Below are 211,634 nucleotides of genomic sequence, written 5' to 3'. Positions count from 1 at the left end.
TCCTCCAAGTCTGAGTTTTAACAAGTCTAACCTCTTCCCTTTGCTTCTTTAGATTAAGTACAGAAGCTGCTTTCTATAGTTACTAACTCTAGAAAAACGTGGTTGTTTGTTTCTTCTCTCTTCAATTATCTAAACTGTTCTTTAAAAGTTTGCTTTGTTTTTTGTTTGTTTTTTTTTTTTGGGGGGGGGGGGTCTGGTGGTGGGGCCTGAACTCTGGGCCCAGGTGCTGTCCCTCAGCTCTTCAGCTCAAGGCTAGCACTCTACCACCTGAGCCACAGTGCCACTTCTGGCTTTTTTCTTTTTGCTTATGCGGTGCTGAGGAATCAAACCCAGGGCCTCGTGCATGTAAGGTAAGTGCTCTACCACTGAGCCACCTTCCCAGCCCCAAATATAATTTTTTTGTTTTGTTTTGTTTTGGTCAGTCATGGGGCTTGAACTCTGGGCTTGAGTGCTGTCTCTCAGCTCTTCAGCTCAAGGCTAGTGCTCTACCACTTGAGCTATAGCGCCACTTTTGCTTTGTTTTAAAGTGTGTATGCGTTCAAATAAATGAAGTGACTTCTGGATTCTAACCGACAGTTTTTCACTGTCTCAGCAAGAATGTGCTCACTTCTACAAGCCTTTAACATACACTTCCACTACTGTGTACTGACAACTTTCAACAAACCAATATGAACTGTAATTTAAATACTGTTATCTATGTGTGTTTCTAAGGGTACTTAGTAACTCTAATTGATACCTAGCCAATCTCTTCTTCAGATTGTAAATTCACAGAGGGTAGGAACCAAATATTATCCATTTATGCATCCCAAATTCCTGATGCAGTATTTAGCATAGCGTAGTTGCCCAAGAAAAAATATAGAATTATTTACAGACAACAAACTGACTTTTCCTTATCTTACTCTAAATGGGCAATTTCATCAAAATCTCAAGTAATCAGGACTACAATTCAAATACTAGGTACTCACAATTTCACCTTACCTTCAACACAGAGATCTATTACACTCTCATCTTCCACACTGCACAAAAGTCCTTGGAGCAGAAGAATAAGAAGAAGGTGGTTAACAATTCTCTTTTAAGAGAAGCAAATATATAGACAAAATTCACAGACAAACTAAATTCTAAACCCAGCAGCTTTATGCAATGTTCTAGTCAAATTCTACCTTATCCCTTAAAGATCTTTTCTGGCTTTAAAAAGATAGGAACTATCAAAGTGGCACAGCAGAAAAACTGTATTCTCTAGGGTCTGTAACAGATGTGGTGTAAATTCCAGCCAGTAATTTGTTAGTTATAAACTCCCTGAACTTTGGGACTCATCCTATCTCCCTTAAAAGACCATCCTGACAGTTAAAAGCCTGAAAATCCTCTGATACAGAGAGAAAAGCACTCCTACTGTCCAAAAGGACTCATTCCATTTAGACATTATAATCATGTTAAAAGTAAGAACCTGAGGCTGGGAAGGTGGCTCAGTGGTAGAGTGCTTGCCTTGCAAGCACCACATAAGCAGAAAAAGCCAGAAGTGGGGCCGAGGCTCAAGAGGTAGAGTGCTAATCTACAGCTGAAGAGCTGAGGGACAGCGCCAAGGCCCAGAGTTCAGGCCCCACGACTGACCCAAAAAAAAAAAAAAAAAAAAAAACAAAAAAAGAACCTCAGATAACATTTAATGTATTCCACTTTACATGTGAAGCAACTAAGGCACAGGCGAGGGAAAATAACTTGATCAAGGTCACACCAAGGTCAGCAGACTCCCTTCCAGGCCTTCTGATTGTACACAAAACCTAAACTCTGAAAGATCATGCATTATCCATATTCCTCCTCATACTTTATTAACCTCTTAGCTATATTAAGGCTCATTGCCATAAGATAAATCATATATCTTAGAAAGGGAACCATATCTCCATCATTATGACAAAATGAAAAGCTAGTCAATTAAACTGTTACCAATATAAACATCATCTTCCAAAACCATTTCCCCAAGATTCCCCCCAAAACAAATATGCCACCTTTACATTCAAAACTCATGCCAAGTTTCCCTTCTGATCTCACCAAAAAGCATGCTTATGAAATAGACGCAAACTTCCTGGTCCTGAGCCACCAGCTGCATGACCAAGGAGGTGTGTTTCACAAGGGCATCTCGGAAGCAGGACAGCATATGTTTTTTGCGTACCAACTTTGAAAAAAATGAAGAGAAACACTCAGGAGCAACTAAGTCTAGGTCATCTGAACCCAAACAACTATCATTCCCGAATTACAATATAGTATTCAAGTGTCATCTAAACTGGAAGATGAGTATGGGGAGATGCACACTCCCCATTGGGAGCATACCTTATATTTATAAAACACTTCACGCTTCAAAACCACTCTTTTATTCTGGCACTAGTGACTCATGCTTGTAATTCTAGATACTCAGGAGGCTGAGATCTGAAAACTTGCAGTTCAAAGTAAGCCCCAGCAGAAGTCTGTGAGACGCTGATCTCCCATTAACCACCAGAAAGAAACCAGAAGTAGCATCATAGTTCAAAGTGGTAGTGGGCTAACCTTGAGCAAAAAAGAGTTCAGGGACAGCGCCCAGGCCCCAAGTTCAAGCCTCACACCCAACAAAAAAAAATAAATAAATAAAATAAAATAAAAAATTTTTAAATCTAGACTGGCTGGGTGCTAGTGGCTTGTGCCTTAATCCTAGCTATTCAGGAGGCTGAGATCTGAGAATCCTGGTTCAAAGCCAGCCCCAGTAGAGAATTCCCTGAAACTCATCTCCAATTATCCACTAGAAAACTGTAGCTTGAAGTGGTAGACCGCTGGCCTTGAGCAAAAAGCCTCGGAGACAGCACCTAGGCCCTGAGTTCAAGCCCCAAAATGGACCTGTGATTGCGGCAATAGAGCATCAGCAGAGAGTGCAAGACCCCAAATTCAAGCCCTAGTACCAACACACACACGTGGTGTAACACACACACACACACACACACAAGGTATAAAAGCAACTTGAGATTAAAAGCAAACCGTTAATCTGGCTCCACCACCAAGATATGAATTCCCTTTGCACGAATTTGAATCCACAAATTTTTTGGGGGGTCCAGTCGTGGGGCTTGTACTCTGGGCCTGGGCGCTGTCCCTCAGCTCTTCAGCTCAAGGCTAGCGCTCTACCACTTGGGCCACAGCACCACTCCCGGCTTTTTTCTTTTTGCTTATGTGGTGCTGAGGAATGGAACCCAGGGCCTCAGGCTTGCAAGGCAAGCGCTCTACCACTGAGCCACCTTCTCAGCCCCCTTCGCAGGAATTTGAGAGAAATCTGAAAGAACTCATTGCACAGGTGGGTGAAGGGTACAAGCAGCCGTGTTCTGCCCATCAGGAAGATCTTGCCAGTACAACCCCTTTCTGCCTGACAGGCACCTCTGTTGTGGCTGCCATCATGAAAACCAAGGCAATGTCTCCCCACTTACAGCCTCCCATAGTGGAAGAGAAGAAGGCTTCCTACTGGAAAGGGACGGCGTGCTGGGCACCCTGGGTGGGGCAGCAATGGCGGCCTCAGCCAGGTGAGGGGCAGGCCCAGGCCCTGGGGGAGGTTAAGTAGGCCGGGTTTCCCTTCGGGGAAGACGCCCGAGGGTCCCAGCCGGCAGGGGCAGGCCTGGGGTGGGGGTGGGGGGTAAATGCCGACCCCCGGGCCGGCAGGGGAAGGGGCTTCACCCGCACCGACACGCCCTGCTCCGGTAGCAGCTCCAGTGTGCAGGCCAGGCACAGGCGCGGGGCCACGGGCAGCAGCCAGCGCGGGTCATGTCGGTAATGGGCTCTCTCGAGCAGCAGCACCACGTCTTCATCCCGCCGTAATCCTGGAGCGCCCGCCGCCGCCATCTGCCTCACAGCCCTCGGCGCCTGGCGTGCTCAGGCATCAGGACTTTTCCCGCTCAAATTGTGCGCAAGCGCACTTGGTAGAGAGCCTGCCTGCGTGGGCGTGCTGGCATGAGCTCTTAGTGCGCCTGCGCGTGGCGCCCTCCCCCCCCCCACACACCCCCACCCCTACCCAGCTCCGCTGGCTGAAGTTGGTAGCAGGTGGAGCGAGCGCAACTAAGCCCAAAGCCGGTGTGCTTAGGCCCCCCAGGAATTGGTTCACAGCCCCATGGAAGGGTGAACATCACTGGACACTGGTGGCTCCTGCTTGTAATCCTAGCTACTCAGGAGGTTGAGATCTGAGGATTGCAGTTCGAAGCCAAGGAGGGCAGGAAAATCCGTGAGACTTCTTTCCAATTAACCACCAAAAGCCATTAGTAGAGGTGTGGCTCAAGTGGTAGAGCACTCACCTTAACAAATAAAGTTAGCTAAGAGACTGTGTGCAGGCCCCTGAGTTCAAGCCACAGACAAACAAGAGCAAGAAAAAGTTTTAAAAAGCCAAGCAAGGTGGGGCTGGGAAGGTGGCTTAGTGGTAGAGTGCTTGCATGAGGCCCTGGGTTCGATTCCTCAGCATCACATAAGTAGAAAAAGCCTGAAGTGGCGCTGTGGCTCAAGTGGTAGAGCGCTAGCCTTGAGCTGAAGAGCTAAGGGACAGCACCCAGGCCCAGAGTTCAGGCCCCACGACCAAAAAAAAACAAAAACAAAAACGAAAACAAGCAAGAGGCCCTGAGTTCAAGTCCCCAAAACCATTAAAAAAAAAAAAAAAAAGCATTTTAAAAGTAACTATAGGGTTCAATGCATTTACACACAAACTGACTGAAGGAGGGTGTACTTAGGGGAGGAACCCAAAGGCCTAACTCCTCTGAACAGCTAGAGTACCATATATCAAATGATAGGAAATGGAAACATGTTTTGGGGGGTGGGCAAAGAGATGGGGCACAGGAATGGAGGGAGGAAGGGTGAGCAAATGTATTCATTATATTCAATGTGCACTGTGTAAAAAATGAACTATGGCTGGGCGCTGGTGGCTCACGCCTGTAATCCTAGCTACTCAGGAGGCTGAGATCTGAGGATCGCGGTTCAAAGCCAGCCCGGGGAGGAGAGACCGTGAGACTCCTATCTCCAATAAATCACCGGAAAACCGGAAGTGGCGCTGTAGCTCAAGTGGTAGAGCGCTCGCCTTGAGCTGAAGAGCTGAGGGACAGCGCCCAGGCCCAGAGTTCAAGCCCCACAACCGACAAAAAAAAAAGAAAAAAAATGAACTATGTAGCTTGAGGGTAGGGACTGGAGGGAATAATGAGGGAGGATGAATAAAGGGGAGACATTGACTAAGAAGCACTGTACTCATAACCTGACTTATGGACTTGAATCTTCTTTGTACAACTATTGAATTATAGTAATTTTAAAAAGCATTTCAAAGCAGATTTTAAAAGGGTCAGGGGCTTGGCGCCAGTGACCCATGCCTGTAATCCTAGCTACTCAGGAGGCTGAGATCTGAGGGCCACAGTTCAAAGCCAGGCCCAGGCAGGAAAGTCTGTGAGACTCTTATCTCCAATGAACCATCAGAAAACTGGAAGTGGCACTGTGGCTCAAGTGGTAGAGCACTAGCCTTGAGATGAAGAGCTGAGGGACAGTGCCTGGGCCCAAATTTCAAGCCCCACAACTGACAAAAAAAAAAAGGTCAGGAAACTTCTGGTCGTGGGGCCTGAACTCTGGGCCTGGGCACTGTCCCTCAGCTCTTCAGTTCAAGGCTAGTGCTCTACCCCTTGAGCCACAGCACCACTTCCAGCTTTTTTCTTTTTACTTATGTGGTGCTGAGGAATCAAACCCAGGGCATCATGCATGTAAGGCAAGCGCTCTACCACTGAGCCACCTTCCCAGCTCAGGAAACTTCTATTTTTTAATGCAATAAACTATATATATCAAGGAGAATGGGTGCGCACGCACGTGTGTGTGTGTGTGTGTGTGTGTGTGTGTGTGTGTGTGTGTGTGTGTACTGAGATTTAAATCCAGGGCCTACAATCTGGCTTGGCTTTTGTAAAAGCCTACATTGGTGCTTCCCCCTGCAGTACCACTTGAGCCACACTTCCACTTCCAGACTTTTACTGGTTAATTGGAGATAAGTCTCTCTCCAGCTTGTCTTTCCAGGCTAGAGTCAAAGCACCATCCTCAGATCTCAGCCTCCTAAATAGTTTAGATTACAGGCAAGACCCACCAGCACCCCACCCTGCTGAATTTATCTAGAGAAGCGCCAGAAGACAGTACTTGAGCATTGAAGAGCTAAGGATAAATTTTGCAAGCAGGCACCGGTGACTCATACCTATAATCCTAGCTACTCAAGAGACTGAGATCTGAGGATCACGGTTCAAAGCCAAGCTGGGCAAGAAACTCCATGAGACTCTTATCTCCAATAAACCACTCAGAAAACCAGTAGTGGCACTGTGGCTCAAGTGGTACAGTGCTAGCCTAAGCTGAAGAGCTGAGGGACAGTGCCCAGAGTTCAAGCCCCACAACTGACCAAAAAAATTTTTTTGCAGGAAATCAGTTTACAGGACAAAACCCTAGCAGGACAGCCCACAATCACCTCCCTTTCTTGTAATCAGAACTACCTGAATAATTGTGTCCCATGCAGAGTTCAAGTACCCCACTCACACAACCTTGTGGTTGTTTATCCAGCCTCAGAATCAGCTTGAGACTAGGCCAGGACAGAACTATACTAGAAACCTCAGTGAACTCTATGAGATTATGCTGGACAAGTGCTTAAGAAATGACATGAGGGCTGGGAATATGGCTCAGTGGTAGAGTGCTTGAAGCCCTAGGTTTGATTTCTCAGTACCACACACACACACAGAAAAAGCTGGAAGTGGCACTGTGGCTCAAGTGGTAGAGTGCTAGCCTTGAGCAAAATAAGCTCAGGGACAGTGCCCAGGCCCTGAGTTCAAGCCCCAGGATTGGCGCACACACACAAAAATTGGGTTGACCCACATTCCCCAAATCTCAAAAGCCACCGGAGATCATGTAACTGTAACCCTTCTGTACAGTATCTTTACAATAACAAATTTTTAAATAAAAATAAAAACAAAAAACCACAGGAGATAAGTGTCTTCTACCTCATCCACAGAGTATTGTTAAGCTTCCAAAGGCAGCTTTCAGAAAACATAAGCCAAAGAAATCCTTACAGAACCCCAAGAAAACAATTTTATTAGAGGCTCTGGAGATGAGTAATTCACTCTCATTCCTTCTCTGGTGCATTGTAAGGACATGGGACCAGTGGCCTACTTTTTTAAGCCACACTGGAAGATAAAGCATTTCAACCGCTTTATAAAACCAAGTTTCCGGGGGGCTGGTGGATTTTGTGGACCCCAGTTTATCTTTTCAGCTGTCTCCTCGTCCTTGTTGCTCTCTATCTGAGGAAAAGCTACCCCAGCACAGAAATACCCTGGTGGCTGAGAGTCTCTCTCTAAAGCCATTTGAATTCCAACGATGTCTTCCCTTGAATGTGGGTCACCCCCTTGTGGAAGCAACATAGGGTCTCTCAAGGTCAGGTTGGGGGCTGAGTGCTGGGCCTTGGCCAGCTGTGGAGGGGACCAGGATATGTTGCTCGGCAGAGACATGCTTGTCCTGGCCACAACGGGGTGGATGCTTCCTTTGAGGCTGGAGGTCTCCATGGAACAGAAGGAAGGTTGTTCCCCAGGCCCTCTGCCTTTTACAGCCTCCAAGCTTCCTCTTCTGTGGTATGTAGATGACCAACTCTGGGGTCTGAAGGGCTCAGGGGATCCCCAGGACCTACGCTCCTCCTTCCAGTAATCCTGATCAGCCCTGGAGGATGAGATCCTCACTCTGCTGGAAGCCCCCTCTGCCATCAGGGAGACCCCTAACCCAATCATTTCCCGGCCTCTGATGTTCTCAATGGAAAGATCCAGTAGTCTCACAGGGCCACACCTGCTCCTAGACTCTGAAGCTGATCTGGGGTTCCTGGGAGCAAGGACCTTAGATTTGGCAGCCTCTTCTTGGACTTGTGGTTCTCTGGCTCCCCCTGGTGGCTTGGTTCTCCTGGGCTTCGCGGGTGGAATGGCGCTGCCCATTGACTCTGACCTGAGAGGTCTACAGGTCCCCAAAGGCTTGGCCTGTGTGGGGAGTTTTGCACTTTTTCTCTCAGGAGGTGGAAGGCTTTGGGATCTCTCTGAAGACTTAAGGCCTGACATGGAGCTCTGGATGCCACCATGCCTTTGGAGCTCCTGGTTTGTGCATAACCCTGGCAGCCTTACCTCAGCCACAGGCAAAGAGCAAGGTCTCGAGTAGTTAAAGAGCAAATAAGACTCCAGGATCCTCCAAGGGAGGCCCCATCTCAAGTGTGCAATCCTCCGCCTCATGAGGGACTCCAGTAGCAGCCGTTTGCTCTTCCTGAGGCTTGGCCAAGTGGGTATGACGTGGAGGGCAGTGGAGGCACCCACCAAAGCTGTGGCATCTTGGGGAGCTTGGCCACATGGGGGAGGAGGGCAGGTGGAGAGCGCCGAAGATTGTGGCTTCTGGGACTGCCATGTGTGGCTGGAGGGGTTCCTTGGTTGTCTTCTTTGGGATCTAAGTCCAGCCATCGAAGGGACCCCAGCTTTGTGTTCCATCTCAGAATGGGGGGCAGAGACAACACTATTTACTGTCACTGTCTGCCTGTGTTTCAGAGCCTCATATCTAGAGGCAACAGGAGTTGGGGAGTGTGCCAGGCTATGCTTCCTGCCCGAGGGCACATCATTGGCAGAACAGTCACCTTGGAGACTGGTCCTGCGAGCGTCCTTTCCTCTGATTTGCTTGTTGTCTCCTCTCCTCAGTATTCCAGACCCTCCAGGCCCCTCCCTTCTGCCCTTTCTCTGGTTCCTGACATCCTGGATTTCTCCAGCATCCTCAAATTCCCCCTTCTTCTGGTTTTCTTGCCCTCGTGTCTGGCTCTCTTGTTCTTGGTCGTCTTCCACAGGTACCTGGGTGTCTGTGCCACCATCATCTGTGGTTTTCCTCACATTTCTCTTCCCCTGTGTTTCGATTTCTGCTCCATTTCTACCTCTGATCTGTACCTGGTTCTTCTTCCGCTTCACTGAACAGATCTTTCCGTTAACTTTGCTTCGTATCAGTTTCTGCTTCTTTCTTTTAAAACTCTGCCTCTTTCTCCCATCTTCACCTCTAGCCCTTCTTTGGCCTCTCCTCGTGGATGCCTGCTTTTCTGCAGGGTTCTCTGTTCCAGGAAGCTCCCAGCTCTTCCTACCTGAGGAACAGCTCCCCCTTTCACTCTCCAACTGTCTACCGCCCTCCTTCTTTACATTATCCTCTCCTCCTGGTTCTCTCTGGTTTCTCTTCTCTGTTCCATCCTTAATTCCTATTGGCTTGTTCTTCCACTCTGACCAATGGGTGTAATCATCTCTATTACAACCCAGCTGACTCTGGCTCTCTTCCCCAGCTTCCCTGACTTCTGTAGCATTCCCCTCTCCAGCTCCTCTCGGGATTTGTATATGTGTTTCTGCATCATTCTCACACCCAACCTGCTCTGCTTTCTTCCCTTCTGATGAATGGATTTCTCCACCAAAGTTACTCATTAATTCTCCCCATTTTTCTGCCTCCGATGTCAGGGTATCTTCATCATCCTTACCTTTAATATATTCTTGACTCTTCCACTTCAATATATGTATCTTTGGGTGAAATTTATTTCTTAGTTGACCCAGATATTCTTGCCCAAGTTCCCAGGTGTCTGGGCCATCTTCACCTTTAACCTTTCTCAGGTTTCTCTCGTCTAGTGACTGAAAATAGATTCCATTCTCATCTCTAATCTTGGACTTCCTCTCTGCTGGATGATTGTCCATGTCAGTTTTACGTCTTAAGTGTCCCTGGTTCTTGGCCTCAGGTGCCAGGATGTATGTGCCATCCTCGTCTCCACCCTTTCTCCAGTCATTCTCTGGTACCTGAATCTCTGCCCTGAATTCACCACCAAGCTGCATCTGAGTTCCCCAATGTGGTATGTCAAATTCGCGGTGAATTTCACTTGCTATGAGTCTTTGGTTTCCCCACCATGCTGCCTGGATCACCACCCAGTCCTCCTGTCTTATCTCCCTGTGCTTTTTCTGTCTAGATATCTGGCATTTCTCAGCCTCCCGGTCCCTTCCCAGGCTTGCTTTATCCCGTCCCCCATGAACTGCATGGCTTGATAGATTCTGCTTCTCTCTGCTAACTTTGTGGGTGTCCCTGGCTTTCTCGTTTCCACTGTGACCTCGCTTCTCCCCCACTGGTGTCTGGATTTTAGTAAGTTTCTCAATTCCAATACATCCCTGCTTCCCCCACTCAAGGGCCTGGGCCCCTGCATCATCATCATCATCATCATCTTGTTTGATTTCTCCCAAGTTCTCCCTTTCAGATGTCTGGGTTTGTACAGCACCTGCGCTTCCAGCCTGGTCCTGATTTCTCCTCTCCTCGGCCTCAATTTCTGCACCAGTATCAATGCCAGCCTGGTCTCGTGGGTCTTGCTGTGGCATCTGGGACTTCTCATGCTCACCTCCATTGCAGCCTTGGAGCGGGGTTTCTCCTTTTTCCTCCCTCCTGGTCTCTTTTGTCTCAAATGACAGAATCTCTACAACCTCCTCAGTGCCGGTCTTTCCCTGGTTCTCCCACTCTGGTGTCTGGGTCTCAGCATCTGTTTTCCACCTTACTCCCTCTTGGTTTTCTCCTAGGTGAGCCTGAGTCACCTTTTTATCTTCAACCTCTTTCTGGTTTTTCTTCTCTTGCTCTGCAATTGGGGTTCGAGTTTCAACTCCTCCATGGTCCTGGTTCTCCCATACTGGTGTCCAGATCTTTCCATCCATTTTACTTGTTAGTGTCTTCAAGCTTTTGTACCCCAGGGCCTTAGCTACTACACCTTCCTTCCTTCTAGAACCTCCAAAGAGTTGGCCCCTGGATTCTTGGATTCCACAGGCATCCTCCCCTGGGCTCTCTCTCTGGTTCACACCCCATGGGGCCTGGGTCTCTCCACTATTCTCTCTGCCCAGGACCTGGGTTTCACTCTGTGGCACCTCATTCTCTTGAGGGCTGTTCGAGGACATCCAGGTGGGCATTTCCTGTTGTAGGTTGGGAGGATCAGGGAGGACCGCTCTGTGGAAGAACGGCAGCCTCTGAGCTGAAAGATTTGGGAGGGACATGGCCAAGGTCATGGCGGTGGGGTACCTCAAGCTACCTTCAGGTTCTGCTGGCACCAGCTTCTCCTGGGAGTGAACCAGCAGCTGTCTCACCTGTCGGCATGTGTGTAGGCGAAGATGAGTCTCGCAATCTCTGAGACTCCAGGGTATCCTCTCTGCTTCTGAAGAGCTGTCCTGAGGGAGAAGACAGGCACTTGCAAAGGAAGAGGTGTAAAAAATGGACTCAGAGAGCGTGTGGACATCCCAAGGCCGGTCCTGACATGGCTGCTGTGGTGAGAGTAGGGATTGGACCCATGCCTTCTGGAAGCTTCTCTGCTTTTCTGCCAACTGCTGGACATGAGTATCCTTGAGCTTGTCAGGATGGAAGAATCGAGAAGGCATCCCAAAGGAAGTGTCATGTCTCTCAGAGGGCATTGCCCGCTTCTTTGGTCGGACCTGTAGGTTAGAATTTGCACACTGTTAGTTCACATACCCCACCCCCATAGATCTAGAATAGCAATCCCATTACCAGGATATTTGGCTCCGAAAAGGAGGAGTGGCTTCCCTTGAAACAAACAACATTCGTTCCCCCTGCTCCCCCCCCCCCCCCCAAATAAAAGGAGACTCTGAGCCCAGGTACTGTTCTGGATGCTGACGTATCCATAGAAGCAGGGAATCTATATTCTAGAAAAGGCAATGCACAAGTATATAACATAGTGTTTGGTATTAAAAAGTATTTGAGGCAGATGCCAATGCCTGTAATCCTAGCTACACAGGAGGCTGAGATCTGAGGATCCATGTTCAAAGCCTCCTCAGGCAGGAAAGTCTATGAGATTCGTATCTCCAAGTAACCACCAGAAAACCAGAAGTGGAGCTATGACTCAAAGTGGTAGAGTGCTAGCCTTGAGAACAAAAGCTCAGGTATAAGGCCAAGGCCCTGAATTCAAGCCCCAAGGTAGATAAGACAAACAAACTAGTCTAACCTTCCCGCCAAATCACCCTTCCCTCTCCTCCCTCTCTTCTTCCCTTCCCTCCTTCCCCCCACTTTTCTTCCTTCCTTCCTTCCTCTCTTTTTTCTTCCTTCTTTCCCTTTTTCTCTTCTCTTCCCCTCCTTTCTTCCTTGAGGCCTTATGATTGCTGGACAAATATTCCATAACTCCTAATCCTTTTGTTTTTTGTTGTTTGGTGTTCTGTTTTGTTTGTCGTGGGGCCTGAACTCTGGGCCTAGGCACTGTCCCTCAGCTCTTCAGCTCAACGCTAGCGCTCTGCTTATATGGTGCTGAAGAATTGAACCCAGGGCGGCCTCATGCATGCAAAGAAAGCACTCTACCACTGAGCCACCTTCCCAGCCCCGTTTTGTTTGTTTGTTTTCAGTCATGGGGCTCTTCAGCTCTACCATTTGAGCCACAGCACCACTTCCAGTTTTCTGAGTGTTTTGTCTCACAGACTTTCCTGCCAGGCTGGCTTTGAACCGCAGTCCTCAGATCACAGCCTCCTGAGTAGCTAGGATTACAGGCATGAGCCACTGATGCCCACCCCCTTTTGTTTTTTGGGATAGGGTTTTGCTACTTTGCCAAGCTGACCTCCAACTCTCAGTTAGCTAGGACTACAGATATGCATCACTATGCTTAGCTTTGTGGTTGTTTTGGTTTTTGTGCCATTACCAGAGCTTGAACAAGGGGCTTCAAACATTTTTTTTTTCATTCATGACAAGTGCTCTTCCATTTCAGCCATACCAGCATTTTTGTTGCTTAAGAGACAATAGTAGTCACAGAGACTTTTTTGCCCAGGCTGGCTTTGGATTACTTGAGTGAGCCATACTTGTTCCTGGATTGTGGTCTGTTTCTTAATGTAGGTGCTACACAGGAGTATGTTCAGTTTGTGAAAAACTTACTGGCATGTACACTTGTAATATGTGTGTGTGTGTTATCTCTAAATTCAACTTTTTTTTGTTTGAAACCAGGACTTGAACTTGGTATCTGACACTTTTACTCATTGGTTGGTGCTCTACCACCTGAGCCATGTGCCTCCAATCCTACTCAATTTTGTTTTACAGAGAAGGGGTTGGTGGAGTGGCTCAAACAGCATCTGTTTTGCATATATGAGGCCTTGCATTCAAACTCAATATTGCCAGAGAAAGAGAAAGGAAAAAATCATTGTGAAGCTAGTCACTCTGTGACTTATGCCTGTAATCCTAGCTACTCAAAAGGCTGAGCTCTAACAACCACAGTTTGAAGACAGCAGAAAAAGTGAGACTCATCTCCAACTAACAATCAAAAGCCAGAAGTGGAGCTATGGCGCAAGTGGTAGAGTGCTAGCCTTGAGCAGAAAAAGCTAAGGGTGAGTTCCTAGGCCCTCAACTTCAAGTCCCAGTATCAGCAAATACACACACACACACACACACACACACACACACACACACACACACACATACACTTTTATTGTAGTGGCTTTGTCAGAGAGGCAACAAGAACCAAACAGAAGGCTATTACTAAGGTCCAGCTGATACATACTGGTGGCGCTGCCTGGAATGGTGCGATGAAGTCTCTAGAGGTAATTGATCAGATTTGAGATACTAGCTTGCACATAGAGCTCTTACAACTAGCATGTGGATAAAATGGGTGGAATGAGGAAGTGAAAGGAGTCTAGGATGATTCCTGGGTTTGGAGCCTTTGAAGGTGAGCATCCTGGCCAGTCTGAGCCACTCTGCCATGCATCTTTAGTATGCAGAAGATAGAAAAGGGGCAGTGCAGCAAATGACTGCAATGATGATGATGATGATGATGATGATGATGATGATGATGATGATGATGATAATGATGAGAGGCATCGGAATTCCCCTTACCTTGGTGGCATTCCTCTTGCAGGAACGAGTCCTGACGATACAGTGCCAACAGTGCCGGATCTGCCAGATCAGAAAGAGGCACAGGACCAGCAGGTTCCCACAGCACCGGGGATCCTTGCAGCTGCAATCTTGGGCGAATAGACCCCTCACTGGCTCCCATTCAGGACCCTGGAATGGCCCCACTACAGCACAGGCACCCAGCAGCGGCAGCAACATGGCAGATGATGTTAAGAGTACAAAAGGGCAGCATTGGGGTGGTTGACTCAGCCAGTGTGGGGCGGGGTAGCCCCTGTTTCATAGCACCTCTGTCACTAAGGCCACATCACAAAGGAGCTTCGGCTCCAGCGACTGATCCTGGCTGTGTACCCTCAGTGTACAGAAGAATGGTGTTAGGAGATGTGCCTAGAAGGAATGGAGAGAAGTTAAACCTTGTTTTAAATATCTCTTTTCTCTGGAGTAAAGAGATTAAGTTCCTTCCATGTATGAGAATGAGATGTATTCAAGATGTATTTTTTTTTATTTTGTCAGTCATGGGGCTTGAACTCAGGGCTTGAGTGCTGTCCCTGAGTTTTTTCTGCTCAAGATCAGTGTTTTACCACTTTGAGTCATAGCTCTACTTCTAGTTTTCTGGTAGCTAATTCGAAATAAAGCATCTCATGGACTTTCCCATCTGGGCTAGCTTTGAACTACAATCCTCAGATCTCAGCCTCTTGGGTAGATAGGATTATTGGCCTGAGCCACCAGTGCTCGGCCTGATTGGTTTTTCTCTATTGGCTTCTTCCTCCATTTGTCTTTTTTTTTTCTCCTGACACTGATGCTTGATTTTAGGGCCTGGGCACTGTCTCAGCTTTTTTGCTCAAGGATGGCACTCTACCACATAAGCCACAGCTCCCTTTTAGCTTTTTGGTGGTTAACTGGAGATAAGAGCCTCATGGAGGAGGGCTGGGAAGGTGGCTCAGTGGTAGAGTGCTTGTCTTGCATGCATGAGGCTCTGAGTTCGATTCCTTAGCACCACATAAGCAGAAAAGGCTGAAAGTAGCACTGTAGCTTAAGCAGTAGAGCACTAGCCTTGAGCTGAAGAGCTCAGGGACAACGCCCAGGCCCAGAGTTCAGGCCCAGAGTTCAGAGCCTCATGGAGCTGGGTGCTGGTGACTCAGGCCTGTACTCCTAGCTGTTTAGGAAGCTGAGATCTGAGGATCATGAGACTGTTATCTCCAATTTACCACCAGAAAACCAGAAGTGGTACTGTGGATCAAAGTGCTAGACCTCTAGCCTTGAGCGAAAAAGCTGAGGGACAGTGCCCAGGCCTTAAGTTCAAGCCCCCATGATCGAAGAAAATTAAAACAAAAAAACCAAAAAATCAAAAAAAACATGGAATTTCCTGCCTGCTAAGAACCAGATCTCAGGCTCGTGAGTAGCTAGGATTATAGACATTCACCACCTGCACCTAGCTCAAGAATTAGGTAATCAAAACGTAACGTTTACCATGTCAGTCATTACTCATGGTCATAAAAATATGTCTCTATCAGTCATTACAAGGGAGAGCTGGATGTGATTGTCCAATAATAATCATAAATTGGTATAAAGGACAATTAGAAGTAACTAAGGACATATTTATTACTGCGAATTGGAACGAATAGGTTTGGTTCTCCAACAGTGGTGGCTGATAAGTCCAAACAATATGGAGATATGAAACAGGTTCTAAGAGGTGAAGTACAGAGTTCATGTCACAAGTTCTTAAACTGGAGCCATCCGTGTATACTCTTCAGAGATTTTCTTTTTTTTTTTTTTTTTTTTTGGTCGGCCGTGGGACTTGAACTCTGGGCCTGGGCGCTGTCCTTCAGCTCTTCAGCTCAAGGCGAGCGCTCTACCACTTGAGCTACAGCGCCACTTCCGGTTTTCTGGTGGTTTATTGGAGATAGGAGTCTCACAGTCTCTCCTGCCTGGGCTGGCTTTGAACCGCGATCCTCAGATCTCAGCCTCCAGAGTAGCTAGGATTACAGGCGTGAGCCACCAGCACCCGGCTCAGAGATTTTCTTTTTTGACAAGTCATATGAGATTTTCATGAGGTGAAACTTGATGAAGGCAGGGATCTTTAATGCAATTAATTTTTTCCTTAAAGCCATTTCAAAGCCTTCCTGTTGTCTGATGCCCCTAAATATCTCAGACACAGTGACCAGATGTGGTTAAATAAATAACCCCTATCAGTTGTAAAAAATCCCAGGGTCCAGTTATGTCTTTTGGATACTCTCTCATCTTGGGTCATCCTAAGTTGTGTGTGGCATCATGTTGGAAAGAGATTTAAAAATGAAGGGGGCATAAGTTCAAGAAGGACCTCTAGGGAGTTGTAAGGTATGAGTTTACCTTAAAGCTAAATTTAGCAGCACTGGAAAAATAACAAGATGCTGACCAGAAGCCAATGTCCTAAGACACCCATAAATACAAGCAACAGTAATTCAAACCCTATTCTTCACCCATAACTCAGCTATTCTTTTGTAATCCCCCACTCAGTAGATTCTAACTGCATTCCTTATGGGGGAAAAGTTGAGAAAAGATACCTGAAAATGAAGAAAACCATTTGGAGTACCTATTATCTTACCCGCATGGAATCAGAAAGATGGTTATGAAAAAAGCACAAGATTGTCCTCAATATGAACTAGAGTCAGGTGCCAGTGGCTCATGCCTGTAATCCTAACTACCCAGGAGGCTGAGATCTGAGGATGGCAGTTCAAAGCCAGCAACCAGCAAAGAACCAGAAGTAGAGCCGTGGCTCAAGCGGTAGAGCACCAGGCTTGAGCAAAAAAAGCTCAGGGACGGCGCCCAGGCCCTGAGTTCAAGCCCCCCAGCGTTGGCACACACAAAAAGGAGCGACCTAATCCTGAAATAGCAACGCTTGGTCTGGGTGAGCTACTTTGTGACTGTTGAGTAAGTTACAGGATGCTAATACAAACAGCAACGTATATCCAATCAGCAAAGTCGGAGGCCACCTCCGCACACGCCCTCTAAGGAGAGGTCCGCCCCGCCTAGTGTGACGCCACTTCCGCTTCCGGCACCACACGGCGGTTTCCGCTGCGCTGGGGCGGTCTTCCGGCTTCCCTGACGTCGGCTGCTCGTGAGCTGGAAGCGGCGTGCCCGCCGGATCGCAGCCATGGTGAGTTTGCGCGTCGGGCCGGGGGACCGGGGAGGGAGTCCCGGATTCCGTCCTCTCGCTCTCCCGTGAGGGCCTCCGCGTGTGCGCCGCTCGGCCCGCTGGGCGCGGAGCCCCGTCGCTTGGCCCTGAGTTGGAAGCCGGGCGGCCGCGGGGTCCGTCGCTGCCGCCGAAGCTTGGCGCGCTGCGGTCTGGGCGCGACGTTGCCGCCGTCCACGGCGGGACTGGGCGGCTCAGCGCCTCGGCCGAGCGGGGCGGCGGCGCGGCCCGGCCCTGGGGGAAGAGCCACCCACGTGGGCCACGGAGAAGCCTCACCTTCCCTTTTCCTTTCGGCGCCGGTACTGGGACTTGAGCTCCGGGCCTGGGGACAGCCCTCGGCTGCTTTTCTTTAGGCTTGCGCTCTACCACTTGAGCCGCAGCTCCGGTTTTGGCGTTTTGGGCACTCAGTTGGCGAGAAGAACATTGGCTGCCCCGGCTGTTTTTCTTCGAACCGCGAAGCTTAGGTCTCGGATTCCTGACTATAGCAAGGATTACAGGCGTGAGCCACTAGCGCCAGGCACCTTTCCGCGCCCCCATCCCGATCCCACCCGTCTCTAGGAGATGGTTGGGAACCTTGGGATTCTGATACACCTGAACCGACCCCTTTCCCATTGTTGGGGTTAGAAGTGGTAGATTTCTACCGGCCTGCACCTAGAGCTCCGCTCGAGTTAACACGTGCTGGGGACCTAGGGACGGTTATTTAAATCTGAGCGCCGAGGGGAATGGAGGAAATGGCCTGGAGCTCAGGAAGGCGCCAGCTTCGGAACACCAGCTGCTAACCAGAGGTCCTGCTAGCACCGCCTGTGTCGTTCATAGATCTCCCGTTAATAGGAAGTTATAATTCGTGCTGTCGCTAGTTTGAGTTGGGACCTGGTGAGGAGGGAGGAGTTTTACAAAACCCTTTCATCTCCGTGGTGCAGTTTAATCCAGTGGCATTTGGTGGGATTACCTTCCCACCCTCGCACCTCTGCACCCTTTGAAAGCTAATGTGTGGCTGAGCCCAAAGCTTGAGTAGCTTCTACAGCCACTGATTGTCTTAACATAGTTTGGTGAAGAGTTTTGGAATCAGGTGGGCCCAGGTTGAACTCTGTTTTCCTCAGCTGTAAAATGGGGATGACAGCGCGTGAGGATATCGCGAAATCAAATGAAGCCGGGGGTTAAACATCTAGCCATACTTGGTATGGAAGTGTGTATGCAGCCATTGCATCGTGTTTGGATAAGGACGTGTTCTGGTCTGGGAATTCAGTTTGTAGCTGATTTTGTAGACCTGTGAACTCAAACGTACATGTTAATGTCAGTCTTTCTCATGGCCTCTTGATGCAATCAAGAGTTGAGGTGAACTAGACATAGAAAGAGGATGTTGGGCTGGGAAGGTGGCTCAGGGGTACAGCGATGACCTTGCATGCTTGAGGCCCTGGGTTCCATTCTTCAGCACCACATAAGCAGGGGAAAAAAGCCGGAAGTGGCGCTGTGGCTCAAGTGGTAGAATGCTAGCCTAGAGCTGAAGAGCTGATGGACAGCGCCCAGGCCCAGAGTTCAGGCCCCACGACCGGACCCAAAAAAATAAATAAAATAAAAATAAAAAAAGAAAGAGGATGCTGCTGGCCTGGCAGATTATTATTTTACAGTAAACATCATAAAGAGGAGTCTTAACAATAAAGACCGTGGGGTATAACTCAGTGGTAGATTGCTTTCCTAGCATTCACACAAGTCCCTCGCTTTGATCCCCAGCACTACAAATAATTTTTAAAATAAAATACACATTGTGGGGCTGGGAATGTGGCTCAGTGGTAGAGCACTTGCCTTGCATGCTCGAGGCCCTGGGTTCGATTCCTCAGCACCACATAAGAAAAAAGCCGGAAGTGGCGCTGTGGCTCAAGTGGTAGAGTGCTAGCCTTGAGCTGAAGAGCTGAGGGACAGCGCCCAGGCCCAGAGTTCAGGCCCCACGACCAGACCCCCCCCCCCCCCAAAAAAAAAAAACAACACATTGTGATAAATATATAAACCAGTAACAATTGCTTATTAAGTCTTATATGTGCTATACTGTCATGCTGCTGGCAACATAGTAGTAGACAAGTTTACACTTAGGATTACCACAAACAAGAGAAATGCCTTGTGCTAGGACTTTTAAAATGGCTACAGGTCCATGGGTTATGGGTGTTTTTCAGCTCGATCATAACTTTATGGAGCTACCTTTCCGTATGCCATCATTGTGTTAATGTAGCATGTGGCTGTATTTTTCTTGAGTTTGCCTGGTCTGACTTTGAACCGTGATCCACATATCTTAGCCTCATGAGTAGCTGGCATTACAGATGTAAGCCACTGGCACTGGACTAAAATCTTACATGTTTTGGATTGTCTTACAAAGGAAAACAAAACTGATAAGCTAGAGACTTAAATTGACTTACCAGTATTCATACATATATGTACACACATATATTTGTTATAATTGTATTTATAAGATAGTGTTTTTGTAATTTTAAGATTGAGTCTAGGGCCAAGCATGCTGGTGGTACGGGTCTTATTTCAGTACCTGAGAAGCGGGGGCAGGAGGATTACAAGTTTATCGCCAGGCACCAGAAGAGGGAGGAGAGAAAAAAGTGGGCTTGGGGCGGAGAAGGTGCCTCAGTGGTAGAGTGCTTGCCTTGCATGCATGAGGTCCTGGGTTTGATTCCTCAGCACCACATAAGCAGAAAAAGCTGGAAGTGGTGCTGTGGCTCAAGTAGTAGAGTGCTAGCCTTGAGCTGAAGAGCTGAGGGACAGTGCCCAGGCCCAGAGTTCAGGCCACACGACCAACAAAAGAGAGAGAGAAAGAGTATGCTGGGAATGTAGTTCAGTGATAGAGCACTTAACTTAGCACATGCAGAATCCTAGTAAGTGTTAGTGTTGGTCCCCAACAATACTAAAAAAAAATACATAAATTGACAAAATAATAGAGCCTAATTTTTTTTTATTATTGACTATTATTTGAGTATATAAAACTGGGTGTACATCTTTGGTCTTAACTACTTGGGAGGCTTAGAAAGAAGTATCTCTTGAACACAGGGTTCAAGACAACCTAGCAAGTCTCTTTAAAAGAATAAAAGACAAGGGGGGCTGGGAAGTTGGCTCAGTGGTAGAGCGCTTGCCTTGCATGCCTGAGGCCCTGGGTTCGATTTCTCAGCACCACATAAGCAAAAAGAAAAAAGCCGGAAGTGGCGCTGTGGCTCAAGTGGTAGAGCGCTAGCCTTGAGCTGAAGAGCTGAGGGACAGCACTCAGGCCCAGAGTTCAGGCCCCACGACTGGACCCAAAAAAAAAAACAAAAAAAGAATAAAAGACAAGGGAAGAATATAAGGGAATAAACTTAAAAGCAATGGAGGGGAAAAGAATGAAAAAGGGTACATTCAAAGGCAAAAAGAAAGTGGAACAAGGAAAAGTAGAAGGCACAAAAGAAGATTTGATCCAATTATATCAATACTTAAAAATATAAAGCATTAGCTGGGCACTGGTGGCTTATGTCTGTAATCCTAGCTAGACAGCAGACTGAAAACTGAGGATTGCAGTTTGAATCCAGCCTGAGCTGGAAAAGTTCTTATCTCCAATTCACCACCTAAAAACCGGAAGTGGAGCTGGTGGTGCAGCTCTAGCCTTGAGCAGAAAAGCTCAGGGACAGCACCCAGGCTCTGAGGTGAAGCCCCCAACTGACCAGAAGAAAGAAAAAAAGTTCAGGGAGAAAAAAGAGTGACACATTTTTTTCTTTTGTGGCTTAGTGGTAGAGTGCTTGCCTTGCAGGCATGAGACCCTAGGTTTGATTCTTCAGTACCATGTAAACAGAAAAAGCCAGAAGTGGCACTATGGCTCAAGCGGTAGAGTCCTAGCCTTGAGCACAGAGAGGCTCAGGGACAGTGCTCAGGACTGGCAAAAAAAAAAAAAAAAAAAAAAAGATCCAGCCAAGACCACGGATACTAGACAAACATCTTACCTTTGAGCTACATCTCAAGTCCTGAAGTATCTAGGAATAAACCTAAAATAGATTGCTGGGCATCAGTGGCTCATGCTTGTAATACTAGCCGACTGAAATCTAATGATCACTGAAGTGAAGCCAGCACAGGCAGGAAAGTCTGTGAGACTCTTACCTCCAATAAACCACCAAAGCCAGAAGTAGTGGGAGAGCACCAACCTTGAGCAAAGAATCGAAGGGATAGTGGCAGCCCTGGGTTCAAGCCCAATACGCAATACCCAATGCACTCAGAGCGCCAGCAAATACATTAAACCTCTGTGGAGAAGATAGTAGAAAGTGCAATGAGACGGGGGTCCCGGCCCCCGCCCCCACGTGTTGAAAATAGCCAACAGCTAGGAGTGTGGAGATCTTCCTCCTCCACTGCAGCCTCCTCCACTGCGCTGGCGCTGGCGCTGGCCCGGAAGGATCCCGGCTACCTGCCTGCAAACCGGATTTACCTGTCGCATCCGGGACCTTTTAGGTCAAAGGCGGTCACTTCCGCTGGCATCACCGCGCCACTTCCTGCTCCCCTCGGGTGGGCATTTTGTCTTGGGCTCCGGCCGGAGGTCACTATGGCCGGCGCGATGGCAGTCGCAAGGGTGAGTGTGCCCGGCGCGTGCCGCGGTTCTTGCCGCGGGGTTGTCTGCGGCCGCCGGGCTCCGGATGGGGCGGCGCGGCGCGGCGCGGTGCGGGCGCGGCTGCCCGGGGCCTGCCCAGGGAATCAACGCGTCCCGCACGCGCGGCAATGGGTTTTTTGCTTGGTTGGGTTTTGTTTTGTTTTGTTTTTTGTCTTGCCAGCCCTGGGGCTTGAACTCGGGGCCTGGGCGCCGTCCCTGAGCTTTCACTCAAGGCTGGCGCGCTACCACTGGAGCCACGGCGCCACTTCTGGGTCTTCTGGTAGTTAGTTGGGGATAAGACTCTCCCAGGCTTCCTGCCAGGGCTGGCTTTTTGAATGCAGTCAGACTTACTACCCCCTCTTTCACTCTCCCTCATCCTTCTTCCATCTCCCCCCTTTGATGAGTCATTTGTCTGCAGTGCCCTCTTGTGAGGTTTGACCGGTGCTTGTATTTCCCCACAGACTGAGGCCGATGTGAATCCCAAGGCCTATCCTCTTGCAGATGCTCATCTCACCAAGAAACTGTTAGATCTTGTTCAGCAGTCATGTAACTACAAACAGCTTCGGAAAGGAGCCAATGAGGGTAAGTCAGCCATGAAGTTCTGCTAGGGAGGATGTTAACGCCACCGTTCTCCATCTGAAGCCCCTGGTCTAGATTTAGAGTTTGGAGGAAGGACTGAGTTTTTCCTCATCTCCCCTTTTCTGTACTTTGGGGGAGGGGGGAGGTACTGGGGCTTGAACTCAAGGCCTTGAGCTTTGTTTTAGTTTTTTCCCCCTCACAGCTGGCACTCTACCACTTCTAGATTTTTGCCGGTTAGTTGGAGATAAGATTCTCTCCAATTTGTCTACCTAGGCTGGTTCTGAACCTGTCTTCGGATCTCAGCCTCCTGAGTAGCTTAGGATTCCAGGTATGAACCACCAGCAACCAACTCTTTCCTTCTTTTTTTTTTATAGTCTTGTTTAGGCTGACTGTGAACTAAGGAGTCATCACTTTCCTATATTTTTGCCTTCTTTCTCGTCATATGTAAACCCTTTTTTCTTCCTTCCTTCCTTCCTTCCTTTCTTTCTTTCTTTCTTTCTTTCTTTCTTTCTTTCTTTCTTTCTTTCTTTCTTTCTTTCTTTCTTTCTTTCTTTCTCTAAATTCATCTGGGCACTGGTGGCTCACTCCTGTAATCCTACCTACTCGGGAGGCTGAGATCTGAGGATCCTGGTTCAAAGCCAGCCCAGGCAGGAAAGTTCGTGAGACTTTTACCTCCAATTAGCTACCAGAAAACCAGAAGTGGTGCTGTGACTCAAGTGGTAGAGCTCTAGCCTTGAGCTGAAGAGCTCAGGGACAGTGCCCAGGCTCAGCATTCAAGCCCATGACCACAAAAATAAATAAAGTTACCTAAATGAATGTTGTTTTTCATTATATCTTAGTACTTAACATCTATGAATTTCATCCTTGTTAACAAGTGAAATTTTTATTGGAATAGTTATATGTGCCAAGACATTTCTGCCCAGATGATAGAGAATGTTCTAAACAGATGGCCAGTAGATCACTGTGGGAGGCTTGTCTCTGAAGATAGTGAAACATCGGGCATTTTGCAGGGACCAATGAGAATCACATTGACCTGTGTTACTGAAAGAAGACAAAGCATGTAGCTGGTGTATTTGTCTTCATGGTTTCAGCCCTGCTCTTCATGCTGTGGTTCCTGGTGTAGCAGTGGCCAGTGACAGGAAGGCACTGGACAGGAACTTGTTCTTGATCCTCAGGTAGCTGAGGACACAGATAAATTGAGCATCTTGTTTCCTTATGGCACGCTTTGTTCTGTGCTACTCTAGGCTCAGTGGTGTCAGGACAGGTAGATAGGTACTTAGGTGAGAGATGCTACATCTTGGCTCTGATTCAGAATATGCTTACCTAGGGTTCATGAAAAAAAAAATAGGACACTCAGCCTTTCTGAGGAGGTGGAGTTTGAGCATAGAACTGAACATTGGTGGCAGGTACTAGAGAAGTGCTACACTACACTCTTCTTGCTGCCTACGGAATTTGTTGTAGTTGACCCAGGTAAGTGATGACAGTTCATCCCCTGGTCCTGGACCAAAAGCAAACCAATAAGTGATGAGATTCAGGATGTAGGTTTGACTGTCTCAAGTCTCAGGGTGCTCTGAGATAGACAATTACCTGTGCCTGGCCATTTTGCCCACTTTTCTTGTGTCTGTTATTCTTTCCCTGGAAATTATTTTGTTGTGGCTGCCCTGTCCAAGCTGCATGTGGCCCATGGCCTCCTGTCCTTGTCTCCACAGCCACCAAAACCCTCAACAGAGGCATATCTGAGTTCATTGTGATGGCAGCAGATGCCGAGCCCCTGGAGATCATCCTGCACCTACCCCTGCTGTGCGAAGACAAGAATGTGCCCTACGTGTTCGTGCGCTCTAAGCAGGCCCTGGGGCGAGCCTGCGGGGTTTCCAGGCCTGTCATTGCCTGTTCTGTCACCATCAAAGAAGGCTCTCAGCTGAAGCAGCAGATCCAGTCCATTCAGCAGTCCATTGAAAGGCTCTTAGTCTAAGCCTTTGGCCTCAGCCACACGCCCCCTCACCTCCTGAAGTCGTGTATCATATTGTCAGTGTTAGCATGTAGTATTTTCAATGCCTTTCTATTATAAAGTATTGTACTAAATCTGGTTTCTAGATTTTTGTATTGTTTTAGTTTGTTTTACAGAACTGTTTTCCCCTATCTCCCCTTCGTCCTCTGTCATCCTTTTATCCTGTCTTGAAAACTGAGCTAATGCCCAAAATAGGCAGAAAGAACAAGGAGAGACCTAACCTGAGGTACAGATTTTGTTGCAGCTTTCACCTGCCAACTCCCTTCTATATGCAGGATAGGAATAAATACCTGCCACTTTGTGTCCTTTGTGCCTGTCATGCGGAATCTCCATACATGGCCCAGTGGTTGAGTTTCCTTTGCATTTCCCTCTTTGTGAATGATCATGTATCGTTTAAGAAGGAGATATGTATTCTATGATGAGGTGGATATCCAGCCATTTACTAATGTGTACTTTACTCCTGGCAGCTCTTGATATGATGCTGTATTCTCACCTGACCCATGCCTCTGAGGGCGGTAGGACAGCAACATACCAAAGGAGAAATATGTAGGTGGGGTGGGAGTGGGTCAACCTGGGCCTTGACTCAGAAGTAGCAAGGACAAAAGGGTCAATTGATACTGGAATGAAGGATTCTGGGGGAAAAAATAGTAGTTACATGGTAGCTACAGCAGAGATAGTAGAGTCCTGAAATTATCTTTGGGTCAGTGGGGATTTCTTCAGTGGCCGCTTAGCACTGGCTGTAGGAGCCCTTACCTTCTCCTGCTGCGGTGTGGGTGCAGATGTATTCTATATCACATGAAAACACAGGTGTCTTATTCATTCTTGAACATCCTAATAAAAAAGTATATTCATACTCCATTTTAAACAAAGTGTGACAGTGCCTGCTTGTTTAGATTACATAAACCTGATTTTTTTTTTTTTTTTTTTGGTCGTGGGGCCTGAACTCTGGGCCTGGGCACCGTCCCTCCCTCAGCTCTTCAGCTAAGCTTAACGCTATACCACTTAAGCCACTGCGGCACTTCTGGCCTTTTCTGCTTATGTGGTGCTGAGGAATCGAACCCAGGGCCTCATGCATGCAAGGCAAGCACTCTACCACTGAGCCATTATCCCATCCCTGATAATTTGATTTGTTGTTGTTTGACTAGGGACCAGACCCCTACACATCTGTGTGTGGCAAGCTGCCACTGAGCAGGTTTGGCAATTCAAAATGCCTTTTCTTATCCAGACTCAGTCATGGAAGTGTGGCTGTCACTCTAGAATCCTTATTGGTCCTACTGACATTTAGGACTGGTTAATAATTTCTGGAAGGGCCGGGCACTAGTGGCTCACACCTGTAATCCTAGCTACTCAGGAGGCAGAGATCTGGATCGCAGTTTAAAGCCAGCCCCAGCAGGAAAGTCCATGAAACTCTTCAATAAACCACTAGAAAACCAGAAGTGGTGCTGTGGCTCAAGTGGTAGAGCGCTCTCCTTGAGCTGAAGAGCGCAGGGACAGCGCCCAAGCCCAGAGAGAATTCAGGCCCCAAAACCAAAAAGGAAAAAAAAAAAACAACTAAGAATTTCTGGAAGGGGCTGCCCTGTGTATGTTTACTTGCACCCCTGTTCTGAAATGTTGGAGGGCTGTGGTCATGCTTAAGTGGTAGAGGGCCCTGGGTTGAAATCTGAGTGCCACCAATAAGTAAACCATGGATGGGGAATAAGACGACTTTTTAGACTTTGTATTCCCTCTTCTTGGTTATAGGTTACACGTTGAAAACCAGGTAGAGCTTATAGTTGTAGCATTTATCTATTGGATAAGCAGTCTCTTGTGAAAGGAGGAAGTCATTGTGAAGTAGTGAATTAGTATTCCCCACGAGACCGTGAGGTAGCCTGCTCGCCACTGATCCACACTCTGGTGAGCCGGCTACCACGGGCCAGAGAAAATCCCAGGTAGAATTGGCTTTTATATATGTTGTGGTCCAGGTTTCAAGGGCTCAAACTAGAAAGGCCATACTCGTCCTAGCTCCCATCTCAGTGTGTGTGAGAGATTTGGAGAGAGTATTTCCAGATGACAGGAAGGGGATGACGTCTCCCAAAGCTCGAGGTCCTACCTTGCTCTTCTTAGCTTTTAGTACAAAAGACATGAGAGAAGGGCACATAGTGATACGTGCTATTCCACATGTCCCTGGAGTTTGGTTAAGGTTGCTGTGGTGTCCTGCTGTCATGGCAGCCAGGCCCTGCTGCATCACCTGGGAGCAACCCTTCTGGCAGCTTACCTGCAGCTGAGTCCATGACGCGCATGCGCAGGCCCAAGTTTCTAGCGAGATTTTGCGACAGCCCCACCTGGCGGACTGAAGCGTCATTGCGGTTCTGAGTTGTGTATGTAGTTTGTTGCTTTTTATTTATTGCTAAGAAAGCAAACATTAGTTGCAGAGAAACACAGTATTTCTCGCAAATCACAGTGGCTATTCTAATATTCCTATGCCTGTTTGACACTCGTGTTGTCTTTCCTTTGAAATGGTTTCATACTTCCCATGTTGTAAATCGAACAGGAGAAAGGATACTGAAAGTTGGATGAAGTCATTCAGGAGCCACAAAGCAAAAGCCAGACTGAGCGAGGCACTGGTGGCACTCACACCTGTAATCCTAGCTACTCAGGAGGCTGAAATTCCTGGCTAAGAGAACCGCAGTTCAAAGCAAGACCAGGCAGTGAAGTCCATGAGAACCTTACCTCCGATTAACCACCAGAAAACCAGAAGTGGAGCTCTGGCTCAAAGTGGTAGACCACTAACTAGCTTTCAGCAAGAGATGGACAGTGCCAGGCCCTGAGTTCAAACCCCATGACTGGCCCAAAAACCAAACAAAAAGTCAACCGGGAATGTGCCAGAGGGCCCCTTCTCATAGTCCAGGACACTCCGGCATTACCAGGGACTCAGTGATGGGATTTTTTTTTTTCTTTTGCCAGTAGTAGGGCTTGAACTCTGGGCCTGGGTGCTGTCCCTGAGCTCTTCAGCTCAAGGCGACCACTTGAGGCACAGCGCCACTTCTGGTTTTCTGGTGGTTAACTGGAGCTAAGAATCTCATGGACTTTCCTGCTTGGGCTGACATTGAACTGCGATCCTCAGATCTCATCCTCCTGAGTAGCTAGGATTACAGGCATGAGCCACCAGCGCCAGGCTAATGATGGTACTTTCTTACTCTTACATACACATAAATGGCTGTGACTACCACAATTAATCCCTTTATAGATTGATCTGGAACCCAGAGATTCTAACATTACTTCATTTAACAAGGGTAGGTGGTCTAATTTCTCCAAAAGGCAAATGAGCACTAGTTCTTCTAAGTGGAAGAATTATCTTCCTTTTTAACTATTTCTACAGTAGAGTTTGAACTTGGGGCCTCTTATTACTGAGCCATACCTGTGGCCCTTTTTTACCTTAACTATTTCTTTTAGAGGCTCAATTTTTTCTTGAACACATTCCTCCTAATTTTACACCTCCTCACAGCAACCACTGTGGTAGAGATATACCACACCCAGCTTCTTTTATTGAGATGAAGTCTCATGAACTTCTGCTTAGGCTGGGCTTGAACCTCAAGACTTCTGATCTCCACCTTCCAAGTACCTAGGGTTGCAGGCATGAGCCACCATGCCCAGTGGATTGTCTTCCTTCTTGTCCTAACAAGGAAAGAATCAGAAAAGAACACATAGAGGTACATGTCTGTCAAGTGGACAGGAGGATCTATGAGTTGAAGGCTATCTAGACTGTCTCTGGTGGCTCATGCCTGTAATCCTAGCTACTCAGGAGACAGATCTGAGGATCACAGTTCAAACAATGTTGTATTTCATTGTTATGATGAGTTCCCAGTGGGAGAGAAAACTATGTTAAGTGATGCAAAACAGTATACAGTACAAAATTAGGTTTGTTTATTCACACAGCACAGTAAGGCACGGCAAAGCAGGGCTGCACTGCCTCCACAGCAGCGGGTCTCAAATGTCCCCTAGGTTTCTGTCAGGCAGCTCTTTGCAGCTCAGGAGAAACACTTACTAACTTCGTGAGAAAAAAGAAAACAGGAAACTTGGTACCAGTGGCTCAGGCCACCTCCTCAGGAGGCTGAGATCTGAGGATCATGGTTCAAAGTCATCCAGGCAGGAAAGTCTGTGTGACTTATTTCTAATTACTACTTAAAAAAAAAAAAAGACAAAACAAAACAAACTAGAATTGAAGGTATGACTCAGTCTTGAGCAAAAGAAGCTTAGAGAGCTGGCCCGGTGGCTCACGCCCTGAGGATCACAGTTCAAAGCCAGCCCGGGCAGGAAAGTCTGTGAACCTCTTTATCTCCAATAAACCACTAGAAAACTGGAAGTGGCTTGTAGCTCAAGTGGTAGAGCGCTAGCCTGGAGCTGAAGAGCCCAGGGACAGCGCTCAGGCCCAAAGTTCAAGCCCTGTGACTGACAAAAAAAAAAAAAGGGAAGCTCAAAGACAGCTCCCAAGTCTGAGTTTAAGCCCCAGGACCAGTATAAAAAAACAAGACATCAGTCTGTGGTGGAAGGCGGCTGGCTGTGCGGTCAGTCCTGGAAGTGCTTGGTGAGGGCATCCAGCAGCTTCTGTTTCTTCAGCTCACACTTCAGCCCGTACATCCTGCACGCCTCCTTCAGTGTGGCCACATTGAGTTTATGCAGCGTGCCCTTGTTGATGTGCTCCTTCAGCTCCTCTGCAGATAACTCCACCTTGAACTTTTTGCTGCTAGAAGCGTCATCATCTGAGAAAAGAGCAGGAAGGAATGACTGGAAATACTATCAATGCCATATGCTGGCAGAGTCCTGGTTGACAATATTCTGTATAACTGCAATGCGTAGGGCCGTGGGGAAGACATGTCTTCACAAAGCAGCTTTAATTTTATGTACCATTTTTTTGTAGGAAAAAAAAAAAGTCCAGGATTGCTAAGAGCATAGGAAAAGACATTCTCTCAATCTCTCTTTCTTTTTTCTCCCAGTACTGAGGCATGAACTCAGGGCCTGGGTACTGTCCCTGAGTTTTTTTTGCTCAGTGTTAGTGCTCTACCACTCAAGCCACAGCTCCACTTCTGGCTTTTTGCGATTAATCTTACAGACTTTCCTGCCCCTGCTGGCTTCAAGCTGCAAGCCTCAGATGTGTCTCCTGAATAACTAGGATTACAGGCATGCCCCACTAGCATCTGGCACATTTTCTCTTGTTTCGGATTTAAATGACCACTTGTTCTGTTTTGGTTTTGCCCTGGTACTGGGGTTTGCACTTGAGAGCCTCTTACCTGCTAGGCATACGCTCTACTGCTGATCGACGCCCCCCATTTCTGTCCTGTACTGGTTATTTTTGAGATAAGGTCTCACTTTTTTGCCCAGGCCTGAACTGGGGATTGAACGCAAGACCTAGCACGTACACAGCAGCTACTCTACCACTTGAGCTATTCCTACAGCCCCTTTTCATCTTGGTTATTTTCAAAGTTGGGTTTTACTTTATGCTTGGGTCAGCCTAGGTTGTGATCCTCCTGCCTGCACGCTCTGTTACTAGGAATAACAAACACACACACACATCACTGCGCCCAGCCATTATGCTTACCTTCTGCTGAGATGACAGACGCATACCACACTCGGCCATTGGCTGAGATGCAGTCTCACTCGGTATGCCTAACGCTGGCTTTGATCCCCAGACCCTGACAATTAGAAACTTAAGCCACTTTGTACGGGAACCCAGTGTACTCCACACCCAGTTCCTCACCTCGTTTCCGCTTGTTCACTTTTTCCTCTGGATTGTAGTCTGGTGGATAGACAAGTTCTTTAAACTCATCTACCAGGGAGCCCAGTCTTCGATTCATTGCTTCAACCTTGGGCACTAGAAAATCCAAACACAGAAGAGTGGCCAGGTAAGTGGCAAACAAGGCTGGGGTGGTCCACAGCCAGCTCCATGAGAAGCAGGAGCTGGAAGTGAGGTCAGAAGGGCCTGCGAGAAGGCAGCTGACCTGATGACCAGAAATCATTCAATAAAGTCCTTTCAGCGCCTCCCACGTACAGCCGTCCCTGGGTGTGAGAGTTGCTTCCCAGCAAATCCTCCACTGTTCAAGCCCCTTCTTTAAACTGGCAAGGCATTTGCATTTAACCTCTCTCATACTTTAAATCACTTCTAGATTATTACTTCTACCCAATATACAATGGTGATGATGTGGAAATAGATTTAACACTGTATCTTTTAGGGAATACAGATCCTCACCCCCAAAGGCTACCATATTCAATGCAGATGCACTGTTTTTCTTTTTTTTTGGGGGGGGGGGGGTCGATCATAGGGCTTAAACTCTGGCCCTGGGCGCTGTCCCTGCGCTCTTCAGCTCAAGGCAAATGCTCTACTGTTTGAGCCACAGCGCCACTTCCAGTTTTTTGAGTGGTTTATTGGAGGTAAGAATCTCACAGAATTTCCTGCCCAGGCTAGCTTTGAACCATGAAACTTAGATATCAGCCTCCTTAGTAGTAGTTAGGATTACAGGAGTGAGCCACCAGCGCCCGGTTTTCCAAGTTTTTTTTATGTGAGCTTGGATGAATCTGTGGGTATGGATTCCAAAAATCTGGAGTCAGCACTTTACAATTAACTTAATGTCTTAAAGCAAGGGGCTGCTTAACTCAAGCATTCTCTTCTGCCAGACTTGGCATCAGAGTACCTACTATCCTCTATAATACCTACAATACATCTACTGTCTCGCATAGTATAACTTGGAAGTGAAGCCTGCCAAACGAATGATTCTGATTGTTTTAACCTTTGTGAGACTCTCCATTAAATCCAATTGCTTCCCAGTGGATATTTACTTCTGTCAGTGAACTCCCTGTGTAAAAAACTCACAATCAAGAAGACTATAGCAGCCAGGCACTTGTGGCTCATGCCTATAATCCTTATGAAGAATAGCTATAATCCTAGCTACTAAGGAGGCTGAGATCTGAGGATCACGGTTCAAAGCCAGCCTGGGCAGGAAAGTCCCTGAGACTCCAATAAGCCACCAGAAAACGAAGTGGTGCTGTGGCTCAAGTGGCAGACTGCCAGACTTGAGCTGAAGAGCACAGGGACAGCACCCAGGCCCAGAGTTCAAGCCCCACGATACAAAAACTACAGCAAGGCCAGAGATGGCCAAAAGCTTCCCACCGTAGATGATGAGGGGACTTTTCTCAGGGAGAGCATCAGGGAGAGCACATAGTGCATTGAAGAGGCGGTAAGCACAGTGGTTTAGGCAAGGGCTTTAGGCAAGAGATGCTAGATTCTAATCCTTGATCCACTACTTACTGTTTAATACATGTACCTTGAATAAATCATTCTCTTCTCTGTAGAATTAGGACAATGATGGCCCCTAGTTCACAGACTAAGGATTTAAATGAGTTGATGCACAGGACGACCAACAGCGCCTGGCATACTGTAGATACTCAGTATTATATAGAATTGAATTTCACAGATGTGTAAGCACAGGGCAGCCTAGTTCAGAGGCAGGTTCCAGGAACCTGGCCCTCTGTCCTCCTCACTGCAGAATTAGACAAGTCAACTCCCAGGCAGTCTAGAAAAATCTTTGAAGCAGAGATCATCTGACAGTCAATGAGGTTAAGCTTTTAGAGAGGGCTAGGAAATGCATCAACTGGTCAGAGTGAAATCAAAAAGGTAGCCTTTTTATCTGCCAGTACCTAGGCTTGAACTCAGGACTTTGAGTTCACTTATTTTCTTTGTTCATGGCTGGTGCTTTACCACTAGAGCCACATCTCCAGTTCAGCTTTTTTTTTGCTGGTTAATTGGAAATAAGAGTCTGTCCAATTTGTCTGCTCTGGCCAACTTCAATCTTCTGTCTTCAGATCTTAGCCTCTTGAATTGCTAGGATTTCAGGTGTGAGCCACCAATCCTAGCAGCAGCCTTCTTTATGAGGAAGAATGAACTTCTTGGTAGCTGAAGCCTATAATCTTAGGAACCCAGGAGGCTGAGATTTGAAGTATCATGATTTGAAGCCAGCCCAAGGCAGAAAAATCTTCAAGACTCCATTTCCAGAATAACCAGCAAAAATCTGGACTGGAGCCAAATAAGCCGCCAGCTGAGCAAGCTTGCTGAGCAAGCACAAGTTCCTGAGCTGGAGTACTAGCAAAAAAAAACAATTCTCAAGCTGGGCATCGGTGGCTCACACCTATAATCCTAGCTACTCAGGAGGTTAAGATCTGAGAATCATGGTTCAAAGACAGGCCAGGCAGGAAAGTCTGTGAGACTTTTATCTCTAATTAACCACCAGAAAACTGGAAGTGGTACTATGGTTTAATGTGGCAGAGTGCTTGCCTTGAGCAAAAGTGCTCAGAGACAGCGCCCTGTCAGGAGTTAAAGCCTCATGACCAACAGTAGTAGAGCTCTTGCTCTGATGTATAAAGACCTCGGTTTCATCCCCCATTCTGTTTCATCAAACAGGAAAACTAAGAGAAACTGTCGAGACTTGGCTCAAGCTTCTTACTCGTCAGGTCCACTGCTGCCTCGGGCTCCATCATGTCCAAAGCCAGAGCCTCCAGGTTCCGGAAGTGCTGCTGTAGCACCGGGTTCTCAAAGCTGTCACTTCTGTGATAAAACAATAAAATGAAAATGTAGGGACGTTAACAATTAAATGACAACATTAAATACATCCTGCTGAAATGCCAAAGGTCAGCTGAGAAAAAACAGTTGGCAATCTTATCACAACTCAGTTTCTTTAAGACTGTAACTCACTATGTCACCCAAGCCTGGTCTCAGTTTCCCAGTCCTCCTGCCTCTGCCTCCTGAAAACTGGGACTACAGGTTCACGTCCTCATACCCAGCTTCTATCACACATCCTTCTGGGCCTGCACCTCTGATGGGACTCAGCGTGGAAGACAGCTCCAGATAAAAGCCCGAGAGTGAGCAGTGCTCACCTGTATTTGAAGCGGAGCCTCTGAACAATTGCTTTCATCTTGTCTATTTGCTCCGAGTTGGCTATGACCTTGTCAGTGAGGGGTACCTTGCGTTTATCGTCGGCATAGGGCAGGAAGACAAGCTGGAAGCCTGAAGAAGGGAGAAACATTTTTTCTTTTTCTTTTTTGTCAGTCGTGGGGCTTGAACTCTGGGCCTGGGCGCTGTCCCTCAGCTCTTCAGCTCGAGGCAAGTGCTCTACCACTTGAGCCACAGCGCCACTTCTGGTTTTCTGGTGGTTAATTGGAGCTAAGAGTATCATGGACTTTTCTGCTTGGGCTGGCTTTGAACCACGATCCTCAGATCTCAGCCTCCTGAGTAGATAGGAACAGGCATGAGCCACTGGTGACCAGGAGAAGCATTTTCTGAGATTTGATTTCAAGTATCATAGTAGTCTGCCTCTCAGCTCCAAATGCACCCTTCCATGTCTTGTGGTGCTGGGCTGGGTCAGGGGCCTGCATACCTCTGTTCTCCTTCACTAGCTGACACCTGATAGCATCGGCTTAGCAGACGCCTTCAGGACTGAGGGGAGGGCTGGAACTGTATTTATTGGTCCCATCCAGCCTGGGCCCTGCATGGCAGCAACACTGAATCCAGGCTCTACCTTGTTTGAGTGCATCTAGAAGCAACTGGACGTGCCTCCTCCCTGCTGCATGAAGTCTTGGCTCCACTGCCCTCTTCTTCTCCTTTGAACTCTCCTCTTTCCCTCGCTCTCCAGCACATATTAAAATGGAAAGATGCAAGAACTACCAGGTAGATCGAAGGCTAGTTATTAGCTGGTTTTAGGCATGAAAAACTGACTCAATGACTGCCCCCAAGTACAAAGCCTTGCTGGCAGTGCTGAAGAGGCTGAAGGAGGAGGAGGGACCAAGCCCTTACCTCTCCTCTGTCCTCTAGCCTTCCTAGAGCACCTCACCTAGCCTGAGAACCAGCTGATTATGGATGGTCTCAGCCCCAGCAGTAGAGAAGCGTGTGACAGGCGAGGCTCAGCTGGGGAGTGGTTAATGACTGAGTTGTTGTGAGTACTGATGATTAGAGTTAAAAATAAACCTTTATAAGCTGGGTGCCAGTGGCTCACACCTGTAATCCTAGCTACTCAGGAGGCTGAGATCTGAGGATTGCAGTTTGAAGCCAGCCTGGACAGGAAAGTCTGAGAGACTCTTATCTCCAATTAACCACCGGAAAAGCAGGAGTGGCGCTGTGGCTCAAAGTGGGAGAGTGCTCGCTTTGAGCTGAGGGACAGCGCCCAGGCCCAGCATTTAAGCCCAAGGCTAGCGCTCTACCACTTGAGCCACAGTACCACTTTCAGCTTTTTCTGCTTGTGTGGTGCTGAGGAATTGAACCCATGGCTTCATGCATGCAAGGCATGCATGCTCTACCACTGAGCTACCTTCCCAGCCCAATAAACCTCTAAAGGATAGCTTTTGTTTGTTTAGTGTTGGCCCTTGAACTCAGGACCTACCCACTGTCCCTGAGCTTTTCTGCTCAAGGCTCATGCTCTACCACTTTGAGCCACAGCTCCACTTCTGGCATTTTGATGGTTAGAATTAAGAGTCAGTCTCACAGACTTTCTTGCCCAGACTGGCCTTAAAACACAATCCTCAGATCTCAGCCTCCTGAGTAGCTAGGATTACCGGTGTGAGCCCCCAGTGGCCTGGCCTAAAAGGTAGCTTTATAATGTTAATTTTTAATAGCATGCCTAGAGACTGGGCACAAGCAGCACATTATTAACTTATTTCCAATGCAAAATCACGTGGAGGGGAAGGTGTTCCAGAATTCCCACCTCTGTGGAATAGCAGAATGGCTAGTTGCCCAAGCTGGTCAGCTAACATGTAACAGAGATGGGTCTGAAACCAAGAGAGCTTTCAGACATATGAGCATAAAACAAAGGCAAAGCTGGGCATGGTAGTCCATGCCCTTAATCCCAGCACTTGTGAGGCTGAAACAGGGAGATCATGAGTTTGTGGCCAACTGATCTAGAAAGCAAGACCTTGTCTCCAAAGAAAGCCACATACCTGGAGGAGTCACCTGAATTTTCTGGTCATCCAGCTCCTCTTCTTGTGGTATCAGTGCCACAAAGTAAGGGGGAACGTTCCTATGGGCTGTGTACCTACATACTGCTATGACCTGGCGCTCCAGACACTTGATGAACAGAGCATTGAACAGGGTGGAGCTCCCTAAAAAACAAACGTCTCAGGGGTTAGCATTCCAAAGACTTTTCCTCTCCTTCTTAGACCATCACATAACCCTACAGATTCTCTTCATTTTCTTTTTCTTGGCAGCACTGAGGTTTGAACTCAGGGTCTCACATTCTACCACACAAGCCAGGCTCCCTCCTCTTTTTTACTCCATTTTTAAGATAGGGTCTCACATTTTTGCCCAGGCCAGCCTTAGACCATATAGCTAATATTATCAGTGTGAACCACCATGTCCAGCTTGGTTTGTTTGTTTGTTTTGTTTGGTAGTGGGTCTTGAACTCTGGGCGTGGGCGCTGTCCCTGAGCTCTTTAGCTCAAGGAGAATGCTCTACCTCTTGAGCCACAGCACCACCTCCAGTTTTCTGGTGGTTTATTAGAGATAAGAGTCTCACAGACGTTACTGCCCGGGCTGGCTTTGAACCCCAATCCTCACATCTCAGCCTCCTGAGTAGCTAGGATTACAGGCATGAGCCACCGGTGCCCAGCATTTTAAGAAGTCTACCTCTAGCCGGGTGCTGGTGGCTCATGCCTGTAATCCTAGCTACTCTATTATCTGATGCCTCAAATAATTCCACAGGAAAAGCTGGGGGTTTTATTGTTGTTGTCAGTACTAGGGCTTGAACTCAGGGCCTGGACACTGTCCCTTACCTTTTTTTTTTTTTTTTTGTCAGTTGTCGAGCTTGAACTCTGGGCCTGGGCGCTATCCCTGAGCTCTTCAGCTCAAGGCTAGCACTCTACCATTTTGAACCATAGGGCTACTTCTGGTTTTCTGGTGTTTAATTAGAGATAAGAGTCTCACAGACTTTCTTCCCTAGGCTAGCTCTGAACCATGATCCTCAATCTCAGCCTCCTGAGTAGCTAGGATTACAGGTGTGAGCTACCAGCACCTGGCCTGTCCCTTAGCTTTTTGCTCAAAGCTGGCACTCTACCACTTGAGTGACACCTCCACTTCCAGCTTTTTGCTGGTTAGAGGTAAGAGTTTCATGGACTTTCCTGTCTGGGCTGGCAATCCTCAGATCTCACCCACCTGAGTAGCTATGATTACAGATGTGCACCACCTGCACCCAGTTAGGAAAAGTCTTTAAAAAGTCCACATCTCCTGGATTTTCATTTTCATGTTTTTATATCAGCATAGTAAGGGTCCTGAAGAGACCTCTAACTTGGTTTCACCCCACATTTCCAAAAGTTGAGCATGAATCATGGTAAGTACCCATGAGCATCTCCTATACAGCGTCTAGGCAGGACCCATGGGAACCATGGCTCGTGTCCTGTGTTAAGAATCTTCCATCGATCCTGGCTCTGTGCCACTTACCATTGACCAGGGACTCCTCAGGGTACACGAACAGGGAGGGCCTCAGATAGTGGTGCTTCTTCAGCACGGCCAAGGGCTTGAAGCCAATGAGAACCAAACCTGGGTCCTCAAAGCGCTTCAGGTCTTCTGTTTCCTCTTTCTCTAGTATGATGGGCCGACTCCCGTAGATCTAGGAGGGGAACAATGAGGACGACTATGCTGAAGCTACGTGGAAAGGGGACCAGATGACAGCAAGTTAAAACCAAGCTCTCTTTAAGAAGCAAGAAACCAAAGGCCTCCTTCTCCTCCAAGAGGGAATATATTTTGAGGGACTGCCATGAACTTTTATACCTGCCATCTACTTTATCTTCTGTTAAATATTAAAACAACAACAACAACAATAACTGACAGGAAAGCTGGGTATGGTGGCTATGCCAGATGCAGGAGGAATGGCCAGCCTGGGCTACACAGTCAGACTGTGTCTCAAAAAAATAAGAAAGGGGGTGAGGGGGCGGGGAATGGTAGTATATGCCTGTAATCCTAGCACTCACAAAGCTAAGGCAGAAGGGTTACAAATCAGAGGCCAGCCTGGCTATATAACAAGTTTAACCTATCTGGAGCTATATAGTGAAACCCTTTCTTAAAAAAAAAAAAAAAAAAAAAAAAAAACTAGGGCTGCAGCTCAGTGTTAGATGCCTACCTGGCATGTGATACGCAAGAGCCTGGGTTCATTCTAGCACTACAAATTTTGTTTTTCCTTTTTTTAGCACTCTATCACTTGACCCACACTGCCACTTCCGGCTTTTTCTGCTTATGTGGTGCTGAAGAACCAAACCCAGGGCCTCATGCATGCAAGGCAAGCACTCTACCACTGAGCCACCTTCCCAGCCCATTTTTTTTTTTTTCAATTTTAATAGATGAGTCAACTGCAACTCACTGACTGGGCAATTCATTCCACGTTCTACAACTGTTCCTTTGCTAATCTCCCAGCTTCATCCGTCATTCACAAAAGACGGCAGATAGGAACAGATATTCTTAAGTGTTCACTTTAAAACTTGTTAGTATTTTAATCCAGAATGATTAGCACCAAGATTTAGTAGCAGAGCCAAATTCAGATCTTACAAACAACAACCAAAAAATCCCTCACTGGTCACCAGTGGCTCATGCCTGTAATCCTAGTTATGCAGGTTGTTAAGATCTGAGATCATGGTTTGAAGCCAGCCTAGCCAGGAATGTCTATGAGATTCTTAGCTCCAATTAACTGCCAAAAAAAAGCTGGAAATGGAGCTCTGACTCTGAAGTGGTAGAGCACTAGCCTTGAGCAAAAAAAAAACTCAGGGACTGTGCAAGGCCCTGAATTCAAGCACACACAAAAAATAGTCTGGCACAGAAATGGAGGGACAATGGGTGAACAAATGCACTACCAAGAGCCAAACCTAGGTCCTCAAACCTTACTAGACACTATATTCAAGGTGAGCTATACAATTAAGGGTGGGGATAGAAGGGAAGAGGTAGAAATGTACTCCATACTCCTTAGTACATCACCTTTATAATAAAAATTTCAAATTTTTGTTTAAGTCTCTCAAGCTTTTCTCAGGATCAAGATATAGATTCAGTGGCCTGGTGTTGGTGGTCCACACCTTTAATCGTAGCTACTCAAGAGACTGAGATCTGACCAATGAGTTGGAAGCCAGCCTCAACAGGAAAGTCTATAAGAATCTTATCTCTAATTAACCACCCAAAACCCAGAAATAGAATTGTGACCCAAGTGGTAGAACATCAGCCTTGAGTGAAAAAAATAAGGACAGAGCCCAGGCCCTGAAAAGTCAGTGGCCCAAAGAACTTCTGTATGTAAATAAACAGCACACATACGGAAAAACTAGTTACTTCCAAAATAGAACAGGACGTTTCTGAGCTTGTCTTCCAGAAAAGTAGGGCAAAATTCTCTGGTTGAAATCTGTGTTCCCAAAAATAAATCTCAGGGGTTGAACCAAAATAATATTTAATTTCAGTCATCCTTTTAAGGTCCTGCAGTGAAGTGAAAAACTGATTCTCTTCCACGTGTTACATAATTTAAAATGATGGCTCATTTGATTTTAATTTCAACTCAAATTCTTCTCTGGATGAAACTGAAGTGAGAGGAAGAGGAAGGGGAATGTCGCATCTTCTGTCCTTCAGGTCAAAGAGCTGATATATATTATTTCAAAAAACACAGAAAAAAACTGGCTTATTAGCAAAGTGAAGTTCTCCCCACTTTGCATCTCAACATGTCCTGGCTAACTAGCAAGCACCATCTGCCACTGCTCGAGCAAGGACTGCGCATGCCACAGCTCTTATAAACGCTGGCCCTGTTTAACGTTCTCCACTTCGAAGTCATACTCACCCAGAAGCCACAGCTCCAAAGAGAAATCACTATGTGTGTCACCTGGAAGTGATCTCAGTGTGTCTACTCCTGTGACCGCTTGCTAGAATGGAAGAACATTCCATCACAAGCAATGTCTACCTACCTGAGACCTTTTGGTGTCACTGGGCAGGAGCAAGCTGCCTGTATTTACATTGAATACTCTGGATTTCGTCTTCAGTGGTTCGTTTGTTTCCCTATAAAGCCTCACTGGAAAGGGCTTAGTAGCCTTCTGGACCAAGTTATAGATGCCCACAGTGAGCACTATGTCGTTGTTGAGCTTAAACTTTAACCTGGGGGAGAAGAATATAAAAGTACAGACTGAAAAATTATATATATTTTCTCATCAGACTCCTTTCATGGCACTCAGTTTTGATTTGTGCTAACGAAGCTCTTAGAATATAAATAGAATGCAGCCAAGCCTGGCAGTGTCTGCCCGTTTCCCAGCACTCAGGTTAAAACAGAATTGTGTGTTCAAGGCCAGCCAGCACTAGAACAAGACACTTCCTCCACCCTGGGGGGGGGGGGGGGAGGATAATCTAACATTCTGGTTCCCATTGGTGAAAAACCATATTAAGCCAATGTGTGTGTATGCTAGTACTGGGGCTTGAACTCAGGGCTTGGGTGTTGTCCCTTAACTTTTTTGCTCAAGGCTGATGTTCTACCACTAGAGCTACAACTGTGGTTAATTTTTTAAATAAGAGTCTCATAGACTTTTCTGCCTAGGCTGGCTTTGAACCTCAATCCTCAGCTTGCTAAGCAGTTTGAATTACAGGCCTGAGCCCCTGGCACCCAGCCCAAGATGATACAATTTTAACAATGATTATTAACTAAAACTTATTAAGCCTTCATTCTAAACATGCTTGTTTATATTTTTTTTTAATGTATACCTCACAATAAGCTGGTACGAGGCTGGTATTGTTACCCCACAGAGAAAATGACGGTAAACAATGTACTAGAACAAGGCATGAAGGCCATGTTCCTCTAGAGAAATACCTCACCAGCCCCTGCAAGAGAAAGCAAAACAAATAGATTGGGCTGCCTGGAAACACAGTAGGTGTTCTAGAGGAGGCCAGAGAAGTAGGAGCACAGCCCAGGAAAGGCAAAGCAATGCACTATTTCGGGCTAGGTATGGGACTCAGGGGCAGCTGATCTAGGCTTAGTACACACCTTGAGAGCACACGCTTCTTGGTATCCTTGGAACGAACTTTCCTCAAGAGATCATCCAGCTTGCTTGACTCCTCAAAGTGAACCCCGAGATCCTCGTCCTCTGCTACACTGATGATATCTCTGTAGAACAAGGATATGTCAAAGCCTCCTGGTTTCTTCAGATGCATCAAGTCAAGAAAGATACCTGGTATAAGGAGAGGCAAAAAGTGAGCGGGCCAGCTGGGAATGTGGCTTTATTGGTAGAGTGCTTGCCTAACATGCATGAAATTCCAGGTTCAATTCCTCAGTACCACCTAAACAACAACAACAAAAAAAACGTTTAAGTGGTACTGTGGCTCAAGTGTTAGAGCATTAGCTTTGAGCACAAAAAGGTTCAAAGACAGTGCCCAGGCCCTGAGTTCAAACCCTAGAAGCAATAAAAAAAGAAAACACTAAAATAAATGAATGAATAGATGACCTCCAAGTATGTAGTGTTACTTGTGTGATATAAGTCAGCTGTTACAGTAGCTATAGATAACATACTAAAGTAATTATACATGATAGCACTGAAGTCAAGACAAGCTTGTACTGGGGTGCAGGTGGCTCACATCTATAATCCTAGCTATTCAAGAGACTGAGATCTAAAGATCACAGTTCAAAGACAGCCCAGGCAATTCATGAGACATGTGTCTCCAGTAAAAATGCTGGATGAAGTATGACTTAAGTGGTAGAATGCCAGCCTTGAGCTTTTTAAAAGCCAAGTGAAAACACAAGGCTCCTAATTTGAGCCAAACATACATATATGCGCGCGCACACGCACGCACGCACGCACGCACACACACACACACACACACACACACCACACACACACAGTTTGCTCTGGTAGAGGCCTCTAGACAGTATGACAAAGCCACTTTCAGTGTTAATGTCAAACAGGTTATCCCCACCCCCACTTCACTTTATTCTAGTTTTGTTTTGTCTACCAGTACTGGGCTTGGACTCTGTCCCTTAGCTTTCTCACTTGACGCTCTGGCCCTTTACCACTTGAGCTACATAGCTGTACTTCAAGCTTTTTGTTTATCAATTGGAGCTCAGAGACTCAAGACTTTCTTGTCTATGCTGGATTTGAATCATGATCCTCAGATCTCAGCCTCTGGAATACAGGATTATAGGTGTAAACGTATGCGCGCGCGTGCATATGTGCGTGTGCGTGTGTGTGTGTGTGTGTAAACTGAGACCTGGGTACTGACCCTTAGCTTTTCACTCAAGTCTGGTGCTCTACCAACGGAACCACACTTCTACTTCCCTAACATTTTTTTTGGTCATTCATGGGCTTGAACTCAGGGCCTGGGTGCTGTCCCTGAGCTTTTTCACTCAAGGCTAGCACTCTACCACTTTGAGCCACAGAGCTACTTCTGGTTTTCTGATGATTAATTGGAGATAAGAATCTCATAGACTTTCCTGCCCAGACTGGCTTTTAACCATGATCCTCAGTTCTCAGGCTCCTGAGTAGCTAGGATTTACAGGTGTGAGCCATGGGCGCCCAACACACTTTATTCTTTCATTTGATTCTGGATAATGAAAAGCAAAACTTAGGGGCTGGGAAGGTAGCTCAGTGGTAGAGCGCTTGCCTTGCATGCATGAGGCCCTGGGTTCGATTCCTCAGCACCACATAAGCAGAAGAAAAAAAAAGCTGGAAGTGGCACTGTATCTCAAGTGGTAGAGCGCTAGCCTTGAGCTGAAGAGCTAAGGGACAGCGCCCAGGCCCAGAGTTCAGGCCCACAACCGGAGGGCCCCCCACCCCCAACAAAAAGAAAAGAAAAGAAAAACTTGACACCAGTAACAAAGCAAGACATCAAATTAAGAGCCGATTAAAAAGAGCAAGGAAAATGCTCACCTGTGTCACGGAGGTCACTGGCTTTGGTCCTGGCCCGGCTAGCTTTGGCACTGTCATTCCCATGGGGGTCATCTTCATTGGTGAACAGCATGATCCTCTTATGGCTCATCTTGACCTGGACGTCACTAAAGAGGTTGGCACAGACCCACAGCACTTCACTCAATGAGTAGTCAGATCCATGGCCAATGAGCTCTTGAAAATGGGTTTTTCCCTGCTGTCCCTTAAAGCGGTCAAGCTCTAGCACTCGTTTAGCACCTGGTCAGAGGCAGGAGTCAAATGGGCAGAGAGACCAGAAGAACATCAGTTCCATCTTCGCCACAGGCTAACAGAGGGGCCTTTCTGTTAAGTCAATGAATATTTACACATGCAGGAAAGCACGCGCCTAAACAACAGGAAGGCAGATTCCTCATCCACAGTCCTCTTTGTTTGGGGTAGTGACATTCTTGGATAAGCAAAAACACTGATTTTTAGAACATTACTGACCTGGATTATCCAACTCTTGTAAGACATAAATATTTTTGAAATTCACTGAATTTTTGTCTTTTTCTGTGCCATAGAACACCACTGCCAAGAGATCACGATTACTGCTTATGATCTTATTGGTGTACACACTCACAATACACTGCAAAAATAAAAAGTAAAGGAGTATTTACATAGTACTATAGTTCCATAGGTGTCTAGTATGTGCTCAATATAAAGCAGCTGAATTTATACATGGCACTAGGCTAGGACATAACCTCTATTATTCAGGAAACTCCTGAATCTAGTGTGATGGGCAGAGATATCTATTAGCTAGTAAGTATAGATATATACCTATATCTATAAATTATACTTTATATGTTACAAATTATAAATTACATATATTATAAATTATATGTAAATATATATCTGTATAGCTATTTATATACAAGTATCTATCTACAAATAGATATTTATCTGTAATACAACACAAAGGACAATCTGTATTTAACAGAAGGTAAGAAATCAAAAACATGATTCGAGCCAGATGTGGGAGAGCAAACCTGTAATCCCAGTGCATGGGAGGCTGAGGCAGGAGGACTGAGTGCTGGGATTACAGGAGTGCACCACCATCCCAACTCTACTTTCTTTTAAACAATGATTCTAGCCATATGCTTGTGGCTTACACCTGGAATCCTAGCTACTCGGGAAGCTGAGTTCTGAGGATTGAGGTGCAAAGCTAGACTGAACAGGAAAGTCTTTTTTTTTTTTTTTTGCCAGTCCTGGGGCTTGAACTTAGGGCCTGGGCACTGTCCCTGAGCTTCTTTTGCTCAAGGCTAGCACTCTACCACTTGAGCCACAGCATTACTTCCAGCCTTTTCTGTTTACGTGGTACTGAGGAATTGAACCCAGGCCTTCATGCATGCTAGGCAAGCACTCTACCACTGAGCCACACTCCCTAGCAGGAAAGTCTTATCCTTAGTTAACTATCAAAAAGCTGGAAATGGAGCTGTGGCTCAAGTGGTAGAGCATTAGCTTTGTGCATAAAAGCTCAGGGACAGTGCTCAGACCCTGAGCTCAAGCCGAGGACCAGCACCAAATAAATTAAACAATGATTCCCACCAAAGAGGAAGCTCAGAGCAGAGGCTTGGGAATGCAACTCAATGACAGATCATTTGCCTACCAGGTATAAGACCCTTGGTTTCATCATCACCAGCACTTCAAGAGGGGGGGGGGAGGGGATGGGGAGAGGGTAGGTTTGAGTCCTTGCCTGAGGTTTGTTGTTGAGAAAGAGGTCTGGCTACTTCTCTGACTGGTGTAGGTGCTACAGGTTCAAGTTAGCAACCAAGATGTCTGTGGTTCTGTTCAGACCCTAGACAGCATCTCACCTTTCCACGTTTGCTCCAGACACTTCTCCCTACATTTATTTGATTTTTATTTTTGTTGGTTGTAGGCCTTGAACTCAGGGCCTGTGCACTGTCCCTGAGCTCTTTTGCTTAAGACTAGCATTCTACCACTCGAGCCACAGCTCCACTTCCAGTTTGTTAAGTGGTTTTATTGGAGGTAAGAGTCTCACAGGGACTTTGCTGCCTGCAGTGGCTTCAAACTTCAATCCTTACATCTCAGTTTCTAGAGTAGGTAGGATTATAATGTGAGCCACTGGACCCAGCCCCTCCATTCATTTTAATTAAGTAAAAAGACCATCTTACCTGGATGCTCATATCAAAAGGAGTCAATTCGTCTCCACTGTCAGACTCAAACATGGCCCTGGAGGCATCTACCAAAAAAATCAAACTGTCTCTTCCTGAATACTGATATTCTCCTATGGGGAAATGGAAAGGAGGTGAATACACTTAAAACCACCCTCAGTGTCAGAAACTTGAATCTTGCCAACGATCCGGGAAATCTTTACTATATTCTCTCTCAACTACAATGCCCATGTCTCCCCAAAAGTAACTTCTATCCTGACTTTTGACAATCACTTCCTTATTTGTCATTATAGTTTTAATTAGCTGAGGGCAACTCAGTGATAGTGTGCTTAGTAGGTGCAAGAAAATCAGTTCAATTCCCAGCAAAACTCATACCTGGATTCATCCAAGTATACAACTCTAAATATTAGTTTTGAATTTTTCTTTTTTTTGGGGGGGGCAGGTAGAACTGGGTTTTAAACTCTGGGACTGGAGGGCCTGGGAAGGTGGCTCAGTGGTAAACTCTGGGACTCACATAGCAGTCACTCTCCCAAGGAAACCTCATCTCTAACCCACTGAGTTCTGGTACAGAGGTTGCTCTGCCACTGAGTTACACTTCTAGCTCCTATTTTTCTTTATTAAGTAGTTGTACAAAAAGGTTACAATTCCATTAAGTCTGGTTTATGAGCACACTGCTTCTTCCTCAATGTCACCCTTGCTTCCTTCCTTCCTTTTGTCTCATTTTCCCCCTCTCCTCTCTATCCTCAAGTTACCATCTTTCTTTTCTTTTGATGTTTGTAGGATTGAATGCAGGCTTTTGTATACACTAGACAAGCACTCTACTGCTAAACTACATCCCTCCTTTTGGGTGGGGGTTAGGCAGTATTGGGATTTGAACACAGGGCCTCATGCTTGCTAGGCAGGTACTCTACCACTTGAGCCATGTCCCAAGTCGTTTTTGTTTTAGCTATTTTTCAGATAGGAGCTAGTGTTTTTTCCAGGCCGGATAGGACTGTGATACTATTTATGCTTCCCGTATAGGTGTGTTGACAGGCCCTTGCCACCATACCCTGCTATTAGGTGAGATGATACATTGCTAACTTTTTGTCCAAGCTGGTTTCAAACCGGGATCCTTCCAGTCTCCACTTTTTTTGTTTTTTTGTCTTGTCAATCATGGGTCTTGAACTCTGGGCCTGGGCACTGTCCCTCAGCTCTTCAGCTCAAGGCAAGCGCTCTACCACTTGAGCCACAGCGCCGCTTCTGGTTTTCTGGCGGTTTATTGGAGATAATAGTCTCACGGACTTTTCTGCCCCGTCTGGCTTTGAACCATAATCCTCAGATCTCAGCCTCCTGAGTACCTAGGATTATAGGCTTGAGCCACCAGCACCTGGCTCCAATCTCCACTTTCTAAATAGCTAAGATTACAGGCAAGAGACACCAAGCCTGGCTCGTCAGACTGGCCTCAAATTCACAAGTCTGCTGCCTGAATCTCACTATTATAGTTTTCAATCTTGGAGGTAGTTGGTAGAGTGTGCTGGGGCTCGAAATCAAGGTCTTACACTTGCTAGGCAGGTGTAACGTGCCATAACATTTGAGACATTCCCCAAGCTCTTTATGCTTTAGTTATTTTTGAGACAGTCTCATGTTTATGCTTGGGTCTGGCCCTGACTGCAATCCACCTACTTATTTTTCCATTTCCTATAGGAAATAGGATGAATAAGCTATAGTATATTTAAACTACGTTATAAAAATCACACATAGATATTTAAGTAGAAAGATACAACAAGAAAGGCAAAACAGAAAATTATGTATGCCTGTAATTCTTTGAAATCAAATAAATTAAGAGGGAAAAAGACACATGCATATGATTACAACATATGCACAGTATTTAAAAAATACAATTGCTCATGCCCACAAACAAAAACATAGATAACAGCTAGAAAATATGGGCTGAAAGATACATAAAAGACTGGAGGAGGGGGCTAGGAAGGTGGCTCAGTGGTAGAGTGCTTGCCTCATATGCGTGAGGACCGGCGTTCAATTCTTCAGCACCACATTATCATAAAAAGGCAGAAGTGGCACTGTGGCTCAAGTGGTACAGCACTAGCCTAAAAAAAAAAAAAAAAAGACTGGAGGAGGAGCTGGAAAGGTGGCTCAGTGGTAGAGCGCTTGCCTTGCATGCATGAGGCCCTGGGTTCGATTCCTCAGTACCATATTAAGCAGAAAAGGCCAGAATGACACAGTGGCTTAAGTGGTAGAGTGCTAGCCTTGAGCTGAAGAGCTGAGGGACAGCGCCCAGGCCCAGAGTTCAGGCACCGCAACTGACAACAAAACAAAAAAGACTGGAAGGGTGGTTGAAGTGGTAGAGCATCTGCTTAGCAAGTGCAAACCCCTGAGTTCAAACCCTAGTACCAACAACCACCACAACCTCACAAACACACACACACAGTTTTAAATTTTTCTACCCAAGAGTTAAATTAATATGTAGATTATAGATTACATGGCCCCTTCATTTCCTTCGTTCTATGTGTTACCATGTTGCTGAACAGACTCCCAAATCTGAAGGCTATCTTGAAATTTCTACCCTGTAAGTGTGTTCTACTATTTACTCTTCAATTATTGCAGTAATTTTTACACAGAGGAAGAGGAATGAGTAAAACTACTTTCTTGGGTAAGGAAGGATCTTACCTGAGTCATTGATGATGATAAAAGATAACCATGGACAAGATCATTTATTAGAGCTGAAAAATACCGATTTTTGAGAAAAACACACACACACACACAAATGGTGCAATCAGTAAAAACAAGGCTAGAAATATCCCAAAGAGGCTGGGAAGGTAGCTCAGTGGTAGAGCGTTTGCCTTGCATGCATGAGGTCCTGGGTTCCATTTCTTAGCACCACATAAGCAGAAAAAGCCGGAAGTGGCACTTTGGCTCAAGTGGTAGGGTGCTAGCCTTGAGCTGAAGAGCTGAGGGACAGCACCCAGTCCCAGAGTTCAGGCCCCAGGACTGGCCAAAAAAAAAAAAAAAGAAAGAAAGAAAAAAGAAAGGAAATATCCCAAAGACTATATATAGTAGGATCTGAATAAATGAGCCTAGATCAACTCTGCAAAACTCAATCATAGACAAGATTTGAGTTTTCCTGTGCACATAGGACAGTACTACAGGTTAAAGTCACCTACCAATTGCATCAGAGAGCTCCTCCTCTTCCTCTTCTTCCTCACCCTCAGTTTTGTAGTAAGACTCCCACTCTGACATGTTGGTTTCTGTTCACTAGGTAAAAGAAATTAAGATGAGTAACAAATTTAAAGTTTAAAAAATCTACTTCTAAGCCTGGTGCCGGTGGCTCACGCCTGTAATCCTAGCTACTCAGGAGACTGAGATCTGAGGATTTCGGTTCAAAGCCATCCCAGGCAGGAAAAGTCCATGAGACTCTGATCTCCAATTCACCACCAGAAAACTGGAAGTGGCGCTGTGGCTCAAGTGGTAGAGCCCTAGCCTTGAGCTGAATTGCTGAGAGACAGTGCCCAGGCCCAGACTTCAAGTCCCACAACCGACCCTCCCCCCAAAAATATCCACTTCTGGACTCCCTTTTTTGGTGGTTGGGGGGGTAGTCATACTGGGGTGTGAACTCAGGTCTCTGTCTCTTAACTTTTCCACTCAAAGTTGGCACTCTACCACTTTTGAGCCTGAGCTCCACTTCCAGCATGTGTGATGTTTGTGTTTGTGTGTGTGTGTGTGTGTGTGTGTGTTTAACTGGAACTAAGAGTCTCACAGACTTCCCTGTCTAGGCTGGCTTGGAACGTGGAACATGAGGAACTCCCAGCCGTTGGAGTGCGAAGGTAAAGGGCCTACCATCAGGGCCAATCGTGGCTGACTGTAAAATACCTTAAAAGCACTCTCCTCCCCTCTGACAGACATAGCACTGTGCTTTCTGCCGACCTCATGCCAATCTCGAAGGAGAACCCGAGCCCAAGGCCACAGCTGGCGCTGCCGCCTCTGAGGACACCTTGAAGTTCCCCACTTATGATAAGCCGGCTCTCCCACCCCGCCTCCATCTCTCCCCGCTCCCATCAGCCCCGCCGGACTTCACTTTTTCTGCCAGTTCTAAGGGAGGTGTGCCGTTTTTTCCCCTTCAGCCGTCCCAGGCTTTTATCCCGAATAAAACTTGTTGGTCTGTGGAGTTCGCCTCGCGGCTCCGCTCTTTATTCACACTCTCGCTACTGGGAATATTTACTTACAGGGGCGATGGGTGGGCGCCCTGATGGCTGGGTGCTCTGAAGGGTGTGCTAGGGCGGCCCAGCCCTGGGGTCCAGTTGCCAGCGCCAGTAGGACTGGGGGTCGGGGGACACGCGACGGTCTAGCGGAACCACCCACTCCGTCCAAACCTCTCAGCCAACCACGCTCCGTGAGGTCTCAAACACCGGTAGGCCTGGAAGGCCCGACGCCGCCTCCCCCTGGAGGAGGAGCGGGATCCGAGGGCGGCCCCTACCCTAAGCCTTGCACACCTAGAGAACGGTGCCCCCCGCGGCCAGGCTAGGAGACACCCGAGACTGAGTGGACAGGCGCAGTAAGACCCCCACTCGGGTCCCACGAGCAAGGCGCACGGACAATAGCCTACCTTAGCCGCAGGCAAGGGATCCACTTACTCACTAGGCGCGCACCAAGTCCGCACGGAGGCCGGCACTTTTGCCACCCAATCAACGTCCACTGCGTCATCACGCGCAACGTGCGTTCGTCGGACACGCCCCCCCACTAGCCTCCACAAACGTCGCTACCTGAAGCCAACGCCATTCGCGAAAGCCCCGCCCCTCCACGAAGCCCCGCCCCCGCCTCCCGGCAGGACGGCACGCACATGCGCAAAAGTGCGTCTCCGCCCCCACCTCCTCTTCCGTGTGGACCCTCCCGGTCCCCTTTCTGTCACCTCACAGTAGTCGTTGCCGGTGGCCGGTGCCGGCTCCCCTGCAGCGTTGGGCGGCCTCTCCCCCGCCCCTCAGGCCGGGCCGGGCTCGGTTCCCCCCTCCCCTGCTCCCTTTTCTCCCCACCCCGGGGAGGGGGGGGGTGCTAGGAGGTCCTAGCCGCTGCCGGGTGCCCCAGGGCCTTGGTGGCTGCCGCCACGGGTCCCAATGGAGCCGCCCAATCTCTACCCGGTGAAACTCTACGTGTACGACCTGTCCAAGGGCCTGGCCCGGAGGCTTAGCCCCATCATGCTGGGTGAGGAGGCCGGGGTCGGGTGGGAAGGAGGGCGCCGGCCGGGCGGGCCAGAGGGTGCCGGCGGGCCCGGGGAGGGGCCCGGCCTGGGGGCCCCGACTCCCGGCGAGAGTCGGGGTCCGGAGGATGGGAAGGCAAGCGGATGGAGGGGAGAGGGGTGCTGGGAGTCCGGGGAGCCGGGGCCCGAGGGGTCACGCCCTCCCCCTGCGCGGTGCGCCGCTAGAGGACGAGGCCTCCAGATCGCCCTCGGCCAGGACCGGGGCTGGCGGCGGTCCGGGGGAGCCCTCCGCACCCCTTTCTTGACTCGGTGGAGAGGGAGAGCCGGGGAGTGTTTCTCCCGCGCCGTGCCTCTCGTGGTGGAAGGGATACTACGGAGGACATTCTCCGATGGCCCCCAGAGAGCCTTCCCTCCGCGCGGAGGAAACTCCCTTTGTAGTATCCAGGGTAGGCGAGAAGAAGGAGCTAGAAGCTGCCCCAGAGGCCGCCCAGCCGTCATGGCCTTCCCCCCACCCCCACCCCCAGGTAGAGGGCAGGGCAGGTGAGCCGGGAACTTCAGAATTCAGAGTTCGGCCTGACAATGCCTTCCTCTTCGCTCGACATTTCTAAGTTGTAGTTCCTTTTGCCAAGATGGTAAGAAAGCCGGTCTGGAGGACTGGATGCTGATGGATCCGTGCAGATGAATAAGAGAGGTGTTGATTTTCGTTGTGCCCCATTCAACGGCTCTCCCTGTGGGGGAGGAAATCAGTGTAGCTCAAACCTGGTTTCAACTCAAGGATCAGAATGTCTAGCGTCACATAGGACTGATCAGGCTCGTGATTTCAGGTAATCCTAGGCAGGCAGGAAGGGGCTTCGGGAATCGAAGCTCGAAGAGCATTGGCAACACTTATTTGAATGGCGTTTCCTGGATTCTATGGGGGCAATAGGTGATTTAGTTCCGGCTCTGGGAAATGAAAGGGCAGAACTCAAGGAAACAAACTTGCTCCTTTTGAAGGTATCTTTTCAATGTCCTTGAGTTTCTGAATCGAACCCAGTTGAACTTATTCCTTCAACCCTGCACCCAGTGAATAGTTTCTCTATGTACCTTCATATCAGCACTATCTAAGGTGCTCATTAATAATATAGGTGCTGGGCAAATGATGTAAATTGGTGAGAGCGCTTATCTAGCATTCTATAGGTACGTGGGTTTGATTTCCCAGCACTACAACAACAGAAAACCCAGATACCTTAATTTCCAACAGATATTTTAAATAGAATTAGGAAGAAAGCTCTTTGGGTTGGAGGTGTGGCTCAGCCAACGAGTGAAAGCAAGTGTCAAATAGTCCTGGTCTCCAACACAAGAACAAAGAAAAGTTCTGTAAATACACAAGTGTTGCTGGGCACTGGTGGCTCATGCTATAATCCTAGCTACTCAGGGGACTGAAATCTGAGGATTGCATTTTGAAGCCAGCCCGAGCAGAAAAATGTCCATGAGACATCTCCTATTAACCACTGAAAAACTGGAAGTGGACCTGTGGCTCAAAGTGGTAGAGTGCTAGCCTTGAGCAAAAGAGCTCAGAGACAGCACCCAGGCCCTGAGTTCAAGCCCCACAACCAATATCTTTCTATACGTGTATGTTTTACTTAAAGGAATACTCAAGCATAAATGTATGTGCCAATAGACTGACTTGCTTAGGCAAATAATTGCCTGCAAGGATGCATAAGAAATTGGCAGCTGTTATTGATAGGGTAGCTGGATGCGTTGAGAACCATACAGGAGTGGAAAGGAAACTTTGCTGTGAATTTTTTTCTTACTGTTCCAATAGCAGAATACAACATACACATTATCAATTCAAAATAAAGAACGTTTTAAACATAGGGATTCTAGGGACATACTTCATAAGTGCTCAATCAGAATTTTGTAAATCTGTTTTTAATCAGATCATTTTTATGTAGCCAGTCCATTATTGGAGAGGAGGTTGCTATATGGGTAAGGTGAGAGGTATAGCTCAATTGTAGAGAGCACTTGCTTAGTATGCACAAAACGCTGAGTCCAATTTCCAGCACCAGGGGGGGAAAAAAGACATCAGTAAGACAAACTCGAGAGCAAAACTTACAGTCATTGTTTGGGTAGTAGTTATCAATAGATTACATCAGTCAAGTTCTAACGAAATGCCTTGGAATGGAGCCAGTTGTTTAGTTTGCTCATAGTGAGATTTTACTTAGATATTTCCTAAGCTCATAAATAAAAGCCACCCCTTTGCATTGGCCTTCCCCCCACCCCCGGTCATGGGGCCTGAACCCTGGATGCTGTTCCTCAGCTCTTCAGCTCAAGGCTAGTACTCTACCACTTGAGCCACACAGCACCACTTCCAGCTTTTTCTGCTTAGTGATACTGAGGAATTGAACCTAGGGCCTCATGCATATAAGGCAAGCACTCTATCACTGAGCCACCTTCCCAGCCCCTGCACTGGCTGATTTTTATTCTGTTACTTGGCAATGACTTTAGCTGAAAGAGGTGTTCATTCAACAGATATTTGAGCATCTATTAGGTACTAATGAATGATTTAACTAAAGATGATAGAATGAAGAAAAATATTATTTGCCATCATGGAGCTCAGTGTAGTGTGGGAGATGTTGCAAGAAAAATATATATGCAAATAAAACAAGAATATATTGTGCAAGAAGCAAACTGGGTACTAAGAAAATAACAAGAATGGGCTGGAGGCATATCTCAAATGATAGATCAAGTGGTAGAATGTTTGCCTAACAAACACAAGGCCCTGAGCTTGGTCTCCAACATTAGGGCAGGGGTGGGGTGGGGAGGGGAGGAGAAATGCTTCAAGAATATCGAGCCAGGTGCTGGTGGCTCGCACCTATAATCCTAGTGACTGGAGGCTGAGATCAGAGGATCAAAGTCAGCCTGGGCAGAACAGTCCATTACATTTTTTTTTTTTTGGGGTCCGGTCGTGGGGCCTGAACTCTGGGCCTGGGCACTGTCCCTCAGCTCTTCAGCTCAAGGCTAGCACTCTACCACTTGAGCTACAGAGCCACTTCCGGCTTTTTTCTTTTTGCTTATGTGGTACTGAGGAATCGAACCCAGGGCCTCTGGCATGCAAGGCAAGCACTCTACCACTAAGCCACCTTCCCAACCCCAGTTCCATCATTATGCTGGTTAATTGGAGATAAGAATGTCATGGAGGGCTGGGAAGGTGGCTCAGTGGTAGAGTGCTTGCCTTGCATGCGTGTGACCCTGGGTTTGATTCCTCAGCACCACATAAGTAGAAAAAGCCAGAAGTGGTGCTGTGGCTCAAGTAGTAGAGCGCTAGCCTTGAGCTGAAGAGCTGAGGGACAGCGCCCAGGCCTCATGACCGACATACATATATATTATGCATATATTCTGGAACTGAAGGTGTGGCTCAGTGATAGTGCAGCACCTTGAGCAAAAATGTCAAGTGAGAATGAGTTCAAACTCCAGTCCCAGCACATAAACATACCAAAAAAAAAATATTTGAATAGTGACTTTTAAACTGAAAGTTAGAATAAAGAAGTAGACACCAGAAGGTGTTCCAAATAGGAGAGGGAGAGGGGTGAGACGGGAGAATCTGGTTGCTCCTGGGACTGAAAGCGGCCTTTGTAGTAGATGGGAGTGGTTAAGTACCATAAATGAAGATGAAGTAATATTCATGCCTTTCTCCTTAAAGATGTGAGCCAGTTGCCAGTGGCTCACACCTGTAATCCTAGCTACTGAGGAGGCTGAGATCTGAGGATCACGGTTCAAAGCCAAAGCCTGCCTGGGCAGAAAAGTCCGTGAGATTCTTATCTCCAATTAACAACAGAAAACCAGAAGTGGCACTGTGGCTCAAGCAGTAGAGCGCTCGCCTTGAGATGAAGAGCGTAGGGACAGCGCCCAAGCGCAGAGTTCAAGCCCCACCACCAAAAAAAAAAAAAAAACATGTGAAACCCTGGAAGGCTTCAACCAAACATTGAAATTTTACCAATTTGGTACATTACATTTCAATGGTGTTTCTGAAGACATCACCTTGCCTACAAATCTAATTTCTCTCTCTCATTTTCCTATGTTGCTCTGATGCCGTTAGCAGAAGTAATGGCCATTACTTTATAGAGTTGCAAGTGGGCAATGCCTTATATTGGTCTATCACTCTCAGATACACCAACCTTGAAGTTCGTGCATCCCAGTTTGTTTCTATATGTTGATTTGGCATTTTTCAGTATACTTGAGGCTCTGGGTTCGATTCCTTAGCACCACATAAGCAGAAAAAACCAGAAGTGGCGCTGTGGCTCAAGTGGTAAGAGCTATAGCCTGGAGCTGAAGAGCTGAGGGACAGCACCCAGGCCCAGAGTTCAAGCCCCACAACCGACAAAAAAAATAAAATAATAAAATAATAATAATAATAATAATTAATTTGTGCCAGGAGCTGGTGGTTCACACCTGTAATCCTAGCTACGCAGGAAGCTGGGATCTGAGGATCGCAGTCCTAGGTCAGCCCTGACAGGAAAGTCTGTGAAACTCTTACCCAATTAGCCACCAGAAAACCAGAAGTAGAGGTGTGACTCAAAGTGGCAGGGCAGTAGCCTTGAGTGAAAAAGCTCAGGAACTGTGTCCAGTCCCTGAGTTTAAGCCCTATAACTGAGAGAGAGAGAAAAAAAAAAGAATCCTCACCACACCTTTGTAAAATAGGTTGTGTCATTACCTCCATTTTTTAGTTAAGGTACCTGAGACAAAGTTAAGTAAGATATCTGCCCAAGTGGTGGTTACAGAGCCTGGTTATGAACAGGCAGTCTGACTGTGGTTTTCCTCTCCTTTGGAATGTGTTCCCTCCTGTAAAGGAGATAAAATGTTGAAGTGTCTAAAAGCATTCTTACCAATGTTTCAAGTTTGAAGAAGAAAAAAAAAACCCTGGGTTTCATATGTATATGCCATTCATCATCTAGAGTTCTAATCATTGTGTGTGTGTGTGTGTGTGTGTGTGTGTGTTCGCACACTCATGCGTGCCCATGCACACATGTTGATATAGGACTTGAACTCAGGGCCTTGTACTCTTTTTAGATTTTTTTCCTCATGGCGGTGTCACTCTACCACTTCAGCCATGCCTCTAGTCCAGCATTCTGCTGATTAATTGGAGAAGGGAATCTACTGAGTTCAAACTACAGTCCTCTAGGTCTCAGCCTCCTGAATAGCTGGGATTACAGGGATAAGCTACCATCTCCTCCCAAAGTAAATTCAAGTGACCTCAACAATATCCTGTCATACTATGGTGATGTTAATTTCCTACTATAAGACCTGTTCCAATTCTAGAATAATCCATGGTTGGGCTAGGTAATTCCCCACCCCTCGGTTCACCTGAAAGCACATAGATTCCTCAGACTTCCCCCACCCATGTTCAGTCTTCCAGAATGGCCCCTCAGGAAGGCATTTCTGCTATTTCCTTGTGCTCCATGAAGATGTTCCTCCATTATCCTTAGCATTGTAACTGAGCAGATGGCCTGACAATATCTTGTCTTCCCCATCACCATTTGGTTAATACAATTAGCTATTATAATTGACCTTTAATTTATGCCTCTAATAACTTTGGCCGTTCTTTAAATTTTTTACCTCCTGTGTGTCACAATATACAGAAATAAATGCAAGGGTTTGATTTTTCTCTCCCCACCCCTAAGGTAGTTTGAGAAAAGTTTCACTGTGTATGTAGCCCAGGCTAGTCCTGAATTCTCAATTCTCTTGCTTCAGTCTCCTGAATGTTGGAAGTGGTTTTTTAATTGTGCTAAATGGTACTTCATAATTGTTATTGTGTGATATGCATCACATTTTATTTTTCCTTACAAATTATTCTTGGAGCTGGACACCAGTAACTCACATCTGTAATTGTAGCTACTCAGGAGACTGACACCTAGAGGATTGAAATTTGAAACCATCCTGGGCAGAAAAGCCTACAGAGGATCTGTCTCCAGTCAACCAGCAGAATACTGAACTAGAACTCAAATGGTAGACTGACAGTCACCAATGCTAGGCATAAGCAAAAATGCTCAGGAAAAGAAGAGCACTGGGGGCTCATGCCTATAATCCTAACTACTCAAGAGGCTGATATTTGAGGATCACAGTTCAAAACTAGCCCAGGAAGAAAATCCATGAGACTCTGATTTTCAATTAACTACCTCAAAACCAGAAGTGGGGCTGTGGCTCAATGTGGCAGAGCACTAGCCTTTAGCACAGAAGCTCAAGAACAGCACCCAAGCCCTGAGGTCAATCCCCAGGACTGGCACCAAAAATAAAAAAAAAAAATGATAATAAAGATACGTGTTAACCAAGCTTTGGTGTCTCACTTATAATCCTAACTACTTAAGATGCTGATATCTGAAGATAATAGTTCTCAGCCAGCCCAGGCAGACAAATACACAGTTCTGTTGGTAGAAGGTAATGTAGTGGTGGTGGTTTTGAGTAAGAGTCTTATTATGTTGCCCGGGATGGTATCAAAATCCTGGTTCAGGGCTGGGAAGGTGGCTCAGTGGTAGAGTGCTTGCCTTGCATGTATGAGGCCCTGGGTTCGGTTCCTCAGCACCACATAAGAAAAAAGCCGGAAGTAGCGCTGTGGCTCAAGTGGCAGAGCCTTGAGCTGAGGGACAGTGCCCAGGCCCAGAGTTCAGGCCCCATGACCGGACCCCCCCCCCCAAAAAAAAAAAATCCTGGTTCCATGCCAGGCACCAATAGCTCACACCTAGAATTCTAGCTTTCTAGGGAGTCTGAGATAAAATGAGATATGAGCTGTAATCCTCAGGAATCTGAGATCTGAGGATGGCAGTTCAAAGCCAATCCAGGCAGGAAAGTAGTCTGTGAAACTCTTATCTCCAATGAACGACCAGAAAAACGGAAGTGGTGCTGTGGCTCAAGTGGCAGAGTGCTCACCTTGAGCTGAAGAGCTCAGGGACAGTGCCCAGGCCCAGAGTTCAAGCCCCATGACTGACAAAAAAAAAAAAAAAAAACTCGTCTGTAGGAGTTAATTATTTCTAAAAATAATATGTATGCACATATAAAATTAGCCACCAGTATAAAAGAGACTATAAAAGGGATATAGCAGCCACGTGCCAATAGCTCATGCCTGTAATCCTAGCTGCTCAGAAGGCTAAGATATGAGGATCACAGTTCAAAGCTAGCCTGGTCAAAGAAAGTCCGTGAGACTCATCTCCAATTAACTACCAGAAAACCGGAAGTGGCACTGTGGCTCAAGTGGTAGAGTCCTCTCCTTGAGCTGAAGAGCTCAGGGACAGTGCCCAGGCCCAGAGTTCAAGCCCCGCCCCCCCAAAAAAGTGATACAGCAACTGTGCACTGTTGGCTCACACCTGTAATCTTAGCAACTCAGGAGGCTCAGGTCTAAGAATCACAATTCAAAGCCAGCCCAGGCAGAAAAGTCTGTGAGACTTTTAGACATTTTTTTCCAATTAACCACCAAAAAGCCAGCAGTGGAGATGTGACTCAAGTGGTAAAGCAGAAGCCTTAAGTAAAAAAGCTCAGAAACAGTGCCTGGGCCTTGATTTCAAGCCCCTCTCCTTCCCCCCCAAAAAAAATTAGCAACAAAAGCCTCAAGCTCCTGGAGCGAGAGCCTCTCATTCCTGTCTGTCTTTGTCCTCAGTGGCTTGTCAGAACAGGTGGCCAGGAAGGGGTGTGTGTGCACTTGTTACTCAGGATGAAATCCAGAGCCTCACTGAATTCCACCCTCAGCCCTAGTAAGTGTTGATTATAGAAATGATTTCGCTTGAATGCAAGCTTGAAGATTAAAGTAGAATTTATTCAATTCTGAGGGTAGTTTTAGTTTTATGTTTTAATGTCATCTATTGTGCTTTGTTTTAGATTTTTCTTGTTCATTGTGTCAACAGTTTGATACCACTGAGTGAATGAGTTTTGGAATCCTGCAGTTTCTTTCTGGGAAAATGAAGGCGTGTGGCTTTTAGGGTCTGGAGTGCTCTTGAGTCTGCTCATTGTTCCCACCCTCACCTTTATTCCCGACCCTCCCCCAGTAGTGGGGCCTGAACTCTGGGCCTAGAGGATGTCCCTCAGCTCTTTAGCTCAAGGCTAGCATTCTACTACTTGAGCCACAGCACCACTTCCAGCTTTTTCTGCTTCTGTGGTGCTGAGGAATCGAACCTGCAAGGCAAGCACTCTACCATTGAGCCACCTTCCCAGCCACCCTCACCTTTCTTTTCCCATCCCTTGACCTGCCAATTTCTGTTCATCCTCGAGATCTCACCTCTGACCCTCAGCTCCAGATTTTGCTCATGTGTCCCTCTTTTGCCCTGTACACTCCGTTAGTAGCATTGCTCATCCTCTTCTAGAATTACTCATTTTCTCATCTGTGTCCACATACCCTTCCTCTCCCGACAGCCAGACTGGATGCTCGATGGGGTGAGAACTGCTTCCTCAAGTGTGTGTAGCAGTCTAGCATTGGGTGATCTCTAAGTGGGTGAGTGGTGGGATAGTGCGCTGGTCCTCACGCAGAGCTACAAGGCTTGGCTGGTAACACCTGGGCATGATTAAGCTGTGACCTTCTCAGTACTGAGGAAAAGAACTCAAATGTTAGGTTTACTCTAGGAAGAAATCCTGCACTCACTCCAAAGAGTTCCTGTACTAGAGTATCAAGTGTGTTTTTTCCTCTCTTGTTTTTTGTTTTGAGGGATTTTGATTTTTTTGTTTGTTTGTTTTTTCTGAGACCTAAAGCTGAATGTATTGCACACGTCCACAGGCTTGGAGACAAGTGGCCACATGATCACCCAGTCCCCAGCTTGCGGAGGAAATCCTAGTGGGAAATAATCCGCTTCTATACTGTGCTAATGCCATTGAGCCTAATTCAGATCCTCAAATGACCTGTGCCCTACTTCTGTCTCAAAACTATACCCTCCTTACTTCCACTTCAAAAAAAAAAAAAATTAAAACTCAGTCCAGTTAATAAACCTTTTTCCTACCCTTCCAATAAAAACATTATGAGAATGAGAGTAACTGTGAGGGTTTTTAGAGGAAGAAATAAAAGAATGAGGGACTGGGAAGGTGGCTCCATGGTAGAGTGCTAGCCTCACCTGCATTCCTCATAAACAGGAAAAGCCGGAAGTGGTGCTGTGGTTCAAGTGATAGAGCACTTGCCTTGAGCTGAAGAGCTGAGGGCCAACGCCCAGGCCCAGAGTTCAAGCCCCATGACTGACCAAAATAATAATAATAATAATAATAAAGAATAACAAAAAGAATTTTTCCAGCCATAATTCCCTATCACAATTCTATAGATGGATAAGGTGGTGGTGGTTGGTGGTGGTTTTGAGATACTTTTATTCTGTTGTCCAGGCTGCTATCAAACTCCTGGCTCAAGCAATCCTCAGCCTCAGCTTCCTGAGTCTCTGGGACTACAGACCATGCCACCCCATCCCACTGGGTGGATGGATGAAGTCTCAAGTGCATCTTGATGCAAGGGGGCATGACCTCATCTTGTAGGCTAATTAATGATTAATGAAGAGAATTAAAAGAAGACTAAAATAAGGTTATTTCCTGCAAATGTTGAGTCAATTTATAGATTTAAAGTAACTAACAGGATGATCTCTGAAGCCTCTGTACAAATTATTTTAATATGTGTGTTTGTGCCTGCCAGCTGACCTGCTTTGTCATTAAGTGTGGGTGCACGAGAGGCAGACCCAGGCGGAGCCCCATATGCCAGCACTGTAGTCATTTGAGTAATCAGGGCAGGCAAGATTAGGAGTAAGAACTTTGGCCTCAGTAGTTCTTCCTGTCAACCAACAGGACTGACTAAACAGACTAGATCTCAACAGATATTCATGCAGCATCTTGACTCGGGCACTCTCATGGCTGCTGGAGTTACAGGGATGCATAAGAAACTGTTCTTGTCAGCAGGTGCTGGTGGCTCACACCTATAATCCCACTACTTAAGAGGCTGAGATCTGGAGGATCTCTGTTTGATGCCAACCTCAGCAGAAGTCCTTGAGACTCCATTTCCAAAATAACCAGCAATATCAGACTGGAGGGGGAATGCTATGAGGGACTTTTTTCTTTTCTTTTCTTTTTTTTTTCAAGAAAGCAGATGGCTCTGTTCTCAAAGAACAAGCTAGGTATGGTGGTGCATACCTGTAATCCCAAGTACCTGGGAGGTGAGAGGAATAAATAGATAAAAGGATCGAAGTTGGAGCTGGGAAGGTGGCTCAGTGGTAGAGCACTTGCCTTGCATGCATGAGGCCCTAGGTTTGATTCTTCAGCACCACATAAGCAGAAAAAAGACGGAATTGGCTCTGTGGCTCAAGTGGTAGAGCACTATCCTTGAGCTGAAGAGCTGAGGGACAGCACCCAGGCCCAGAGTTCAGGTCCCACAGCTAACCAAAAAAAAAAGCTCAGGTGATGGCTAAGTGGTAAAGCTCTTGTCTAGTGCAAGGCTCTAAGTTCCAACGTGCGTGCGCACGCGAGCGCGTGCGTGCGCGCACACACACACACACTCACAGAGCCTTTATTGGACATGTAGTAGATGCCAGGCACTGTGCTAGCCATATTTCTCCTATCATTTCATATGTTTAAATATGCTAGTAAAGCCGGGCGCTGGTGGCTCACGCCTGTAATCCTAGCTACTCAGGAGGCTGAGATCTGAGGATCGCGGTTCAAAGCCAGCCCGGGCAGGAGAGACTGTGAGACTCCTATCTCCAATAAACCACCAGAAAACTGGAAGTGGCGCTGTAGCTCAAATGGTAGAGCACTCGCCTTGAGCTGAAGAGCTGAGGGACAGCGCCCAGGCCCAGAGTTCAAGCCCCACGGCCGACCAAAATAAATAAATAAATAAATAAATATGCTAGTAAATCTATATGGTTTTATGATTATTTATTAGAAATATGTTATACTTGTGTATGAATATAGTTACATAATGAAGTGTCTGAGTGGCCTTCCCTCTACTCAACATGGTTTAATACCCAGCTTACTGAATAGAGCTACATATGTACATAAGAAAATTTCTGTAATATATATTTGTATATATACACTTGTATCTAATTCTATAGTATAGTCTATGTACAAATAGACTATATAATACAGAAAGATTCCTCTATTTCTGTTATATTACATATCATAATGTATCTTATAGAAATATACACTTTTATATGTTTACATGTATGTTTATAAGGATTCTGTGATGATATATTTATGTGTGTATGTATATACTTATATTGGTCAGGCAGGACTATTTTGGTGGAGAATGCCAGCAGGATTTAGCTTTGCATTGATGACCTGAGAAACACTTTTAAACTTGTCATGACCTTTGGTCCAAAATCGTCTGGCTGTCCTGTGACCTCCAGCTTTGCCAAGTTCTTGCGTGGCCACATGTCATCTCTTTTAAGCATAGGAATATTGGGAAGTAGGCATTATTATTGTGTCTTTAAAATAAAAAATAAAAAGAACAGGGAACTAAGATTTCAACAGAAACATTACATAAAAATCCAATAGAAATTTCTACAGTGATAGAAATGTTCCAGACTCTACTGTCCAATCAGTAGCTACCACCCCTACATAGGTCTCTGAAGAACTTGAAATGCAGTTAAGCTGAAGGTATACCTTTTATTGAATTTTAATTTTAATGACTACTCTGTTAGCTAACTCAGGCTGACCCTGAGCCTCTACAAGGGCTCTCTGTGGTCTAACCTGTTACCTCTGCTCATCCTCACTTTCCTCTCGCCACTTTGGCTTCTTTCTAGTTTTTTAAATACACCTTATAGGCTCCACCCCTTCAAGCCTTTGCTTGGATGTCACCTGTGCAAAAAGACCTGTCCATCCAGCGCTCCCTACACTCCCAACATCCCTTCCCTGTGCTTGTTTTATTCTGTCCCTTCACTGTTGTTACATGCCTTGACATTGTTGCTTTACTGTTATCAATTTATTGATGGTCCCTTCCCCTCACTAGTATCATGAAAGGAATTTTGTCTTCTTGTTAACCAATGTATTCCTTTGCCAAAAATAATGTCGAAAACATAATAGCCACTGTCTCACTGGTTAAACTAATAGAATTCACATCTGGCCAGCCTCCACCAGAACCCACATTTTTACTCATTATGCTCTTTCTCTTAGTGAGTGTAATGTTTTTCCCAGAGTGAATGAGAGAAGCTTCCTTTGGAATGAACAGGCAAGAGAAAGGAAATATTTCTCATCTGCTCACTTTCACAAACCATTTTATGTCTTTAAAGAAATAAACTACTGGGCTAGGAAGGTGGCTCAGTGGTAGAGTGCTTGCCTTGCATGCATGAGGCCCTGGGTTCGATTCCTCAGCACCACATAAGCTGGGGAAAAAAAGCTGGAAGTGGCAGTGCGGCTCAAGTGGTAGAGTGCTAGCCTTGAGCTGAAGAGCTGAGGGACAGTGCCCAGGCCCAGAGTTCAGGTCCCACGACCGGACGGAAAAAAAAAAAAAAAAGAAAGAAAGAAAAAAGAAATAAACTACTGTCATTTAGAGAGCATCTATTTTTATAAAAGCAGTCTGGGAGCATACACCAGCTCTATTTAAAACACTGCGTTGGAACTGGAGATGTAGCTTAGTGTTAAAACTGGTAGGATACTTGCCTAGCATGTGGGTTTGATCTCCAGGAAGAGGAAACATAAAACACAGTCTTCCCTCTGAAGATGGCCAACTGCAGCTCCATTGATCATAGAAGCAGGTAGAACCAGCAGCTGAAGATAGGAATTCTAAATGGATTTACCCTCCCCTTCTCCCCTCCCCCCCCCCCTCCCCCCCCCCCACACACACCAGCATTTAGAGCATTTAGTCTAGGTCTCATCATCCTCCAGCTTCCAGCTCAGTTTGGATAAAGGCAGAGTCTGTTACACATTTCAAAGGGGACTTCACCAGAAGGCCCAGGCCAGCATCCCTCTATCCATTTGTGATCTGGTGAGCCAGAGCCACAGATGTCTTAGGGAAAAGGAAGCTGGCCTTTGGAGGCAGAAGACAGCAGGAAGAACTCTGCTGCATTTCATTTTTCTTATTTCATTTCGTCTGATCGTACTAAGCATTTCCGAGTCATGCCCTCGATGCTGAACTTAGATCTTAGACACCCATTCTGAAGTAAAAGTTATCTTATTGCTACTCTTACCTTTTTAATACAGAGTATTAGGCCTGATAATACCCTCTCTTTCTCAGACTTTTATGCATCTCATACTGTGGTGTTTCATAAGCATTATTATTGATCATAAATCCATATTAGAGAAACAGGCTTTAGAGAGATAAACTCACCCAAGATGTACTCCAGCAAACAGAAAAATTACTATCTGACCAAACGTTCATACCTATAATCCCAGCACTTCAAAGGAAGGAGCAGACAGCTTTCCAGTATGAGGCCAGCCTAGACTCCATGAGACCCTGACTCAAAAAAAAAAAAAAAAAAGTCAGACACCAGTGGCTCACACCTGTAATCCTAGCTACTTAGGAACCTGAGATCTTAGGATCGAGGTTCAAAGCCAGCCCAGGCAGGAAAGTCCATGAGACTCTTATCTCCAACTAAGCACCAGAGTTAGAGCACTAGCAAAAAGATCTAAGGACAGCTCTCCAGACCCTGAGTTCAAGCCCTAGGAACAGGGCGCGCGCGCACACACACACACACACACACACACACACACACACACACACACACACACACAAAGTATATGGCATTTGCAAATCTCCATTTTTTTTTTAGAGTTTTCACCTCAATGAAGAAATGAGTAACAACTTGCACTATTTTGCTCTAGTCTTCTGTACATGAGAGGAATTCTGTACAGAGGAATTTAAAAGGCAGAGTTAATTAGACCCCAGAGGGAAGGCAGGCATATATCTGGGGTGTATTTACACCAGTGTTTTTATCCTGCCTTCTGATAAAAGATTATGATTACTTTTCAATTTCACCTAATACCACGAGGAGAGCTGCATCTCTGGAGTGTAGTTCTCCCAGAGGTTTGAGTGATATTCTAAATCTACTCAGGCTGAGGGCCATTTAGTCTCGTCCCAAGTGGCTAAATCTCTTCTTCTCTCCACAGGGAAACAACTGGAAGGCATCTGGTAAGTGGGGCTGAGACTCCTTTCATTCACTGCTTTATGAAATACGGCAGCACCACAGTCTGCGGATCCCGGGTCAAAGGCTTGCTGTCTTTGTTGTTGATCTCTAAGAACTAAAGCAGCCTTCACTGCTCTTGTTTTTGTCCCTCCACCCCATCTTGGGACTGGCAGGCCCACAGACGTGTCTCACCACCAGTGGTCAGAATGGGAGGATGCAGCTGGCAGCTGGAGATGCTGTTCAATATCCCATAATGCACAGAACAGCCTCCTGCACAAGTAATTATCTACAAAGAATGTCACTAGGGGCTGGGAAGGTAGCTTAGTGGTAGAGTGCTTGCCTAACATGCATGAAGCCCTGGGTTCAATTCCTCCATACCCCATCCACAGAAAAAGCTGGAAGTGGCGCTGTGGCTCAAGTGGTAGAGTGCTAACCTTGAACACAAGAGAGGCTCAAGGACAAAGCCCAAGCCTTGAGTTCAAGCCTCATGACCAGCAAAAAAAAAAAAAAAGACATCACTAGTGCCAAGATGTAGGCACCCTGATCTTCACTACTGCCAGCGCTCCACATCCATGAGTGCAGTCCTGCAAGGTGAAAATATTCAGAAGCCAGGTAGCTACTCAAGAGGCTGAGATCTGAGGATCAAGGTTTGAAGCCAGCCCAAGCAGAAAGTCCATGAGACTCTTATCTCCAATTAACCACCAAGAAGCTGAAAGTGGAGCTGTGGCTGAGGTAGTAGAATGCCAGCCTTGAGCAAAAAAACTAAGAGACAGCTCCTAAGCCTTGAGTTCAAGCCCTGGGACTGGCACACACACACACACACACACACACACACACACACACACACACTCTATTATTTGGAACTGGAAATGTGGCTTAGAGGTAGAGTGCTTGCCTAGCATGCATGAAGCCCTGGATTCCATTCCTCAGTACCACATAAACAGAAAAAGCCAGATATGGTGCTGTGGTTCAAATAGTAGAGCACTAGTCTTGAACATAAAGAGGCTCAAGGATAGAGTCCAGACCCTGAATTCAGGTCCCAGAACTGGCAAAAAAAAAAAAAAAAAAAAGTGGGAAAACATTAGTTGTATTGAGCAGACTCTCAACTACTGTTCATTCAACAATAGAGTGTAACAGTTGTTTATACAACATTTACATCTATTTTGGGTATTGAAATGATTTTAAATGTATTTGAAGCCAGGAGCTGGTGGCTCACACCTGTAATCCTAGCTATTCAGGACATCCTCAGCTCTCAGTCTGAGGATTGAGGTGAAAAGCTAGTCGGAGCAGGAAAGTCCTTGAGACTCTGATCTCTAGTTACCCACCAGAAAACCGGAAGTGGTGCTGTGACTCAAGTGGTAGAGTACTTGCCATGAGCTGAAGAGCTCAGGACAGCGCCCAGGTCCAGAGTTCAAACCCCACAACCAACAACAACAACAACAACAAAAAAATGTATTTGAAGATTGCATACATTCAATACAAATACTATACCATTTTATAACAGACTTCATCATCTGCAGATTTGACTATCTTTGGGGTTATCTAGAAAGTCCATTCCCCTCCCCCATACAGAGGAATGGCCACATGGCCTAATGTGGTTATTTGTCCATGGCTGGTCGCCAGAGTTACATCTTTGAGTTGTGATGTTTGATTTTCACAGACAGGTATTAATTTCTGGCTCACTGTGTCTCTCTGTGTGGCAGGCACACCTCCATAGTTGTGCACAAGGATGAGTTCTTCTTTGGCAGTGGTGGTATCTCCAGCTGTCCCCCGGTGAGTGTCTTCCCCTACACCCTGACCTCCAGACTCAGCTTCCTGGGGGCTCCCTAGACCAAGAATTTTGCTTCTGTGTGCCTCTGGCTTCTGGCCCAGTATATAGAGGACTGTAACATAGTTCCTCCTAAACACTGAGGTTGGAGTGTGGCTCACTTGGCAGAGCACCAACAAGTGAAAGTGTCAGGTACTGAGTTTGAGTCCCAGTCTTGGACAAAAAAAAAAAGATTCATTTAAGCGCTACAGGTAGCCGGGTGCCGGTGACTCAGCCTGTAATCCTAGCTACACAGGAGGCTGAGATCTGAGGATTGCGGTTCAAAGCTAGCCCAGGCAGAAAACCAGAAATGGCACTGTGGCTCAAGTGGAAGAGCGCTAGCCTTGAGCTAAAGAGCTGAGTGAGGGACAGTGCTCAGGCCCAGAGTTCAAGCCCCACAACCAACAAAAAAAAGAGCTACAGGTGTGATAGAGTGCTAGCATGTTTAACGTCTTAGATTCTATTCGCAGTATCCCCTCATCCTCAAAAAAAAAAAAAAAGTAAAAGAAAAATTCAAGAATACCTCTCTAGCTGGACACCAGTGACTTACACCTATAATCATAACTACTCAAAAGCTGAGATCACAGTTCAAGGCCAGCCTGGATAGAACAACTCACTAAACTCCATGTGGATGTGGCTCAAGTGGTAGAACATCTGTGGAGTGGATGCAATGCCCTGAGTTCAAGCTGCAATGCCACCAAAAATAAAATACAATACACCCTTCCCAGACACCCCAGTCAGTGCCACTGCTCCAGAGCCCCTGTGGGTCTCTCTGCGTCCACACTAAGAGGTCATAGTGATATGACCACAGGAATGGAGCCTAAGCTGCTTGCAAGCTATGAGTGAGTTACTTAAAATCATACAGCCTGTGACCGGATCAGCCCTAAGACTCATCTCTGTGACTCTAAAGCCATGTCCTCTTGCAGAACATTTCTGTCAGAGCTACCTGAAGGTTGTGATGGGAGGTGCACAAGTGAAAACCAAGCAGGGTTCATTTGCAGAGCTATATGTGGGAAGCCATTTTGTATTTCTTCCTCTCCCGTTGGGAGACAAATCCTTCATTAAGCCTAGTTAGTTCTACCTTGTGAGTGTGTCATCAGTCTGCCTCTCTCATCTCTTCCTGTTCCTCCAGACCTCTCACCTTAGTTCATACCACCTCATGTCTGACCTGCACCTGGGTCATGGCCACCTGGTCTCCTTGTCCTTTATACAGGAGGCAAAATGATCTTTTCAAAGCATTTCCCTAAAGCCAGGCGCCGGTGGCTCACGCCTGTAATCCTCGCTACTCAGGAGGCTGAAATCTGAGCATCACAGTTCAAAGCCAGTCCAGGCAGGAAAGTCCGTGAGACTCTTATCTCCAATAAAGCACTAGAAAACCGGAAGTGGTGCTGTGGCTCAAGTGGTAGAGCCCTCACTTTGAGATGAAGAGCTGAGGGATAGTACCCAAGCCCTGAGTTCAAGCCCTACTACCAAAAAAAAAAAATTCCCTACTGCTTTTGGAATAAAACCCAGAAGGCAGCCAAGTGTGGATGGCTCATCCCTCTGATCCTAGCTACTCAGAAGGCTGACATTAGAAGATTGCAATTTGCAGGCAGCCTGTGTAGACAAATCCAAGAAACTCATCTCCAGGTAACCAGTAAAGAGCTAAAAGTGGAGCTGTGGCTCAAGTGGTAAAGCACCAGCCTTGAGTGGAAAAAGCTAAGGGAAGTTCAAGCTCCAATACCAGAACAAACCCAGAATTCTTAGCATGACTTCTAGCACCCCTGCTGATCTGGCCTCTGTCATCCTTTAACTCTACCCCAACTCTACCCCGCCCTCTCCTCATTCCTTGAGCACACCTTGGACAGTGAATCCTGTACTCTGACCTCAGTACACCACCTTTATCCTTCACAAATAGCATTGTTTTTAGCTTTTCCAGCATAACTTTTCTTTCTTGTTTGTTTGGTTGGTTGGTTGGTTTGTTCCAGTATTGGTACTTGAACTCAGGAGCCTGGGCACTGTCCCTTAGCTTTTTTCACTCAAGGCTAGTCCTCTACCACTTGAGCTACACCCCCATTTCTGGATTTTTGGTGAGTAATTGGAGATGCATCTCAAGGACTTTCCTGTCAGGCTGGCTTTGAACCATGAGCCTCAGCATCCTAGGATTACAGGCGTGAGCCACTGGTACCCAGCAGCAGCACAACCTTTATTGCAGCTTGTAATTACACTCTGGTTGAGGGGATTTTTTTTTTGTCTGCCTTCTCTGCTAGACTTTAAGTTCCATGAGGGCAAGAATCTCATCTGTTTTGTGCACATCGTACCCCCAGTGCCTACCATAAGGCACGGCACATAGTAAGTTCTCAATAAATACTTGTCATATGAGTGAATAATGAGGGTCCAACAGTGACCTTTTTAATCTCCTACAATTCTTTCTCATCATGCTTTCCCCAAACTCTAGAATAATGTCAGCCACATAGGTGCTCCATGACAGGGCATGAAAGACCTCTTTGGCCAGCTCTGCTCTGGGCTATTTGCCCTTTCTACATCTGCCATCCTCCATGTTCCCATTGCTTCTCCTTAGGGGTGTCCACATGGCGTCTCCTTTAGTCTGCTGTGGTATCTATCAGCTCATGGCCATGGGTTTTCTGTAGTAAGCATCTTCGGCCAGCAGCTCTCCTGCCCTATCACCTTCAGTAGACTGCCTCCCAGATCAAAAAATGCACTGAACTAAGCCAGTGGCTCACACCTTTAATCCTAGCTACTCAGGAGGCTGAGATCTGAGGATCGTGGTTCAAAGCCAGCCCAGGCAAGAAAGTCCATGAGACTCCAAAAAGTCAGAAGTGAAGGTGTGTCTCATGTGGTGGAGTGCTCACCTTGAGCACAGAAGCTCAGGGACAGTACCCAGGCCCTGAGTTCAAGCCCTAGGACGGGCACAAAAAGGGGAGGGGGGGATGCACTTAATTCTAGAAATATTTGCTGTGTCTGCCAGATTTCTCATGGTCCTTCACACTTTTCTGTTACCAGTGACTCCCAGAGTATCACAGTCACAACTGGCTACGTACTTCCTGAACATAGGTCATCTCTAATCCTTTCTAGTCCTAATATTCAAGCATACTGGGGGCAAAAGGAGACCACAGAGTCCGGGTTTCTATCTTTTTATCTGCTGGAGAAGTGAGTAGGCAGCATAAGGAGTTGGGCCTGCAAGAGAATCAGCAACAGTTCAGTGGAGACAGTGACTGAAAGACTTCCTTGGATTGACCTTTTTTTTAGGGAGGAACACTGCTTGGACCCCCAGACTCTGTGGTTGATGTGGGGAGCACAGAAGTCACAGAAGAAATTTTCTTAGAGTACCTATCTTCCCTGGGAGAGTCTCTGTTCCGGTGAGTGGGGACAGAGCTGGTGGCTGGTTGTGTCTGTCTCTCTGGCTAGCTATTCACCCCTGGAGGGCAGCGCCGGTTCCATCCCTGGAGCACTCAGCTTGCCTAGCCTTTGCTGACTGGACACAAAGAGAAGGCACCACGCTACAAAGAGCCCAGAGTTGTTCCAAGCAGATATTCTATCCCAGCATGCTTTCTGCTGACACTTTGAGAGCAGAGAAGAGCTATTCATTCCCTCCGATTAAAATCAGCAAATACAGTTTTCAGCCTCTACTGGCTCAGTGCTTTCTCATGAACTTCAAAGGCAGGGTTGGATAAAGCACAAACTTAGGCAGATTTCTCTTAAGAAGCTTCAGTCAGCCAGGCGCTTGGTGGCTCACGCCTGTAATCCTCAGGAGGCTGAGATCTGAGGATCACAGTTCAAAGCCAGCCTGGGCAGGAAAGTTCATGAAACACTTATTTCCAATGAACTACCCAAAAAAAAGCTAGACATTGAGCTGTGGTTTCAGTGGTAGAGCACTAGCTTTGAGTGAAAAAGCTCAGGGACAGTGCCCAAGCCCGAAGTCCAAGCCCCAGGCCTGGTACCAAAAAAACAAAAAAGCTTCAGTAGATTTCACTCTAACCCTGTAGCTCTGCTTTAAGAATTTCTAGAGCCATCTATTTTCATTTCGGTTCACCCTTAGTAAGTCGGTTCTTAGAGCTTGAGGAACAACACACCAAGTGTTCATTCAGCGTGTTTGAGAGGGTGGGTTTGCCCTCTCACTCCTGCCTGGTATGAGTTTTGCCACGTAAGATCTAGTTTCTAAACCTTTCGTTGCATGTACAGAGGTGAAGCCTACAATCTATTTGAACACAACTGTAACACCTTCAGCAATGAAGTGGCTCAGTTCCTGACTGGGCGGAAGATCCCATCTTATATCACTGACCTGCCCTCCGAAGTTCTCTCCACGTAAGTTCCCCTCCATCTCTGCCCCAACTTCAGTCATCCTAGAAAAATTCCATTCATCCTCTGTGTCTCTTCCCTGGCCCTGGTCTCTTCCCACCCCTGATGGTGGCAGAACACAGGAGGACCTGTCCTGGTGGCGGGTCTCCACCCACTGGCATGTACCCATATGACCACTACCCTTCTCGTAGCTGGACCAACTTTACCCTGGCCCAAGTGCTGCCCCAAAACTGAGAAACCCACTTGACACTTTGCCACTGGCTTCAGTGTTTGGACAGCATCCTAGTGCCTGGTGCAAGAAGCAAGCCGTTCTCCAAAGTGCCAGTTAAAATGAAGGGTTGGGTGGATGACAGTGTTAGGTCAGGAATGGCGACTTGTTGTAATTACTCTTTACCTGCACCCCTAGCTATTTGTCAAAGATCAGGATCTACTTGTCCTTAAACTTAGCACTATGCAATCAGCCTTCAGTAGAGGTTTATTTTGGGGAACTTATTATGGCCTTTGGCACTTTGCCTTGGCAAGTTCTGCGGGTAATCATCTGGGGGGGTGTTCTCTCCTGAAAGAACTCCTGTACCATACAAAAAGGAAAATCCTTAAGACCTTTATGTCCAGTTAACCTGCAAGAAAAAAAAAAAAGCCAGAAGTGGAGCTGTGGCTCAAGTGGTAGAGTGCCAGCCTTGAGTAAAAAAGCTAAGGGGCAGCCAGGACCAGTGGTCACACCTGTAATTCTAGCTACTCAGGAGGCTGAGGATCGCAGTTCAAAGCCAGCCTGGACAGGAACATTCATGAGGCTCTCCAATTAACCAGCAAAAAGCCAAAAGTAGAGCTGTGGTTCAAGTGGCAGAACACTAGCCTTGAGTGAAAAAGCTCAAGGACAGTGCCCAAACCCTGAGTTCAAGCCCCAGGACCATCACCAAAAAAAGAAAAGAAGTTCAGAGTCCTACCAAAGGAGTCTGTGTAAGGAAACACTGAGCAAACTCAATCTATTTTGTAGGTGAGTTCCTAGACCTGTCTGAATTAGAGTTGATAATTCTAGGTTTCATCTGTTTACAGTTTGGAGTACTTCATGCCTTAAACTGAGGAATCATTTTCAAAGCTGCTGCTCTGCAGCTCATACCGAAGAAGCTCGTACCTGACATGTGTTGCAGACACTTACTTCAGGGTGCTTTAATCTTGGAAAGTCTCCTGACTTCAGTATTTGTAGTCATTTTTCTAGCTAAGTTACATAGTGACATTAACACCTTCTAACAAACCTGGGCTGGGCTATTTTTTTTCTGAATATTCTCTATATCGTCTGAACGACTTCAGTTTCCTACATGAATCTCGTTGTGCACCCTCTCCTGACTTTATAATATTCTTTTCCTTTTGCCTCAGCGTCCCTCGCTGTAACTTTAAAGAATAAAAGAAGTGCATTGCACATAGAAAGCTCAAGTCCTGGCAGGTAGCTAGCGTGTCCCAACCACAGCTTCTGGGGTCTCAGAGTTGTCAGTGGTAAGGAAGTGAACCAGAGGGTGGACCCTGGGAGTGAGGCCAGAACAGGCTAGCTGAAGTGCTCTGTAATGGTCAGCTTTCTGTTACGGTAACAAACGCCTAGGAATGTCAGTTTATAACGAGGAAAAGTATATTGTGGCTCATAGTGACTAAGACGTTTTAGTCCATGGTCACGTGGCCCTGCTGCCTTTGTGCCTGTGCCAAGAGAGCCCGTGGTAGGGAGCACAAAAGGAAGCAAAGCTGCTTAGCACAGGGTGGCCAGGAAGCAAAGCGGGGCAGAAGAGGTGCTGGGGTCCTGTGATCACCCAGTAACCAGATGACTGCCAGGAGCCCCACCCCCTTAGTGGTTCCGCCACCTCCCAAATGTTTATGGGCTCTAACACATAGACCTTTGGGGAACACTTGTGCAAACCATAGCTCCCCTAAAAATACTGATGTGTGAGGCTGTGAGCAAATTCAACAAGGTACCCAGAATCCTCCTTCCTTGTGTGGGATACTGCCACAGCCATGTCTATGCCCGCTGGCCATCTGTGGACAGGCCATCCTCAAGAGCTCTCCTAGTTCATGTCTGTTTCCCCACAGGCCCTTCGGACAGGCCCTTCGGCCTCTCCTGGACTCCATCCAGATTCAGCCTCCTGGAGGGAGCAGCGTGGGCAGACCCAATGGCCAGAGCTAACAGGATGGCAGCGAAGCACCCGCTCTCCAGGGCTTTTCCTTTTTAAACAAAACAAACCCTACCAGATTTCTATTTTATAACTTTACATCAGAGCTAACAACCAGGGGATGGCTTTTTAAATTTCCCAGGGAAGGAGATCATCAGGCTGCATGTAGGACAATGCTGCTAACAAACAAAACAAAATGCCACCCCTTCTAATAGTATTATACTAATTTATTAAGGCTGTCTTGTCTGTGAGTTCACTTTTGACGCTGTTTCTTAAGCGTCCTCCACTGGAAAAAGGGAGGGGGGTTGTTTAAGCAGAAAGCAAGAGGCACCGTTTGGGAGAGCCCCAACCTAGAAGCTCTTCCTAGGGAACACCCACCCTCTGCCCAGGTCACCACACCTGTGGGACCCTGTGAATTGTACAGCACCCAGGACCTGGAAGCCGTTACTCTCTACTATTAAATGAACCAAAGGATTTGGTGCACACGGGACCAGTTATAGGCTGTCTAACCCCAACCTAAGTGAACTCCTTAGCCACACCTCTCTCATCTTCCCTACCCTTCCACAAGCAAGGCCCTGGGGTCAGGGCTGGAGCAGGCCCAGCCTCCGGACCCAAGGAGAGGGACACCAAGGATCGGGCCAGAGAAACCAGGATAAAGCCATTCATCCCTCTTTCTACTGAGACTGATTGCCAATCCTTCGCCATTATGTTGGGAAAACCCACCTTGCTGCGTGCCCATGAGGCTGCTCTTCCTCCGCGTAGCTGGTCTGCCACAGGTGATGAAGGTCTGGGCTGGATGGCAGAGACCAGGCCTCCTGTCCACAAATAACAATACAGGTTATTTATCATCACTAGAACCAGCCGCACAGACCATTTATCTTACTCAGCTAAGCCCAAGGGATGTGCTTCTCCCTGAGAGGGGAAAGAACAATGATGCAGATTCCAGGTGACAAGAAAACTGAGAGTTGTTTCCTATAGGAATTTGTCTTATGCCAACTACTGGGAGGGCACACATGATCTCCGTTAGGCGTGGTTGGGCCACGAGTGAGTATTTTTCTAATAACTCACTGCTAGGGGTTCACAGACAGGGAGCAGTCAGGAAGTCTCTGATCATGAGAGTCCCTCCAATTCCTTTTTCATGTTCATCTCCCATGTGTTTATTTTGCTGAGTTGAGTGTGGGAAGGGACCCAGAGCTGCCAGTGCCTGAGTCTCAGCTCTGCTTTCCTGGGCCCTTCCTACCATGGCTCCCTGATTCTTCTAAAGCTTGAGTTCAGTTGCTCCTTCCTGGGGCAGGGACCTTTCCTCCCTGAGAACCTGCTGCTCATCCTGGCCCCTTTCCTGCTGTCTTTGCCATCATCTGCAGTGGTTGACATCATCAGGGTCTCAGCTGAAGGAAAGACGCCATTCTGCCTAAGTGCATGCCAGTGCCCGGGCCAGGGGCAGGTCTAGATGGGAGGTCAAGGGGCATAAGATCGAAAGGTCTCATTCTCCTGAAGCCCTGCCAGCTTACTACTGGGTGGCAATGAGAAATGAAAGCTGAGGGCTGGGAAGGTGGCTTAGTGGTAAGAGAGCTTGCCTAGCATGCATGAAGCCCTGGGTTCGATTCCTCAGTACCACGTACACAGAAAAAGCCGAAGTAGCACTGTGGCTCATGTGGTAGAGTGCTAGCCTTGAGCAAAAGAAGCTCAGGGACAGTGCTCAGGCCCTGAGTTCAAGCCCCAGGACTAGCAAAAGAAAAGAAATGAAAGCTGAAACCAATGGAAATTGGTACTACTGAGACCCACTGGCACAACCAGAGCCAAGGAGAATGGATATCTTGGCTGGGTTTCCTCGGTGAGGGCACAGCTTGGTTCAGGCCACTGCCCTGCTTTCTGCTTCTGCCATGGCCCAGCTTTCTCTGTCACAGTTCTTATCCTGGCCCAGAAAATGCTGGGCTTCTCCCTCCTCTCTTCTCTCCAGGCTCAGCTGGTTTTTGCCCTGCCAGCAGCGACCCTCAACCCTAGGGCTACTGTGAGAAGTTTACCTGAGTGACTCCCCTCAGAGAATTTGAGTCACTTTATTCTTCATGCCCAGCAAGCCGTCCGTGCCAATGCCTGGGCCCTTGGGCTGATGGGGACATGAAGGTATAGAGAGAGAGAGCAGTCTCCAGAGTTCTACAGAAAGGCAAGCTATCCTCCCCCACGCAAGGTGCCCAGGCCAGGACCCCCAACCCCATCCACACATTCCCTGTCTGTCCCAGAAGCTCAGGAGCATACTTGTCGTGACCAGGCACTCCATGTGAGCCTGTGGAACCAAGCAGAGTGGGAAGCAAGGACTGCTTGTGTCACACAGTCGACATCTCTTCCCATTGGTTTAAAGGGACAGGGGAGGAGGAGGGACAACTTACTCTCCCCCAGAAGAAATAAAGCTTGAACCTTCAAGATCCTTTGATGTCCTTCAAGTCAAACTAATAATTGTGTGTAGTATGGAGGTCTTTGCTGGTTTCGGTTGGTGTTTTTTCTAATGCAATAAACTCATGTCTGCCTGCTGCACTGGTGTGGTACTTAAATCTCATCTGGAGGTGTTTCCAGCCTGGAGCAACCCAGGTGTCTCCATCTGTCTCCCTTTGGACTTTGCCTTGCTGCAGCTGATGATAGCAAGGAAGAATGCATGGTTTTCACAATTGGCCTGTAAACACGAGGAAGGGGGCTGGGCCCTGATGGCTCACGCCTGTCATCCTAGCTACTCAGGAAGCTGAGATCTGAGGATCACATTCAAAACCAGCACCAGCAGGAAAGTCTGTGAAACTCTTATTTCCAATGAACCACCAGAAAACCAGAAGTAATGCTGTGACTCAAAGTGGTAGAGCAAAAAAAACTCAAGGACAGTGCCCAGGCTCTGTGTTCAAGCCCCATGATAGACGAAAATAAGGAATATGAGGAAAGTCCCAGAGGACATTTTTTGCTCCAGCTAACCTCCCAGTGGTGAGATGGCTTCGTATTCTAACGTCTTCCTCTGGAGGACCTTGGCCAGCAAGGGCTGCCTGACCTCATCTAGTTTCATCTTGGCACTAGGTTGGGCCTGTAGTCCCATATCTCTTTTTTTTTTTTTTTCCGGTCGTGGGGCCTGAACTCTGGGCCTGGGCGCTGTCCTTCTGCTCTTCAGCTCAAGGCTAGCGCTCTACCTCTTGAGCCACAGCGCCACTTCCGGCTTCTTTCTTTTTGCTTATGTGGTGCTGAGGAATCGAACCCAGGGCCTCAGGCATGCAAGGCAAGCGCTCTACCACTGAGCCACCTTCCCAGCCCCCCATATCTCTCTTTCTATACATTAGCCTCACTAAATGGGGTGTGTTTCCTGCTACTTCAGATGTGCCAGCCATGCTGGGACTCCACGCACTTGCAGTAAGCACCTCCTGGGGATGACCTGGCTGATGCATTCAGACACAACTGAGCAGACAGGATTGCTCCCATTATATATGGCACAGAAGTTACCAGGATGTCACTCTAGACCACACCTCTGCGTCCCCGTCATTGACACCCTGTGTGTTTCAGTGTGCTGGCTTGGGGAGAGAACAGCAGGTAAAGCCGGCGCCAGTGGCTCACGCCTGCAATCCTAGCTACTCAAGAGGCTGAGATCTGAGGATCGTGGTTCAAAGCCAGCTGGGGCAGGAAGGTCCATGAGACTCTTATCTCCAATAAACCACTAGAAAACTGGAAGTGGCGCCGTGGCTCAAGTGGTAGAGCACTCGCCTTGAGCTGAAGAGCACAAGGACAGTGCCCAAGCCCAGAGATCAAGCCCCACCCACGACCGAACCAAAAAAAAAACAGGTAAGCTGAGCAACAATGGCTCACACCTGTCATCCTAGCTAATCAGGAGGCTGAGATTTGAGGATTGCAATTTGAAGTCAGCCCAGACAGGAAGTCTGAGAGACATCTCCAATGAACCAGTAAAAGGCCAGAAGTGGAGCTGTAGCCCAAGTGGTGGAGCACTAGCCTTGAGCCAAAAAGCTCAGGGACAGCATCCAGTCCCTATGTTCAAGCCCATTACTGGCACAAAAAAATAAGAAAAAAAAGAGGTAGTGGCTCTTTCCAGAGGGAAAGAATAGGTGGCTTTGTCTGGCATCTGATTCCTGAATGCTGGAACCAACCAGAGTCCCTGACTTGCACTGGTTACTGCCGCAGACCGGGTTCTGTCGGGACGACGGAGGACACCTAAGGGAGGAACCTGGAATAGGATGGGGAGATGGCAAACAGACAACTCACACACGAGGAGTGGATGCTGAGTGCTGAGTGCGATTTAATGCAGAGGATAACAAACTTTTATAGCAAAAGTCTCCATAAGAAAGGGCAAAAGGTTACATAATCTTGCTGCAGGGCTTCATTCTTGGGCGGTCACCAGCTGGACGCCTGAAAGGGCAAAAGGTTATACAACCTTGCTGCAGGGCTTCATTCTTGGGTGGTCACCAGCTGGTCGCCTGATAGGCACTTGTTTCCGGCTTATCTCTAAGAAATATAATGGGTTTCGATGTTTGTCACCAACTAACCATTACCTTATTTCTATAGAGGCCTTAACTGTCCCATAAGATCTTTTCTGTTCCTTCTTTAATAGTAAACACCAAGGAGACTTAGATCTAGCAAGTCTCTTAGTAAATGAAAGAGAGTAATAGGAAGTTCTTTCTCCTAAGTTATCTCAGCAATTGCCATACATTCTTTCTGTTCTAGCAGCGCCTACAGCTTCTTGCAAATCTCTTACAAATAATTCCTTCTGCTGAAGTGACTTTGTGAAACCCCCAATACTTTTATATTTACTTATAACGTCTCCTAGCCTCCATAAGAGGGGTTTCAGGTTAGCACTTAACTCTGGTGAGTTAGTCATATTTTTAAGACACTCATCCGATATTGGAGTCGTCAACACTCTTAAGAAAGGGCTTTGAATAAGGGAACGTTGACAATGAGCAAATACAAAGAGCAGTAGAAACAGTAAAAGATTAATAGGCACTCTTATGAGGAAAAGAAAGGCAGAAACACATCTTTCCCATGGGTTTGCCAGCCTTTCCAGGAGTAGGCCTCTTAGAAGCCCTATTCTCCGAGGTAGACTTCGGTGAAGTCCCAAAACTTGGAGATAGGTTTCTGTAAAGCCCCATTCTCTGAGGTAGACTTCGGTGAAGTCCCAGAACTCAGAGATAGGTCTCTGAAGCCCCTATCTTGGTCTGATAGATGGTTTCCCATGCTAAGCAGACTCCACTGGAGTCGGCGTGGCAGGTTACACAGCCTGAGCGTGAGTCACACTGCACCTCCCGACGGTCCGTTTCATTTTGCCTCCCTATCTGCAAAGTGAAGAGGCGACACCACCTCAAAGGGTGGTGCCAAAAAATAAAGGTAAACATCTCTGCCAAATGCCAGCCACCACGCTGGGGATGCCTGAGAGCCAGCACCATGCAGAGACGCCAGGCCAGTCCTCTTAACCAAGCAAAGGACCGCAGAGGGGCAACCACCTGCTTCTGGAGAAGAGAGGGTGGGAGTAGTTATTAGACTTGGTGGCTTGGCCGATGAGTGAGTTCATGCAGCCCTGGGAATGGCTGTGAGAAGCAACCCTTGGGCTTCATGATTGGTAAGGCTCTGCCCAGTCAGGAGACAAGAGGATAGCACGTTCCAGGATCTCAGATGGTGACAGTGCCAGGGGAGAAATCCAGCCCAGTGGCCCATAGAGAAAGCCAGTGTTGAGAGGAGTTTCTGAGATGGGTGTGAAATCTGAGCCTCGATGGAGGAGCCGGGGGACATGGGGACCTCAAGCACACGTTACACACGCTCTTCAGTGCCTGGCTTTGTTCTCAACTATGCACCCCCAAAGGTGAGAAGGAGTCAGGGAGTAGCACTGGGAGAACATTCCAACAAAACCCCCAACGCCTGAGGGAGCTGTTAGATGGGAGTGTGTGAAGGACGACCTGCTGTGGATTGGGATGATGGTGTGGGAGGTTGGGTGCCAGGCTGGATAGGAACTAGAGCCCAAGGCCTATGGCCTGCTCATCCCCAGACAGGAGCTATGGCCTGAGAGGGTGGGCAGAGAGAGCCCCAGCAGAGGACGGGCACACCCAGGGACATGTTACCCCTTTTCCCAAAGCTCTGCAGCCATGCTGCAGTGAGAGGCATAGACACCAGGAGGCGCTGTGGAGCTGCATGTCCATGGCTCTGTCCACCTCCAAACTTGGTTCCTCAACCATGAATGGCCACTCCAACCCATGGGATGACAGCCAAGATCCTTGCCCTCACATTAAAAATCCCTTCTCCAGCCGGGCACAGGGGTAACTCACATCTGTAATTCTAGCTGAGATCTGAGGATGCTGGTTCAAAGCCAGCCTGGGCAGGAAACTCCTGAGACTCGTATCTCTAATTAACCACCAAAAAAAAAAAAAAATAGCAGTAGAGCTATGGCTTATGTGGTAGAGTGCTAACCGCTAACCTTGAGCACAAAAGCCCAAGGGCAGGCCCTGAATTCAAGCCCCAGGACACACACCCCCACCACACACACACACACACACACACACAAAAGCCCCTTCTATAACTTGTCTATGGACGCCTTGGTCCAGCTCCCATACCATGGTGTAAATCTAGTGTCTTCTCTTTCACTCTGATCTTTTTGCAACCTCCACGCCTTGGTTCACATCTCCACTAACTGGGTCCCCATCCCTTCCCTTTACTCAACACTAGGGCCCCAAACTGCAGCTCCTGTTCCTGAGGGTGCCCCTCAACTTCCCACCAAGCCAGCACGCTTTCCCCAGACATCACTTGATGACAGGACCACACCCGAAGCCAGTGGTTCATAAAAGCTCTGAACCTGAATTCTAACCTCCTGGATTGAGCCTCTTAACCCTGAGACCTTTGGTCCAGGTCTTCTTCTTTCTGTGCCTCAGTTTCTTCATCTGTCCAGAGAACAGTATGGATCTCAGTTCTCCAAATTCTCTCCCCATATCCTCCTCTAGCTAGAACAGTGCTCAAGTTCTTCCAGTGGTTGGAGACGAGCTGGAATCCCCAGAGATCACTGGTCTGTCCCCATTGCTGAGGGAGGCGCCGCCAAGGGGCCCAGTCAACCAAGCAACCTCCACCACCTTCCAACACAGTCTTTGAGCATGTGCACTTGGCATAAATTGACTTGTTTGAATTCGGTGGATTGTTTATTGTGAAACAATGTAATCACTGCAGAGATTTTGAAAGAAAAACTCCTCCCTTCCCCTTCACAGGCCCTCTTTAAGCATACCTCCTTTCCTGTCCCTGTCATCTTCCTGATAGGTAGGTGCTGGCAGTGCTCATGTCTGTAGATGAAGAACAGAACGTCTCGGTGGGATGGGAAAAGAGTAGCCCCAGAACGCCAGGTGCCCATGACTTACACCTATAATCCTAGCTACTCAGGAGGCTGAGATCCAAGGACCACCATTTAAGCCAGCCTGGGCAGAAAAATCCATGAGACTTTTTATCTTCAACAAACCACCAAAAAGTCAGAAATAGAGCTGTGGCTCAAATGATAGTCACTTTGATCAAAAAGAGGCTCAGAGGACAGCACCTAAGCCCTGAGTTCAAGCCCCAAGAGCAGCACAAATAAAAATAAACAATTAAATGAAAGCGTATCTTTAGGAACTGCCAGTTTATCTAAAGCCTACCACACAGAGTCACACAGAGTCTGCTCCCTCAAAAGAGGCCCACAAAAGAGGCCATGTGCTCCTCTATGCATGCTGTGGATAATTCATGGACAGTGCCACCTTCCACCACATGCTAGGAGAGAAGAGAAAGCTTAAGATTGAGGGGAATAGGACGGAGTGGGAATTGTCACTGCCGGTGTGGTATTCCCAACCTTAAGAAAGTCACCACACTTCATGATGTCAGCCCTTAACTCTAGAAACCCAGAGTAAGGGTACTCACCTCAAAGACTTGATTGGAAACGCAAAGAAGCACCCAAGGCAGGAGCTACACCACGCAAAGCGAACATGGATGGACAGTCAGCCTTCTATGTGGCCCAGAGGAGCCCCAGGCCTTCTTTCTGGGTGGAACCCTGCCAAGCTGGGGTCTCCTTCCCTCTGCCTGACATCCTGGCTGCTCCTGCTCCGATCCTCTCAAAGTCACCCTCTGCCAGTCCTCCCCTCCCCCAGGCTGGATCCTTTCTTTCCCCTGGGCTTTCCCAGAGTCCCAATCTTAACACCAGTTGCCAGGAACAAGACTGCCTCTTAAAGAGACACACAGGGGCTGGGCAGGTGGCTTCGTGGTAGAGTGCTTGCCTAACATGCATGAAGCCCTGGATTCAATTCCTCAGTACCACATACACAGAAAAGGCCAGAGGGGGTGCTATGGCTCAAGTGGTAGAGCGCTAGCCTTGAGCAAAAGAAGCTCAGGGACAGAGCCCAGGACCTGAGTTCAAACCCCAGGACTGGCAAAAAAAAAGAAAGGAAAGGAAGGAAGGAACAAAGGAAGGAAGGAAGGGAGGGAGGGAGGGAGGGAAAGACACACACACACACACACACACACACACAGGGCTGGCCCCACCTGGCGTCCCTGGGGCTGCGTCTCAGGGCAGGCTTGGGAAGGATGTAGGCAAGGTATGTATAAGGCCAGTTTCCTACAAGTGTAAGGCAGGAGAGCTTAGCTTTGCCTCTGGGCCTTATCTAGCTCACCTTGGTCTCAGCCCCACTGAGAAACTTTAGGCACATCCCCTTCCTTCAGCAAGGGGAGAGATTAGCACCCCTCATGGCTGCCAAGAGACTGTGAAAATACGTTGGTCATCTGTCCAGGGCACTGTCCAGTAAATATCAGTTATTACTATCTCCTCCTATATGTTCTTCCTGCTGGTATTAGGGTTTGAACTCAGAACCTCAAACCCTAACTCAGCTTTTGTACTCATGCCTGATACTCTACCACTTGAGCCATGCCTCTACTCTGGCATTTTGCTGAGTAATTGGAGATTGAGGTTCTCAAGCTTTTCTGCCTAGGCTGACTTTGAACTGAGACCCTCAGATCTCAGTTTCTTTCATACTCTTATCAAGTAGGCCCATATTCCTATTATACAGATGGTAGAACTGAGGCCCAACAAGGGAAAATGGCCTTTGTCCTTCTACTTAGCCATAACCACACTGCAGCTCTCCAGTGATCATCTCAGGACACCATGGCTACCTAGTCAGAAAAATAAGCAAACCAATCAAAAAAATTATGCAGAGGGGCTGGGAAGGTGGCTCAGTGGTAGAGCGCTTGCCTTGCATGCCTGAGGCCCTGGGTTCGATTCCTCAGCATCACATAAGCAAAAAGAAAAAAGCAGGAAGTGGCACTGTGGCTTAAGTGGTAGAGTGCTAGCCTTGAGCTGAAGAGCTGAGGGACAGCGCCCAAGCCCAGAGTTCAGGCCCCATGACCAGACCCAAAAAAAAAAATAAATAAAGAATTATGCAGAGAGCCTGGTAGTGCACACCTGCAGTCTCCAGACTCAGAGGATCCAGAGTTCAAGGCCAACCTGGAATACCTGGTGAGTTTGAGGACATCCTGGTTACGTGGTCAGGTGCTATCTTAAAAAAATCCAACATACAAGCCAAGTGATAGTGGCTGATGCCTGTAATCCTAGCTACTCAGGAGGCTGAGATCTGAGGATCCCACTTCAAAGCCAGCCTCAGCAGACAAACCTGAGAGATTCTTATCTCCAATTAACTATCAAAACAGTATAAGTGGAGATGTAGCTCAAGTCCTAGAATGCCACCCTGGAGCAGAAAAGAAGCTAAGCAAGAGCATGAGGCCCTGAGTTTATGTTCCAGCACCAACACACACACACACACACACACACACACACACACACACACATACACACAGAGCTGGAGATGTGGCACAGCAATAGAGCACCTGTTTAACAGATTTGAAGCCCGGAGTTCAGAGCCAAGTATAGATATTCAAAAGACAGGATTATGCACAGTAGAAACAAAAGAATTGGGCACACACAGCAGTGTCATAGGCATCTAGATGCATGTGTCTTTGTATGACCAAAACTGCTGAGGACAAAATTATAGCAATTTATTTTAATGATCCTAATTGGCTTTATTTTTATTCTAGAATTGAACAGCATTTCATTCCATAAAGTAGAAAAAGCATTCCACTGAGTTGAGCAGAGGACATTTTTCTTTATTTAACAAAACGAAAATGCACATGACCCAATTATTATTTTTTTAGTAAAACAAGCCTTTTGGAGGGGCCATCGAATTCTCTGCTTACCAGCCATTACTTAAACTTGTGCCAAGATTTCTAACATGATGATTCTATTTCCTCTTTTCTCCTCCCCCCTTTTTGTGCCAGTACTGGGGCTTGAACTCAGGTTCTTGCTTTCTTGCTTAAGGCTGACATTTTACCACCATCCCTCTACTTCTAGCTTTTGCTGGTTACTTAGAGACAAGAACCTCTCAGATTTATCTGCTTGAGCTGCTTTGAACAGCAATCTTCAGATCTCAGCTTTCTGAGTAGCTAGGATTACAGGTGTGAGCTACCAGCACCCAACCTATTTCCTCCTTTTACCACCATTCCAGTGTTGGTCTAGATGCTTGCCCAAAGATGCCATCTCCGGTAGGGGGAAAACAATGGAGGGGGTAACAATGTTCAAGAGGAAGTGTACTCATAACCTCACTCATGTAACTGTGACCCTCTGTATAGTAGCTTTACAATAAAAAAAAAAAAAAAAAAAAAAAAAAAAGATGCCATCTCCACCTTTTCCTTCTTCCATCATGAGATTCACAAAGACACCAAATCCTCACTATTCCTTGTTACCAGTTAATTTCAATGATAACTTCTTACCCATAGATTTTTCTTGGATTTACTTTTGGTGATACTGGGGTTTAAACTCAAGGTCTCATGTTTGCTAGGCAGGAACTTTACCACTTGAGCCACTTTCCAGGACCTCTTTTTTTTTTGCCAGTCCTGGAGCTTGAACTCAGGACCTGAGCTTCTTTTGTTCAAGGCTAGCAAACTGAGCCATAGCTCCACTTCTGGCTTTTTCTGTGTATGTGCTACTGAGGAATGGCACTCAGGGCTTTATGCATGCTAGGCAAGCACTGGACCACTGAGCCACATTCCCAGCCTGGCCCTCTTTTCCTTGTTGTTTTGTTTTGTTTGTGGTGTTGGAGATCAAACCCAGGCTGGTCAAACATGACAGCCTAGTGCCAGCTGCTGAGCTATCCCGTAGGTCTTCATACTTGTTCTTAGCTTGGACTGGTGAGCTTTGTTTAAGGTGTCTAAGGCAGCCTCCCTCACCCTTTGAGGTAGACTCCAGGAAGTTTGTTTTAGAGACAGAAAAAGACACAAGAAAGCTACTCAGAAGGCTGAGATCTGATCACAATTCAGAGTCAGCCTGGGAAGGGAAGTCCCTGGGATTCTTTTTTTTTATTTTTTGCCAGTCCTGGGGGCCTGGGCACTGTCCTTGGGCTTCTTTTGCTCAAGGCTAGCACTCTACCACTTGAGTCACAGCACCACTTCTGGCTTTTTCTGTGTATGTGGTACCAAGGAATTGAATCCAGGTCTTCATGCATGCCAGGCAAGCACTCTACCAGCCCCTCCCTGAGATTTTTTTTTTTGTCTGTTGTCGGGCTTGAATTCTGGACCTGGGCGCTATCCCTGAGCTCTTCAGCTCAAGGCAAGTGCTCTACCACTTGAGCCACAGTGCCACTTCCGGTTTTCTGGTGATTAATTGGAGATAAGAGTCTCACTGACTTTCCTATTCAAGCTGGCTTTGAACCGTGATCCTCAGACCTCAGCCTCCTGAGTAGCTAGGATGACAGGAATGAGCCACCGGCGCCCAGCCTCCCTGAGATTCTTTTTTTTTTTTTTTTGTCAGTCGTGGGGCTTGAACTCTGGGCCTGGGCGCTGTCCCTCAGCTCTTCAGCTCAAAGCGAGCGCTCTACCACTTGAGCTACAGCACCACTTCCGATTTTCTGGTGGTTTATTGGAGATCGGAGTTTCATGGTCTCTTCTGCCCGGGCTGGCTTTGAACCGCGATCCTCAGATCTCAGCCTCCTGAGTAGCTAGGATTACAGGCGTGAGCCACCAGCGCCCGGCCTCCCTGAGATTCTTATTTTCATTTAACCACTGAGAAGCTGGAAGTGGAGCTGTGGCTCAAGTGGTAAGAGCTCTAGCCTTGAGCAGAAAAAGCTCAGGAACAGTTCAAGGACTTGTTACACACACACACACACACACACACACACATACACACACACACACACACACACACACACACACACACACACACACACCAAACAATAAAACAGGTGAGTCACTTCAAAGTTTCCCTGTAAGACTGGAATAGGAAGACAGAAGAGAAGAACAAAAGATAATGGAGTAGTTAACATCAGGGTATTTCAGGTTATTCTTTTTGTATAAGGATTAAAGCAGAGGGAAATTCATGCCAATTGAAACTGCCCTATCTGGGAAATTTGGCTTTTATCTCTCCCATCTTCCTTGCTGGGAAGCTTGGATGAATACTCTAGTTTTACTTCGGTGACATGAAACCACGATGAGTGATTTCCTGTTGATTTATTGCTTTGCAATACCGGGGATTGAACCCAAGACCTTGTACATGTTAGGCAAGCCGTCTACCACTGACCTATGTTCCCAGCTCTCCATTTCAAGCCTTAGCATAGCCTGCTGGGGCTTGGTGGGAAACCATGCCCTCTTTTATTTCCTATCCCCAAACTCATCAGAGGTGTAAAAGGCAAGGATGGTAGAAACAACAGAAAGCCTCCCCTCCCCCCACCCAGGTACTCCTTCGGCTAAGGGGCAATATCTGAGGTCCAGGAAACACAGGCAGGTCTTTGCCTCTAGCCCAAATAGGAGGCAGAAATGGGGAATGCTGGAGACCAAGAAACAAAGCTGTAGTTGGCACATTTCAAAGGGGGGGAAGCTTTGAAACTCACCATACCAACAGCCTGAGACATTCTGCTATTTTACCACTGCAAAAATGGGACCCTAGTGGTTACACCTGCAATCCTTGCTACTCAGGAGGCTGAGATCTGAGGATTGCGGTTCTAAGTCAGCCCAGACAGGAAAGTGCATGAGACTCTTATCTGCAGTTAACCCACAAAAAGCCAGAAGTAGAGCTATGGCTCAAATGGTCTCTAGCCTTGTGCACAAAAGCTTAGGGACAGCACCAAGACTCTGAGTTCAAGCCCTAGGACCAGCACACACACACACACACACACATACACACATACACACACACAGAGGAACCATGCCTTCTTCATGTTTATTCTACCATGAAGATTTTCTTGGCTTCATGGTATTTCATATTATAGATGAACCTTAGAAATTTTATAGGAAGCTGGGTACCTGTGGTTCACACCTTTAATCTAAGCTACTGAGATCTGAGGATTGAGGTTCAGTGTCAGCCCAGGCAGATGAGTCTGAGAGACTATTATCTCCAAGTAAATAGAAACAAGCAAAAAGTAGAGGTGTGGCTTAACGGTAGTGTGATAAAGCTCAGGAACAATGTCTAGAATGTGAGTTCAAATCCCAGTACCAGCACACACACAAGCTTTACAAGGCACTGTGGGGCACACCTATAATCCCACACTCAGGAGACTGTGGCAGAAGGATTTTGAGTTTGAGGTAGACTTGGGCTCTATAGAGAGACCCCATCTCAAAATAAATAAATTGAAAAAGCTGACAAAAAATAAAAAGAAAACAAAAATCAAAATAATAAAAGAACATTTAGCCAATTCTTTTTTCTTTTCTTTTACTTTTTCTTTTCTTTTTCTTTTTGTCAGTCATGGAGCTTGAACTTAGAGTCTGGACACTGGCACCTGAGCTTTTTCTGCTCAAGACTAGCACTCTAGCACTTTGAGACACAGCTCCACTTCCATTTTTCTGGTGGTTAATTGGCGATAAGAGTCTTACAGTCTTTCCTGCTGAGTTGCCTTTGAACTGATTCCACATACTCAGCCTCCTAAATAGCTAGGATTACAGGCATGAGCCACCCCAGAGCCCAGCTCAATGATCATTTTATGTTTCTTTATTTTGTAAAAGTTGAAGCTGGCTCAGAGAATCTGGATACAAGGCTTTAAACACAAGTAAGCAATGTTTAAGCTTCAGTACTGCAAGCACATCCATAGATTCTCCTTTGGTGTGGGCTTTTCTTGCTGGTTATTATGTGAGCTCTTTTATAGCTAGCATTTATTTTCATGTGCAAAGCAGCCCTACACAATAGATGATGCTCTTCGAATTGTATAGATGGAGACACACATTTCTGAGAGGTGACCAGATCTGTCTAAGAAAGTGGGCAGACAGCCCGAACTGACTCCAATGCCAATCTTTTAGACAAGATCTGGGAAGACTTTGTGGGTTTTTGTTGTTGTTGTTGTTTTTGGGTCCGGTCATGGGGCCTGAACTCTGGGACTGGACGCTGTCCCTCAGCTCTTCAGCTCAAGGCTAGCGCTCTACCACTTGAGCCACAGCGCCACTTCCAGCTTTTTTCTTTTTTCTTACATGGTGCTGAGAAATCGAACCCAGTGCCTCAGGCATGCAAGGCAAGTGCTCTACCACTGAGCCACCTTCCCAGCCCGACTTTGTGTTTTTATAGTACCAAGGCTTGAGCTCAGGGCCTCATACTCGCACTTGGCTTGCTTGCTGCAGGCACTTTATCATTTGGAGCATACCTCCAACTCGACTTTTCCCTCATTAATTGAAGATGGAGTCTCAGAGACTTTTCTGCCCAGGCTGGCTTTCAAACTGCAATCCTCCAGGTTTGGGCGTGAGCCACCAGTGGCTAGCAGGGAATTTTTTCTTGTTATTATTAGTGTTATTGTTGTTGTTATGCTTGTTTATTATTATTATGCTTGTTTGCTTTCTGCCGTGCTGGGGACTGAACCCAGGCTTTTGCGCACACTAGGCCAGCTCCCAGCTGAGTTTTCTAGACAGACAGAATGACCTCCGAAGGAGTAAAGGGATCACGGAAGACCATCAGGCAAAATCCAAAGCCTGCGCAGAGGCCATCAGGAGATTTCTGAGAGCTCAGGATTGTAGGGCAAAGGGATTGGCCCGCAAATCCTGGAGGCGAGAGCAGCTGGGCTGAGTCCTGCCCGTGCCCAGCCCTGCGGAGCGCTGCCCAGCCGTGGCCCCGCCCCCCGGCCTTGCCACCCCCGTCCCCCCGCCGGGGACCGGCGCGCCGGGTCCCTCCACGCCTGCCAGGCCCTGGGTCCTGTGTGGAGCGCACCCACCGCACGCAGAGCGCTCTGTTCCGCCCTTTGCCGCGCCCCCTTCCTGCCAGGTGCAATCAGAACGCTCCTTCGCGCTGGCTCAGGCCCCGCCTCTCTCCATAGGGACCAATCCCTAGCCCGTCTGGAGCAGGATGGCCCCGCCCCCCTCAGGACCGCGCAACTGGCCCCGCCCCGTCCAGCCTCCGTCCCGCGCGACCTGGGCGGCCGCACCCATGACTCCGCCCTGCGCGCGGAGCTGCAGCCATGGCTGTCACCGCCGAGGGCGCCCGCAGGAAGGAGCGCATCCTCTGCCTGTTCGACGTGGACGGGACCCTCACGCCGGCTCGCCAGGTAGGGCCCCGACATTCGGCAGCTTTCGCCGGAAGTGTCACCCCGGGGCCTGCGGCGGCGGGACCGCAGCCAGCTCCGGACCTGGTGCGGGGTGCCGCAGCACAGGTCCTGGCGTCTGGTGCCCAGCGCCCGGCGTGACGGGTGCCCCGAGCCGCCCCCCGCACGGCCCCCGCCTCCCCGCCGGGCTCCCACCCCTGGCAGCCCGCGGATGCACCCTGCGTCCCGGGCTGGCGTCCGAGGCGGGCGCCCGGCAGGCTACGCGCGCCACCCGGGGGCAGAGTCGCCCTCTGGTGGGGGCCACAGGCCGTGGAGGGACAGCGCTACCTGGAGGACAGGCCCCACAGGCCTAGCCTGCTGAAGATGGAGACACCCAGGCACGGCCAGAGCCGGGGTGTCGGGTGCCTCCAGGACTGCACCTCCAGACCTCCGCCCCCAGCCAGGGTTGTCTCTTGGCTTTCGTCTTGGATGAGTCCCCAGACCCAGCTGGGTGCATGAATCAGCAGGCAGGCCGCGTTCGTGGGCATCCCCCCCCTCCCGTGGGGGGATCACGCTCCAGTGTGGGAGCCACAGGGATCACCCCAGGGCGGTTGCTGTGGGGCCGGGTTACCGGGCAGAGGCTGATGGGAACCCAGGCCTCAGCGTCTGGATGCCCCTCCCCGCTGCTATGGTGAAGGTGCTCAGTCTGGAGCCCTAAGTTAGCAGGAAAGCACCAGCCGCCCTAGGAGTGTGCACAGAACTGGAGAGAGGCTGGGGCCCAGTCAGGGAACCTTTTTTCTCCCTTGTGCATCGGGGCTTGAATTCAGAGCCTGGGCACTGCCCCTTAGCTTTCACTCAAGGCTGGTGCTCTACTACTTGAGCTCCACTCCCAGCTTTTTGGTGCCTACTTGGAGGTGAGTCTTATGGACTTTCCTGCACAGGCTGACTTTGAATTGCCATCCTCAGATCTCAGCCTCCTGATTAGTTAGGTACAGGTGTGAAGCACCACTGCCTAGATTTGTCTTGTCATAAGATCGCTTTCTATGGCCTGCAACCTGGACTCCTCGTTGTGTCCGGTGACGCATTGCTGAATTGCCAGTCCCTGTTCATTTTCCTCCCCGGGGCCCCACACTTAGGGCTTTTCAAAGTTAATTTTTAATTATATAAGTGTTCACAAGCCCATTCTTTCTATAAAAAAATAACATTGAACAAAGAAGACTAAAGTTCCCTCTGGCCACTTTGCCCTCATGCCAAGCCCAGCTCCCTTCCCAGAGTAATGTGGTCCCCTGCATAGTGTGGCTTCCTTCCAGACGTTTATCTGGATGTGTCTAACCAAAGGAAATATGAGGCATTTTTTGAGGCATTGTTTTTGTGAGGCTATTCTTTAATTAAGTGGCTTTCTACTGGCTGCAGCTCGTGTGTCTTGGGAGCCTGCCTGGTTGGAAGCATAGATGTACTTTATCTGTGTTCCTGAAGGGAAGGTGGTATCATTCCTCCATTGACAGCAGGGAAGTGGCTTGCAGTTCCCCACTATTGCAAAGCAGGCCCAATGAACCTGTGCATGTGCAACTCAGGGCTTTGCATTTTAAGTTTTAGTGGATCTCACAAAACTATCTTCAAATCAGCAATATCCATCTACACTCTGTGTGCATATGTGTGTGTGTGTGCCAGTCCTGGGGTTTAAACTCAGGGCTTGGGCACTGTTCCTTAGCTGTTTTTTATTCAGGGCTGGTGCTCTACCAATTGAACCACAGCGCCACCTGCAGCTTTCTAGGTCTCATGGACTTTCCTGCGTGAGCCGGTTTCAAACCGTAATCCTCAGATATCAGCCAAAGTAGCTAGGATTATAGGCATGAGCCACGAGCACCTGGTTGTTAGTGTTTTTTTGAGACAGGGTTTTGTTGTGTAGCTGAAGCTGGCCTCAAACTCTGATCCTCTAACTTCAGCCTCCCAAGTGCTAGGATTACAAGTATGAACCACTATGCCCTGAGTGCAGTTTTTGTTTCTGTTTTATGTTTTGTTTTTGCTTTGTAGTCCCAGGATTTTGAACCCTTGCTGAGAACCATGGTAGGCAAACATGCTCACCTCCAGGCCTGTAGATCTGTTTTGATTATAGGCCATCACGAGTCAAATGTGCTGTTTTGCATTTGTGCAGCCTTGTGTCAGGGTTCAAAAAGCTGTAGATTTTGCATTTCTGATTTTTTGGACTAGAGATGACGGTCATTCATTCCTGCACTGTTCCAGGTTGAATGTGGGTTCCCTGGATTCTGAACTCTATGCAGCACTCCCTGAATCCTTTTCTTCCCTCTCCCCAGAAAATTGACCCTGAGGTGTCAGCCTTCCTGCAGAAGCTACGAAGTAGGGTGCAGATTGGTGTGGTGGGCGGCTCTGACTACTCTAAGATTGCTGAGCAACTGGGTGATGGCGATGAAGGTAGGCGCGGGTCCAGGGCTGGTCCAGTTGGGGGGGTGGTGAAGGGAGCTGGGAGGGAGTCAGGACCCAATCTGGCCTCTGTGGGAAGAAGAGGTAGAGAAGGCATCAGGTAAATGACTCCCTTGCCGAGTCAACAAACATTTAGAGAGCAGCTACTGTAGCCAGGCACTGGACTGGACTCTGGAGAAATAGGAGAAGAACAGGCAGGGTCCTGCCTTGGGCAGGGTAGCATCTCTGCTGAGTCGGTTCATCTTTACATCAGACAGCATCAGCAATGGCTGTGACTTGTTGAAAATGGCCAGGTGGTGCCTCCCATTCATAAAATCCTCAGCATCACGCTTTAGGACAGCTACAATCGCCCGTTTCTCACAGCAGAGACTGAAGTCCTCCAGGAAGTCCCATGGATCTGAGAGGCTCCAGTTTCAGCTCGGTGGTGGAAGATACCTCTGTTCCTCAAACTAGAAACTTCCTCCCAGTTTTCCTCTTCCCTGCCCCCTCGTTCATCCCATCAGGAAATCCAAGAACATCTCCCTATCCCGTCATGTCTCCATTTCACCACGCCACCATCATCCAAGGGATGGTCACCTGTCACCCAGATCCTGCAAGAGTCCTGGCCATGCCCCCTGAGCTCACTTCAGCTGTAGCCGGGGATGAAAAGGGAATAGTAAGAAAGCTGGGTCCCATGCTGAGGATTTATGGGAAATGGTGCCCTCTGCTGGGCAGTCCTAGAGCGCTTCCACAGGAGGGAGCTGAATCTTGAAGATGGTGGGGGACCAGGGGACAGGTGGGCTTCGAGGTAGAGACCTGCCTGAGCAGTGGCCTAAAGAGTGGCTGGGAAGAAAGCAAAAACAGCCGCGTGCCGGTGGCTCACGCCTGTAATCCTAGCTACTCAGGAGGCTGAGATCTGAGGATCGCGGTTCAAAGCCAGCTCGGGCAGGAAAGTCTATGAGACTCTTATCTCCAATAAAACACCAGAAAACCAGAAGTGGCTATGTGGCTCAAGTAGTAGAGTGCTTGCCTTGAGCTAAAGAGCTGAGGGACAGTGCCCAGGCCCAGAGTTCAAGCCCCATTACTGACCAAAAAAAAAAAAGCAAAAGCTACAGGAGTGGAGGCTGAAGAAGCAGGCCCAGGATGACCCCTGGAGGCCAAACCAAACTTACTACCCTTGGAGTGTCTCTTGGGCCCAGTCTCGTGCTTTTATGTGAGAGTGCTAGTACTGGGCCTTAAACTCGGGACCTAAGTCCTATCCCTGAGCTTTATCACCCACTCCCCACTTGAGCCACGGCTCCACTTCCAGTGTTTTGGTGGCTAGTTGGCATTAAGAGTCTCATGGACTTTTCTGCCCAGGCTGGCTTCGAACCTCGATCCTCAACACTCAACCTCCTGAGTAGCTAGGTTTGCAGGTGTGAGCCATCAGCGTGTGGCCTCACCCTCTTTCTTTGTCCCATGGCATTTGCGTGGCCCGGAAGTCATTGAGAAGTTTGATTACGTGTTTGCTGAGAACGGGACGGTACAGTACAAGCATGGGCAGCTGCTCTCCAAGCAGGTCTGTGTGCGGCCCACCCACTTCCCCACTGGGGCGGCAGGGGTGCCTCTGTCCTGTCGTGCTTAGAGCCCTGTGTGTTCCTTAGACCATCCAGAATCATCTGGGGGAGGAACTGCTGCAGGACTTGATCAACTACTGCCTCAGCTACATGGCCCTGCTCAGGCTGCCCAAGAAACGGTGAGGCCTCACTTGGTCTGGGCTCCAGGACTTGTGGCCTGAGGGTGGAAAAGTATGGGTTGCTCCAATAGAACTTGACATACTTGGGCTTCTGACTGTGTGTGTGTGTGTGTGTGTGTGTGTGTGTGTGTGTGTGTGTGTGTGTGTGTGTCTGAGGGAAGAGGCCTCACTTGGTCTGGGCTCCAGGACTTGTGGCCTGAGGGTGGAAAAGTATGGGTTGCTCCAATAGAACTTGACATACTTGGGCTTCTGACTGTGTGTGTGTGTGTGTGTGTGTGTGTGTGTGTGTGTGTGTGTGTGTGTGTGTGTGTGTGTGTGTGTGTGTGTGTGTGTGTGTGTGTGTGTGTGTGTGTGTGTGTGTGTGTGTGTGTCTGAGGGAAGAAGCCACAGCCTTGCACCTGCTAGGCACAACCCTGCACATCCCTCCCCCTGATTTACTGCTGGGTAGATTCTGGTCATGTATGAAGTCCAGGAAGGCTGTGGTGCCCTGGGGCTGGCTTGAATTCAGGACTGCTCTCTTCTCCCTGGCCCCGTCTTCTGTCGCCCCTTCCCCCCACCCCAGTGGAACCTTCATCGAGTTCCGGAATGGCATGTTGAACATCTCACCCATCGGCCGCAGCTGCACCCTGGAGGAACGGCTCGAGTTCTCCGAACTGGACAAGGTACCACCCGCCATGCCCACGGACCTGTCTATTGGCCTTTCTGAGCCTGTTTCTCATCAGTAAAATGGGTTGCAGGGAGGAGTTCCATTGAACCGATCCCCTCGGGCATGGTCTGTGTGCCAGGAGTGGCGGCATGTCAGCCTCTTGCCAGTGCGGGTCCCCCTTCCTCGTGCTGGCTCCAGCCTGGGCACCTTTGCCACCTTCAGCTCCCATAGCTCCTGTTCCCTCAGCCTCTAAAGCCAGTCTTCACGCGCGCATCTGCACAGACGGGAGTCCACTGTCTCTGCCATGTTCCTACCCTCAGAACTTCCCCCAGTCGCTCCCCTTGCCTCCTCCATCCTCGTGACCCTCTGCTTTCTCCAGCACGTGTCGGAGGGCCTTTTAAGCCTGGCTCTGATTTGCCCACTGGCCTCCGGTACTTCCTGCGAGCAGGTGGGTCTGGGCTAGGCGTTGCATGCTGTGTCCCCCGGCCTAGGGATAGGCAGTAGCCACAGGCACACAGACTTTTCTTGTTGGGGTTGACCATAGGTAAGCTGGAGGCGTGCGGCTTAGTGGGAGAGCTCCTGCCGACGCATGCAAGAGGCCCTGGTTCAAACCCTAATACTACCAAGAACCCCTTCCTACCTACACACGTCTACAGAGGGACCCCCCTTTCAGGCCATGCTCTACCCCTTGTTCACCCAGAAAGCTGGAAAGGCAGCTTTGCCGCTGCGTGCCTCTGTGTTCCCATCTGGGAAATGGGGCAGCAGTTACTGCCACCTCACAAAACCGTCAGCTCTGGCCTCTGGAGCAGGTAACCAGCCCAGCATGGGGCAGGGGCCCCGGAGGCTGGGCTGTGGCTGGTGCGTACTACCTTCCCTCTGCCCCCAGCTCCTCTTCCTTATCTCTTTGACTCCTGTTCACCCCCTAGAGACAGGGGAGGAATAATTTGTGTTCTCTACACAGCCTGGATCCCATATTCCAGCTTCAATTCAGATTCTGGGTCCTTCAGACTCGACAGGGATGACAAGTAGACCCCTCTTTTAGAAGAGGACACAGGGACAAAGAGGTCAAGGTCACTGGGCATCAGAGGTCATCCAATAGCCTGGTCCTCTAGTCCCTTACAGAAGGGACTTGCGACTACTCAGGGCTGGGCGGAACTATTTCACCAGAGCTTTAGGCCCCAAAGAGCAGCCTGTGGTAGAGACCAGGGCCGAGGGCCCATCGACCTCCTGGGAAGGCAAAGCCGAAGCTGGGATCTCTGCTTTTCCAATGAGAAAGAAGCAGGCAGGGGTCAGCAGTTACTTCTCTGCCCTTTAGTGCAACAAATGGGCTTGGAGAGGTCACATGACCTGTCCACGGAGCAACACAGCGTCCAAGCCTGGAGAGGTCACGTGACCTGTCCACGGAGCAACACAGCGTCCAAGCCTGGAGGCTGGGCAGCCTGTCTTTGAGTCTCAGGCTGGCTCCTTTCCAGCATGATCGCTGGCCTCCGTGGACCAGCCTTCCAGGCCCTGCACTGCCTGCCTCATTCCAGTCCTGCCCAGTCTGACTTTGGGTGGTACTCATCACCATCCTGTGTCTTTAAAGGCCTTTCTGTTCCCCCCAGGATGTGTCCATCACCCTCCCCCCATTTGGTGTCTGGGCCTCTGAGTTGTCTATCTGGCTGCCCTGTCCCAGCCACTTCAGCCCCATAGGGATGTTTGTCTCTGTTCACTGCTGGGATCCCCAATGTGTGTCTCTGGGCTGAGTTCTATGTGTCCTGCCTGCTGTTCTCCCCAGCACAGTCCTGAGTGGATGGCCTTGTGCGTGACCTTTGTGCAAGGGACCGGGAAGGGCGTCCTGGGACCAGACCCGCTGTCCTGACATCTCTGTAAGCCCCTTACTTGTGGGGCTTCTTCTCCCAGCTCCCTCCATTTCTAGTACCTGAGCTATATGTGCCGTGTTGACTCAAACTGAGCCCCCCTCTGAAGTGGAGGACACTGGGATCCAGCGCGCAGGCTGCCGACCCTTCCCCTTCCTCCTGGGTCTCTACTGACAGGCCTTCTTCCTGCCTACTTTTCTTCCTTCTTTCTTTTCTTCCTTCCTTCCTACATTTAAGTGTCAGTCCTGGGGCTTGAACTCAGGGCCTGAGCACCATCCCTGAGATTTTGCTCAAGGCTAGCACTCTTCTACTTGAGCCACAACACCAATTTCGGCTTTTTTTGTTGTTGTTGTTGGTCGTGGGGCTTGAACTCTGGGCCTGGGCGCTGTCCTTCAGCTCTTCAGCTCAAGGGCGAGCACTCTACCACTTGAGCTACAGCGCCACTTCCGGTTTTCTGGTGGTTTATTGGAGATAGGAGTCTCACAGTCTTTCCTGCCCGGGCTGGCTTTGAACCGTGATCCTCAGATCTCAGCCTCCTGAGTAGCTAGGATTATAGGCGTGAGCCACCAGCGCCCGGCCAATTTCTGCTTTTTCTGTGTATGTGGTACTGAGGAATCAAACCCAGGGCTTCATGCATGCTAGGCAAGCGCTCTACCACCCACTGAGCCACCTTCCAGCCCCTCTGGGCCTTCTTCAGAGGGCTACAGATGGTCTACATTGGGTGACCTTGAGCAGAGCATGACTCCTCTCTCAGCCTCGTTTCCTCAAGTAGAGGTTATACCTACCTGGAAAGCCAGTGAGCTCAGGTGGATGCGTGCCCAGCACCGGCCTGGCACACAGCAGGCCCTCTGGACCTCAGCCAGCACCCTTCTTTCCACAGAAGGAGAAGATCCGGGAGAAATTCGTGGAAGCCTTAAAGACAGAGTTTGCCGGCAAGGGACTGAGGTTCTCTAGAGGTCTGTACATCCGCCTGCAGCAGGTCTGAGAAGCAAAGCACAGGAGACACACACACACACACACACACACACACATTGCATAGCAGGGGCAAAACACACACACACACACACACATTCTCTCTCTCTCTCTCTCTCTCTCTCTCTGTCTCTGCATAGCAGGGGCATGGAGCCCTAAGTAGGCCAGAGCAGGGTGTTTACTGGTGCCCGGTCTTGCCTGCCTCTGTAAATGCCCTCCTGCCTCCTGGTATTCTTTCTCCACCTCCACCTCCTGGACCTAGGGCGCTGTCCAGCTGTGTAGAAGGTGGTTTTGCTCTCCTCTGCCACTCAGGACACCCCCAGGGCTGAAGCTGGCCTCATGCAGCTGATCTGGCTGCTATGTCCCCCATTCCCCGGTTGCTGGGGTCCTTTTGAGCTCTTTGATCATATCACACCTTTGCTCAGAGCCCCTGAGAGGCTGTTTCCCACACACACACACCCTCAGCCTCCTTTTGGAGCCCTGGAGGCCAGCCTCCTCCCTGCTGCCAGTGCTGCAGTTTGCCAGGTCATTCTTCATCCTGCCTTTCCGTGCGGACTGCACCCAGTTCCCCAGACGTCCCCACGCCTCCCCCAGCCTTGCAGCTGGCTGAGCACAGCGCCCCCCCCCCCCTTACTCTCAGGTGGTTTTTGTCTGTTTCCTCCTGGCTCACACCATCCCTGAAGATCTCCAGGCTCCTGTGCCTGGCGCTAAGCAGGCTCTGTAGTTTGAATGAATGAGTGAACAAGGGGCCTTGCCTAAGCACACCCTGCAAACCCCCAGCCCCTGCCTCACCCCCCCCCCCTTGCAGGAGGCATGATCAGCTTCGACGTCTTCCCCGAGGGCTGGGACAAGCGCTACTGCCTGGACAGCCTGGACCAGGACAGCTTTGACATCATTCACTTCTTTGGGAATGAGACCAGCCCTGTGAGTACGGGGATGCCCTCAGAACCCAGAGCACCCGAGGTCAAGGTCACAGGACACAGGCCAACAGGATGGGCTTCCTGGGGGCTCCTGAAGACAGCCAGCTGCTCACCAGCTCCGTTATACTGATTGGAAGGCTAGGGCCCAGAGAGGGTCGGCTACTTATTCTCTGTCACAAAGCAAGTGTGACAAGGGCCATGAAGGGGGGCCTTCTGACAAGACGGGGGGGGGATGGGGTCCCATGTCTGGGTGGCACTGGGCCCTCACCTTAGCTCCAGGCCTCCCCTAAGTGCACATTTTCCGTGTGCAGGGTGGGAATGACTTTGAGATCTATGCCGACCCCCGGACTGTCGGCCACAGCGTGGTATCCCCTCAAGACACAGTTCAGCGATGCCGAGAGATCTTCTTCCCGGAGACGGCCCACGAGGCCTGACCAGGGCCCGTGCCAGAGCATCATAGCGTCCAAGAGCTCTGCCCTGGCCGAAAGAAACACCCGTGGGTGCCAGCACCCCTCCTCCTCTGTGGCCCCGTGTGGCCCACTGTAAGGTCCACTCACACGGGACCAGGGTCTGTGCAGTGACCATCCCAAGACAGCTTCCTGAGTGGATTCCGCCCTCCACCCCACAGCCCCGCCCGGGGCATGGCTGCTGCTGGCACTTGAGCGAGCAGGGCCGCCCCGTCTCCCCTGCAGGGAGGTGCCTGTGCCAGTCCCGCAAGGAGCCCGCCGCGCCAGGCTCCAGGAGCAGTGTGGCAAGGCAGGGGCCCATCGCCGAGGACTTTATGATATTAAAGTTCCCAGGACAAGACCAGCTGTGAGATGTGTCTGGAGAGATGGCTGCCCTGGCGCACGCTCTCAGCGCCACCCAGGGACGGGGCTTTCCCGAGATCCAGCAGCCATGGGGTAGCGTGTCCTCCCTCAGCCTCTGCCCCAGCTCCCTCCCTGGGAACCTGACAGACGGACAGACGGCTGTTGGCCAGAATAGGTCACAGTTGAGTTTATTGCCAGTGTTAGGAAGGTCGGGGGGGGGGGTCCGTGGCTGGGGGCCTGGGAGGATTTCTGGGCGCAGAGGGGAGGCCTGTTACCACCCCCCCCCCGTGCCCATTCACCACAGCCTGCCTGGTGCCTAAAGTGCCCCTGGTCCTAGGAGGGAGAACCGGGGACTCCCGCGCCCCGGGGACAGGCCTGGCTGGAGAAGCCGAGCTTCCAACAGGGGCCAGGGTGAGGGGATAACCAGAGCCCAGCAGCAGCTCTGGGCTCCCAGCCTCTGTGTGGTGGACGCTGGAGCAGGATGAGCCCCAGCTGGGGGCTACTGAGGGGACCTCAAAGGCCACTGAACCCCTCAATTCTACTTACAGATGGCTCTCATGAAGCCACTGTCCTTCCTTGAGCCTTTGACCCCATTTATTCCCACACACACACACCAGGTAATGGGCTCTTAAGAGAGTATGGGGGCCAGGGCCCCTCCTGGCCTCCCAGGCCAAGATACACACACACCACACATAGCTTGACACCAAAGGGACGTCAGGGGACAGGGACGGCCACACACTGGGAGGGACTGGGTAAGGGCTACCGTGGTGGCTGGAGTCTGGCACTGGTCTTGCAGGCTGAGGGCTGTCCGAGGGGTGCTGGGCCGGCAGGGACATGTCATCCGATGCAGCGGCCAGGCCTGGGCAGAGCGTGCGCGGGGGGTGTGGGCCGGGGTAGAGAGGAGGCTCCGTCCAAGCAGGATGTGGACGGAGCTCGGCTCCTGCAGCCCGCGCCAGGGATTCACAGAGCCACTGCCAGCAGCCGGGGAGCCCTCACGTGCTGGCCTGGGGCCCCTCCCTCCTGCCTCACCAATGCACTGAAAGCAGTGCGTCAGGGGCCATGCATCCCGTGTTACCCTCTCCCCTGCCTGAGGCCAAAAGCTTCCCTGAAGCCCTCACAGGCCGGTTTCTGGAGGGAAGGTTCCAGGCCATGGAAGAGACCCCAGCAGGAGACAGGAGCACAAGCAGAATCTGGCGCGGGATGCGGGGAAGCATGACGGGTGCAAGGTCGTACGGAGGGGTCTCCCGGAGCCCCAGGAGTCCCACACAGGCTCCCAGGGGCTCACTCAAATCACCAGACGGTGGGCAGGGCCGAAGGCGCCTGAGCTACAGGGCAGCGCGGGGAGGGGGAGACAGGCCGAGGCCCCGCCCGTGGCCTCCTCCCATGCAGCTCCTGGCTCACTTAATCATGGGTCACGGGAGGTTGAGGCACACACTCACAGCCACGAGCACAGACAGACAGACGAGCACACTGAGGCGGCCTGGGGGAGGGAGGCCTGGTCAGCAGCACGGCGGGGGTCCGCAGCCAGCTACTGCCTGCCCTTCCCGCGTGGCACCCCAAGCCTAGGAGCCCACCACCTGGCCAGACCAGGTCTCGTGCGGGGTGTGTGGAGCCAGCTGCGTGAGCACCACCTCCACGGCCTGGAACTTCTGGTTCTTGGGTGGGATGGGGCACATCTTGTAGGTCACTTCGTCACCTTCCACTGGCACGTACTCTCCCTCGATGCTGAGGGGCAGGAGAAAAGGGGGGTCAGCCGAGCAGCAGCACTGGCTGGTTGCGGGGTCGGGGTCCCCAGATCCCAAGGCAGCCCAGCCAGTCTAGAGGAGTCTAGGGAGACTGATATGTGAAGGTCACAGGGCTGAGGCTGGCCTCTGAGCCGGAGGGAACAGGCCTAGCCACGCCCACCTGCTTGAAGCTGATAGGCCAGAAGCTGCAACTGGCTCCCAGGGCCCCGCCCAGGGGCCAGGACAGCAGGGCCTGGACTCACTCAGACACGTGCACGAAGATGTCCTCAGACCCGTTCTCGGGGGTGATGAAGCCGTGGCCTTGTGAGCGGGAGAACTGCTTACAGACGCCCTTGAACACTGGGCCGGCCGAGGCTCGGGCTGTCCTGGGGAGCGGGGTGGGGGGTCGAGCTGTGGCCTGGGGACCCCGAACCCACCCTGGACCGTCCTGTGGCATCACCCCCAGTCACAGATGCCACACTGAGGCCCAGAGACAAACCGGCCGCTCCAGATGCCTCCTTGCCAGAACCTTCTCTGCTGTGCACCCGCCCTTCTTCCTGAGCTTGTCTGGATTCTTCTGGTCAGGTTTTGGAGTGAAGATGTCCAGCCTAGGCTTGAAGATGGGGACCTCACTATCTCCTGAACAGCTGTGCCTTATTCATTCCTCACCAGACACTCGGTTTTGTTTTTCCTGTCATTTCCTAAAGCATCTGCTCTGTGCCTAGCCCGGGTTCACACCTGTCATCCTCAGTAGGCTGAGATCCGGAGGATCTTGTGTCTAAACCACCCCTGGCAGAAAAGTCTGGGGTACTCACGCTGAATATGTCCTGGTCCGTTTGGTGGGCAGAGGACTGGGCAGGTCCCGGGACGCGATGCCACCTCTTTCCCAGACCCTGCTGCCCTCCCTGTGGAAGGGGAAGGTGGGCCAGACAGGAGACTTGGGGGAGTGGAGGGGGGGGACCACAGGGGGCGACGTCGACTCCGATGTCATGGTGGAGCCCTCAGGAGAGCCTGGTGGACCCTGGGGCTCCGCGGCCGGTGAAGGGCTTGGGTCTCCTTGCAGGCAGGGCCCGGCCTGGCCCTGCTCAGCAGCCTCGCCAGCCACAGGCTCCGTCTGCAAAGGGGACAGAGAGACACACAGGGAAGTACAGCCTGGGAATGGCCCAGGACACAAGTCAAGAGGCCTGCACGCCACACCGGCATCCTGACTTCAAGCCATGGGGTCTCCCTGGCTCAGTATCCTCACCAGAAAAACAGGCAGGCTTGTAAGAGCAGGTGTGGGCCTCAGTGGTAGAGCACTTGCTTAGCATGTATGAGGCCCTGGGTTCAAATCCCAACACTATAGTAAGGCAAACCAAACTGCTAAGTCCTTTCAGCCTGTAGTTAATTCCATAACTCCAAAGGACAGAGAGGTGAGAGGTAAGGTGCCCAGGATTTGGCCTAAGTATCCACTGTTTCAAACTCATAGTCCTGAGCTCAAATGCCAGTTGTGTCACCCTCAACGTGGTGACATCAGGGAAGGTAGTTGCCGGGTTCTGGAGGGTGGCTCATGCCTGTAATCCTAACCTACTCAGAAGACTAAGATCTGGAGGATCATGGTTCAAAGCTAGTCTGCACAGAATAGTCCAAGGGACTCTGTCATCCAATAACCCACAAAAGGCAAGGCAGATGGGTGCCAGTGATTCATGCCTGAGGAGGCTGAGAACTGAGAATCGTGGTTCAGAGCAAGTCCAAGCAGACAAATCCTTGAGACTCTTATCTTCAAAAAACCTGAAGTAGAGGCGTGGCTCAAGTGGTAGAGCACCAACATTGAATAAAAAAGCCAAGTGAGAACATGAGGCCCTGAGTTCAAGCCCAGACTGCCCAACAGTAAAAATGAGTAAATAAAAATGAAGGAAGGCCGTCAGCAGTGTCTCCGTGATGGGCAGGCATACAGGTTGCAGAGGGGAAGCCCGCTCCCTGCCTCCCAGCTGTGTGCCCTGGGCAGACAGTCCCGACCTCGGACCCCATTTCTGGTTCTATGCTATGGACAGGGAGATGGCCCTGAGGACTGACTTGAGGACAGGAGCAGCTCAGGGCGAGTTCTTGGGAATGTGGACTAGTTTTCCTTAGCCCAGTTTCTCCCTCTCCAAATGAGATTAGAGGTTTGTGGCTGGGTGGTAGAGCGGTTGCCCAGCATGCCAAAGAAAACCACAGGAAGCAAGCGCTGATGGCTCACGCCTGTCATCCTAGCTACTCAGGAGGCTGGGATCTGAGGATCTCAGTTCAAAGCCAGCCTGAGCAGGAAAGTCCATGAGACTCTTATCTCCAATAAACCACTCAGAAAACTGCTGTGGCTCAACTGGTAGAGCGCTAACCTTGAGCTGAAGAGCTGAGGGACAGTGCCCAGGCCCAGAGTTCAAGCCCCATGACCAACCAAAAAAAAAAAAAAAAAAGAAAACACACAAGAAACTGTCTCTACCATGTTGAGGATTGAGTGCTTCGTGGGGGGCAATCTCCTAGCACCCACACATACAGTACATTGTGATTACAGAATAGAAATCCTGTCTTAGAGTTGCTGAGCATCAGCACATGCTCTAGACTGGATGTGAGCATGCTTGCCAGCATGTGTGTATGTATGTGTATGCTGGTACTGAGGCTTAAACAAGATCTCATATTTTTGCTTGGCTTTTTGGCTCAAAGCTGGTGCTCCACCACTTGAGACCTCCACTTCTTGCTTTTGATTCATTAGAAATAAGAGTCTTATGGACTTTTCTGCCTGAGTTGGCTTCAAACCATGATCCCCAGATCTCAGCCTCCTGAGTAGCTAGGTTTCTAATCATGGCCCCCAGACACAGTGCCTAGAAACTTGAGAAAATCCATCTGGTGGAATGGTTCAAATGGTAGAGCACCTGCCTAACAAGGACAAAGCCCTGAGTTCAAACCCCAGCACTGTGAGTGAGAGAAGGCAGGGTTGGGGGGAGGTAGGAAATTCCCCAAATGCCCGCACTGGGGGAGTACTCAGCACCAGGCACAGCAGTACCTACCTGAAGCCCACCCCTCACTGGGGGAGAGAGGCAGGTGACAGGCACAGAGCCCTACCACCTCTCTCTGGGGTGCAGGGTGGACCTGGCCTCCCGGGCCTTGTGCGGTGCCGGGCACTGACATCTAGGCTGGGAGTCCTGGGGGTGGGGTGAGCCCAAGTGGTTGCCAGGGAGACGCAGGCTCTGAGCAGCTGCCAGCTGGGGCTGGTGAGCCGATGACCTGAGCTCCTGGGGCTCATGCTAAGCACGGTGGCAGTGGGAATGTCACAGTGCTACCAGGGCTAGGGTTGGGGGGGAAGGGGCTGCCTCCCCCTCCCCGCGATGGCTCTAGAAGTGGCAGGTAGAAGAAGCTACAGATGTGGCAGCCTTCATCTCCACACCAGAAGCAGAGTGTGCCAGGCCTCCCTCCAAGGCCTCATTCTGAGAATGAAGAAGACTAGGCTTCAAGGACTCTTCTGGGCAGGGGAGCACTGGACAGGAGAGTCTGCTTCTCCCGGACAGGGCTAGATGCGGAGTGTGGAGGCAGGCAGACACCCCTCCCACCCACAGCTCTCTTTTCTCTTTTAATTCCTGCAGCAGCTCTTTGAGGCTGGTGGTATTACTACTCCATTTTACAGACAAGGAAACTGGGGCTTAATGCGGTGAAATGGCTTGCTCGGGGCCATGTGAGCCAGGGTTGATTTCTTTCTTTCTTCTTTCCTTTATTTATTTATTTGCCAGCCCTGGGGCTTGAACCCAGGGCCTGGGCTTCTTCTGCTCAAGGCTAGCACTCTACCACTTGAGCCACAGAGCCACTTCCAGCTTTTTCTGTGTATGTGGTGCTGAGGAATCAAAGCCAGGGCTTCATGCACGCTAGACAAGTACTCTACCACTGAGCCACCTTCCCAGCCAATGAGCCAGGATTTAACCAGGACAGGCTAGTTCTGGAGTCTTGAGACGGAAATGTGAAATTCTGTGTCAGGCCTGCATTGCTCTTGATTTTATTTTTAACCAGTCCTGAGACTTGAACTCAACTCAAGGCCTGGGATTTGGTGCTCTAGACTACACTCTACTTCCAGCTTTTTTTTTTTTTTTTTGGTCGTGGGGCTTGAACTCTGGGCCTGGGCGCTGTCCCTCAGCTCTTCAGCTCAAGGCCAGCGCTCTACCACTTGAGCTACAGCGCCACTTCCAGTTTTCTGGTGGTTTATTGGAGATAGGAGTCTCACGGTCTTTCCTGCCCGAGCTGGCTTTGAACCTCGATCCTCAGATCTCAGCCTCCTGAGTAGCTAGGATTATAGGTGTGAGCCACCAGCACCCGGCTCTTTTTGCTGGTTAATTGGAGATATGAGTCTCATAGACTTTCCTGCCTGGGCCTGGCTTTGAACTGCGATCCTCAGATCTCAGCCCCCTGAGTAGCTTGGATTACAGGCATGAGCTACCAGCATCCAGTTTGCTAATGGTTTTCAATGTGGCCTTGAACAGAGCCCTCTTCCTCTGGGGACCACCAGGGACCTGAACTTGGAGGAGCTGCACGAAAAGGGAAGAGGCAGGCTGGGCACCAGTGGCTCACGCCTGTAATCCTAGCTACTCAGGAGGCTGAGATCTGAGGATCACAGTTCAAAGCCAGCCTGGGCAGGAAAGTCCATGAGACTCTTATCGCCAATTAACCACTAGAAAACCGGAAGTGGCGCTGTGCCTCAAGCAGTAGAGTGTTCACCTTTAGCTGAAGAGCACAGGGACAGTGCCCAAGCCCAGAGTTCAAGCCCCACGACCGACAAAAAAAGAAAAAAAAGAAAGAAAGAAAGAAAAGGGAAGAGCCAGAGGTCCAGTTTCTACCCTCTTTCCAGAACGTTTGTGGAAACACTGAAGAGTGGAAATAAGGCTTCCACTATGTGAATGTCCTACACTACTTTTGCAAAAATCAATTTCTATCTTTAAACTTCCCATCTGCCTTACTTGGGTGGAATTATAATCATTTCCATTATACACATGGGACAGCTGAGGCTCAGAGAAGGTAAGTGATTCATTCATGTCACACAGCAGGCAAATAACCAGTGCTCTTCCATGAAAATAAAATCTGTGCCTGGTTCAGCGAAGAGGAGACTAGAGTTTTCCCAAGAACTTTCCTCTGAGAAGCCAAAGGGAAAAATAAACTCCCTCCAAAGCCAAGAGCCAGCCAGGCAGTGGCAGCTCATGTCTGTAATCAGGAAGCTTAGAAATGAAGACTGAGGTTCAAAGTCAGCCTGGGCAGGCAAGTCTGTGACTCTTATCTCTAAGTAACGACAAAAAAAAAAAAAAAAAACCAAAATGCCCGAAGTGGAGTTGTGACTCGCTATCTTTGAGCACAAAAGCTCAGGGACAGTGCCCAGGTCCTGAGTTCAAGCCCAGGACAGCACAAAAAAATAAAAATAAAGCCAAGAGCCAGCTATGTTTGGAGAACATTTGCTCCAACTTGGAGTTTCTGGCCAGCCCCGCCCTCCAGAACCAGCAATTGAGCGATTCTCCCTTTCTGAGTTCTGGTCTTCTCCTCTGAGAGATGGAGCCAACCACAGCCCCCAGGCAGGCTGTGGGCGGAGCCAGGAGCAGCCCCCTGGCCAGCTGCGTTGGCTCTGGCTCCCGGGCCAAGCTCATCTCCGTGTCCCTGAATGAAGGCAAAGCTCCAACAGACGTTGTGCTTCTGCGGCCCAGGAGGCCAAGGAGGCCGCAGAGAACCACTGGGGCCGCTGGGAGGGAACACTGGCCGAGATGCAGGTCACAGGACTGTGGCACACTGGACGGTGAGTCAGCCCTGGCACATCAGGTGACCAGAGCCAGCTGGAGCTCTGTTCCACTTCTCCCCCAACCCCTCAAAGAATGGCAGAGAAATGGCCGTCCCGAATCCCTCTCAGCCCGGTCAGATTAAGGCTAGCACTCACCCACCCAATGCTGTGTGACCCGGGACAAGCAGCTGCCCTTCTCTGGGCTTCATCTTCTTCTCCAGCCACATGAATCATGGCCTCAGCAACCTTTGAGGTTGTCAAAAACACACATGTGTGCTGGGCACCAGTGGTTCACGCCTGTAATCCTAGCTACTTAGGAGGCTGAGGTCTAAGGATCACGGTTCAAAGCTGTCTAGAAGACTCTCATCTTTAACCACCAAAAAAAGGCAGAAGTGGAGCTATGACTCAAGTGGTAGAGTGCTAGCCTTGAACAGAAGCAGCTCAGGGAGAGTGCCCAGGCTCTGAGTTCAAGCCCCAGAACAAGCACAAAACACAAAACGTACATGGGGGCATACCCCACTGTGACATTTCCCAACATCACCATTCCTATATGGCAATACAAAATCACACAATGCACAAATGTAACTGGGACAGCAGACGCCAAAGGAGCTCTGGTCTTAGAGGCTCCCAATCTGTGGGAGAAGAAACACACACAGGGCTGGGAAGGTGGCTCGGTGGCAGAGTGCTTGCTTGGCGCACACGAGGCCCCTGGATCCAATGCCTCAGTACCACATACACAGAAAAGGCTGGAAGTGGCACTGTGTCTCAAGTGGTAGAATGCTAGCCTTGAGCTGAAGAGCTGAGGGACAGCGCCCAGGCCCAGAGTTCAGGCCCCAAGATCGCCAGACAACGACAACAACAACAACACGTGATCCAAATCCAGAGTGGGCAGGCCTGACTCTGTAACAGCCTCTGCTACCATCTACTGTCCAAGCCGGGTGTCTCTCCTCTCGCGGAGTCTGGGTAAGAGCCCCACACCCCGGCCGCAGCTGTACCCAACCCATTGCACCGGCAAGTGAAGAGGCTGGCTGTCACCGCCTCTGTGAGGTGGGGCCAATGGCAGCTGCTCTGGGCTGTGGGAGGAGTCAGGAGCCGGGTCCGGCCAGTGGTTGGTGAGTGCCCCAGCCATGGGCTTTGGCCTCCACCATCCAGCCCAGCACAGTTGAGCTCCCACACTCTGTGCTCAGACTCTGGGCGGGAGACAGAAGGGAGGACCCCAGCATTCCCGGAGAGGCAAATGCCAGGGTGCGGAACAAGTGGGGAGCCACAACTTGGGGTTCTATTTCTGGTGCTGCACTGACTCAGTCCATGACCCTGAGCGAGTCAACCCCCCAACTGTATAGCTTAAAAACAGCTCCCCCAGTGAAAACACCCCAGCCTCCCAGCTTCCCCAGGATGGGGGAGCGGGTGGAGAGCAACGACAGCGCTGCTGAACAGAAATTCCAGGCCCCCAGGGCTGGCTGGTCTACTGTAGGCCTGGGAAGCTGACAGAGCAACCCGGGACCACCGGAGAAAAGGGGCCACCTGCCCGGCACCCCTCCCCCAGACACTCCTTAAAATACACTGCAGCTGGAAATGACCTAATTAAACCTCCTGTCCTCCCCCTCCCCACTGGGTGTGTGTCAGAGAGAGGGAGAGGGGGGGAGGGAGGGAGGGAGGGAGAGACAGAGACAGTCAGAGAGAGAGAGATACAGAGAAAGAGACAGACAGACAGAGGGAGACAGAGACAGAGAGAGAGAGAGAGAGCTGCCCCATCCCATATTAGACCTTATTTATTCAAGACACCCTTTACCTTTTCCTGTCCTAGGCAGCCCAGGCCGCCCCCAGGCCATTGGCATTGATGGTGGTCTATGGGGGAAGGGAGGGCCGAGTCCTCCAGGGACAGACAGATTCTCATCCCAGCTCTGCCTCCACAGGGCTATGCGACCCTAGGCAAGTGGCTTTCCCCTTCTGAGCCTTCCTGAAGAGACCCGACTGATGGCAGCTCCACGTGCAGTGGCGGCCATGAGCACAGGTAGCTTGGCCCCCAAATCCCTGAGCTTCCTAGCGTGTGGAGCAGCCTCCCTGCCCCCCGCCCTGTGATGACCATCTCAGGCTGCCGGAGTGTCCCCTTCCCGCCTGGCCGTGGGGCCTGAGGCTGGGATGGGGCGCACGGCGCCCTCTGCTGGTTGCCTCCTGTAAGGGGATCCTGCTCCTTGCTGGCTGGGAGGAGGATGTCCCCTCTACATCCATCCAGGGAGCCCCTCCCCGACCTGTGGGCATCCATGAACACGGCTTCTCCAGGTCCGGGACAAACCTCTGTGTCCTTCAGGGCCCTCAGAGGCCTGTGGGTCTGCACCCTTGTTTTTGTCCTCCGAGGTGGGGCAGGCAGATCGGAGCGGGCGCACCTGGAGGCTTTGGTAACAGACTTCAAGGAAATGGGTCAGGAGGTAAAGCTGGGTGGAGGAGCCGCCCCCCCCCCATGGAGTCAGGTGTGGGGACCAGGCTGCCCCGCCCCCGCCCCCGGGCAGTGGAAGTGTCTGGAAACACTTCTTTCCCAAGGAGAGGCCCCAACTGGAGGGCATCCAGGGGGCGCGGTGCCAGGCTCCGAGGGTGCCCCTCCCCCGGCACCCCCAGCCGCTGTGGCCGCCCTCGGTTTATTGCTGTTCTCCTGCCCCTCGGCTCCCCTCTCTCCCCTGGGGGAGAGCCCGCAGGCTGGCCCGCACCCGCGCCTCCCGCGAGCGGCAGCGCCCCCTCTCCACCCGGCCCCCGGTGCGGCCCGGGCCCTGGGGTCCGGTCACCCCTGCCCTCTGCGGGGCCGAGCCCCGGGGAGAGGGGAAACCGCACGCAGCTCTCTCTCCAGCCAACTGGCACAGAAGGGAAACAGAGGCAGGCGCGGACCTGCGCGGGGGGGGGGGGTCCCGGCGCGGCCCTGCCGCTCCCCAGCTCCTGCCTGGATTCCAGGAGAGAACCGCGACGCCGGTGCGTCCCTCCCGCAGCCTGACAGGAGGCGGCTGCGGTTCTAGACGTGAGTCCCAGACGGACCGACAGACAGACACCCGCGTTCACGCACGGGGCGGGGACCTCTGCTCCCGCATCCCGGGGGAAGAGGGATGCGGAGGGAGAGGCGGAGGGGGGCTCCCGCTGCACCCCGCATCCTCTCGCGGGGAGCGGGCCGGGCCGGTCCCTCCCCGCACCGTGCACTCCGCCCGCCCGGCTCCCGGCGCGGGCCGCGCGGCGCCGCCGCCCCTTACCTCGCCCCGGCGCGGGGTCCGGGCTCGGCCTCTGCGGGCGGCCGCACTCCGCCGGGCTGGTGCGTGCAGCTGGCGGGCAGGTCCGCACGGGGCGTGCGCGCGCGCGTGTGTGTGTGTGCGTGTGTGTGCGCGCGCCCGCGCGGGCGGTTCCTCCGCCCCCCACTCACTCACGCACGCCTTCCCGCTGACGTCAGGCGGGGGCGGGGCCGCGGGGGGATTTGTACTCCGGGCTTAAAGGGACGGGGGGGGGGGGGGGGGGGAGCGGGGACCGGAGCGGGGACGGGGGGACGGGGGACGGGGGGAGCAGGGGGGACGGGGGGAGCAGGGGGGACGGGGGGAGCGGGGCGGGGACGGGGGGAGCGGGGGGGGGACGGGGGGAGCAGGGGGGGGACGGGGGGAGCAGGGGGGGACGGGGAGAGCAGGGGGGGACGGGGGGACGGGGGGGGAGCAGGGCGGGGACGGGGGGACGGGGGGACGGGGGGACGGGGGGGGAGCAGGGCTGGGACGGCCCCCCCCCCCCCGGGGCCCAGGCCCCGCCTCCCGGACCCGCGCTGCCAGGTGAGTGACCAGCTGGGTCCGCCCAGGCTGTCTGTCTGTCTGTCCTTCCCAAGCTTCCTGTTTTGGAAGGTGGCTTTTATTGCTGGGCCAAGCTATAATTTACCTTGCTAAGTCAGGGTAGGAACGCAGGGAAAGAAGAGCTGGGACAGAGCCAGGGCGCGGCCCTGTGCGTGGTGTGTGTGTGTGTGAGAGACAGACAGACAGACAGACAGAGAGTCTGCACATGCCAAGTGTGAGACTTGCAGCCTGAGTGGGGAGAAGGAAGGCCAGAGAGGGGACCCTGTGGGGACATCAGGCCCCCAGGGACCCCACAGGCCTCCTTTCTCCTGGGGGATTCCCACAGTGGCCCCTGCCCTCGTGTGGCCCCTGCGGTGAGGGTGTGGGGCAGGTCTCATGAACGCACCTGGCACAGAGTAGGCCCTTGAGGTGAGACGGAATGCTCCCGAATCTGACAGCATTCTAACGGGGGTGATGAGCGTGGTGCACACACACACAGGCTCCAGGCAGAGAGGACCCACCCCAACGAAGACCCAGCAAACCCCCTGGTTGCTCCAGTGAGGGGGGGAGGTGTCCCACATCCCCATCAGAGGGCTCAGATTCAAATTCAACCCCTTGCTCTGTGACCTCCAGGAACTCCTTTGGATTCTGATTCTCCCTGGGAGAGTTGTGGAGGCCCAAGGGTAAGAAGGCTGCTAAGCGCTGCCCAGCTCAGCGCTGGGCTGAAGAAAATCTCCACTGAGGGCCTTCTTGTCTCCTTCCTGTCCCTGATCCTCAGCCTTCAATGAGAAAATAGAAATCATCAGCCAAGCACCCCCAGCTCACATCTATAATCCCAGCTATTCAAGAGGCTGAGATGTGAGAAGCATGGTTTAGAGGCAGCCTGGCCTGCCTATGAAATATGTAAGACTCTTGTCTGCAAGCAACCAGTAAACAGCCAAGTGGAGGCATGATTCAAGCGGTAGAGTATCAGCCATGAGTGAAAAAGCTGAGCTAAAGCACAAGGCTCTTACTTGAAGCCCCAGTACCAGAACACACAAATACATAAATATAGATACAAGTAAGAATAGCTACTTAAGATTTATTGAGGAGCCAGGCGTCCATGGCTCATGCCTGTAATCCTAGCTACTCAGGAGGTCAATATCTGAGGATTGGGGTTCAAAGCCAAATAGGGCAGGAAAGTCCGTGAGACTCTTTATCTCCAATAAAACACCAGAAAACCGGAAGTGGCGCTGTGGCTCAAGTAGAGCTGAAGGACAGTGCCCAGGCCTAGAGTTCAAGCCCCGTGACCAACAATAACAACAACAAAAGATTTATTGAGGGCTCCTTACCAGCCAAGAAGTGTTTTACCTTTATTTACACCTTACACCAGCCCAATTATTTATTTACTTATTTACTTATCCTAGGGCTTGGGTGCTGTCCCTGAGCTTTTTCAATCAAGGCTGATGCTCTACCACTTGAGTCACAGTTCTACTTCTGGCATTTGGGTTGTTTAGCTGGACATAAGAGCCTCATGGACATTCCCTTTCCAGGCTGGCTTTGAACTGGGATCCTCAGATCTCAGCTTCCTGAGTAGCTAGCAGCAACCAGCACCGGGCTCACTTTCCTTTTTTTTTTTTCTGGTTAATTGGAGATAAGAGTCTCATGGACTTTCCTGCCCAGGCTGGCTTTGAACCGAGATTCTCAGATCTTTGGCTTCCTGAGTAGCTAGGATGACAGACATGAGCCACCGGCACCCAACAATCTTTTTTTTTTTTTTTGGGTCCGGTTGTGGGGCCTGAACTCTGGGCCTGGGCGCTGTCCCTCAGCTCTTCAGCTCAAGGCTAGCGCTCTACCACTTGAGCCACAGTGCCACTTCCGGCTTTTTTTCTTTTTGCTTATGTGGTGCTGAGGAATCGAACCCAGGGCCTCAGGCACGCAAGGCAAGCGCTCTACCACTGAGCCACCTTCCCAGCCCCTCTTTTTTTTTTTTTTTTAAGATGAGCGTAGGGCTTAGAGCCTGACACTGCGCATTGGCTGCACATTCCCACCTGCAGCCCTCCTTTTCTCCTTTCTTTCCTTTTTAACTCTTTCGGTTTGAACTCAGGGTCTTGCTCGGCCACTCGAGCACTGCCCCCCACTCTCATCCTTTTGTTTTCAATTTGTTTTTTCAGATAAGAGTCTCACTCTTTTGCCCAGGGTTAGCCTCAGACCACCACCCTCCTATTTCTGCCTCCCAAGCAGTTAGGGTTCCAGGCAGGACCTGCCACACTTAGCCCAAGACACAGTTTTCGCAGTGCGCTTAGAAGCAAGCACCCTCTCCTACAGCTCTGTGAAGCTGACCTGGAGGAGGAGGCAGGCTCAGAACAGTCATGCATCAATGGAGTGACAGGACAGGGGGGCTGAGTCTTGGTCTGAGTCCATCTTGTTTCCCCAGGAGGGCTGTGAGCACAGTGGGCCCCTGCCCTATCCCTCACCCACGGTGTCCCCTCTCAATCTTCAGGCCTTGTGGTCTGGCCTGGCCCAGCCCAACCAGCCTCAGGTCCTGGGCTAGTCTGGTGGTACCCAGCTCTCCCCCACTGGCCACCTCTCCCTGACCTGTTAGGGGTGTGGCCAGGAGGGTTTCTCTGAGCTCCAGGTGACCGGAAGGAGCCAGCCTTGTGGGATTCAGATGGAAAGGGGTGAGGGGAGCCGTTGGGTGCACTGCACAGCAGAGGCCTGGGGGGGGAGGGTGGAAGAGGCCCATAGGAGATGGGAGGCCAGGAGGCAGGCCTTGAAGGCCCGTTCTGAGAAGGCTCGGCCTAGTCCCCGGTGGTCAAGGCCAGCACTAAAGACCTGACCTCCTCCTGTGTCCAGTTTCCTTTCTCAGAGGCGCCTCCAGCCACGGGCAAACACGTGCCTGACTGCCAGGCAGCCGTGAATGAAGGGGGCTGGGCCGCGTTTGCAGTAGTGATGCCTGTCCCCGCGCTTGCCACGAGGCCCAGCTGTTCATTCAGGAAATGAGCTGCCAGGCAACGCCCACCCACCCACCAGCAGCCAAGTCACAAAGAAATTGTCTGCTTAGAACCAGCGTGGCTCAGCAGGGAAGGCTGTGTTTTTGTGAAGAGCTGGGAATCCAGAAGCTTCTCTCCTAGAAAGCCTCCCTCCCTCACAGGGAGAAAGAGAAGATGGGAGTCCCCTACGCCCACGCCCAGGCCCTGAGTCCTGCTGATTCCATTGGGTTGGCAGTGGATTGAGGAGATCTTGAGTCCACACAGCCCTTTAAAGTACATAGATCCCTAAGATGTTAGTGTTACGTGACTGATGAGGAGGCGGCTCAGGCACAGAGAGGTTAAGGAACTTGCCCAGCAATACCCAGATGGTGATAGAGCTGGGGTTAAAATGCAGGGTCCAGCTGGGCATGGTAGTGCATGCCTGCAGTCCCGGCACTTTGAATGCACAGGCTGGGGGAATCTCAAGTTTTGATGTCAGCTCAGGCTATCTAGCAAGATTTTGTCTCAGGATGGAAGACATATAAAACAAAAACCAAATATGACTCCATAGGGATCTGGGTCCTGACAGCTCACCCTGTAATCTACTGGAGAGGCTGAGATTGGAGGATCAGGGTTCAAAAGCAACCTAGGCAGAAAAGTCCATAAGACTCTTCCACTTCACCAGCAGAAACCGGAAGTGGGGGTGTGGTTCAAGTGGTAGAACGCCAAGCTTGACTGTACAAGATCAACAGTGAACAAGACAGATGGAATCTGTCCATTAGAGCTCACCAGCAAGTCTGAGGGAGGGAAGCAGGCAATAAAACAACCTAATAATTACACTCTGTCATGTTGGAAGGCAATGAAAGCTTGGGGAAACTATCAAACAGTGAGCTGGGGTAGAGAGTGGGGATGCTGGTGGGTGGCTTGCAATTTAAAACAAGAGATGGGAGCTGGAGGTGTGGCTCAAGTGGTATAGCACCCGCCCTGCAAGTGTGAGGACCTGAATTAAAACCCTAAGTACTGTCTCCACGCCCCTCCCTCAAAAAAAAAACAAACAAAAAACACCCAAATTGTCACCAAAACAAGAGACCAAGACAAGCTTTTCCTTGTCTCTTCCTTCAAGGGAAATAAGGTATTACAGGAACTAGAGAGCAGGCTCAGGTTTATTTATTGTCAGTTGTGGGGCCTGAACTCTGGGCCTGGGCTCTGTCCCTCAGCTCTTCAGCCACAGCGCCACTTCCAGCTTTTTCTGCTTATGTGGTGCTGAGGAATCAAACCCAGGGCCTCATGCATGCAAGGCAAGCGCTCTACCAGTGAGCCACCTTCCCAGCCCAAGGCTGAGATTTATTATTATTATTTCCAGTGCTGGATGGAACCAAGGGTTTTGTTTTTTTTTTTTCATGCATACAAAGCATTTGCTCTAGCACTGAGTTGTCCTACAGTCCAAAGAATGAGAATTTCTTCTCCCTTTTTTTCCCCCAGTACTGGGGGAAATTAATTTTGTTTTGGTACTGGGGTTTGAATCCGGACCTCATGCTCTCACTCGGCTTACTTATTCAGGGCTAGTATTCTACCCCTTGAACCACTCATCCAGCCTGGATTTTTGTTGGAGTAGTGCATGAGCATTTAGGTGTTAGTGCTGGGGCTTTAAGTCAGGGCCTGGACTTTCGCTTGGCTTTTTCCACTCATGGCTAGTGCTCCACCATTTGAATCATGGTTCTACTTCTAGTTTTTTGCTGGCTTATTGGAAATAATAGTCTTGTGGCCTTTCCTGCTCAGACTGGCTTCAAATCAGGATCCTCAGATCTCAGCCTCCTGAGTAGCTAGGATTATTAGTTGTTAGCCATTGGCTCCTAAGGTTGGCCTAAAACCTGTGTGTGTGTGTGTGTGTGTGTGTGTGTGTGTGTGTGTGTGTGTGTGTGTGTGTGTGTCTGTGTGTGTGTGTGTGTCTGTGTGTGCATGCCAGTACCAGGGATTCTGAGCGCTGTGCCTCAGCTTTTTTGTTTGAGGCATGTGCTTTATCACTTGGGCCTCAGTTCTACTTCTGGTTTTTTTGCTGGATAATTGGAAACAAGAGTCTCATGGACATTTCTGTCTAGGCTGGCTTTGAACCATGATCCTTGGATCTCAGCCTCCTAAGTAGTTAGGATGATAATCATGAGCCACTAGCTCCCAGCATGGCCTCAAAAACTTGATCTGCCGGGCGCAGGTGGCTCACGCCTGTAATCCTAGCTACTCAGGAGACTGAGATCTGAGGATCGCGGTTCAAAGCCAGCCCAGGCAGGAAAGGCTGTGAAACTCTTTATCTCCAACAAACCACCAGAAAACCAGAAGTGGCGCTGTAGCTTAAGTGGTAGAGCACTAGCCTTGAGCTGAAGAGCTGAGGGACAGCGCTCAGGCCCAGAATTCAAGCCCCACAACTGACAAAACAAAAAACAAAAAAGAAACTCTTGATCTTCCTGCCCAGCTTCCCAAGTGCTGGGATTACAGGTGTGTGTCAGCTCACACAGGTGTGTGTAAGTTCACGCAGCTGTGGACAGTCTCCATTCTGCAGGATTGGGAGCAGGGAGAGAACAGGCCTGGGGGGGGAGGGGCAGGAAACGGGGCATAGAAGTTCATTGGCTTCATCTGGGCTTCCTCAGCTCCTGTGTGGCGTGGGAGCGCCATTGCTTCCACCTCCTCTCTGAATTCCCTGCCCGCCTGATTCATTCCCAGCCCTCTTTCTCTCTGTCCCCTCTGCCCTTGGCAATGGTAATATGTTACCCTTTTGTCTGTTCAAATAACCAGTATTTACAAACCTGGGCCCTGTGCCAGGCTCTGGGTGAGGGCCACAGGACGGGGAGGAACTCCATCAGGAAGGCCTCTTCTCTCGTGGAGTTTGTAGACTAAGTGGTTTGTGAGTCTTTGTAAGTCACTACAACCCTTCCGGGAGTAATGCGCAGGATTAGCAAAGCGGCCTGCTCCATTCCAACCATAGCGTAAACCAATGTGCCAACAAATCATTCTTCTAGACCGGAGAGCCGAATACCAGCAGGGAAGGCTGGGACCCTGAAACACTGGCCTCCAGTGTACCCCGCAGCCCAGCCTGGCTCTCCTCCAGTTTCCCATCTGGTGAATGGCTCACCACCTGGCTGGTGGCTGAACCCCGCAGGCAATGGCCTGTCCCATAGAGACCCCTGGACTCTGCCCAACTTCTCTGCCCCCAGCTGCCAGCCTCATTTGGCCTTCACTGGCTGAGACCACAGTACAAGCTACTCCTGGCCTTGTCCCATCCCTGGTCTCTTCTGAGGGCGTCACGTTGTCATTTCCTTGTTTTGGTCTAAGGCTTCCCTTTGCTGCCCTCAGGAGAATGCCCCAGCGGCTGCATAGCTCAGTGGTAGGGTCAGGGGTGGTGGAGCCTGCTACTTTATAGCTGTATGACACTGAATAATCTACTTCATCTCTCTTTGCAGCTGCTCAGTCAGGAGCCTGAGATCTGAGGATCCAGCTTGAAGCCAGCCCAGGCAGACAAATCTGATAGACATTCATCTCCAACTAAACAGCAAGAAAGGTGGAAATTAGGGGCTGGGAAGGTGGCTCAGTGGTAGAGTGCTTGCCTTGCATTCATGAGGCCCTGGGTTCGATTTCTCAGCACCACATAAACAGAAAAAGCTAGAAGTGGCCTGGGAAGGTGACTCAGTGGTAGAATGCTTGATTAGCATGCGTGAAGCCCTGGGTTCTATTTCTCAGTACCACATACACAGAAAAAGCCAGAAGTGGTGCTGTGGCTCAAGTGGTAGAGTGCTAGCCTTGAGCTGAAGAGCTCAGGGACACTGCCCAGGCTCAGAATTCAAGTCCACAACTGCAAAAAATTAAAAAAAAAAAAAAAGCTGGAAAAGAGGTGGGCGCTGGTGGCTTATACCTGTAATCCTAACTATTCAGAAGGCTGAGATCTGAGGATCGCAGCTCAAAGACAGCCAGGACAGGAAAGTCCATGAGACTCTTATCTCCAAATAACAAACCACAAGTGGAGTTATGGCTCAAGTGGTAGAGTGCCAGCTTTGAGCAAAAAGCCCAGTAAGAACATGAGGACTTGAGTTCAAGCCCCAGTACATACACACACAGAGGGAGGGGAGGAGGAGGCTGGAGAGAAAGATTGAGATCAGTTTGGATTTATTTGGGTGAGTAAAAACCTTATTCAGGAAAGTTTTTTTTTTTTTTGAACATGTGGAGGTCACTCTCAGGGAAACAGGCCAGGCAGAGTATACGACTAAGCTCTAGAAGAACACCGAAAAGGCTTGAACCAAAGCGGTAGAAGTGGGGCAGAATCAAGGGAGAATATTTGAGATATTTAAGCAAGTGTGTGTTCACAATATCCAGTACTTGAGAATCTGAGGCAGAAAGATATGCTTGAGCCCAGTTCAGGACAAGCCTGAATTTAAAGAAGCAAAGAATTGGGAAGATAGATGCAAAGAATTGGGAAAAGAGAGAGAGAGAGAGAAAGAGAGAGAGAGAGAGATTGATTTGAGGAGAGATTGAGGTTTAAAGAGTGAGGAAGATTTGAGAGAATGAGGAAATATTTCCTAGCGCTGTTCCTGAATGTGTCCTGGGAATGACATTAGGGGATAGTGAGGGAAAGAGCTGAAAGGGAATTGTTCTTCGACTCCTAGCAGAGGCGGACTGACCCACATAGATAAGGAAGGTCAAATTCAGTAGTACTGCAGGCTGTCTTGAGAGAGTTCCATGCTTGTAAAGTCAGAAAATTGACTAATTGAAAAAGCATTCCAATTTTAAGTGTCTCTGTCATCTACCTCAAAGATCCTTTGATGTCCTTTAATTGTTATTTTGAGCTAGTCTCTGGTGGCTCAGGCCTGCAATCCTAGCTATTCAGGAGGCTGAGATTTGAGGATTGTGGTTCAAAGCCAGCCCAGGCAGAAAGGGGTAAAGTGCCAGCCTTTAGCTGAAAAAGCCAAGCTAAGGTCTTGCGTTCAAGCCCCAGTAGCAGTACACACACACACACACATTGTTATTTTGGTTAAAACACAGTACAATATTTTTCTACATGCTCTGACTTTAACAGTGTAGTGTGGAGATTTAGACAGAGCTCACTTCTACCATTTACTAGTTCATGATGTTGGACAAGTTATTGGATTCTCTAAGGACATGTTAGTGATCAGAATGAAGACGGGCTAGCCTGGGACAGGAGTGGGTAGGAGACAGATCCTACAGAACCTTATGTGTTACCAAAGCAGTTTTGGACTTAGTTCAACTGGCAGCTATTGAAGTTGGATCCTAACCCTCCTCCAATACCTTTTATTAATGCAGGAACTGGGACTTAAATCTAGGGCCTTGGCTTCCCTTAACTGGACTTTGTCTTAGTTTTTCACTTAAGGCTGGCATTCTAACAGTTGAACCACAGCTCTACTCCTAGTTTTTCTCCTGGTTAATTGGAAATAAGAGTGTTAACAGGGCTGGGAAGGTGGCTCAGTGGTAGAGTGCTGGCCTTGCATGCATGAGGCCCTGGGATCGATTCCTCAGCACCACATAAGCAGAAAAAGCCGGAAGTGGCACTGTAGCTCAAGTGGTAGAGCGCTAGCCTTGAGCTGAAGAGCTGAGGGACAGCGACCAGGCCCAGAGTTCAGGCCCCACAACTGGCAAAAAAAAAAAAAAAAAAAGAGTGTTAACAGACTTTCCTGCTCAGGATGGCTTTGAACCACAATTCTCAGATCTCAGCCTCCCTGTGTGACTAGGATTAGAGGCATGAGCCACAGGGGCCAGCTTCAATATCATTCTTGGTTTTTTTTCTCTCTAAACAAATTCTTTTCTTTTCTTTTTTTTTGGGGGTCCGGTCGTGGGGCCTGAACTCTGGGCCTGGGTGCTGTCCCTCAGCTCTTCAGCTCAAGGCTAGCACTCTACCACTTAAGCCACAGCGTCACTTCCGGCTTTTTTCTTTTTGCTTATGTGGTGCTGAGGAATTGAACCCAGGGCCTCAAGCATGCAAGGCAAGCGCTCTACCACTGAGCCACCTTCCCAGCCCTAAACAAATTCATTTTATTATCATTTTTATTTAACTTTCTTGTCAAGGTGGTGTACAGAGTGTTACAGTTACATATGTAAGGTAGTGATTACATTTATTGCCAAACATCATTACCCCCTCCCTCTCTAGTTTTTCTCACACTTTCCTTCTCTGATTTTTTTTTTTTTTGGGGGGGGGTCCAGTTGTGGGGCCTGAACTCTGGGCCTGGGCGCTGTCTCTCAGCTCTTTAGCTCAAGGCTAGCGCTCTACCACTTGAGCCACAGCACCATTTCTGGCTTTTTTCTTTTTGCTTATGTGGTGCTGAGGAATCGAACCCAGGGCCTCATGTATGCAAGACAAACACTCTACCACTGAGCCACCTTCCCAGCCCCCCTTCCCTGATTTTTTTGTTTGTTTGTTGAGACAGGGTCTTGTTATGTAGCTCTACCTGGCCTCCCAAAGTCTTGGGATTATAAGTATTTGCTACAACACTTAGATTTTTGTCCCAAACTATCACTTTTATTTTTTGCAGTGCTGGGATTGAACCCAGGGCCTTGCCTACACCAGGCACACACTATCACTGAGCTACATCCCTAGCCCTTATATAACATTTATTTACTCAGTTATTTGTGATAAGATCTAATTATGTATCCCAGTATGTCCTTGAGCTCCTAATCTCCCCGTTTTCATAGAGTTTTGGAATTTCAAGCATGTGACACTGAATGCAGCTATTTTATTTTACTTTATTTTTTTTGGGGGGGGGGTCTGGTCTGAACTCTGAGCCTGGGCGCTGTCCCTCAGCTCTTCAGCTCAAGGCTAGTGCTCTACCACTTGAGCCACAGCGCCACTTCAGGCTTTTTTCTTTTTTGCTTATGTGGTGCTGAGGAATCGAACCCAGGGCCTCAGGCATGCAAGGCAAGCGCTCTACCATGAGCCACCTTCCCAGCCCCAGAATCCAGCAATTTTAAATCGAGATATTGTTGTGCCCAGGTCGCAGGACCCCCCACCAAGAAGACCACCGAGAGTCAGACTTTACAGCTGTTTTAAGGTTTTATTTAAATGGGCTGCAGCTCGGGCCTCATCCTACACTCTGACACAGCGGAGCCTAGGAAGAGAGCCCCCAGCTAAAGATTTGCAGGGCTATAAAGGCACACAATCAACCAGGTGTTTGGATTATCACCATGTGTTGCTCTGCTAGACAATTTGCTGATAGTTTAAACAAGCAGCAAGTAGACACTGCCTCAAAACTTTAACCCTTCGATATAATGTGTTGCGATCAAATGCAAAGATCTTAAGTTTACTGACTCTTGGCAAATGAATGCATCCTTGTTTACTCCATCTAAAGGAAGATACAAAACACTATCCTAGAAAGTGATAGCTCCCCCCCCCCTTTTTTTTCAGCTGTGAGGCTTGAACTCTGGGCCTGAGCACCGTCCCTCAGCTCTTCAGCTCAAGGCTAGCACTCTACCAATTGAGCCACAGCACCACTTCGGGTTTTCTGGTGGTTTATTGGACATAAAGAGTCTCACAGACTTTCCTGCCCAGGCTAGCTTTGAATCTCAGATCTCAGCCTCCTGAGTAGCTTGGATTACAGGCGTGAGCCACTGGCGCCCGCCAGTACTGATGGTTTTAAGCAGTGTTACGTTCCTGCGTGGCAAGAATGCGAAGGACGCCTTGCAACCCACGTGGCACCATTCAAGCAAGCGCAGGTCGCTTAGCAACCAGGAAGCAATGAGCTGTCAGATCTACCGCCTGTAGAGGGAAGCCCCTCCTCTTAGTCCCCATACCCCGCCTCCTCCCTGCGCAGGAGCCAGTGGGCAGTCACGCCCCACTTCCGGGGGTGGGAATAATGTTCTTATTGGTCCGCTGTCCGGAAGCGACGAGATTCGGAATCTCGCGCACTGTGGTGGGACCCCGCCGGGGCGTGCGGGTGTGCGGTGCGTGTCGCTGGCCGGCGGCGCGCGCGCTGGCGCGGCGTCGGAGCCCCAGTCGTCGCGGGGTGGAGGCTTCCTCCCGCCTCGGAAGCGGAGCCGGGCCCGCACGGAGCGCTCAGCGGGATCCCCCTGCGCTGCGGGCCTGGGGCGGCGGCGGGGCGGGGCGGCGTCTCCGCGTGCTCGGGACGGGCGGACGGCGTTCGGGGCCCCGCGCCCCGGGCCCCGGCGCAGGGCCGCCTCCGGGGTCCCCAGAGCCCCCGGCGCAGGCCGCCATGTTTGTCCTGGTGGAGATGGTGGACACGGTGCGGATACCTCCCTGGCAGTTTGAGAGGAAGCTCAACGACTCCATCGCCGAGGAATTGAACAAGAAGTTGGCCAACAAGGTACTGGGCCCGGCGGTGCTTGGTGGGCTCTCCTGACCGGGCAGGCCTCGAACCTCCGGTCCCCGCCTCCTGAAGAGCCAGGATCGCAGGCGTGAGCCACGCGCGCCCGGCGCTTTTCATGCGAACTTTACCCCAAGTTAGCCTCAAACAGGATCCTCCTGCCTCTGCCTCCCTGGGAGCGGGGGTTCAGGTGTGTCGCCCCACGCACCCGGCAGGCTCCCCGTCCTGCTGAGGTCTCCTGCCCGGTCTCTGGTGCAGAGCCCCAGCTCATACCGTCTAGATAAGGGACTCAGAGTTTGCTTGTGGTTGTGAGGGCCTCGGCCCAGGTGGCCTGGGCTCTCACCGTGTGTGCACGTGTGCACCCAGGTTGTGTACAACGTGGGTCTCTGCATCTGTTTATTCGATATCACCAAGCTGGAGGATGCCTATGTGTTCCCGGGGGATGGCGCGTCACACACCAAAGGTGGGTACCTTTCTTTTCCTGGGGTGTTGCGTTCCTTAGAGCCCAATCTCCCCCCCCCCCCCCTTTCTTTGTCCATCGTTTGGCTTAAACTCGGGCTGGACACTGTCCCTGAGCTCTTCATCCCTACCACTTTGGACCACAGCTCCACTTCCAGTTTTCTGGTGGTTAATTGGAGTCTCACGGACTTTCCTGCCCAGGCTGGCTTTGAACTGCATCCCTCAGATCTCAGCCTTCTGAGTAGCAGCTAGAATGACAAGTGTGAGCCACCAGCTCCCAACCAGGCTCTGTTTGCTGTAGCTTCAGAAATGCCTCTGGTAGTGAGAGTCCTGGCTTGGGACCCCCGTTCTGACGCTGCTGGGAATTGACTCCGTGACTATGGGTAGACTTGCCTTCTCTATGCCTCGGTTTCCTCATGTGTAAGACACAGAAAGTGGCCTTGGAGATGGTCAGGGCCTCTCCAGGTCTGAGCCCCTGTGCTTTCATCTGCTTGCCTGGTGGGAGTTGAGCCAGACTGCTGAAGACTTGGTGGAGTGGCCCGAGCTGGGTTAGAGAGCAGAGGGAGGAAGAGGAGCAGAGGGAGGACGAAGCGCAGGCCTGTCAGGAATGAGGACCTTGATGGACAGAAGGATACCACGGTTAAAAGAGTGGCTCTCCCACTTTACGAGCTGTGTGCCCTGAATGGATAGGTAACCTCCCTCTGCCTCTGTTTCCTCCTAAGTACTGCTTGCAGGGCTGAAGGAGGAAATGCAGGTAAGGCTTCTAGGGCAGGGCCTTGGCGCCAGGCGAGTGTTCATTGGTTTGGGCTGTCTGCGGGTTCTGTGGGTCAGTGGGATAGCTGGGCCAGGGCCTCAGGGCCTAGGATGGCCTTGTGTTCTGGTTGGCCCAGGGGCCTTTCAGTAGGCCATATTGGGCTCAGTGGTTTCAAGGGATCAAAACTCAGGGCATAAGCCCCTCTCTAGCCTTGTGTATTTCCTCCTTATTGGCCAGAGCAGGTCATGTGGCTGAGGGCAGGGTTAGGGAACAGAGGACAGGACTCCCATTGTTGGCCAGGAGGGTAGGAGCAGCCAGGCCTCCTCCCTGGGAGCCCGTGGGGTGCTGCATAGACTGAACTGTCAGAGGATATAGATGCCAGGCACCAGTGGCCCAGACCTGTAATCTCAGCTACTCAGGAGCCTGATACCTAGAAGATTGTGATTCAAGGCCAGCCCTGGCAGAAAAGTCCACTAGACTGTTATCTTCAAAATAATCAGCAAAAAGTCTGGCTGGAGGCATGGCTTATGTGGTGGAGCACCAGCCAAGCAAGCATAAAACCCTGAATTCAAACCTCACTCAGTACTGGCCAAAACAACAACGAAAAACACCAAAAAACAAAAAGAAGAAAAATGGTAAGAAGACCTCTAAGATGACCCAGGGCTTGTCATAGTGCAGGTACACAGGTTTTCACTTGGACACTGGTTAGAAACAAGTCTCAGCCTATCCTGGGCATGCTGGATCAGCTTATGAAGAGGGAAGCAAATACTTTAACAGGCTCTAAGACACAAGCTTGCAGTTGAGTGCAATTACAGTCCACTGGTCATTCTCTTGGTTCTGAGCATTCCGGAACATGCTGTGAGACAGCTTGGGGTGGCCTAGGCATCAGAGACTTAATTAGTTCACAAGCAGTAGTACCGGGACTTGAGGGGAAACAGAGGGAAGTGGACCGTGTGCCCGTGCAGTGGGTGGCTGCTGGCACTCGGTGCAAGGTCTCCACATTTTCTGTTTCACGGAGGATGAGGGGCCAGGCGCTGAGCACCGCATGGCAGCGCATACTGTGCACCTAGATTTGAAGTCTAGCTCCGGACCCTTGGCGAGGGTCTCGGATAGGCTCCGTGTCCTGGATGAGTTGTTACTCTGTACGTGGAATCGGGTGCTCTGCTGCTCCAAGACTGACCTGTGACTCCAGGTTCCTTTCCTACTATCTCATCTTGCTTGCTCAGCTGCCACTGTACCACTTGAACCATGCCTCCAGCTCTGTTTTTTTTTTGGGGCGGGGGTCTGGTCATGGGGCCTGAACTCTGGGCCTGGGCACTGTCCCTCAGCTCTTCAGCTCAAGGCTAGCGCTCTACCACTTGAGCCACAGCACCATTCCGGCTTTTTTCTTTTTGCTTATGTGATGCTGAGGAATCGAACCCAGGGCCTCAGGCATTCAAGGCAAGTGCTCTACCACTGAGCCACCTTCCCAGCCCTGTCTCTGAGCTCTTTTGCTTAAGGCTACCACTCTGAGACACAGCACCACTTCTGGTTTTCTGGTGGTTAATGGGGCTGGGAAGGTGGCTCAGTGGTAGAGAGCTTGCCTTGCATGCTCAAGGCCCTGGGTTCGATTCCTCAGCACCACAAGCAAAAAGAAAAAAGCCGGAAGTGGCGCTGTGGCTCAAGTGGTAGAGCGCTAGCCTTGAGCTGAAGAGCTGAGGGACAGCACCCAGGCCCAGAGTTCAGGCCCCACGACCGGACCCAAAAAAAAAAAAAAAAAGAGTCTCATGGACTTTCCTGCCTGGGCTGGCTTTGAACCTTGATCCTCAAATCTCAGCTTCCTGAGTAGCCAGGATTACAGGTGAGCCCAGCAATTTAACCATCGTGGATTTAACCATAGTGGATAATTCAGTGGCATGCAGCAGACACACATTGGCTGGTTACCAATGCAGACTTATTCTGGGGAAACTTTCCCTCAAGAATAAATTCTCTTTTTTGAGGGGAGGAGAGAAAAGAGCTGGAGAATGGAACCCCAGGCCCCACGCGTGCTAGGCAAGTGCACTACCACTGTGCTACATTCCTAGCCCTCTTCCTTCGCAAGGCTGACAGTCCATTGTGTATACACCCCACATTTTAGCCACTCATCCGCCAGACACGAGGCCACCCCTACCTGCTCTCAGATCCTGTGTTCAGTCGGCTTCCTGCACGCTGGGTTATGTGCTCTCCCGCCTTTGTGAGCCTAGCGCCCAAGCCAGGCCTGGCACAAACCTGGCAGCGGCCCCGTGAGGATTTAGTAAACTGAGCTGAACGTTGGATGGAGCGGGGCACCGGGTGTTTCCATCGCAAGGGCAGGGACCCCGGCTGCTGTGGCTGAGGGGGCAGCGGCAGGTGCCGCTATTTGAGGCCCAGGGAGGGGGGCGGGGCGGGGCTCTCATCTCTCCTTCCTGTTGGTGCCCAGGCAGGCAGGTGGCACAGGCCGGAAGCAGTGGTCCTGTTCTGTGGGAAGGGGGGGGATCTGGTAGAAGTCTGGGTTTGGGGGAGAAGGCCATCTGAGGACGCAGGTTGTCCCGGTGGCCATGTTTAGGGAAGGACTTGGAGACTGCGCGTGGCAGAGCAGAGCATGGCAGAGCAGCTGTGTGGCTGGAATGGTGGAAATGCCACATGTGGCACAGATGGGTGGTGACAAGAGGCTGGCGAGCGGCAGCCACAGCTTCTCTTTGCTCTGGAGCTTTCGCTGAGGGGCGGTGAACAGGTGGCTTGAGTGGCTTCGGGAGGGCTCCTGGTCGGCTGAGGAAAATACTTGCGTGGGTCTTTTCCTGGGGTCAGGTGACAGGGACGCGCTAGGGCAGCGCCTGGGAACAGCATTTCTGCTGCTCGCTGCTCTTCCTCCTCCCCCATTTTTCGCATCCAGTTTCAGGGCAGAGCTGTGCCCGGGGCAGGCTTTGCCAGGCAGCAGGAGACAACTTGTTTGAATTCTGGTTTACCTTTGTCTGGTGTGTCTGCCCTTTCAGAACTGAAAGGCTAGCCAGGGGATGGGTGGCTCACGCCTGTAATCCTAGCTACTCGGGAGGCTGAGATCTGAGGATCATGGTTCCTAACCAACCTGGGAAGGCAAGTCCATGTGACTCTTACCACCAATTAACCACCAAAAGACCAGAAGTGGAGATTTGGCTCAAATGGTGAGCCTCCAGCCTTGAGCAAAAAAGCTTAGGGACAGCCCCTACCCTGAGCTCAAGCCTTGGTCTTGCTGCCCCGAAAAAAAAAAAAAAAGTTAAAGGAGAGGCTGGAGGTAAGTTGGAATTGACTTTGGTATCGGCAGTGGCCCACAGCCTGGCTCAGGGACTTCCCAGATGGATTGGGAAGCCAGCCCTCAGTTCTAGGGCAGCTGCTACTGGTGCCTTCTGGGGACCAAGCTATGACCTTGCAGAGATGAGGGTCACGGGCTGGCAGTGGGAGGATGCCAGAACGCCACACGGGTCCCCCCATGCCTGCCCGCCCCTCCATCCGCAGTCCATTTCCGCTACGTGGTGTTCCACCCGTTCCTGGATGAGATTCTGATTGGGAAGATCAAGGGCTGCAGCCCAGAGGGCGTGCACGGTAAGTGACCCTTCAGGGGAACCTCTGGCGCGGGGTCAGGCGGTCTTGCTGTCCACCAGGGAAGGCTGGGTCTCAACAAGGTGCCCAGCTCGAGTCTGAGCAAGTGGCCCCCAGCCCCCTCCTGCCTTGGTGTATGCAGTGTCCATCAAACATCTGGGGCCCGTGTGCCCAGGGCTTTGCCCAGCACTGCTCACGCCTGGTGTATGGGGCTCTGAGGGGGGGAAGGCGCTGTCTGGGTGGCACTGGAGGGGTTGCTTGAGTGTCCAGATTTCCTCCTTTGTCTGTCCGTCCCCTGCTGTCACCTTCTTCATTTCTCCCAGTCTCTCTAGGGTTCTTCGATGATATTCTCATCCCCCCAGAATCGCTGCAGCAGCCCGCCAAGTTGTATCCTCCCAAGGAAAAGTGGGTCCCTGGCCTGCCCGCTGGCTCCCTCCCTCGGGTAGCATGTGTGCTAGCCCTGGCCTGCGCACTGGCTCCCTCCCTCGGGCAGCATGTGTGCTAGCCCTGGCCTGTGCCCGGCTTCAGGGTGTGCTGCCATCCACTCCCCAGTCACTTCGCTCAGCTTTCTCCATGGGAGTGGCTCAAGATCTCGTTCCCCAGGAGGCTAACCCTGGCTGGCTCACCCCTACTTCCCTGGGGGTGTAACCTGTGTTCCCCTCACAGAACACGCTCTCCAGCTCAGGTACCTGGACTGGACTGCCCCCAGCCCAGCCCTCACCTTGCCTACTGAGAGCCCTCACTGAAGAGACCTCATCCTGTCACAAGTGTCCTCCCAGTGCCCAGCAGGGGTCTGGCACAGAGGAGGCAGAGTCCAGTGGCAGCAATGCCACTAGAGGGCAGTGTGGATCCTTGGTGGGGCTTCTGGCATAGGACTTGGGGGAAGTCAGTGGGGGCCCTACCTGGCTGAGCCGCCACTGGTCAGGCTTGGGGAGAGCAGGGCCTGCGTGTGTGTGTGTGTGTGTGTGTGTGTGTGCAGGGTTGTGAGTGGAATTTGGCAGGTCTGGCCCAGCCTGCGTGCGTGTGTGTGTGTATGTGCGCGTGTGCATGCGCGTGCGTGCAGGGTTGTATGTGAGTGGAATTTGGCCCAGCCTGCTTGTGTGTGTGTGTGTGTGTGTGTGTGTGTGTGTGTGTCCGTGTGTGTCCGTCCGTCCGTCCGTCCGTCCTGCTCCCCTGTAATCTTTTGAGAACCGGACTTGTTGCTGTTTCTGGGATTTGAACTCAGGGCTTTGCACTCTGAGCAGGTGCTCTAACACTTAAGCCATGCCTTTATCCCTGGGAAAGTCTCTGAGCTGCCTGCCTGCCAGATTTGTCAGGTTGGGGGAAGGTGTATGCACCTCAGTCGTTTCTCGTTTTTTTGTCGGTCATGGGGCTTGAACTCTGGGCCTGGGCGCTGTCCCTCAGCTCTTCAGCTCAAGGCGAGCGCTCTACCACTTGAGCTATAGCGCCACTTCCGGTTTTCTGGTGGTTTATTGGGAGATAGGAGACTCACGGTCTCTCCTGCCCAGGCTGGCTTTGAACCGCGATCCTCAGATCTCAGCCTCCTGAGTAGCTAGGATTACAGGCATGAGCCACCAGCGCCCGGCTTCGTTTCTCATTTTTGAAGCGGCATTGGCCCGAGGTCTTATCCTGGCAGAGACGGGCCCTCCCTGTGGGGCCAGGGCCTGCTTTCCACGTGACCGCCTGGGGTTGGGTACTTGAGACGCCTCCCGTCCCCTTTCCTCTCCCGAGGCTTGCTTATGGCCTTGACCCTGGGCACCAGCGATGAAGCAGAGCAGGTCTGGGTGTGGGAGTATGAGACGGAGGAAGGAGCGCATGACCTGTACATGGACACGGGGGAGGAGATCCGCTTCCGGGTGGTGGATGAGAGCTTTGTGGACACGTCCCCCACGGGCCCCAGCTCGGCCGAGGCCACGTCATCCAGTGAGGAACCACCCAAGAAGGAGGCTCCCTACACACTTGTGGTGAGACGGAGCGCTGGGTGTGGGGGTGCGGGGACGGGCTGCCTCCTGTCACTTCTCGCCCGCGAGCCTGCCCATTTCCGCATAGTGGGAGCGCAAGGGAACAGCGGCCATGATGGTGGAGACGGCCCCCCGCCCCCAAGAGGCGCAGCTCCAGTGCTGGATGGGGAGGCGCAGCTCCAGTGCTGGATGGGGAGGCGCAGCTCCAGTGCTGGATGGGGAGGCGCAGGGTGGCCTGGGTGAGATCAAAGCTGACTGAGGAGGCCTCCCAAAGAGCCTCCCCGTGGGCTGTCCCTGCACGTGTGCCTGGTGGCCGCACTCACGCAGCTAGCTGTGGCGGCAGGAGCGCAGAGCTGGGGGAAGGGCGGTCTCAGTGCCCATCTGCCCCAGTGTGCTAGCCAGGAGCCATGGTGCGGCCCCCAATCGTGTCGTGGCTGCTGTGTGCGCCCCCGCTCCACTCTGCCAGTACTGCTGGGTATGATCCTTGTTGGCCTCAGGCCTGAGTGACTTTTAAACTCCCTGCGCCTTCTCTCTGCTTTCCAGGGCTCCATCAGTGAACCAGGCCTAGGTCTTCTCTCCTGGTGGACCAGCAACTAGCCTCAGCTGGCTGGCAGAATACCCTGGCCTTGGGAAAGTAGGAGTCATCATCTGCCACCCAGAACCAGACTGCTGGGGCCAGGAGTGCTACCATGTGCCCCCCACCATCCTGACCCGCTGCTCCTCCAGCTGGACTGACACTCGGCTTTTTGCAGCGCTGGGGATGGAACCCAGGGCCTTTTCCATACCAGGCGAGCGCTCTGCCACCAAGTTAAACCCCCAGCCTCATCCAGTGGGCTCTAGCTTTTAATGACAGGAGACATTCAATTAAAGGAACAGTGGCATCATGGGCTGGAAGTCACCCCCTCCCCCCCCAAACTGGGGAGAACGCGTTGAATAGAAACCTCTTTGTACAACGACTTAAAAGACCAGCAAATGCCCTTGATCTAGGCTAAGTTGCCAAGCTGGGACAGCACAGCTACCTCATCTGTCCCAACTCACTTGTGGAGATAATCTACACGTCCTCAACTTGGGGGTTGCCAGACTGGGCTGGCCAAGTTCGGTGATTCCCTAACACAAGAGTGTGGCAGCCTGGGAGCGGCTTTGGGCCCAGGCTGCCAGTCACGCTGAGTTGGACATTGGAAGGCGGAGCTTTCTAGAGGAAGCCAGCCTCCAAGAGGAGGGCTTTGGTGGGGTAGAGTCGGAGACCAAGGTGGAAGGAAGGAGACCTGACTGGTCCTGGGGACGGGCCTCCACGGAGCCTGCCAGGCCTCCAGCTCAGTGATGGGATGTGGGGCAGCCTGTGCTGAAGGGGCCGAGATCATATGTGGCATAATCTTGGGAGCCATTACTTGCCAGTCTGTTAGGACGGGCTATGCCCATTCGCAGGGTGACTAGAGGGCTGTGACCCTGCCTGCCTGGCACGTTAATGCCAGGGGAGTGACACTAAAGTCACAGGAACCTGGAGACAGGACTTCTCTGCCGAGTGCTGGTGGCTCACGCCTGTAATCCTAGCTACTCAGGAGGCTGAGATCTGAGGATCGCGGTTCAAAGCCAGCCCGGGCAGGAGAGACCATGAGACTCCTATCTCCAATAAACCACCAGAAAACCAGAAGTGGCGCTGTAGCTCAAGTGGTAGAGCGCTCGCCTTGAGCTGAAGAGCTGAGGGACAGCGCCCAGGCCCAGAGTTCAAGCCCCACGACCGACCAAACAAACAAAAAAAAGTACGGGAGGCCGTTGGCTGAGGTCTGTTGCACAGATGGGCTACAGATGGGCTTGTGGTCACCGCGCCTCCGCTGACCTCCGCCCAGAAGACCAGCCTGGGCCCTTGAGAGGACAAACAAGACAGCCACACACAGGAACAGTCAGTGAACTCCGATTCTTATTTTTCTTTTTTCAGACACTGGTCTGGGATTCCAAGCGTGCACCTCCACTCCCAGCACATCTTAACTTTTTACAAGAAGAGATGGTTCTCTAAATCCTTCAACCATCAATGAAATGATAAGGCAGAATAAAAACTTTTTTAGAGGGGAGTGTTGTCATCAAAAATAAATATAGTTGCATGAGGCTGCTCAAGATCTGAACCAAACTAAATGGGGGAAGGCAGAGGCTAGGAGATTAAAGGGTCCCCCAGCATGGGTTCCTCCTCGCACCGTGGGTGGGCTGAGGTGGGGAGAACAGAGTGTCTGGTCACACCATCCTGGAGCAGGAAGCCATGCTGGAAGGGCCAGGTCCGACTCTGCTGATGGATGAGGGGCCGCTGTGTAACAGCAGCGCGGGGGCCGGGGGCCGCGGGCTGGGCAGTGTGGCCCATCCTTACTGCTGTAGCTCCTTCATCCTGTTCAGAGCGCTGCCCGCACGGAACCACTCAATCTGGGTCTCGTTGAAGGTGTGATTCAGGAGGATGGTCTCCTGGGTCCCGTTGGGGTGCTTGATGACACATTTTAGGGGCTGCAAGGTAAGAGGAAGTGTGGGTGCAAACTGGCAGGTGCTCTAAGATGGAGACCACATCTTGCAGGAGGGGCAGGGCACTGTCCTGGGTCATGGAGGCCAAGTCTGGGCCTGGGTAACAGCTCACAGGGGACCCCTGAAGCCCAGTGGGTGGCACTGGGGAGAGGCTAGCGGGCTCTGGGTTAATGCTTGGGCGCTGGGGCCCAGAGCTGGCCTTCAGCTCTGGGAAGGAGTTTTCCTGTCGGCCTGGAGACTTAAGGGCTCCACAACTGGAATAGAAGTTCACAGGAAGCCAGGTGCTGGAGGCTCACCCCTGTAACCCTAGCTACTCGGGTGGCTGAGATTTGAGGATCATGGTTCAAAGCCAGCTTGGGTAGAAATGTGTGACTATCTCCAGTCAACCAGCAGAAAAGCCAGAAGTGGAGCTGTGGCTCAAAGTGGTAGAGCGCTAGCCTTGAACAAAAGAGCTCAGGGACAGCACCCAGGCCCTGACTTCAATGCCCCGTGACCAACAAAGTTCACAGGAGATGCGGGCAGGGCCAGCTGCAGCAGGCAGGGAAGCAAAGCGGCTTCTTTAGCCCTACCCACCCATGCAGGAAAGCCCCGACCTCCCCCACCCCTGACCTTGCCAGGGGCAAAGTCCTTCAGGCCCTGAATGGTCAGCTTGTCCACAGGGTGGATCTTGTTGTAGTCAGAAGGGTCCGCAAAGGTGAGGGGCAGGAGGCCTTGCTTCTTCAGGTTGGTTTCTGGAAGGAGGAGTAAACAAGTGGCACTGCTGCCAGGGCTCCCCAGCGCTGGGAGCTGCCTCCTCTGCAGCCACTTGGGGCCCCACTGCTGTGACTGAACTGACAACAGCTGAGTCCCTTTTCGTCAGGCACCCGAGTAGGTGCGCAGTGGAGCAGATGCGTGGCAGGCCTTCCCACAGACACAATCCCAGCGAGGGGAATCCAGCACTCAGGTGTGCAATTTTGGAAGCACAATCAGCCCTAGTGGAAGCTGTAGGGTCGGGCTGGGGCAGTACCTGCCTGAGCCTGGGAGTGACAGTGGGCCATGGTGAACACAGGAGCTGCAGACGCAGCCTGAGAGCTGGGCACGAGGCACCAGGCCAGCAGCCCTGCAGGTGTATGACCTAGCTGTGCGGGCTGTGGATCCCGAGTGCAGGCTCTAGCTCACCATGGATCCTGGCGAAGCTCTTGGTGATGATGGCCCGGCCACCAAGATGGCGAGGTTCCAGGGCCGCGTGTTCCCGGCTTGAGCCCTCACCGTAGTTCTCATCTCCAATCACCACCCACCGGATACCATGTTTCTGTCAAGCAAGCAGGGCTGGGGTCAGGAGGCAGGAGGGCACAGAGGTCCAGGGCTGGAGGAGCCGGCCCTCGTCTGCTGCCCAGGGGTAGTTGAGCTGGCACTATCTGTGGTGGGCGGAGGCCACAGTGCAGGCATAGTGGATAGACAACAGGGCCAGCGCTATAGGCTCGGGGAACTGCCCCCACTCTAGAGCCCCCACTCTGCTTGCCTAGCCACCAAAGGGTGCCAGGCCTCACCCTGGTGGACCAGCACCTGGGACCATCCCTGGTAGCCTCTCTGCAACCTAAGCCTCATCCCACCAAGGTGGCTCACCTTGTAGTAACGGGCAGTGTCGGGGACAGGGCCAAACTCCTGGGTGACGGCGTTGCGAACCGAGTTGGCCTTGCCATTTTCAATGTTGATGGCACCGATGAGCAGGTTGTTGGAGATGTTGTCCAGATGCCCACGGAACTTGAGCCAGGGCCCAGCAGCTGAGATGTGGTCAGTGGTACACTTCCCCTTGACCTGGGGCAGGCAGGCACAGAAAACAAGGGGCTGGGATGCGGCTGGGGTGGTGAAGGAAATAAGCAGCTGTTCGGGGCAGTAGCTCTGGCACTGCCACAATGCTCGGGCCCAGGGGACTCAGGCAAGGCCATCACACAAGCTCATCAAAGGCCTTGGGCTGTTCAGTCTTAAAGTAGGACACGCTCTCATGGGGCAGGTCACCACACAAATGGGAAGCTTCTACAGGGAGGACAGGTGGAGTGTTTTGCTTGGTCATGGGGCTTGAACTCAGGGCTTAGGCGCTGTCCCTGACCTCTTTCACCCAAGGCTAGCACTCTACCACTGTGAGCCACAGCACCATTTCCAACTTTTCGTTTTTGTGGTACTGAAGAATTGAACTCAGGGCTTCATGTATGTGAGGCAAGCACTCTACCACTAAGCCACCTTTCCAGCCCCAGGACAGGGGCTTCTGCTTGCTAACCCTCCAGGCCTAGGCTAAGAGCTAGCCAGGGTGGAAGATCCGCTGAACTTCAAGCCAGGCATGAGAGGAGCTGGGGACACGCCTGGGAACTGGCTGGTGACCAATCAGGAGCTTCAGTAAGCACACAGGTTAAAGTCTGGCATGGCTACCTTAAAAATGGTGTCTGCCTGCCTTCCCATCACAGGACCTACCCACTGACAGCCCAATCAGGGACAACAGGAAGCAGCGACTTTGTCAGCCAGGGGTGGACGCCTCCTGGGCAGTCACACGTGTCCCTGTGGGCAGCCTGTGTTGCACTCTCCTGTCCACACCTGAAGGTTGCTGTCTGGGCTAGCTAGGTGCAGCTCTGCTCACTGGAGATGGAGGAGTGACATGCTGGCCCGTGGTGCCCTTTCCTCCACAGTCAACTTTCCCTCCCGCCCCGCTTCAAGCCCACACTGACCTTGATGAGGATCTGCAGGTCCTCCAGGTCTTTGCCATCCCACTTGTCAAAGGGCTCCAGGAGCTGCAAGCGCTGGCTGGTGGGGCTCACTTCCACCCGCTGCCCACTGCTGTCCTTGGGGGGGTGCTGGTAGGTGTCCTGGCCGGGGTCGAACTCCTGAAGCAAGGGACACAGACACGTTGCTCACCACAGCCTCATCCCCATGCGGGTGGCTCTCGGGAGCAAGCTTCTCGGTGCCCCAGAGAAAGGAGAAAAGAGCTCTTTTGTTCTCAAAAGCAAAGCCGCCCCTCGCCGGCTCCTGAGCGGCCACAGCCCCGTCGGCTCACCGCTCTGGGAAGCTCATCCGCATCGGGAGCCTCAAGCTTGAACTTCTTGCCATCCTTGCCCGTCAGGAAGTCAGTTTCCGGGTTGAACTTGAGAGTTCCTGCAATGGCCAAGGCGGTGACGATCTGAAACGGAGGAGGCCAGTTTGTCGATGAGCACCGAACACCACGCTGATCCTGCTCTCCAGAACCTCAGCCATGCGGAGGAGAGAACGAGGGGAATCTCCACTCTCCCTCCCCCCTTCTCCTTGGAGGCTGCAGCTGCAGAACTGGATACAAGCACTGGCCGCTGGGAATGCAGAGGCCTCGGGAACTGAAGGCCACCTGGTCCCGCGCTCTGCTGCCAGGGCCTGAGCTAAGCGTGCTCCCGCAGGGCAGGAGGCACCGCCGGGGCTCCTGACCCCCCTGGCAGGGGCAGGCCCTGGCAGACATGCTGCAGAGATGGCCGGTTTGCTGCATGGGCAGCGCCTAGAATGTGGAAGGGGTATCCCCTCTCTCATAGTAAGCACAGGCATTTCTGGAACACGCATAGAAACACTCGAGGCACAGGCCGGGTGCCAGCCAGAGTGGAGGCAAACAACCCACCAACGCTGACTCTGCCCACAGGAACATCAAGCCAAGTTCACTGAACCTAGAAACTAGGGCCAAGTGCCCTAGTGAGCATGTGCAGTTGCAGCTACTCAGAAGACTGAGGGAGGAGAGTCACTTGAGCCCGGGAGTTGAAAGCTCGTGTGGGCAACAAGAACAAGAAAGGAAGAGAAAGGCGAGAGGGAGAAGGGGTGAGGAGCGCTCAGGGGCGAGGGAGGCGAGCGCCTCGCCCACGCGCACAGCCACCCACTGTGCCGCATGAGCTCCTCGATGTGGGGAGTCCCAGGTGGCAACCGCTCACAGAGCACAATGCCGGAGGGTTGGAAGGGCCTGGCTCTTGACCGGCACTTAGGTGGCCCCTTGGCGGGCGGCAGAGCCCTGCTCAGCAGCCCCGGCTGGAGCGTGGCCGCGCGCCCCTCACCTCTGGGGATGTGACGAAGGCATGGGTCTCAGGGTTGGCGTCGTTGCGGCCGGTGAAGTTTCTGTTGTAGGAGGTGACAATTGTGTTCTTCTCCCCCTTCTTGATGTCCTTCCTGCAGGGCAACAGGAACAGAATTTGGGATATCTGGTGCTATGATGTGGCCCACCGTGGCCAGATGGGCTGGGTCCCTATGGCCCATGCCATAGCTCATGGCCTCTCCTGCCCCTCAGAACCACCAGCAGCGTCCACTGTGGTCTTGCTGGCTTCCCTGACCACTTGGGTTTCAGGCTCACCCACTCACTCAGCCCACCTGCCCGGTAAAGGCTGCCATCGTACGGCTGCCCCTGGAGCTAGGGGCTCAGGCTCGAGTCTCCTCCCTCCCCACCATCTTCCCTCAAGTTCCAGAGCTTTCACTCCATCCCCATGATACTCACCTGTCCCACTGGCCAATACAAGGGCCGCACGCATTGGCCAGGACGACGCCACCCACATCCCTCAGAATCTTTGCCTGCAGCAAGAAAGGAATGGGGACGGTCAGGAGCAGGCTGGTGGCGGGGGGAAGAGGAGGGCAGCTTTCAGGATAAAGGCTCTCCTGGCACCGGAGCAGCCTCCAGCACTGTGCAGCCACAGGCCGCGGCTTGTCCCACCCTGAAGCACGCTCTCGGAGGTGTGCTGGCACGTGGGCACTCACGTAGCCGTCCCGCTCGATGGTGGCGCGGATCTGCTCGGAGCCCGGCGTGATGGTGAACTGGGACTTGCACTTGAGCCCGTGGGCCAGCGCCTGCTTGGCCACAGCTGCAGAGCGCCCCATGTCCTCGTAACTTGAATTGGTACAGCTGCCAATCAGACCTGGCACAGGGTGGACAGGGGTCAGCAGGTGGAGATAGTGACCAGAGGGGTGATCTCAAAATAGATCCTTTGAGGTCGAAAGATCTGACCAGTGGGGCTGGACTAGAGACTACTGTTATGAGTCACACCGAAAGCAACCTCAGTTTCCAAGGACAGGCTACCCACGACTCAGCCATGAGTAAAACACGGAGTGCAGGGAGTTGTGCAGCCCATTTCACACCAACCCACAGATGTGTCTGTGACAGGAAACTCACACTAACAGGAAAAGTGCTTACTGAGCAGGGGCAGTAGGAAAGGTTTCCAGTGTTTCCTGTGTTCTTTATTGTTTGATAATCACGAGGTCAAGAGGTCTTTTTTTTGGTCAGTTGTGGGGCTTGAACTCTGGGCCTGGAGACTATCCCTGCGCTCTCTACCCCTTGAGCCACAGTACCACTTCCGGTTTTCTGGTGGTTAACTGGAGATTAAGCGTCTCACAGTCTTTCCTGCCCGGGCTGGCTTTGAACCGTGGTTCTCCGATCTCAGCCTCCTGAGTAGCTAGGATGATAGGCGTGAGCCAGCAACACCCGTCTTGAGCCACTTTTTTTTTTTAAAGAGCTTGCTTCTAATTAGGAGTTGAATTTAGAAGTGCTTTTGTTATTGGTTTTTTGGGGGGTTGTTTGTATGTTTGGGCCATAACAGGGCTTGAGTTGAGGGCTTTGTTTGCTAGGTGAGGTACTCTAGAGCTTGAGCCATGCCTCTAGCTTTTTCTCTACTTTTTTTTTTTTTTTGTCGGTCATGGGGCTTGAACTCTGGGCCTGGGTGCTGTCCCTCAGCTCTTCAGCTCAAGGCGAGAGCTCTACTACTTGAGCTACAGCGCCACTTCCGATTTTCTGGTGGTTTATTGGAGATAGGAGTCTCACGGTCTCTCCTGCCCGAGCTGGCTTTGAACCGAGATCCTCAGATCTCAGCCTCCTGAGTAGCTAGGATGACAGGTGTGAGCCACCAACGCCCAGCTTCTCTACTTTTTAAGATAAGGGCTTTTAGTTTCGCCCAAGCAGCCTGGATCATGATCCCATTGACACTTTCCATCACAGCTGGGATGACAGGCGCTTGTCCCTATGCCCAGCATGTGCTGTTTAGAGCTGATGAACTCTTTTGCTTGGGCTGGCCGGAACCTCAATGCTCTACTCAGCCTTCCTTGTTGGGCTGCCAAGTATGGGCTGCCATCTCCAGCTACGAGTTGAATTGACATCTTGTTAATAGTTTGCGGGGGCCGGCCTCAAACAGTAATCCCCTTAAATCTCCAGGTAGCTGAGATTATGAGAGAGCCACCGGTACTCTGCTGTTTTGTGGAGACAGAGTATAACTATGCAGCTTAAACTGGCCTTGAACTCCTGATCCTTTGGTCTCTGCCTCCCAAGTGCTAAGATTATAGACCCATGACATCACACCGTTGTTAGAGGAGTATTTTAAAATCACTCGCCAATATTCTCTACAATAAGCATATACGTGTTGTACCAAGCGAAGATAATTTTTTGAATACTAGGCCTGTTGTAGGAAGTGGCGCACAGGTGGCCGCACGGAGCTCTGGGGGAGCTGCTGGCCTAGAGGCCTGCTACAGGGCGAAGTGGAAGGGCTTACCCACTCGGATGTCCAGGGGCCACCCTTCCTTCTCTGCCACAGCGCCCACGTCGGCCACAGGGTGAGCCAGATCAGGAGTGAAGGGCCCGTTGATATGCGGCTTCAACTGAAAGACAAGGAGCCAGGAACACAGGGAGACAGGAGGAACAAGTCTTAGGGTGAGGACAGCCCGAGTTCACAGCTGCCCCGGGTCTGGAGGAACAGGGAGGTGGACTCCTGCTCTCCTAGCTCCTAGCTCAATGCTGCAAACACAGGGGCAGAGGGGAGGAACGCGCACAGCAGATGGCAGGCCCCCAGCCCTACCAAGCTGGCTGTCTCTCCGTACAGGTCCTCTCTGCATACAGTCCTAAGCTCAGAAGTGGCATGCCTACTTGGTGGTGGCTAGGTGGCAGAGGAGGAGAGTGACTTGAGGCTATCTATCTCCCAAACCCATCAGCTTCCAAATGACCTTACTATTGGCATCTTCTGACAAACAGACCACAGGACCTTAGATTTCACACAGTGCGGTAAGGGAAGGATCCTAGAGGCTGAACAGCCTGCCAAAAGGCCCTAGGGTCTCAACAGTGGGAATTCAGACTTTCACTGCTCTGACTGCCTCTGGCTCTTGGAATGCCTGCTAAGGTCCGCATGTCTTGGGGGGCAAAATTATGCTGAGGGCTTGCCCTCTGAACTGATAACAAAGCAGAGTTTGGTGGGTAAATCTTGGCCTCCACTGCAGTGGGATGAGGGTGAATGGACACCTGAGCTGTACACAGCGCCTCCACAGCACGAGCCGTGTGCCACTCCACCCTCCCACCCACCCCAGGCTCCATTCCCCTCCCATCAGATTCAGGCAGCAGCTGGCAGGGGACCTAGAGGGCCATAAGCCCTGCTGGGGGTACAGGTAGGATTTGCCCATCACCCAGTGCTGAGACACCAGGGTCCCTGCCCTCAGAAACCCCATGAACTCAAGTCCCCTCCTTACCTCGTTGAGGTTAATTTCAATCAGTTGGTCATACTGGCAGCCAGGGTCCGGCACCAAGTGGTCCTTGAATTCATCAGCTAGATTGGCAATGTCTGCAATTCACCAGGTGGGAAGTAGAAATTGGTTTTGAGATTTTCCATCCATCCATCCATCCATCCATCCATCCATCCATCCATCCATCCATCCATCCATCCATCCATCCATCCATGCCTTCTGGCTTCCCAAACCAAACATCAGGCCTCAGGCACTGACTGAGCCAACAGATGAACACCACCACCAGCACATAGGACACTGTCCCCAACTATGGAGGCTGTCTAGGGAAGGAAACTTCACAAACTGCAAATGACAGTGCTCAGGAGAGTCCCACAGGAGTTGGGGAATGGAAAAGCACCAACTGGGGCTCAAATCAGGGGAGGCTCCCTGAAGCTGAAGCACACAATGGTGAACAAGCGATGGTATGAAGAAGGGCAGGAAAGGGCCCTCTAGCGAGAACTCGGGCTCAACAGCCTCCACATCCATGCCCTGCCCCATGCCCCTCCCTCGCAGACTGCAGTTCCTCCTCTGAGCGTCAAAGAACCCAAGCTAGAAGTGGAAGGAAATTGAGGAACAGGCTGCAAAGGTGTTCCAAATGTTTTTCCTACTCCCCTTGCTATGGCAGCAACACAGAAGAGCTGCTTCATGTCCAGAGATTCCTATAGGGAGTGCTGGGAACCAAGATGGACACGAATTCAGTTGACAGCTCCCCACGTAATCTAAATTCCAGTCCTGAAACAGGAACATGCTGGATGCCAGACCCTTCCAAAAGGTGGAGAACGGCAGGCACCCTGCTCAGACACACTGCTTATCATCCACCCGCAGGACCCACTCACAGACGCCACAGCGAGTCTGCAGACAGCAGAGCAAGGAAAAGTATACAGCACGCTCACCTGCCCACAGCACCGCCCCGCCCAGCTCACCTTCACGGCCTGTCTTGCTTAAGTATTTCTTCATCCTGTGGTTGTACGGGAACACTGAGGTGGTGGCTCCGATTTCTGCACCCATGTTACAGATTGTTGCCATGCCTGTGGAGAAACAAGGCTGAGCAACCAGGCGTGAGCCCCAACATCTCCCAGGTGTACCCACAATTCTCCACTGGAGGGACTGGTAGTACTTCCGCTTGGCCCACAGGCTACCCTTGAGACCCAGGGTGAAAGCCAGGGTTGGTGAAGAGAAGCCACAAGAGTCAGCAGCCCAGCCGGGCGCTGGTGGCTCATGCCTGTAATCCTAGCTACTCAGGAGGCTGAGATCTGAGGATCGCGGTTCAAAGCCAGCCCGGGCAGGAAAGACCGTGAGACTCCTATCTCCAATAAGCCACCAGAAAACTGGAAGTAGTGCTGTAGCTCAAGTGGTAGAGCGCTCGCCTTGAGCTGAAGAGCTGAGGGACAGCACTCAGGTCCAGAGTTCAAGCCCCACAACCGGGCTGGGAAGGTGGCTCAGTGGTAAGAATGCTTGCCTTGCATGGATGAGGCCCTGGGTTCGATTCCTCAGCACCACATAAGCAGAAAAAGCCGGAAGTGGCACTGTGTCTCAAGTGGTAGAGCGCTAACCTTGAGCTGAAGAGCTCAGGGATGGCGCCCAGACCCAGAGTTCAGGTCCCACGACCGACAAAAAAAAAAAAAAAAAAGCCCCACAACCAACAACAACAACAACAAAAAAGAGTCAGCAGCCCACACTAAGTTCAAGCTCAAGATCGAGTCGCCTTGCTTGGCAGGGCAGTCGGCCGTCATGGCCTGACAGTAGGCCTGCGCAGCCACTGCCGGCTGTTACTGCAATCACTTTGCCAGTGAGGGAAACTGGCTCAGAGGCTCAAGGTCATCAGAAAGCTAACAAATACACAGCTCAAGTGTAGGTCTGCCTGCCTAGTATCCTGCCTGCTTTCAGCCACATGTGGTGGCAAGGAGAACATTTTTCTGAGTTGTATCAGTAAGAATGGACTCAGTTGGGCACAGGACAAGTGTCTATGGTCCTGGCTAACTGAGAGGCTGGGACAGGATAATCACCTGAGCCCAGGAGTTGGAGGCCAGCCCAAATAGCACAGTGAGACTGCCATGTCAGTGGTGGTGGTGGTGATGATGATGATGATGATGCTGTAGCTGGGAATGTGGCTTAGTGGTAGAGTGCTTGCCTAGCATGCATAAAGCCCTCGGTTCGATTTCTCAGTGGCACATACACAGAAAAAGCTGGAAGTGGTGCTGTGGCTCAAGTGGTAGAGCGCTAGCCTTGAACAAAATCAGCTCAGGGACAGTGCCCAGGCCCTGAGTTCAAACCTCCAGGACTGGCAAAAAAAAAAAACTATCTGCTGTTTGGACCAGAGCATCACCTGCACCCGTATGGCTCCCAGATGCTTGACTGATGAAAGGGCCTATTACCAGCTTCACCACTGAGCTTGAGCCTGGGTGGTGAACCCTTCAAGGATACATTGTTCTGGGGGCTGTGGCACACTGCAGGCAGGCACCTGGGGAACCTGGACTGGATCTCTGAGATTTGTCCCAAGTCTTCCTGATTTCTGCAGCCCGGGCCCAGGGGACAAACTACTGTCTCCTGGTCATTTAAAATCAAGATAATGAGTACAATTCACTTCCAGCTCAGGGAAGGTGCAGGATTGTGGCTGCTTTGTGAACAAAGTCCTGGCTTCAAGTGCGCATTCTTACCACCACTCGGTCCTCTCTGGTTTATACAAGGTAGCCTGGTGCTTAGCCAGGTTCCAGGGGCAGAAGCTGGCTTGGTTCCATAACCAGAGTGGCTCAGGGGGCCTAGAGCCTTGCTCCCAGGAGGACATCAACCGCCCACCAGATCTCTCCGTATCAGACAATCTCCTCCACCCCTCCCTGTCTGTCCCCAGCACCCACCCTGCCTGGATGGTCTTGGAGGAAGACTACTTGCTGCTCCTGCTGCTCAGCTGCCAGCATCAGGGCTGGAGCAGAGTGACAGCAGGAGGGCTGCCCTCCTTACCAGTGCAGGAGATGGACTCTACGCCAGGACCGTGGTATTCCACAATAGCGCCCGTGCCGCCTTTCACTGTGAGGATGCCTGCCACCTTCAGGATCACATCTTTGGGCGAGGTCCAACCGGAAAGGGAGCCCGTCAACTTCACACCAATCACCTGAAGAGGTGCGTAGCATGTCATCATCATGTGCCACGCTCCAACCGGGAAGTCAAGGAGCCACGCTACTCCCACTTCTATGTTATCTACTCCTCTCTCCTGAAAAGACTCACTCCTATCTACCGTCCCCTGCAGCCCACCCAGCCCCAGTCCTTCCTTCTCCTCACCTTGGGACACTTGAGCTCCCAGGGGATCCCAGCCATGACATCCACCGCGTCAGCGCCCCCAACTCCAATGCAGATGCCTCCCAGGCCACCACCATTGGGAGTGTGGGAGTCAGTGCCAATCAGAAGTACCCCAGGATAGGAATAGTTTTCCAGAATGATCTGAAAAAAAAAAAAAAATCCAAGCTCTCAAGAGAGAATGGAAGAAGGGCTAAAAGGGTGTACAAAGTTGCCCCTACCGACACTGAACCACTCCTACTGCTGTGTAGGGCCCAAGTGTGACCAGAAAGTACCAGCTTTGGGACTCACACCACTTATACTAATGAGCAAATTGGACAATTCCTACTGTATGGTTTGGGCCTGTAAAGTCTTCTTTTGCCTCAGTTTCCCCATTTGTAATATGGTAACAAAAATACCCACACTAGACGGGCGCCAATGGCTCTCGCCTGTACTCAGGAGGCTGAGATCTGAGGATCGCGGTTCAAAGCCAGCCCAGCCAGGAAAGTCCGAGAGACTCTTATCTCCAATAAACCACCAGAAAACCAGAAGCAGCGCTGTGGCTCAAGTGGTAGAGCACTTGCCTTGAGCTGAAGAGCTGAGGGACAGTGCCCAGGCCAAGAGTTTAAGCCCCATGACTGACAAAACAAAAACAAAAATACCCATACTAGCTACGGGCTGGTGGTTCATACCTGTAATCCTAAATACCAAGGAGGCTCAGAATGGAGGATCATCGGTCAAAGCCAGCCTGGACAGAAAAGTCTGTGAGACTTTTATCTCCAGTAAACTACTCAGAAAAATCTGGAAGTGGAGATGTGACTCCAGTGGTAGAGCGCTAGCTTTGAACAAAAAGAAGCTCAGGAACAGACAGCATCCAGGCCTTGAGTTCAAGCCCCAGGACCAGCACATTACCATATGCCTAGGATGTGGTGAGAGTCAGATAAAGGGCCTGAGTGGTTGGAGCAAGACTGAGAGTGGAAAGATGCTCTGCTCACACTCCCTTTTCACCGGTGGGCAAGTCTATCATGAGCTGGCTCCTGCCCACACCGGGCACAACAATGGCTGCACGAAGTCATGAGCTTCTCCACAACTAACCTGAAAAGCACAGGGTGCCACTGTCTCAGTACTCTGTGGGGGCTCAGAACTGATTTGCTTGACAGTGGCCTACAGTAAGGCACTCTTAGATCAAGAGGTGAGTGTTCCCCCAAAACCTTTGGTGAGAAGGGAACAGAGGTCCAGAGTCAGCACTCACACACATTAAACCCACTGTCTAGGCAATGGACACTTCAGAAGGTGTTCCCTTGCACCAGACATCCCATTTCCAGGACCTGAGTTCTAGTCCCACCACCTTGGGTACATCACCTTATCTCCAAGTCTGTTGGCTACTCTATAAAAACAGCTGACAAGTCAGCGGCTTAGCTCAGATGATAAAGCATTTGATTACTATGTTCAAGGTCCAGAGTTCAAACTCTAGTACCAAGAAACAGCTGATAACACTACTCCCTGGATCACTGTGATGATGTAGCTTAGACCCTTTTGCAACAAGGTCTTTCAGCTGTGACTGGGTGGCTCATCTCTCAGATGGAACTATGCCCAGCTATGGCGACCGGGAAGAACAAAGGAGATGAGAGATATGGAAGGCTCTATGATAATCAGGACTGAGGGTGGGCGAGCTCCCACAACATTACAGACACCCAGACCCAAAGGTCAGAAGACCAGCGTCTTCCCCTGAGCGAGGCTGGGGAGGACAGGCCACACCCTCACCCATCCCATTCTCTAGCCCTCGCTTGCCTCAGGCAATCCCTAAATGAAGAGTCTGGTCCATGAAGACAAGACCCGTGGCACTCCGTGTGACTATGTGGTGTAGACACAGGTGTACGACGTCTCTGGAGGCAGGGGTTAATGCAGATGTGAGGACGTGCAGCAGGCATCCTTCTGGTGACTGTGACCTCAACAGTCTATGGAAATGGCTGGGCAGATGCTTAACGATGGGGGGAAAGTGTTCTTTTTTCTTTTTTATTTTTTTGTCAGTTGTGAGGCTTGAACTCTGAGCCTGGGTGCTGTCCTTGAGAGCTCTTCGGCTCCAGACTAGCACTCTACCACTTCGAGCCACTGTGCCACTTCCGGTTTTCTGGGGGGTCAACTGGAGATAAGAGTCTCATGGACTTTCCTTCCCAAGCTAGCTTTTAACAGCAATCCTCAGATCTCAGCCTCCTGAGTAGCAAGGATTACAGGTATGAGCCACCGGTAAATTCAACTTCTATCCCTACAACACCCACACACACTAAAGACAATTCTTTCCCTATCCAGTCCCAGGCCAGGTGCTAGAAAGCAATAAGCAATTAATTACTCAGTATTGGCCCACAGAGCACACAGAACAGAGGAGAAAGCACTGGACCTACACAAGATCACACGCAGGGACCCCAATGCAGGGCACAATGAGGGCCCAGGAAGCCAGAAAGCTGAGATCCAGAGAAGGAAAACTTGGCCACCTGGGTGGAAGCAAAGGACTAGGGTTTGGTTTGATGAGAGCTGTTGAGACTGATGAAGGATAAAAACAAAGCTGCACAGATTTCACAGGTCCTTGGGAATGTTCTGCAGAGATCACACACCTTCCCTGGGAATGCTCTGCAGAGATCACACACCTTCCCTGGAAATGCTCTGCAGAGATCACACACCTTCCCTGGGAATGCTCTGCAGAGATCACACACCTTCCCTGGAAATGCTCTGCAGAGATTACACACCTTCCCTGGGAATGCTAAAGATGGAATAATTTATGCTACTAGCAAGTAACCAAGGCAAATGTGAGTAATTGTCATTCATAGTACCAAATTCTGGCTTAGAGCTGTCCAAAAGACCTGAGCCTTTGTACTTAAGCAGAATGGGGTACCTTTTATAACAATAAGCCATGACTGAACTCACCCAAAACTCTGCTGCAGAGAAGCTTGCTGTCCCCACCCCAAGGCTGCGTGCACTGGGATCTTGCCAGCACTGTCCTAGCAAGGTCAACAGTGTGAAAGGGCAGGGTAATCCTCCATTGGCTCTGGTTTCAGAGTGGGACAGAGCCAGGAGCCCAGGCAGTCAGATGACAGCCTGACTCAGCAACTCTTGAAGAAAGCAGAGGTCAAGGTCTGGGGTGGAGGAGGGGAGAAGGGTCACCTTGGAAAGGCAGAGCAGTTTCATGTTGGACATACAGGAGGGATGGCAAAGGGACACATACTCTTGGCCAATGTCCTCAACAGTCAATCACCTTGATGTAAGGAAAACACCTTCCTTCCTGGAAAAACACACACACGTGTACTTACGGAGAAAAAAAAAGATCAATGCCCAGTGCCGGTAGCTCACATTTGTAACCCTAGCTACTCAGGAGGCTGAGATCTGAGGATCACGGTTCAAAGCCAGCTCGGGCAGGAATGTTTGTGAGACACTTATCTCTAATTAACCACCAGAAAACTGGAAGTGGTGCTGTGGCTCAAGTGGTAGAGTGCTAGCCTTGAGCTGAAGAGCTCAGGGACAGCACCCAGGCTCAGAGTTAAAGACCCAACACACACACACATACACACATACACACACCACCACCACCACCACCACCAAATGAAACATGAGGAGGCTCTAGAGTAGCCTTAGGGTGGCATGGATGGTGATCCACACCCCTCTATTCTACAGAACCTCACAGCCGAAAGGAAGAGAGTCATGCGCTGTGCATGGGGGAAGGGCTCTCACATGACCGTGGTGACAGAGTACAAGGGGAAGGCAAAGAAATTGCTCAGGGTCATATCCTTGCTGCAAATGATGGCTTCACAATTAGCCAGGAAGGTGTCCCTGGGCCAGCAGGTTGACCTTTCTGCCTCAGTTTCCTCATTCGTAAGGCGTGGAATAACAAAGATTCCTTTTTCATAGTATCTTTAAAGTGCTACATCTAAACGAGGCAGATGGTTCACTCCTGTCATCCTAACTACTCAGGAGGCTGAGATCTGAGGATCGTGGTTCAAAGCCAGCCCAGGCAGGAAAGTCCGTGAAACTCTTAGCTCCAATAAACTACCAGAAAACCAGAAGTGGCGCCGTGGCTCAGAGTGGTATAACACTACCTTGAGCTGGAGAGCTCAAGCGCCTCCCCCCCTTCACCCCTGCCCCCCCCCCACCAAAAACAAAAAAAAAAGTTCTAAGTCTAGCACCTGACCCACACAGTATGCCCAACAGCTGTCAGCTACCCATGGAACAAGGCTTAATATTCGTGAGAAAAGCAACACAAAAACTAATATACTACTAGGGGCTATGGGAGCAGCTTAGCTTAGTGGTGGACCCGGGGTCTCCAGCACTGGCAAAAAAACCAACAGTTTTTAACTGTATTTTTTTTGTCTTTTCTTTTTGGTACTGGGGATTGAACCCACGATATTGCACTTGCTAGGCAATCGCCTTGCTACTTAGCTACATCCCAGCCTAAGAAGATGATGTTCTATGATAATTCACAGTTAGAAGGTACAGAAATATGTCAAACTTAGCCAAGCACTGGTGGCTTATGCCTCTAACCCTACCTACTCAGGAGGCTGAGGTCTGAGGATGGCAGTTCAAGGCCAGCTTAGGCAGAATAGTCTATCAGACTCATTTCCAAACCACCACCAAAAAGCCGGAAGTAGAGGTGTTACACAATAGCTTTGAGCAAAAAAGAAGCTCAGGGACAGCACCCAACAGCACCCAGGTCCTGAGTTCAAGCCCCAGAACAAGCACCAAAAAAAAAAAAAAAAAAAACCAGAAAAAGGAAAAGGAAAAAAGGAAAGAAAGGAAAATAAATATGGCAAAGGGCTGGGAAGGTGGCTCAGTGGTAGACCACTTGCCTTGCATGCATGAGGTCCTGGGTTCATTCCTCAGTACCACATAAGCAGAAAAAGCCGAAAGTGGCGCTGTGGCTCAAGTGGTAGAGCGCTAGCCTTGAGCTGAAGAGCTGAGGGACAGTGCCCAGGCAAAGTTCAGGCCCCACGAATGGCAAAAAATAAATAAATAAATAAATATGGCAGACTGAAAAATAAAAAAAAAAGGCAGGTGGTTGGAAAGCATTTTGCTTTTCACATGAAGAAAGACTAATAGGGGCTGGGAAGTTGCCTCAGTGGTAAAGCGCTTGCCGTGCATGCTTGAGGCCCTGGGTTCGATTCCTCAGCACCACATAAGAAAAAAGCCAGAAGTGGCGCTGTGGCTCAAGTGGTAGAGTGCTAGTGTTGAGCTGAAGAGCTGAGGGACAGCACCCAAGCTCAGAGTTCAGGCCCCACGACCGGACCCAAAAAAAAAAAAAGAAAAACATAATAAATTGATATGATAAAAATTAATCTACACAGGAAGGAGGAGGAGCCTGAGCGCTGACTGACGTCCTGCCGCCCCTGGCCACAGGCCCCTGCCTCGGCAGGCCTGGCAAGTGCTGTCTGGGTCCCCACGCACCGTGGCTGAGGCTCCTGCAAAGGCAGGCTGCGCCCTGCTTACCTGGTGAATGATGCCAGATCCAGGCCTCCAGAAGCCCACACCGTACTTGGCACCCGCAGTTGCCAAGAAATTATAGACTTCCTGGTTTATGTCCTGTGAAGACAAATCAATAAGCAGCGCGTTAGTGACACGGCTTACTTCTGGGAGCCCTTGCCATGCTCTCCTTTCTACCCCGTTCCCATGGTTCTGAAATGCTGGCTCGGTGAAGGCCGATCTTTCTCTTAGAGACCTTCTAAAAATTCCAGAAGGGTTTGGCTATGGACAGGCCCAGGGAGGAAGACAGAGGAACAGACACAGCCTGAATTCTGTGACAGCCGGCATAAGTGGTGGGTCTGAACAAGTCCCTGCCCTGCTCTGGCTCTCAGTTTCTGTATTTGTAGCAGGAGCAGGGAGGGCTAAATAACTACCAAAGGTCCCTCTAGCAATCCAGTTCTTGGTCAAAGTTGCTACTATGCTCGCAGATGTGACCAGGACAGAGGCTGAGGGACCAAGCGGACACCCAGGGCCAACTTTGGCTTCCACAGATATTGTGGCCCCATCCCAATCTCATGATGCCTTGTCTGTAACCCCAGCTGATGTTTACTGAATGCCAACTAAGGAAATGGCATCAGGCTAAACAGCCTCTCTATGCACATGGGAAGGCTACCTACAAGAGACTGCCATCAAGTCACTGTACAGATGAGAAAGACGCTCTAGGGGCTGGGAAGGTGGCTCAGTGGTAAAGCGCTTCCCTTGCATGCCTGAGGCCCTGCGTTCGATTCCTCAGCACCACATAAGGAGAAAAAGTCAGAAGTGGCGCTGTGGCTCAAGTGGTAGCACTCTAGCCTTGAGCTGAAGAGCTGAGGGACAGAGCCCAGGCCCAGAGTTCAGGCCCCAGGACCAGAAGAAAAAAGAAAAAAAAAAAAAAAGGGTGTCCAGAGTTAAACAGAGGAGCCACCCTTGTAGTTAGGGCTGCCCAACCAAAGACCCTGAGGCTACATCCTAGGGCCTCCTTCTGAAGAGGGGAAGGTAGATCCAACTGGGGGCTCTTAGCCTCGCATGCAGCAGGTGCTCAGTATGTGGTAATATTCTGATGGGCAGGAAATTGAAGGCTGTCAAGTAGGCCATGGCTCTGAAAAATGTGGGAGGAGCTATACCCATTCTACTTGTCTTCCTCTCTCCCATTAATGGGGAAGGGTGAGGTTAGCACTGGTTTAGCTGGTGTTCTTATCACCCATGACTCCAGCTTGGCTTTGTGCTGGATATTTTGGAGTTGTAGGCTGATGGTCAGTCCTGGGGCTTGAACTCAGGGCCTGGGTATTGTTCTTGAGCAATTTGGCTCAAGACTAGAGCTCTACCACTTTGAGTCACAATGCCACTTCTGGCTTTTTGGTGGTTAACTGGAGATAAAGAGTCTCACACTTTCCTGCTTGGGCTGGCTTTGAATTGTGATCTTCAGATCTCAGCCTCCTGAGTAGCTAGGATTACAGGCATGAGTTACCGGTGCCCAGCTATCAAACTGTCGCTTGAGTAACTAGGATCACAAGTATAACCCATCAGTACCCGACTTGCTTATTATTTGGAGGAAGGCACCTTGGGGGTGGCTTGACAACATAGTTTGTGCAAAGACACAGTTTACCTTGCTGTCTGTCTGTCTATCTCTCTCTATTATCTACCTCTCTAGTAGTGGTACTAGGGCTTGAACTCAGACTGTAAGCTCTCACTCAGCTGTGTATCTGTATGTGTACACGCACATGCATGTGTGTGCACTTGTTTTGGGGCTTGAACTCAGGGCCTTGTACTCTCACTTGGCTTTTTCACTCAAGGCTGGAAATCTACAATTTGAGCCATACCTCCACTTCTAGCCTTCAGCTAGTTACTTAGAAAAGTCTCATAGAAGCCAGATGCCGGTGGCTCATGCCTATAATCCTAGCTACTCAGGGGGCTGAGATCTGAGGATTGCGGTTCAAAGCCAGCTTGGGCAGGAAAAATCTGTGAAGCTCTTATCTCCAATAAACCACCAGAAAACTGGAAGTGGTGCTGTAGCTCAAGTGTTATGTTCTTTTTTTTTTTTTTTTTTGTCCAGTCGTGGGGCCTGAACTCTGGGCCTGGGCACTGTCCCTCAGCTCTTCAGCTCAAGGCTAGCGCTCTACCACTTGTAGCTCAAGTGTTAGAACACTAGTCTTGAGCTGAAGGGCTGAGGGACAGCACTCTGGCCCCGAGTTCAAGCCTCACAACCGGGAAAAAAAAAAGTCTCATAGATTTGTCTGCTCGGGCTGATTTCAAATCACAATCCTTAGATCTCAGTCTCCTGAGTAAGCAGGATTACAAGTGTGAGCCACCAGTACCTGACCTGCTCACAGCTGCTGCTCTACCACTTGATCCACACCTCCAGTCTAAAGGCCAGGGTTTATCTAAAGACGTGACTTGTCAAGGACAACTAACACTGACCCAGCACCACAGTGGATTCTAGTGTTGCAAGGGAGGAACTAGGCAGTAAGACCCACCAGTCTTAGGCAAGGGAGAGCTATGACTTGTGGCAGAGAAGGGACCTGCTACAAGTTGCACAAGTCAACGATCAATACTCTCAAAATCATCTGACTCTCCCACCAGCCATGCTTTCTTCTTTCATTTGGTTCCCCCACTGAAAATAATGATAGACAAAGAACTTTGGTTTCTAAGGCAGCCTCTTTCCAGTTAATAATTAACATGTTGGTCTTCATGTTTATAAATTAGTCACTTGTGAAATTGGGACTCAGAACAAAAAGCAGGAGTCATGTGTCTGAGTGCATCTGTATACACCTCCTGTGTGAGAAGGGCCCAAAAGCCTAAACTCAGCTTGGATCCCTTTCTAGCTGTGTCTGAACAGATCGTTCTGCCTCTCTGAACCCCACCTATAGATTTATATGTAACACCACCTATATGTAAAACTATATCCTTCTCCTGCTTAATTTAAACCTTGCTTGGTTTGAATGTCCCATACGATACTCATACTAAAATTCAGTTGCTACTGGAGCAATATTAAAAGGTAGGACCTTCAGCTGGGTGCTCTGGCTCTCACATATAGTCACAGCTACAGAAGAGGCTGAGATCTGCAAAACTGTGGTTCAAAGGCAGCCTGGGTAAAAAGCTTGCAAGACCTATCTCAACCAATAAAGTAGGTATGGTGGTGTTGGTTTGCAACCGCCTACCTGGAAGCATAAACAGGAAGACCACAATCCAGATATGTGAGATCCTATTCAAAATACAATTGAAAAACCAGAAAGGTGTAGGGAGTGGCTCAAATGGTAAAATATTTGTCTAGCAAGTGTGAGGACATGACTTCAAACCCCAGTAACACACACACGCACACACACACACACACACACACACACACACACACACACGAATTGGGGCTTTAAGAGTTGGTGAGGCTGGGTTCTGGTGGCTCATGTGTTATCCTAGCTACATAGGAGGCTGAGATCTGAGGATTACAGTTCAAAGCCAGCCTATGCAGGAAAGTCCATGAGACTCTTATCTCCAATTAACCACCAGAAAAACGGAAGTGGCGCTGTGGCTCAAGTGGTAGAGTGCTTGCCTTGAGCTGAAGAGCTGAGGGACAGTGCCCAGGCCGAGTTCAAGCCCCAGGACCAACCCAAAAAAAAGAAAGAAAGAAAGAGAGAGAGAGAGAAAGAGAAACATTTGGAACTGGACAAGGTGATATACACTTATAATCATATCACTAGGGAGGCAGAGACAGGAGGGAGGTATGTCTCTGAGTTTAAAGGCCAGTCAACACAGAGTGAGACTCTGTCTCAAAAAATAAAACAGCGGGGCGCTGGTGGCGCACACCTGTAATCCTACTCAGGAGGCTGAGATCTGAGGACTGCAGTTCAAAGCCAGCCCGGGCAGGAGAGACCGTGAGACTCTTTTCTTCAATTAACCACCAGAAAACTGGAAATGGCAGTGTGGATCAAGTGGTAGAGCGCCTGCCTTGAGCTGAAGAGCTCAAGTCTATGATCGACAAAAAATAAAAATTAAAATAAAAATTAAAAAATAATACAATGCCAGGTGCTGGCAGGTCATGCCTATAATCCTAGCCATTCAGGAGACTGAGATCTGGAGGATCATGGTTTGAAGTCAGCCTGGGCAAAAAAGTCTGCAAGACCTTCAATTAACCAGCAAAAAGCTAGACTAGAATGAAGGCATGCGTCAAGTGGTAGAATACTAGTTATGAGCAAGAAAGCTGAGCAAAATTACACAGCCCTGTGTTCAAGGCCTGGTACCAATACAAAAACCAAAATCAAAAACAAAAACAGGATGACTTTGGCCTGACTTTTCTGACTCACTTGCACTCTCCTGTCTTTCTAGCCTGTTGTTAAGCTTTTTTTTTTGGTCGGATACCCTGGAGTTCTCATACTCTGGAACTCTGCACCAAATAAACTTGAGTAGTATAACTTACTCAGTGCTTTCAAGAGTACAAGCGATTCTTCCCGCGGTCCACGTCCCTACCTGCCCTTGCCATCACACCCAACTCGTTCTACAGACCCACCAGTGAGGTCTTAGGGCCTGCAGATGTGGTTCTGTCTAGAATGTTCCTCCTCAGTTTCCCACTGAGGTCTCAGCTCATAGTTACATGCTCAAAGAGACTGTCCTTTCTCCTGAAAATCTGTGAGGCCTTTTTGATACACTCAGAGTCCTGTATCTTCCCGCCTAACAAATCCACATTGGAGTTACTGCTTTGTGACTGTTTCTTCATACCAGACTCTAAGAGCCCCGAGTGTCAGGCCCCCAGGGGCCTACTCAAACTGAACTCTGCACCTAGGTGTAAATGCTAAATAAACATTTGCTCAATAAAGAAGGGATGAGCTTTGAAATCCTATGATTCAATGAAGGTCATCTGTGGCTAGTAGATTCTGAACCTTCAAAGCAGGGGAGAAGAGCGTTCCCCCAGAATGAAGGCCCTGACATGTGAGTATAGTTGTTCAGAGGGCTGCAGAGGTCCCAGTTTCCTAGCCTTAGTAGCTTTTGGCCCCTGGCCTTGCAGGAAGACATGAAATATGAGTACCTATTCTGCCCCTAACACAGAGGCTGCCAGCCAGCAGGCAGGATTTTCTTGCAGCTGTATGGAAAGAGCTACCCTACAACCAGGACATTACAAGTGGGGGAAGGTGTGGAGAACAGACTGGAATGGGAAGACTGCCCGGAGTGTTTCCCAGGGGTCTGAAAAGCTCTGTGGGCTGTGTTGACCCCGGAGCACACTCTGCTCTGTGCCAGGCGGGCAGCAGCCCTGCCAGCATTCAGCTCTTGCCAACAGTTCTCAGCAAGGACACCACGCCCACTGCTGGAGGTGGAAAGCAAGGAGGCCTGAGGCTGGGAAGGAAGGCCCACTACCTCCAAAAGTAGCACCCACAGAGGCACCTCCAACCATGCCTGGGAGCAGAGGCAGGGATTGAGTTTCACAAGGAAAGGAGAGGAATTCAAGGAGAAAGCTATCAGAGCGGGGTGGCTGCCTCAGGGTCTAGGGAAGCAAAACCTACAGAAGAAGGGCCTCAGAGGAGACCATCAGCATGAGCACCATGAAGCAGGAGCTGGGAGCAGATCAGCCTAAGTAAGCACGCCTCTTGTGCATGTGGGACCCAATGGTAAGTTGCCATTACAGACAAAACAGAGCCCTCCAGCCTCTCTCTCAGGCAAGTCCCTGGGGTTGGAGGAGACTAGGCATGGTGGCTCATTCCCATAATCCTAGGTACTCAGGAGGCAGCACTGAGGAGGACTGAGGTTCTAGGCCAGCCTAGTCGAGCTCAAAAGACCCATTTCAATAACAAATTGGACATGGTGGTATAAACTTATCATCTCAGATATTCAAGAAACAAACAGGAGGACTGGGGGCCACACGGACCAGCATAAATTCAAAATCATCTCTCAAAAAAACTGAAGCAGCAGGCGCCAGTGGTTCATGCCTATAATCCTAGCTACTCAGGAGGCTGAGATCTGAGGATCATGGTTCAAAGCCAGCCCAGGCAGGAAAGTCCCTGAGACTCTTATCTCCAATTAACCACCAGAAAGCTGGAAGTAGCACTGTGGCTCAAGTCGTAGAGCACTTGCCTTGAGCTCAGGGACAGTGCCCAGGCCCAGAGATCAAGCCCCAAGACCGACCAAAAAAAAAAAAAAGAAAGCAAATTCAGCAGTGATACTCACTGGACATTATGTTGAAAAGGAACTATACAACTTATGGGTAGGTGTGGTTGTGGGTGTGGCTGTGGGGGGAGAACTGGGAGAAGATGAGGGCAGGGGTGACACTGTCTAAAAAGAAATGTACTCTTCACCTGACATATAATTCTAACCCCTCTGTACATCATCTTCATAATAATTTTTTTTAATAACTGAAGCAAAAAGGGTCAATGGCCTCGTTCGAGTGGTAGAGTGCCTGCTTAGCAAGCAGAAGACCCTGAGTTCAAATCCCAGTAGAGCAAGAGTAGAACTGCACAGGACCAACTTCTCCAGGGCACTGGCACGTAGCAGTTCCTGGGGTCTGCAGCACTTTTCTTTTCTTCTTTTTCTTTTTTTTTTGGGTCCAGTCATAGGGCCTGAACTCTGGGCCTGGGTGCTGTCCCTCAGCTCTTCAGCTCAAGGCTAGTGCTCTACCACTTGAGCCACAGCGCCACTTCTGGCTTTTTTCTTTCTTTCTTTCTTTTTTTATTGTAAAGATACTATACAGGGGGTTACAGTTACATCTGGCTTTTTTTCTTTTTGCTTCTGTGGTGCTGAGGAATCGAACCCAGGGCCTCATGCGTTCAAGGCAAGCGCTCTACCACTGAGCCACCTTCCCAGCCCAGCACTTTTCTAATGTAACAGCAAGTAGGCTCTTAGTGTGGGAAGACTCAAGAGAACTGTTATCTTCTTTAAACTGTTTTCTAACATCTTCACAATGACCAAATGTCATTTCTAGTATTAGAAAAGGGAAAAAACAAGGGAAACCTTCCGACTGGGATATGGCTCAGGGAAAAGTGCTTGCCAAGCGTGTGTAAGACCCTAGCTTCCATCCCCAGCACTATTTACAACAAAACTAAAGCTAATGCAAGCAGCCCATCAGAACCTGGGACGGTGTCCCACATGGCCTCATGGGAGGGATGTACTTCTCACCCCACGTCACACCCACCACCTGCTCCCATGCTGCCTCATGCTTACCTTGGCCCGTTTTAGGTCTTTCTCACCCCCAAGCTGGGCTTCAATCAGATGGTCGCAGTGGATGGTTGATGGCACGGCCACCTTGGGCAGCCCACTGCTGATGAACTGCAGCATGGCCATCTGGGCGGTAGCGTCCTGCATGGCCACCCGGTCAGGCCGTAGCCGAAGGTACGTTTTGCCCCGCTCGATCTCCTGGTTGGCAGGGTCATCCAGGTGTCCATACACAATCTTCTCTGACAGGGTCAGAGGCCGGTTCAGTCTGAAGGGGAAAGGGAAGAGGGAGTCTAGTAGCAGCTAAGTGGTCCTTGGCCTGCTCGCAGCTCCTCCCTCTATCTCCCCTGAGAAGGAAGTATACTGCAGGCCCTCACATTCCACTCAGTGTGGACAAATTGGCCCCGCTCTCTACTGTATCCCTAGCACACAATTCAGTGCCTGGTCCTTACTCATACTCCAAAATTATTTAATGGCAGCATCCTAAGGGACGACATTGTTGGATATGTCCTTTCCCACCCCTGATGCCTAATCAGTAGCTAGGAAGGGCGCACCTCATTACTCACTGCTCACCGACTACATTCCTGTAGTTTCATGAAACAACCAAGAGCAAACAGGCTTGGCGGGCAGGCGTTAAGAGCTCAAGCTTGCAACCTGAGACCCTCGTTCTTCTCTGAGCCCTCTCACTATGTCCTTGCGCCCCACTAAGTCACAGAGGACCGTGCCAGCATCCCCTATCCCCAGGCTGCCACCTCATAGGCTGGATACCTGTCTTCCTGCCACACTGAAGACGTTCCCAGGAATCTCACAAGCCCTGAGAAGTGTGGCTGGCGGCTCTCAAGAACAGGAAACCTTTCGCTGTTCCTGTCTTCCTGGACTCCATCTCCCTAGAGGTTTCCCCTTCCTTCCTTTCTAGGGCCAAAGTATCAATACCAGTTCAGTCCTCCAGGGGACCCAGCCCTTGGCCAGGATGCAATTGCCTCCTCCTTGCCTGCCCTCTGAACCCACTGACCCACCTCAATCCTAAACCTCCTACCCTAATACTCCCTGCTGCCCACACAACACAGCCTCCCATACCCCTAGCACCCCACTCTGGTCCCCACCATTCTAGGAAGCAGCAGAGTTACCCCACAGCCAACAGACCAAACTTAAGAGTTTGAGGCTAAGGGAAGAAGCATAAGACGAAACCAGAAACTCTTGGTTAGATCTGTTTCTAAAATAACTGTGGACCAGACAAATAAATGAGCAGCTGCCCCTGCCAGGCTCCGCCCCCCTACCCTGAGAGCAAGGCTAGCCTGGAAGCAGGGAGCGGTTAGCACACCTATGTTTTTGGTTATGTTGTTTTGTTTTCTTGAGACAAGGTCTTGCTACATAATCCAAGTTAGCCTGCAATTCATGATGCTCTTTTTTTTTTTTTTGGGTCCGGTCGTGGGGTCTGAACTCTGGGCCTGGGTGCTGTCCCTCAGCTCTTCAGCTCAAGGCTAGTGCTCTACCGCTTGAGCCACAGCGCCACTTCTGGCTTTTTTCTTTTTTCTTTTGTGGTGCTGAGGAATCGAACCCAGGGCCTCAGGCATGCAAGGCAAGCGCTCTACCACTGAGCCACCTTCCCAGCTCTCATGATGCTCTTGCTGCCTGCCTCAGCCTCCAGAGAGCTGGGAGAGACAGCTTGCCTCGCTTTATTTTGAAACAGCTTTATTGGGGTACAATTGGCATATAATAAACTGCATATATGTAAAGTATACAACTTGGGGCTGGGGACATAGCTCAATGATGGAGGGGTTATTTACCTGTGAAAGGCTCTGTATTTGATACTTAGTACAGGGGAAGAAAAAAATTGCTGACCCTATCCACCTACACACACCGTTCCCTCCTCCCTTTTGGTAACAATCCCTCCTACCCAGTCCCAGGGGGATCCACCTGCTACAACATTGAAGATTAGGGTTTCTCACAAACAGATGAGGAAAGTGAGGCACAGAAAAGTGATGTAACTTGGCTCTGGTGCCACAAAACTAGGTGTGCAGAGCTAGAACAGCAAGAACCTGCAGAACAGTTCATTAACTTCTGCTGCTAACTGACAGCCAGAAGCAGTGGGACCCTGCATGAAGGGAGCAGTTAAGCATCAATGCAGGTATGGTTGGCACACTGCTAGGAATGCAATCTCTACCTTCAGCCAACCTGGTCCCAGCCCCGTGGTCCCTAAGCCCTTGAAAGCACAGGGCCCTAAGGCACTGGCTGTGCAGCAACTGCAGCCCAAAGGGCAGTTCTAAGAATCTATGTAGCCACAAATCAGGAGAGACGTGCATAAAAATAGCACAAACCCAGGGCGCAGGGGGCCGTTCCCTCCTAGCAGCATCTCCTATGCTGCTGCGCTGCTGTGCCAGACCAGTGACTCACAGCGGGGAACACTGCCTGCGTCCCATGGCCAGGAGAGCTGAAAAGCAGCAAGGAGGCTTAAAACCCAGCCTTGAAGGCAAATGCCTGGAATGGGATAAATGACTCACCACTGCATTTCCTTGCAGAGGGACTGAGGTGGGAAAAATGAGTCCTCTATGTCTGTTCTTTGTTACTTGGCATGACAAGAGACCTAGTACCCCAAAAGAGAATCAGACTTCTTTTTTTTTGTTGTTGGTCATGGGGCTTAACTCTGGGCCTGGGTGCTGTCACTCAGCTCTCTTCAGATCAAGGCTAGCGCCAATTCCAGTTTTCTGATGGTTTACTAGAGATAAGAGTCTCACAGACTTTCCTGCCAGGGCTGGCTTTGAACCATGATCCTCAGATCTCAACCTCCTGAGAAGCTAGGATTACAGGCTTGCCTCCACCTATGATAGCCAAAAATAGCTCCAACAGACACTGCTAAGTATTCCCCCACTCCACCCCGGGGACAAAATAAGCCCTTGTGTCTCCCTGACGCTCTATGGCAACAGTGAAAGTGAACAACCCCTGTCTGCGTGCAGCGGCTACAAGCTCTAAGTCATAGGCCAGTGTTCCCAACCAGTCATGAAGGTTGGGAAATAAAACAAGCAAGGAAAATTTGGATGGAGCTAATTTTACTAACAAAATTAAAGCCTAAAATACTCGCAGTACCTTAAAGGTTGCTTTTGTGGTTGTTGCTAATGATTTAAAACATGAGCTCTCCTGATGTATGATGAAAAGGGTAGGAAAGTGTATTGCAAACAAAGGGAAAAATCCATCATTCGGGGGCTGGGAAGGTGGCTCAGTGGTAGAGTGCTTGCCTTGCATACATGAAACCCTGGGTTCGATTCCTCAGCACCACATGAGCAGAAAAAGCCAGAAGGGGCGCTGTAGATCAAGTGGTAGAGCACTAGCCTTGAGCTGAAGAGCTGTGGGACAGTGCCCAAGCCCAGAATTCAGGCCCCACAACCGACAAAAAAAAACATAATTTTCCCACTAAACCATGATCTAAGAACTCCAAGAAAAATTAAATATTGCTTTCTAAAGAAAATAAAGCCTTGCTGGGCACTAGTGGCTCACAAGTAATCCTAGCTACTCAGAAGGCTGAGATCTGAGGATCACAGATCAATGCCAGCCCAGGCAGAAAAGTCCAGGAATGGCACGGTAACTCAAATGGTAGACTGCTAGCCTTGAGCTGAAAAACTCAGGGACAGTGCCCAGGTCCAGAGTCAAGCCCCAAGACAAAAAAAAAAAAAGCCTTGTATTTCTCAGTCCTGACTGCACTGTAGAATCAGGTGGGAAACTGGCCAATGCTTTTCACATTTTCATGCTCCAATCCCTTGAAGATCTTGCTTTTTTTTCTTTTTTTTTGATCAGTTATGGGGCTTGAACTCTGGGCTTGGGTGCTGTCCCTCAGCTCTTCAGCTCAAGGCGAGCGCTCTACCGCTTGAGCCACAGCTCCACTTCCGGTTTTCTGGTGGTTTATTGGAGATAAGAGTCTCACAGACTTTCCTGCCCGGGCTGGCTTTGAACAGCGATCCTCAGATCTCAGCCTCCTGAGTAGCTAGGATTACAGGCGTGAGCCACTGGCACCAGGTCAGGGGATCTTGTTAATTGGCAGGTTCCCACTGGTGGTGGTGGTGTGGGGGAACCTTGAGATTCCGTAGTTCAACAGACTCCCAGGTGGGGGCAACATCCCTGACCACATGAATAGTAAGTAATCTGAATGGCTACTAGCGGGCTTGGAGATGGATGGTCTTTTTCCCAGGTAGTTCTAACTTTCATAAAGTTCACAAGAATGCTACAAGCAATGCCAGAGGCACTGAAGTCAGACAGATGTGGGCTTGAGCATGGGCCCTGCCAACAACAGATGTCAGACCTTAGAGTACTCCCCCAATATGCTGCTCAATTTCTGCAAAATGGGGAGGGGATGTAACAACCTCTAGGGTTATGTGTGTGTGTGTCTTGGAACTCAGTGCCTCTGGCTTTCAATTGGCTTTTTCATTCAAGGGTGGAACCCTAGTACTTGAGCCATACCCTCACTTCTGGTTTTTTGCTGGTTCACTGGAGATTTATCTGGGGCCCTACCACATGAGCCAGGGACCTTTGTATCTGAAAAATCTCATCCTGCCATCACTATTACCGTCTGCCCTAAGACTCACCTATACTGCCTAAGGGCAGGCACAGCAGCACCCCTTAACCATCCCCACAAGCTCCCACTTGTGGCCCTACCGTTTTCGAACAATGTTAATGTTCTTCTCTAGCAGGTCATAGCGGATATACTCATTGGGCTCAAAGTGGCTCATCGCCACCTTGGCCCGTTGGCACAGGACTGAAGCCACATGGTACTGCCGCACACCCAGGGCTTTCTGCAAAAAGAAAGACGAAAGCACTGTCAATGAATGGAGTTCTCAGGAGAGACCATCCCTGAGGTACAGTACAGCACGGTGAAAAAAACAGAGGAACTTAAGTGTCAAGAGCTGTTCTGTGCCTGCAGTTGTGGTTTCTTAAGCTGAAGCACAAATGACCCAGCAGACACAGAGCAGTCTACAGGAGATCGTGAGGATTTGTAGCAGAATCTCTGGGATCAAAGTCAAGTGTTACTATGTAAGTTGTATCAGCTGAAGGAAAGTCCCAAGGAGCCACAGAAGGGGATTTAGCCAGCTCTGCTGGCTGTGAAGGGAGGTCAAAGAAGGCCACATGTAAAAGCTCTTGTTCAGCCAGGCGCAGGTGACTCACACCTTTAATTTTAGCTACTCAGGAGGCTGAGATCTGAGGATCACGGTTCAAAGCTAGCCTGGGCAGGAAAGTCTGTGAGACTCTTATCTCTAACCACCAGAAAACTGGAAGTGGCGCTGTAAGCTCAAGTGGTAGAGCGCTAGCTTTGAGCTGAAGAGCCCAGGGACAGCACCCAGACAGACAGACAGACAGACAGACAGACACACATACACACACACACACCAAAAATAAAGCTCTTGTTCAGCTGTGAAGCACAGCAACTAGTCCATCTCACCTTCAGTTCCTTGAGTGTGCAGTCAAGACTTGCCGTGTGTGTGTGTGTGTGTGTGTGTGTGTGTGTGTGTGTGTGTGTGTGTGTGTGTGTGTGTGTGTGTGTGTGTGTGTGTGTGTGTAATAGGGCATGAACTCAGGGCCTTGCATTCATTTGGCTTTTTTTTTTTTTTTTGCCAGTCATGGTGCCTGAACTCTGGGCCTGGGCGCTGTCCCTCAGCTCTTCACCTCAAGTCTAGCGCTCTACCACTTGAGCCGCAGCACCATTTCCAGCTTTTTCTGCTTATGTGGTGCTGAGGAATCGAACCCAGGGCCTCATGCATGCAAGGCAAGCGCTCTACCACTGAACCACCTCCCCAGCCCCTGCACCTCTACTCTTAAAGGCAGTTTGTTATGTAGCAGCAGGTAAATGATTGCTAGGATGGAGTATGTTGTGAACTTTAACCTGTGGGTGACATTCACAGGGTAACTGTAACCAGGAAGAATAAATGACTCCAAAGAAATGGCAGCAGGAAAGGAAGAGCCTTTCACCTTCCAGGTGGCCTCTTGTCAAGGGATGTATTCTGTTTTCCTGTAGACTGATTTCAAGGACAAGGACACCAAGTGTCATTCATTCACAGACCATGTATCCCTCATATTTATAAAAAGATTAGCTATAGGTGTTGCACTTCTACTCTCAGAATAAAAATAAATGCAATTCCTTATTAAGCATGGGCTCTGGGACAAGCCCCTTCGAGCCTGTTTTGAAAACACACTGCAACAGTACAAAGCAACTGTTATTCCAGTGAGTTAAGTCAGAGGTGTGAACTTGGTATACAATGAATCCAGGATGAAGCTCAAGTCTCTCTGTCAGTCTGCTACTAGTCCCTCCTCCCTTAGCCTACCTTTCCCAGCACTCCAGCACTGTGACAGGTCAGACTGAGAGTACTTAACCCTACTGCCCAACTCAGTCCCACCATATACCTGCTATGACCCTGGGAAAGTTACCTAATGTCCCCAAGTCTAAGTTGACTGTAGTGAAAAGGGAGGTAAATTCTGTAGTGTTAACAACAAATGAAATAATCCACATAAAGTGCTTCCACATAAAGTGCTTCGCATGGCTAGCTCACAGTGCAAAGGTTCACTAGGCAGTTAGGCTCTATCTCTCCCTTCACAGAGATGAGGATGAGGGCGGTTCCTTCTCTGCCATAAGCAGCATGCCCCCTCCCCCCTGCTCTCTGCCTCTCTGTCTCCCTGTATCAGTCCTGGGGCTGGGCACTGACTGTGAGCTTTTAGCTCAAGGACAGCACTCTAACACTTGAGCCACAGCTCCACTTCCATACTTCTTGGTAGTTAATTTGAGATTCATATCTTGGACTTTTCTGCCCAGGCTGTGTTCAAACCATGATCCTCGGATCTCAGCCTCCTGGGTAGCTAGGGCTACAGGTGTGAGCCACTAACATCCCATGTGCAGTCATACTTTATGTTTAAATTTTTTTCACTTGATATTGTAAGAAAGCATTTTTTAGGGGCTGGGAAGGTGGCTCAGTGGTAGAGCACTTGCCTTGCATGCTCGAGGCCCTGGGTTCGATTCCTCAGCACCACATAAGAAAAAAAACTGGAAGTGGCGCTGTGGCTCAAGTGGTAGAGTGCTAGCCTGAGCTGAAGAGCTGAGGGACAGCGCCCAGGCCCAGAGTTCAGGCCCCACGACCAGACACCCCCCCCCCAAAAAAAAAAAAAAAGAGAAAAAAAGAAAGCATTTTTACCTTAGAAAAGCAAATGGAAATAATATTCTTGTTTTAGTAGTATATGTAGGATTACACAAAATTAGTTTCACTATGAGACTTTCATATATAAATTTAGATGCGCAGATCACCTTCACTCTCCAGTCTCGTCACTCATCTCCATTCCCCGCTTGCCCCATCCTCTTCCCCAACAACTGCCTTCCACTTTCCTGATTTTAAAAAAATGTTTGTTTTTTTTCTGTTGGTCATGGGCCTGAACTCTGGGCCTGGGTGCTGTCCCTCAGCTCTTCAACTCAAGGCTAACGCTCTACCACTTGAGCCACAGTGCCATGTCTGGCTTTTTCTGCTTATTGGTATTGAGGAATCAAACCCAGGGCTTCATGCATGCAAGGCAAGCACTCTACCAGTGAGCCACCTTTCCAGCCCTTAAAAAAAACCTTTTAAAAGGCACAAAATAAGCCAAGTACAGGTGGCTCACACCTGTAATCCTAGGTACTCAGGAGGCTGGGGTCTGAGGATCATGGTTCAAAGCCAGCATAGGCAAGAAAGTACTCAAGAGAAAGTCTTGAGATTTTTAGCTCCAATTAATCACACACACACACAAAAAGAGGGGGTGGGGGGCTGAGGATAGGACTAGTAGAGTACCAGTCTGCCAAGTGCAAGGTCCTGAGTTTCAACCCCAGTAGTGCAAATAATAATAATGCTACAAAGAGAAAAGCCTAGAATGATAAACAAAATTTCTACCAGTAGAGACAGGGCTAGAAATCAAGAAGGGAACTTTTTTTTTTTTTTGGGTCCGGTCTTGGGGCCTGAACTCTGGGCCTGGGTGCTGTCCCTCAGCTCTTCAGCTCAAGGCTAGAGCTCTACCACTTGAGCCACAGCGCCACTTCCGGCTTTTTTCTTTTTGCTTATGTGGTGCTGAGGAATCGAACCCAGGGCCTCATGTATGCAAGGCAAGCGCTCTACCACTGAGCCACCTTCCCAGCCCCAAGAAGGGAACTTTTTAAAAATGGATTTTATTTATTTGTTTATTGCCAGTCCTGGGGCTTGACCTCAGGCCTGGGCACTGTCCCTGAGCTTCTTTTGCTCAAGGCTAGCACTCTACCACCTGAGCCACAACACCACTTCCAGCTTTTCCTGTGCATGTGGTACTGAGGAATCGAACCAGGGCTTCGTGCATGCTAGGCAAGCACTCTACTACAAAGCTGCATTCTGGGCCAAATTTATTATTTTTATTTTTTGTTAGCTGTGGGCCTTGAATCTAGGGTTTGGGTGCTGTCCCTGAGCTTTTCTGCTCAAGGTTCTGCCACTTTGAGCTACAGGAACTTTTTATGAATATATTGTAGTGCATTAGGAGAAAACACACCAGAGCACAGAGCTTGGTAGCTGGACTCCAGGCAAACATCAACATGTGTAAGTAGGGGCTGGGAAGGTGGCTCAGTGGTAGAGCCCTTGCCTTGCATGCTCGAGGCCCTGGGTTCGATTCCTCAGCACCACATAAGCAAAAAGAAAAAAGCCGGAAGTGGTGCTGTGGCTCAAGTGGTAGAGTGCTAGCCTTGAGCTGAAGAGCTGAGGGACAGCGCCCAGGCCCAGAGTTCAGGCCCCACGACCGGACCCAAAAAAAAAAAAAAGTATGTAAGTATTACTCAGTACTCCTAAGATGAGATGCTACTACAAACCCACTGCCTGCCTGTAGCTTGAGAACTGCAGGCTGTTTTCCCACAACACTTTCCACATCTCCCTTCCTGGCCACTAAAGACCAGAGCCACAGAGCAGATCCCAAGCACCAGGACCTCAGAGTGAAAATGAAGCTGAGAAGGTCTCTTATACTGTGCATGAATGAAGGCCTAACCACATCACCACCATGTAGGTGGGCTGTCTCCACTGGCAAGGACTCACTCACTACCTTTTAGGACAGCCCATTTCACCTCAGAGACTTTGATGAGATCATACTCTGGTTCTTCTGGCCATGACCTTCTGCAGTTCATCCTTAGAGCTCTTAACCATCCAGCCCTTCCTAGCAGAGAAGCCTCTCCCAGGTGGGGAACACAGGAATGCCTGTCAGTCACCTCCCTCTGGAGGAGAGATGTCTTCCCACACTTCTGCTGTGGTTTCTAACCATTTTCTCCCACATCCTCTCCTAAGACTCCAAAGCCAAATAGCTCCCTCCTGCCGGCAGGCGATCAGCTAGCTTGGTTGCTATGCAACTGGCAGGAACAAAAGTGATACAGTCCTTCCCAGAGGCTTGGAAGGGCGTAAGCAGCTATCTCCCTCCAGTCACAGTCTAAATGGGCAGCAAAGGCGGCAGGGGTTCCTTTAAGGGGTTCCTGATGGATTCACTCAGCTGCCTAATTCTTTGCTGTTAGCTTCAGCAGCAGACTCCAGGCACACTGAGCTGCATACAAATCCTGAGCAGCAGCACTGCACCAGCACAATGAAGACAGGCCTCAGCTGTAAGCGCCACAGGGGACCTGTGAGCTCAGGCCAGGACTAAAGCTGCCTCTGTGTGACCCACACCTCTGCCGGGCTGGTATCTGGGGCAGAGGCAACCATAGTCCCAAAGAGACATACACCCTGATGTGCCACGCCGGGGCCAACTGAACTGTGTCCTGTATACTGAGCTTAGGGCACAGAGATATGGCTCTACCCTCTTCCCTCGGGGGAGTGCTCTGGGGAAACAGACTGGCTCCATGGGAGAAAGCCTGAGTTCTGCAGTCCAACACATCTGCATTAGCATCTGGGTCTGCTGAGAGCAAGTTGTGACCTCAGCTGAGTTATTTCCCTTCTCTGGACCTCAGTTTCATAATTATGAAAACAGGCCAGTAATACTGGCATCTTAGGGTCATTGTGAAGGGCAAATAAGGCAATATAACAAGACCTTCTTCTGTCCTAGTTCTAGGCTCCTAATTCTCCAGGCTTGGACTGGCGGCTACAACAGTAGTAGACTAAACATCCACTAGTGTACCAGACAGGGGGCTGAGTCGGTACTGAGGCTAGCCCTCAGCATGTCCTCCTCCTGCATCTGCTCAATGGGTGACAGTTTTCCAAACAACGTCTCGGTAGCCACAGGGCTCTTCCACATTGGGCCCTGGGTTAAATCAGCTCTGTAGCTCCCTTCATGAATGCAGTCATTTTTTTTTTTTTTTTGGGGGGGGGGGGTCCGGTTGAGGGGCCTGAACTCGGCCTGGGCTCTGTCTCTCAGCTCTTCAGCGCAAGGCTAGCACTCTACCACTTGAGCCACAGTGCCACTTCCGGCTTTTTTTCTTTCTGCTTATGTGGTGCTGAGGAATCAAACCCAGGGCCTCAGGCATGCAAGGCAAGCGCTCTACCACTGAGCCACCTTCCCAGCCCTGCAGTCATACTTTTAAATGACAGGAACAACACAAAAGCACAGCACAAAGGGACAGGCCCAAGCAAGACACAGAAGAAGAGCATTAGGGCCTTGATGGTTGGGAAGGGAAAGGTGGGATGAGGGAAAGTGTGTACTTCGTGTACATATGATAAAAGGTACAATCTCAGCCGGGCGCTGGTGGCTCACGCCTGTAATCCTAGCTACTCAGGAGGCTGAGATCTGAGGATCGCGGTTCAAAGCCAGCCCGGGCAGGAGAGACCGTGAGACTCCTATCTCCAATAAACCACCAGAAAACTGGAAGTGGCACTGTAGCTCAAGTGGTAGAGCGCTTGCCTTGAGCTGAAGAGCTGAGGGACAGCGCCCAGACCCAGAGTTCAAGCCCCATGGCCGACAAAAAAAAAAAAAAGGTACAATCTCACTCTCCTATTACAACTCATATAGACTAAAAAGCCTCCTGATAAGCTGGGAAGGTGGCTCAGTGGTAGAGTGCTTTCCTAGCATGCATGAAGCCCTGGGTTCAATTCATCAGTGCCACTCTAAACAGTGGCATTATTGCTCAAGTGGTAGAGCGCTAGCTTTGAGCAAAGTAAGCTCAGAGACAGTGCCTAGGCCCTGAGTTCAAGCCCCAGGACTGGCAAAAAAAAAAAAAAAAGTACATGTTGAGCTTAGCACCATTTACAAGTTATGGAGCATAAAGAATTCCTTGGCCCAACTCTGAGTCTTGATGCTACTGGGAAGCCGTACAGTGCCAATAGCTAGCTTCAGGCTCTGGAATCAATAATGTGCAGATCTGAATCACATCTGCAAACAACTAGTAGTAAGTCCTATGAAGAAGAATTTTCTGGAGTAAGGGCAGGCAGAGGGCTTGAACTCAGGCTTGGGAGCTGTCCCCAAGCTATATGCTCAAGGCCAGCGCTCTATCACTTGAATCACAGCCCCACTTCCAGCTCTTTTTGGTGGTTAATTGGAAATAAGAGTCTCACAGATTTTTCTGCCAAGCTGACTTCAAACTGCAACCCTCAGATCTCAGACTCCTGAGTAGCTAGGGGAAAGAGCAATAGACACCTGACTAATATTTTCTTTAAATGAGAATTTAACACTTACTAGTTCCAGGTACAATTCTAAATACTTTAAAACTACTACATAACTTTTAAAGATGTACTATTATTATAGTATCTTACACGTTAGTATATAGTACTAGAGAGTCTGCTCAAGGCCATAGCTTCTTAAAACTTAGAGCCAGGACTCAAACCCAGATGGTCTAATGCTAGAGTCCACACTATGTTTCCTCTAATCCTGTTTCTTCAATTATACAAAAAGCTCAGATAGGTCTACTATAGCCTGGAGAGTCATGAGCTATTACCAGTACACAGTAAGATATATGTTTGATGCTTGCAACTCTTCATGACAGTAATGAGTCATCACTCTATCATCTACCTTTATCTCATATCAGCCAAGAGCATTAAAAAAAAAAATATATATATATATATATATCCTGGCTGCTTGGGAGATATAGTTAAGAGACTTCAAGTACAAGCCCAACTCAGGCAAAAAATGAGACCTTATCTGAAAAATATCCTAAAGTAAAATAGGCTGAAGGAACTGTTCAAGCACAGGGCACTTGTTAAGGCCCTGAGGTTAACCCACAGTATTATCAAAAAAAAAAAAATTTATTTTTTTTTTAAGATTTTAAAGCCAGGTGCCGGTGGCTCACATCTTTAATGCTAGCTACTCAGGAGACTGAGATCTGAGGATCATGGCTCAAAGCCAGCCAGTGCAGAAAAGTCCATGAGATTCCTACCTCCAATAAACCACCAGAAAACTAAAAGTGGCACTATGGCTCAAGTGGTAGAGCATTAGCCTTGAGCTGAGGATTGAGGGACAGCACCCAGGCCCAGAATTCAAGCCCCATAACCAACCAAAAAAATATATATATTTATTTTAAAATTTTATTATTATCATTATTTTATGTGGTACTGAGGAACTGAACCCAAGGCCTCATACATGCTAGGCAAGCACTCTACCACTGAGCCACATTCCCAGTCCCCCTCCCCGAATTTTTTTTTTTTTTTTTTTGGTAGGTCATGGGGCCTGAACGCTGGGCCTGGGCGCTGGCCCTCAGCTCTTCAGCTCAAGGCTAGCACTCTACCACTTGAGCCACAGCACCACTTCCGGCTTTTTCTGCTTATGTGGTGCTGAGGAATCAAATCCAGGACCTCATGCAGGCAAGGCAAGCACTCTACCACTGAGCCACCTTCCCAGCCCCTCCAAAAAAATTTTTAAAGACTTGTTTTTTTAAAGCAAGCAGTGGGTGCTCAAGAAATTATGTGGGCAAAAGGGAATAAATCCACTATGTCAACAGGACTCAGGATATATGACAACTAAGGCAGCAACTGTCTCTCCTCAAATATCTAAGCACAAAAGAGGTAAGACATAAGAAGTTCTGAGAAGAGAGGGTTAGCTGGTCAACTTGAAACAGGCTGGCTACTGGGGGAGGGGAAGTACAGTGGTGTAATGTTAATTGTTTAGTTCTTTTCATTCACCTCAGTTGAGCAAGGAGACCTGGCTTTTAATACTGATTCTGCTACTGGTAGTCACTCAGTCTTTCAAGGTCTTAAATTCTGTATTTAAAAAAAAGGGGGGGGGGGGGGCTGGGGAGTTGGACTACGTAGCTGTAAATACATTAATATTCTACTTACTCATCACATTATAAGTAATCCAGGTCCTCAATAAACAACTGTATAATAAAGATCATTCTCTAGGGAATGAGAATGTGGCTTAGTGGTAGAGTGCTTGCCTAGCATACATGAAGCCTGGGTTCAATTCCTCATTACCCCATAAACAGAAAAAGCCGGAAATGGAGCTGTGGTTCAAAGAGGTAGGGTGCTAGGCTTGAGCAAAAGAGCTCAGAGGCAGCACCCAGACTGTGAGTTCAAGCCCTACAACTGACAAAAAGAAAAAGAAAAAAGAAAGGAAGCAAACAAGCAAGCTTAAGAGAAAGTGTTAAGGTCCTGAGTTCAAGCTCCAAGACCAGCACACCCAAAAAAAGAGAGACAGACAGACAGACAGACAGAGAAAAAAAGAAAAACAACTATTTGCACACTACTAATCTGTAGACTTAAAGGACCTGAAGAGATAATTAGGCACAAATTCTTTCTTTTTGTCCAGAATTCAAATAAGTATTTTCAGATAAATAATTTAAAATTTTAAAAAAGCAATGTGATGGGGAAAAAAAACTTCAATGCCTCCTGAGAGTACAGCCATAACTTAATTCTACATTCAAAGTTGTGCCACTCAATCCAAAGAAGAGTCACAAAGTTCACCCTAAATAGTTGATAGAAAATATCTACAGATACTTTTTTACGTTTTTATTCACAAATACACATTTGCTATTGAACTTCTAAATATAGCACTTCACAAGGTAGGAGTGAAAAAACTATCTGACAGTCAACTTTCTAGATGTCTCCTAACAGGAAAGTCAAGGTCAAACTGTTGAGTCTTCCGATCCTCCCACCCAGTATTTGAAAAGCAACTGAATGTCAGCTCAAAAATACTGCATCTAGGTCTGGGAAGGTGGCTCAGTGGTAGAGCGCTTGCCTTGTATGCCTGAGGCCCTGGGTTCGATTCCTCAGCACCACATAAGCAAAAAGCAAAAAGCCCGAAGTGGCGCTTTGGCTCAAGTGGTACAGCGCTAGCCGTGAGCTGAAGAGCTGAGGGACAGCGCCCAGGCTCAGAGTTCAGGCCCCACGACCGGACCCCAAAAACAAAAACAACAACAACAACAAAAATACTGCATCTTAGGCTGGGAATGTGGCTTAGTGGTATAGTGCTTGCCAAGCACACATGAAGCCCCAGGTTTGATTTCTCAGTATCACATAAGCAGAAAAAGCCAGAAGTGACGTTGTGGCTCAAGTGGTAGAGCACTAGCCTTAAGCAAAAGAAGCTCAGGAACAGTGCCCAGACAATGAATTCAGTCCCTAGGACTAGGGAAAAAACAAACAAAAAATCTAAATGACTACATCCCACACGTTCTGTCACAGTAGACTGATAAGAACAAAAATAGGTGGGATGTACAGTCATTGCTCAGGTTACAACTCTGAGTTCTGACAGCCAGAACGTTCATCTACTTTCTTTAAGTTTTGTTACTATCAAATGGGATAGATCATCTGACATCCATCTCACCAGATGAATATGTAAGCCAAATGCCATTAGAAGTATTAAAACAACCTTGAATTTTGATTCAATGGTGAGAAATTACAGTTATCATAACTTTATTACGTTGGGACCAGGGAGAACATTTTCCCATTCTTGGCACTCTGTGCCGCAGCGTCCTCAAAAGGTGGCATGACAGAACGAGCTTCTGTAGACTCCAGGCCTAGCAACTGTAGATCACAAGTCTAGCTCATCTCTGCTACTGAGGAGGGAAGTGCGGGAATCAGGCACTGGGCCCCGAGGGCTCCACAGCCGCTGCGCCCCCAGTCACCTTGTCCTCACCTTGAGGAACCGAGACACCCTAGGCAGAGGGAAATGTGGTCTTCGACATGGAAGAAGCAGTGCCCCCACTCTTCACCAGCCCGCCGCTGCTAAGACCTATGCTGCGGGCAGGGCGGGAGAAGGACCAGAGGAGCTGACTGGGCCGGGGACGCTTTGACCTAGGACAAGGGAGAACCGGAGGTGGATGCCACCCGAGAGAACGCACGAAACCGGCTCGAGATCCGACCTGCCCAGCCTAGCCTCGCCCACCGCCGCAGGCACAGTAGAAGGCAATCCCGCCCCCGGGAGTCCACACAGCCCTAAGCTCGCTCACCTGTAACCGGGTCACCAGTAGGCTGTAAGGCGCCATTTTGTGCACTGACAAAGATGAGGTCGCGTAAAAGTGACGTTCTACAACGCTCATTTAAAGACGGTTGTGGGGGCGTGGCTTAAGGGCAACGCATCAGGGTGAAGGCGGGGCTTTTCCAAGGCGCCGGAACCCTGCGAGCGCAGTGGGCGGGGCTCACGTGTGAGAAACTGGCCTCGGAAGAGAAGAGTCTATAAAACGCTTACAGGAGTCTGCCTGGGGCCCGGCGTCCAAGCTCCAGCACCAGAAAAAAAGCACTTGCAGGAGAAAATACTGAGAGTGAATACGTGTAATTAAAAATTAAACTGTGCCTTTCAAATCCGGGGCAGAATCTTACAACTTTTACGAACCTGCTAGGACCTAGGGCCTCACAGCTATGAAAACTCGCGTGAATGTGAACGGGATTTGGCTCGAAGATAGAAAACTGATGGAAGCTCCAAAGACCAATCCCCGTAACCTGGAGGTAGGGACAATGAAGGTTAAGGGTCAAGCGGATGTTCCTAGAAGCTTCCGGTAGCCGGCTAATGAAGGAGTTATGGCTAAACATCATCCTGATTTGATCTTCTGCCGCAAGCAGGCCGGTGTTGGTGAGAGAGTGCCCTGCCCCGGACTGTCCGAGTGGGGCTGATAGTAGGATGTCGGGGGCTTAGGCGTACACACCTCCTCCCCTGGATCTTAGCTTGGAGGCGGCCGCCTCGCCGCCTCGGCTATTGTAAGAGCGCGCGCTGTTTTGCGGCCGCGCGGCCGGAAGTTGGAAGCTGGCCGCCGGGGCGTCTGGGCCAAGTTTGGGGGGACGATCTCGGAGTTCCTGGGCCTGGAGTTGGTTTGGGGATGTGGGCTTGGTTCGGATAGCTATCCTGCAGGACTCATTAGCCGTTGAGACGCTCCCTACCCCTCCGTTCGAGAATGTACTTCCTGTTTCGTCAAAACTTCCATGCTAATTGTACTTTTTTACTTTCTCTGACCTTGCAGCCATCGGAAGACTGTGTGAAAAATGTGAGTGCAACGCGTCCTCCCACACCCTACTCCTCCCATGCAGTTTCTGTGGAGCCAGCAAGTAGTTGTTTTCAAAGAAACCACACACACGAGCTGGGAAGGTGGCTCAGTGGTAGAGTGCTTGCCTTGCATGCCTGAGGCCCTGGGTTCGATTCCTCAGCACCACATAAGCAAAAAGAAAAAAGCCGGAAGTGGCACTGTGGCTCAAGTGGTAGAGCGCTAGCCTTGAGCTGAACAGCTGAGGGACAGTGCCCAGGCCCAGAGTTCAGGCCCCACGACCGGACCCAAAAAAAAAAAAAAAAGAAACCACACACACCAAAAAAAGTTTGTGAGTGCATGTACTTGGAAGGACGTGAACACTGAATACACCAGGCAGCAACCACAGGCTCCCTCCATCTTCCCATTTCAGCTTGCTCATTTTAAACATTGCATGTTTAGATTTGGAGAAGAAAGCATTGCCAGTGTAGCTCACCTCCTAAAGTAGGGATGCACCACACAACACCACGAGCACCTATGAAAGGGATTTGAGATAATAGTGAATAGGTAAGTCTTAAGCTAAAGTAATGGAGGACCCCAAAATCACTGTCAAAGGAAGACTGGTCTATTTCCCCTTAGGAGGAGAAGGGCAGGAAGTACCTACTAATCAACATGGTTCCATTCCCTTTTCCTTACAGGTGATGGCAAGTGTGTGATCTGTGACTCCTATGTGCGCCCTTGCACCCTGGTGCGCATTTGTGATGAGTGTAACTATGGATCTTACCAGGGCCGCTGTGTCATCTGTGGAGGCCCTGGAGTCTCTGACGCCTACTATTGTAAAGAGTGCACTATCCAGGAGAAGGATGTGAGTGTGGACGGAATTTTCCGTCTGACTTTTTCTCCTTATATTTTGTAATACTCTGCCATCCACATAAATCTCCTCTCGTCTGTGGAGATTATGATGTTTAGCTAATCACCTAGGTTATAATTTCTTCTTCAAGTTCTCTGAGCCAAACTGAGTGTAGCACAATAAAAGGCTACATCAAGGGTAAAAATGCAAATGAAGCAAATCTTTTTCAACACCAACAATTTGGAGAGCCCTCACTATTTCTTTGATGTCGCTTTGTGATTATGTTTTGTGTGTGTGTGTGTGTGTGTGTGTGTAGGTTCTAGGACTTGAACTTAGGACCTAGGTACTATCCCTGAGCTTTTTTGCTCAAGCCAGCACTCTGCCACTTGAGCCACAGCTTTACTTCTGACTTGAGAGAAGAGTTTCACAGCTTTTCCTGCCTGGACTAGCTTTGACCACAATCCTCAGATCTCAGCCTCCTGAGTAAGCTAGAATTACAGGTGGGAGTCATTGGTAATCTCGCTGGCTCTGTGATTCTTATTCAGAAATGACATCCTGCATTTGGTATATAATAGCTACTCTGTCTGTAATGTTCTCCCTCTCTCTTCCTGTCTGTCTCCGTCTGTCTTAGTAGATGGCCAGAGCTGGCCTGTTTTTGTGGTCCTTCTGATTCAGCCCCTGCTCCTGGTCCTCCCCACCTCCCAATGTTACAAGTATGTTCCACAACATGCAGCTTGCTTTTGAATTTATAGTCATTAAAGACTTTTAAGTCTGAAAAATTAGGTTTGAGGTAATTCTTGTTGCTTTCAACATCAAATGGTTAAAGAATTCCTTTATGTAGTGTTACAAAATTGATGGTGGGTCTTCATTTTTGTCTTTTAACATTATGTATAGGGACTGCCTGGTTAGTATCATTCAACTATCAGAGCCAAAGGCTTACAGAAGTGTACCAGAGCACAGTTTAGACTTTTACCTTAGATTTATACCAGCAACTGGGTTTCTGAGGGATGACCATGAATAATCAGCTTTATGTGTGTCTGTGTTGGGATTGGGGGCTTGAACCTAGGGCTTCACACTCTTGCTTGCTTAGTTTTGTGTGTTGGTTGTTTGCTTAAGGCTGGCAATCTACCACCTGAGCTACCTCTCTTATTTCTAGGTTTGCTGGTTAATTGTAGGTAAGTCTCAAATTTGTCTACCTTGGCTGGCTTTAAACCACAATCCTCAGATCTCAAGTTCTTGAGTAGCCAGGATTACAGGTTTGAGCCACAACAACACTTCGGGTTTTTGGTTTTTTGTTTGTTTTTTGTTTTTTTTGACAGTCCTGGGACTTGAATTCAGGGCCTGAGCACTGTCCCTGAGCTTCTTTTGCTCAAGGCTAGCACTCTACAACTTCAGCCCCAGCTCCACTTCCAACTTTTTCTGTTCATGTACTGAGGAAGCAAACCCAGGGCTTTATGCATGCTAGGCAAGCAGTCTACCACTAACATTCCCAGCCCAACACTTTGGTTTTTTAGTGGGTTAATTGTAGTCTCACAGGACTTTTCTGCCCTTGCTGGCTTTGAACCACGATCCTCAGATCTCAGCCTTCTGAGTAGCTAGGATTACAGGCGTGAGCCACCAGCGCCTGGCAAGCTTTTTATTCTTGTGACAGACTATGAGGAATTATATGTAGCCTACTAGACTAATAGTATTGGCTTGCCTAATCTAGCATAAGGCAAAATATATGCTTCTGTTCCATGAGCAGAGTACAGGTAGTTTGTCGATGCTATCTTCCTTGTTCCTCACAGTAATTTTGTTAAATAGGAATCATTGTTATTGTCCCCATTTTTACAGTCCTCCTAGCTATAAGTGACAAACTAGGCTGTGTAGCTACACCCTGTGGTGTCGATATTACATCATACTGGACTTCATATAAATCCTCTGGGTGTGTTCTTATATGAGGAGAAACAGCCCGGCCACCTCAGCAGTCTATACATTTAGATGCTGCCTGCCCCCAGTACACAAGCCAAATGAGACTCTGTGTGTCTTGTCTGTTTACATAGGGTCTCCTGTGTAATCCCAGTTTGACTTCAACTCAAAGTACTCTTGCCTAGGCCTGCTGAGTGCTAGGATGACAGGCATGAACCATCTTGTCATACTTATTTCCTACACCATTACTCTTCTGTGTACGACAACAAGAAAGGTCATAAAGTATTAAACATAATTTCAGTTGGTGGTTTGTACCCTGTCCTGTTTGAAACTCTGATTTGCATTTCTTTACCTTAGACTAGCATCATATTCTGATTTCCTTCAGTGTGAAGCTAGTTCACCAAGTAAATGATACTCCTTCAAGGGAATGGATTTTGTTTCTTTTATTTGTCTCTCTTTTTTGGTTCTCACTACAATCCCGAACTTACAATTCAAGTATGCTGTATGTGTTTTGGTGTTACCCTATATAGGGTTCGTTGGAGTCCTGAGCGCCCCCCCACCCCAACAGACACATAGGAACAGTATGTTATAGTTAATTACTTACTTACAGTGTACAAGCAGTGAAGAGAAGATACAAGCAATTCTTTTGTTCTTGTTGTTGGGCATGGGGCTGAAACTCAGGGCCTAGGCACTGTCCCTCCACCACTTCGAACCATCTCACCACTTCTGGTTTTCTGGTTAGTTGGAGACAAGAATCTCATAGCCGGCTGCCAGTGGCTCACACCTGTAATCCTAGCTACTACGGAGGCTGAGATCTGAGGATCAAAGTTCAAAGCCAGCCCAGGCAGAAAAGTCTGTGAGACTCTTCTCCAATAAACCACCAGAAAACCAGAAGTGGTGCTGTGGCTCAAGTGGTAGAGTGCTAGCCTTGAGCTGAAGAACTGAGGGACAGTGCCCAGGCCCAGAGTTCAAGCCCTATGACCACCCCCACCCCACCCCCAAAAAAAAAAAAAAGAATCTCAGGCTTTCCTGCCCAGGCTGGCTTCAAACCATGATCCTCAGATCTCAGCCTCCTGAGTAGCTGGGATTACAGATATGAGCCACTGGTGCCTGACTACAAGCAATTTTTTTTTTTTTTTAACAAGCAATTCTTCAACTACCCGTAGAGTCCATTTTAAGAACAAGACTTTCTTAAACTTTGACACGTTTATATTGAGTATTTAGCTGGCATAAACTTGCAAGCAGAGAATGCCTAATGTTAATCGCTGTCTGGCTTGTTGGTACATTATGGGTGACCTGATACCTTTGAATCCTTCTGCCTCATTCTGTCACTGAAAATTAGTCTAGATGTCCCTTCCCCTGCTTCCCATTATATGGGAAGGTTCTGAAGATATTTGAGAAGGCATGTAGCTCACATTTACTTAGCACTAGTTTCCAAGGGACACAGCGCAGTCAGTGACATGATCCAGCCTCTTGTCCTTGCTGATCATCACATAGATTAAGTGCCCAATGTTTTTTCCTATGTGGTAACCTTCCCTCAACAAAATACTTCCATCATTGTTCTCTTCCTGCAGCTTTCATAATTGATAAGAAAATGAGGCCGGTAAGCTAAGCCAGGTGTCCTCATTTGTAGTTTTTCAAGCTGCGAGAGTAACCAGGAATCAGGGATGCTACTTGTGACACCACAGAACAATTGGTAGTTTCTTAGTTCATCAGCATTTTAACCCCCTCTAACTGAACCATCTTCCTACCTCTCCCAACTAGACAATAAGAAAAATGGCAGTCATGTTTATGAGGACTTTTTTTTTTTTTAATTCTCCCTTTGTGATACTAGGCACTGAACTCAAGAGTCAAGTAATGCTTTTTGGAGTTCTTGCTGAATTCTGTGTGATATAGATATGGCAGCTAAGGTTTACAAATGAGATGGCACGCCTGCACTCCCATGTCCAGCTTATCGATTGAGATGAAGGAATCTCATACTTTTGCCTGAGCAAAAACCGTAATCCTCCCAAACTCAGCCTCCTAAGGAGCTAGAATTCCTGGCATCTCCTGGCTCCTGGCTCCCCTCTGGGGACTGGAGGTTAGCTCAAGTGGTATAAACATGGCCTAGCAAGCTGGAGCCTTGAGTTTAGTCCCCAGCACCACTAAAAGAAAAAAAGAGACAGGCACTGGTGGCTCACACCTGTAACACTAGCTACTCTGGAGGCTGCTCATAGCCAGCCTAGGCAGGAAAGTGTGTGAGACTATCTCCAGTTAACCACCAGAAAACCAGAAGTGGAGCTGTGGCCCAAACTGGTAGACTGCTAGCTTTATGCAAAAGAGCTTGGGACAGCGCCCAAATCCTAAGTTCAAACCCCACAACTGACCAATAAAAAAAAAAAAATAGACAAAAAGCCAACATGCATGTCTTGACGTTGCTGCAACTGTGCTATATGTGGCTTTGTGAAAATTTTTACAAAAAGAAGAAATCTGTAGACTCAAGCAGTGCTTTTACTAAGAACTAGGTGCTCGAAGGGTTTTAAAGTTTCAATAAGAGAGAATGAAGGATTGAGTTAGATTGGAATATATTATACACCTTTGTAGAAATGTCTCCATGAGATGTTTGATGTTACTGTTGCTAATTAAAAGTAAAGCTTCAGGTAGAAAATGTAATACTGTTAATTGTCCAAACTGGTATAGTATCTTTTTTTTCATCATTGGTATTTATTAAACAGTTGCTGAGAAAATGACTTTTCATTAGGCAAAGAAGAGAAACAATACCCCCCCCCTCCCCGCGCACACACACAAACACACACGGGTCAAATAATAAGCCTAGGGGCTGGGAAGGTGGCTCATTAGTAGAGCGCTTGCCTTGCATGCGTGAAGCCCTGGGTTCAATTCTTCAGCACCACATGAGCAAAAAGAAAAAAGCCGGAAGTGGCGCTGTGGCTCTAGTGGTAGAGCACTAGCCTTGAGCTGAAGAGCTGAGGGACAGCACCCAGGCCCAGAGTTAAGGCGCCACGACTGGACCCAAAAATAATAATATAATAATAATAATAAGCCCAGCATGGTGTGTAACATTACTGTAGTCTTACCTATGCAACAGGTAGGAGGATCTTAGTTTGGCTTGCGTAGGCTTAACTCAGGATTGAAAAAAATAATGAAAAGTAACCAAAGAGGGCCAGGAAGGTGGCTCAGTGGTAGAATGCTTGCCTTGCATGCATGAGGCCCTGGGTTTGATTCCTCAGCACCACATAAGCAGAAAAAGCCGGAAGTGGTGCTGTGGCTCAAGTGGTAGAGTGCTAGCCTTGAGCTGAAGATCTGAGGGACAGCGCCCAGGCACAGAGTTCAGGCCCACGACGAATAAAAACAAAACAAAAAACTAGAAGTTGTGCTGTGGTTCAAAGTCGTAGAGCACTAGTTTGAGCACAAAGAGGCTCAGGGACAGCTCTAAGGCCCTGAGTTCAAGCCCCACAACTGACACAAACACAAAAAGATCACGGACAGTACCCAGGCCCAAGAAATGGGGAAGGGAGGGAAGGAAGGAGGGAAGCAAATATTCTCAACTTTAAAATGTCCTTCTATCTTGAGCCATTCTCTAGTATTTTGGGGGGGGGAGGTGGGGGGGTCCGGTCGTGGGGCCTGAACTCTGGGCCTGGGCACTGTCCCTCAGTTCTTCAGCTCAAGGCTAGCACTCTACCACTTGAGCCACAGTCCCACTTCCGGCTTTTTTCTTTTTCTGCTTATGTGGTGCTGAGAAATCGAACCCAGGGCCTCATGCATGCAAGACAAGCACTCTACCACTGAGCCACCTTCCCAGCCCATTCTCTAGTATTTTTTTTTTTTTTTTTTTCCCGCCAGTCATGGGGCCTGAACTCTGGGCCTGGGCACTGTCCCTCAGCTCTTCAGCTCAAGGCTAGCGCTCTACCACTGGAGCCACAGCGCCACTTCCAGCTTTTTTGCTTATGTGGTGCTGAGGAATCGAACCCAGGGCCTCATGCATGCAAGACAAGTACTCAACCACTGAGCCATCTTCCCAGTCCCTCTAGTATTTTTATCTTTTTCCTTTGCTAGCTTACTGTACAGGCAGTCTACCTTTGAGCTATACCTCTAGCCTTTTGTTCTAGTGGTTACTTTTTTTTGGGGGGGGGGGGAGTCCGGTCATGGGGCCTGAACTCTGGGCCTGGGCGCTGTCCCTCAGCTCTTCAGCTCAAGGCTAGCGCTCTACCACTTGAGCCACAGCGCCACTTCCAGCTTTTTTTTTTTTGCTTATGTGGTGCTGAGGTATCGAACCCAGGGTCTCAGGCATGCAAAACAAGTGCTGTACCACTGAGCCACCTTCCCAGCCCATCTAGTGTAGTGATTACTTTTGAAACAGGGTCTCACTTTTTGCCTAGGTCCACATGTGGATTCTGATTTCCCCTTTTTCTGCTTGCCACCGTATCTGGAATGGTGGGCATGTGTCACGACACCTGGCTTCTAAACTCTTACCTCCAAACATCTTCCTAGTCTCAGGAGTAAGCCAACACATCCAGCTCTCCACCCTCTTTTTGCATTATTGTTTAGTAGTGGTATTATCTTATGTTAGTTATACACAAAGGACTCGTTTCATTTCCACATGTTTACAGTAAGTTCCCATCAGTCTCACCCCTGAGCATTTTATGCTTGTCATTCTCCGAGGTGCATTCTACCTCCACGGTCATGTCTGTGTCTTCACTGAGGGGAATGAGGGTGAAGGAACGTGTCAGAGGTTCACCTGGCCTGTGATCCTAGATACTCAGGAGGCTGTGAACCGAGGATCAAAGTTCAAAGCCAGCCTGAGCAGAAAAGTCCCTGAGATTATCTCCAATTAATCACCAGAAAACCAGAAGTGGAGCCTGTAGCTCAAAGAGATGGAACACAAGTCTTGAGCAAACAAAAGAGCTTAGGGACAGCACTCTGGCTCCAAGTTCGAGTGCCACAACTGACAAGAAGACTCAGGTGCTGCTATATTTAGAATCAAGATTCTTTTGGCCAGTAAGAGGTGCCCTTTTGGGGGCAGGGGGTAGTGAGCAGTTCTGGAGCTTGAATTCAGAACCTCAAGCTCTCCCTCAGCTTTTCCACTCATGGTTAGTGTTCTACCACTTGAACCAGGCCTTCAGTTCCAGCTTGATTAGAGTCTCCAGATTTTTTTGCCCAGACTGGCTCCAAACCACAATTCTCAGATTTTAGCTTACTGAGTAGCTAGTACTATAGGCATGACCCACTGGCACCCAGCAAACTTGAGGTATTGAGGATTTGAACTTAGGTACAAGCTCAGTAGGCAAGGGCTTTACAAATTCAGCCACATTGAGCCCTCTCCTGGTTTTTAACTTACTAATTTTTGTGTTTGCTTTGATCCTTTGCATTTGTTTATTTGCCTGCCAGTTCTGGGACTTGGTCCCTGGATACCATCCCTTAGCTTTTACAAACTCAAGGTTGGTGCTCTACCATTTGAGCTACAATTCCACTTCAGCTTTTTGCTGGTTAATTAGAAATAAGAGTTTATGGACTTCTCTTTCTCCGGGCTGGCTTTGAACTGAGATCCTGCAAGTGTTCTGAGCAACTAGGATTACAGGTATGAGCCACCAGTGCCCAGCTCATATTTGTATCTTAAAATCATCATTTAGTCAAGCCCAAAGACTTAACTGACTCTTCTGTTTTACTTCACAGAGAGATGGTTGCCCAAAGATTGTCAATTTGGGGAGCTCTAAGACAGATCTGTTCTATGAACGTAAAAAATACGGCTTCAAGAAGAGGTGATGAGCAGGTGAGCCCAGCCTCCTGCCATCGAGCTACTGCGGCTGCCAGAAAAGACATCTACCACCAGCAGAAAGGGAGCAAAGCCTAGCATCACCCAAACTGCCTAGCCAGTGCATGGGCACTTGCCAGCCTTTCCTTCCCACACCCAGATGGGTTGGGGATGGAGTAAGATTCTTCAGAGAGCAGTCTGACAAATGATCAGAAATGAATAGGTTCATGATTTTTCTTGAATGCAAGGACCTAGCTCTGTTCTCCCCATTGCTATCTCTCTGCACCAAGACCTAAACAAGAATAAGGTCCTTTCAGCCTTCTCTCTGAGGAATTGGGAGTGAAGCCACCCCTAGTGAAAAGCATGTTCTTCTAGCCCCCGCTGATGGCACTTGCCCTTGATGGCCCTCTCAGTGGCGGGGTGCCATGGGACTCCAAATGTGACGTGAGCTTTTGATCTTGTAGCGCTCACCAGGTGGTGCTGGTTTCAGGTTATTTTTCTGCTGAGAAATTGGAAACCCTTTCTGTTGCTATTGTTTAATAAAGTTGGTGTTTATTTTCTGGTAGTGAGTCCTTGAACTTCAGGAATCTCTTTTCACTCATCTAGGAATTGATGGCTCTGCATAGAGATGGTAGGATTCATGAAGTAGTACCTTGTTCTCTGGCTAACAAGAAGGAACTCAAGGCCAGCCACTTCTTTTGTTTTTTGTTTTTTTTTTTTTTTGGGGCCCGGTCATGGGGCCTGAACTCTGGGCTTGGGTGCTGTCCCTCAGCTCTTCAGCTCAAGGCTAGCGCTCTACCACTTGAGCCACAGCGCCACTTCCGGCTTTTTTCTTTTTGCTTATGTGGTGCTGAGGAATCGAACCCAGGGCCTCAGGCATGCAAGGCAAGCGCTCTACCACTGAGCCACCTTCCCAGCCCAAGGCCAGCCACTTCTTTTGTTACTGTTTTAAGTTCATCGATTCTTGCTTTGCGCCCATGCTTCCTTTGAGAATTTTTTTTCCAGAACTGGAGTTTGGACTCTGCCTTGTTCTTCCTGATGAGGCACTCCACCACTTGAACCACCGTCAGCCTGTTTTTGCACTGGAGATAGGGTTATTGCCTGGACCACAGCTGTATTTTATACTTCCCTGCTATATTTGGATAATAGGAGCATGCCATTGTGCCCACATACTGATAGAGAAGGAATCTCATGGGTATACCCAGGCTGGCCTCAAACTGCCAACCTCTCGATCTCAACCTTCCAAAGTGAGGATTAGAGACAGCCACTGTACCAGTTTGGGAATTTTTGTGTATACATCCCAATACTGGGACTTGAACTCCCAGAGTCTCACTTGGCTTTCTTGCTCATGGCTTGCACATTACCACTTCAGTCATGCCTCCAGTCTAGTAATTTTTGCTGGTGATGAGAGATGAAGTCACAAAGACCTTTCTTCTTCACATCTCAACCTCCTGCCTTAATTAGTTTTGAGAGAGGGTCCTGCTTTATGCAGACTTTGGTTGGGATCCCTTGTGCTTCCTATTGCTGGTATGACAGGCATGTGCCACTACACCCAGACACTGAGTAAGATGGAACCTCTCAAATTTTTTTGTCCAAACTGGTTTCAAACCACAATCCCGTCTCCCTCTCCCAAGTAGCTAGGATTATAGGCTTGAGCCACCACACCTGGGTAATGTGTTTTATTTTTTTTTATCTGTTGATTTCTCTAAAGTGCTGCTCCCCACCCAGTCTTGCTCAGCTACCTCCTACTCATCCTTCAGACCTGAGCCAAATATGTCCTCAGATGTCTCCCAACCCGCAATCTTAACTTCCCTTTGTACTCCCACACGGCATTCTATGTGTGCTTCGCAAACTGATTGACTGGCATCTCTGAAGCTGCATTCTGCCCAGCAGAGCCCAAGTATTCAGTGTTGTAGGAATAACAAGTAAAGACACCAGAGAACAAACTGAACTGTGAAAGATACCAAATAGGACAGGGTGGACAGGGCATGTGTGTGGGAGACACAACAGGAAAAGTCTTGAGCCTGGTGATGTATTTGGAAAGTTCTAAAGCATCAGGTGGAGTCAAGATCATTTTCAGGTGGCTCATGCCACTTAGCTACTTAAGAGGTTGAGATCTGAGGATCTAGATTCAAAGCCAGTCTAAGCAGAAAAGTCTGGGAGACATTTCCAATTAAATAACTGGAAAGAAATATATATATATATATGCTGGGAATGTGGTTTAGTGGTAGAGTTGATTCCTCAGTACCACATAAGCAGAAAAAGTCAGAAGTGGTGCTGTGGCTCAAGTGGTAGAGTGCTAGCCTTGAGCAAATGCAGCTCAGGGACAGTGCCCAGACCCCATGACTGGCAAAAAATATACACATACACACACAATTGCCTTAGTGTTGGTGAATTGAATGTTTTGAGTTCAAATGTTTTGTAAATCAGTAATCTTACAAAAAAAAAATACAGTTGCATTTTGTTTCTGGAGTTGCGTGGTATCAAGTTCAGGGCTTATATTCATGCAAGTCTACCAGCAAGCTAGCTCACTAGCCTTCTGCTACTTAATAACCACCTAGTCAGCCAGGTGCCAGTTGCTCACACCTATAATCCTAGCTGCTCAGGAGGCTGAGATCTGAGTTCAAGCCCCACGACTGACAAAAAAACCAAAAATAACTATCTAGTCATAATTACTGGTATTCATTTCCATTATTGAAGTAAGCACTGCTACCTGCCTAGATGTAGTTGAAATAATTGAACTCATAGTCAGCTCTGAGAAATGTTCTCTTTCCTAAATGTATGATTAGTATTGCTATTATATTCAGTTTTCTAGGCTCTTAAAAAGAATTGGTATGCTTCTGCATTTTGTCATACATGTACTCTGAAAATATGTGGCCATTTAATCCCTTCAACATTGCTTCCCTCCCCCCCCCCCCCCCCCCCCCCCCCCGCCCCAATCTAGGGTCTTAGCTATATATTCCCAAGATTGACCTCCAACTTAGGTTCTTCTGCTTTAGCCTCTGAAGCAGCCAGGATTGTAAGAATGACAACATTACTAATGCATGTATGCTTACTCTTTTAAAATACATATTTTTTAAAGAATATATATATATATGTATATATATATATGCCGGGTGCTGATTCATGCCTGTAATCCTAGCTACTAAGGAGGCTGAGATCTGAGGATTGCGGTTCAAAGCCAGCCCAGAGAGGAAAGTCCCTGAGACACATCTCCAATTAACCACCAGAAAACCAGAAGTGGCGCTGTGGCTCTAGTGGTAGAGCTCTTGCCTTGAGCTGAAGAATGTAGCACCCAAGCCCAGAATTCAAGCCCCACGACTGAAAAAAAAAGGGGAGGGGGGCTTTATATTTCTATTCTGCTCCACTGTTGACCTTTATCTATCAAGTCATTTAGTCCCTCTGTATTTCTGGATAATCATGCCTTCCTTGTAAGTGGTGAAGATTAAATTTCATTAGGTACCTGACCCTTACTAAGAAGGCCTTATGCCAGTCACCAGTCAGTGGCTCACACCTGTAATTCTAGTTACTGAGGAGGTGAGATCTGAATATTGCAGTTTGAAGCCAACCTAAGCAGGATAAGCTCAAGAGACTCTTTATCTCCAGTTAACCACAAAAAGCTGTAGCTCAAGTGATAAAGCACTAGCCTGAGCAAAAGAGTTCAGGGACAGTGCCCAAGCACCAAGCTCAAGCCCCAGTACTAGCAGAAAGAAAAGGCCTCATATAAAGTTTTTGTAGATGGGTGCTGGTAGCTCAAGCCTATGGTCCTAGCTACTTAGAAGATTGAAGTCTGGAAGATAGTGGTTCAAAGCTAGCCTGGGTAAGGAAGTCCATTAGACTTAAATTAACCACCAAAAAGGGAGCAGTGGAGGTGTGAATCAAGTAGTAGAGTGTTTGCCTTGAGTGAAAATGCTAAAGGACAGCACCCAGACTCCCAAGTTCAAATCCCAATACTGGCACACACAAAGCAAATCATTTGCCCTCAGGAGCCACTTTCCCAGTGCCAGTTTCTGTTGTGGTTGTCTGCTCCTGCCCAGCTACAGAAGTATATTTGAAGAATCAAACTACAGACTATTTTCCTAGATAGCCTCAATGACACATAACTTCAATGAAACCATACAAAATTTTTTACCCTGATTGTGTGTTTATATTAGTGATTCATCCTGAGTTAATTGGAGCCAATTATGACCAGTCTGACTTGTCACTGGCACCAAAACACCTGGCATAACATGCATTACTCAGACAGAGGAGTTGCTCTGCACTGGGTTGCTCCCAGAACTCACTGTTTTGAAGGTGTGTACCTTTACAACAGATGATTATTCAAAATGGGAGGTGAATGTGGCATGTTTGAGTAGGAACTCATAATTATGCCTTGGCAAGATGAAATCACATGCTGGGGTAGAAAAAAAAATCCTCACCACATGATAAATCGAGACATCTTCAGTTAGGAAAGAGCTGATACCTTTTCCCCCTTTACTTTGTCTTCTATTTATATTCTAACCCTTCACCCAGAGCTCCAAATCGCCGAGAAGGCTGGATTTCTCGGGGTTTAGTGGTACTGCCCAAGGCCTGTGTTTCCAGCACTGCAAGAGAGATTTAAACACAAGCGGGATCACGCAGAAACTTCCATCTTCAGCCTGCGCGGAATGGTAGCAGATGTCTACCTATATCTGCTAACACGAACACCATCCCTTCTTCCCGAGGTACTCTAGGACAGGATCATTCCAGCTCTCCCTCATCTTTCCGTGACTGGCTCTAATTAATGACTACAAATACCAGCATGCCTTGCGCAAAGCACAGGCTACCTACCGCTCATTCCTAGTGGTTACATACACAACCCAATCAGACGCCGCGCCGCCTCACTCGCCGACCAATCAGAGGTCTGTTGCTACCCCGTTAGTCAATTTTTAGCTTTGAGGGCAGAGTTGTCTCACTGCCAAGGTGGGACGCGCAGGCGGGGAGGAGATGTGGAGAACTGGGGAGAAAGGGGGGGGGGGGGCCGAAGCCAGGAAAGGCCGAGGAGGCGTGTGCGTGACGCTGTGCCACTCGCTGACGCACGAAGCAAGTAGTCCCAGGAGGTGCCCGGGGCTGGAGCGCTCGGTGTGGGGGAGGGCCGGCGCGCTCCTCGCCTCCCCGCCCCCCTCTCCCGCCCCGTCGGTCTCGGTGTTTTGCCCTCCAGCTTGGCGTTGCTCTACTGCAACCAAGGAGAGCGAATTTAAAACCTCAGCCCTTGCCTCTCCCACCCCCTCCCCCCAAAATGTGAGCAAGAAAAGTAAGATGCAAACTGTTTGTAAGTGGAAACTTTGCGACCTCACCACCACCCCACGTGGGGTCCGCAGCTGCCAAGAATGAGAATAACCCAGGGAGGCGGAGGATCGGGGAAGGGACATTCCAAAGGGCAGATGATTCCTGTGAAAGACCTGCGTCCCCGGGGCCCCTCCATCTGTCAGTCCAGTCCGCCTGTGTCCTCAGCCGAGCACGAGCCCTCCCTACCCTCCAACTAGCTGTGCCCCGCACCGACACAGAGGTCCAGGCCCCCGTGGGCCTAGCGCACCCCTCCATCACTCCGCCAGCCCGGCCTCACCTCCCGACAGACACATCGTCGGGTGTGCAAGTGTGCAAGGCCGCCTCGCCCTGCGCGGGTACCGCGGGACAATTGATTGCTAGACCTGCGGCTCACTTGTACCCCCTATGGGGATCTCTAGCTGGGGTGTCCGCGGCCGCTCCGCACACGCGTGGCGCTGGCCCTGGCCTTCTCCTGGCGCAGGGAACTCAGGCGCTGGGAGTGGGGATCGGAAGGAGGGGGCGCGCTGTAGACGGTTAATCGTGGTGCTTGGCTCTTTTCCTTGGCTTTCTGGCTCCCTCTTTGGCTTGACTTCCTCCCGCACAAGGGTCTCCAGGCCTCAGATTACCCACCCCCTCGCCCTCCCTCCTTGTTACTAAGTTCCTCCACAAAGGTGCGTTGTTGCAGCGGTAAGAATGCTAGGGCCAACCTGAGTACAGAAACATTTCTAAAGCTCTCCTTGGGGCCCCCAGTTTCCTCCATCCGAGAAGGAACGAGGTGCGCGCTGCAGGACAGCCGTACCGACAGACCTGGAGCCACGCGCGAAGGTGGCCTTGGAGGACGGTCCTGCCCCCCACGACATTCACCCACCCAATGCATCCAGGGCAAGTGCCCCTGCGCCCCGGGACGGTCCTGGGGCGCCCACTGCATCCCAGCATGGTCCCTGCCCCCACCAAGCTCGGGCCTCCTGGGGAAAGCACCCTACACGCTGAGGGGGGGGGGGGACAGCCTGGCAACACTGTGATGGGAAGAGGAGGGGGAAGCCTCGTTCCGAAGGTGGCTGCACGCACGGCAGGGTCGGGGGGCCGAATCTGGGCGTCCCTAAGGAAAGATGCAGGGCACACCCGGGTCCCCAAGGGCGGCCCCACACCCGGGCGCTAAGAGTTAAGCGGCCACAGGCAGGAAAGTAGTTCCGGCCCGGCGCCCGGCCCCGCCCCGGCAGGGCGGAGGGACGCATCACGCCGGGGCGGGGAAGCCGGATCCCTGCGCAGGGTTGCTAAGGGTGAAACTTTTCATTGACTTTGCTCACTTCGGGCCGGGGCGCGGGAAGGAGCGAGTCTCCGGCGGGACTGAGTGCGGTGGCACGGGCGACGCGTGGCCCGAAAAGCAGGACCTGCCCGTCGGCTACAACCCTTCCGTCCTCCGCTCCCCAACGCAAACCACTCTCGGTGTACCATCCCCGGGCCGACGCCGCCGGCCCCGTCCACCCGCCCGTCCTCGGCCCCGGGCCGCCAAACCCGACCTCCGGAAGGCTGAAAGAATTCAATAAAGAGTCCGAGTCACAGCCCTCTTCTGGCCCCCAACTCTCAACCACGAAGAGGACACCTCGAACCCCGGCTCTGCGGCACCCGGGCAGCCCCGGAGAGCCGTCGGCGTGCGCCCCGCGCTCAGGACCACCCTGGCCGGCCGGAGAAGCCGCCCCGTGGCCGGCACGCCGCCCCGCCGCCGTCGCGGACACCCGAGTGAGTGCGGGGACCTGTGGGGAGGGGGGGCACCCTGACACCCACCTGCTCGACCGCCTCCCACCCCGCCCGCTCCGGCTCCCCGGCTTGGGGGACCCTCCGCCGCCCGGTCAGCATTTGCCTCGAGCCCCCCCCCCACTTTTCCTCTGAGCGCCCCTCTCCGGTCCTGGGTACCCACATTTATCCCCGTTCTGCTCTCTCACTTCCAAGGGTGGCCTCTGGAGTGGGGTGCATTACCTCCCTTCCCTTCCCGAGGCCAGCTCTCCAGAATATTCGCTTGATTTATTTCCTTGTTATGCAAAGAAACCTAACTCCCACCGCCGTTAAATAAACCCGAGGAAGGAAAGAGGGTGTGGGGGGGATCCAGGCCTTGTTTTTCTGCTGCTTTTCCCGTCTGCAGCCGGGGAAGGGGTGGTGGTGGTGGTGGTGATTATGAATACGAGTTCTTTCTGGTCCGCTGGAGCCGGAGGGATGGAAGGGAGAGGGGGGTCCGATACCCCATGTTTGGTGATGGGACCCGTTAGTGGAACTGCCCTTTGGGATCCTGAGCTTGAATTCCTTTCAGCTTGAGCTCTTTATCCTCTAATGTGCTTTTGAGGGAAAACCGGGTGGAAAACAAAAACAGAAGTACCTCTAGAGCTATGCCAGTGAGTCGATTCATCTAGGTGAGGCATCTAGGAGAACTGGCACCCTACTCCTTAACTCCCCTCCAGAGGCTGGAGGGGACCCGAACCCTGGACCAGAATTCTGGGGAAGCAAAGGAGGGACAGCCTGCAGGCCCTCCCTTCCCCTGGGGACAACTTGGGGACCAGCAGGCAGGGTTTCTAGGGCCTGAACGGCATCTAACCTATATGCGTTTGTTTCTCCTTCCCCTCATCTTACTCTGAGTAGGTCCCTCATCTCCGATTTCCCAGAAAAACACCCCTATTGCTTTTTCGGGCTCCTGCCCCCATCTGTCTCTCGAGCATCGGTGAAAGCAGCTTGTGTGGGAGGAAGGATTAGGGAGGTTTAACACCCTGGAGGGGAGCTTTGCCCAGGACCTGGTGAGTCTCGTCGTGGGGTAGGCCTTGCCGTGGGAGGAGACTCGCACACAGAATCTTAAGTATTAGGAGATGCTCGGGTTTCAGATGTATACAGTTTTCCCTTCCCTGCCTGGAGACCTTTTTTTTCCCTTTTCCCCTACCTGGGTCTGGTTACCCAGACTTGGATTACAAGTGGGGTGAGGCTCGCCCCCTTGCCTCCCCACCCACAGCTCAACTGGGAATTTCTTTGGCCGAGAGGCCAAGAGAACGGGGTCTGATTCCTGCCCTGCCTTTCCTGGCTGCGGGGTGCTGGAGCCGAGCCATTGGGTGTTCCTGCAAGGCAAACCCGCGGCGCCCACCTCCAGCCGGCCCCCAGACGGCTCCTGGGGTTCAGCTAAAGCGAGGACGCGGCCTTGCCCCGCCCGCTCACCCCCTTCACCCGCAAAAAAACCCATTCGATGCACATCCCTAATGCAGCCAGCGTGGGAGGTCAGGACGAGACGCGGGGAAAGTCCGGGCCCTCGGGGAGCCCGGGCCGGGGGCAGGCGGAGAGCTGGAGGCGCCGGCGGCCAGCAAGGCCTTGTACGGCTCGCCGGCGGTGGGAGGGGGCGCCCGCCCGTCGCCCCACTGCGCATGTGCATCGGAAACTTTTCCTCCGCTCCGACCCTCGGCTGGGTCCCTCTGCCGGGCATGCGCAGTGCGCGGGAAAACGGAGCGTGTACCGAAAGTAGGTCACGCGCGGGGTGGGGGCGGGAAGGGAAGGGCTCCGGCTCCCGGGGTGCAGGGCCCCCCCGGGTGCAGAGCACAGTCGCCCGGATCTTGAGAAAGGCGGACACCACCACCACCACCATCACCGTTCCCCCCGGGCCCCCCGAGGCCTGCGCTGTGTTCGGGGGGAAATGGCGTGCGGGGTGCTGGAGGCTCGAGTCCTGGAAGCCGGCCGAGCACCAGCCTCGGCCTCCGGGACGGCCGGTCCAGCCTGCCGGGGACGCCCAGCCGCGGGCCTCGCCGCAACTGACTGGGCCCCTGCCCACGCTCCCCGGAATCCGGGCGTGCGGGCCCGCGGGGAGCCGGGGGCTGGAAGTGTCAGAGTGTGTGTAGGTCTGGGACCCAGAAGACTCCTTCGCCATTCATCTCCTTTCCCGGTTGACAACGCAGGCACCTTTTTTTCTTTTGCTTTTTCCTTTGAAATGGTGCCTTGCGTTTTGGTGATTGACGAGGCCGCCTTCGTGCCCTCCCCGCTTCTCCCCTCGCCCAGAACCCGGGTCCACTCCGCGGCCAAAGCAGAGCTCACTGGCCGGAAGTAAACGAGTGAAGACTGAAGCTTTCAATCAGCACCCGATTTGCTCTTGCAACTTTTTAACACATTGACAAGGAAGAAGCTTTGTTACTGTCCTCTTCTCTTCTCTTCTCTTCTCTTCTCTTCTCTTCTCTTCTCTTCTCTTCTCTTCTCTTCTCTTCTCTTCTCTCTCTTCTCTTCTTTCTTGCTGGAGCAGATCTGAAGAGTCCTCTGCAGCTGCTTAATAAGTCTGCTTACTAGATTTGTTATTTGCAGCCAGGTGCTGGTGGTTAACCCCTGTAACCCCAACTACTCAGGAGGCTGAGTTCTGAGGATCACACTCGGAAGCCAGTGTGTGGGCAGAAAAGCCCATGAGACTCAGAAAAAGCCAGAAGTGGCTCTGTGGCTCAAGTGGTCCACACCTTGAGTTTAAGCCCCAGGACTGGCACCCAAAAAAGGGAAGAAAAAAAAGATAGGAAAAAAAAAAGTTCTTTCTAACCTTTCTAAGCTTACCACTTCCATAAATATTTTCTATGTAAGCTTTAGACTTGTCACTTTCTAAAAAATGAACAAACTCATCTCAGTGGTCTCCCCTATCTTTAGCTGAAGACAAGACAGCACTAGCCACTAATCCTGTGTTCCATAAGCTTCTTGAAGTCAGAATTAGAGCTTGAGCTGATGGAGCAGAAAATCCCATCCTTGTTGTCTGGCGTTTTTGTAGTTTGCACCTCATAACCATGTGGCCTGGCCTGTTGTGCAGCTAAAGAAGCAAAGGTGGCATTCCGTTTCCTTATTTATGCAGCAGCGTCGCTGAAGTATAAACTGGTGTGCAGCTTTAGTTGCTTATACTGCAGAAAATGGCTCACTAGACAGGGCTGATGACAGTGGTTCTATTGTATTTGGGGGTGGGAGGGTTATTTCCCAAAGACTTTAGCCTACATTTAAAAGGCTCTCATTTTGAAGCTGTACTATTCAGAGGCTGTTAACTTAGAAGGAAAGTTATACAGCAAAGTATGAGGAGACCTGGGAAAATGTGGAAGCCTTTACTAACTGCCTTGGACTATTAAATGTCATATAGTGACTTGAAGTCTATTTTACTTGCCAGGCACCAGTGACTCACGCCTATATTCCTAGTTACTCAGGAGGCTGACATCTGAGAATCATGGTCCAAAGCCAGCCTGGGCAAGAATGTCTGTGAGACTCTTATCTCCAATAAACTACTCAGAAAAAAACTGGAAGTGGTGCTGTGGCTCAAGTAGCAGAGTACTAGTCTTGAGCAAAAGTACCTCAGGGACAGCGCCCAAGCCCAGAGTTCAAGCCTTGGGCCAAGGGAAAAAAAAAAAAGATGGGAGATGTATTTTATTTAACTAAATGCATGGATAAGGAGTAGAGTACCATCTATGAGTGAAAAAAGGCAAGTGAGAGTATGTGACCCTGAGTTCAAGCCCCAGTGCCCCAGCACACACACACACCAATTTTACTTCATTTTTATTCATTCTTTTTTTAATTTTTTTTTTATTTATTTTTTTGCTGGTCTTGGAGCTTGAACTTAGGGCATGATTTCTGTCCCTGAGCCTCTTTGTGCTCGAGTAGTATTCTACCACTTAAGCCACAGCACCACTTCTAGCTTTTTCTGAGTAGTTTATTAGAGATAAGAATCTCGGGGCTGGGAAGGTGGCTCAGTGGCAGAGTGCTTGCCTTGCATGCCTGAGGCCCTGGGTTCAATTTCTCAGAACCACATAAGCAAGAAGAAAAAAGCTGGAAGTGGCGCTGTGGCTCAAGTGGGAGGGTGCTGGCATTGAGATGAAGAGCTGAGGGACAGCGCCCAGTCCCAGAGTTCAGCCCCATGACTGACCAAAAAAAAAAAGTTGTGAAGGAGCTGGGAATGTGGCTTAGTGGTAACAAGTGCTTGCCTAGCATTGATTCCTCACTACCACATCAACAGAAAAAGCTAGGCTGGGTGCCATAGGTTCATGCCTGTTATCTACTACTCAGGAGGCTGAGATCTGAGGATTGTGGTTTGAAGCCAGCCCAGGCAGAAAAACCCATGAGATTCTTTTTTTTTTTTTTTTTTTTTTGGGGGGGGGGGTCTGGTTGTGGGGCCTGGGCGCTGTCCCTCAGCTCTTCAGCTCAAGGCTAGCGCTCTACCACTTGAGCCACAGCGCCACTTCCGGCTTTTTTCTTTTTGTTTATGTGGTGCCGAGGAATCGAACCCAGGGCCTCATGCATACAAGGCAAACGCTCTACCACTGAGCCACCTTCCCAGGCCCTGATCTGTTTTTTTTCTTTGTTTTTTGTCAGTGATGGGACTTAAACTCTGGGCCTGGGCACTGTCCCTCAGCTCTTCAGCTCAAGGTGAGCACTCACCACTTGAACCACAGCACCACTTCCAGTTTTTTTTTTTTTTGTTTTTTTGGTCAGTCATGGGTCTTGAAGTCTGGGTCTGAGTGCTGTCCCTCAGCTCAAGGCTAGTGCTCTACCACTTGAGCCACAATGCCACTTCCTGGTTTTCTGGTGGTTGATTGGAGATAATAGTTTCACGGAGTTTCCTGCCCGGCCTAGTTTTGAACTGCAATCCTCAGATCTCAGCCTCCTGAGTAGTAGGATTACAGGCATGAGCCATCGGCGCTGGGCTGATCTGCCTTAATCATGAATGGACATTTGAAGAAATTTGAAACCAAGTCTGTGTTAGAGCCTGGGATGAGAAGGGAATCAGGATTTCCTGAATACTGAGTGTCCGTGGCAGGTTTGGGGAGGGCCACAGTCACCACGCTTATGCCCACGGCTCCCTCTCTGCCTGGAATGACCCGGCCACTGTCTTATGCTACTCTACAGCATTAGATTGGCCCTGTGTACCTTCTCAGTCACGCTCACCTCAGGAATCATTGCCTAGAGTCAGTCCTAAAAGTACGGAACTGTGTTAGGGCAGGTCTTCAAAATCTTGGAGATCTCCAAGTTTGGAATTAGTATCTGTATAGTTTCTGCTGGAACCAGAAGAGGTTGTCATCAAAATCATGTCCTGAGCTGAGTAATTTCCAGAACAGAAGATGCCCTTGGGTCGATCAGCTCAGCAACATAACCTTGCCCAGAGACAGGTCTGGTTATGGAATGGACATGCTCTGGTCCTGCCTCCCCTCAGGCGTGGCCCTTTTCACTTCAGTTCCTCCCGATGGGCTGAGGATGGCTGGTTCACTGGCCCTGGGGACCTCACAGATCATCTTCCTGAAACAGGACACCTAAGGAGTAAACCTTTCTGACCTTAGCGAGGTCTGGCTGCGAGAGAATCCCAAAATAACCATCTCGGTGCTTATCCTGGACTGCCTCCTCTGCAGGGCAGTCCAAACCCTTGGTAAATCTGATCCTGTGATGAGGACAGGTGGTCAGACAGCCCTTGGGAGACCGGGTGGTGATGGGGTCCCCCGCTGGAGGCTAGTGGAAAATTTCTTCCCTCTGCCACCCTCATCACTTAGGAACCTCAGGGATTCCTATGGACCACATGACTGTTGCTCTTGATCTCACTGACCTGGACAACTCTGCTTCCAGTTCCTTTCCTCCACTTCCCTGGGCCAGCCCCCTGGTGGGTGATTTCCTTGTTGACCACTTCCCTGATTGTGGCAGATCTTACCGTTTTCCTGGTGATCATGGTCTTCTCCCCACTCTCAGAGGCTCTCTGGATGGAAGTGTTTAAGCTCTAGTCACACTACAGAACACCTTGATTTTTTGTTTCTCTATGCTGGCTCGGGGGCTAGGCGCTGTCCCCAGGCTTCTTTAGCTCAGGACTTGTGCTCTACCACTTGAACCACAGGCTCCTCTGCCAGCTTATTGGTAGGTGAGAGTCTCATGGACTTTCCAGCTTGGGCTGTCTTTGAACTTTGATCCTCAAATCTTGGCCTCCTAAGTTGCCAGAATTACAGACATGAGCCACCAGGCCTGGCTTGGAATTCTTAAGTCAGTTCTGTAAACCCACACTGAGTCCAAAGCCCACACACCCACGGGGCTTAGGATGACAGATGGATGTGAATGCAGCCCGGGCCCCAGTGGTGTTGGCAGTACTCCTTCCTGCTCGGTGACCTGTATCCCTGTCCATTTAAAGAGGACAGCTCAAGATTTTAAACTTACATCTTGGCCTGTGACAGTTTGGGGGCAGAACTTTACTGAGTCATTGTAGAGACAGTTGCGGCCTTCTTCAGCTGTAATTAGCGGCCTGGCTTTTTCTTTCTTTTGTAGTATCGTTCATGAAAACCTGAGATATAAAAGTGGCTGAAAATGGAATTTTTTTTTTCCTGTCAGTTGTGGGGCTTGAACTCAGGGCCTGAAAGTTGTCCCTGGGCGTTTTATGCACAAGGCTAGCACTCTACCACTTGAGCCATAGCCCCACTTCTAGTTTCCTGGTGGTTTATTGGAGATAAAAGAATCTCACAGATGTACAAGACGCTATGTGGAAAAATGAACTTTACAATTTAGGGTGGAGGTGGGGTGGGGAGACTAGTTGTGGAGGTGGGAGGGAAGAGATGGTAGGGGAAAAACAAAGGAGGAGGCAACAATGCTAGATAAGAAATGTACTCATTGCCTTGCTCATGTAATTGTAACCCCTCTGTACAGTATTTTCACAATAAGAAAAAGTTATTTAAAAAAACGAATCTCACAGACTTGATAGCTGGGACTGGCTTCTAACCACAATCCTCAGATCTCGGCCTTCTGAGTAGCTTGGATTACAGGCATGACCACAAGTGCCCAGTTGTACTTGTTTATCAAGTGTCTGCTAATGATCGAGTTCAGCATGAGACTTCCTCTCTGATGTTCGCCTTGTGTGACTGAAGGGGAGATACTGGTGCGGCAGAAATTGGCCTGGGATCTGAGCGATCCGCAGCAAGCGCTTTTCTGTCTTCATTTTTCTTTTTCTTTTATTTATTTATTTTGTAAGTCATGGGGCTTGAACTCTGGGCCTGGATACTATCCCTCAGCTCTTTAGCTCACTTGAGCCACAGCGCCACTTCCAGTTTTCTGAGTGGCTTATTGGAGATAAGAGTCTTAGGACCTTCCTGCCCCAGCTGGCTTTGAACCGCGATCCTCAGATCTCAGCCTCCTGAGTAGCTAGGATTGCAGGTGTGAGCCACCGATGCTCTGCTTCTGGCTTTTTTTGCTGGTTAATTAGAGATAAGTATCTTGGGGATTTGTTTGCCATGATCCTCAAACCTCAACCTCTTGAGTAGCAAGGATTACAGGCATGAACCACTGGTGCCTCTTGTTTTTCTGACTCACCGTCAATCACCACTACTTTCTTTTTGCCTGTGTATTCATGACGCCTTTCTACTTTCTCATTTCCCAGAACTCTTTGCAGCTCAAGGCTGCCCGCTTTGTATCTCCTGCCACTGACCTTGGCCCGTGCATGTGAGCTGAGCTGATCGCCCGCCTAGAAAAGGATCATGCAGCTGGAGATCAAAGTGGCTCTGAACTTCATCATCTCATATTTGTACAACAAGCTGCCCCGCCGCCGGGCAGACCTGTTTGGGGAGGAGCTAGAGCGGCTTTTGAAGAAGAAATATGAGGGCCACTGGTATCCTGACAAGCCATTGAAGGGTTCTGGCTTCCGCTGTGTCCACATAGGGGAGATGGTGGACCCTGTGGTGGAGCTGGCTGCCAAGCGAAGTGGCCTGGCAGTGGAGGATGTGCGGGCCAACGTGCCGGAGGAGCTGAGCGTCTGGATCGACCCTTTTGAGGTGTCCTACCAGATCGGGGAGAAGGGCACTGTGAAAGTTCTATACCTGGACGATAGCGAGGGCGGCGGGACCCCCGAGCTGGACAAGGAGATCAAGAGCAGCTTCAACCCTGATGCCCAGGTATTTGTACCCATCAGCAGCCAGAACAGCTCCCTGTCCAACTCCCCGTCTCCATCCTTCGGCCAGTCCCCCAGCCCCACCTTCATCCCCCGTTCCTCCCAGCCCATCACCTTCACCACCGCCTCCTTCGCTGCCACCAAATTTGGCTCCACCAAGATGAAGAAAGGTGGTGGGGCGTCGGGTGGGGGGGGTGTGGCCAGCAGCGGGGCCAGCGGCCAGCAGCCAGCACAGCAACAACCTCGTGTCGCCCGCTCGCCCACCACCAACCTGCAGAAGCACAAGAGCCTGTCTTTATCTATGCATTCACTGAACTTCATGGCGGCCAACGCGGCCCCACAGTCCCAGCTCTCACCCAATGCCAAGGAGTTTGTCTACAACGGTGGTGGCTCACCCAGCCTCTTCTTTGATGGGGCTGATGGCCAGGGCGGCGGGGCTGGCACCTGCAGTGGTGGCGGTAGCGGCGGCAGCTTCGACGTGGCCCAGGTGTTCGGAGGTGGCGCTAACAGCCTCTTCCTGGAGAAGACGCCCTTCGTGGAAGGCCTCAGCTACAACCTGAACAGCATGCAGTACCCCAGCCAGCCATTCCAGCCCGTGGTGCTGGCCAACTGACCGCCCCCCGCCTGTCAGGCCAGGAGCGCTCCAGACCAGGGAAAAGAGAAAGGAAAGGCCAAAAACACGAGGGCAAGAAAACGATCCAAGAAGAGGTTCCATCTTTTCCCTCTCGCTTCTAGAAGAAAGATCCGGGGCTCGGGCGAGGAGTGGGAAGGGCTCAGAGCACCGAATTGTGTTTAACTCCACCACTTGACATTTTCCTGCCTGCCTCTGATTTATTCGGTTGATTTGGGTTTTGTATTTTTCCTTTTTTTTCTTTTTTACACGTAGTTTTCCTTATACCATCGTTAATTAGTGGCTTCCTGTGCGAAGAATGGCCCAGCTGTGACTCGCAGCTCCCTCCCTCCCTCCCTCCTTCACACTCCTTTAAGGATGGTCGCATTCATGCATTCGTGCTCACCGGGAAGGAAGGGCAGCAGCTAGAGCCACACCTCTCCCCAGAGCAGGGGGAGAGGCTGGCCCTGTGTCACTCACTGCATGTCACCCGGCTGTCCTCAAAGCCATCCAACCTCAGCTGGCCACTGAACACCCTCCCCTGTGCAGCTAGTGTCCTGATGACTACAGGGAGGGTCGCACTGTGTCTCGTTGAAATGCTTTTCATCTCTGTCCTTTGGCCCCATCCCACCATACTCTCCTGGCCCCGGAGGTCCATCTATTGATCCATGCCAAGGGGGCGGGGTGGGGCGGGGCGGGGCGGGGCGGGGCAGAGCATGTGTATGTGTCTGTGTTTTCTCTCCCGTGCTAAAGGATTCCGAGCCATGTGGAGCTTCCCCTCTGGATGTGACTCTCCAAGGTGACCCCGAGGTTGGGGTGTCAGCCCTCTTGCAGGGGTGTCCACACCGCGAGGTGATGTGTGTCCGAGCCTGAGAGCCTCCCGGGAGGGGTTGCGGGGGGTCCCCCACACTGAGGGATCTGCACTTTGGTTTGTTGTTTTTTGACCAAAAAAAATTTTTTTTTTAAATGGTTTGCTCCAAGACGGGGAAAACCCCCCAACCTCCGACACCCACACGCCCCACGGCCCTGGCCCGGTCACGTGACTTGAGCCCCCGGCAGGCAGAGCAGGAGTTCCCAGTCAGTGCCGTGTGTGTGTGTGTGTGTGTGTGTGCGTGCGCGCGCGCGCGCGCGCGCGCGTGTGTATGTGTGTCCGTGTCCCGTGGCACTGAGCCTGGCGTGGAGGCGCTCGCGCACCTCTGTGCCCTGCTTAACAGCTGCTGAGTTGCTGTCCCATGCCATCCCCCCTCGGGGCTCGGACGCTGTGAGGCCCGGTCTCCTGGGAAGGCCAGGCTGGATGGCACAAGGCCCTGGGGTCACAGCGGTCCCCTTGCTCCCCCGCCTCTAGAAGGGAGGGTTTTCTCTGACCCAGGAGCAGCTCCAAACCACCATGCTTTGGCCTACGAGTACTTAGCACCAGGGACCCCAAGTGGAACTGCTGTGGCCGTGGAGAGGGCCCAGACAGACACTGCCAGCCTCTCCCTGCAGTGGACACCAGCACTACCTCCCCAGCGGGCGGAGCCTGCTCTGCGCCCAGCTCCATCTGTTCCTTCCACCTCAGGGGCCCGCCCGGGCCCGGCCACCCTCTCTTGTCCTTGGCTGACGCACAGGTGACAGGCCCCAGGCAGATGGCTTCTCTCTGGGACAGGTTGGGCGCTGCCTTATCCCCGCTTCCCAGTCCCCCCCCCGTACCCATGCACACCGGCCCCCCCTCCCCGCACCGGGCTGGGCGAGGTAGGGGGAAGGGGTCCAAGCCCCCTTTAAAAGAAGAAAAATGAGTGTTGAGGCCCGTGACTCCAGCGCTGGGCTTCCATGCCCAGCTCAGTCTGTCTTGTCTCAAATCCAGGCATTTTTGCTTCAACTTTATTTTTTTTAAAGGAAAAAGAAGAAAAAAACCACACAATTCTGCACTACAATGTACCTGGTTTCATAGGACTTTTTTTTTATTTTTTACATTTCTTGGTGTCCGTTTGTATTGATAATTTGCTACATTTGTAAAATGTAAGAGGTATATATAATATATGTATATTTCTAACGTAAGAACCGTACATTTTTTTCTTTTCAGGATTTTTTCTTAAAAAAAAGGAGATAAACTGATATTTTTTCAGGAAAAACAAACTTTAAAATAAAAAGAGAGGAGAATAAAACCTTTTTCTCCCCTTTTCCTATCCTCTGTCTCTGTCCTCCTTCCCCGGGAACCAGTCACACGGGGGATTATTTTGTAAAGAATGGAAAACTGTCTGTTCAGAAGGGTGGCCTTTCCGCAGCGCAGAGCACTCTGGATAGATTCTTCAGTCTTTGGGGATGGGAAGGGGATGTTGGGACAGCCGCAGAGGAGCTAGGGGTGCAGGGAAATGACCTGTTTTTCTTTAGTGAAGGAGGAATACAATCAGACGTTTTGTATTCAGAATGTTGTGCAATATTTTGGAATGGGACATTGGTGTGTTTAGAGATTTAGTTTAAAAAAAAAACACAAAAAGATTGATCAAATCTGTACAGTTTATATTGTTCCAGATTTTTTTAAGTTTGTATTAAAAGCATGATATATAATACCCTTCGGCTTCTTCCTGGTTTGTTTGGTTTCTGGGGTCTCTTTTGGTTATGGCTCCGTTAGTCAGCCTCAGTGACGGGACATTATTGACCATTCATGTGCCCACTACCTTGGTCCTTTTCCACTGGGGTACCTCTGGCTCATTTAGGTGTCACCTGTGATCCGGGCACCAGTGGCTCATGCCTGTAATCCTGGCTGCTGAGCGTGCTGAGGTCTGAGGATTGTAGTTCAAAGCGAGCCTAGGCAGAGAAATCCATGAGGCTCGTATCTTCAACTAACCTTCAAAAAGCAGAGCTGTGGCTGAAGTGATAGAGTGCTGGCCTTAAGCACAAAGGCCCCAGTACTGACACCACCACCGCCCCCCCCAAAAAAAAAAAAGTCACCTGCCTGCCCTCAATCTAACATTGACCCATCTGTACTGTCACTTGGCTTATAATGAGGAATGGATGGAAAAAAAGCCAGGGGCTGGGAAGGTGGCTCAGTGGTAGAGTGCTTGCCTTGCATGCATGAGGCCCTGGGTTCCATTCCTCAGCACCACATAAGCAGAAAAAAGCCGGAAGTGGCACTGTGGCTCAAGTGGTAGAGTGTGAGCTGAAGAGCTGAGGGACAGCGCCCAGGCCCAGGGTTCAGGCCCTACAACCGGACCAAAAAAAACCACCAAAGCCAGGTCCCAAATTCTCAGCCATTTTCTTGGGCCAGGCACTTCCAGCACTGCCTGAGCCAGGACTAAAAGCCATCCATTTTGCTGTCATTAGCTGATTTCCTTAAGATCTCAGCAACCCACCGCCCCTCCCAGAGCCATGTTTCTGTCCCTGAGCCAGTGCCATTAATGCTACCCAAGGACTGGCAAGAGTATTCTTGTTGACTCCAATTTCACAGAAACCTAGTCATGAAGGGGTCATAAGAGAATAGGCTCAAGTTAGATTATCCAGGAAGTGCTAAAGCTGGAAATCTGGTGTGTGTGTGTGTGTGTGTGTGTGTGTGTGTGTGTGTGTCTGGTGTGTGTCTGGTGTGTGTGTGTGTGTGTGTGTGTGTGTTGGAGCTTTGCCCAAGTCTGGTGCTCTACCACTTGAGCCATAGCTCCACAGCTGTTTGGTGGTTAATTGGAGATGAGTCAGCCAGGCTGGGCGCTAATGGCTCACACCTGTAATCCTAGTTGTCCAGGAGGCTGAGATCTGAGGATTGTGGTTCAAAGCCAGCTCGAGCAGGAAAGTCAGTGAGATTCATCTTCAATTAACCACCAGAAAACTGGAAGTGGTGCTGTAGCTCAAATGGTAGAGCACTCGCTGAAGAGCTAAGGGACAGTGTCCAGGCCCTGAGTTCAAGCCCACAACAGACCAAAAAAAAAAAAAGTCATAGCCAGGAGCCAGTGGCTCATGCTTGTAACCCTAGCTACTCAGGAGGCTGAGGTCTGAGGATGGTAATTCAAAGCCAATCCAGGCTCCAAAGTCCATGAGACTCTTATCTCCAATTAACTACCAGAAAGCCAGATGTGGGGGTGTAGTTCAAGAGTTCTATCCTTGCCGGGCGCCGATGGCTCACACCTGTAATCCTAGCTATTCAGGAGGCTGAGATCTGAGGATCACAGTTAAAAGCCTGCCTGAGCAGGAAAGTTCATGAGACTCTTATCTCCAATAAAACACTAGAAAACCGGAAGTGGCGCTGTGGCTCAAGCGGTAGAGCGCTCACCTTGAGCTGAAGAGCACAGGGAGAGCACCCAAGCCCAGAGTTCAAGCCCCACGACCAACAACAACAACAAAAAGTTCTGTCTTCAAGTAGAAAAAGCTGAAAAGGCTGGGCGCTGGTGGCTCACGCCTGTAATCCTAGCTACTCAGGAGGCTGAGATCTAAGGATCACGGTTCAAAGCCAGCCCGGGCAGGAGAGACCATGATACTCCTATCTCCAATAAACCACCAGAAAACCAGAAGTGGCGCTGTAGCTCAAGTGGTAGAGTGCTTGCCTTGAGCTGAAGAGCTGAGGGACAGCGCCCAGGCCCAGAGTTCAAGCCCCATGACCAACAAAGAAAAAAAAAAGCTGAAAAGTGCCTAGACCCTGAATTCAAGCCGCAGTAATGACACTAGAAGAAAAATAGGGTAGAGGGTGCACCTTGACACCTCCAGGTTGAGTTGAGAAGGTATCAGAAGTGTGGGGTGTCATGGGGCTGGGAAGGTGGCTCAGTGGTAGAGTGCTCGCCTTGCATTCATGAGGCCCTGGGTTTGATTCCTCAGCACCACATAAACAGAAAAAGCCGGAAGTGGCACTGTGGCTCAAGTGGTAGAGCGCTAGCCTTGAGCTGAAGAGCTGAGGGACAGCGCCCAGGCCCAGAGTTCAGGCCCACGACCCGCAAAAAAAAAAAAAGAAGTGTGGGGTGTCTTCAGGCCCCTCACTTTGCAAACATTCTTCCCCACCCAAGCATGTAAGCTGTCCTAGAAACTAGAACTCTCCATGGAGCCAGGGGCCTGGGGTGCAAATAGCACAGCCTCAGCCCATTCACTCCTACTTACATTACTATGAACACAGCTCCTGACTCGGCCAGTGCTCCACGCCTAGACCTGAAGGGCCTGGACGATGCCAGCTCAGGTGCTAAAACTTACCTTCTGGATCAGTCTGCCTCAAGGTACCCACATTACAGATTTGAAGAAGCCCCTCAGTCCTCAAGGCAGACATGCAGAAGAGATCCCTGTTATACATTCCTACCTCTATTCACCAAAGCAAGGTAAAAGACTTGGGTCAGTAAAAGGTTGCCTGGGGCCCCTGCCCTCCAACAGGGGAAGAAGGAATATTCTAGAAGACTCAGAGCTTGCCCATAAAAGCCTCATCCTCAAAAAAAAAAAAAAAAAAAAGTCTCAGCTGGGCGGGCACTGGTGGCTCATGCCTATAGTCCCAGCTACTCAGGAGGTTGAGATCTGAGGATCACAGTACAAAGCCGGGCTAGGCAGGAAGTCTCCAATTAACCACTAGAAAACCGGAAGTGGAGCTATAGCTTAAAGTGGTAGAGCACTAGCCTTGAGTAAAAGAGCCCAGGGACAGCACCCAGGACCTGAGTTCAAGCCCTACAGACAACAACAATAAAAGCCTTATCTGTGCAATTTACAAAATCAGTTGGATCTGCTCTGCCCTGGGACTACATGAAAGAAAGCAGGTTCAAGACTGGTTTATGCAAGGGACCTGGGATTCCACAGATCCTGGAAGGCTTGCTGGAGGAGGTAGGACCACAAACAGAAAAAGAAGGCCATGTCCCTCCCCAGGAAAGCCCATCAGAAGACTTTTGCACAAGCTACAGCTGAGGGTACCAGGTATGGGTGATGGCCCCTCAACTACTTACTCCTTCCTGTTTATCATCCCAAACACAAGGGGCCAAGGACCTAGCTAGATTCCAATCCCATTCCTGCTACTCCCTAGCTGGGGCACCTTGAGCAAACTATTAATTGTCATGGTCGTAGGGCTTGAAGTCAGGGCCTGGGCGCTGTCCCTGAGCTTTTTTTTTTTTTTTTTGGCCAGTCTTGGGGTCTTGAACTCAGGTCCTGGGCGCCGTCCCTGAGCTGCTTTTGCTTAAGGCTAGCACTCTACCACATGAGCCACAGTGCCCCTTCCAGCTTTTTCTGTTTATGTGGTACTGAGGACTCAAACTCAGGGATTCATGCATGCTAGGCAAGCACTCTACCACTAAGCCACCTTCCCAGCCCCTCCCTAAGCTCTTTTGCTTAAGGCTAGAGCTCTACCACTTTGCTCCACAGCTCTACTCCCGTTTTTCTGGTGGTTAATTGGAGATAGAGTCTCACAGACTTTCCTGCCTAGGCTGACTTTGAACCTTGGCCCTCAGATCTCAGCCTCCTTCCTGAGTAACTAGGATTACAGGCCTGAACCACTGGCACCCAGCTTCATTCCACCCACTTTAATACCTCATTTCCTCATCTCTAAAATGGGGATATAATTGTACATCCTTGCGAACGTGAAACACCCTGGCAATTCTGGAATAAACAGGACAGTATCGTTTTCATCATCACAGCCATTATTGTCCATCCTCAAACACCACTGGCCAGCCCAGTCCTATCCGCTTCCCTGCGTCAGCAAATAGGACCAAACCCCAAGCCAGCCAGCAGCGGGACTGGCTAGGCTGGAAATGGAGACTGCAATTCTCCAAGCACAGCCTGGGCTGCTGCTGCCCAGGTGAAAAGCCGCTGCCCTTCTCCCCAAGAAAGTTTCCTGCAACTATGTCAACTCTACTTTCCAGGGGCTCTGCTTGCCCCCTCCCCAGGATGGACCAGGCCCTTGACCTGGGTCCCGGAAAGCTTCTGGGAGTTTCTTCTGACGAGGGAGACAGGCAGGTGGGGTGAGTCACAGCGAACCCCATTCCCTGCCTGAGTCAGAGCCCTGGGGCCAAGGACTCGCACTGTGTGGTGGCGCTGCCACCTCTCTAGGAGTGATGGCGGTGGATGGCACACTCTCTCTTCCTTTCCTGTCTGGCCAGCCCAGCCGATTGCTGCTTCCGACCAGGGCCTGTGAGCAGCTGGTCCCCAGCCAGGAAGTTTCTAAGCTGCTGAGCAATGAGTCTGCTGATCCCCTGGGTTTTGACTGAGGGGAAGTTCATGTCAGCAAAAGAAATGGGTTCTAGGTCTTCAAAGCCGCCAATTTACTGTGTCACCTGGGACCTCACTTGACATTCATCTCATTTGGACGACAAGGAACATGGGGCTAGGCCCTCGTCCAGTTAGGCCATCTGGTCTCTTCCTAGCCCAGCACCTCTTCGTGCCCTTGTGAGGACCTTAGGAAGACCCTAGGTACTGTCACACCTTCCATAGGGAGAAGGGGAGAAAATGGTGGGCTGGACCCCGGGCAAGGCCCCTGGAAAGGACCACAAGAACATGATCAATTTGTGCTGGCTGGGATGGGCTCGGTGAGTCTGAGCAGAAAACAAATGCCAGGCCAGTGGACTGGACAGCCAGGTTTTCTAGCTCCACATGCAATATCCAAAACTCAGTGGAGCCTGGGTTGAGGATGAAGCTCCACTGGTAGAACACTTGCCTGGCCTAGTATGCAGAAGGCCCAGCATCACAAGCAAGTGAGAAAGACAGAGAGAGAGAGAAAGCAATCTGGTATGCCCCAAACAGCACTATAGAATAGCCTTAAGCCCGGTGCCTAGGGGCTCATGCCTGTAATCTTAGCTGAGATCTGAGGATCTCGGTTCAATGCCAGCCTGGGCAGAAGAGTCTGTGAGAATCTTATCTCCAGTGAGAAAAACTGGAAGTAGAGCTGTGGCTTAAAGAAGTAGAGCACTAACCTTGAGCAAAAGAGCTCAGGGACAGCACTCAGACCCTGAGTTCAGGCCCCACAGCCAACAACAACAACAAATAGCCTTGAGGAGGTAGTCAGGGCTGTATCTTTGGTCTTTCCACCCACCTCGGGGTGGGTGAGATTTTTATCTCCCAGTTGCTTTCTCAGTGGAGGCAGAGTTCATCTCCTATATTCAATCAACAAACTTCCAGAGACCCTCCTTTGTGCCAGACCCTGAGCTAGACTCCCGAGGGACAGACCCAGACCCATGGGGAAGACATAGATGGAAGGTTCTAGTGGTGGGAAAATGGAATGGAAATCTAAGCCAGGCAACCTGACTTCAACACCCAATGGGGTCATGATAAAAGGATGTCCAAAGAGCAATGAGCATCCAGGAAGGCTCTGATCCAGCTCCAGAACTTTCCAGAGCATTGATAGAAGCCAGTGGGGGAAATGTTTGATGAAAGAGGGAGCTATCTAAATGTCAAGGGGAAGCTGGTATAGAGAGGCCCGGAGGGGGGTGGGGAGCAGGGAGTGGGGAGGTAGAAGAGGAACAAGTCTCAAGGTCAGAGGAGTCAAGAGCCAAGTATGATGGCACATGCTTATAATCCCAGCCCTTCGAGAAGGAGACAAGAAGATCTCAAGTTTAGGACCAGGCTAGGCCAAGCTAGTAAGACGCGCCCATCTCAAAAAAATCAACAGCAATCTTCAGCTCACCTTTCCTGAAAGGCAGCAGAATGTTTCTCTCTCTTTTCCTATTTCTCTCTATTCTAACACAGTTCCACTAAAAATCAATCCTTGCTACAACTTTGAACAATGAAATAAATACAACTTAAAAGCAAAAGGATAGGGAGACCCCAGTGCTCGTGACTCATGCCTGTAATCCTAGCTATTGGAGAGCCTGAGATCTGAGAATCGTGGTTCAATCTATAACACCCTGGGTTCAAATGAACACACAGCAATGCCAGCTGGATTGAAAGACCCAGACAGTATTCCATTATTCATTCCCACAAATATCCACGGCCTCCTGCTACATTGCAGGCCCCGGCTCAGCAGAAGCTGGGCTGCTCTCCTCCCTAGCTCAGCTTATCAATTACAGCTGATGAGCAAATAAGGAATATGATAATGTAATGAAGAAACCTACCAGAGCTTCAGGTTCTACGAGAAGGGGCTAAAGCTCCCTTTTTCATGGGGTTGGGGGCACTTCGAGAGGGGGCAGTTAAGTGGGGACTTGGCACCCGTGTCAGCAGGCACCCTCCTCGTGAGACTGCCCTTTCCAGCTGTGCTAAGCCCTTGACCCCGTGGAGTCGCAGCCTGCATGACACGGGCCCTCTAGGCAGCGCTCAGCTTTCTTCTCTGTAATTTGAGGAGACCAGGCTATGCCCAGCTCACAGGGCACAAGGCTGCAGGCAGTTGGTTCCCTGAGAAGGCCTCTCAGCCTGGGTCAGCTGACATTCCGACAGGAAGAGGGGGAAAGAAAAAGCCAAAGGCAGGAAAGGAGAAGCCCAGCCTGGGAGCCTGTCTTATGGGACACTTGAGATCTTCTGGGCAGGGGGTGTGCATGGGAGCAGGGCCCCCCCTCTTCCGTGCCAGGGGTTGGGTATAGCTAGCAGAAGGGCTGTGCTAGCCTCTGTGAGGGCAGCTCTGGCCTCTTGTTCATGCCAATGCTGGGGACAGGCCAGATTGGCCCACAGCCCGGGGTGTGTATGTGGGGGGGTCAGGTCAGTGCTATGGGTCAGCCGGGGTAGGGGGAGGGGGGCTGCTAGAACCTCTCTCTGGACACAATGTCCTAGACTGCTTCGCAGCTTGGCTGGTAGACAGGGAACAGTGGCTGGCAGAGGACACGGGCAGCTGGCTGACTGGGTGGGGGGGCGGGCAGGCTGAGCAAAGGGCTTGTTCCTACAACCTGTCCCGCCACCTTGGGCAAGGAGAGCGCCAGCTCCCTGGAGGCAGGGGGGCCTGGCACTCGACAGAGAGTTTGGCAATCCCTCTCTACCTGTCTGTTTGCCCAAATCACCCCACAACAGCCCATCCTTTGAGCTCAGTTCTAGAAGAGGGTAGAAGCTCAAAAAATGCTGGCCAACTGTCGCCTTTTCTAGTTGTGATTTTTTTTCTTTTTTTTTTGAGTACAGTTGTGGGGCCTGATCTCTGGGCGTGGGCGCTGTCCCTCAGCTCTTCAGCTCAAGGCGAGCGCTCTACCACTTGAGCCACAGCGCCACTTCCGGCTTTTTTTTCTGCTTATGTGGTGCTGAGGAATCAAACCCAGGGCCTCTGGCATGCAAGGCAAGCGCTCTACCACTGAGCCACCTTCCCAGCCCATCTAGTTGTGATTTTTTTTTTTTGGGGGGACTTGAACTCTGGGCTTGGGCACTGTCCCTCAGCTCTTCAGCTCAAGGTTAGTACTCTACCACTTGAGCCACAGTGCCAGTTTTCTTGTGGTTTATTGGAGATAAGAGTCTCACAGAAGCCAGGTGCTGGTGGCTCATACCTGTAATCCTAGCTACTCAGGAGGCTGAGATCTGAGGATCGCGGTTCAAAGCCAGCCCGGGCAGGAGACACCGTGAGACTCCTATCTCCAATAAACCACCAGAAAACCGGAAGTGGCGCTGTAGCTCAAGTGGTAGAGCGCTCGCCTTGAGCTGAAGAGCTGAGGGACAGCGCCCAGGCCCAGAGTTCAAGCCCCACAACCGCCAAAAAAAAAAAAAGTCTCACAGAGTTTCCTGGGCTGCCTTTGAACTGTGATCCTCAGATCTCAGCCTCCTGAGTAGCTAGGATTACAGGCGTGAGCCACCAGTGCCCAGTTTTAGTTGTATGATCTTTTTTTTTTTTTTTTTTTTGTCGGTCGTGGGGCTTGAACTCTGGGCCTGGGCGCTGTCCCTCAGCTCTTCAGCTCAAGGCGAGCGCTCTACCACTTGAGCTACAGCGCCACTTCCGGTTTTCTGGTGGTTTATTGGAGATAGAAGTCTCACGGTCTTTCCTGCCCTGGCTGGCTTTGAACCGCGATCCTCAGATCTCAGCCTCCTGAGTAGCTAGGATTACAGGCGTGAGCCACCAGCGCCCGGCTAGTTGTATGATCTTGAGCAGGTCCTACACCCTCTGAAACTCAGTTCTTGACCTACCCCCTTTGGCTGTCAATGCATGGATAGCATCTAAGATCCTGTCCCTCTCAGAGACAGCACTTAATAATGGTTGCTACTGTTGCCACATTAAATGAGCAACAATGAGTTTTATTAAAGGCTCCTCTGTGCCAAGAGCTTTATCTGCATTGTCCCAAATACCAATGACAGTCTCATGGTTATCATTTTTTCACGGGAGTGTCATAAAAACAAAGTGACAAGTTTGATGTCATGCAGCTGATAGGGAGCTGAGGAGGTGCCCTGTCTCCTCCTGCGGACCTCCAGCCAACCCTGGGGACAGAAGGCCATTTGAGTAGAACCTCATGATTTCCACAGGCTGAGGTGGAACCAAAGGAGAACTTGAGGTTCCTCAGCACACAGCAGTTGAACCCAAACACCAGGCTTCAAACAGGACACTTTTAGCAGAGGCCAAACTCAGATCCAGGCCTAACCCGACACCCCCACTCCCTGCCTGGCCCCAAATCAGGAGATGCAGGCATTCCTTCACTAATATGGCAGATTTGTGTATACGTGGGTGCTGGTCCTGGGGCTTGACCTCAGGGCCTGGGTGCTGTCCCTGAGCTTTTGCACTCAAGGCTAGCGCTCTACCACTTCAACCACAGCTTCACGCCCAGTTTTTTGCTGGTGGACTGGACTTTTTCTTCCTAGGCTGGCTTGAGCTGATCCTCAGATCTCAAGGGTTTTTTTTTTTCTTTTTTTGGTCAGTCATGGGTTTTTGAACTCTGGGCCTGGCCACTGTCCCTCAGCTCTTCAGCTTGAGGCTAGCGCTCTACCACTTGAGCCACAGTGCCACGGTTTTCTGGTCATTCATTGGAGATCAGAGTCTCAAGGACAAGGACTTTCCTGCCCGGGCTAGCTTTGAACTGGGATCCTCAGATCTCAGTCTCCTGACTAGCTAGGGTTACAGGATGAGCCACCAGCGCCCAGCTGGTAAATGACTGAGGACATTAGAGTGTGGTGTTACCACAGGTGAGCCTGAGCAGCTTCCAACTGGACACTGCCACTTGCTAAGTGCTTGGCTTACAAGCGAGATCAGCCCAGTGTTCCCCGCCGACCGTGTTTTATTCATTTTTTTCCTCTCCCTGTATGCTGAGATGGAACCCAGGACCCAGGGCCTGTAACAGCCCCAGTCTCTGGTGAATCGGGGCAGGCCCGGTGGGATTCACCTGCTAGCAGACCAGACCCATGGGGAGGGAAACAAACCGACAGCCAGTGAGACCCGGGGGAGGGGACTTCAGGAGCCCCGAGGTGCGGTTATTAGGGGGCTTCCGTCCGGTGGCTGGGAAGCCCTCCCCACTGCCCCAGCCCGCGGGGCACCAGCCAGGCCACGGGGCAAAGGCCAAGGCCCAGGGGGAGCTGGGCGCGGGGCCGGGCGGGGTGGGGGGCGGGGTGGGGAGAATGGGGGGGCGGTGAGGAGTGGTCCAGTGGCCACGGGGTGTCCGCGCTAGAAGGAAGGGGAGCTCGTGTGGAGGACACTGAGGCCGGTGCTGAGACCGAGCCTGGCCCCGGCCCAGAGGGGCCCGGGGGGAGCGGCTGTGGAAGGCGGGAACCCCGGACCCCTCGGCGTAATGGAAGCTGCCAGGGCCCAGGTGGAGCTGCGCAGGCCAGAGAATCCGAGCGCGGCCCGCCCCGCCCCACGGGTGCCAGCCCCGCCCCACGGGTGCAGCCCCGCCCCACGAGTGCAGCCCCGCCCCACGAGTGCAGCCCCGCCCCACGGGTGCCAGCCCCGCCCCACGGGTGCCAGGCCTGCCCCACTGGTGCCAGCCCCGCCCCACGAGTGCAGCCCCGCCCCACGGGTGCCAGCCCCGCCCCACGGGTGCCAGCCCCGCCCCACGGGTGCAGCCCCGCCCCACGAGTGCAGCCCCGCCCCACGAGTGCAGCCCCGCCCCACGGGTGCCAGCCCCGCCCCCATGCCCCACGCCCCCACTGGTGCCAGCCCCGCCCCCATGCCCCACGCCCCCACGGGTGCCAGCCCCGCCCCCATGCCCCACGCCCCCACGGGTGCCAGCCCCGCCGCGTGCCCGCGAGGGGGAGAGGCCGGTTACGTAACGGAGGCGGGGGCGGGGCCTCGGGGCGCCCCCTCCTATGAATAGCCCGGCTGTTCCAGCCGCGTGACGCCGCCCCGCCGTGCTCCGCAGCCCGCGGAGAGGGGGGTGGGCGCCTGGGAGATCCAGGGGTGGGGGTACCCGGGACGGAGGGGTGGGGTGGGGTGGGGGTACCCGGGACGGAGGGGTGGGGTGGGGTGGGGGTACCCGGGACGGAGGGGTGGGGTGGGGTGGGGGTACCCGGGACGGAGGGGTGGGGTGGGGTGGGGGTACCCGGGATGGAGGGGTGGGGTGGGGTGGGGGGGTACCCGGGACGGAGGGGTGGGGTGGGGTGGGGGTACCTGGGACGGAGGGGTGGGGTGGGGTGGGGGTACCCGGGGCGGGGGGTGGGGTGGGGGGTACCCCGCACTCCGGGTCGCGGGGAGGCCCCGGGCCGGGTGGGACCAAGGCGGCTGGCAGGTGGGACGCCCCGCTCCCGGCCCCTCTGGCCCCGGCGTCCCGCAGGTCCCTTGTCCTGCCCGGGTCCCGGCTGGGGGCTGAGCCCGGCGCCTCCGCCCTGCGGCCGGCCGTTCCCACCTCGCTCCCAGCACAGACATCACCCGCCCGGTGGCTCCGAGGCCCCCGTTGGGCTGCGGGGCAGCGGGGCGGCCGAGGGGCGCCCAGGTAGCCCTTGCCTCCCCGGTCACCTCATCCCGGGGGGACAGCACAGGGCATCCCAGGACCCGAGGCCTATCCATTCCCGATGGGATCCGCCGTCCTCCCTTCCCTGATCAGACTATGCCCCCTCCCCACCCCCATGCTGTCCGAGCCCCTGTCCTGGCCCCCAGGAGACTCCCGAGCACTGACGGCCCAGAGTCCACGCCAGGCCCTGCGCACAGGCCTCCTGTGTGTTGAAAACATGCTCCCTGGGGATTCTAAGGGTTAGGGACAAGTGACCAGGGATGCCAGCCAGCTTTGATTTCTTGGGCAGGACTGAAAGTCAGGAGTGAGGGACAGGGGCAAAAACGCGAGGGCCACCTTGATGGATGGCCTAGGGGCCTTGGCCAGATGGCATCCCAATCTTGGTTTCACAGAACCCCCAGGCCTCTCTCCCCCCCCCCCCCCCAAGGCAAAGACCTTTTAACAGGCCACCTGTGGCTCAGGCCTGCAGTTCTAGCTACTCAAGGCTGGGTGGGATTGGAGAATGGAGGTTTGAAGTCAGCCTGGCGGGGAAAGTCCTTGAGATGCTTAGCTCCAGTTAACCACTAAAAAGCCAGAAGTGGTAGTGTAGTCCAAGTGGTAGAGCACCAGCCTCGAATGGGGGGGGGGGGCGGGGAGGACATTTCCCAGGCCCTGAGTTCAAGACCCAGTACCAGGACCAAAGAATAAAAATAAGAACAGAAGACTTGCTCAGCCTCCTGTAACCCTGCAAAGTGGACCTTGTCAACCTGTTTTACAAGGCTCAGAGAGGGATGAGACTGGGACAAAGATTACATACAGTAAGGAAGGGACAAGGGCTGGGAATGTCGCTTAGTGGTCGAGTGCTTGCCTAGCATGCATGAAGCCCTGAGTTCAATTCCTCAGTACTACATAAGCAGAAAAAGCCTGAAATGGCTCTGTGGCTCAAGTGGTAGAGTGCTAGCTAGCCTTAAACAAAAGAAGCTAAAGGATAGTGCACAGGCCCTGAGTCCAAGCCCCAGGAGAGGCAAAAAAAAAAAAAAAGTACAGAAATCAAGACCCAATTTAATTCCTTTATGCAGATTCAAAGTACGCACTGGGCATTAGAGAACTGACAGAATGCAGTTCCCACCCTAAGAGGCGGCAGCAAATGGCAATCAACAATCATCATCATATATCACTGTGACGGCGGAGCAGGGACAGCTCGGAGCTGAACTTTGAAGGATGAATAGGAGTTTCCTTAGCAGATACCAGGAACAGCTTGTTCAGCGGCTCAGAGACCCGAAATAGCAAGTGCTTTAGGAACCAAGAAGCACTGGGAGAGGCTAAGGCTGAAAGCTTGCAGGTTCACTGCTCAGAGTGTTGGCCAGACAAAGAGGCCGGACTTTGTCCTGAACACAGAGCAGGCAAAGGGTCAGAGGGGCAGGAATGTGAGGGGCCAAAGGAACAGAGGTGTAAGATTCCATCTACCCGCCCCCCAACCACCGCCACTGTGTGCGTGTGTGTGTGAACTGGGGCTTGAATTCGAGGCTTTAGGCTCTTGCCTAGCTTTTTGTTTTTCTTGTCCTGGGGCTTGAACTCTGGGCTTGGGCACTGTCCCTGAGCTCCTTTGGTTTAATGCTAGCCCTCTACCACTTTGAGATTTTGAATGATTACTTGGAGATAAGAATGTCATAGAGGGCTGGGAAGGTGGCTCCGTGGTAGAGTGCTTGCTTTGCATGTGCGATGTCCTGGGTTCAATTCCTCGGCACCATATAAGCAGAAAAGGCTGGAATTGGCTCAAGTGGTAGAGCACTAGCCTTGATCTGAAGAGCTGAGGGACAGCGCTCAGGCCCAGAGTTCAGGCCCCATGACTGACAAAAAAAGAATCTCATAGACTTTCCTGCCCTGGCTGGCTTCAAACCATGATCCTGAGATCTCAGCCTCCTGAGTAGCTAGGAGTACAGGCCCGCGCCACCAGCGCCCCACTTGCTTAGCTTTTCCACTCACGGCTGGCACTCCGCCACCTGAGCCCCAGTTTCACTTCCCTCCTACCCCTTTCTTCAATCTCCCATGTACATTCCCCCGCCAGCCCCGTTTGCTCACTCGGTGACTCCCTTGCCTTCCATTCCAAGGGGCCTTTCCTTCTTTTCAAAATGTCCTCCTCCCCACCCTGCACTAGAGGCTTCCAGAATTCTCCCCTCCTTTGCCCCCACCTCCCCACCAGCCAAGCACTGCTGGCGTGTCCTGGCGCTAGCCACAGCTCTCCATGTGAGGCCACAGGCATGTCACAGTCTCCCCAGGGAGGGACCTCAGTTCCTTTGATGCAACACAGAATGACCCCCGTGCGTTGAGGGAGGGGGGCTGATGGGTCCCCTAGCCCCAGGATACCCCAGGCAGGCTCTCTCCAAACCCCAGATAACTGGCAAAGGGCAGCTCAGGACCGGTCCCCTCCCAAGCGCCACTGCGGTCCCTCTGCTGCTCTGGCCCCTGCCAGGGACAGCCTGTGCCCCAGCGCTGTCACCGGCCCCGCTGGCCCCAAGGAGCTGTCAGGATTTATTTTTAAATTCCTGCCTGGTTCCCAGCTCACCCTCCCCCACCTGTGCTCCCCTTATTTCTTACATCGCAGCAGAGCCAGGCAAGTCCCAGGGCTGTGCCCACATTCTGGATTGCCTCTGAAAGGCCCTGGGAATGGCAGGGACTAAGTGTCTGCCACTGAGTCCATGCATGGCCAAGTAAACCTCCCCTCCTTGTTCTTTCAGTGCTGAAAAGCCTGAGAAGTTCAAAGGGCCTGACAAGGGGTGCAAAGCGGAAGGGGGGAATCTCTTGCTTGAGCCTTAAAGCTCCTGATAGAGCTTGATTTGCTCTGAGGATCAAACCCAGGGCTTTTGTGCATGCCAACCAAGAGCTTCCTATTGAGCTACAACCAGCCTTTGGCGTGGTTGTTTTCTGTTTTCTGGGTTTTGTTTGTTTTTGTCGGTTGTGGGGCTTGGACTCTGGGCCTGGGCGCTGTCCCTGAGCTCTTCAACTAAAGGCTAGCACTCTACCACTTAAGCCACAGCGCCACTTCCAGTTTTCTGGTGGTTTATTGGAGATAAGAGTCTCATGGCCTTTCCTGTCCAGGCTGGCTTTGAACCGTGATCCTCAGATCTCAGCCACCTGAGTAGCTAGGATTGCAGGTGTGAGCCACCGGCACCTAGCAAGCCTTTGTTTTTGTTGTACTGGTAATTCACGCCTATAATCCTAGCGAATCAGGAGGCTGAGAACTGAGAATTGGAGTCGAAAGCCAGGCAGGAAAGTCTTGAGACTCTTTTTGTTGTTGTTTTTGTTGTGGTCGTGGGGCTTGAAGTCTGGGCCTGGGCATTGACCCTCAGCTCTTCAGCTCAAGGCTAACGCTCTACTATTTGAACCACAGCACCACTACCGGCTTTTTCTGTTTATGTGGTGCTGAGCAATCAAACCAAGGTCCTCATGCATGCAAAGCAAGCACTCTACCACTGAGCCACCTTCTCAGCCCTGTTGAGACTTTCTTTCTTTCTTTCTTTGTCGTTGGATGTGGGGCTTGAACCCAGGGCCTGGGCACTATCCCTCAGCTCTTGAGCTCAAGACTAGCCCTCAACCACTTAAGCCACAGCGCTACTTCGGGCTTTCTAGTGGTTTATTGGGGATCAGAGTCTCATGGCCTTTCCTGCCTGGGCTGGCTTTGAACCATGATACTCAGATCTCAACCTCCTGAGTAGCTACGATTACAGGCGTGAGCCACCAGCGCCCGGCTATCTTGAGACTCATTTCGTCAACCACCAGAAAACTGGAAGTAGAGCTATGGCTCAAGAGTACTAGCCTTGAGTGAAAAAGCTCAGGGACAGTGTGAGAACAGATGAGGCAGGGACCCGGTTACCTGGTGCCCTACCCCACTCCCAGCATGGAAAGCCTAGGAAAGCATGGCTGAGGACAAGTCAGGAGTCAGGGCTCCAGGTCACTGCCCGGCCTGTGTCTGCAGCACCACCTAGTGGTAGCATGGTGACGGCTGCCACCTCAGGGTCTAGTCATTTTCTCAGTCAGTCAGCAGCAGCTGTGCGCTGAATTGGATTGGGCACGGAGAAGGGAGCCGGTGGAGGAAGGCTGGGAAGGCCCTCGAGTCACACAGACTGGCAGGGGCAGCAACTTGGAAGGTGAAGAAAGAGCAATGAGGCAAAAGGCACCACTGGCCAAAGAACCAGACCCAGCTGCTCTGATCTGGGCTGCATTCCTCCAAGATGGGTGACAGCTGCTAGGCTTGGGGTGATCACCTCAGTAAATACCTTCTAATGGTCAGTGTCCACCCCATTCCAGGCAAGCCTCACTCTGCTTTCCAAGGCCAATGTCCCACTCTGTAGATGAGAAGAGGGAAGACCAGAGCAGGGAAGGGACTGGACCCAGATAGCTGAGGGGATGCTGGACTCTGAAACCAGCGTTCTTTGCTGCTTTCACGTGTTTCAGGTCCACAGCCCTGCCCTGCATAAATCTCTGCTGGGAGTGGGTTTGGATGCAGAGCTGGAAACAACGGTTAAAGCGGGTCCCCACTGGCTTCCTAGGCCCTTGGGTCACATGCTTGCCCCTTGACAGAGTAACTGTGGCTAGGTTCAAATGGGACCAAGAGATGGACTCGGTGGGAGGGCCAGGCCTGGAGTGAGACCTTTTTCCAAAGGTGGAGGAGGGCTGGGAAGGTGGCTCAGGGATAGAGCGCTTGCCTTGCATGCATGAGGCCCTGAGTTAGATTCCTCAGCACCACATAAGCAGAAAAAGCCAGCAGTGGCGCTGTGGCTCAAGTGGTAGAGCACTAGCCTTGAGCTGAAGAGCTGAGGGACAGCGCCCAGGCCCAGAGTTCAGGTCCATGACCCCCCCCCCAAAAAAAAGGTGGAGCCAAAGGCTTTGCCTCACTTTGCTTATTGAAGTCCTGTTTGCAACTTGTGTGTGTGGGGGGGGCTAGTCAGAGCTTCAAGTTCATTGTGCTGGATTCCCTAGTCACGTGTGTGTGTGTGTGTGTGTGTGTGTGCGTGCGCGCGTGTGTAGGGGTGTGCAGTGTGGGAGGGTCCTGGGGTTTTAGCTCCAATTGACTTTTTTTTTTTTTTTGCCAGTCCTGGGGCTTGAACTCGGGACCTGGGCACTGTTCCTGAGCTTTTGCTCAAGGCTCGCAATCTACCACTTGAATCACAGCACTACTTCTGCCCTTTTCTGTTTATGTGGTACTAAGGAATCAAACCCTGGCAAGCACTATACCACTATACCACTATACCACTAAGCCACATTCCCAGTCCTCCAATTGACTTTTTTGGTGGTTAATTGGAGATAAATATCTAAAGGGCTTTCCTGCCCAGGCTGGCTTTGAGCAAAGCTGCTCAGGAAGGGTACTGGGACCCTAAGTTCAAGCACCAGAACTGGCACAAAACAAAAACCACCACCTGGCCAGCCTTGTTGCCAAACTTCAAATACACTGGTGGCTCACACCTGTCATCCTAGCTACTCAGGAGGCTGAACTCTGAGGATCGAGATTCAAAGCCAGCCTGGTCAGGAAAGTCTGTGAGACTCTTATCTCCGATACACCAACAGAAAACTGGAAGTGGTGC

General features: G+C 50.4%; 9 protein-coding genes across 16 annotated transcripts; 6 read left to right on the top strand and 3 right to left on the bottom strand.

Moving 5' to 3' along the window:
• The first annotated feature begins 16,943 nt into the window (after positions 1-16,943).
• Positions 16,944-25,104, top strand: Snu13 (small nuclear ribonucleoprotein 13). Of its 2 annotated transcripts, none has more exons than XM_042697946.1 (3): positions 16,944-17,026; positions 22,121-22,241; positions 23,948-25,104. In XM_042697946.1, the coding sequence occupies exons 1-3, from the start codon at positions 17,024-17,026 to the stop codon at positions 24,208-24,210; spliced, it is 387 nt and encodes a 128-aa protein (XP_042553880.1). In that variant the 5' UTR covers positions 16,944-17,023; the 3' UTR covers positions 24,211-25,104. The 2 variants fall into 2 exon arrangements, with proteins under 2 accessions (XP_042553880.1, XP_042553879.1); XM_042697945.1 differs by lacking the exon at positions 16,944-17,026 and adding an exon at positions 21,572-21,641.
• Positions 25,105-28,685: 3,581 nt separating this feature from the next.
• On the bottom strand, positions 28,686-48,958 carry Xrcc6 (X-ray repair cross complementing 6). Of its 3 annotated transcripts, none has more exons than XM_042698005.1 (13): positions 48,888-48,958; positions 47,449-47,539; positions 44,288-44,400; positions 42,603-42,741; positions 42,120-42,374; positions 40,244-40,427; positions 39,180-39,366; positions 36,694-36,862; positions 35,200-35,361; positions 33,148-33,277; positions 32,718-32,818; positions 29,981-30,094; positions 28,686-28,985 (listed from the first exon to the last, which is right to left on the bottom strand). In XM_042698005.1, the coding sequence occupies exons 2-13, from the start codon at positions 47,522-47,524 to the stop codon at positions 28,792-28,794; spliced, it is 1,824 nt and encodes a 607-aa protein (XP_042553939.1). In that variant the 5' UTR covers positions 47,525-47,539; positions 48,888-48,958; the 3' UTR covers positions 28,686-28,791. The 3 variants fall into 3 exon arrangements, with proteins under 3 accessions (XP_042553939.1, XP_042553940.1, XP_042553938.1); XM_042698006.1 differs by having other exon boundaries at positions 48,916-48,932; XM_042698004.1 differs by lacking the exon at positions 48,888-48,958 and adding an exon at positions 48,508-48,742.
• A 186-nt stretch (positions 48,959-49,144) lies between these two features.
• Positions 49,145-72,598, top strand: Desi1 (desumoylating isopeptidase 1). Of its 2 annotated transcripts, none has more exons than XM_042698001.1 (6): positions 49,145-49,480; positions 63,498-63,519; positions 65,218-65,287; positions 68,571-68,680; positions 69,504-69,626; positions 70,674-71,682. In XM_042698001.1, exons 1-6 carry the CDS (start codon positions 49,393-49,395, stop codon positions 70,693-70,695), a joined length of 435 nt encoding a protein of 144 aa, XP_042553935.1. In that variant the 5' UTR covers positions 49,145-49,392; the 3' UTR covers positions 70,696-71,682. The 2 variants fall into 2 exon arrangements, with proteins under 2 accessions (XP_042553935.1, XP_042553934.1); XM_042698000.1 differs by lacking the exon at positions 70,674-71,682 and adding an exon at positions 71,694-72,598 and having other exon boundaries at positions 49,146-49,480.
• A 14,549-nt stretch (positions 72,599-87,147) lies between these two features.
• Positions 87,148-96,633, top strand: Pmm1 (phosphomannomutase 1). The gene is made up of 8 exons (XM_042697947.1): positions 87,148-87,297; positions 89,589-89,706; positions 91,176-91,252; positions 91,338-91,429; positions 91,992-92,091; positions 94,815-94,890; positions 95,715-95,830; positions 96,138-96,633. Exons 1-8 carry the CDS (start codon positions 87,211-87,213, stop codon positions 96,258-96,260), a joined length of 789 nt encoding a protein of 262 aa, XP_042553881.1. The 5' UTR covers positions 87,148-87,210; the 3' UTR covers positions 96,261-96,633.
• A 174-nt stretch (positions 96,634-96,807) lies between these two features.
• On the bottom strand, positions 96,808-107,419 carry Csdc2 (cold shock domain containing C2). The gene is made up of 4 exons (XM_042697871.1): positions 107,354-107,419; positions 99,175-99,473; positions 98,623-98,745; positions 96,808-98,360 (listed from the first exon to the last, which is right to left on the bottom strand). The coding sequence occupies exons 2-4, from the start codon at positions 99,348-99,350 to the stop codon at positions 98,198-98,200; spliced, it is 462 nt and encodes a 153-aa protein (XP_042553805.1). The 5' UTR covers positions 99,351-99,473; positions 107,354-107,419; the 3' UTR covers positions 96,808-98,197.
• Positions 107,420-107,421: 2 nt separating this feature from the next.
• On the bottom strand, positions 107,422-167,200 carry Aco2 (aconitase 2). 4 transcript variants are annotated; one of them, XM_042697868.1, is made up of 20 exons: positions 167,104-167,200; positions 156,444-156,580; positions 151,809-152,067; positions 144,660-144,752; positions 139,194-139,352; positions 138,876-139,026; positions 136,841-136,945; positions 135,885-135,976; positions 134,921-135,026; positions 133,143-133,300; positions 132,886-132,959; positions 132,452-132,563; positions 131,446-131,568; positions 131,120-131,275; positions 130,026-130,217; positions 129,579-129,711; positions 129,030-129,151; positions 128,269-128,405; positions 111,196-111,203; positions 107,422-107,433 (listed from the first exon to the last, which is right to left on the bottom strand). In XM_042697868.1, the coding sequence occupies exons 1-18, from the start codon at positions 167,191-167,193 to the stop codon at positions 128,271-128,273; spliced, it is 2,397 nt and encodes a 798-aa protein (XP_042553802.1). In that variant the 5' UTR covers positions 167,194-167,200; the 3' UTR covers positions 107,422-107,433; positions 111,196-111,203; positions 128,269-128,270. The 4 variants fall into 4 exon arrangements, with proteins under 4 accessions (XP_042553802.1, XP_042553801.1, XP_042553800.1 ...); XM_042697867.1 differs by lacking the exons at positions 107,422-107,433; positions 111,196-111,203 and adding an exon at positions 122,522-122,533 and having other exon boundaries at positions 128,275-128,405; XM_042697866.1 differs by lacking the exons at positions 107,422-107,433; positions 111,196-111,203 and adding an exon at positions 125,936-125,966.
• Polr3h (RNA polymerase III subunit H) lies at positions 119,021-127,504 on the top strand. Its single transcript, XM_042697870.1, has 6 exons — positions 119,021-119,171; positions 119,538-119,634; positions 123,874-123,960; positions 124,281-124,344; positions 125,720-125,921; positions 126,462-127,504. Exons 1-6 carry the CDS (start codon positions 119,061-119,063, stop codon positions 126,513-126,515), a joined length of 615 nt encoding a protein of 204 aa, XP_042553804.1. The 5' UTR covers positions 119,021-119,060; the 3' UTR covers positions 126,516-127,504.
• A 423-nt stretch (positions 167,201-167,623) lies between the features above and the next one.
• Positions 167,624-177,184, top strand: Phf5a (PHD finger protein 5A). The gene is made up of 4 exons (XM_042698015.1): positions 167,624-167,723; positions 168,109-168,132; positions 168,807-168,973; positions 176,537-177,184. The coding sequence occupies exons 1-4, from the start codon at positions 167,672-167,674 to the stop codon at positions 176,624-176,626; spliced, it is 333 nt and encodes a 110-aa protein (XP_042553949.1). The 5' UTR covers positions 167,624-167,671; the 3' UTR covers positions 176,627-177,184.
• A 5,939-nt stretch (positions 177,185-183,123) lies between these two features.
• Tob2 (transducer of ERBB2, 2) lies at positions 183,124-194,937 on the top strand. Its single transcript, XM_042697979.1, has 2 exons — positions 183,124-183,641; positions 191,272-194,937. Exon 2 carries the CDS (start codon positions 191,369-191,371, stop codon positions 192,389-192,391), a length of 1,023 nt encoding a protein of 340 aa, XP_042553913.1. The 5' UTR covers positions 183,124-183,641; positions 191,272-191,368; the 3' UTR covers positions 192,392-194,937.
• The last annotated feature ends 16,697 nt before the right edge of the window (positions 194,938-211,634 follow it).

This window comes from Dipodomys spectabilis, unplaced genomic scaffold, assembly GCF_019054845.1.
Source record: "Dipodomys spectabilis isolate Male_0828 unplaced genomic scaffold, ASM1905484v1 ptg000230l, whole genome shotgun sequence".
Lineage (NCBI taxonomy): Eukaryota > Metazoa > Chordata > Mammalia > Rodentia > Heteromyidae > Dipodomys > Dipodomys spectabilis.
The sequence above is the reverse complement of the archived record's forward strand: the minus strand, read 5'-3'. Positions and strand labels throughout refer to the sequence as shown.

What these genes read in the sequence shown, in the direction of transcription:
- Snu13 (XM_042697945.1), top strand. Translation starts at nt 21,615, where the DNA reads ATGGCCGGCGCGATGGCAGTCGCAAGG. An exon ending in GCGCGATGGCAGTCGCAAGG is followed by an intron (nt 21,642 to 22,120) that starts GTGAGTGTGCCC and finishes ATTTCCCCACAG; the next exon opens with ACTGAGGCCGATGTGAATCC. An exon ending in TCGGAAAGGAGCCAATGAGG is followed by an intron (nt 22,242 to 23,947) that starts GTAAGTCAGCCA and finishes TTGTCTCCACAG; the next exon opens with CCACCAAAACCCTCAACAGA.
- Xrcc6 (XM_042698005.1), bottom strand. Translation starts at nt 47,524, where the DNA reads ATGTCAGAGTGGGAGTCTTACTACAAAACTGAGGGTGAGGAAGAAGAG. An exon ending in CAGTGACCTCCGTGACACAG is followed by an intron (nt 40,428 to 42,119) that starts GTGAGCATTTTC and finishes TCCTTATACCAG; the next exon opens with GTATCTTTCTTGACTTGATG. An exon ending in AGTGAACAAGCGGAAACGAG is followed by an intron (nt 28,986 to 29,980) that starts GTGAGGAACTGG and finishes CTCTTTTCTCAG; the next exon opens with ATGATGACGCTTCTAGCAGC.
- Desi1 (XM_042698000.1), top strand. Translation starts at nt 49,393, where the DNA reads ATGGAGCCGCCCAATCTCTACCCGGTGAAACTCTACGTGTACGACCTG. An exon ending in AAACAACTGGAAGGCATCTG is followed by an intron (nt 63,520 to 65,217) that starts GTAAGTGGGGCT and finishes TCTGTGTGGCAG; the next exon opens with GCACACCTCCATAGTTGTGC. An exon ending in GTATCTCCAGCTGTCCCCCG is followed by an intron (nt 65,288 to 68,570) that starts GTGAGTGTCTTC and finishes CCTTTTTTTTAG; the next exon opens with GGAGGAACACTGCTTGGACC.
- Pmm1 (XM_042697947.1), top strand. Translation starts at nt 87,211, where the DNA reads ATGGCTGTCACCGCCGAGGGCGCCCGCAGGAAGGAGCGCATCCTCTGC. An exon ending in GGGACTGAGGTTCTCTAGAG is followed by an intron (nt 94,891 to 95,714) that starts GTCTGTACATCC and finishes CCCCCCTTGCAG; the next exon opens with GAGGCATGATCAGCTTCGAC. An exon ending in TTGGGAATGAGACCAGCCCT is followed by an intron (nt 95,831 to 96,137) that starts GTGAGTACGGGG and finishes TTCCGTGTGCAG; the next exon opens with GGTGGGAATGACTTTGAGAT.
- Csdc2 (XM_042697871.1), bottom strand. Translation starts at nt 99,350, where the DNA reads ATGACATCGGAGTCGACGTCGCCCCCTGTGGTCCCCCCCCTCCACTCC. An exon ending in CGGACCAGGACATATTCAGC is followed by an intron (nt 98,746 to 99,174) that starts GTGAGTACCCCA and finishes CCCGCTCCCCAG; the next exon opens with GACAGCCCGAGCCTCGGCCG. An exon ending in ATCTTCGTGCACGTGTCTGA is followed by an intron (nt 98,361 to 98,622) that starts GTGAGTCCAGGC and finishes CCTGCCCCTCAG; the next exon opens with CATCGAGGGAGAGTACGTGC.
- Polr3h (XM_042697870.1), top strand. Translation starts at nt 119,061, where the DNA reads ATGTTTGTCCTGGTGGAGATGGTGGACACGGTGCGGATACCTCCCTGG. An exon ending in TGGCGCGTCACACACCAAAG is followed by an intron (nt 119,635 to 123,873) that starts GTGGGTACCTTT and finishes CTCCATCCGCAG; the next exon opens with TCCATTTCCGCTACGTGGTG. An exon ending in AGGCTCCCTACACACTTGTG is followed by an intron (nt 125,922 to 126,461) that starts GTGAGACGGAGC and finishes TCTGCTTTCCAG; the next exon opens with GGCTCCATCAGTGAACCAGG.
- Aco2 (XM_042697868.1), bottom strand. Translation starts at nt 167,193, where the DNA reads ATGAGCGTTGTAGAACGTCACTTTTACGCGACCTCATCTTTGTCAGTG. An exon ending in AAGACCTAAAACGGGCCAAG is followed by an intron (nt 144,753 to 151,808) that starts GTAAGCATGAGG and finishes TTGTCTTCACAG; the next exon opens with GACATAAACCAGGAAGTCTA. An exon ending in ACACTGCCCGTTACTACAAG is followed by an intron (nt 129,712 to 130,025) that starts GTGAGCCACCTT and finishes CTTGCTTGACAG; the next exon opens with AAACATGGTATCCGGTGGGT.
- Phf5a (XM_042698015.1), top strand. Translation starts at nt 167,672, where the DNA reads ATGGCTAAACATCATCCTGATTTGATCTTCTGCCGCAAGCAGGCCGGT. An exon ending in CGGAAGACTGTGTGAAAAAT is followed by an intron (nt 168,133 to 168,806) that starts GTGAGTGCAACG and finishes TTTTCCTTACAG; the next exon opens with GTGATGGCAAGTGTGTGATC. An exon ending in GCACTATCCAGGAGAAGGAT is followed by an intron (nt 168,974 to 176,536) that starts GTGAGTGTGGAC and finishes TTTACTTCACAG; the next exon opens with AGAGATGGTTGCCCAAAGAT.
- Tob2 (XM_042697979.1), top strand. Translation starts at nt 191,369, where the DNA reads ATGCAGCTGGAGATCAAAGTGGCTCTGAACTTCATCATCTCATATTTG.